Source organism: Condylostylus longicornis, unplaced genomic scaffold (genome assembly GCF_029603195.1).
Source record: "Condylostylus longicornis isolate FDR11 unplaced genomic scaffold, ASM2960319v2 ptg000100l, whole genome shotgun sequence".
Classification (NCBI taxonomy): domain Eukaryota; kingdom Metazoa; phylum Arthropoda; class Insecta; order Diptera; family Dolichopodidae; genus Condylostylus; species Condylostylus longicornis.
The window spans coordinates 3,993,572-4,207,672 of NW_026578068.1; the positions used below are offsets into that span (position 1 = coordinate 3,993,572).

At 23.2% G+C, this 214,101-nt stretch overlaps 1 protein-coding gene across 1 annotated transcript; it reads left to right on the top strand.

Moving 5' to 3' along the window:
- The first annotated feature begins 6,799 nt into the window (after nt 1-6,799).
- LOC129614068 (IDLSRF-like peptide) lies at nt 6,800-165,373 on the top strand. The gene is made up of 4 exons (XM_055528456.1): nt 6,800-6,866; nt 157,877-158,005; nt 161,066-161,264; nt 163,751-165,373. Exons 1-4 carry the CDS (start codon nt 6,800-6,802, stop codon nt 163,896-163,898), a joined length of 543 nt encoding a protein of 180 aa, XP_055384431.1. The 3' UTR covers nt 163,899-165,373.
- Nucleotides 165,374-214,101: the final 48,728 nt, after the last annotated feature.

The window sequence follows — 214,101 nt, forward strand, 5'->3', positions numbered from 1 at the left end:
ATGTAAAAGCCATGGAAAAAAGAATAAATTTGAATTTCGAAAAATGTGTACATATTTTGAAATCTTTTTCAAATATGCATACATAGATAATTGAATTAAGTCAGCAAATCTGAGTCTCCCGTACGGATTTCAGAAAAAAAGGTTTAGGTTTCAATATTTTTTACATACTTATATGTACGCTTTTAATCGGTACACATTTGGTTTTGTTTTCAGACAAAATGTAAGCATGGATAAATTTTCATAAATCAAACGCGATTAATAAATATTTTGTGAATTGTGAATATTAAGGTAAATCACAATGTTTTCATAATTGAATATATTTAGGTACATGTAGAGATTTCTATCGTTTGGCAAAAATGGCACAGAAAACAACTCTGTCACCTCTACTTGGAGTTTACAAAATATAACCTATACGTTGCATATTATGTTGATGCATATTACGTGAAACTATATAATAATATGCATTCTTAATTTTTTATCGATACAATATACAACAGCATGTATTATACAATACTCTATTGTGGTTGTGTTCTTTTCATGTGCACGAATATCTTATATATAAATATACGTTACGTAATTTATACATTGTTGATGTTCTCTCAGTGTGTGTATGTACATATATAAACTGTACTCAATATCATAATAATAGGCATATAAAATATTTAAAATATGGAAATGCTAGTAATTGTTAAACAGGTAGGTAGGCAAATAATGTTTAAGAAAACTTTACACAATGTACTATTTTCCAAATATTTGAAATTGTAAAAGCTTTTTTTTTTAACAAAATAATGTTAAAGCTTTTTTTTAATGACGTAAGCCAACCTGTTAAATACTCATAATATACATTTATTATTATATTTTTAATAGCAAAAAGCAACAGGCCTTAATAAAAATTAATACTCATGTTACTTTTATAATGGAGATATATATGTACACATTTAAGTTGTTTTCAGAAAAAAGTTTTAGCTTATACTTTAAAGGAACTCTTTTAAAGAACCATGTACACATATTTTAAGTTACATCATTTTTACTATTAAGGATACATAATGTTAAAAAATATCGAAAAAAAAGTTGTACAGAAAACCTATATAAAAGAAAACATAACACAATGAAATGATGAGTTGACGAGTCCCGTTAAAGGTCATCGTTAAACTTTTAGAGAAAGCTTTTGCATTGGCTCGTAAAATTTCTCTCTGTTAAAATATCGCTCAAATATTTTATACTCTGGGAGTGGTTTTCTCTCCTACGCAAAAATTAAATCTGATTTTTCAAATTTTTATTTATTATATTTTATTGTTATAGGTATTTTTTTTGTTACATTAGAGTTTGTGTTGAGGTATGTTTAAGTATAAACAATTTGAATGATGAATGACATATTTGATGAAGGTTTCTTTAATGTGCCTAGGTATATTGTGTTAAATTTAAGGAGACACAGCAAATTCATATGATATCTAGTAGCAACTATAACCTATTTAATTTTTCATATTGAGAAAAATTTAAAACAATTTCGAAAATACTATTTATGTATTGGGATTTTCTAATTAAATTTAATTTTTATCTCAATTTACATACAATTTTACATACATACATAATATTCCGTAGCATCCCATTTCAATTTTTGATTTTAGCTTTCCTGAACATACATAAATTCAAGACGCATAATAATAAAAAAATGTAATCATGTCTTATACTATGTCGTAACGTATTCAAACATTAAAACTAAAAGCAGCCTTGTCCAAGTCATTTTCCATTACGTTATCTTTGAAGCGAATACTTGCAAATTTATTTTCTAGTTGCAGAATTTATGTTTATCCACAACAAAATATCATTAAATATTTATTAAATATTTGTAATGTTATTTTGACGAATAGATCTTATAACTACTTCCAATAATTTATTTTGAATTCTCATGTCGTTTTTGACTAAAATGTGCAAAAGCTGACATTACAAGCTGGTTTCATGAATTTTTTCTTTTTTGCATAAATTCTGTATAATTAACTAATAAGAACCAACTTAAATTTTCTTTGCCAACTAGAAGATTTTAATTTTAAGCTAGAGCCTTTTATACATTGGCTTTCTGCATTCTGTTATTTTGTAATATTGTAAAGGTAATATGATAATTTTTTCTACTTGAAATTGCGATAATGCCATCGTTACGCCCTTTATTATTTGTTTTAACTTAACGCATTACGTATATTCATATTTTGTTTCCTTAACATTTTGTTTATAGCTTGGCATATTTAGTAATGGTATTACTGGTTATTAAAAATGTACCATAAATTTATATAAAAAAAGCGAAAAAATATAAAGATAGAGATTTTTGTGAACCCTTACATTTTATTATAATAATTTTTATCATATTTGCTTTTCTTAAATGTTAATAATATTTTGGTAATCATCACCTTTTATTCATAAAATACCTTTTATAAAATTCAATTCACTCACGTCATTCATATCCTTGCTCCTTGTCATTGCAATTATTCATTTTTGTTTACACAAAATAAATATTAAATAAGTGCAAATGCTTATTAAAATGTAACATTAATTGAAAGGTTATGATTTTTTCCAAAAAGAAAAAAAAAACTATAAATAATGAAAAAATCAATTTTGTGAATGTGGTTTTTTAATAACAGTGAAGATATAAAAAAAAATATTTTTCTTTCATAAAATTGATAATAATTTTACGTTTTATGTTGAAATTTTCGGTTTCCTCGAAAATATGTGTGTAACACAATATGAAGGCAACATTTTAATAACTGTACTCTTTCTGTACAATAATATAATGCAATCTATAATTATAAATAAATGAAGACATAAATGAATTTCATTCATGAATTTGATAAAATTTATTTTCTGTTTTTTTCTTCATTTTATTCTTATTTTCGTTCTCTTCCAAAAACTTTTTTTGTTCTCTGTTCAATTTTTTTTTTGTATATGTATGCGTGAGAATATAAATTCAACAAAAGATATTTATTTCCCTTTGGAAAATTACGAATTGCAGAGTTACCATACACACTCAAGAAAATTTTTCCTATAACATATTTTTTTTATGTTCCTAATTAGTACGTTAAGGAAAATTCAAAGGAAAATTATGTTCAATTTCATACCACTTCTGGTTTGTAATTCAATCTAGCACATTGAATATAAAATCGTAGAAATGTCTGCGTTTAATTTTTTAATTTTAAAAATTTCTAATTTTGAAAAATTTTGGTTAGAATCGATATTACTTGTAAAGTTGATTTCCACTTAATGTCCTGATGTCCGGATAAAATTATTTATTACCTTACCACTAATTATAAAATTTTAAATTTAAAGGTATGCAAGGTTTTCATAATTAAAATATAATGTTGAATAATATGACCACACATGTTTTTATATATAGTTTTGAATTCAAACTGCCCTATTAAATAATTATTGAACGATTCCATGGGGTAATGCTATAATTATTGAGATGTCCTTTTCTATTTCTAAAAAAAAGTGTATTAACTTTGTAGTGTACGTATGTATTTGTTTTTATACCTTATCCTGTTACATTTTTGTTTTATTTTCCTTTCTTTATTTTTCAGAGAAATTTGCCTATATATTAAGTGGCAGAAAAGCTTTTTCAAAATCAGTCGAGTTGGTTACTTCTAACGAGTAAGTCGTAAAAAACAGCAAATTTCTAATAATTAAAAAATAAAATAAATAGCATAAGAACCGAAAAAAAAATATTCACATTATTATAAATTATTTCTTTTTATAAGTTAAGGATAGTTCTGGGTTTCAAAGCGTGTTGTCTAAAGCAAGAGCTTGTTAAGTTCAAAATTACGTAAAAAAGAATAATTTTGTATTTGAGTTGAGTTAAATGAAGTAAATAAAAAGATAAAGGAACACAAACTTTTCATATTACTTGCACTAATACACTTGTAATTTAATATTAAATTTATTAAATTTGTTGGCTAATTTAATAAATTAATAGGTTAATCAAATTACTTTCGTGGAAAGCTTTTGATACCTTTATATATTTTTTACTTAACATCATGTTTTGTAATTCTAAAATTTATTAATAATGTAATCCGAACACACTATTCAAATATAAAGTGATGTTATAGCCCCTAAATTAATCATGTTTGTTATTAATATTAAAAAAAATTTAAAAGTTATTTATAGAAGGGACTTGGTTTAGATTTGAAATGTAATGTGTCTATAATTTACGGTTCAATATTTCAAATTCTGTTTAAAAAGGTGGTTAAACAAGTGGTTAAAAAATTTTTAAAATAATTTGTAATTTTCATTTAATTTTTAATTATTTCAAAAAAAAAAATATTTAACCTGAAATTATTCGAATCTTAGATAGTCATTTTTTTTCATTTGAATATTTTTAAAACAAACCACCTCAGAAATTTCTTTTTTCCCTTCAATTTATTATTACTTCATTTAATTTTTGTAATGGGAAAGAGTATAAGTGAACAAGGCTTAATAAAATACCATAGTTTTATAAATTTCTTTGATTAAAAGTTATTTTTTAATTAGCTATATTGTTTATTGGGCATAATAAATTCGCATGTATTTCATTTTATAATTTAATTACTGTTGTAAAATATAATTTAGGAAATTTATTAAATTTGCATTATTCATTTTTTTTGTATAAATTCATTAATATTGATGTGTTGATAATAAATTTTCATAAAACAACTATTTTTAATTTATACTTATAAATAAATATCTCGTACTTAATATCGTTTCAATTTTTTTTTTCAAATTCTAATCGTTTTTATTGGAAAATACACCTGTCAGGCTTACTTCAAATTCCTCGAACTTAAAATGGGAATAGTAACATTTTCACAATTATGTTCAAAATAATATTCGTATAATTTATATATTTCTATGAAGTTTAGATGAATGGCTATCCGAGTAATTATTACCAAGTTCATCGCAATAGAAGATCTTGACATAAATTAAGGAGTTAAAATGAAACTTGAAAATTAATTTTATAATTTCTTTGTTAAACATATAATATTCATTCCATCACGCTCAGAAACCCAGAAATATGGCTTCTCTTTATCTATTTAAGTATGAAAAAAATATTTAATAATAAAAGTTTACCTTGCATTAAAAAATTATCCTATTAATTTTTTTTCTGCTTTTTCTTAGAGTGATTCAACAATTTTTTTTTATAATTAAATAATAACTAAAACATGATTTAACTTTTATAAGGGACACATAAGTTAATCATGTAAGTGCTACGAGTATAAAATTGTATAAAATAATTAAAAAAATAATATAAAAAATAATTTTATACGAATACGAAGTTTAAGTACGTAGTGTGCTTTTATTTTCTTTTAAAAACAATATATCAGCAAATTAAAAAGAAATTATTTCAAAAATTTATTAAAAGTTAATTATTTGATAAATTTTATAAAAATTTTATTTTAATATTTCTAATTAAAGTTTAAAGCATATTTTTTTCATTAAGTTCGACTCAATATTGACTTTATACATATAAAGGAGATTATTTCGAAGAATCCAAAATTAAATTATAATTAAAATAGTGAAAAACGTGAAATACATATATTTAGTAATATATTGTTCAAGTGTATAACATTAAAAGTGGAAGTAGAAAACATTTGTTAACAAATTTTAACAATATAAAAACTTTTCTCATTAAATTAGAAAAAAAAATAATTGATTTTTTTTTATTTTCATTGATTTGTGCTCTATTTTTACCTTAATTTTTTTTTTCGGTCACAATAAATTCAAATAATAATTATTGTCGTCCTAATAAATATATATTGATAAATTACAACTACATAATAAATTATATAACATATTATCATCATTTTATACATACATATGTATATTATATAACTTGATTCGCCACAAAGTTTAATAAGAACAGAAAAGAATTCATTATATACATACATATATGAAATTCATATGATTCAGAAAGAAAGAATATAAAATTATATTACTATATACATACATATATGGTAATATAACAATTATATAATATATACTTATTATATACAACAACGTAAATAATATAAAATATTGAATTATAAAATAAAGAAGAGTTAAAATAAAGTTGAAAACAAGAGTGGAAAATTCTTAAGTGAAAAAACAAAATTTATATTGTGGTTATACCATTTATATACATATATACATATGTATATACAATATACATTGAAATAACCAAAAATAATAAAAAAAAGGATAACAATAAGAATACAAAAACAAAAAGTATTTTATTAGACGGTGGTATAAATGTTTATGTGCATGAGTTTCACATATTTAAAGTATAAATAAACGCAAATGAAATTATAACTACAAAAACATATATACATATATATATATATATATAGTACGAACGTATATGCCTATAAAAAGCCTTAAGCCTTTTTAAGTTTATATTTTGTTTTGATTCTTCTTTTCTTCTTTTTCATACACACATAATAAAATTTGCTTGGTTTGAGCTCCTTTGCAAAAAAAACGTCATTTTATTTATTGTTTAACATTAAACGTGCAAAAAAAGTAACTGTATAACAAAACCATAAAATTTTCTTATATTTTTTCTTTTGCATTGTTTTCAAACTTTCTTTTGCCAAAAAAAAGAGAAAAATAAAAGACGGTTGAAACTTGAGTTTTTTTTTCTTATAAATATTTGTTTTTTGATTTTATATTTGTATTAACGAGTTAAAGAAGCAAGACAAAGAAAAACATTGATTATTTGAGAACGTTATAATAATACATAATAATTATGTTGAAAATATTGGCTTGGTTTTTATTACCATTTGGTGTATTTTTTACAATACATCCATCAATGGTAGCTGGTATCGATTTGAGCCGATTATATGGACATATGGGCCCACCGATGCAGAAACGTACAGGTAAGTTACTATTTATATCTAATTAAAATACATTAAGAAATATTATTAAATATCGTTAGTGGACAGTATAACAGATATGGTGAAGCATGGCATATGTTTTATGCCAAACCTAAAATTGTATATCTGGGTTTTGTTCTGTTACGCTATGTATACCTTAATTGAGTATCTAAGAATTATTGCAAATTTCACAAATTTCACATATGTAGGTTATGAAACTTAAATTTCCATGCAAAAGAACAAAATTAGTATAAAAGTACCGGAACTTTCAAAATTGTATATATTCATAAAAAATTGTTATTAAATTCAGTTTTATGTTATATTAATTTAATATTAAATAATTTTTATTATTATTGTAAAGTACAAAATTATACTAAGGGTCCGTTGTTTAATACTATTATACATTAATGAGTGTATTATATAAATAAATGCTACGCTATGCAACGATATTTTATAAGAAAATTTTTTAAGACTGCTATACTCTTTCCCATTACAAAAATTAAGAATATATATGTATAAAGATTTTCTCTTTAATTCTATATTGAAGTTATCCATCTACGAGAAGCTTGTCATTCATCATATAACTCATTGTTATACTATATATATTTAAAAAAAAATTGCATATTTTTAGGTCAAAAAGAAATTTGTTTTTTGATTGCAAATTTGGGACTTTTTCTTAGTTACATTAAAAATTTCTATTTAACGTTACTTTTAATAATTTATAAAAATTTGATAAGACTAGCTTAGGCTTATGTATTTTTTTTTACACCATTTTATCAAAGATAATACGATAATACAAACTTTACATGCCCGAAAATTTTATTTTTATCAAATTCGTGTGGGTATGTTGAGGGTAGTATTTTTGTTTTAGTTGGATATATTAAAGTGGATAAATTTCAAAAGTTTTTTTTACTTACTTTTCTTAACTTTTTGTTTTAGTAAAAAACAGAAAAGAAATCCGAAAAAAAATTAGTTTTTATAAATTTTTTTTTTAAGAGAAATTATTAAAAAGGAAAACTTAAATAAGAAAAAGTCTTGAAATATTATCGTAGACTTACCAGAGACTTTTCAATTCTAATAGTAGGAAATATTGTACGTATTAGTGTAAGTTTTCTAAATATTTTTAAACAAAGCAATTACATAATAATTGTTTGTCATTTCAGTTATGATTAACGAATATCAAAATTCAATATGAAGCCTTATTTTTTATTAAAGCTTAATTTTTATGTGTATAACATTACATAATAACTTTCTAATTGTCAAAATATTAAGATTTTAATATAAAACAATTAAAAAAAAGCAGTAAATTGTCTAAAACTGTAAAATGAATTTAATTTAAATTCATTACATTAATTTTAATATGCAGACTAAAATGTCAAGTTCAATATTTCGAAGAATGAAACATTTTTTAATATAAAAGTTTTTAAATTTGTTTCTCATTTCCCCAATGAGATCCCAAAAATAATTTTGATAATTTTACAAACTATTTTTGAAATTATATTTTTTTTTCTAAATTTTTCGCTTTCCTATAATAAAGTTTTTATAAAAAGAAATATAAAAAAAAAAGGCATGAAAAAGAAAATAAAAAGGAAGTAGGATAATGTTTTTTTTAAATAAGGAATAAAAGATTTATTCGTAATTTTTTTTTCTCTTATGTTATAGGTTTTGTTTTGTTTTCAATATTTTTTAAAGTCCTTGAACCACTTCTGTTTCATAATTGACTTTTGGATTAAGAAGAAAACAAAAAAAAAAAATTTCTTTTTGTGGCGAAGTCATTTTAGTTATTTAAGCATTGAATTTAACAAAAAACAAATCTCAATAAAAATATTGATTTAGTATTGTTTAATAAAATTTTATGAAAAACTTTTATTCAGATAAGTAAAATTACTTTTCATAAATTATAAAATATGTAGCCTACGTTCATAAAATTTCTGTAAATTTAAAATTCTATAGACTTACTTAACGTACTCTTGGTTAAAACTCGTAAATTTATTTATAATTAAGCTATTAATGTCAAAATAAATTTTACTGAAATCTTTAACACTTCATGTTTGAACCAAAATTATCAATTATTTTTGAATATTTTGAATAAATATGTTCATATTGTACTTGGAATTTATTATTCGTAACATTCATTTCAGATTTTTTTTTTATAATTTAAAATAAATTAATATTCGTTGCCGAATAATTTTATTTTCGTGTAATATTTATACTGTAAATTTACAAGATATTGTCTAGTAAATTTACAAGATATTACAAGAATTTTAAAGTTTGAGTTGACTTCTCAATAAATTTTTTGCAATTCAAAAATTCTATTTAAATTTTAATTGGTTATTAAAAACCAAAAAAATTAATTTCAAAATAAATTAGAAAAGGCTTTTATTTTACTTTTGTAATTATTTTAGAACCATTGAATTTTAATCAACTTAAATTTATGATTTTCAAAGAAATTTAATTTTTATTATATTTATTCATGAATGGAATAAGTATACTTTTCAATTATAATTTTGGTACTTTTGGGAAAAGAAAAACATTTATTAGTTTCATCCTGTCTGTCCGTCTATTAACAAAACTTCTGCACCGTTCGTATTTATAAAAAATCGTAGTGAAACTTTCAAAAGTTCTGATGTAACCCTTCTCCATTCAAACATATTTACTTTTTAACACCAGCGTAATTTTTTGAATTTTGTCATTTAGGTGAAATTTTCCTTTACATTATATTATAACTTCTTAATTATTTCTATATATGAACAGTATTGACCATTGATAAAAACTTCAATATAATCATAAAATGTAATAAACTTTATATGTTTTCTATTTTGATTGTATAGCCAACTAATAAGCAATTTATCAAAGTGAAGAAGACCAAAGTTAGCATCAAAAAATGTTAAAAATTTTTAAATATTTTTTGAATAGAATTAAAAAATAGAATAGAATTAAATAGAATTAATTTTTTTCTTTTTATTTTCATATTTTTCTATTAATAAAATTAATAGAAAAATATGAAAATAAAAAGAAAAAAATTTATAAATCTTTATTTAATTTAGTCCTTTTCAATTTAAAAGAAAATATTTTCAATGAACGCGCAATGATTAACCTTGAAATATTCTTGAACTTAAACCTGTAACATTATTTGAATAAGAAAAATTAAAATGAAAATTATTATAATTTCTCTATAATATTGCAAGCGGGTTGGAGGCTCTACAGTAAAAATTTATGGTAATTTTAAGGAATTTGTACCATTACGTTATGATAGGGAGGAAAAATTCTATACAAATGTAAAATTTTCTTTTTTCCTACCAAAATTACATTGAATCATAATGATGAAAAAAACAAGAGAAAAATGAAATTCATTTAATCAAGATTTTACATAATTTTATTTTTGGTAAAGTAAGTATTATAACGATTATGAAACATATTATTTTTATAACCTCAATGGCTCGCAACACAAATTTACGCGATGGAAAGCTTATTATTAGTTTCTTTTTTTTTTAATTTCACAAAATTTTTTTTATCTGTTTTTCTTAAACTTTTTATATAATATGTATAACAAAATTTTATGTACAATCAGTATATATATGAATTTGATAATAATTCAGAGGTGAATCTTTTTCAAAGTTTGAAAGGATTTGCCTAAATTAAATTTAGTCCTTATTTGCGTTTCTTATTCACAGACAGACTCTTGCAATTCAGTAAGTTGTGAATTTTCCTAAAAAATAGTACATAAAAATTAATCTTTAATTTTTAAATATAGTAAAATGTCAACTAAAATTCTTATATTTCATTTTAAAATAACTTCAAAATATAGCAGAAAATATTTAATCCTTGCTTGAAACAATGTTCAATGTTCCAACATATACACACATTTACATGCAATATATTTCTAACATATATCAAGACTTTGACAGTAGCCAAACGATATTAAAACGTTTAAAACAGAACGTCTTAAGGAATATTATTAATATATTCGATTTAACTAATTAGTTAGAAATAAGTTACTAAAATATGCGGGCTCTAAAAACACCTACATATCCCGTGCATTAATGACTTAAAATAAAGATTTACTGAACGTGTATAGCACTGATGTATTGTAATTTTATTTTACACATCTTCTATGTTACAGCTATTTTTGAATTCTTATCGTTCTGACAATATAAAGCAATAAAAAAACACAAAAAAGAGAGAGAAAGGAAAAAAAACAGATTATATTAAATAACTTCCTATTATCATTTTACGTCGGCTTAAGTAAATGAGAATAATGATTTTTTCTTTTCTGTTTCTTTTGCTTTTTAATTTTTTTTTTTTTGTAAAATTACAATACTTATTTGACTGAAGTTAAAGGAAAGTGATGTTAAGAAAGATTTAAAATTATTGTAAATACCTGTAGAAAAGAATGGCGGTAGCTGGTGTGAAAAAACATCACATAGAAAAGAAAAGAAAAAAAAATAAAAATTCTGTAATTTTTATTTCAACGAGTGAAAAATACAGTCTATGCTGATTTTGCGCTCGTTCCTTTTGGTATACATAGTTTATTCTAAATCTTTACACGTACATACATACATATACACATGCATATATATATATATACGTGTTCTAATAATACACCATCAAGGACAAAGGCAATAACTACCTTTTATATGTTTTTCCTTTTTTTTTTGTGGTTATTTTCTTTGGGCTTCGATTTTTCTTTTAATTTTTGTTTCGATTTTTTGCTCCTCTATTTATAATATAATATAGTAAAGTTCTGGGTTTCAGCACTTTATGACTTTATGGTTGTATCAAGATTTAAAATTTTACCATTGAATGTAGGTCAAAAGAGGTACGAGGCTAAAAGCGTGCTTAGATTAAAGGATAAAATATTGATATTTTTCTTTATATGTTTTTTTTTCATATAATATGTAAATATGTACCTTTAAATATACGTATGTTTAAGTATATATTATTATTTTCGAAATTGTATGTTGTAAATGTTATATACAACATACTAATGTTCGGGCTTAATAATTATACATTTATGAATGAATTTAAAATATTTTGAATATTTAAAGTATGCAACATAAGACCAAATACAATATACATAATTAACACAAACATACATGTGTATATACATGATATGAAAGTACACTTATACAATGTATGTGGTTTTTATGTATGTATAATTATGTATACTTATTATGTATTAAATAATTGAATGAAAAAATTTTCTCATTAGATTTAAAATTTAATTAGTTTTAAAATTAACTTGTATGTGATTAAAAATTTTTAGCTCAAAACCATGTACTTATAAAGTTGTAAACAAACATTGAATATAAATTATGAAACAGTTGTATGTATATAATATTAACGGAGAATCAAATAATAATTATTATTATAGAATACCCTATTGTACAATCTCTTATAAGAAATATGTATAAGCTACACAATGTGGTCCGAAATTTGGTGTAAAAGCTCTCGTGATTATTTTATGTTTTCTTTAGGAAAAAAATTGTTCGTGCAGCGAGTTGCATTCGGACGTTAAGAAATGGTTTTGGTAGCTTAAAGAAAAAGAAGAATTAAGTAGAAATGTTTTTTAACTTTCTAAATATAAATAGCCAAGGTATTTTTCTATATTAATTTTATTAGTAATCAGAAAAAATAAATCAATTTATAATGGATTCAATCTTTCATGTATTTCAATCTCATCCTGCTAACCTGCAAATGAAAAGAATAATATAATCATATACTTTTATTTTACATAGCCATGTCCCCTAAAAAAAGAAATTATTTTCAAATTAATTCCTTATTAAAAAATAAATTTAATGCAAATATCACTAAAGCCCTTATATTTCTTTGACTACTTTTTGTTATTTTTTTTTTATTTCACAAATATACCAAAAATATAAAAATTCATTGTATATATGTATAAGTATATATACCGACTTTTTTTTCTATTTTCATTAAAAATTAATTAAAAATTTTTCCCATTGAATTTGATAAAAATCTACATTATCGATAATTTTCCATTCAATGCTAAAAAATTCAAATGAAGAAGCCTAAATAGAAAATTTATTGGTAAAATAACAAAAAGTTGTATAAAAACTAAATAATAACGATGATTTAATCGTATTATTTGTATAACCTTACAAAATAAATGACAGCTTAGATCTTAATCCAAAAATACCAAAAGCCAACAGAAAAAACAAGAAGAAAATAATAAATAAACAAAAAATATTTTGCTATATAAACACTGTATATATTATATACCACTATAGATGTATTGAGTAACACTATATATATATATACGGAGATATTGACTAAAGCAAGAGTAAGGATAATTTTGTAATGGAATTATTATTACACTCTATATATTATTATGTATGTACATATGTTATGTATAGTTTTTATTTCGACAAAATTGTGGCAACCAACATATTCCAGTATAATATTATACTCTTTCAGTTTATTAGATATTGTTTTTACTTAAAATTTCATTTATGTTGGTGACGTTGACATGTTTTAGTTATTAAGTACATTGTAGCACACATATTAATGTACTTTCCCTACAAGATTTAATAAAAACTGGTACGTATGTGTACTGTAAGTACAGACATGTATTTTTATATTAATATTAGATAATACATACATATATATATATAAGTAAATGCGCATCTAATTCCACGTTTATTATGGAACAACGTGTTGCTGTGTAGTATTTGCACAACTCGTTTATACATTCTTGTACCTTTATTAAAAATTTTAGATTCTAATTTAGAAAAACAAAAGGGATAACATTTTTATTTTTTCAATCAAGATTAATGTATTTTTTATACTTCAATGATAAAGTTTTATTCGTACATGTTATTTCAATACTATAATTTGTATGCGACCAAGGATTATACATTTTTGTAGTAACATAATAACTTTAAAAGGTGACACCAAACATATTTTCTAAAAAAAAAAAACAAATTTTTAATTAAAAATTGTTTTATCAATTATTATTTTTTTGATCATCTTCTCCTTGGGAACATAGAGCTTTCATAAAGCTTTTCCAACGAACTGTATAAGGTCATTCGATTTATTTCTGCTCGTGTCATGTTTGTCATGGCGATTTCCTTCTTTATTATTCTTTGCCATATATTCTTTGGATGTCTAACGCCGTTGCGGGTAAGGCTCCAATACTCGCCTTGCAATTACTTCAGTCGGCTGTCGTAGTGTGTTGTCTATCCATCCCCAGGATACTCGACAGATAATTCCTAGGTTTCATTTTATGATGAATACCTGTATTTTGTTTGCGTATACATTTTTTGCTAGTCATGTCTCGAAGCCATACATCAGGACTAATTTTACACATGTATTAAATATTCTTAATTTTGTATTTCTGGATAAGTGCAAAGATTTCCAGATGGTCTATGTCTCGCCAAATGCCGCCTTAGCTAGTTTCAACCTATTTTCTATGCCTTCTTTAACAACCGGAGAGTCGATATTATACTGCCGCGATAATTGAATTGTTTGACATCTTCACATGACGAAGTGGGAAGGGTTTGCTGTTTTTATTCGGAGTGATTTGATTATTCTTGTGTTAATTTTCAGACAGACTTCTACCGCTCTTGAAGTGATTGTTGACTTCCGCATTGCTTTATCTATTAGGGCTATGACGAACAGCAACGGTTAATTGAAAGTTTTTAACTCATAACATAAATAATAAATTATTAGTGAGCAAGTAGAGATATACAACCACTTAGTAAAACATCTTTTTTCGAAATAATTTTCTTTGACAGTATTTAGTTTAAGATTCACTAACTAAAAAATTTGCTTCAATTTTATATTTGAAATTATTTAAATCAATTGTGATCAATTTTTAATTTTCATCCTTTTTAAAGCATGATGACGTGGTTACGCAGTGTATCAACTTACTTTAATCTTAATTCAAGAAAGAAGGTCTGTAGATTCTCTCTTATTAATTTTTACATTGTCAAGATGATAAAATATTCTATGGGTTCTTTTATTGTATGTCATAGGTTAACATTGAATTATTTTAGATAATACTATTACTATGTATGCACATACCAAGCCTACACATTTTGATTTTTTTAAATTTTGTATACATTCAAATATTTTATCATTCTAATTTATTTGTAAACATCATATACATATATGTTTGCTTACCGTATATAGAAAAATAATACAATTGAAACATTAATATTTAGAAAGTTAGAATAGATCTATAGATTTTGATTTTTACTTCGTTTTTAGATTCTTTTTTTTGTCTCTAAGGATTTCGAATAGCCATATTGAAAGGTGTATTCCTTTTTTTTATAATCTTTTTTACTCTGATTTATTGCGGTATTTATATATTCAGTATGAATGTATGTATGTTGTGTTTGAAATAATAAAATGGTATCAAAAAAGTAAATTAGATCGAAATCAAAAGAAACAAATTTACAAGCAGGATCATGATGAATTTGACATGAAGAGCTTTTTTGTTTATTAGAGAAAAATTTTGGGGAAAATTATATTATATAAAAATGAATTTCATGTTTTATTACTGCGGAGGCGACTTTTAATGTCCTAGATGGTTGACGTCGAACTTTGTTCTATTTTGCATAAATTTTTTTTTGATTTGTGTACTTACTTACGGCAGTATGATTTTATTTGATAAGCATTGGATTGTGTTCTATTTTTCAACTAAATAAAACCAACGAACATTTCAAAATCAAACTTCTATTAAATTTTTATTTGATCGAACAAAATAGTTGACCTGTGTTTGAACTGCAATAGCTTAGGTAAACTGTAGATGTATATTAATTTAATTTTGTTTCCTAATTGAAAAGTAAATGATAAATAATTCATTATACATTATATATTTTGAAACACGAGCATTCTGGTCGTGATATCCAATATTAAAATCGGGGACCTAGACAGATTCCTCAAAAGAAACAGGTGACTTTGATAGGCAGCATATAATCAAGCATTCGATGATAACCCTTTTGTTCAAGGGTGATGGCATTGCGCATAGCCTGCTGCACGGTCATTCTCGACCAACCAACCAACCATAATCAGGACAAAAACAGCTTCTCTTTTCTGAAATTGGTACAAAATCAATTGTTACAAAGAATCACAAAATTTTGTTAAGTACTTTAATTCGCCCATTTAGGTGTGCTTTATTTCCGATTATAAAGATTTACGAAAAAAAATACATTACCTTTACAACCCAATTTTTATTGTACAGCACTTGGTTTGTAATATGAAAATGAAAATTATTAAGGGTATGAAAAAAAAACACCATTTTTTTTTCTTCTATTTTTAGAATTATTTAGAAAATATTTTCCTTGCTCAAAATGAATGATTTGCAATAGCTGATGAAAAAAGAAAATTTAAACGTTATCGTGAACAAATGATTTGTGGTATTATACGTAAAAAAATGAAGTTTTATAGGACAATAAAAATAGAATAGAGAGCATACAACTTAAGCAAGAAAAGCAAAAAAAAAAAATATAGCCGAAAAGGGACGTGATTTAATGGCTTGTAGTTTTTTTCCTTTAACATTTCTCTTTTTTTCTTCTTTTTTTTGTCATATTGTAAATGAATTGGTTTTTATAGAATTTTGTCCATTTAAGGTACATAACTTAAAAAATAATTTAATTCAGTTTTTTTGTTTTGGTATTTTGGAAGCGAAAGAGAATATTTAATTGAGAATGACTAGCAAAATTTGTAGCAAATAAAGTAGTTTGTTTACTTTCGTGTTTTCGGATTTCATTAACTATAAAAAATCATTGAAAATCAAATTAAGTCCTCAGACACGATTTTTTTGGAATATTTTCTATTAAAGCCGAGAATTTTGTTTAGCAGCTTTTAAGTACTATTTTTGATATTAAAATTTTTGAAAAATTGTTTTGTTTGAATTTGTTAAAAATTTCTTTCACGCTTAAAATTACTTTTTCAGTTCTTCTATAGTTTAAACTTAGTCGAGTTAGGGTGTAGATGAAATAACGAATAGGTGAAAGTGTATGAATAAGTCAATCCAAATCTTAGAGAGTTTTTATGTTTTACTAAAGATGCGTTTTTCGCAAATGTAAATGTATATGTTCAGCAATACTTCCTCTTTGTCCTATTAATTTCAATTAAGTTACAACAGTTTTTAAATTAAATTTAGTTGAAACATAAATTTCCGCATTCAATTATTAAACGTATATGAAATTGTATTTTAATTAGCAATAATACGAGAGTTACTATATTATGGAACCTTGAGGTTAAAATTACATTGATATTTTTTTGCAATTCTATTTACGATATTGTTTGCTTTTTATATTGCCTGTGGTTCAATATATAATTAAAAATAAAAATATAGGACTAAATTAATAATTTTTATTGATTAAAAACGTATTGTACTCGTATATATGCATTGCTGAAATAATGAAATAAAAAACTTTTAATTTATCAATTTTCATTATTTTGCAATTAAACACCGGCATGATTTTAATTTTTTCAAAATATGTATAGTAACTACAATAAAAAAAAATCTAAATAATTTGTTAAAAAAAAAATTTCAATAGCTTCAAGGTTTTAAATAAAAATTTATTATTGTAATTGAAATTTGTATTACATAAAATGGTTATACTTTATGTATGTAAGTAGGTACCTATTTTAATATATTTTTATGGGTTAGTACCTATATTATGTAAATAGAACAAATTCGAAAATAATACAAAGGAAACAAAGAAGTTTCCATAGTTTCTATCCACTTCCATTTTGTAACTATACAAATTTTTTTCGATTTCTTCTACTAGTATTCATACGTACATTGAGTGCTAATATGTTAATAAGGTTTCAGATTTAAAATTAGTTTAAAATTAGCTTAAAAGTCAATATTTTTTTTTTTTAATATTTAAAATTCACATTTTATACAATATTTTAATAATTTCATTTTCTAACGTTTCTATGCAATTTAACTGATAAAATCATGAAGTTTGTTATAAAATTTACAATTCATTTTTTAAATGAGCAAAAAATTTTTTGATTTTATACTTATATTGCATTCACTCTTGTCTAAAATGGTCAAGTCATAAATAGTATTTAATTAAAATATAAATATTACCTATTTCAATATTGATTTTTTTTGTGGGTAAAGAGGTTAATGAAATCATTCGGCTATTATATTGATAACCCAAAACTTACCGTACAGTTTTAACTAAATTTTTTTTTCTTTTGAAACTCATATTACCATTAAGATTTTAAATATAATGAAGGAGAAAATAGAACAGAATTCCAATTCACGCGAATTTGTAAACTGTCCAAATATCAAAATGTTATAAGCATAAATGAAAAATTAAAGGTTAACGTGAAATAAATTCCAAATAAATTTTCATTCAAAAAACCATATTTTTTTTTCGAATCGTACACTTATACAAATATATATCTTGCATTTACAAATTATGCACTCATTTCCATTCGTTTTCATACCCCAAAATTTGAATAATAAATACCTATAGCAATTTACAAGTTAATTTATAAAATTAAATTCAAAGTGTTATTTTCAATTTTGCCTTTATCCAATATGCTTCACTTACTATACAATATTCATCGTTCTGTATAATATGTATTTGTTTTGGTACGCTATTCATCTAATTGAAATTTCCAGCGTTTATTACGCAAATAGCTATATGCATTGTACAGATGTATGTTGTATGTTTTTTTGACTTTAAAAAACTTTGAATTTGTAACTATAACAAAATAAGTGAATCACAATATTGTGCTTTCATAAATAAAAAGAAAAGTGGAAAAATTGTGCTAAATTTTATCGTTAGACAAACTAATTTTCAGCTTATTGTTTTATATAAGCAGTTTAAGTAATTTCCAAAAACAAATCAATTTTTGAAATTTTAAAGATATGGAAACTTTCTTTCAAAGATTTTTCAAGCTTAAAATTTAAAATTCAAGAGTCAAAACCAAATCTTATATAATTCTGTTAAAATTGGCATTGTAAAATTGAACCATATTAGCCTTACAAAGCATTGGTATTTCTATCAATTTTACATTTTGAAGTGTCCACAATAATTTGAAAAATGTTGTTGTAACAAAAAAACAAATAAACCAAAAAACAAAATCGTGTCCATTCATTGACTACAGTGAAGAAAATTAGTTAAAATTTCTTTTTTAATGAAAAATTTTAGATAAAGCACTTCCAACGTATTGTGCAAAATTTTCCAATGCAACAAAAAGAAAATATTTCAATGAAAATCTACATGAATGGTATCAGAAAATCTTCGGGAGTACTTTAATTGAAATCTCGAACCCTAACGTTTTTATTCAATTTAACTAACATTTAAAAAAACACACTACTTTAGTCAATTTGTAAACTGAAAAATTGAAATTGGTGCAAAGTTTTTTTTTGGGAAATTTTTTGTTTTGCTTTAGAATATTGAAAATTTATAGGGTAAAACCAATTTTTAGCGATACTAAATATTTTCTTTTGTAGAATAATTTTTAGTAGAAATTTTGAATTACTGCGATGTTTTTTTCAATTTTCGTAAGCGAAAATTAACAAATTTCATTTATTATGTTTTTATGGGTTATTAACAAATTATCACTGAACAATTGGTCTATATTTTATGAAGGGAAAATCTATTTAAAGGTGTGAATGTTTTATAATTTCCGTACCCATGTAAATAATTGCAATGCAAAATTTCTAGATAACATTATGTCAAGCTTAAAAGTTTAAAATTTAAATTTATGCAAAAGTGTGTATATATATCTATGTAAAAATATATTCATATATATATCATAATTTATAATCTCAAAAATTAAATGAATTTTTATAGCATAATGTTAAAATATTTTAAAAATTTTTGTTCATTGAAAAAAGTTCTTTTGAATAGCCATTATAATTCTTATCCTTTTTAACGCAAGAAATACTCTACATTGTTTTTCAGATTTTATTGGTACCTACATAATATATATATATATATATATATATATATATATATATACGTGCATATAAGCGCATGTTTATACATTTATTTTTTTAATAAAATATTTTTCTTATACTATAGGTTCTATTATAAACTATTAAGATGGGATTTAATTTAATTTTCCCTACAGAATTGTATACTAATGTAATTTTTGGTCTCACGACGAACATAATAATTTGTTTTAGTTGATTTTTTTAAAAAAAATATTTTTGTTTTCGGAATGTTATAAAATAAATTTTTATGGGGTGTAAAGTTATGAAAAATGTTTTTCTCTTTTTTTTTTTTTGGGGTTTTTAATTTAAAAGTCTGCTTTGTATTTTTACATTTGGCTCTTTTTTATGTTAATAAAGTTCAAAAAGTTGCAAATTAAATTTGTTGAAGAAGGTAAAGGTTTTTAATATAAAAAAGCAAAAAATCAATTTCAAGGAAAAAAAAGTAAATTAAATTTTAGTCGGTATTTTTCATTATTTCTAAAACATTTAATATAATTATGTGAATATACGTTTTCTTTTTATGCATTTAAATATATGTATATATATATATAGCGATATTAATAGAAGTGTTATAGACTAAGTGATTATATGAAAATGTAAAGTGAGATGCCTAAAAAGGCGGTGAAAGTTTAATATGACTGGCAAAGTCAAAGTGGGTCTTACCACAAAGTTGTGGGCTGTACAGAAGGGCATGGGTCATCATATCAACAATGCTCGTCTGAAGTAGTCTAACTACACAAAATTGTTTCTACAATGGCAAAAACTATTCAAAGTTATATAGTCGCATAAGGTAACTGCGCCTACATCATTTAAAGTGATGTAGCGTATCGTGCATCATTGAATAGGAACAATTATGAATCCTAATCCAACTGTTCTTGTTTATTACCAGAAAGGTTGCAATTTTATTTAAAGTTATTTGCATAATATTATGCAATTGACAAACAAAAATTTTCATTAAATTTTTCAATTTTGAACTTGTTCTTTAAATATTTACTTAATTTAATTTTAACAGAACCTATAATTATTATGTAAGTTTGAGAACTTGTAAAATGTAAAATAAAAGGAAAAACATTTTGTTTTCTTTTCATTAATTTAGTTTTCCGCAAATTTGAATTATTTTTACTTGACTTCTCTCGAAAATACAAAGAAAAAATCACTTATAAAAGTATATAAAATGTATTTTGCTAAGAGTTATAATAAAGGGCTAATAAACCTTAAGGTATTGTGTATTCACACTCAGTCCCGTTAAAATATATTATTTACGTGAAATAACAGCTAAAAGCTAATAATAACTCACTTTATATTTTTTTTATGTTTTACATTATTTTAACGTTTTCCCGCCGGAAGAAAAACGAAAGAAAGAAGTCAACCCACCTAATAACCATAGCCTCAATGTGTTGCAATAAGGACAAATTTTTCCATTCTAATAAACTTATTTCTGTAAGGTATTTTAAATTTCTCTGTCCATTTATATTACTCTGTGCGAAATAATGTAAGCATGAATATTTCAATTTACATTGTATTTGGCAAGTGCAAATTCTTTCAAAATAATGGTGTGGTGCAGAAATCTTTGTGTATTAATGGAAAATTTGATTATATAATGAAATTAATTAAAATTCTCTTAAATACTTCATTGTTGGCGATTGCAAAAATGACATTATTACTAGAAGAAAAAGTTAAAATTTGAAGTTTATTTTATAATTTTTGAATTTTAGTAGCTGTTTGATAAAGCTGTATTTAACCATTTGTATAGTAAAATTTAACAGTGGTATATAGGAGACGGGGTTAACCGTTATAAAAATAATTTCCTTTTCTGTTTTTCTGTTTTTTCTGTTTTTGTGTTTAATTTTTATTCACATACGTATTCACATTTTGGTTTATTAATGATTGTACATGTATTAAGTTTTAATGGTAAAAAATCTGAGAAAAAAATTACATTATGTTAAAAGACAAGAAATGAAGTTAGGTTATTTTTTTCTTTATCGTACGAACGTGGTCGTAACTCCATCAGACCAAAATAATGTATACGAATATAAATATGTAATTTGATAATGTACTGTAACTTATAATATTTCCCAAGGGTATGCAATATTTCGTGTTATATTATCGTATAATTTTCATGTGTACATATGTATATGTATGCATATGCAGGTATGCGGTTGTATTTATAATACATAATATTATATTTATATGGATCAATAATAAAAATATAAATATCTATTTAAGAAAAAATATAACAATGGAAAATTACTGTTGCGCCTTTATATAGAGAATTTTAGTACATACACTAAAATCTACAGTAAATATTATGTATTTAGAAAAAACAAATTGTAAGTGTATAATATAAAAAGCATTTTCACTTTTTAGTCGGAAAGTCAAACCTGGTTCAACTAGAAAAAATTGTTTACGATTTTTTTTTGGAAATTCTCATTTCTTTTACATGTTTTATTGTAATAACAATAAATTATAACGCCCATAAATGTCACGCTAGTAAGTTATGCTTTCAAAAATTGATTTCAATTGAAGCGAAGTATGTGATAAGAGCTATTTTTAACTATTTTTAGTTGTTTTAAAAATATATGAGATAAAATTTGTTTTGAAACCAATTTTCAAACTAAACGATAAAATAATATTCTATAATTAGTGTAAATAAAAAAAATTGAAATAATTTCAAGTGCTACTACCACGATTTTACTGTAAATAAAAAAAATTAAATTAATGTTCAGAAAAGGTAAAGTTATATTATAACAGGTGTCACACTCTTGGTTTTCTTTATATTAAAATTATAAAAGAATGGAAACATAATGAAGGTCATTTATGAAATATAAATTTAAAAATTTATAACAGGCAAACTTAAAAAATTTCTAGTTTAACAAAGTTGGAAAATCAATAAACCTGAATAATGCGTGAGAGACCTATTTTAACTAAATTTGAACTATAATTTTTACCCAATTCGAAAATTATAAATTAAGATTCTTGTTGAAAAACCAATCATTTAAAATATTATATAAGTTGTGAATGATCCTTTTTTGAATTTTTTCAATAGACAAAAAATAACTTGACTTGGAATGGAATGAGTATATAAAAAAATTAAAATAGGTATTCCAAAATTCAAAATCAAATTTATTTTATTGTATACCAATTTTAATTTAACCGAATATAAAGGATAAATCAAATTATCTCGTATGTACACGAAATTTTATGCTATTGAGTAGAATTAAAAATGAACAAAATTTCCGAAATATGTATATACATATATGTATATACATGTTCATACATATATGTATGAACACAATTCTATCTGGATTATAATACAAGACTTTTAAACATTAATACAAAAATATACAAAGAAAAATACCACATGTCACACACATTAGAATACAATAGGTAGAATGGTGTTTCCAATATAAAATATCGTTTGAGTATGAGAATTGTGAAATGAATTTAAATGTTTGCTATTTGCAAGTGCACAAAATTTTATTAAGTAGGTATGGTTGAGAAAATCAATATGGCGGTTTTTTTTTTCCTTATATTGTGGCCTAAGTTGTATCTATACTTAGCTGTTTCTATGCGTACGTTTTCCATTTAATTTTACATTGTTATTAAAAGAGTGTTAACTTCTGGTTATATATTGTAACTGGATGAAATCTAGAATATAAAATAGTCAATTTTCTGATGTTATCTTTTTATTGCTATAATGAAAATGTAAACTGAGAAAAAATATACTGAGAATGTTGATTTGATGTAAATGTTATTGGTGAAATGCATGGTGTTATAGCAGTTGTATTATTTAACAAATACTGTAGAAAATAGTACTTCTGTATTGTTACAAATTTAGAAAGGTTTTATAACAGTAATAACAAAATAATATGAAACCATTTTGTGAGAATAATAGTAAATTGGTGAACACTTGAACTATTCCGGGAGCCAAAATAACAAATGTACAAAATTCAAATAATATTGTGTAAATATGCACTTTTATAAAAAGTCCATGTACATGCAATTTCATAAAAGGACGATTTATAAACTGTAAGTAATTCTGCACCGATATGAAATCAAAACCATTTTTCAGCAATGTGTTATTTATGGAAAAAAACTTCAATGATTTTTAGTTGAAGAAATAAGTCTGGAAAAGATACTGGTTCCAATTTTATTCATTTATATAAGATTTATATAGAAAAAAAGTTAATTTTTTTTAAAGTAAATGATGTTGCGGCCCTTTTGACATCATGTTCATCTTCACAAATAAATATGTATTAAAGTTTCTCAAGTGATTTTTTAACGACCACGTTGCACATCGCAAAAGAGTATTATAACCACACCGAATTCCATATACTGAGTATTCAATGGAAATTAATTTTCTTTGATTATAGAAGAAAGCTAATAAAGTTCATCAGGGCAGACAAACGATCTACTTATGTTCAAGCTGACGGAGCTTATTTTAAGTATTATGTTGGAGTATGTCAATTGGACATTTCCAATAGCCAACAGATAAACTTTCCGCTTTCAATGATTTTTAAGAAAATAATTTAAAGTTTTTTTATTTTTTATTTGTTTTTTGAAGAAAAAAAATATTGGTTTCTAAAATTGTTCGTTTTTTTACAAAATGACATGTGATTTCTCAACGACTGCGATTTTTTATCATTCTTGTTCCTAACGAAGAGCCGAAAAATTCTTTAATTTCATTTAAAATTAGTAATTTTTTATTTTAATAAACTGACCTTAAATCTCATCAAAATTTTAAATAAATTCGTTTTTGTTTTTTTTCTTTAAAATTATTTAATAGTGTTTCTCGGATTAGACAGACATTCAAAACAAAGGTATTCATTAATTTTCCAACTGAAGAAAAAAGAAAATGAAAATTAATTTAAAAGAAAAGCACAAAGGATAATTAAGCTTTTAATAATACGCTTATTTTTTCATTAAATGTTTATTTATTTTGAGTCTTTTGTGTTGTGATTAAAAGCTGGATTAAATTTATTTTATAATCAGCCACAATTAAAAGTTGAATTTTCATAAGAAAAACAACCTTTTTAGTATGAAAATGATGTAGTTTAATAAATTGAGAAAATTTTAATATACTAAAAAAAAATTTTAATTATTTTGAAAATTTTAAATTAATTAACCGTAAAAATATTTTTCAATACTTGGACAAAAAAATATGAAAGGAAATTGTTTTACTAGTAAAAAGAAATTTTACTGTTATTAGTTTGATTTCAATATAATTTTTATTAGACGAAAAAATTGACCGCTCAAATTGACCATACCATGGTCTATGGTTCTGAGAATTTTTTCAATTTTGACTAGGCACGTAAAAATCTATATGTAATATCAAGTACACAATTTCCAAAAACAGAAATATATCTGTTTATGTTTTAGATGTTAAATCAAAGGGAATGAAAAAAAAATGGCATTTTCCTTATTCATGTATTTTACTAATAAAATTGAAGATATTAAATAAATAAGTAAAGTTAAAAGAAAAAAGAGAAGAAAAGATAAAATACTAAGTATATTACTCTTCGCATGAAAAAAAATGAACAAAACAGAACCTTTGCTGCTTCTGTGTTTTCATCTTTTAACATTTTCTCATGTTGTTATGATTTACAGTCCTTTGATTTTTTGTACATATATATTTTAATTTTATTCTTATATGTTTATTTTGTCCCAACGTTCTTATTTTGTTTTCTATAAACTGAACTAAAATATCTATAAAAAAATCTGTTCAAAATACGGGAGGATAGTAAAAATTGTACATCTCGGGTAGGTAGCTATATATTTATACATATCCTTCAAATGAAGGAAAGGACTTTTATTCAAAAGTGCAAATTGAATAAAACATTTACATAAAAATTGAACAAAAAAGGGACGAAATTCAGATCAAACTAAAGATTGACAAAGTAGCAAATATCCAAGAGAAAAACTGTTAATATGTTAAAATTATTGCATACTTATAGAATGAGAACAAAATTGAAAAAAGCCGTAAAAAATTAATACAGAATTGAATTCTTGCAAATATTTAACTGTGTTTACTGATGAAAAAAGCATGTTTGCCATTACTTATTTGCCTTGATCTTATACGAAACTCGCGAAGAGGAGGAACGAAGTATTTATAAATGTTTGGAAGCTGTTAAGTTTTCGACTAAAGCTTTTCATCTGAGTGGAAGACACCGTTGAAAATTTGGAAGAAAAAAACAGGTTTAAGATAAGAGTTGATATTGACAATAGTCGGCATAGCAAATTTTGAAAAAGTAGTATTTTTAATACTTTGTATACTCGTAGTATTAGAAGTTTATATAGAAAGATAGTTTATATAAAAGTTTTTCTTATATCTCAGTTTGTTGACGCATCTTTGTACAAATTTTGTAATCTATACAATGGGTTTAGAAGCTTTATAAGCAGATTCATGGACAAACGGGCGAACGGAAAGAGTGAAATTGAAAAACGTATTATTGTTAGGAACGTGCTAAAAAGAAATAAAATCAATATTATTGTTTTTATTTTTTTTTTGTATGTTTTTTATTACTTTTATAGGATACTAAAAATTAAATTTAGAAATTTTTGTTTAATGTTTGGTATAATTTTAAATGTATTTATATGTATACGTATGAATACATTTTTATTAAACACGTACATATACATATTTTTAAATACAATGAAGGTATACAGATACAGATATACACACGAATGCAGTAAAAAATTTGACAAAAGAAAGAAAATCTTCTTTTTATAATATTAAAGAGTTATATGAAGTACCAATTGGAGGCCGTCATTTTTTTGTTTAAATTTTTCGTAAACTTTATTAATATATTGTTTCTTTATGTGTGCTGAATTATTTAAACGCAAAACGTGCCTAATTGGTTAGTCTTCTCGCATATTATAATTTATTTAATATACAAGATCTATTTAGATTTCTCGTAAATTAAATTTTTTTTAAATTTTTCAAAATAAAGACCACAGATGTTCTATATTAAATTTGAGTGAAAATTTAAAATTTAGATCAGAAACTTTAATGACACTTTCATATAATGGCTTTTGTCCTTACACAAAATATAAAAATTCCTAATTTTAAAATTCCTGAATTGTTTTTAAATTTGCGACAAACATTAAGTTACAAGGCCTTTCAATGAAGTATAAGAATTATTGTCAAAAATTTGTGATAATATAGAAGATATGTATATATATATACATATAGATATTCTTTAGAAAAGTGATAATATATAAAATGGTGACTTCTAAATCTTAAAATTCATGTAGGTTGTCTGATATTCGTATGTACGTCTTATTTTCTTTTACAAAAATTCTCATTAAATTTCAGTTAAAATTAAAGTTCAAATTTTTAATTGAATGATTTTGAATTTATTCGATTGTGAAGTATGAATTCAGAAATTTTACCAAATTTCAGCTTCCATGACTATAAAAAATTGTATATAGTATTATTGATTTATTTTTTTTAATATTATAATTTTAAGTTAATAGCTTTCGAATATTTTAACATTTTAATCGAAAAATATATCTAATAAAAAATTTTTCAAAAAAATATTCTTTATATAATTTCCTTTAATTTTATTTCTTTTACTTTTTTCTTTGAATTCTTGGTATAAACACAAATATCAAACAGTTTCACAAAATTTATAGCTACTGTATAGTGGTTTGAAATTTTTCTGTACCGAAAAAATTATACAAAACAAGGAATAAAAAAATCCAAAGCAGTTTTACCTTTAACACAATTTTTCCCACTAATATCCTTTTAAATTAGCACTGAATTCATATGCATGAATGTCTCACACCATGCACTCAATATATACCTTCTTCAATACTTCCATATCTATATATAATTTGTTTGTATACTATTCTAGTTTTACATTACCATGAAGTAGAGCTATAGATGTACTATGCATATTTCTTATATGAAAATTTTATGTTTTTACGTCCGGGGCCAATTTCCTGTATGTGGGTTAAAAAATCTTTGATGAATTTTCTTTGAAATTGAGGTGAAATGAAAATGTAAAACTGTATGAATCATATTGTATATTTAATATATATATTAGCTTTACATACGTAGAATTCAGAATATATATTAATTTTAACTTAAAATATTTTCTTTTTTAAATTGAAAATCGTCAACAGAATTGTAGGTGATTCTTTAATTTATTTTCGGTCAAAATTTAAAATTATTTTCATTTAGGTATTTTCAAAAAAATAAAATTTTAATACATTTTTTTAATTTGGTATAAAATACATTTTATAACTGAATTTTCTTATAAATAATTTGAGCGAATTCAGAAAAGCAAAATAAAATTGATGAATGGAACACAAAATTTATTTTAGAATTAAACATAAGAGTAACTGTAATTTAGAACAGAAATGTTTTTTAAAACTTCAGTTAAATTCAACAGAACTCATCTATTTAAAGAGAATTTAGGAAATTATAGAGGAACATTAATTAATTTTTTTTCGAAACAATGGTTTGTCAAGATAATTAAAAGATTATCAATTTCAATATTTCTTTGGTAAAATCTTTAATTTTTAACAATTATAGTAAATAAATTAGGAATAAACCAATAGTTTGCAAAATAGCACATATAAATTTTTTCAAAGGATACTTGTGAAACGAAAAAATAAGCGTCGATTACTTTTAAGAACCCACACCTTCGTGATGGAAGAGCCATTTGCCCAGTTTAAAATTCTGCGTTGATTTAGATATCTTCATCCGTCCATCAGTCAGCGCGATAATTTAAAAACGAAAACAGTAAAAATTACCAAACTTTCATGAATTTTTTCTTTTCTATCGAGGCCAGCTATAATGATACAAAATATAGTTTAAAAGTTTTAATTAGACTAACTCGATAAACATTCTTCAGATAGCTGCTGTACAATCCTAAAAGCTAATTTTAAATATTCAAAAAACTAACTGAAGAAACTCTTTGAAATTTGGTAAAGTGTCAAATTGCTTATTAGAATATGAGCAACACTAAGAAAGAAAATTTAATCATATAAAGTTAATTATTCTACCTAATTCCATTTTTTTTATAATCATTCATGGAGTAGGGTATAATTAAGTCGATTAAGATTGACTGAAAAGTTTTTACTTGTTTGTAATTCAATATACTTTTGAAACTTACAGGACAGTATAAGAAAAAATTTAAAAACATCTGCAGTTAAAGGGGATGAACGGTTGTTTTCTCAAATTTATATATTTATTATACATGTAGACGTATATATATATATTCACATTGATCAAGTATTTGTTTGACAAGAAATGAAGGACAGTGGTCAGGAAAAACAATACAATAAGATGTCCTTTCATCTCTTATGATTTACAAAAGAAATGAATTTTTTTTCTTAATTCAATATAAAAAAAAACAGAATCTCAAGCAACCATAGTCATGACAACTCAGTCATGAAATAAAAACAATTTAATAAAAAATAAATTTATTTCCAAGAATATTTCTTTGAAATTCTTAAGTATTTTGTTTTTCTGCTTTAATAGCCCAGAAAAACGAGAATACAAAATAAACAAAGGAGTAAATATGGAATAATTTTTTTGAAATATTTGAACTTTTAAATGAGAAATATTCTTTTTTAAAATAGAAGTTAATGTTAAATGGTCAATAAACAAAGAGATCTTACTTGTCCCCAATGAATAGTTTTATGAATGTATTCATAATTATTGTTTGTAAAATGTTGGTGCGTTAATTTAGAAAATTATTTAGAAGTAAGTCTCTCCCTGGTGAAATGGCAAATCAAAAGAAAGCAATACTACATTGGTTACTATAACGAATTTCGCATGAAATGTCATAAGTCATATTAAAAACCACTTATCAGTACAAATTTCACAAATTTTATTTTCTTTGGAAAACATATCCTCTATGATATGATGGTTTTAATTAAATTTTTATTAAGCACCTGAATGTCAATTACTACTCGACCTGTACTACTTGAAGGTGAATCCTGAATAAATTAAAATTTTGCTTGAATATAAAATTAAACCAAATGGCATGAAATAAAAAATTAAAATGTATTACCTAAGATTCAGGCATACAAATTATTTTTAGAATCAAATGAATTTTTGCAAGTTTTAATTTTAAAATGGTATGAGTTAGAAAAGTCATGAGTAAAATAGTACGAGATAAATATTTTTTAATAAAATAATCATTTTTATACCCTGCACTTCGTGAAGGGTATATTAACTTTGGTATGGAGTTTGTAACTACTTGAAGGAGTCATCTGCGGTATGGACATATATATATATATTCTTGCTCAGCGTAAAATTCTGCGTCGATTTAGACATGTCCGTCCGTCCGTCCGTCCGATCGCACGATAACTCAAAAACGAATAATGCAATCGACACCAAACTTTCACAAGTTGCTTCTTTTGTACCAAGGACGAACCCTATTGTTATTGGACCAATTCGGACAACGGGTTCGGGTAGCTGCCATACAACTCAAAGAGTTTATTTTAAATATTTCAAAAACTAATAAAGGTACAAATATAAGATTTTGTATACATGTGTCCAATTATATTCTACATATGCTCTAAAAATTTTAATGGAATAGCTGCACCGGTTCGGGTGGCTGCCATACAACTCCAAAAGCAAATTTTTTATATTCGGCAAAATAATAAAGTCAGATTCATGAAACTTGGCAGTCATGTGTCCAATTATAGGTCAGATATATTTCTGAAGTTTTAGTGGAATTGCTTGACAGGTTCGGGTACCTGCCATACAACTCCAGAAGCTAATTTTAAATATTTGGAAAAATAAAAGAGTTAGATTCATGAAACTTGGCAGTTGTGTGTCCAATTATAGATCAGATATATTTGCGAAGTTTTAGTGGAATTGCTTGACAGGTTCGGGTAGCTGCCATACAACTCAAAGAGTTTATTTTAAATTTTTCAAAAACTAATAAAGGTACAAATACAAAATTTTGTATACATGTGTCCAATTATATTCTACATATGCTCTAAAAATTTTAATGGGATAGCTGCACCGGTTCGAGTGGCTGCCATACAACTCCAAAGGCAAATTTTTTATTTTCGGCAAAATAATCAAGTCAGATTCATGAAACTTGGCAGTCGTGTGTCCAATTATAGGTCAAAGATATTTCTGAAGTTTTGGTGGAATCGCTTGACAGGTTCGAGTGGCTCCCAACAAGCCCAAAAGCTTATTTTAAATATTTGGAAAAATAATAAAGTCAGATTCATGAAACTTGGCAGTTGTGTGTCCAGTTATAGGTCAGACATATCCGTGAAGTTTCTATACAATGATTTCACAGGTTTGAGTAATTGCCATACAACAACGAAAGGTGCAGGGTATAATTCAATCGGTTTATACCGACTGAAACGTTTTTACTTGTTTTTTATTAAAGGAAACCTACATAAAATCTATGTAAAGAAAACTAAATTACAAAAAAAACTGCATTCTCACTTTGTTTAAAATGTCAAAGTACGATTTAGTTTAAAGTAAGAGGAAAGTGAAAACAAACATGGATATTACAACATTTTTTTGTTCTGCATGTTAACAAATTGTAAAATGATGCATGGGTACGTTACACATATAAGCACAATAGTGCACAACTTATGTAACATGTCATGTAAGATAGAAAAGTTTTTTACCAGTTGACAATTTTGTTTGTTTTTTGTACTTTAAAAGTAAAATGAGGAAAAAATAAGAAAACTTTAGATTCATGTTGCATAAAATTGATTTCGTTTTCTTCATAGATAAAAACATTCTTGTAGAAATTCTAAAATAGTAAAGGAAATCTAAAACAAAGAGGAAAATTGAAAAGAAAAAAGAAAACAAATTATTTTTTTAAAAGGGTGGAAGGAAGGAAGCTAATCACTATGATTGAGCAATAAAATGACACATACTGCAATTTTATATGCATAAATGGACACATTTTAAAATATAGACACGAACTCAAATGGTACATGAAATTTGCAATTTATATAATGTCATAACGAAGTATTTAATTGTAAATGAAGCATAAAGAAAATTTTTATTGTTTACTAAAATCATAATTTACCGACAATTTAAAATGTTGTATAGCGTTTATAATATAAATTTTTAGAGGTCTATTTTGATCTTCAAAGCGTAATTTCAAACATTAAGAGTATTTTGTGAAGAGATAGCTAATGTTGAATTAATTAAAAATATTTTCATGTTTATTGTAAATTAATTAAGGTCAGTTTTAGAACAGAAAAATTTATACAAAGTCATATATAAAATATATTCGAAGTTCTTTTTATAAGTTCGAAGTCCTTTTTTTATAAGGGACTTTATATGATGGCATCAAATTTCGGATGCCAAGTTTTCGATCGGAAAAAACTTTTCAATGGGAGGGAAGCGTAAAAGCTATTTTAAAAGATATTTTTACGAGGATGTCGGTCTATCTATCTGTCGTTCGTTCTGTGTGTGCGCGCGTGTATATCAAGTTCGGCAGAAACGATTTTGATGAAATTTTACATGTGAGCTTATTTTGCCTATATCGCGAATTGATCAACTTTGGAGGTATTACAGGAACTTGGTCCTTTTGCGACCAATTTTACATTTTTCCACATATGAAAAGAAATAATCAAACGATTTCCTTGAAATTTGATATTTAGCTCTAAAATAATTAACCTATAAATTATTTGGAAAGAATATTCAACGTAACACTTTCACCAAACTAGACAATATACATTGCAGTCGGTTTTGCAGAATGTTGATCACATCAGGTCTTTTAAATTAAGATACCTAATGAATAAAATGAAAATTTAAATAAATATATATATGTATGTGTATTAAATTTAAGGACTAAATGTTATAAAACTTTTATAAAGTAAGTTAAATAAAGGTTATTTTAAATAATTGGCCTTGAAAGGGTTCAAAATAAATATTTTGTTCTTTAAATAAATTATATTACGTAACACAAAAAATATTAAAAATAAAAAAAATATAGACATAACCTTTTCAATACCTAATACATATTGCATTGAATCCTTAGTGAGTATTTTTTTTTTCTTTTGGAATTTTTTAATATTGCCAGTGAGACAATTTTATGTACTTTGATAGTATAGATACATGCATATTATACATATAGATATTAGATTGATGCAAAATATCAATATAATTAATATTGTGTAGTCACATAGATAGCATTCGTGCAAAATTTGTCTATGTATTTATTAATAGAAAATACTTTCTTTTCCGTTCCTATATTTTTTAGTATAATTCTATTTTTCTCCTATACGTGTGCTTACATATTATATATAATAATTCTTGATTATTTAATAATTCATTATGGCTATAACGAAATTGATACATACAATAGTACCTGCATATAAACATAAATTAACAAAAAATAATCTCATATACATAATACATTTTTTGTATTACGAATACGTATACATTCCATTGGTAATTTTAATAATATTGATTATTTAGAACAGAAGTTTTTAAATAAATAAATTGAAAATTATATATGAACGCTTATAAATATATGTACCATTAATATTACTAAAAGTTGTGACGTAAGTTGCAAAATAGTTGCTTACCATAAATTAATGACTTAAAAAAGAAAAACCTAAATAAGTAACCTTGTTTTACTGTTATCGCCCTTATACCCTTAACGCAATACTTTGATTTAGCCAACCGGCCATAGCCTGGGTACTAAACATGCCTTTCAATATTTTTCTTTCATTTTAGTTTAAATAAATCAGTATAGTAATTGTATCGGCATAAAAATGCTTTGTTGCTGTGCTCAATTTATTTGATATTTTAAGGTATTTCATTAAAAAACATTCAAAAAAATGTGTACGTATAAGTTTCAGAATATTTGATACTCGGACCTCTCCTTCGAATTGAAATACAAACATTCAATTTTCTCTAAAATCGTACAATTTTACGGAAAGTCGAATTAGGTTTTAGACAAACACGAGGTTTTATCTAAAGGAGACCAATAAAGTTTTTCGATAATAATTGAATTGAGCATTTCGCCAATGCTTTTTGCATGAATTCAAACTTTGTCGAACCTTTAATAAATACTTTCAAGTATCTAAAAATATTTTTAATAAACGAATAGATTTCGTGAATATAGTTTTCAGTCATCAAAAGTTGAAAATATTTTATTGAATTTTTATAAAAGTGTATACTTATACTAGTTTCAATATTATTAAATATTTGGTAAATGCATTTATTTGGCTCGCAACACAAAATTTTCTATACATTTTATTAAAATTTTATGACCTTAAGGTATAAATGTATATTTTTGTACTAAGCATATAAGTTTAATGCAAATAATATTATTAAAATTAATTAAAATTTAATTAGGATATGGAAAAGAAAATATTTTAATTTTTGTAATAACGTACAATAGTAGCAAATAGTAGGCTTTGTTTTATAATTTTAGTATTTGCCTACAGGTATTCAAAATATATTAAGTATTTATAATAATTTATTCATGTGAACAAATTGAATGAGAAATTTTTTAATAGTAAGTACTTAATATTATATATACGTACATTGTATTGCAAAAATTATAATTACATAATTTTCATACTAAATAATTTTACGGAAAATATAGAGCTAGAAGGGATATTTAAAGCTTTAGCACTATATTTAGGTATGTATGTTCAAGAAATGTTTCCAATATTGAAAATATACACACCTATGTATGTATCTTTGATATATGTACATCAGTATATTTGAAAAATAATCAACGAAACGGTATCTATTATACTCAAGTTGTTGTAATACTATACGAATTTAAATTTCTAAGATGGATAATGTAAAAACTACATAAATGATGTATTAAAAATATGCATGTATATGTCCATTATACGTTTTCAAAAAAAAAACATAATAAATCTAAAAAATTCTTATAGCACGAGTATGTCGAATAAGTATATTATTACACGTGTATCTACTGCATATAAGTATATTATTACACGTGTATAGCATATACATACTGAACGATATAGTCTTTAACAATGTTCTTGGAAAATTCATGAAAATTTATGAAAGATAAAAAATCTCCCATATTTTACAATAGAATGTAGAAAAAATACTTTAAAAACTTTGACGTTTTGTCATATATTTCCTTTAAAATTTAACTGTTGCACGCCCTGTTACGTAATATATAGATATACATGAGTGTTATAATGTAATATAAGATCAACGTAACGGGATAATTATGAAACCATGGCCTAAAGAAACAAAATTATTTAAGAGACACACATAAGGGCAATAAATGGAAATTTATTTGTAAATGTATAGTCGTATTGCAAGCATAAAATTTTATGAATCATAGATTAAGAAATGATGAATGTAGTTTGTTGTTATAAATGCAATGCAAATAGATGAATTATGTTCTTGAGTAATTTACCTGACTAATTTTGAATATGTATTTTTTTTTGTTTTTAAAGATGTATTGGAAACATTTATAAAAATATTTCACATATAAATTTGTTTGATATTCTAAGGAATTACTAACCATAATAATTTTTGATTTTTGAATTGTGGTTGAATTGCGGTATTTACGGCTGTTTATAACCGGCAGCATTGCATATAACAAGAGATGTTATGTGATGGCACCAAATTTTGAATTTCGAGTTTTCGGCAGGAACTCACTTCTCTATGGTGGGGAATTTTTAAATAAATTATTTTTTGAAAGGTGTCGGCTTACCGGTCCGTGTGTTCACGCGTGTATTTCAAGTTAGACTGAACCGATGTGACTATGTCGCGGGTTGATCAACTTTTAAGTTAGCTCCCTTGAACAAGGCTGGTAATTCTTGTTTTAGTAAATTATTATGTTTTATAAATAGTTGATGAAAATAAAAGTAGTCGAACAATTTTTTTAAAATTAAACTCAATTTCATCCTATTAAGTTTTACATCAAATAAAATAAATTAATGAGTTACAAATAATCCTCCGTAAAACTGTTAAATTAAAATAAAATATTTTTTTTTAATATTTCTATCACGTAAATTTCTATTAATTATTGCTTTTACTTAATTTAATATTGTTTTCTATTTCTATTTTTTTATTTTTTTGAAACAGGTAAGAAATTGATTATTATGAACATCTTATGAACATCAAATATATAGAAAGATATACGTCTATATAAATACATCTACACTGCATCAAAAGTAGTAAATATAATGAATATTGATACAGGAATAAAAACGAAAATATCAAAAATATTTTATAAATGACTACAAGAGCATAACAAGGGCAATATGAGAAATAAAAATAGATGTAGCAACAATAACAAGTATGTACGTTGTAAATATACATCAATAATATAATAAATTTTTTTTTACTAAACGAACATTTGTTCCTACGTCCGATTTAATTCGAAGATTGATGGTCGGCTATTTTTATTCTAAACCTAATTAAAATTATTAAAAACTTTTTACTGTATAGAACCTATAAAATACATATTGATAAAGTAGAATCTAACTTGTTTAAAATTACTGCAGGAGTCCCGCAGGGCTCAGTGTTAGGCCCAATATTATATAACATATTTACGTCGGATATTCCGAATTTTCAAAACTGTTTCTTATCAATATTTGCTGATGATACGGCTATTGTTACCTCGGGTTTGCTTGGTACGGAAATAGAAAATAATCTTCAAATTGCGCTAGATGGGTTAAACGACTATTTTACCACTTGGAAAATAGCTATAAATGTGGAAAAAACAAATGCGCTTTACTTTACGCGTAAACGAAAGGACTGCTATTTGCCGCGGAATCTCCTATCGTTGAACTCGAACCTGATTCATTGGGTGGATTCTGTTAAATACTTGGGTGTCACTTTGGATTCAAGGATTACTTTTAAACTTCAGATCTTGAATTCTATAGACAAATGTAACAAAGTAATTAGAATTCTGTACCCATTTATCAATAGAAACTCGAGCTTATCTGTAGATAATAAATTAATTATAATGAAGACCATTTTCCAACCCATTTTGCTGTACGGTTCTCCAGTTTGGGGCGACTGCGCAAAGACCCACATTTTGAGACTACAGGTAGCACAGAACAAACTCTTGAAGATGATATTTAATCTTCCCTTTTACTACTCTACCACCAAACTACACAGGAAGGCCAATTTGAAAACTATAAATGAAAAAATATTAATTTTAAAGGAGAAATTTAAATTTAAATTACAATTTTCTGAAAACGAAATCATTAAAAATATGTACCAACAATTACTTTAAAATACCAAATTAAACTTTTTAATAACCGATAACAATTTTATTTTAGTTTTAGTATAGTTATAAGTTCGAAGTCAAACAAGGTTTTTTCCCATTTTTCCTTAAAATTGCATATTTCTCAATTAAATAAATGCCAAAATATGTATAAAACATTAAAAATATCTTAGTTGTAAAGACTTTAAAACAGCCTAAACTCTAAAAAAACAATAACCAACTATTTTAAGACAAAAATTTGCATATTACTGGAAGATTATTAATAAATAAATAAATAAAATTTCTATTTTTTTATTTTTTTGAAACAGGTAAGAAATTGATTATTATGAACATCTTATGAACATCAAATATATAGAAAGATATACGTCTATATAAATACATCTACACTGCATCAAAAGTAGTAAATATAATGAATATTGATACAGGAATAAAAACGAAAATATCAAAAATATTTTATAAATGACTACAAGAGCATAACAAGGGCAATATGAGAAATAAAAATAGATGTAGCAACAATAACAAGTATGTACGTTGTAAATATACATCAATAATATAATAAATTTTTTTTTACTAAACGAACATTTGTTCCTACGTCCGATTTAATTCGAAGATTGATGGTCGGCTATTTTTATTCTATATTCTAACAAAATATGATATGCAAATGGTGGAATGGTTTTTCATAAGCAAAAATTTAATAATTATTTTGGTAAGATGAAAACAAGGTCAAAAAGTATAAAAAAAGAAGTTTGTTGTTATTAAGTTATTTCTCAGATATACTTCGGTGATACATTTCCAAATATAATACTTTCTTGAGTCTACTAAATTCACTTCCAAAAATTCGCAATCTGAGGTAATATGCACCCTCTGACCGTGAAGTATGGAGTAGACTTGAATGAAATAGTCTTGTTTTATTGGGTTCCACGCTGACGTTCTTTCTGCATTTGCGGATATTAAATATTTCCGCCAAAATAGTAAAGCTAGTTTTTATATGAATATTGATAGTTTTCATAAATATCTTTGTGTTTATTTCCCTGAAAAATTTCAAATTCGTATAGTCATTCTATAAAATATTTAGAGTTGCCAATATTAACAATATATTCTTCTATTTCTTTTTAATTTCTTTTATTCGCATAGTATTTAATTATAGGCGAAACTTTGCTAATTATTTTTACTTATATGATAGTCGTTATCATTAGTTCTTTTTTGTATTTCTATAGGTCAGTATTTGTGTTTATATGCTGTAAATATGTATTTGTAAATATGCATATACATTTTTAATATTTTTGTATAAATTGATAGGTACAGAATGTAGGTGTGCGGCTAAGTATTTATAAATATTGTTTTTTCATTGCTTTGTTTATTGATAAAAATTTATTTTGATCATTGTTGTTTCCATTTTTTTATATTTCTGTCATTTGCCTGTGTACTCTATTAAATGAATTTAACAGTTGGAACTGTATATGATAATAATGAACAGAAGAAAAAAGTTATACAGTGGGGCCTGGTATATTCACTATCCACATAAGTACATACATATGTAGGTATAATGAAAATTATTTGTTTACACATCAAACAAATTTTATTGTATTGAAAAGCTATCTACGTATGTAGTTAAATATTATGTAATGTCCAAATAGATTGTGAAGAAATTGAATTGAAATGTTTGCTCTAATGATTTCTTTCTGGTTTCGCAATGTACATATGTACATGGTTATATATGTATATGTGTACGTATCTGACCTATGATATTTTATATTTACAAATATACATATATTATTTTTATTATTTTCACGAAAAATACATTATATGATTTAATTAAAGATGGAAAAAAATTAATTGATTACTGTCATTCAGAAAGAATTAATTTAGACTGGCAATTGTAAAAATTCCGTGAAAATGTTAAAAAAGTATTTGTTGGAAAAAAGTTTTTCAATTTTGTTTTTCAATTTACAAGAAATTTGTTAATTATTACACTATATTAAAAATTTTGAAAAATATTTTTTGAAATAAGTGTCTAAGTAACGTCTATTATTAGAACAAGTAATTGTCTATTACTTGTTCGACTTCATTATTCATTATGTATGGACATTTTCTGCAACGAAAGAAAATAGTTTGAATGAATTGAATTCTGATTTGAAATTAAATTTTTTATGAGTGTAGAAACGAAACTTAACGAAATATTTTATAAAACGGATCATTTTATAAAATATTAAATAAGTAATTAAAAATTGCATACTTTTAGGGAGCCTACCATTTTGCAAAGTTTACAGCATTACTACAAATGTAATAGCTATTTCTTTTAACTTTTGATTAAAGTTTTAGGATAATATTAAATTTTCTCCGTAATATTACATTTTAATTTTGCTATCATATTTCATCTTAAAGAGAAATAAGAATATAAGATAAATCAAATAATCAATTAAGAGCATATAAAAATATTTAGCTAAATACATACAAATCAATTTATTATATACATATTTTACATTTTTTAACTTGATTCAAATTTAAATAAAATTAGTTATCCTTGCAAAAACAATCAACATAAGCCAATAATTTAATATTTAAAACTTTTAATCTTCATCATCCTTTACAAGATAAATAATAATAAAAATTCAATGAAAAATTTTTCCCAATCTATAAAAAATATTTAATAAAAGCGGTTAGTATTTTGAATTGTATTTTGCTTATAGTCACTTCCTTTTCTTTCCTCAATGTCGTGATATGCTAACAAAGTGCAATATGTTTAATCAAGCATTCAATGAAGGATATTAGCCTTACAGAAGACAGTAGAGCGCACAGTCCTTGTGTATGTGAATGTGATTATTCCTTATATTAAATTAAATTCAAAGAATTTTTGACATTTCTGGTATTATAATAATGAAACAAATATGTTTAGATCTTATTATTATTACAAAATATGTCTAAAAAAATTTGATATATACATTATACATAGATACATACATATAATGAAATTATAAAATTAATAACAAAAATTTCACTTTGAAGTGAATGAGATGAAAATAAATTCTCTAAGGAGAAATAATTTCTTTTATTTGTTTTATAACCTTCGCGACCTTCGTTATATTAAAGCAGGTGAAAAAGAAAAAGAAAAACAAAAAGTCATAATTATTTTTCTTTCCTATGACAACGGGAAGGATAGAACTGTCAAAAAAATTTTGTTTACATACATTAAGGCGTAATTTTGGAGGATGTAGAAAATAAGCAAAGAGGAATTAATTCCCACGGGTGAAATAAAATTTATCTTTCGTGTTTACGTAGACTCATTTCATTCTTTATTTTTATATTATTTTCTTTTTCTTAAGGATTTTAACAAAGGTACCTGAAATGTCTTAATATAATATGAAATTATTAACAAACAATTATTATATAAAAGAAAATTTTAATGAAAATAACATGGAAACTTACAGTGTGCGTTATTTGCATTATAATAAAAAAAAATATTTGAGAAATTTTGAATTAGAAATTCAAACTCTAACAAAAATAAACTACAGGTTTACTCGTATTAATAATATTGAAAAGTAAAATTTTTTATCTGAAAAATTCCTAAAAATAAGGTGTTTGTTTGGTTGTTGCATATAATATTTTTATCGGAACATTATTATTCTCTTGGAATTATCAGAACAATACGAATATTTATCGTAATTTTGTAAGTAATTCTATTTTAAGATGTGGTTCTAAAGAATTTAATATTCCCATTAAAAGGCAAATATTCGTAAAAATATATAATATTTTGCTTAAGTTTAATTTTCACCCTGTATTTTAATAATGTAAATATTATAACATTCTTATATATTATCGATTTTTCTTTTTCATTTTTTTTTTGATAAATAAAATAACCTTTATATTTATCTTATATAAAAGTTTTATGTTCTTAAAACAAAGCAAAATATTCACCTGGGAATATTTGTAAAAAAAAAATTATGAAGAGCAATATCCATGGTTAAATAAAAATAACACAGTTAAGTAAATGTTTCTTTTGTGTTGCTGATGACCCATCCGAATGCTTCTTGTATAATTTTCGTTATGCTTATTACCTTATCATCTATGCATGTAGATGTTTATATTTTTATATATGTATCTATATTTAAATACATGTTTTTTTTTTATATAAATTAATTTCCAAAATTTTTAGTTTTTATTTCGGGCATTGAATTTTGTAATACTTTAAAATTCTTCATAAAATTTTGATATTTCAATAATTGTCATAAAATTGTTGATTGAAAGTAACTGTATTAAACAAACCAAGTTTTATGGTGGTGAACAAATTATGCTTTAACTCGTATTTCCAGTATAGTTTGAAGAGGGCAAGAATTGCTTATTGTGAAAATCTAATCGCTTAATGAAAATATTAATCTTAATTGTACAAACACAACTCAATTTAAGTTTCAATTCTTCAAATTTTTTTAAAAATTACTTCAAATTTCTTCTCTTGCGGCAGCTCATACTACCTTTATTAATTAATCATAGAACGTACACATATATACTTAAAAAAAGTCGTATTATTACAAATTACTTTTAAGTTTTATGGCATAAATAATTCATAATTTAAATTTGGAAAATTTCATTGTTCCTATTATGTTCTAAGCGTTATTTAGCAACATTTTTATGTGACTCTATTTAGCTTTACGAAAAGTTTAGATTTTTGGTTAAATTTAAAAATTCGTGCTGATTTACATTTTTGTATTTACACATTTCACACTGACATCTAATTTAAATTTATATATTTCCTCTATTTATTAAAACTTGTTATCACATAAAAATGATAGTCATAGAGATGTATATGTACAATATTATAGAAAATGCAGATGAAATATGCTAAAAAGTTAGATTTTACTTTAAAGAGAAATTTAAACCTTATACAAATCATACAAATTTTGTACATTTTTACATATATTTATTTTTATTCTATTTATATTTTCTATAAATAAAAAATTTTTATTATCAATAAACAGAGAATACTCAATTTAGTCAACGAAATTTTTCAAGAGTCCTTTAAAGGATACTGTTTATATAATTTATTCATGTTTTGAAGAACATTAAAATAAAATCTCAAAAGACCTCAAACTTTTTTAATTTAACATAGTGTATTTATATTTTATATAGGTACACATATGTATTATATAATGTAATTTAGTAGAAATAAAATATTTGATCGAATAGAAACTTTATTTTATGGTTGATTTGTACTTTTTTCATTGGTTTTGTTGGTTTCTTATCGTACTCATAAATTGTGTAAGGATATATGAAACATCAATTGAAAATCAAGAAATCATTGAAAAGATTTATATTAAATAGTACATATATATAGAATATGTATTCACAAAAACATGAATTAATCAATGAAAAGTCGTACCTATTCTAAGTAATATTAAGGTTTTATGATGTATTCTTATTAAATTTATATTGCACTTTAAGTTATTGTGGCGACTAAATGATTGTGCCACATGTCTTATGCAAAATTCAAGGAAGGAAGAGGTACACAAGATGTCATTAATTTTATTTTTTATCTGGTCACAACAATAATATTCTCTTTTTCAAAAATCTTACTGGCAACAACGCATTTATTTTTAGCACTTTTCCAAAAAAATTTTTGAAAAAAGTGCTTATTAGTTTCACTCTGTCCGTCCGTCCGTCCGTCCGTCCGTCCGTCCGTCCGTCCGTCCGTCCGTCCGTCCGTGGACACTTTTTTTGTTTACAAAACTTCTACACCCTTGAAGATAGAAAGCTGAAATTTCATACGTACATAGACCTTCACTAGAAACTTATTTCCGTAGAACAAAATTTTTACCTATCTCCCCCCGTTTAGAAGTTATACCCCCCCAAAACCCTAAAAATGGCCTTTTTTAAATATTTGTTGCAATGAAACCATAAGCATTTTTGAAATTTTTCAAACGCAGAAAGGCAGCGGCTTGCTTCCCCTAGAGCGGTATACTATAGTTAAACTTTAGAAAAACAAAATGGCCGTTCAAATTTACCGTTATCTTAAGTCCGTTTTTTCCAAATTTTTGATATTGTTTTTCTTCTAGATCCCAGCCTGTAGAAGCTTGAAATTTTAGGGGCTTTTAGACATTAACAAATAGTTCATTTCGTTAAAAGAAAATTTTTTTTCATCTCTACCCCCTCTTAAGTTATCGCTCCTTCAAATTTGTAGAATTTGAATTTTTGACAACCTTTATTATCGAAACCGCAAGCTTTTTCAAATTTCTATAAACGCAAAAAGCTAACGGTAAATTCCATGAAATTAAAAAATATAATTATTTTTCTTAACTCACACAATTAACCCTTAAAATCGAGCATTATGTTAACCCCTTTTTATATTAATTTTTGATTTATTTCAAAGACTGCATATACTCGTATGCATCATCCTAAATATAGGCAATCCTAGAAATAGTTAAATATGAATGAAAATAGTTTTAATAGTGTGGTAGGTACACATAGACTGTATTTAAAAGCAGAATTTTTACTTGTTGAAAGGAAAAGTGCTACAATACAAACCATTGCTTTGACCCAACTTTATTTACATTAAATTTTTTTATATAATTTGTTTCTATATTTCGGCCAAATCAAAATTTTGGGTATAGTACAAAACTCTATTAGTAATCATTATAGTACATATTGCAAAATATTAAAATGTAGGTACGTATATATACCAAAGTATACACTTGTGAATAAAAATTTCGAAAAAAGCAAAGAATCTCCTTTAGTTAAAAAATTAATTGATATTGAATTTTTAATATTTAACTTATTTGAATTGAAAGAAAAGGGATTTTCAAGTACAATCTGTAAATTTATTTTAAAAGGGTATTTTTAATTTAAAACTCAAAATACAAAATATATGTATGTTTGTATAACTTTATATATGTATAAAATAATTGTATAACTTTATTATGTAAATAAAATTTTAATTTATTTTGAAAATTATTTGAGAAAAATCAGTGACAAATTCAGTATTTTTGGATTTCTAAGTTCAATATGTTTCCGAATGTTTATATAATACGTTTTTCGTTGTGCCTGTCGATCAGTACCGATTTCATAGGGAAATCGGATTACGAAGAATGAGCCTTTACAAAGAATCAAATTCATATTTTGTACTTTATCTAAAACCTATTTTTTATCTTTTATAGAACTTGAAATAAATATTTTTAAGATTATGAACATTATATTAAATATAATTTTCATAATCTAATGCAACACTTTAACAACGTGGTCGATTATGTGCTCTTTATCTCTTTTTTTTTTTAAATTCCGATCACAATTCTACAAACAAATCCTTGAAATTTTAAAAAGATTCGAAAAACATTTCAATATTTAAATTTTAAATGTCGAAATTATAATCAGTAAAAGTATTTAAGGATATTTACATAATAATTAATTATTAATAAAATTTCGAACCGAGCCTCTGATGGAAATGTTGTCAACAAGGGTTTTATAAAAAAAATTTTTTTTTTTCTTGCTGTTGTTTTTATTTTTAATTATGTATATTAAGGATATATATTAAATGTTCGTTAAATAAGGATATAATTGACGAGACATACGTGTTTTAAAATCTCTTTTTAATAACAGAATGGAATTAAAAAACAAGGTCGGAATAAACGTACACAAAAGATCCTTTAAAAATATCTGCGAAATAATTAAAATATATGAGTGAATAAAATAATAATTAAATAGGAAATTGAGAGAAATAAAAATGATATTTTAAAGATCAGAAAATTAATTTTTATTCCATACTGGTCGATTTAAAATTAATATTTTAAATCGAGACTTTATTACAGAATTTTCCAGACTTTATTATATGTGTGATATTGGTTATGTGATATGTGTGATATTAAATTATTTTACAATTTTATATTATGTATTTTTATATCATTTTTTACGTACGGTGCATTTGAAAATATTTGTTGGATTATCATGCACTTTTCGGTAAAAAAATTAGTTTTTTATTAATAATTATAACAAATTATTTAAATTATTCAGAGCCAAGAACCAAAAATATGTAAAACAAATTACGAAATATTCATTACAGAAGCGTTATAAACTTTGCAATTCAGATAAATCGTAAAAATATAACATCAAAATTGGATCCAACGTACACGACTTCGACGATTGCCGAAACGCACAGATAAATAATGACTTTTTTGACTGTTGAATCTTTTAATAGAATTTATTCTAGTCAGAAAGGCAAAGAAAACTGAAAATTTGAAACAGCCATTAAAATGTTATTTTTCGTTTCTTTGCAGAATTAGTAAGTTATGTGAAAGAATATGAATTATATGAAGGGAAGAATTTGAAATAAAAACAAAATAAAATAAATTCAAACCTTGAAACCGTTGCTAATTATATTATGAAAAATGTGAATGGAGGCTTTTTTAATTTTCAATTCTGATAAAATTTTCTGGCTTGTATTTTTTTACTGTAAAATTTTTTTATTCTGCAAAAGAATTTAAATTTTATTTAAAATAGAAGTAAAATGCCATCAATCAATTTATTTTATAGTTCATGAACAACTAAAATAAAGATTAATTGGATTTATTTGCTTTTACAATAATGATTATGCTCTTACAAATATGCATAACAACAAAAATTTTCATTTAGTCAAAAAGAGAAAAAATTTTTTCATAAAAAAATGCAAAATTCATTTGTTTAATGAGATTGTACAAATTTTATAGTTTTTAAAAAGAACTTTTACTTGCATCTTTCCAATCAAAATCAAACTTAAATGTGAGAGTTTTATCAACCATTTTATGAATTTTTTATTAAAATAGCGGGAAACAATTTCAAAATCGCTAATGCGCATATTGTTTTCTTTTTCTTAAAAAAATCGTTAATCATAATTATTAAAAATTTTATTTTGTAAGGCATGAAAAAGTGAAAAACAGAACAGAAACAAACTCATCTTACTCCATGTTATAATTCAGATGATACTTTTATTTTTAAATATATTAATAATAGGTTGAAAACGAAGGCATTTTGGCAATACTGTGAAAACAAACTAGCTAGAATCAGTTAGTTTATTTGAACCTTTTGAGCATAAGCTATTGTAAGTAGTTGAATTGAAAATGAGCCATGTATAGATAAATTTCATAAGAGAATTTGTTGTTTAGGTTGGATAGAATTAACAAAATATGCAGAAACGATGCCGGTTCAAACAAGACTATGGTGGTGAAACAACGCGATAGTTATACGTTAATCCATAGATGCATTAGCTTACTTTGATTGTTTGTTAAAACCAGTCTTTAACCAAAATTCTATCCGATAAGCTAAAATCAAAATAACTCTAATAATAGACTAAAATAGAGTTATTCTAAATTTTTTAAATAGATTAAGAAGAAAATTTCAATAACTTCTTTCTTTATTATATGCATGCAATATACGTATATATACATAACAAGTTTGAAATAAAAATCTCAGTAAAACCTGAAATATTAATTGAGGAAGACCAATACAATATACCTACTTACTTACCCTAAAAAAAAGAAGAAGAATGAACAACGAAGTGGGATAGAAACTGAGATACCGAAAACACTGAAATAAATGGTAAAGTTATATATATGTATATGTACATATTTAATAAGAAAACCAATGATCCTTGTAAAAAAAAAACGTCTACAACCAAAAATAAATGAAATAAAATCAAAATATGGTGGCAGATACATGCAAAAAAAAAATTCAAAAAAAAAGCAAATAATCATCAATTACAATTATAAATAAAAATGTTATTATCCTGTCAGTTTATATGAATAAAGTCTTTTTTTTTCACTTATTTCATTCTCTAAATGAATTTTTTTACAGCCTCATTCGTATAGAAAAGAAAAACTCTTAAGATATGTTAGAAAAGTTCAAATGAATTCTTTTTTTTTCGAAAAAGTACCGTAATTTTTTCTATAAAAAAGAATATTAAAGGAATTTATGGATATTTTGTTTTTTGTCCTTGGTTGTTTTTTTGGGTTGTAAGAATTTTTTGATAACAAAAAAATGTTTGTATATTTTTTTTTTTAATTTTTTCTATTACAAAAGTCATTTGTTATGTAATTTTTGTCTTTTTCTTATTTTCTAGTTTGACAGAATGAAGAAATTTTCGCTGGAGGTTTTTTTTAGAAAATTTTCCGGTGATTTATATATTGTGGAGTATAATTTAATTGTCTGAGATAAAATTTCGATTTATGGACCTAATGAAAAATTTTGTATTTCAAATAATTTGTTATTTCAAAAGTAAAAATTCAGGTACACGTGTACATCATTTTGAAAAAACAAGTGCAAAATTTTTATTTCTCTGGGACACTTGGCTTGATTTTTTGAACCAACAGGCCCAGTAGATTCAGGTCCATAAAACTATATCGCCGGATGTAGTAATATCTAATAATTATATGTTTGACTTATTTTAAATATTCGCTAGATTACCCATATTTAGAATTTAAATTTCAAAAACAGTTTTATACTCGCAAATATCCTTAGGAAGTATTAGTTATGATAGTATCTTTACAGTTTACTGCCTTTATTTAGTTTATTACTTTCAATAATCTTTAATTGATTTTACACACCTTTTCGTTGTAACAGTAAAGAAAAAATAAAAAATTTGCCATTTAATTTTATTTTTGATAATATGTATAAATAAGAAAAAAATAATTGTTTTGTGTGCCCCTGGCAAAGTCTGTGAAAATTATAAAGGAGCTAAAAAAAATCTATAGAGTCAAATTAAGAAAGATTATAATTAACAAACAGAATATTAGAAACTTTTTTCATGTAATTCGTTTAGCAAAAACAATTTTATTTTTCTTTAATATTACAGTCAACGCTCTGATAGCAGGAACAATATTAACATTAATTTGATAACAATGTATAAATGGGGAATCAGCAAATAAAAATTCTCTTTAAGCTGCAATTCTCACAACAAAATAGTATTAAATATTTTTCTTTTATGAAAATTTATTATTTTCCGCTAGTTTCCCCTAACACGAAATAATTTTGTTGTAAAATGATGAATGAAATGAGTCTTGTTATGCGGGTTCTACTGCATATACATGTATATGTATTTTTTTACAAAAGAGGATTCTTAGAATCTTGTTATTGCTAAAACAAAACAAATGCTAATTAACTTTTTATAAAATCATCTGTTTTATTTCTGTTTTGTATCATTTACAGAAGGAGAACTTAAAAAAATATATGAACAGTTTACGTGGGCAGTATAATTATATTTATAACAATAAAAGAAATTCTAAAATATTTTACAATAAAATTAAGAAAATAAAAATTACGAATTTTTATAACGGTAAAAATAAAAGAAAATTTTGAGAAGGATTTTTATGAGAAAAGTTGTAACTTTGGAAAACACAATAAACATGCTAAAATTTCATTCTGAATTTTGCTATAATCTTATATAAATAATTAAAAATTGCATATTGTTAGGATATATTTTAGACCAACCATGAAAATTAAATTTATGAAGAATTTTATTAACGAAAAATAAGTTTTGTCAGAAATTGTGTTTTTAATATAATTTAATTAATATAAGTAATTATTATCTTTTAATTAAATTAAAACAAACAAATTATTTAAGCAATATGAAATGGATTAGGGAAGTAGATTATCTGCTCTTTTTAGATATCTCAATTATGAAAATTATTTACCATATTATTAAAAGAAAAAAAATTCAAGCACAGTAGAAAAATATAAAAATATTTATAAATAATAATTAATATTTCTTTTAAAATTTTGAAATAACATAGCCTTTAAACATTTATTTTGATAACAATTGAAAAGACTGCTGTTCTTTGTTTTAAAAAAATTAGAAAAATATTTAAGTTGTGTAACCGAAATTTTCGCTTCAAATACTTAAATTCCCTTAATTTTTTAATTGTAAAGCTTCTTTATTATAAGAACTTTTTCATTTAACCTAATGTGTAATGAGATTTGAACCTTAAACTTTAAAAGGAATTAAATTGAATAATGAAAACATCCTTGTAACATTTTAAATAATATTTATTATAACATGCAATATATTTTAGTAAATTTGTACAATTTAGAAAATTTTTTATTTTCTCGAGTTTAAAATGATGGTAATTTAAAATTAATGACTAATTGATGTACTGACAACTTGTAAATTTAACAGTTCGTTTATTTTTGTACGGTTAGTTAGACTTCATTAAAAAGTTTATGTTTTTTTTTTTGAGTCTTTTAAGATGAACTTTATGTAGCTACAATTTGAAGAACAATAGAAAAAATGAAAAACAAATAAACAAAAGGAAAAGTAGAAAATTTATATATGGAAAATATAGAAAAGTTAAAATTCTACGAAAATCAAATGATAACAATTTTATGCAATTTTAAAAATAAATTTTATTTCTTGAAATAAAATTTCTTTAATTCGGTTTTATTTCTACTGGTTTCCTTTTAGATTTATTGATTTTTCATACGCCACGTAAAATTTTTTTTTAATAATAATACTTCTTTTATAAATTTAAATTATAGATTTCTTTGATTTTTGAAAAGTATGGCAACAATTTTCAGCATGAGTGAGCTAAAATTTTAAGATAAGAATTCTAATAATTTTAATCGAAGATAACATTTTGTTCAATATTGCAGTTTGAAAATTCAACTGAAATTTGTAGTTCAGCTCGAAAGCTAGGTTTTGTTATTTAAACTTGTATACTATGTTCTTAAACATAGTCAGATAGAAATAAATTCTCTTATATATGAATATAGAGAATATAATTTTCTTTGTTGTGAATATAGAGAATTCATAAGAGAAATGTAAAATTTTAAGTTTACATGGAAAAACCTTATTACATGAAGATTCTTAATTGATATGTCAAAGAACTTTATTTTACTTTATATGAAAATGTTCCCGAGTTTTTAAATATTTCGCGTTTGTTAATTTAAGTTTTCGCATTTTACTAAAATGCAAATTAATTTGATAAAAGATTCTTATAGCTTTTTTCTTAATTTTCTGCAATCAAAAGACGAAAAAGTTTTATTTAAAAAAATTATTCTTCAGTAAATTAAAGGAAAATTTTCGAATAATTTGCATTATATCATCCTTACTTTTGTTACAAATAAATTCTTGTACATTGGATAGTCAAAAATTGTAAAATCATTTAAAATTTTTGTTTTTCTTTGTTTAAATTATAATTTAGTGTTTATTTTAATTTTGCATTATCAATTATGATTTTCAATATATTTCAGACAAATATAATTATAAAAGGATATAGAAAATTTACCAATTATTATTTATGGTTATTTTTATTCATTGGGTTCTTTAAAAATATGAGCAACATGAGGCTTTATTAATTATTCTACTTATAAATTGTTTTAGGACAGAGCAAAAGTTTTTACTTGCACGGTGAAAATTTCAAGCTAATTTTATTAACTTATTTTCTGGGTTCTATTTTAACAAGCCTTGAATGTTAAAATAATTTAATAAATTTCTGAGACTTAGTAGTTTATAACAAAATTTATATTATCACGGAAATATAATTAAAATTTTTTAAATTAATACATAAATATTTGTTGTTTCAAATCGTAATTTTCGGTAGGACAAAAAGCTTCTCAAAAATTAATATAAGTTTGAATTTTTTCCTTTAAATTTAAATTTTAAATTTTGCAACCTACACATTGTATACATTTCGATCAATTATAAATTATTTTGATCAATATTTGATTGATATAAATTACGAATTAATATTTTCGTTTCGTGGGCGTTATTATTCTATAAAACTGATATACCATATGCATTTATTTTTATATAACAACCACTTTAAAGGAGAAGAAAAAAAAGCAAAAAGAAAACATTATGTTTTTTCTAATTTCAAAATGGGAAAATTTTCAATTAATTCTAGTAATCCTTAAAGAATATTTTCTCTTATTTTTTATTTTGTAATTGAATCATTTGTTACTTGAATGCGAAATTAGAAAAATAAAGAAAGTAATCGAGAATATTTTCATAACTAATTAAAATTTTAAGTGAAATGCGTTCATAATACAGTTACCATAGCTTTTATAATAATAAAGTCAATATTAAAGTTATAAAAATAAAATTTCTCCATTTTCATTTTCACATTAAAAAACAAAAAAAAAAAACAAGTAAATTTTGTAAATTTGTTTATTAAAGAAAATTGAAAAAAAGTTTTCAATTAAAATTAAATTAATTTATACATTTTTACTTTTAATATTTTGTTTTGTATTCCCGCTGTTTAACGCAATGTGGGTGAATAATTTTTAAATTAATATTTTTTAAAACAGCAAAATTTCAATTTCAAAACTAATAAATTGTTAATTGTACAGTTTTAAATTTCTTTTCACGTACAATCTTATGATTGCGACATAATTAAAAATTTTTTGAAAAGAAAATTGAAAATTGTTTTCTTATCACAAACATCAAAGAATTTTTGTTTTAATATATTCTATGGATAGTAGGGAAAAAGACGAGGTTTTAATGAAAAGATTGGGACATAAAGGCGATTACAAAGAATTTTTTTTGTACATTATATACAAACTGTAATTTTGTTCGACTAAGATAAGGAGCCAGAAAATAACAGATTCCTATTTTTCACCTTTTCAAAATAAAAATGAGAATTTTATAAGCAAAGAGAATTTCATTTCAATTTTATTCTTCTATATTACCCACCTATACTTATAATTTAAAACCATTGGGTACTATGTACGTGATCGATTGAAAAATGATTGAGTAGTTTTCTGCCAATGTAAAAAAAGTATTTAAAACTTATATGAGACAAATTAATATTAATAAATAGAAGGTAATTTTTTACAAAGAACAAAATTTTTTTTAATTGCATAATAATTTATTTAGACAAGCTTCCATAGAAGTCAAAATTATTCAATTAATTCAACATAGTAGAAAAAGTTCGAAGTTTCAGTTTTTTTAATTTTATTTTCTTCTTTTATTATCATTTTAAATTAACTTTGAAAATTTTATTTATAATTTTAAAGGATATTTTTTTTACTTGACTCTTATTGCATGTATTTATTTATATATTTAATTTAAAAATTCATAAATATTCTTTGAGAGTTTATGAAATAAAAATTAAGAAAATCTTTTGTATTTATTTACATAAGTACATTCATGTGTGTTCAATATTTAAATTGCAAATTAAAACTGAATTATAAATTAATTTAAATATTGTGGAAGTTTATTGTTTTCATAAAATAACCAGATTCTAATTAAAGATTTGAAACTGCATTTATTGAAATTTTATTGTTTTAAATTAACCTTAATTGAGATTATTTAAGCTTGATTGTAGTAGTTCATGTAAGGTTGAGGTTATGAAGAGGATATTCCAAAAGTTTCAATTTACAGAAAAATGTAATTTGCAAATTTTAACATATGTGTAAATTATTTTATAAGTTATACGCAATTTACATTCCAGTTCAATTTTTTTTAAACTAAAATAAAATATTTTTTTTTATTCCTTCTTCGTTAATGGAAGAAGCATAGGGCTAGTGCACGATATTATAGATAACCATGAACCAGTTTCTTACGTCATTGAGTTTACTAGGTAGGTGACGATCCTACCGTAGAAAACAAAATATTACTTTCCTCATATTTTAAATATTTTACTAGAATTTATTTTTGATATTTATTATGTGTTTTAAATTTTCTACGTATATAGTTAAAGCCTTAAACTTAAAGTTTTCTTGTTATGTTTTTCTTTTAGAATTGAAAAACCCATTTCATACATTTTGTTTAAATAACAATTTTAATTTTATTTAGAATTTTTTCTTTTCTTGAAAATATTCATTTTTCTGAAAAAAAGAAAATATATATAAAAAAAATAACAATAAATAAAGAAATAAAACAAATATTTGTATTTTTTTTATTTGTATACTGGTTTACTTAAATATAAAGGATTTAAGTGAATAGGTCCTATTTACTTTTTTTATGTAAATATAAACTTGAAATAATAATTTTTACACCTACTAAGATTATTATATTTTATGCTTTTATATATAAGTTGATGTTTAATGGGTTTTTATTTAGAATATCTTTATGGTACCTCAAAAACAACAAAACAAAGTTAAAAGAAAGGTCGGTCTTGATATTTTTATGTTAATTTTATGTTAGTCTTATGATAATTTTATGTTAATGCCATTTTCTCTCTTCAAAATAATCATATTATGTTTGTCCTTGAGTTTTATTTTTATCTACACTTAAAATTTTACAAGATGTAACGTAAATAGGACTTGAAAACCTTGTATTTTTTAAAAATTTCTAAATATGAAATTCATGAATTTAAAAAAAAAAATCGGGGTGTTTTTAAGATGTCCAAATAATTTACTTACACCAATTTCGAACTGTTTTTTTTTTGCAATTTTCTATTATTTATCTTTCAATTTTTCGTTATAGCTTCAGTTTTATTACTCAATATTATTTAGCTCCATAATTTACGAATAGTTAATGGAATATCCTGTATTTCGTGAATTTCTTTGAAACATTAAAGATGATTATGGAAAATTTTTCTTTTTTGCATTATGGAAGAGGAACCAAAACAAAAGTTAAAAAAAAATAATATTATATTATATAATAATGACTATAATTATGGTTATGTTAAACAAGTTATTTCATAGCTATCACAACACATAAAATAATTTATAAAAAGATTTACAATTATATTATTGTAACTGTAAATCAGAGTTGCGATTTTTTATCAGAGAACATAATTTGTTGTATTTTGTGGCTTTGTTCTGCAGTTTTAAAATTGAAAAATTTTCCTCGAATTTTTATGTTATAATAATCGGGATCAGAAAATTTTTTCTTATTGGAAATTTTATTGAAAATTACCCTAATTCTATTAATCGAATCACTTATCGCTTGTTCCTTTCCTAACTTTATTTTTCGTGGAAAGGCAAAACGAATCAATATATTTATTGCATTTGAGAAGAGCTCCCGTATATTTCATTGAAGTCTTCCTACATAATGACCCTGTAACAATTTATGAGTGTTAATACATATAAGAATTCTTTTCAAATTTTGATATAAATGCTTATCTTTTAATGTCATAAAATTGTTGTGTGCTCAAGATAAGACTTTGAACTTAAGAAAATAAAACAAAAGGACTAATTATTAAGTTCACACAGCAAATTAATTGTAATAAAAAAAAAGTTTTTATGAAAGAATTTTATTATGATTTTTTTTTTCACATAATTTTGAAAATTTCCATGATCTTGGGTTTAAATTTTTGAAATTATAAAACTTTTCCAAACTTTTTCAAGTTTATTCAATAAATAAATCCGCGTTTTCTGCCTTCTTTTATTTTCTTTTAAAAAATTTATCAAAAAATTTATTTTATATATTATTATGTACATAAATTATAATTAATTAAATTTTATGTTAAATCGTTAAAAAATTTTCGGTAAGAGAAGAAAATTCCTTTTCATATTTGTTTAATATTTCGCTAGAACTAAGAAAATATTATGTATGACTACATATGAAAAGGAATTTTTAAATATAAAAATATGTGTTTAAGTATACAGCACGTAAACAACTGTATACAAAACGAAATTATTGCTTTTGTTTAAAATTAAAATCATAAAATATTACAAGGGTACTTTTGATAAGTGCTTCTTGCTTCAACTTCGTTTAGTTTTATTTCTGAAAGTATACAATGACAATAGAACATTGAATTTGAAAAAAAAGAGAAAACTTTTCCTGTATTTCGGGAAACTGTACACTACAAACCATTTGCTTTTTTTTAATTAATTTAGATTTCCATTTAATTGTCGTGGAAAAATATTTTATTTTCCCATAACATAACCAATTTTAGTGTAATTCAATTGCGGTATATTCTATGATTTTCTCTAATATCGAAATAATTTATTATTCGGCGAATCATTTTAAAGTAAAACCACAAATATTTCAAAAGTTAAATTTCAAAATATTTTATTTCAATTTATAGTTCAACTTTATTTGCCTAATATGGTATTCCACTTTTGAGAAAATATTTTAATATTTTTTGCACAAAGCATATTTTAGCTTATTAACATCAGAATTTAAAATTATTTAATTTCATGAGAATTGTATAAAAATTATTAAAATTTAATGTTAATTATATATTTTTTATGCTTTTATAAATTACAATTTTTGTTAATTCTACGATGGAATCAAACGTAAGTCATACTCGTATCTAACTTTTTATGCAAAGTAAATTCTTCAACGTACCACAAAATATACATACATATGTACTGTACTTAAACGTTCGATCGTTTTTTCTAAAGTTCGCTGTTGTAATATTGTATATAGTTTTTCATTTTATGATTTGTTAAATATTTATATTATTAGCCAAATAATCGTGCTCCTTAACATTAGGGGTCGTTATTTAAAAATTTTCTAATTTTCTAAATAAAATCAATTTGGAAATTTTAAATACTATACCGTTAACTAGGCTCTTCGTATGATCTCATTACCTCAAGGGACGAGACTTACAGAATATGGGTGGAAATGTTTAAAACTATTGTTATGGCACCTAAATGCTATATTTGTAGCCCTTATAACGTTTAGCTGAGCCTGAGCGTGTACTTGTCAAACTTGTGGCTTTATTTGAACTAATTATTTAAAAACTTCAGCCACAATTCAATCTTATAATTATCAGCCTAATTGGCATTTATTTTTGCCATTAAATAAAATTTGAAAAATTCGAAGGCAACAGATTAAAAAAATGAATTTTTTTGATGTAGTTTGTTTTTATTTCAATAGAAATACAATGTACATAAAATGAAAGGTAAATAATAATTTTTAAAAAAAATGTTCCAATTAATAAGGTCTTATTTAAAGCTAGTAGAAAAGAATAAAAAAAAGGATACAATTTCATAATAATTGTCTTTTTTCCGTTAACTTTAATGATGCAACATTTTTTTTCGTGTTACTTTTTTTTTTATATTTCAAGGCGTCATCATATTTTGTTTTCTTCTCCAATTAATTGGTGGTCCTTTTTTTCGAAATACAAAGGCAATATTTTAATTGCCTCAGTTAATTGTGAATTTTTGTTTTTTTTTCTTTGGATAAAAGAAAATAAGAACGAACTAAAAAACATTTTTTCATGACTTTTGTTTTGTAATTATTGTAATTTTTATGCCTTTATAATTATTATTTTGTATGGAATTTATAAGGAAAATTGAAAATATTTTCCGAAAACTGTTATGAACTCTTGAAAGGAATCCATTTTATAAGATAATTAAACTTGAATTTTATTAAGAGAAAAATTTAATGGAACAATGTAGTGCAAACATTTTTAGAGTGTGTATTTATTATATCTAGAAAAGGACATATTCCCAAATATTGTTTTGGAGTACAATATAAAAAACAAGCAACAGGTTATATGACCTTGTAACCCATTAATTTGTTACTTAATTAAATTAATTCACTTTTATCGTATAAAATTGAAATTATTAAGGATGTTTGAATTGGCCTGACCTGAGAGGCAGTAAAATGGAAAAATTATTTGAACATTGAATTTGAATATGATTTCAAATTTAAATTATAATGATGAAAAATTCTTAACTTAGGAAAAAGCTTGGCTCGTTACCTTTAATGAAAAATTTTAAAATATTTATTAGGTTTACTTTTTTACTTTTCAGAAATTTTTTATGTTCTCGACCCCAAATATAATAAACATTAAAAAATATATTTGAGCGCATAAATGTAAAAATTTTTAAGAAATTATTTTTAAAAAAAAAAAAAAAAAATTATAATTTCATGATTTATGCATTTGCATTACTAATACCTATAATAAAGTGTAAAACTTACAGCTTAACTCTGTAATTTTAATTAAATAAAAAATTTTTCATATTTTCTTTAAAGTAGTTTACCAGTTCACCTTGAGTTAATAATAACATTTATAAAGTTTAACATGAAAAAGTGCCTACTTATAAAATTTAAAAGTACAGGATATTTTAACACCTTCCGCTATTAATGTATATGGATATTTATTTAACAATTACATATTGTGTATTTGTGTAGTGTTATACAATAGCTTGGAAATAATATTGTATTTTGCGGAACTTCAAAAGTAAAGGAAATAATATAAAAATGTAGGTATGTATGTATGTATATTTTCTTGATTTTTTTCCCGCTATATGGCGACTTATGGGTATTTGACCTTTAATAATGAAATGTATGTGTATATAATTTGTAAATATGTACCTGGAGGGTCATTAAATCGAAATTTTTTTCTAAGAATTTTTTTTTTTGTGTCGTTATTAGTGTAAATGTTTTCCGCCCATTAATTTTATAGTTTTATTTTTTTTTATGATTTATGACGTCTTTTTTTAGCGCACTTTTTATAATTTTGCTCCGTTTTTTTATTTACTTAGCTTAAGGTGAGTAAGTTCAAAGCTTTTAAAGTTGATATTAAAATTATTATTGAATAACTACTGTTTGTTACGGTCAGTAGGACCGCTTTCAGTAAAACAATTTATTAAAATCATTTCGATTCCGTTTAAAGTTTAAGTTCAGTAGAATAATATTTTTTTATGAACAATTTGAAGTTTTCAAGGTTCCAATATAAAATTCTTTTAACAATAAACTTGGGAACTATATTTTGTTAAAACTGTTTTACCGTATTTTCAATTTCTAGAAAAACAAATTCTTTGAAAAAAAATGTTGAGAAGTAAAATTAGCTTTTTCTGGTTGATTTTTTTAGATGAATCTAAAGTTAACAAAAGATTGTAAAATAAACAGAAAATTGTGTTGACTTCTGACATGACACCATCGATTTTATGTTCTTCGAATTTTCTTATAATCCTTTTGTACCAATTTTTTTTTCACTTGTTATTTTTCTTTTCTTTCGTTATTTTATTTGAAGTTTACTTAAACTGTTGCATTTCATTCAACTGTCTTCAATATAAATCAATACTTTTATCTCTCCCAAATCCAAATTCTAAAACAAATATTGTATTTGAGTTCAACATTTGTACTGCACAAATTTGTATTATCTAAGTATAATAATGAAAATATGGTTATGACTGTATTCTTTTTATTCCATATGTGACCACAATACTTAAATATATAAACTCGAAATTTCAAGAAGGTATACATTTTATAAAAGAAAATGCATGTTAGTGATAAAATTGTTTAAATAATAGATTAAAAAAATTAAAAAAAGTTATTTATTTTATATTAAAATTAAAATTTTTACCTTATTAAAATAAACTTTCTTAAGTTTACACGAAGTGATATGATTACAGTAAATAATAAGATTTTTGTGTTGAAATACAGGAACTAACCCGTAAATTTTATATTAACGAAACGTTTTACTATTAAAAATATATTGTTTAAAGATAACAAAGTTATTTTTGCTCATTGGTAACGTATTTATGGCTATAAACTGTGGAAATTTTCAAAATTATAAAAAAACCAACAAATTCACCTAATTCAAATGAAATTACTCATTAAAGCGTGTATCTATGTTTTCACTTTTATTTTACAATTATTTTCACATATTTTTCGGTATTATCCATTAAAATTTTATAAAAGTGCATTATATTAAGAGGTAAAATTTTAAATAGACTGATTAATTATTATTACCAACATTATAAAATTATAATCGTTGTAAAATATATAAAGCAATAACAATAAATTTTTGTAAAATAAAAGATAAAAAAATATTTGAAAAACAAAAGAAAATGAAAAATTAAAACCTGAAAATTATAAAAATGTCATAGAACCTCATAAAAAGTATAATTTCAAATAAAAAATATGTGTTACCTACGAAAATGTTTTACAAGGACATTAAAAAAAACATTTAAAGAATAGGTGCGTAACTTTCTCGGTTACTTTTATTTACTTACATTTCGCTTGTTATTTAATATCCCAAACCTCAAATCATGCAGCAAAAGAACGTAGAGATTTTTTTGTGGACCTTAAAGTAAACTAATTTACAATAATTGAAAACAATTCGTGTAGAAAAATCAAAATATGAAGTCGAATTCTTCGAAAGAATAACGACCAGTTTTTTTATTTGCTTTATTAATAGCAGTTCTAATATTAGTACCACATTGATTTTACTTGGAATCTCAAAATGTTTTTCGTATAACATCCCGAAATACACCATATACCGAGAAATTCAAAAAAAATTTACAATAAAGCAAAAAAAAACATACATTACTCATTCATTACTCATCATCCTGTGAAAATTTTGTTTTGTTTTTTTATTATTTGCCTTTCTGACATTTTATGAAATAAAAGCTAAAAGGAGCACAAAATTGGACGACTGAAAGCTAAAAACTATAAAATGAAACAAAAAAATTATGTCATGTAATATTATTAAATGAATTTTTATATTACATATTATACATAACGCGAATACCCATGTATATGTAGACTTGTAAATGAGTAAGCGTCTTATTATATGATTTTGATGTCGGTGTATCATAACATAACAAATAAAGAGACATTTTTCATTTTTGAAAATTTTGTAATGTGCAACAATATGAGTTATGAGTTTTTTTTTGTTTTGTGCCTATATCCGTTCTATACAACGTTGTTTTTAGCGGCTTTGTGAATTTTTGTTGTATAGATCGTATACTTTTACTAATAAAATTTAATGGGGTAAGACAAAACCTCTTTGTTACGAGATTCCATGTAACTTTAAGTCTATTTTTTTTCTTTTATTTCATAATATAAAAATATTCATTTTTTATAGATTTTTGGAGCAAAAAAAAATATTATTTTCCTGTAATTAAATAAATTTTGATTACATTTTATCCTACGTGCGTTATATGGAAATAAATTTCCTGATAATTTAAAACAAAAAGGTAATTCATTAATTAGAAAGTGGAAATGTTCTAAATTTGTGTTAATTTAAACATGCTCTATATAAAAAATTGTGAATTTTTATGTTTTTAACACTAGCGCCTGAACATAGTAGTCTATATTTATAAAATTTTTTCCTTACAGAACCGAAATTTAAATCAAATTTTCGAAAAATCGCAAATTGGTCTTAGTAAATCAAATTTGTTAGGTTCAAGTCAAGAATACGGAATCATTCAAGTTGGTAATTATTAAATCAAGTATACGGAAATTAATTTAGTAAATCAAGTTAAGAATAAGGAATTTAGGGAAATCCCCTCAAACTTTGCAGGTTAAATTTACAACTTTTAAACTATATGGATTTAACTATTCCACACCATTTTTCTTTTTTTAGAATATGAAACATATTTTAATATTTAACAATATTAGAACAATGTTTAGTGCAGTTGCTTTTATAACACATGTACACACACAACTACATTATAAGTATATAAAAATTAATTTTTATTTTTCTCTCACGGGATGCTATTCATGCTACCGTAATCATTATTTTCACGTTAAAATAATTTCATATAATAGTAATTGAATGCTACTATAATAGATAATTACTAATTAATTATTATTTAAAAGAACATAGGATTTAATTATTTTATTTAAATTTATACTTGTAAAATTTAAAAAATTAGAAAAAATGCCGAATTTAATATAAAATAAATTTGTTGTATTTTTTAAAAAGAAATTGTGCATAGATAGATTTTTTTATATTAAGAAAAAATTAACACATAATTTTCTAACCCCTAAAAATATGCAATTTTTAGTAGTTATTTGATTAAAAATAAATTTCGTTTTTTTTTGGTTTCGAACATTCACAGTTGAAGTAAAATGCATAAAAATAAATTTTTCAATAAATAAATAACTCATAAATAAAATTAATAAGTTATTCCTGTTTCATTAAAATTTAGTGGAAATCAATATTACTTGAATAAAAACATGAATGAGTGCCTATACTCATAAATCCACTTTACATGATTCATGTTTGTATGAGTTGAAAATGAAATATTTTTTAATTAAAATAAGTAAACATTTTTACGTATAGAAAATATTTTCATAAAGTATAGTTTACTTTACAATATTATATGTATGTATAAATATATTACACACCAATATTACATAAATTACTGCATCCTTGAAAAAGTTTTATAATATATTAAAATTTTCCATATATGTCCACGAATATTTTTGGAAGTCTACAAGTAGGTAAGTAGGTGTATTTGAAAACTGACAACCAGACAAAAAGATATACGAATCTGTATATTCATACAAAAATGTAATATTAAAATAAATAACATATATACATACTTAAATATTACTTTGCATCTCCTCTTTAAAAAAAATAATCAATATGACGGCGGGACTATATTTATTATAAATAAATCTCATGTAAACCAATATGTGATAATATGTGATATTTACCACATCGAAGACTGTATTAATATATTCATATAATATGTGGACCGCGTTGAATGTTGTTCAATTTTAATAAAGTATTAAATTATATTGCTTTTGTCAGGCAATTTATCATTTCTATATAATATATATATGAATATGTTAATGTAGGACTATGTTATAACTGTAAAAGAATATATGATTATATATATACATATACATACCCGTAATAAGTAAAATTTTAATATTGACTCCAAAAAAGAAAAATAAATTTGTATAGTCTTAATTTTTATCTATAAATGATTAATTATTTTTTGAAAAACCATGAGTACAATTTAAATTCAGAATATTATTTATTGTTTTAGTATAAATTGTACTTAAAAACATTTATTGTTATTTACTATGTCACTATGTGAAATTAATGGAATAAAATTCATATGAAAAATTTGTGTACGAATTAAATGATAAAATGTGGCAAAATTACATTATGCAATTACCCACTACAATATTGTATTTTTTAATTACTTTAGATTATACAAAATTTCTTTTAATTTAAAAAACAAAAGAAATTATTGTTACTCTATTGGTATAAGATCAACTGATTTTTCTACAGTTGATTATTTATGCAATGTTTAAATTTTCTCTGAAGTTTATTTGAAATTTAAAAGTAATATTAAATAAGAAACTACGTCAATTGGTTTCTATTATTGAGAAAGGTTCAACTGTCTTTCTTATTAACAGAATTAATTTTCTTATTAACAGAAATTCTTTCTTATTAACAGAAAGTCTCAATAATATAAAAATATAGCAATGTGCCATAGAATATAAAATTTCAAAATTTAATTATTAAATAAATTATCATAATATGCAAATAATTTATTATAATTTCAATAAAACCTACATAATACGTATATATAGTTATAATAAATTATTTTCTATAGAAAAATATTCATATAATAAATATAACCAAATTCCTATCAAAATTTATTTTAAAGCAATTAAATTCAATTTTTCTTATATATTTAATTGAAAATATGAATGAATTATTGGTATATATATATTTAAAGAATAATTTGAATAAAATTTATTATTTTGTCTAAAATATATATATATATATATATATATATATATATATATATACCAATATATATTTAAAATACAGAATTTATTGATTTGTAAAGTCTCAATTTTAATTAAGGGGCTTTCTTTTTAAAAATCACTCAATATGCGGTTTTAAATATTCAGAAAAAGTAGAAATTTATAAGCATCACTTAAATAAAGTTCATAATTTAAGAATTGAATAATGTTTATAGTAATATTGTCCCAAAAGTCATATTTATGAGTTTTTAATTCAATTAACAAAATATTATTCTGATAAGGACAATGAAAATTTATACGATTCAACCAGCATTTTCAGGAGAGAATCGCATTATATTATTTGTTTTTTAACTTAACAAATAGTACGTGGTTGCCTTGATTGTTGAATGGTTTTGCAGTTTTGATTGCTCTTGCAAATATATTTGAAACTGAAAAATTACTAAAATTTCATATTTTATATTATTCAGTTTCAATCATTTTTTATTATTCAGATTTTATATCATAAAAATATTTTTTTTAAAAATTCATATTAAATGCTATACAAATATTTTTGAACTTTGCTCTTAAAAATTGGAAAATCTGAATTCTAAGCCAATTTAATTCAGTGAACCAATAATGTTTGTTTAACATTTCAAAATTAAAATTATAAAATTGAGAAATTTAAATTTAAAGTATTTTTTTTTTTAAATTAAATATCAAAAGTGAAACTCTTTTTCATTTCGCGATAACAATTTAATACTTTTAAAAATTATATTTATAATCTTTTTTTTTTGTTTATACATAGTTTGTTTTATTCGGAGTTTCTCAGGAGAATAATTCAAGTGCACCTAAAGTATATTTTATAAAATTAAACCCAATAATATTTAGAGATCCTTTTTTTTCATCTATGTGTATACTCGCATATATTTGTAAATAATAGTCAGTAGTTCATCCCGCTTATATACATATTTTATGTAATCTCTCTAATGTATCATTGTATTCTAACGTATTCCAACAATTTTCAAAGAATATAATTCTAAAAAATCGCGATATTAGAGAAAGAAAAGAAGTTTGTTCCGAGTAATTATAAGGTGGAATTTTATAAATTTTGGTTAGTTTTTTTGCAGTTTTTTAAAGCTAATTCGATAGCATATCTAAACGCTGAGCAGTATACAATTTAATTGTTAAGACAATAAATGATAACAAATTCGAATAAATTTGGATACATTATTTTATTTATTTTCTCGCCATTTTTTACAAAATGATCTTTAAATTGTGGGCTATTTCTTAATCGTTTTAATTTTTTTCAGAAATCCTTATACATTAGCGATAACATCATGGGTATAACTAAACAAATATTCATTCTTGCATACCATTTAAATTAATTTCATTCTATGATAAAAAACAGCAATAATGATAAAAGCGAATAAACAAACTTAAAAAAAAAAGTAAAAGTGAAAATATTTAATCTTCTCAAGAGCTCATCGTTTTTATTCTTTTAAAGTACTTCAATCAATGAGTCTTAAAGAAAAACGTTCTTAAGGCTTGTATATAAAATAGAAAGAACAAATTATGGAGAGGGTGCTATTAAATAAAGAAAAGTAGAAAAGAAAGAAAAATGTGTGTTAAAGAAAACAATCTGCTATTTTAATCCTTACAATAGCACAAAAGCCTAATGAAATCATTTTGATAACAATATGAAGCAAGAATAATACACATAAAATGTAATAGGTGTTTGATGTAACAAGAATCGAGCAATCAAGTAAATGTAAAAGTTGAGTACGTATACAATATAAAAATGGTGTTTTCAAAATATTTTGAATTATTCAAGATAATTTGTTCTTACTTAAAATAAAATGTAATCATGTAATTTTTAGTTTTGCAATAATGTAACGATTTTTATAATGTAGGAAAAAAAAATTCCTAAACTAATGATTTTGTTTTCAAAATCATTAGTTTAGGAACCTTTCGTAAACAATTTAAATTTCTTATCCTACTGAAAATCTAAAAATTTCAATGAAATTTAAATTTGATACAGATTGACCTTATTTCGAACTTAAATTTATAATAATTTGAAGATTAATTCATTTTCTAACACAAGTCAAACGATTTACAGATTTTATTTAACTGTGTTTAGCATGCGTATGAAGTGCTGATAATGTTAAAATTTATTCTTATGGAATAGAATATATTTCGTTATTGAGAATATGTTCAGTCGGGGAATATACTGTGCATACTGGGGAAACAATATACCTATAAATGATTGAATAAAACACGATCTGTTCAATAACAGATTCGAACAAGAAAAAAAAAATTCTGATTCGAACAAAAAAGCTTTCCATTTAACGCTATTTTTTTTCTTGTATAATAATGGTTTTATGAAAATTTATTGAAATGGATAACAAAAGAGAAAAAAAAATGAAAAAAAATAATATAAATAAGGAATAGAATATAAAGGAAATTGAAGCGCACCTGCACCTGTGTCATGTGTGCTACCAACACCACCATAAATACACCATTTCTTATATAAAAAAGGTTTGTTTTTTAATATTGCCAATAAATTTTTATATCTTTATGAATCCGAAAATAGGTTAATATACAAATCTTGGGTAAATTAAATATATTTCAAATGGAATGGCAAAGTTGGTAGTATCTGCGTTTTGTATAAAGCACTTCAAAGTGTTATAAAACAAAATCAAATAATATTTTTACGTATAGTTTTGATATTGTTATAAATGTATATATAATGTATTACAGATAAGAATGTAGATATAAAAATATTCTGGTTTCTACAATGTTATATGTTTTGGTAAAATTTTTCGGTATATTTTGCTCTAATTAAACATTTAATCGAAATAAACATGCAATCTTAGTACTTTTCAGTTTATATTGTTATATTAGAAAAAGGTAATCATTTTTAAAAATTTAAAATGTATGCTTGCAAGCGCATAAGTGACTTAACTTTAAATTAATTTCAAAATATTTCTAAAAAGAGCAAATTCTATTTCGATTTTATTGGTTGGTTTCCCTATAAAAGCAAATCAATAACGAAAATATTGTTCAAAATATAAAAATCTATATTAGAAATTTCATTAGAATTGAATTGAATTTTAAATTCAATAAAATTTTCTTGAATATTTTGTGGTTTTACATATATACGTACATATAATTTTCTTGAATATATAAATACGATATATTGATACAATAAAATTGTAAATATAAAGTTGATTTAATTTTCAATTCAATTGCTTATTACAAAAAATATTTGAAAAGATAAAGTTCTATAAAGGTTAACCATAAAATGACCATAAAAAAAGTACATGGTATATAAAATTTTTCAACTTAAATTTGAATTAATTTAAAAATGATGTTATTGGAATAGACTACTCAAAAATGCAATATAATCATGTACATAACTGAAATTTGTTTGACCTATAATTCAAAGTATGCACTTCATTGTATGACTTACTTCAAATTAGATTCTTTTGAAAAATAAAATGTATTGCATTAAAACATTCTACATATATTCATAATTTTCTGAAGAATTTGAAAAATCACTGCATAAGTAGAAAATGTTACTATGTTAGTTATACTGTTTAGTTCGTCGCATATAAATAGTTAAAAAATTTTGTATAAAATACACTCCAGTTTGTGAATTTGATATTCTAGTGAGGACAAATTGAATCGTAATCTTTTTAAATTTTTTTTATTCAGAAATACGCTATTAACTTGTAAAATGTAAACTACTTAATGAATCATATACATCGATACCTACAAATGATACTATAAAATATTGCATAAAATCAGGCGAACAATATTTTTGCATTATTGAAATAAGTGTTTCAAAAACATAAATGAATTCCTTGGTACAATTGCACCAGTATTATAATTTAACTAGTTCTTTTTTTAACGATTAAGTAATATGTACTTTAACATTTACCATCCGATTAAACACTCAGTCATTACAAAAAATCTAAAAAATTTCAACCAAAAATGGAAATATAATTTGGTTTAATTCCGACTTCAAGATAAATTTATAACTAATTATATTTAATTGCATCACTTATAACAAATTGGAACTATTAAAAGGATTGCCAGCTATATAAAAGAGTAGAAAAGTAATGTGTTGTTCATTGAAAGAAATTGTTATTATTAATAATATGCTTATAATGCTATGCTATGGTTATAATGCAAAAATCATTTTAAAATAAAATATTCTTTCTCTTACTTTTTGTAAACTATTGAAAAGCAAAATCAATTCTGATCCCATTTAATTATAATGAGTTGTTATGCTAATACCATCCTCAATTTTATCAAACCATAAAATTTTATTATAGTACTTTTCATTTAGATAAAAAAGAAATATTTTTATCACGAACAGTTTCCATTTATTATAAATTTATTTTTAATAAAATTTTATTATGTTTCTTGTTCATTTTTTTTTAAATAAGAAATAAAGTAAACTAGATTTTTTTATATATATAAAAATTTTAATTAATTTTCTGAAAGAGTCCTCAATATATTTCTTATACTTTTCGATTATGTAAAATGTTATTATTCAGTCATATCTCGGGCTCAGTTTGTTAAAATTTAAAAGCAATCAAATTATATTTTTAACTATACCTTTTTAACGTTTCTCGTTCTATGAAAAGAAAAGAGTAAAATTTAAGAGTTAAATTAAATTAATTTTATTTATCTATACTCGATTTTAAGTAAGAGAAGGTAAAGAAGAAAAAAAAACTATGTTGGGTAAAAAAGGAGAAAAAATTTAACACTGACTAAAAGTATTAAAAAATGAGAAAATGTTTAAAATCAAGATACAGGAGAATTGATTCTTATAAGCGAAAAAAGGATAATAAATTATTTTAGATTAAGAAAAATTAAAGCTTATACAAGACTCATAAATCATTCAATTTACCTTATTCCCATACTATAATGCAAACTTTATAGTTCCTCTTTACGGGCAAGAACCCTTTCATTATCATAAATTTTTACGAGTTAAGAAAAAATTTTAAAATTTTAAATTATTTATTTACTTTAAATTTTTACCTTGTGAAAGAGTAAAAATTAATGGATTAAACGACAAATAATTATTTTAAGTCTTAAATCACATTCTGCTTTAATCATTTGAGATGGAGTTCTAAATGCTCTTCAATCAAAATTTTAATTCGATGAAAACTGGAAGATCGACAGTGTATTTAGTTGTTCGTTCATTCAAAAGATTCAAGTTTTTATTTTAGCTTACCATATGAAAAAATGTTTTGTGTGTATGTGTGTTGAATATTTGAAATATTAAGGAAATGTTAAAAAAAAATTATGGTTATTAAACTAAATTTACATAATATTATTGAAAAAAGAAGTCAAATTAAATTGCTACAATCCATAGAAGAAAACTGTTTAATTCGACAAAAGAAAATGTTAGGAAAATTTTTTTCTAGTACAAATGTTTATTTCTGCAAAATACTTTAGATCTTATTAATATAAACGTCTTTAATATGCTTGTAAGTAGAAAAAAAATATGATTATGTTTTTTTAAATTCTGAAAAATAATAAAGTATTTTTGTAAAAACAGGTGCTGTAGATATTTTAAGAAAAAGATTTCTTGCTGCAACTTTGTACTAAATTATTTTCAATTTAACTGTTGAATAATCATTGAATTGAAAATATTTTTGCACAATTTACATATTATTTTATATTGTTTTCATGTAAATTTTATTAAATACAAAAGAAATAAGTAATTCAATACACAAATATAAATTTATTTTCATTCTGTTTTTCTCTTCATATTATTATTATTATTTCAAAAAATAAAGAACCACATCAAACATATTTATTTTTCATGATATATTCTCGTTCTAGTGGTAAAAAATTCCAATATTACACACTTTTACAACAAATTTTAAAGTTACAACAAATATATATAGTATACGGTGTATATCTCCAGTTTTCATTCTATTAATTTCCATTTCCTCAATTTTATGTTTTTATTTCAGCTTTTATTTAAGAAAAAAAGAAAGAAGAGAAAATATTTTTCTCCGTTTCATTCCTCCTTGTTTCTTTTATTATGTTATGTGTAAAAAGAAAAGGAAATTGTAGGAATTTTTTGTTTCCTTTCTCCTTAAAGAAAATATGAAATTATTTGGTGGGGTATATGAAATCCATGAATTTGTTAGAAACACGAGATAAGAATTTTGATTTCTTTATGCATATACAAAAGTTGGGTGATTCTATAGTAAATTTTAAAAATTTTTTTTAATTAAATCAAAGATGTTGCAATTTTAATTAAATTAAAAGAATTTTATTTGATTCTTGTATATTTTACATAATTTTTATTACTGATCTTTACCCAATTATTTGCATTTTACAAAATTATTTTATAAATTTCATGGAAACTTATCAAAAAGCGCTACGGAATTCGGGAAGTCAAAACTTATTGTATTAAATGAGGTCCACACTAATATTAAAATATATCAGAAATTAATTATTTCGTGATAGAAAAATAGCTATTGAAAGTTATACAAATACACAAGTCAAAATTATTTCTTTATTTGGAATTAAAAGTTGCACAAAAATTGATTTAACTACCATAAATGAAGTATTTTCTAGTGTTTTATTTCTTGGTAGCATAAAATACCGAACAATATTTGATTATTAGCACAATGAGAATAATTTACATATTTGCATAACAGAATTTTACTAAAACGTTAATAAAAACCATGATATATCTTTTGATTATATATGATTCTATTATAAAATATCGAAGGAATCATTTTTTAGAATTTATAGCCAATATGTTTTCTCAATAACTCAATAATGAAAATTTTTTTTATTGAAAATCAATAGCATACAAATAAATCAAAATGAAGATTTTGTATTTCATTAATATTCTTGATAACAAAGCAATGCATTTCTGCGTAACTTTTAGAAAAAATATATCTTTGTACAGCTAGTCGAATAAAGTTTCTAGTACAATATAACGTTGGATAAAAATATCATGCTGCTTTAATACACAATATAGAGTTTTATAAATAGACGAGTTTTTACCCAAAAAAAAAAAGAGTAAATTTTTCAGAATTACTTACATTTTTGTTTATTTTTTTTTTATTTTATTTCTACCTACCATACAAATCCAAATATTATATTACAGTATGTTATAACCCACCTTCACAAAATAATGTTTATGAAAGGATAAAACTCATATTTAATTTTTTTTGTTGTTTTTTCCAAAATAAAAAAATTTCTGCTTTGTTTTATACTTAAAGTATATTTTTCCTTAAATCATGAAAAATTCACTTTAATATTAAAGAGTATAGGTTTTCTTTATTCGGTTTCGATTGGGTAGGCCCAACAAGAAAGAAAACAAATAAAGTAAAATATAACATAAAAAATAAGGACCCAGAGAAAAAAAATAAAATAAAACATTAAGCAAAAATTTAAATTCAAGTTGGCATTTCAATATGAAAATAGCTTAAATTTATCATAGATTTATAGAAAATGGAAAAAAAAAAATTAAATGTACCAATACAAAAAGAATTTCATTAGAATATAATCGCGGCATCAGATGTGAAAACAACATATTATTAAAATAGACATATACATTTGAAGTTGAAAAGTATGTTACTTTTTATACTCCACATAGGAAAAAAAAAATTTTACATTTATACAAACATGCATGCATAAAATTACGTTAAAATGTTAGAAGAAACAACAAGTGTTACTTAATGTCCTTGATATGGTAATACATGGAAAGTATATAAACTGGGCTTGAATTTTTTTTTTGCTAAAATAAAATCTGTAGAGTATAAAAAAAAATATTTTCTATAGAAATTATACAATTAGATAAAAAAGAAAATTTGAGATTTTCCTTTTTCATGATTTTCCTTTTAATATTATTAATGCTTATGAATTTATAATATTGGCATAATATGGTTTTGATTTCGATTCGGAGTTTCATCTCACCTTTTTTTTGTATAATATCAAAAATATAATGGAGTTGGGTCTTAGTTTTACAATTTAAGTATTGTTCATTTAAAGATTTCGTTAAACAATTTGTTGTGACAGACATAATATGCACAAACATAGAGTGAGTGTGTTGATTATGTTTAGCACTTTTTAAAGATTATTGAAATAGTTTTCTTACTAAATTTGAATTTTAAAACAATTCTTTTTATGTAAATAGATAATTTTCAATTATTTAACTTAGATTTGTTTCGTTGTGACAAGAAAAGTAGCTCGCTACTATGGTAGCTTAAAAAGAATTTTTAACTTTCACAGAAGATGCCTGAGAAGCATTAGTTCGTTTTTGATTTATTCCTCTTTGATCATATCAAATTTTGTATATAATATACTCTTTCCATGATTGTCCAAATAATTTAATGTAATCTCGTTTATAAGAAACTTAATATTAAATTAAATAAATGACATAAAATTGTATCGATTACTTAAAGTTGATCACATTCTACAAGTTCAATGTCTTTTATACAAAATTTACGGCAGAAAAAGTTTTTGCCCATTCCTATTATTTTGTCAAGTCATTATTAATTTCTTGTTATAAATATATATTTCTTATTCCCTTACACTTATATAATATGTAAGGCAAAAAATATAGTGTATGGAAAACAAAATTTAATATAGCTGTGTTCATAAGAAATTTTTGTATATAGGCTTTCTAAAGCATATTACACGTTGTATAAAATATACGAATATATATACGTACAAATATTTAATTGTTATACCTATGTCGATATGCTATATGCCTGGAATGTGGAAGTATATTTACTATTTTTCTTGGAAATATATAATGATATAATATTCACGTTCATTGTACAAACATTTATGAAATCAGATAGTGCTATAGAAGACAGTGCTATCATGAGTTTCTTATTTGTTCTATTTTCTTACATGATGTTATACAAAATACAATATACGAACAAATACGCCTTCTGATATTGAATTAAATATGTCTAGAGTTACAATACATATTTTTTAACAATTTAATGTACTAAAAATCATAATAGTATATTTGTTAAATTAAATTTGTTCAAAATTTCCATTTAAATTATACAAATATTTTGTAAATGCAAATGTGAATAGGTCACTGATTGATTCGGAATTACAGATTGAAATTTCCAACTGTTACATAAAACAAACAGCAAATTTTCTGTGAAATTTTCAAATGTTGCAATATTGTGGGTGTGAAAATCCTTCCTACATAATCATATTTCATTAAGTAAATTGTCGAAATTTTTGAATTTTAATGTTTAGCTATTGAAATTTAACTTTTTCTGGTTTTTAATTTTTTCTTTTTGAAATATAATACAAATAGACACTTTGGCACATATGTGGTAAATCTACATCCATAAATATCTATAATTCTAAAAAACAATAGAGCAACCACATTTTAATATTAAAATTGACAAAAGCTTTGAGCACTGATCACAAAAATTATTCCGTTTTCCAATCTGGAATGTTTTGAAAATTAAGAATTTGTGTAAAGCAGTTTAATTTTAACTACCACTTTGATTTGCAAAATTGTATAATATAAAATGCTGCCTCCATGAAGATAGAATCCTCTATTGATCTTAAAACATGCATTATGCTAGCAGACTCGTATTATACAAATTACTGCAATAATTAAGCAAAAAGTTGATTAAAGTTATCGAATACATACTTATTCATTAACATGTTAGCAGAATATTATTAAAAACACATAAGAGAGGAAATGACGTCAGACAATCTAAAATAAAATATTTTGTATAATTGAAAAAAAAAAAAATTTAAATTATATTTTTAATGTTATTTCTAACTTGCTATGGTTTTATTTAATGTTTATTTAATCTCAGGTTTTGTAATCGAAAATTTAATTAAAATTATATTATGTATATCTAAATTTTTATAATTCCGCGAGGGATTTCACATGTTTTGAAAATGAAAATATAAGCAAAGCAAATAAATATTTCCAAAACATAATTTAATATTTATAAAATATGTGTGTACGAGTACACATATGTATAATAATATTTAACGAAAAATTTATTATTCCACGATATTTAATCAAGAGTTTAATACAAAACGAAAAAACAATTCATATTTAATTTTCATGTACACTGTTATATTGTACAATATTACAACAGTTTCATTTAAAAGTATATTAAATGAAAGCTCACTCAAAGACTGATATTTGATGCAGAATACCGAAACAGTGGACGAAGGAAAGGTTAGACTAAACAAAGTGATTTCATAAAAATATTTATGACTACGAATATTTCATTCAGCCTAGAAGAGCCTTTCACTTCTTTGGGAATTGTAGAACGAATATCTTCATTCGAACACCCTGAGACCAATTATAGAGCAATCAATTGAATAGGAATCCCCACTGTACAATCGTCGACTTTGAAAGAGCGTTCGATACAGTTAAACCCAAAGCCATAACTTATTAACTTCATGCGAGCATGATACAAAAAAGGCGAAAACTTATTAACTTCATGCGAGCATAATACAAAAAAGGCGAAATTGTAAATGGTAAAATGAGTGAGCCATTCTTCCTGCTGCTGTTCAACATAGCTCTAGATGAAACAATGCGGAAGGCGATGGGCTCCTAAACAAATATAAATATCAGAATATAACGACTCATGACAGTGTTCGTCAGAGCAACGCTATGCTCCCAAGAAGGAGTAAAGCAGGAAAACAAAAACATTAAAAATTTTCAACACCTTGTATTCAAAATATTTTGCCGTAATTTTATGCTAATTTGGTATATTTTTATAACTTTTAATTATAATTGAGTTCATAAAAAAATTCAATTATGCTTCTTACACTTATTTATTTATAGTGCATTGCTTTCCCTATAAAATTTTCAGTTTACATATTTAATTACATAATTTTCATAGAAGTTTTTTATATTTTCTACTTCTTGTTCTTCAAATAAATTTTATTTCTTAATTTTAATTAACAACTTTTTAAGTTTTTTTCATAAATTTGCTACTCTAATATGCACCTATATGAAATATGCTTAACTATTTTATTATATATTATTACACATATTACTATGTATATATATACGTATGAAAATCTCTTTATTTCTTTAATGTACACATATTTATATTTGCATTTACAATTCTTTTTTTTTGCCAAATATACTCTAGAATTTTTTTATATACGAGCACATCAGGATTTTGCGTTTTATGAATATTTGTAGTTGCATAAAGTTCGAGTAAACTAAAAATGTCTGGTATTTTATTATAAAATTTTTGTACATAGACTCTAGAGAGCCAATTATTTTTCACATTTTCCATTTATTTCGTCTCGCTTCCTTCATTCGTACTTGTCTTGCTCGTTATATACGTTTTTTTTTATTTTTTAACTTTGTTTGTTCATTTAAATGCTTTTGCTTTAACATTTTCTAATAATCCAATTGACCCTTGTGTTTTGACTTAAAATATAATGTGTCTATATATAGCATAGTTATATGAATAACGAGTATGTTAAAATATAAGTGAATTAAAGCTTGTTTGTCGTCTTTGTCCTTCCCTAATATTAAATTTCCTTGTCACATCAGTTTTATTTTTTTTTTTGTATTACCTGTACAGTATAGAAAAATTGTTATTTTATTTTTCATATATTATTACTTGAAGCGACACTATAATTTTTAATCTGGAAGATTGTACGGAAAATAATATAAATGTGATAATTATATGGAAATTTAGTTTAGTTAAATCGACAATAATTATAATTAAGTAATAATAATAGAGGAAAATGGTATCTGTTTTAGAGATATGCATATGCGAAGGTTTATTAGGTATATTTTCCAAATGAATAAGCAAAATTTGAATTGAACTTTGCAAACTTTTCTACTATTTTTAAGGAATTTAGAATATGCAGCTATTGCTGAAAGGTCATGAACATTTAAACAATGAAGTGCTCATTAAACTTAATACTCACATACATATATTGATGCTCAAAAAAGCAAAAGATAGTTATTTATTTCAACTCTTTAGGAAATTTAAAAATTATTTAAATTTCTTTAAAATCTTAACCATAAAGTATTATGGGTATTATTTTTCAATATAAGTTATTTATGTTTCGAATATCTTAGAGTTTTTATGTAAACCTGGAAATTTTTCTCATTTTTAATGAACAAAAAAATACAAAAAAGAAAAACTTGTAGAGAGAACAAAGCGTTTATCGTCTTTCATTTTGTTTATGGAAAAAAGGAAAATTATAAAAAAAATATATATACGTATAAGGGAAAACAAACCGTTATATACAACCATTAAATACACACACCTTTCTTAGTTAATCTGCGTTATAATTCCTAGGTTATGTTGAAGTTTTTTTTTGTTTTGAATATAAAAAGTGAAAATATTATAGGGAAAAAAACAAAATTAAAATAAAATAATATTACATTACATGACGGTAATTTTATCCCTTAATGTACAACAGCGTATTCATACCTATACCGTTAAACTTTATATAGTATATAACGGTTATTGCTTTTTTTTTTGTATTGCTTAGTTTTAATAAAGCTATAAACAAAATGAATAAAGTATAGAGTCTCGATGCGATATGGCTTTGATCTCATATTCATTTCATATACATATGGTTATTTCGTTGTTGATTAAAATGTTGTGAATGTTTTATGCATGTTCTATATCTATGATAATAAATTTTCATGTTGGCGGTTGCCGCAATATGAAATTTTCGAAAATTTAAGAAAGTGATAAAATGTTCTAGAATAAAATTTATTTCACGAACACGAAGAAGAAGTAAGAAAATTTAAAAAAAATTTTGTAGAATTTCTTGAACAGGAAGTAGTTTTTTTTTTTGGATTAAGATTGCGTTTCATACTCGTATGACTATTTTCTTCAGCAAGATCTATTTGATGAAGGGTACACTTTTCTATGGAAAAATTAAATATTAAAGATTTGAGTATTGATTATACATATATCAAATAAGAGCTATAATTTCTGAACTATCAGTTAAACTTTTCATTCTAATAGCAAAAATTAATAATCATTCACTTCTCCTTTGAATTCCTTGAGCCCTGCTAAGAAGCCAATGATCATCATTCATGTGATTTCTATTCTTTCTGATGGATAAAAAATTACTACTTATATATGAAAATTTTTTTACTCCGCAATAAAATCAGAAAAACATCTTATAAGGTTCCAAATTCAATAATAAATGTTTTTAGTAGTTGACTCGTGGAGTTTTATAGAATCGTTAAAACAATATACGACTACAAAAACTCTCACAAAACTAATTTTTTTTTCAAATGAAAATGAAAATAGAACTTATTGCAATATGATCCTACTTTTTTATGCAAATGACGATTTTGATTACAGATTACATAAAGTTGATGAAAGATGGTATCCTATTTTATGTTATACTGAAATTAATATTATGTTATGTATATGTTATAACAGAACACAGAAAAATTAAGTAATGAACAAAAAATAATGTAACTTTTACTGTAAAAAACTTTAGTTTATTTAGATATATGCATATTAAAATATTTGAATGCTAACAATATATACAGTATATATAGTATACATATGCAAATAATAAATTGATGTCCTTAAGGATTTCTGTTTTTAATTTTGTTGACACGAAACAGATACACGATATTAAAAATATAATAATATATAAAATGTATATACAATATACGTTCCATCGTTCTCGAATATAAAAGTGGCATAGAATCAGAAAGCGTAACAAGTATATATGATGAATGCAATTAATTATATTATTCTAATAACATTAGCTAAAAAAAAAACGCAAACTTGTTAATATTTTTTCATTCAAGAAAACATAAATTTCACATGTTTATTTGTTTATTTAGACAAGCACATTAATAAATTATTCAAACTAATAAAATTGTAAATATATTTGTGTATGGGTTAACTAGTGTTTATGTCTTTACGACAAAAAATACCTATTTTTTCCCAACATATAAAACTTTTCAAATTTATGGTAATTGAAACCATAAATATGAATTGATATAAAATTTTTATATCAATACAAATTTATTACAATGTGCGTTATTCAAAGATTCCATACAAATTTTTATAATATAAGGGTTTTAATTTGGCATTTTTCCGTCTAACGTATAGGTTAATATTAAACCTATTTCAATATTTCAAAAAATAAAAAAATATACTTTAAAAATAGTTAATTTTTTAGTTCAAAATATTCAAAATAGGATGCGATTTTGTTCAGATAATTGTAATTCTCTAAAAGATGAAGAAATTGCGCTGCAGAAATTTAGTTGTTATACTAGGGAAAACACATTTTAATGGTATGACAAACTAATTTTTTGTAATTTCGAATACGAAATTATTTTTGGATATTCATTCTATTTGATTTGTTCTATACAACGTTAAAGCAATTTTCAACAATAAGTGATTTTGAACCTTACGAACACAGAATATGTCAGCTTTTAGTCACGAATTTTAATCACTTTTCTTTGATAATTTCATCATAAAACAACTTTAGTAACACTATTAAGTTTAGCAAGAATGCTCGTTTTAAAAATGAATTGTATTCAAATAGAAAAACAGAGCAAAATTTTGATAGTAATTAAAACTTAGAAAAAAATTGAAAACGAAACTCCGAATTTTTGATTTTCCAAACAAAAAAATATTTATTTAAAAAATTCAGCAACTTTCTTTTGCAGTTAAAATAATAAAATTTCACCATACAGATATGTTCAAACTGAGAATATTTTCTCAATATATTATGAATTCTTTCCAAAGCAGCGTCTCGATAATATTATAAAATAAGTTATATTTTCCAAATAAATATTCGCTACATCATATACCTACCTACCTAAGTTCATTTGTAGTTCATAAAAAATTAAGAAATTTTCCATTAACAAAATAACATTTCAATGAAAATAAAAGTGTTTTCAGGATGTGATAACATAAAAAGTAATACGTTTATATAATTAGGTATGCGATGAGATACATATGATATGTTACCTATGAGATATAAAAATGTAATACATAAATACATACAGATGATGGTGTACGCTATTTTCTGCTTTTTTCCAATGAAATCCCATTAAAAATTTAAGTTTTCTTTTACAATAAAAATCTATCTAAAAAACTCAAATGTAGCCACATATTATTGTTTTGTTACTGGATTTACAAACAAATATGAATTTTCCATTCCAGAGGATCGAACATGACGAAGCGAAAAACGAACTCGGATACAAAGAAAATAAACCTAAAAACCGTAAAAATTACTTTATTTTTTTTCTGTTTTCTTTATTCTAAATGGCACATTGTTACAGCATAAGAATATTAAGCCCGCTATCTTATTATTTAAAATGGAAAATTTATTGCCCAAGAGCTAAAGAAAATGACACAAAACAATAAAAAATAATAAAATATAAGATTGTATTGCATAATTTTCCCGGTCATATCTGATATTTTATTTAACAATTTCTTTCTTTCTATCCAGATAGTTTCAAATTTGGAAATCATGATTTTTGAAATAGTTTGAATTTGAAAAAATGAATACAAAATAAAATATAATTTAAAATTATATCATATTCATGGTATATGAAAGTACTGTTTCGTTTCTCTTCTCAACATGTGGTTTAATTAAGTGATTAAGTCCTTTAATGCCGAATTGATGTTACATTTTCGTTGACCGGACAAAGCTACGTCATAGAAAAGAGATAAAATTTTCATTAAACCGGAGCTCACATTACCTTAAACTTTGCACTTGAGTTACCATAAACGTTTTTCATATCGGGAAACTTAAAGATCAACTTTTCAACTTTAGCAAATCTTATGTACACTTACCGAAAAAAAACAAAAAAAAGTCAAAAATAAAAATCATTTTTGTGAAATTTATGAAACTCTCAAAGGACATGAATCCAACTTGGTTATAAATAAAAATAAGTTTTCGTTTTTCCCAGTCTAAGAAAATTCTAATGTCTTACATATTCTCAAAAATGAAACTTAATATGAAAAATATTTGTATAGAAGAAGGAAAGTCACGGTTCCTTCTTTTATTGTACCTACATTAATTTTAATTTAAAATTTATAAAACAAGTTTTGGTCATGATATTGGGAGGAATTCTTTTCTCTTTTTAGAAAATTATGGAATATTTAACTATAAAAATTAAAATTATCTATCTCGCAATCTCATTTATTTCATTTCAGGGTTCTATTGTTTAGTTAAAAAATATCTTTTATGACCCGGAATAGTAATAAAGAATTAAAATATTATTAAAACAGCGTATTTTTCTAGGAATCTAAATTTTGATTCTTTATTTGAATTATATTTTTTAGCACTATTCCAGAAAACTGTTCACTTTTTAAGGTAGAAAGCACAAAGTATATATTTTATCTTCGCGAGAAATTGCTTTAGTTATGGAGTTGAATTTTTACCTATAGTTCCCTTTTATAATTTATGACCTCACAAAACCCGAATAACACTTAATTTTAGTTTGCTCCGAAAAGTATGCAATATTTTTTCATGACATCTTTATGAAATAATTTATATAGACTATTCTTTACTAAAAACGTACGTTTCTGTTTTAACAAATTCGAAGGAAAAACGCTACTTTACAAAACATTTATTTTGATTTAAATTTATTTCATTTAATATGCATTTGGTAAAAGTAATTTTAGAAAGTGTAAAACATAAATAGAAAGAGTTATCAGGTATAAGGAGTATAAACTTGAAATTCTTAAAAATAGAGCATTTAATTGGTTCAAAATGTTAGTTAAGATTGTTAGATTCTCTTAAAGTACTTCATGTCATATGAAGTCAGTTAAATTTTACAAAATTAGAGGTTTTATTGTAGTTTTATTGTATTTAATACGCACGATGTTTTGCTTTCCTATAATAAATCTGATAAAGCTAAATATTCACTTTTCTTCTTTAAAAATTTCTTCGAAAATATTTTTTCTTTAAAGTTTTAGCAATTTTATCCTTTGAAATTTGAGAATAAATCTCATTCAAAATTTCACAGGATTTAACTTCAAGGGAAAGCAAAAAGTCGAAGTGTTCAATTTATGCAAATTAAAATTTTTATAATTCTTTTGTACGTGAAGAATCGAGTTTTATTTTACATTCATTCCCAAAGTTCATCAATAGAATGCTAGCGGAATCAATAGAATGCATTCATTAAAATTACTAGAAAATTCAGCACTATTAATATTCCTTTCAAAATTTTATTATAGTAGTAACCTATATGGTAAGCAGTTGGCATAATTTGTTACAAGTGCTTTTCATTGAGTTACGATTGATATAGTTGTGAAAAATCCATAAGGATGATTCATTTTCAAAATTAATTCTTGATTTCATTAAACTATAAATCATTTGATATTTTTGTATTAGAAACTTGGTCATATTATTTAATTTCAAACATTAATTGAAGGATACTTCAACATGACAAGGAATCGAGTCATGTTGTAAATATTAACATAATGACAAGGTATCCGCAAGTATATTTAAAGAAGTACTTTCTTCAAAGAAAAAATTTTCATTCAAATTTTATTTCAGAATTTAAGAAAAAGAAGTTTTGATTTTGTGGTTCTTTCAATTAAACGAGAATTTCCATATCGAGGTATTTCCAATTATCCTATATACATACGTGTTTGAAAAAATGAATTGACAATTTAGTTTAAAAAATATTGCAAAAGAAAAAAAATCGAATATTGTACAATAAAAAAAAAAATCATTACTATCCTAAGTAAGTATAAGTGTCCTAAACATTCACTGTCATTCAATAACATTTGTGACACTCTACTATTACAATTATTGTGTGAGCAAATATTTGTCTTTTATTTGATTACAATCGTATAGTTTTTTTAAGGCAGCTAAAAAATTGATGAAAATAATTGTTATAACAATAAAAGTCAAAGGATAACAACGACAAAATAATATTTGTGGTGTGCTCATCAAGGAAAAATAAGAATTCAATTTTTGTATTTACTTTTATTGCAAAGTTTCTTTTCATTAAAGAACATGAAAATCGAACTGACGTAAGAAAATATTTGTAGGTGAAAAATAAATACTAAATAACAAAGTATCTTATCATTTTTAACAATCTATTAGAATTTAATCGTTAGTAAGTTAGAAAATTTCCTCTTTGCATTATTTACAAAAATATGTGATACAAAAATAAATTGTAGTAATTATTCTTTGGATTTTTATTCAGCAGGTGTACGAACAAAAGTACTCATATTAATTTATTTATAAATATTTTTCTTTGACGCACTATAATACTTAATTCCACCAAGCGACAAAATAAATAAGATACACATATGTCAAATATCTAATTTGTATACCTAATTTAATGAAATTATAATAATGAAAATAAGCACAGTCCTATAGTTAATTCTCATATATTTTTGTTTGCTTTCATTAATACAAAAAATTTTAATTTAAATACTAAATTAACCAAAACCGAAATTTTTATGATTATAGTTTGGTAATGTTATCAAAAATTTAAGCAAAAATGAATTATTTAAAGATTGAAGAAAATAGAAAATGAAAATTACATAACCGTTTTCAAAACCTAGAACGACATTATTATGTCATCCCTTTGTTTGGTTATTTTCGAGCATATTGATTAAAACTGATGTTGTTTATTTAACAGCCTTATATGAACTTAATTTAAACTAAAAATTCCAAGAGAACTAATAAAAAATACAAATTACAAATAAAATACAATTATACAATTTATTATTTCATTGAAACTGATCCGAATTTTTATAATGAAGCCAATAATACGTATAATGGTCTTCCTCGAAAACTCCAAAATAGTTTATCGTATTATTAAACTAATTAGTTGTTAAACTGATCCAGTAATATTAATATTCTTATGTTCTCAACCCAAATGTATGCAAAAGCCGGGTAGTGTTTTTTATGGAGTGAATTGGTTATTTGATGGCCGGGGTAGCTCAGTCGTTAGGGCGCTGGATTTTTGTTTTAGCTATTTGAGAGTGAGAAAATCCACCTTAACTACTCAGGATTCGGAAACCGAACTAGGTGCCGATTTTTCATTTTTTATCATATCTATGAAATTAGTTGATGGAATTTCTGGAAATGTGTTTGAGTCCTATTTGATACCGAAATTAACTACCGAACTTCTCAGGAAATTAGGATGACACAAAGTGAAACTCTAAGCCAAATTTATGTTTTTCTAAATATGTTAACTAAGAGCTTACTAGCGCCCTTAAAATGGAAAAGAGAGGTTTGAATGGCATCTTCATAATCTTCGGGAATGATTGCACTGTGAACTAAGCAAAGCTCATTGCGGTCGATTATGTGCTGATCACATGAGATTTTGTTTTTTAAATAAAGTTTTAAACATTAAGATAATATTACCCATTTTTAATTCACATATTAAATTAACCTAACCATAAAAAAAGCACTACTAAATATATTTTATATTAAAACTATTCTATAACAGCAACAAATTATAATTTCAAAGTTCAAAGGACACATTATAAATTTATCTCAAAAACTTACGCGTTATCAACAAGCAAATATTTCATTTTTCATCATTCCAAGTACATTCAAAATTGTATAAAACTAGAAATGTAAAGTAAAAATTTGATAATTGTTGCTTTATGTATATTTTTGTTTTGTAAATAAGGGTGTGTGCTTCGATTAACAAAGGTTAAAATATTTTAATGAAAATTTTGATAGCTTTTAAATGACTCTGTACACAAAATTTTAGCATAAAAAAATAAGGAAAAAAAAATGTTGTAATTTTACACTGCGTGGTTTATCACTTTCTAAACTGTCAAAGCTTTTCCATGGAATTTTATGCTCTTCATTTTTTTTATATTCACCATTTCTATAAATTTTTTTCTTTTTTTTGTTTTAGAATTTGTTTGATAGGTAATTAAAGTTCTTTAATTGCTACATACATATATATATTTTTTGATGGTCATACAATGTGTATAACAACAGTGGATAAAATGCTAAAACCACTTTAATTTATTTTTGAAAAAAAAAACTGTAAATGACGTGAATGTTAAGGTGTTAAAGTGAACGTAATTTTTTACAAGCCATTAATATAAAAAGGAAAAATTTAATTTGTGTAGGTATACTTACATATATGTATTATAATTGTACATAATTCTGAAAAAATTTGATATATGTATGTATATACCATTAAGTATATGTAAATTAAATATCAAAAAGTTTGATAGACAGTGAAGAATTTTTATTTCAGGGATAATCTCATGTAAAATAAAAATTTAAAAGTATTGCTCTTATTTAAATGCTAAAAATATAATAGAAATTGTATTAGATACAGACACAACGATTGTATTGAATGTTTTATATGGAATTGTATGTGGTTATAAATGGAATTGTATGTTTGTATATCAATATGATGAAACAATAATCACATTTGTGTAACTAATGTAAAATATATATGTACATTTTTATATATTAATGCAAAAAATGTTTGAAAAACCTAAATATTATTCTCTAGATATAGAGAAGCAATCAGCTTCAAAAGCAATCAGTTTTGTCACAAAACTATTGCAATTTTTTTTATTCAAAATGACATTCTAATTCAACCAATAGAACAACAATTATTTCTTTTAATATGTTGCAGCTGACATTATTCTCATATACCTTCAATATGTTTTTATATCGAATTAAAAATAAATAATTTCAACATAAATAAATCAAGTATGTTGTTTTCATTTTTAAAAAATTTTCTTGTTTTGCATATTGAAATATGTATAATCCAAAAATAGCAACTTCTGATCCCATCTGTTTTTTAACTCCGTTGTACATAATAATGTAAAAATGCATATTACTCTGCCTATTTAAGCAGATACGCCAACAAACCATTATACATATTTTATTATTTGAAAACAAAAATTATTATAATCATTACCTTTAATTTTATTATTTTTCTCCAATTACCTCTTGTTTTACAATATAATAATTATAATTTATGTCAGAATGAACATATCCATATAAATATGTTATATTTTATTCATATGAATTTACTGAAATGAAAGACAATATGAATTCTAATGAATATGTAATTGTATCCATTCATTTAATGTATAATGATATTTATATACTTTGGTATGATTTCATTCCCAGTTAAGTACATACATATATACATATATGTATGTGCACAAATTATATTTATAAAATGTGATACTGATATGATGAAATTTCTATTCAACAAAACGAAAATGTCATTATTCTACCAGTAAATTTATATGTAACTGAAGGCGGTATATTTTATTAAAAACTTAACACACTACTCCTAATAATTCACACTCACAAAACACACGAAAAAAAAGAAGCATTTTATTGCTAACTTTTGACTGAAAATCATAATAACAGAGAAAATTCATTTGTGCTCACTCTTGTCTTTTTTTTTTATTTTTATTTTTATTTCAAATTAATATTGATAACATGATCTGATGTTATCGGATAAACAAGGATATATATATATATATATATATATTTATGTATAACACATAATATAATTATATAAATATTAAATACATACAATACGTTAACTAAAAAGAATGATGAAATAAAAGTAAAGCCTATATAGAAAAAAAAGTTGTAAAAACAATACCATATGCACAACATGAAATAACATTAAGCGTAAAAGAATCTTTTATCTCATTTAGTATAACAGTTTATATATAGGGTGTTTATTTTCGCAGCAAAATGTTTTTTTAAATTAAATATAAATAGAAGTTGTTAATTACAAATATTTTTTTGAAAACAAAAAATAATTGAATATATTTTACAATTGAATTCAAGCATGCAATATAAAAATGCCAGTAATATTGAAAAACTCTAAATATATATGAATACTATTATATGGTAACTGTCTTCAAATTCAACACTTTATATTTTACGTACATATATATGCTAAATATTGAACATTATATTTCAAAAATATTTCATAAAGTAACATTTGCTAATTATTTAAAATTATATTTCCAAAGCACCTATTATTTTATTTATACATATATACACACATATATATGCATACATTTTCATAAATTATATATAAAATGGATAATAATTTAACTATACGTTTATAAATAACTATATAAAACAAAACAAAAAAAAAAATATATGTAAAAAAAAATACAAGAAAAAATTAAGGAATTTTCCTTTGTCCTTGAGAATCAAATACCCTTAATCACGTTTCATTCTTATACTTATATAAGAATAATATTTATATAGTATACCTACTTATAAATATTAAACATTATAGCTTCCTTATACATCCGTTCAAATATCTTCTCTTAGAGTCCTTTTCAGCCAATTTTACGTTTTATTTCATTTCATTTTAGAACCTATTGTGGATTTCAGTTTGAATATTTTTACTATTATCCTCTTTATTTAACAGATAATACAAATACATATATATAACATTTATATATTATACATAAATTATGTTATATATATGTGTATTTGTATTCGCTGCTAAAGTCCATATAGAATTCTAAACTGAACATTTAGACTTATAGGTTTTGATAAAATAATTCGATTGACGCAAGCAATGTTATATTAAGAATAACAAATAATTTATTGAAACAAGATAGAGAAAACAATAAAATTTAACAAACAAAACAAAAATAATATAGGTATATAAATTTAGAAAACCATCCGCTGTAAGTTCGGAGAGCTGATTAAATTTAGAAAAAAAAAATGTAATGAAACAGAAAGAATATAAATATGAAAAAAATGAAAAATTTTATTTGAAAAAAAAAAGATAAAAAATATATTTAAAGGATACAGGGAATAAAACTGGGCTCAAATGAAATAAGTAACATGTTTTTTATGATTACAAATTCAGATTAAATGAAATTATTTTGTTTTTAAAATATTTTATTCAATTAAAATCTTAAATCTAATTTAAAAATTTTAATCTTAAAATATTTATAATTCTTACTACAGTTTAACATCATGCAGAATTGCATTAAGCAAGTTTTTCATATAAATTAATTATTGTTTCGGAAATATTAATAAATAAAATGAATTTAATTAATTTTCTCTTTGAAGTACAGCTCACAATAGTTCAAAGTGTTTGTTTCCTTGAATTACATATTAAATTTTATGTAATTAAATGTAAAAAACAAATGTTAATTAATATAAGTAAAAAAAATTTTCCGATTGTTTAAAAATTTCATTAACTAAATTGAATAATATTTCTACTTTTTAAGAAATATACAAATTTCCTTTGATACCAAATTATATATGTATAATGTTCCGTATAAGAAGAAAAACAAATTTATGCACAAATTCATCATGAACACCACCTTATCCAAGAAAAAATAAATTTTTTTAATTTTTTATATTCACAGATTTTTACAGATCAGAAAAATATGCGTGGTATTTTCTTCTTATTTTTGGTATGAAAATTAAATTAGAAAAGCATTTCGAGCCAAAAAAAATTAAAGGTTGATAAAGCGCAACGTTAAACAAATAGTAAAAAAATTTTCGTGAAAACAAAATCTTAAAAATATTAGTTTTATACAATGAAACTCACTCAACACAATGACACGCTATTGCGACACATATAATATTATGATTCCGTTTACCATTACCTCGCATATCATGCAGCTTGTATGATAGTTTATTTGTAGCACCTTATATTAAAGCCATCAACTATACGAGTTAATTTCCACATGATACCTACAACAAAACAGCCCATTTACTAAGTCACTTGTACAACAAATTATATAATTTGCTTTTCATTTCCTTATAAAAAATACATAAAATTGCAATAATTTGAATAAATTAATTTTTATTGTGCACATCTAAATGATGTTAATTTTTTATGTGATAATTTTTATGTGCACATCTAAATCATTAATTTCAACTTAATTTTCGTTCACATCAGAATATTTGTAATATGTATGCAAAAATAGTTATTGATTAAAAGTTAATAAAAAATAAATAATTTATATTCATACAAATTTGCATTATATACGTTCCTATATCGTAGCAAATAAAACATTATCATGTGATTATTAAAAAATATTTTTTATATTAATTGTTTTACAAATTAATAAGGAATAATGTTATAAATGGAATATTGTAATTTTATAATCCTTTTGTTAACAAATAATAGATACAATTTAATAATTTTTATATGAAAAATGAATAGTAATTAACTTGAACAATATAGTTAATGATTTTCATCTGCAAATTTATTTGTTTAATTTTAAATTAATTATTACGGATTCAACTATAGCATTTACATATGAAAAGAAATCAAATATCATTTAAAAAATTTACAAGGCAAAGGAAATAAAAAAAGTTTTTAAACATTTTATTTAAACATAATTTAAAAAGCAATTAAATTACTATTATTTATAATACTATTGTTATATTTTTACTACAACTATTTAGTGAGGGTATACAATCGATATTTTCCATAAAAATTTTCAAAATCTAGTTAATGTTGGTAATGTTATTATATTTATAACAAATATGATTAATTATAATGTGAATAAATATAAACATAGTATCGTGAATATCGAATGTAATTGAGTGTAATATTGAGAGGATATTGAATAAGTGAGTTAAACTCATTGGTCTCTAGTAAAAATGAATTTTAAAAGTTAAATTAAGTGACCTTATTGATAAATTTCATATCTATTTACTTGTGAGCAGAGTACATAATTAAGAATTCAAGGATAGAACATTTTCCACTAAAATTTCGAAAACAAACTTCAAATTTTTAAATTTAAAAATATTTTTCTCATAAAAATTTGTTATCCGAATTTTCTATAATTTGCAAATTTGCAAAATATACACAAACAAATTTCCTTTCAAGTATACGTACATTAAATAATTCTTTATTAGAAAATAAAATACCCAAAATTGTGTTAAAACAATTTTCTCATCTAATAAAAACAAAATTTATTAAATTTTCTTACATAGCATATTGGAATAGCTAAAAACCTAGAAGCTGGGCTAAAAATAAAAATATCATTTGATTCTAAGAAAAATGAATGCTTTAATAAAAAAAAAAAAACAAAAAATGATTTGCTGATAGCAAAATCGATTAACACAAAAAATTTGATATTCAACAAACCTATTCAAAATGTCAGTAATATAAAATTGCCCCGTAAAGTATGCTATTTACGTAATATAATCTAATTTGTCATTTTTTCATTTGTTTTATCACTTAAATTTCATCATAATTTTTTTTCTGTTTTTTGTTTTTTTGATCTTTTTTCTCGGTATAACAAAATTTGTGTTGTTTTGTATTAAAAATTAAAGGACATAATGTTATATTAATACTTATATATACATATATACAAGCACATACATGTAGTATATAAAATCAAGATTATGATGCAAAAAAAAAAGAAAAGGGCCATGAATTTATTTGATTATCGTTCTTTTTCGTGTCTTTTAATGTCTATCATAAAATGATAAAGGATTTATTGTGTATTAACATATAATGTTTATTTATATCTGCTCTATGTATGTTATACATACTTAATACATAAAAACATATCAAGTATATGATGCCATATAAACTTACTGAATTTTATATCGCACTGCCACCATTACCGTGTTTTATGAACAAAACAAAAACATTTTGTTTTTTATCGGTCAACATATTTTTATAAAAATAAGTGCGAGTGCTTCTAAAATATTTCTCTTTGAAGGTCAAAATAAAAAAGGAAAAACAAACCACAAAAAAAAAAAAAGGAAAATACATATCCTTGTTAAAATGTTTCAAACGAAGGACCAAAAAAAATAATTTTGTGACTTTATAAATTTATTAAAATAAGTCTGACAAAGGTGGATTATTATGTCCAAAATTGTTATAAAAAGAAATAAAAAACAAAATAATAAAACTGAAAGTTAAAAAGGATTACGTTAAAGCATTTTTTATTAGGGTGTTAGATTGTATTTTGTATAGAGATTTAGGTCAATGTTTATTTTCCAGACGGTCTGTACACATGGTTAACATCTTTTTTTGTTATAATTTGTTATTTTTTTTTTGGATATTGCATGGTTTTGTCAAAAGCAAAGCACTTTCTCTTGATAATAATTTAATATTTTTGTATAAATGAAATATTAAGGTTTATAAGTAAAGTTTCATTTTAAATTAGTTTTAGAAATATATAAGAAATTATTTTCAATTTATAACTCTTGAAACTTTATAAATTAATATTAAAAATATTATTAATTTAGAAAGGTTAGTATAGTATACCAAAAGTTGTTATCAAAATTAATTTAGGAGCACCAAAATATACTTCAATCATTTAAACAAAATAAAGCTTCGAAGCTCACGTAAATTAAGGCAAAACTGAAAATTTTTGTATTATATTGAATTACTCATTAATTGTTTGTGGTATGATTTTTATTATTTCTTGTTTAGAAGGTTAATAAAACTATATAAATTTCATATATTTCATTAGTATGTGTATATCGTCGTATTTACCATTGCTTTTAATGTTTTGAATACAAATAAATATAAAACTTATACTCTTATCTATAAAAATTTGTTATAATATATACATATATATTCCTTTATTATAATATACTGCCGAAAATATGAGAATTTACATACATAACAATATTTTTAAGATATTAAAAATCCAAGTTAGTTCTATATACAGAACATAAAGTTAATCGAACAAAGTTTTCTATTCTCCATAAGTTCACAAAATATACAACTCCAATATCGTCCCGTTCAATTTTTAAAAAACGTTCATTAGAATAGAGAATTTTTGTCATCAGATTCTAAATCTTTCTATAACTTTAATTGAAGCAGTAATATCTCATAAGAGCGATATACAAAGGTAAATATTTTCAATTACAATTTAATTGCCTTTCGTTCTCTTTGTAAATAAAATGCTTTCTCTTTCCAAAACAATTTTTTGTTTGACAAAGGTTTAATAAAAAGAAAAACCCATCACCATAAGCATTTAATTTTTTTCTATCTTTGAACAATAGAAAATATTTCATTCAATTATTTGAAATAAAAGAAATGTCCTGATGTTTATTGTACTTATAGCGAAAAAAAACAATAAGCAAAGTAAACAGAATTTATTCCTGTATTTTCGTATAAACTTACATATGTAATTCTAAAGTTCACTTGTATTTCAATTATTGTTTTCATTGTACAGTTACGCTTGAAAAATCAACATGAGCTCCCTCAAAACGTATGCTTCAAATAATAAATAGAAAAATGGTAAAACGTATTTGGGTAAGTTTAAATATTTTTAATTTTAAGAGTGGGCAGTGTTGAAAATCAATTCAGCAAAAAAATTTATTATTATACCTTTGTATTTTAATAAGTTCCAACATCACTGGTAAATTGTCTTTTATTCAATTTATTAATTCCTGCTGTATGAGTTTGAGAAAGTAAGGAAAATTTTTCAAACAAAATTAGAAGGGTAAACAAAAAATTTTTCATCAAATTGTTATTTTTTTTAAGTGGATTAATTAAATTTCCTACGTATTTTTTAAAGGCTATATTTGTTTAAGAAAATTACCAATTTTGTAAAACTAAAAAGGACTTTAAATTACATGTCAATATTTGATCAATATCCATTGTTAAAATTGTTGTAGAAATTACAAAAAGTTTTCAGAAGAACAAGCATAAAAAAATAATGGTATAGAAGATTTTTTATGCATAATTAATTTTATGGTCAACTGTCTATCTTAGATGTTGTTGTTGTAACGCAAACAATTAAGTTTTACTGAAATTGGTCTACGTCAATAAAGAAGATTTTAGAATGTTGTGGAACTATTGTTGTGTCTTATATGTTATTCTGATACCGAAAAATTATATTTCAGAAAAAAAAAGTAGTATGCGAAGCAAAATTCGTAAAAATTAGTTGCATTGATTAATTTTTCTACTCCATAGATTCAAAATAATTTTGTGAAACTGAATAATGATTGTACTAGAAAATTTTCTGACTAAAATTTAATATTCAATTACCTAATAATAACCGTACCAAGGTCAACTAACGTAACTATTATTAAAAATGTGGAAATTTAATTTTCCGCTTACAAGCTGTAGCATACAGATTCATCATACCCAGAAAAAATATTTATATCTCGTAAAATGGAAAATAATGTTTTCGAAATCAGTGAGTTTCGAATTTCTAAATTAAAATTTTCCCTAAAAAAATTCATTTTTCTTCCAAGGTGAAATTTTCCAGTTAACACAATAATTCTCATTTACTTTCTTTGGTACAAATTATTTCAAAAATTCAATTCGTATTTAAAAGCACATAATATTGACGTCATAAATTTCAACTATTAATTTCGATTTATTAAGCATTCAATGGTAAGAAAATTTTAAATTTGAGTTATACAATTAAATTTAGTTCCATTTTTACAATTTTAATAGATAAATTTTTAGATACGCTTCAAAACAGCATTCAATTGTGATATTTTTTCACTTTTGTATAGAAATCAGAGAGCAAAGTTTGAAGTACTTTCATAAAAAAACGACACGCTTAAATGAACTCAAAATTTATTTTCTAAAAAAAAAGAATTTAAAGTTTTGTTCGTATTATGCAACTGTTTGGTTATGAGTACATGATGTTTGCAAGCTTGTTTTCCAGAAGTGAACATTTTTTTATTCATAATATTTGTTTTTCTAGATATAGAGGCAAATACACAATTCGAAATACTTTTATTTAATTCGTCCTATTGAATACAGCATTATTTTGTACAAAATCAAATATTTAAAGTCTAAAAAAGAATTCTTAAATTCATAAGACTTATAATTTTCTAACACTTTATAAATTAAGATTAATTTAATAACTCCTTCTTCCATTATACGGTAACGAATAGAATATGTATCATTTTAAATATTTTCCGGTCACAATGTGTTGTTGAAATTCTAGTAATCGATTATAGTGATAATATAAAACTAACTTTATTAATAAATCTAAAACATTTCTATTTAACGATAGAGAACATTCCCTTACAACGAGAAACTCATGCACATTAGAAATTAGAGCTTTATAATTTAATTTGTGCTGCTTTGATAATAACGATTCCTAATCTTAATGAAAATGATTACGTTTTAGCAAAAAATTTTGTACTAACACAGATATGACGTAGGATATAGGACGTTATTCGTAATTACATACTTTAAATTGCTTGAGTTTGCATTAAGCATAAATGTATGTTCTAAGAAAGAGGAAAAGTCCTTGAAGCAAATAATCAAATTCAGGATTTGAATAAAAAAAGTTTGAGGGACAAAAAATTTTATAATTGTTTCCATGTTGTAATCATATATAATAAAAATTATTGTATGCGTTTTTTAAACAATGCAGTAGTATGCAATTAAACTGTAATGTGTTGCAGTAGAAGTTTGTAATTAATTATTTTTGGAAATGAATGAGAGTAGGATTTGAAAAGAAAATTATTTTCTATTTGCATTTTCTTACCGACCGCGTTGCATAATATTAGTGAGATTATGTGACGGCACCGAATTTCACATTTGGAGTTTTTTTAGAGAAAGCATTTCTGCATACCAGGAAAGGATAATTAAATTCCTTTTAAATATATGTCAGCTTGATTGTCTCTCTGTACACTTCTATATCTAATTTTGACTGAATCAATTTTGATAAATATTTATAATTAGCTATTTTTTTTTTGAAGCATTATAAATAACTTCTTTATGATAATACTGCGGCTCAGAAATTGGATTTTCAATAGGCTTGTGTTTAGATTTTTTGACTGATTTTACACTCTTTGTAATTAACTAACGAAATTTCTGCTAACTTACCAAATTGATCAAAATGTACATTTTCTAGATACATATATTAACTAGAAAATTTCTAGCTTTAATAAATTTCAAAATAATTTCAAACTAATTTGTGTGCAGTAATAAAATTTCTCTTAAACATGAAAAACCTTCTTCTAAAAGTAAGCAATAGTATTTAAATAAAAATTTTCTCTATATACAACAGTATAACATTCTCTTATTGCACACTTTTAAGAGTAGAACAAATTTGAAAGGAAATATAATAAAAATAGTGTTCCTATTAGATGGATAATTAGATTAGCCAATTAAGATATTACATAGGTACATTTTATGATGGAAGAGTATTTGATATTACTTCTCTTGCCTTTTGAAAAATTTTATATTCAATCAAATGAGTTGCCAAAATTTGAGTTTTACTTAAATTTTAGTTTTGGGAAGCGAAAATATCGGAAGATAATTTATTTGAATTAAAAAATTTATGAATAAATGCCCCCTGTAATCACAAAAATCACGGACTATCATAAAATTTTATTATTTATAAAAAAAAACTTTTATATTCACATATCGCACTTGAAATAAAACTATCTGAGCATATAATCATATATAAAACAAAAATATCCTCAAAGGAAAGAAAAAAAACATGTTACCCCAATAAAATTTTTCTAATTTTATTTTAATGACTTCATTTTTTAAAAAAAAAAATTATGTATCCTTGAATGACAAGAACTTTAAGAAAACGCCATGACTTTGAAAAATTATTGCCGAAAACCTTTGAATACAATATTATAATCCTTTCAACAGGGGGCAAGGTCTTTTTCTCTTTCTTTAAGGTGACAACTTATACAATATAGGGTTAAAATTTTAAAATAATATAATATATGTGTGTATGTTTATTCGTACATTATTTAATGTTTTATAAATACAACACTTACATGTAAATGAATATAATATAATATTTTTTATGGTTTATATATAAAAATACATAAATATAATAGAATATGCAATATAATAATAATAATATATTTACAAAAGAAAAAAGGACAGGTGGTTTTATCCTTTTGACTTTTTTTTTATTCTAAAAATATCTACGTATGAGAAACATTCATATAAATTTAAATGAAATAGTATAAAAATTATTTTTTTTAGCATATAATATACAAGATATTAAAATATTGCATATGTAAGAGTATATGTGTACATAATTTTCTTTTCATATATTAGAATATCTATGTATAGGTTTATATGTAATATAATTTAAGATTTTTTTTTTGTATGAAAAAGTTTTAATTAGCATTAATTTATATTAAAGAATTTTATATGTTAAAATTCTGAGAAATCAAAAATATCAAACAGAATGTTTTATATTTGTTTTTATGTAGGTATATACCTCCTACATAATACATATGTATGCCTATTGCCTATACTACTATTTATTTTAAAAAATTTTTAAGTAAATTACTTTGGGAAATACACGCATCAGTGATATTTGAACAAGTATTTACAAATATACTTTTTAATTAAAAATAGAAAAAATTAAAAGAAACTCACAAGGTCATTCACAAATGAAAAAAAAAAATATACATTGAATTGGAAAGGTCTGCAGTTGAAAGCAATACTTTAATAAATGTGGAATAAAATAAAATATTATTCGTTTAATATTGTTATATTTTTGTTATATTCAAAAAGAAAGTTTATAAAGAAATATTTTTAAAAATGTCGAATATCATCAATATTATTATAAAAAAAATTGCATAGCTTACGGCGGTTTGCACAATGCATTCCACTCTTGTAGTTGACAAAACGAGTAAAAATTAATGACTTTGTCAAAAAACTTAATTTTTTATCGAAAGTTTTTAAATAGATTTTAATAAAAGATGAATTCTTATAAGTAAACACGAAGAAATATGATTCTGTGGTCACAAGCAAAAAACTTTAAGGTTGATTCTAATATTTTCTGATTTTATTGCAAATTGAGTTTGAATGTGAATTACAACTTCAAAATTTCATGACACTTTGAAATAATATTGATCTAATAAAAATCGCTTAGCAGAAATCTCATAAACAAGTAATTTTATAAATAATTGTTGTAATAAACAAGTAATTTTTTGATTTGATTGCTTGTCTTAATTAAATGGAATTAAAATTTTATTTTGCTAAATTCAATTCAACGGCTACTTAAAATTCTTAAAACATTATTGAATTCGAATTCAATCATTTCGAAAAAGTATTCTATAAAACTAACCACAAAAAAATTTTATTCAATATTATTTCACTTTAACATCAATTACGACACTTCAACTAACTAAGTTTTATTAACTGTTAAATGAACCTTCTCAAATATAATATAGATTAGTTCAGACTTTTCATAGAAACTTCATGATCTTACATTAAGAGTATTACACTAATTTACAATAATTAATATACTTTTTATAAAAATATAAAAAAATTTCACTCTAAAGGTCAATCTAAAATATTCCTATTGAGAAATTAATCAGTAAATTCCTAAAAATTAATAAATATTCTTTATGGTTGGTTTGAAACAATTTTTTTCTATATTTTATACATTATAATTTATGCATTTTTTTAAAATAAAATTAGTAATATTTGTGTGAAAGTGCTTAAAGATATAAAAACTTTTTACATTACTTTTTCTAGAAATTTTTCTTTTTTGTTTTTTTTTTTAACATTAATCTTTATTATGTTCCATTTTTTTCTTATTTCTTCAAAAAGGACATTAAAAAACAAAAAGAATAAAGTATAATCTAGTGAAAAAACGGAGCAATTTTTTTACATACATATACATATAGACATATTTAATGTAATAACTTGTCCTAAGTTCACAATAAATATATCATAGTTTAATCTTAAAAGGCGTATTGTATAGAAAAATTATACGCTTACTTAAACATCTTTCATTCTGAACATTATTTAATAACATATTATACATACATGCACACGTACACATATACACAGGATTTATATTTCATAAATTTTTTAAATTTTATAAACTTTTTATATAATTTAAACATTTTTCTCGTCCTTTTTTCTTTTTGTATGGAAAAAAAAGGAAGAAAATAACAACAACAAAACCAAAATAAAAGTTAAGAAAACTTAGTTGAATAAATTTTTTTTTTTTCTTTATATACTTTAAAACATACTCGCATATAGTTAAGGAAAAAAAAAGTTTAAAAATATAAAACAAAATTAAGATTGATATCTTATAATGAAAACGAAGTATAGGACTTATTCTTCTTTTTTATGAATAGAGAAATATACTTACTCATAATAACAAAATTTTTATTCAAGGATCATCATATAAAACATATGGGTTTGATAAGAACTTTGCAGTTCTATATATAACATTTTACGCACTCATATGCGTCAGTACATACATACGAGTACATATTATAAAAAAATTTAATAACAATTTGTTGCTCATCTATTTTTTATGTATACACATACGTATGTATATTATTAAGTACATAGGATATTTTCTTAGTATAGTATTGGCAATCACAATTGGCACTGTGAAAATGATTTGATTACTTATTTGTGAAAATTTTGAATTAAAAACTTGAAGAAAATTAATAAAAAATTTGTAATGTACAACATTGTTTTAATCGTATGTAATAATAATCTATAATGCAATGAACATTGAGATTGTAGAAAAAAATAATTTTTTTTTAATCTGTAGTCATCGAATTAAACGAAGTATTAAGATTTTTAAGACTGTAGATTGTACTGTGTCGAGGAACTGAATATTATTTTGTAATTTAATTGTATGATGATATTTTAAAATCTTTCAAAAATTTTTAAAAATTTTTACGAACCTCCAAAAAAATCAAAATTTTTTAAAATTTTTCCCGAACGCCTACCTCGGCAAAAAAGTTAAAATTTTTTAAAAATTTTCAAGTACTCCTACCGTGGGAAAAAAATCAAAATATTTTGAAGCTTTCACCTTGGGAAAAAAAAAAGAAATTTTTAAAATTTTTCACGAACCCGTACCTCGGGAAAAAAATTGAAATTTTTTAAAAATTTTCACCTGGTGATAAAATCAAAATTTTTTTAAATTTTTCGAAGTCCACTTTGACATAATTATGAGTTTTATCTTGGTTCTGTGTATTGTTGCATGTCGATACAATGTGCAAAGAAGCCCGTTATAACGGGAAAATACTGTATTGCAAACAGAATTCATCTATATCCTTTCTATATAGTGAAAATGACATTCCATTAAAATCTTTAAAAAAAATTTATTTTAAATACACTTGATAAATGCGTATGTAATATAGAATAAGAAATTGAATAAATGATCCTTGAATACAAAGTAGCAAAAACAAGCAAAACAAGAAAATAAAAACACTTATTATTACATATAGAAAGAATAATGTGCAAATATGATTATTTGCACATATACATATGTGCAGGCATATCAAATGATATTTTTAAAAATATACGAATTATATAAAGGACACACATGAGGTATAATTTTAAAAAAAATTGGGAAAAATGTAATAAGATTAATTGAGTTCCCAACAGAACATGACAGCAGACAATCTATACTAAAAGATAGAATTCATCAATTCAAAATTTTAAAATTGTTTATTTGAAAAGTTGTACAACAACGATTGCTCATTATTAAAGGAATTGTACTATTACGTATATACATTGATATTCACAAGACAAATACATTCAAATAAATCTACCTTTAATGAGTCATACAAAAAAATTTTTCTTTGGAAATGGATGAAAAATTATTTTTTTTCTGAAAATTTAAAATTTTACAAAAATTTTATGAACGTATAAATTTTTTCTTCAGTAAAATCAGAACCGCTCAGTTTTCACACTTTCCATTCCATATTTTGAATATATTTTCTTGGATTACCAATCGGTACGAATTGTGCACAAAAATAATCAATTATTTTACTTATTGCAATAACTAGGTATATAAGCTTCAAAATATTAATTATATATTCTACATAAAAATTTTAATAAATATAATATATATACAAAGAAAAAATTAACTAACAGTAAAACTTTGAGGTGCTTTATACAGAGCTTGATTATTGGGGAAGTTCCGAAATTTGTACGGAATGTGAATGAATCTTTCACGACCTATATATTGCTTAGGACTCATTAAATCGTAAATTTTCCTAATAATGCATATTAAATATTGTGGAATCCGGGCGAACTTGATTTGGCGACTTAAATTCCAAAATTGGTGCGGATCCCGAATAAATTCCACACAACTGAGAATGTAAATTCAGCAAAGTCATTAGTTAAGAATTCGCAATAATAAAATTTTGGATCTGGAATCGTTTAAGCTGTCTGCATGACATTAGTTGGTACTTAATAATTAAGGATGATGTTTTTTAAGTCATGGGATATTTTGCCTTTAAAGTCGTACTTCTGATTAAGTCACAAAATCTTCACCTTCATCAACATAAATTTTAAAATCAATTGATCAATAAGTGGCGAATAAATTTTGAGAATTTTTTTTTAAATTGCCTACACCTTTTTTTAATTTAACATTTACTTTTAATGTTGTTTGTCCTTCTGAACAGAAGGACACAAAATAAAAAGTAACTCAAAAAGTATAAACAATAATAAAAATTAAAAAAAAAATTTCTACGAAAATTTAATATGATAAAATTGGTTTTCTTGGAATATTCCTAAAATACGATTGTAAATTAGAAAAATTTTACCTAGATGCCAATATCATGAGGGAATATAATTTTAAAGAATTTGAAAAATTAAATAACAAAGGAAATTTTTTACCAAAATTTATAAATCAACTGATTTTACAGTTATGTATGTGGCAGTACACCTGTTCGCCCTTAAGTGTTTTATTTCAAATAAGATTTTGAATAATTTCCTCACAGTTATTATTACAGTTATACAAAAAATTTAAAGTTCACAGTTCGTATTGAAAATTGAGGATTTGCGGTAATTCTAACTTTAAAATGAAAAATTTCAAATCTTATAATTTAAACTTTGAAATTTGAAAAATTTTCGCCAAAAGAAGGTAGTACCCATATTTAAATAACGCTTTTAATTTTGCATTTGATGCTTCTGGGGTTTTTATTTTTCTTCTTAAATTCTTTTAGTAAGTTTTGCCATGTTCTCTTATACCCAACACTATTATTATCAAATTTAATTAGTGTTACTATTTCTTAAACTTTAATAAATTGTCCAATTTGAATTTCAATTTTTCCTTCTCACAAATTAACAAACAAAATTAAATCAAGTATACTGGCAATTTAATAATAATCCTACTTTAAAATTTCTTTATAAGCTCATTAATTGCAATTTATTGAAAAATTTTTGTGCCAAAAAAATCAATGAAATTAAAGTTCATCGAAAAAAAACGCAATAAAATAACAAAGTTTATAAAAATTTTATTCCTATATAAGAACTTTTTAGCCTCCTTACCACAGTTTCCCTTTTGCTACCAATTATTTCATCATAATTCATTTTTTTTTCTAGAAAATAAATTGAATATATGTATATGCTATTACATACACAATCAATTATATAAGCAAAATATGTCGATGACTACACTCATATGCAACATGAATAATGTGTGTAGGGAAAATTGTCTTGAGAATACAAAATTGTCTGAGAACACTGTTGATGGGGACATGAAATCTCTTATCTGTAATACAAATGTTTAATTTGAATAGCAACAGATGTTAATTGAAATTGTATGAAAAAAACTATATTGTAAAAATTATTGAAGGATAACATGGTGCATGGAAAATCATCAAAGGACAATAATTTAAAAACTCAATTATTTACTCATAATAATTGAAGTATTTTCCTATTGAAATATTTAGAGAACTTTAATATTTAAAAATTTAACAGGTTTTACTGCAATTCTTTTTACATTTATGCTATTCCAACATTCTATTATAAAATATCAAATGTACCTAACAATCTGAATCTAAATTTTCTATTGATTTTTATTTTGGATTTTTTTCACATACAAACAAACAATGCGTGGTAAGTGACAATAATTTCTTTTTAGTTCTTTATTTGAATATAAATGAATTTCTTGAACAAAAAGCACATGATAAAATTGACGGATATAAGCGTAATGAATTTCTTTTCCTTATTTTGAATTACCAAATTAATTTGCTTATAGTATATCTTTGAAATATGTACATGAGTGAACTGCTATTTGATCCTTATTTTCCATGGATCATTTAACAGATTGGAAAAAAAAATATCAATGTAATTTTATACGTAAACTGAGTATTGTTGAAATATAATGTATATATGTAAATGTAGCATAAAATATTTATTGCTGTATCTCTTTCCATTCCAATTTAAAATCATTTTATTTTAACAGGCTTAATTATTGACAAAGTGTATCCAAATTTATACTGAATTTTCAATTAAACGCACATCAATTGAGCATTTCACAAATAAAATAAAATGGAAATTTCTATAAGACTTTCTTTTCCAATATTTACAGATAAAATATCGAAAATAGTATATTTAAGCATCAGAAATTTGGTTTGAAAATGTGTTAAAAAAAAATAAATGGGATCCTAAATTAAATTATTATTTCATTTCCTCTACATACATATAGAACGTATTAAATAAGAACTGTGAAATCAACTGGAAAAAAAGGATATTAAGAATTTCAAAATTAAATGGAAAATTGTTAACATTGTGCTAAAAATTGAATCAGACAAAAAATATAAAAAAAAAGGCAAGTTAGTTGTTTTAAAAATGAGATTTGTTTGTGAACATTAAAATAAAATTAATTGCTTTGTAAATTTGGAAATATAAATTTTGCTAGTTTTTTTTTTTGTACATTTTTTTTTTGTTGCGAAAAATGTAATCAAAAATTATTCAAAAGGGATTTAAACAATCGATTTTTTCCAGCCATAAATAAATATACGCACATATATACGAGTATATATTGTATATATCTGTTATAACACGCGTATATCTTCTTAATATTCCATTAAGAAGATATGTGATTCTATTGATGTATTTTGAAAAAGGATAAAGATTAAATTATATTTGATTTTAAGAAATAATTGAAATTTGAGTTTTTTTTGGGAAAGAAATATTTTATTTTTGTTTAAACGTTTAAGTTAACTTTAGCAGTAAAAGTACCATATTTAGCCAGTCTGTATTAAAATTGTGATATACATTGAGACAAACTAATTTTGATTTATTACAAAGCATCAACATTACAAATTATTCCAAGTACAATTCTTTTTGATATTTGTCATTTTAAAGTTGAAATATAAAAGATTCATAAATTTTTTTAAAATTTTTATAAATTTTTGTTTGAAAGCATTTGTGCTGTATGATTGAGATATTTTATACTTATTTTGTTTGAAAGAATTTTTTCACTAAAAAATTTTAACAAAAATAATTTGAAAACTTTCTTACAATGATTCATCATAATTTTATACATTTTGTCTGTTCTGTATTCATAAATATGAATAACAAATGATATTTTATTTTTGTATTATTTCAACAAATTTCACTGTATAACAGTTGACAGACTCATTTCATCATTTATGATTATTTAAAATAAATAAAGTTTTGATGTTGTCATCTTATACTATTAATATTTTTATTCTATGAATTTAAATTATTCTACACAATGATATAAACTTAAAAGGGTATACAGGTGTCTCTTTCACACATGAATATCAAACACATGAATATAAACATAAATTTAATATACATAAACATATATTTGAATAGCTTGGTGATTTTTCGAGGGAAAATAATTTTACCGACACCATAATTTTTTTTCTGGTATGTGATTGTAAATGGTTTTGTAAAAATAACACTTCACTTCTTATTTTCACGCCTTTATATGTATATGTACATTATATGAATAATTGAATATTTTAACTTTGATATTATTAAATATTTAAAATTTAAAGGGAGAAAAATTTTTTTCCCCAAATTAAAAAGTTTAAAAAAAATAGTACAAAAAAAAAAAAAATTTTTTTTTGGGTTCTATAGTTGAATAAAATTATGTAAAGATTTTTCAAAAACAAAAAGTATCCATGAAAAACTATGTTATTATGTAATTTGTTTTGCAAAATTTTATAATGTATCTTAAGGGATTCTCTAAACTAAATGTCATTTTGTATAATACTACTTCTTTCTCTTGATAAAATATTCATTTAAAATACAAAAGGGTTTGTCATTATGAAAACAATTTAAACATTTACAAATAGAATGTTTTAAAAGTTTTAAGCTACATGTAGATATATTATGAATATCCCTTAAAAATCCTCGAAACGCATTGAACCAAGATATTTGAAGTTGGATCTAGAATACAAAATGATTAAACAAAATAACTTCATTACGCTATATGAATATTTTTTATTCAATAGGATTTTCTTTAGTACGTAAAAGCTACCTCTAAATGCCCGAGCTCAGCATTGCCCCCACACGAACCATTTTTCCTAAAAACTAAAAAGAGTCCTCCGCAAGAGTTTTACCAGCATTCCAAGAGCAATCTATGCATAAATATGTTCATATCGCCAATTACTTCTGCAAGTAGTTACAAACTCTATACCAAAGTTAATTAACCCTTTATTAAGGTCAACAGCATAAAAATACAAAACAAAACTCCTTTTGAAGAAACAAAAACTAGGTACTTTAATTTGATAAAAAAATTTTTAATTGTAATTTTTCGGTTTGTTACTTAACAAAAAAGTTTTCTTTTTGTTAAAGAAAAAAACAAAAATAGTTTAAAATAATTTTATTTTCTGATACAATTTGTAAAATCCATTATAAAAGTTGTGCAATTATTTCTTCTTTTTACATTTTTATCTGAAACTTAAAAAGTTTAAAATTTATTTTAAGAAAAAAAAAATAGAAAACTTTTACATCTCAAACTTCATTTTAAATTCACATGTTATAATTTTATTTTTGCATTTACTCGAAGGTAATTTGTTGCTCAGTTTTCAGACTCTTATCTGTCTTGTGTTTAAGTCTTAAGAATATCATTCATAGTCTGTTGAATAGTTAATATTTATGTTGCATTTATTTTTGAAAAATATATTTATAGCAATATTTTGAATGACAATTTTTTTATAAAATTTACTTAAAAAAAAAAAAGGAATACTTATATAAAGTGATATTTTATGAAGCTTTATATATAAGAGTGCTTTATAATAGCTATAATTATAATCTATAGAATTTTGAATACAATTTAGTTTTTAAGTAAAAAATTTTCAAATGTCATAACAATTTTAATTTTAAGACATCTGAGTTCGCAAAATTTTGTTAAATAAATAAACTTACTTATCCCCATTCGATACATAAAATTTTTGTTCATGACCTGCTTAATGGTGCAGTGGAATTATTGCACCGATCCTTTTCGAATGATCCTTTAGAACCGTAGAGTATCGGGTTCAAAATCCGTTTGATAAAAATTATATCCAATATTATGCAGTTTTTATTTTTTTTATATACAGGGTGTTTCGCATAAGTTAGCAAATTATTTCAGGAATGATTTTTTGATGACTTTCCAAAAGCTCGAAAACTATGGTTCAAATGAAATTGATTCTAAGACCGAAAATCAATCACCTGTAATACCAGCACCAAATGGTTATTCTATGTCGTATGATTGAAGGTATAAGCATTAATTTATATGCAGGAAGAATGTGGTCCCCCCCCTCACATTTGTTTGTTGTAAATTTATCAAAGAATCATCGCTGAAATTATTTCCCACCTTATGCGACATAAACTTCATATATAATAAAAACTTAATGTTAACTAATTACCATATTTCAATGACATCCATATACTCCTCCCAGGAGTGAAGTAGGAGAAAAAAATTATATCATTAAGCATAAAATGTTATTAATTATTGTCTGCTACCACAGACTGATAGAATAATATCCGCATAAATTTGTATTGAATGCCATCTTACAGTATTAGAAGAAAAAATTATATTGAAATTATCTTTTTTGGTTTATTTTTTTTATTAAATTTTATTAAAAGCCGACAACATCACCTTTTTGTTTTCAACAAAACCTATTTAAAAACTTCACTTGTTTTAAATTTTAAATTTATAATCGGAAAAATGCTTTCTATAATGAACAAAAATAATTTTCTTTATATTGCATGTGCTATCCATTCTATAAAAAGGATATTAAAATTATCCTTTTTAAACAATTAAGTGAAACTATAAAAAGAAGGATAGATAATATAAAAATAGCATAAGTAGAAAAAATATTTATAGAAAATTATTATAGAAAACTTAAATTATTATAAAAATAATATTTAATACCAAACCATGGCAGTAGCATTTTATAATTATTGCATGATTTTTTACCAAAAACACAACCATAATTATACGTAAACCAACATAACCGTCACTTATCTGTCTTAACAAATCCTTTTTGCATTTAGCTTTTTTATTCTTATTTTTTTTTATGTTTTCATAATTTACTCAGTTAAAGTTAGGTACGTATTAAACATAAAAATTGAATGTAATAATATTTTTATAAATTTTTTTTCAGCTTGCATGAGCGTCGATTTTTTTGTTTTGTGTTCTGTAATATTGTTTTTTTTTTTTTTGCTATATTATTTAAGAGAATTTAATTTGACATTTGAATGACATTTAATTAGATTATTTTCATAAGAAGAACAGAAATGAATTTTAAATGTTTAGCTACATGTTCAACATAAATACACGCAAAGTTGGTGTAGAAATTGTTAAGGATATAGGTTTAAACGTTTTTTAAAAACTTGCTTAATATCAGTTTGGCAGAGTTACATGGGCAATTAAATTATGATGGAAGGTTCTATAATTTTATTAATTATTTAGAAAATGTATATGATGTTATAGTAATATTAAAGACCATCTAAGTGTACTAATATAAAACTATATATGCAATAACTATATTATTGTATTTAATCTTGGTATATTAATGACAATAATTTAAGATGACAATTGCTTTTTTTAAAAAAACTGCTACCTCATAAAGCGATTTTAATCCGAAATCATTTAATTTTATTCCTTTAGTTGAAACCATATTGTGGCAAATATATTGTGGCTAACCTATTCTCTCATATAATATGCTTTTATTTATAAGTACATTATGACGTATTTATTTATTTGTCAACAAAAAGAAAATTTATATAAAAAAATTTAAATATTCTATAAGTGAACATGAAGAAAATTCAAATTATATTTGTGTTGGTTGATTCGGAATAAATAAATTTCTACTTGAAAAAATAAATCAAATTAAATAAAATTATATGAATTTTCATATAACATTAAAAATCATTTAATATTTACAAGTTATTCACAATTGTCAGATCACGCAAAAGGTAATACTCGTATGCACGCATATTTCCCTTTTGTTTTTAAATAAAAGGAATTCCTCTTGAATTTTTAACATAATATCAAATATATATGTATATTTAAATTATAATTTTAGTTAAAATTACTACTGATAAAATATATAAAAAACCATAAATGGTTTAATTGACACCCCAACTTATTTAACACTTATTATTGGTAGACTTATTTAACATTTATTATTGATAACATTGGTTATTATGGGTTTTATAATACATATGAAGTGGTTTTTAAAATATTGATATGAATACGTATGTATATCTATGTATGTTTGTATGTATAACATGTGAAAATAATTTTTAAATCATTTAAATAATGGATATAAAGCAAAATGGCAACTACTTGTGCTAAGATTGAAGAATTTTTTAAATATTTTTCGTAACTAGTCTAGAAAAATTCCATTTCCCATAGTCAAAGTAATTCTTTAAAATTAAAAAAAAAATGTTAACTTAATAAAATTTAGATAAATTCTAACAATTTCTAATTTTAAATACAAAATTTTGAATGCTAATCGTTAAAACACATAAGGGGGAAATAGTGCTTTAATTATTCCTTTGAATCAAATTTTAACACTAATGGCCTCGAAATTATTTTATAATAGTTTTATAAAAAAAAAAAATTTAAATGCAATTGTATATACAAAACCCATTGTTTTATAATTAAAATATAAAATTGCTTTAGCAAATTATTAAATGAAATTCTTAAATTTTATTGATTTTTCTAAAGGCAATTTTAATTTGAAGGCAACAATAAGCATTTTAATGCAATTATGGTGTATTTGATTGATTTTATTCAAATTTATTTTGTATATAGAAATAATTGTATCGAAAATTTTCATTATTATAATTTTATTTATAAATTAATTATTAGTTTTTATATACATAGTAAGTATATTGGAAAAAATTTATTTTAAATTTTTTATAAATTTTTCGAGACCACTGTATTTTATGCATTACATACAATGTATTCTCGTGTATACTATAACTATACTGACAAAAATAATATAATAGTATTTTCTATATATAACAATAGTAATAATAATTACAGTATAATGCGGTTAGTTTTCCGAATCTGTGGGTTTTAACAGTATAATCAATAATGAATTTATGCGGTGATTGAATAATTTAAGAAAAAAAAATTTTCAAATTGTTTATTTAATCCAGTTATTTTCTATCACACAAATACGTAATACAATATCATTTAATTTATATTGAATTTAATTAATTTTAATGTAATGAAAATGTTTTAGTAATTTTCTATACCTAAATGATTATAAATAGTCTTTTATTTAAAAATTTTAAATTTTATAATAAAAATATAATTTGGTTTTTTTTCTTTTCAGGTGAGATTTTAGACCGCAATAAAACAGGTCGTGTAGAATTAATGAATATAAAATGATTAAATTCTGTAAGTTGAATATTAAATTGAAATTGAATTATTAAAGTTAAAAATATTATACAATTTTATTTTACTAAGGCATATATTATAACAGTTTATAGAACTTACACATTACAGTTCCACATGTTAAAAATTATATATGAATTATTAGTATATATTTTGATTCTCTTTATTGAAGTAATGAAAATTGCATCAAATTGATTTGGCCACAAAAAATTTTTATATTCAATTCAAAAATATCTTTGTAAATCGACAATAAATTTTTAAGCGTCACAAAAAGTTTGCATCAAGAAGGTAGCTTTCTGAAAGCTAATGTGAGAAATAAGTGTGCACATTACAAGTTCCACAATATTATCTTAAGCGTAAAATTTACAATCATTTTTTTATAATTAATTTCCCCTAAAAACTTAAAATTGAAAAGAATTTTCTCTATTAGAATCATAAAAGAATACTGAGCAAAATAATCCATTGAACTTAATAAACTTTTATATTATTAAAAAAAAAATTATTTTTATTTTGAAAATAGCCTTGAAGTCACGTTTATCTTTTGTATTTCTAAAAGAAATAAATGTACTTTTCTTAATCCTTATGTATTTTGTATTTGCGAAGAGAAATTCGTGTGCATGTAACAAGTTTTTACAATTTTTTAATTCTATTTATTTTTTTCCAATGAATTTTATTTTGAGTTCATGCTTCGTTTAATACGAACTATTTTACTTTCATTTTTGTAAAAGTTTGTTTTTGAAGTTTTTTCATACAAAAATAACTTAACAAAGAAGTTATTTTTTCAAATATTCTTACTGAATGAATTTAATATCATAAAAATGTAAAGTAAAAGTTTCATATATAAACGCAATTGAAAAAACACCAATTAATAAATTATAATAGTTTTTAAAATAATTCATTAACACATAATTCGAGAATTAATCCACTTTACTCATTTAATTACCTAAATTCCCTTGTTCTTAAAGTAAGTTATAAAAGATTTGCTTATTAACATTTTAAATTTCGATAAATGAATTTCATTAAAAATCGCTTAGAGGGTCTCGGATATTGAGATCACTCTTATATTTAAGTTTTTCTTTAAAGACCTTCATATTCTTTATTATCGAAAATAACCCTGCCTACATTATGCACATATATATATGAATATGAAATTTATTTTATGCGAGCCCAGTTAGTACACAGAACGGTAGATGTAAAAAAAAGTTTTTGAATTTATTACTGTTATTTCAGTTTAATTGTTTATTTTAAATTGAACTCATACATTAAATCAAATTGTAAATACATTTAAAAAGTTTAGGTAATAAACTAAAAATTATTTACATATTTAATAAAAAATAATAGCATATTTAATTTGAATAACTCAAATAAACATTAAAATATACAAACTTGTACGTAGGTTTAAATGTACGTGTATGAGTGAATATTATACTCAAATTTTTAATTTTGTAATTTTATTAAAAATAATGCATAATGATTATTTTTTTTTTTAAAATAATTTTCATAAATTCTAATTTTTTAAAGTGCTTCCATTCTTCGGGCAAAATATAGTTATCTTTTAAAAGTTATTTTCGTAAATAAAATTTAAAATTATTTATATATTTTTATTTAAATTGCACAGATAAAATTAATTGGTTCAATTGAATTTTTTTTTTTACAAGTTTAATGTAATCTAAATTTTATTGAAAACGTCAATAAGGTCTTGTTATTTATTGTTCCAGTTTTTCGAAAATATTATTTTAGTTATAATTGTTGCTTACCTTACCTCTTATGTTTCTCAATTTAATAGGCAAAAACAATTGCAATCTATGAAATTTACTTTTCCGGTAATTGTGCTTTTTAATTGTAGATTTTTCAAATCATTTGATTGAAAAATGTTAAAGTGTTATAGAAATATTTGCAGGTTGAAAATAACTCTATTTGATTATACAAAAAAATCAGTAACATATTTTTGAATATTGTATACTTAATTCAAAATCAATGATGATAAAGAAAATGGCAAATCATTTAAAATATTTTATTAAGTGCCTATACATAACATTTTCCTTTCTGTGTATTTCTTTAAAGCATTTTAGGTTTAAGGATCAAATGTGAATATGTAAGTAATTTATTCGTATATAAGTACTATAAAAATAAATATTTATTACTGTAGCAATAATTATTAAAGAGCTTTTTGCAATATTCCTTTTAAAAAATTATAAAAATAATAAGAATTATTGATAAAATAATAGGATAAACATAAAAATGTCAGCTTTTCATAAATTATTGTTGGATTCTTGAGTCGCGGAAAATAATTTTCAATTGTCATTTTTGTAATACTCGTACAATAATATTTTTGAAATTCGAATTGAAATTCATTTTATAAATAAATATTGTGTACATTTTAATAAGTAAATCAAAAAAAGATGTAAAATATGATTTCTATAAAATTTTCTTGAAAATGGTAAATAGAATATGGTAATAAAAGTCGATTTACATTAATAATCAGTATAAAGGGAATTTCATATTTCTTTCGTTGCGTTCGCATCAGTTTTGTTTTCTGCCGTGAAGAGAATTTGAAGCATTTTTTCATCTAATAAATCAATGTCAGCTTATTACAGGCTGAAAATTAACTTTTGTTCTTTCTTCTACTCAATATGAAATTTTCAGTACACAGATATAGCTTCGGGAAATCATGTGGCGAAGGAAAACTATTTTCTTTATAATCAAAATCTAAATACGCACACACATAAATACATAAATATAATGAAAATACTTTATTTTCGATCACTTTTCTTTAAGAAAAATATTTTATTTTATGTTGGTTAGAATTTTCTATTTAATGTCAACTCATTGTAAGAATAGGCAACGGTTGTAAAATATTGAATAAATTCCAAATAAAATAAAATAAGCGTTAAACATGTTTGATTTATTTTAGCATTATATAAAACGATTATAAATTTAATATTGGAAAATATTTAAGCCCTTCAAATATATGTCCTATTTTCTCTTTATACACATACGTAGATATTCGAAAAAATAATATAATTGGATTTTTCTTTCATGTTCCGTTATTTATTCTGCTTTCAGTCGATACTTTATATATAATCGAATTTTGAAATTATGCAAATTTTGCAGTAAATTCTGAGAAGAATAAGCAAGATTTCTCAATACATCTCTGTATTGTTACCCCATGAAATCTTATTATCAAATTTATTATTGTACAATTACTTTGAAGCAAATTAAAGTATGGGTTGGTATGAGATTTATTTAAATTTCACATATGAAAATTCCTTGAAAAACATATTACGTAATTCTCAATATTATTACAAAATATCATTTATAAGTAGATTGCGAGAAATCGAATTTTTAAAAACACAACCCTTAAGAATTTTTTTTATTTTCTAATGAATTTAATAAAAAAAATTTCAATATTAAAATTTGTATTACCTTTAAATATTTTTTTAATTTTATGAGAATTTTTTAATTCCGAACAAACATTAATCATTGACATTAAAGTGTTTAAAAATGTCACGTACATACACATATATAATAATTTGCTGGAAGGTATTTAGAATTCTTTTTGATTTTCTAATATTCATCCAATTTATCAGACGTTCATAATTATTTTTCATTATCGATCGAAATTTTTGTAAAACATTATGAACTTAAAAACTTTTATCTTAATTACTCTTTCACAATTTTTGTTCTTTTTTAATGGTTTGGTGTTTGTAAACTTCTTTATTTCCAATAAATTTTTAACCAATTAAAATTTTGCACAATGGGAATTGAAAATTGAAAATTTCCAAAAAAAAACGAAAATATTATTTTAATATGTATGTAATAAAAATTAATTTTCTGTTTTATTTGAAGAAAATTTTATGCACATGCATAAAATAAATAAAAATAAGTAAAAAATTCCAACTAATTTATTTTATTTAACAAAGAAAATAAGTTGAAGTTAAATTTCTAGCTATAGCTAAATTGTCTCAATTATGGGGCTGGCTATATTCTTGGACACAATTGTCGTACGACCGGATCAATATTCAATTCGACTGAAAAAAAAATTGTCTGAACAAAAGTTTAGAGTACTGTCAAGCTTTCTGAACGAGTTTTTATATGACTATACCAACTTTACAACTAAAAAGGCCTTGAATATTATGTGAGATTTTCTTAAATTAAACGCACATTGATTTTGGTAAATAAGGTGAGTTATGGTCCTCCTAACAAATATCCAGAATGCGTCTTTTAAATATTTTAAATAAAATTTAAAACAATTTACAAAGCATAAGCATTTATTTTTGAAATTTTTAATTAATTTACACATTATCAAATTTTTAACAAATTTACACATTGACATGCTATAATAAACCGGACGTTAAACACCATATTACTTTTACCGTTATCTATTTTCTTTTAAGATTTAAGTTTATTTATGTTATTCTTAAACGAATGAAAATAATTTACATATTATTATTAACCGTTTTAGTGTTTGTTCTTGTAAATTTGCATAAAAGAGAAAATTTTAAAAGGAATCTCAACATATTATGACATTTTATTATAAAACATAATATGTGTGTATATGTAAAAGCTCTCCATATATGTAATTCATTTTAATACGAGTAACACATCATGTTCCATCAATAATGGTTCCATTAGAGTAAACTATCGTATATCTCACAAACATAGGCATTTAAGTGCCGTACAAAATTTATTTTTATGTCGGCATACATTTAAATAACTAGTTTTTTTTAATTTAATAAAGTCGTCCAACTATAACATTTCAATTATATAGTTAACATAATTTTCAAGTCCTTAAACAAGTCAATTTCTGAATAAATGTAATTATAAAACAGTTTTAATTTAATATAAAATATACAATTATTAGAGCATATAACAAATTATTCAAAATTTTAAAGTTAAATTTTTGTGAACTTGCATAAAAACAATAAATGATTTCATTTTAAATTTATTTTTAAAATTTACATACATAAAAATGAAAATTTGTTGTAATTTAACACAACAATTTTTACTGTAATTTAATACAATAATTTAAACTTGCCGTCAAAAAACATAAATATTTTAAACAAAGCTTCTCTGAGCAATTATTTCCTTTAAGGATATTTCCAGGAATGTTCATATGTTCATGACCGAGAGCATATAGGTGGAAAATAGTGCGGTTACAAGAAGCCATTGCTTGCTTGAATATTTCGTAGAGAGTCATTGTTTATCCATATCTTATTCAATTGCAACTTTAAATGATTTCATTAAATTAAAAATTTTATGAAATTTTTTAAAATTTAATTTAATTTAATGACAGACAAATTTATATAAGAATTTAAATTATCTGTTTACTTTTAAATATTTAAAACATTAGCGAATCTATTATAAAATAAATGCTTTTTTTTATAATACGCCATTTTACTTTAAACCTATAACAAATAAAGACTTTTTCAACAGTACTTAACGGTCATTATCATGAGTAACTGCTGTAACAGTTACTATGGAGTTTTTTTTTTAATTTTCTTTTTTGTTTCAATAGCATAACTATTCACTTTGGCCATCAAAGACACTACAGTAATTGCGATGCAAAATACTATTTTCAAAACTAAAAAAGTAATTTAAAAATTTTTTTTATAAATTTTCATACGCAACAACAAAATGCATTTGTATATAAATCTTGTGACATAAAAGACTGCAAATTTTTATTTGCAAATTCATATGTTTTAAATGTATAGGTATGTATACACGAACCTTTGCCTGACTGAATTGTATGAGTTTATTTTTAGAAATGTACTTTCATGGCAGCATTGCCATCAATTGTAAATTATTCTTATAAAAAAAATTATAAAATTGTCATAAAAGAAGTTTGAAATTCATCACACTCGAAGATGAAAAATTTAACTTTACTATTTTTTAATAGCTATATTTTAACAAAATTCTTTATTATTTCTTTTATGTTAATCTTGGAAAACATTAGATCTTTTATATTGCGGTGCATCATCGCCCCATACAATTAAAAAAGTCTGATGTGATCAGCTTATAATCGACCGCAATATGTATTGTTTAGTCTAGCGAAAGTGTTACAGAAGAACGTTAGTAAAGTATTAGTAAGCTTTTAGTTAACATACCCAAAAAAATGTAAATTTGGATATTAGTATCATCTAAAAACCCTGAAAAGTTGGCCAGTTAGTTTCGGTAACAACCAGAAACCAAATATTAAAATTTCAAACAATTCCATCAATTTTTCCGTAGATATGGTAAAAAATTTAAAATCAGCCCCTAGTTCGGTTTCCGATCTTTTTTCTAAATACGCGCAGTAATGTAAAATCGACCCACAAGAGTGTGCCTTTCCTGAGGCATTCAAAGTCTGGAGTCATAAATTTTAAAAATTGCCAAAATTGAATATTCGACTGTCTCTCGTTTTAGGCTAGCAAAAAATTATACTATGGCAACTCTTTTTTGAAAACAAAGTCATAAAATTAAAAAAATCTTTATGCAACCATGTATGTATAACAAAATGCATGTATAAATTTATGCAAAAATAAAACTGTATTTTATATAACATGTAAAATATATATATCGCGTATACATATTGTAAACGAATAACATTTTATGCAAGAATGTACAACTTCAATAAAAAAATTTTTTATGAAACAATCAACAGTTTGGAGGATTTATAGTTGAAAAATAACATACAATTTATTTAAAGAGGGTTTATAACAGTATTTTTTGTTACCATATATACAAATTTGTATACGTAATAAAAATTGAATAATTAAACAACTGAAAGGACGCTGTAAAAAAAAGATAACTTTTTTGATGAAAGAGGTGTAAAAAAGAAATCCATTTACATGACATTATTTTAGACTTGGTTATTATTTTTTTTTTAATTTCAGAAGCTTATTTCATTATTATAGGATTAATAATGTTCAGGACATTCAGATACGTACATTTATATGCATATATTAAATATTTAATTTGTACACCTTTTTTCACATTTCGCGTTACCATTAAATAGCCTTTTTATATAGAATTAAACTTAATTTACTATTAAAATCAAAATGGTGACTTAAATTATTAATAAAATTATGACAATAAATTTCCCCGAAAAAAAAATGATAATATGACCATTTTAATTTTAAAATTTAGAATAACTGTTATATTTTACTGCATTGTACGCAAATTATATTTAATTTAATTTTTCTATTTAAAAGATTTTGCTATAGAAATAAAATTAGAGGAAATTAAATTTATTTAACGAAATTAGTATGAAGATTTCAACACCTATTAAATTTGGTAGCAAATGCCATAATTAGTTTTAAATATATTAAAAGTAAGTGTATAACAAAAGTAAATATAAAAAAATAATCAAATAATACAAATTACTCATTAATTTTTATTAACAATTTCAAAGAATATTTCTCGTATATATTCATATATACATACATATATACATATATATATGCACATTGTGATATTGATTAATAATTACTGTGAATACATTATTATTAAATTTGTGTAATTTCAAAAATATTGTGGTGTAAAAATATCATTATTTAATGATTTTATTGTATATTTTTGTGTAATAAAATATACATATATATTTATTTGTTATATAAGAAAAACCACATATTTCAAAAGTTGCTGATATGATAATTATGTACATACAATATAATGACAACATAGTGAGTCAGAATTCCATTTAAATCAATTTAGAAGACTAGGTGTAAGAATATGAGGAAAATTGAAAATTTAAAACAATTAATTTTATTAGTATATATATTTTGTTGTATTTTTTTACTTTCTAATTAAAAATTATTAATTGTTTAACTCTGACACTTATTCAAATATGAGAATTCACAATTGAATAATGATGCAATTAGATCTGTTATAGAACCTATATTTTTTGTTTCTTCCTGCTTTCACTCCATTCTCTTCCACATAGTCTCTCCACCATACTCTATTATTTGCCAAACATTTGTTCAATTGCTCTTCATTATACAGTTTGTATATTCCCCATTTTATACCGATTTCAGTAAGTCACCGTACCGTATAGTTTTCAAATTTTCTTTTGTTATATGCGATCAATTATTTCCTATAGAATAGCTAAAGGTATGTACATATATCGTTTTTTTAAATATTGCATAAATTTAGGAGAAAAGAAAAAAATTTTCTATAAAAAACCACACTTTTTCAAACACATTCATTATTCAACACATAATCTACAAATTCAAATTAATTACAATTTTATTAATTCGCAATGATTTTTCGATTAAGGCGATGTCATTCGTGTAATAATTTAACGCGTGTGTAAAAATTTATAAATAGCACAAACACATAACATAAAAAGATATTCATATTATGTATTAATATTATGCAATAATATACATATATATTGATATATTCATACATATGTACAAAGTATATACATGGTTAAATTGATTCGATTTAAATTAGTGTTGAAATGTTCATCCACAATGCTTATAACTTTTTCGTGATTTATGAATGATAACAACAAACCTGTAAAAAAACACAATAATATTAAATCTCATTTTATTTTTTTGCGTGCATATTAGTGATTATACTGCGAGAATATATTTTTAGTTCATATAAGGTAAAATTAATTTATCTTTATAATTAGGCAAGTAAATCAAATTAAACTATACATATATAAAAATATATGTATAATTAATATGTTTTATTCATTTATTGTTTTTATATATTTTGCGTACAGAAGATTGATTTTATGTATGGGTCATTCAAATAAATCACTTTTTTATTCGGTTACATGATTTAATTGCAATGATAAAATTTCATCAAACTTTCAAAATGCTCAATAACCTTTAAAATAATATATTAAACTCATTAGTGATTATTTAATTATAATATTGTGCCAGCTAAAAACCCACTTGTTTTTGGAAGGTACTAACAGATCAAAATATTTTCAAATATAAATAGTGGCTACCTGCTGTAATATTAAATAATCGATATAAGTAGAGTATGTTCATCAAACACTAATATTATAATGTTCATTGCCTTATTTATGCGATAATTAATTTAATGATTTGAACAAAGCAATAAAATATTAATTGAATTCCAATTATAGAAAAAAAGTAACAAAAATTTACCATTCACATGTAGGTTGATATTGCAATTAATTATCAAAATACCAATTGTTCGAGTTAATTATATTCTTTCAAAAAAATAAAATAAATAATTACTGCATACAGAAGTATTGATGTAATAATTATTTAATTTTTTTTCCTTTCAAAATGAATGAATTATAATTCATTGCAAAATTTTTGGGGGATCTTAATTACAACTCCCTATAATTTAATCATATTATTTAAACTATTTTTAAAATATCATTAATATTATAACTATATCACCAATATAACGTGTAGTTGTTTACAATTTTTTTATTGACTCTTATAAGATTAACTAATGAAAAGTAATCAAAAGAACTAGTCAAGGCAAAAAAATTTATTAAAAAATTTGTTTACTCAAATTGGACTCGAACAAGTGACCTACCGCTTTTAAGTCGTATGCTGTACCAAATGAGCTACAGAGTTAGTTCGTAATATCACGGTAGTTCATACCTTTTTATATGTTCATATGGCGCAATACCTTTTTATATGTTCCTATGCAATTGAGTGATTCAAACAGAAGATTGCATATGGTATCCCGTGTAAACAATACATAGTAATCATGTAGCGTCTTCATATCTGACTAAAAAGCGGTAGGTCGCTAGTTCGAGTCTAGTTCGAAAAGAAAAATTTTTCAAGGCCTCTTATTTTTAATTTAACTGTATTGAACTATAATTCGAGTAATATATTCTATTTTCCAATATGGGTTCTAGTTTCAAATAAGGCTGCATACCTTACTATATATAGCTATCCATATTAGAGAAAAAACATTGTGTTGTTCTATCTTCAAAACAATATTCGTTCAGCATAATTATTTAATTTTCTTTTGAATACACCAACAAAAGCCTGCAGTCATATGGTGTAAGAAAATTCCTAGTTTATATGCCATATGCACAGCATTCTTTTGTTACTTAGAAAAACAAGTTTTTATGGAACAAACCATAGGAAATGTGGATGTAGGTTATTATTAAAATATCTTAAAATATTTTGAATTTATTCACAATTAAAATTATTTAAAATATTTACAAAATATTTAAATATAAATGCATTTAATCCTTCATTGTACTTTTTGTAAATAAAACAATTTAAATTATAATTATAAAATGTAAATGCCATATAAATGCTAATTTTTAAAATATTTTGTTGTAATTATTTAAAGGATATTTTATATCCTTACGAATGAATAAAAACCTTTTTTTTCATTTTACATTTTATTTAAATTTTCAATTGTGGGTTTTTGTTTTAAATGCAATAATTTCGTACATTCATTATTTTTTTGTTATTTTCGAAAATAAAATAAAAATAACTTAATTATAATTTCTTTTTGTCTGCCCACAAAATTAAATAATTAAAATTATTCATTAAAGCCTCCGGCATTTTTATCCTTTTCACACAAATAATGCCAGTATAAATACAAAAATTTGAATGCTTCATCAAGGTAAGTAAAATATATTCATAGAGGTTTGTAACTAGATTTAACGAATGACTTCTTTCCTAGTAACAAAAATTGTTTGGGAAATTTTCTCATTTATTTTGAATATTGAATTTTTTTTGTTAAAATTATAGTAAAATAGAATTAATAGCACAGTAATTTTCTAAAGATACCTACGTATATAATGTAGTTATACATGCATATTAACTGAACTATCATGAAAATAAATTAGAATTTCTTTAGCACAAAGTTCAAAGCTTTAGCAAAAAAGCAAATAGTTCTTGATTCCTAGACCATCTGTAATAATTATGCCTATTTTATATACAATTTGTATAATTATTAATCTACCCAACAAGATAAAATTCTTATCTGATTTTGAGATTAGAAGCAGACAGGTAAATAGTCATTAAAACAACCTAATGTAAGTTATGATGTATAAAAAAAGAACATAGTATGGATGGTAAATTTATTTTATAACCTAAATATATTGTATAAATATGCAAATAAGAATTATCTAATAGCAACTATGAGAATTAGAAAAATAAAAGGGTAAAATATTATAAATCAGAATATATATATTTTTTTTGTACCAGGAAAAGTAGATCCTAAAACATTTTACTCATTAAACCAAAAGATTTGATCATTTTGCATTTTAATTCAACAAAATTTTTATAGTTTTCAGTGGCATTTGAATAGAAGAGTTTCTGTATAGCTTTATTAATTCTTTTTGTTTTAAATTGTGGAATACTTTAATAAGAAAATTAAATGTGGGTTGTAGAAATTAAAAAATAGAATAATAAATAAAATTATCTGATATTTTAAATTTCCTAATGTTCAAATTTCCGAGAAGTTATTTCCTTTTTCGTTTCCCTTATAACTGTACTGTTTGCCTATTTAACATTATCCTTTTCTTTTAGATTGTGTGCAATAAAGATGTCTTGGTGAAGATTATGAAATAAAATTTAATTACATAATTATTTTTATGTTTTCCTTCAAAATTTTATATTTTTTATAATTGTTTTTGTAGTTTTCCCACTATTATGAAATTGTTTAAGATGCCTGCAAAAGCCAGGATTTTTACACCATTTTATTTTAAAGTTAATTGTAATATATACATGCATAGATGATAGTTAATTGAGCAGTCAATTTTCTGGATACGCTTTTAGAGAATAATTAAATTTTCCTTTTCAACAAAATATTAACATTTTTTGTTGATTTTCAAAATTTATCCAATTATTTTTGGCGTTTAATGGAAAGTTTTACCATTAAACATCGTTTATAAAATTAAGTTGATTAATTACGATGGACAGGAACAACGGTGTTAAATTTTTTTACAACAAACAAAACTACGGACAATTAAATATCAAAAATCAAAATTTTTCAAATTATCAAATATCAAAATTTTATTAAATTGGACTCAAATCAAAAAAATTTAATCCATGATCAATAAATAACGACTGACTCAGAAAACTTAATTAAATTTAGATAATATTGACATACCTATTTAATTTGATCTAAATTGAAAATCAATTTAAAATTAGGAATTTAAGAAAAAAGTCTAAAGTATGAAGAAATCTACCACAATCTTTTCGAACTCTGCAAATTTATAAAGCTTAAAGTTGAATTTAAAAAATTTTATTTATGATTGTTTGAGAGTATTAAAAAAATTTTCTAAGACATAGATCAGAAGTATTTTGTTAATTAGTAAAATTTTCCTTTTAAAATCCAATAATTTTCATCTAATTATTGGATTCAATAATATTAGTTAAAAAAAGATTTTTTCATTCAATTCTTGTACTGATTTTGAATTTCTCATTTTCAAGATATTCTCATTGAAACTTTCAAGTACCTGTTTAAAAGTACAAGTACATATATGTAAGATTTTTTAATTCACTTTTTCTTTTTAATAAAATATTTCGTAATTGAATAACAAGAATATCATATATTTATTCAATATTGATCGAAAAATAAAAGTAATCTTCTACTTTTACAATAATTAATCAAAAACTGGAAATTTTTTTAATATTAAATTACATACTTTTCTATAATAAATAATTATCTATATTTAAATTATTAGAAAGAAGTCCTTGGATGTGTTTTCAGAGCAAAATTAAGTACAATAATTTTATATTATTTTTTTTAAAATAATATTATTGGAATAACTTCATTAAAAAGTAAAATAATACCTAAAAATATTTTCTAGAAATTCTCATGTTAAAAGGCAAGAAATTAGAGAATTTTACCTTTAAGGTAAGGAAAATATGAAGTGAAATGAGTAGGTACAAATATATATATATATAAATAGCTACTCATAATATTTTGTTAATGAAAAGGATTTACATTACATATAGACAAAATTACTTTTACTTTCAACGTGCTATTGTTATATACTTGTCTAAGAATGTGTGTAAGATAATTATTAGTTAATTAATATAATTAAAATAATTAATTTATTATTATAAAGTATAAGACAGTAAGACTTTTTTTTTATTTTAAGAATTGAATCAATATTAAATATTTCTTTGTATAATACTTACTTTTATATAGTATACTTTTTAACATTACCGGCCTGATTGTATGACATGCTTTTTCAGTCACCCTTTATACTCATAAAGAATGTATTCAAAATCGATATTTTTCAATAGTTATTCAAATAATTTAATTACTATTTTAAAAGACACTACGTTTATTTGTTTTATTAAACAATATTGATGAGAAGATCCAAAATAAAAAAAATTCTTAATATTTCATAACCTATAAATAAATTTTATATAAAATAAAATTTACACATAATAATCAGACTTTTTAGTATTATTTTCTTTCATTGTTATTGTCTTCATAAAAACCAGCGGGTAAATAAATTTTAAGTGGTGGTAAAGTGTTAATTTCCTTTAGCAATTTTATATTATGTTTGTTTTTCGGCATAGTATTACCATATATTATATAGTTGTAATCAATTTATTAAAAATAATTGATTTTTTACTTGTGAATTTAGTAGCGTGAATAAATATGATTAATAATGACTATTAATTTTAGCTGTATACTTAAGTAGATGAAAATATATTCAAAGTCAATTTAACTATGTGTTTGTATAAGTTAGAATATAAGTGGATAATATTATACACCCATATGTATATATTAAAATTAAAAATAATATTTATTTTAATTTGTGTTTTCAAATTTATACAAACATTTAACAATAATTATTAATTGAAAAAGTAGTTATGCAATCAACTGAAATGAAATTTGTCCAAAAATATTTGAATGGAAAATTCAATTATTGCGGGAGACTAAATTTGTAATTTTTGAAAAATTAAATAAATCAAATTCTACGTTTATCTTTTAAAATGATTGTAAGTAACAATTGAATTCTATAACCCATTGTTTATAATTTGCTAAGTTTCTTAATAATATTTCCAAAATAAACATGCTTTCAATACATTGTGTCTAATGTCCTATCTTTTACTAATAAGATATGTATTTATACCGTTTTGTTGTTATAATGGAATTTTTGAACATCAGTAAGTATACGAGTATATCAACAATACATGATGCTATACATAAATATGTACGTACACAAATGTAGCATGCATTCTATTGATTTTTGCTCACAGGTTTTCTCAAAAAAATATTAATATATATGTATGTACAAGGTACTTATATATTTATATTATGTGATGCATTTATATATATTTATATATACATAATATTTATATTGCTTTTGGGAACTCCTTTTTCTTTGCTCTTATTGCTTCAGTAACATAACGGATACCTGTAAATGATGCAATGTTCAATAAAAATAATTTTTTTTTGTTTCATTTTATGAAATGATTTTTTGCTTAGCTATCTATAAAAAATATTTTTAAAATTACCTACCTAAGAGAAAAATAAATTTTCTTGTATATAAATTTTTTCTTTTTATCCAACACTGTACCTAAATTTTTGATTGAAGCACTTCATATTATATGTTATCATGTGGAGAACATGTTGTTATTCAATATTATTTGATATATGTATGAAATTTTAAAAATATTACATGTTTATTAATCATACTGTCTGTCAGGATAACAAAAAAAAAGAAAAAAGGACTCATACTTGCAAAAATAATTTTCTTTTCGAAAAATTTTAATCCATTGTAATTTTTTAATATATACACATATATGAACAAAATTGAATACAATAAGAATTATAAGAATAATATAGCCTTATTATGTTACTCACCTTGCCAAAACTTTATTGTAGTAGGTATTTATTGAGATTTGAAAAGATAATTTTATATTCTTCAAGGTTTTCATATCTTATACTACATAAGAGTAAGATGAGATATAGATTCTTTATTTTTATATCAATATTGCGATTGTCTTTTCACATCAAAAATACTTACTATGTTCTTAAGAATTTATTTAATTTTGGGCAAAAATAACCATATAAAGATGCATATAAGAATATACATACATATTATATTGATATAAATAAATATACATTTTTTAAATTTTTTAAATTTTGAAAAAAAAGTGTTTAAATTTAATTTCGGAAATAAGCGAACCCTTATGTTGTACAGTAAATATTTTTATAAAATAACGATGACATTATTTTACAGCACTACTGGTTCGATTTGACAATTTTTAACCTTTGTACCTTTCACTCAAAATATACTGATTTTTCAATTTAATTTCATTATTAATAATTTTAAAACTCTTCGATGGTTTGCATTATAATTTAAAGCTAAAGCTCTACCAGAACAAATTTTGGAGTTAAATTAACACAAAATTTTAAAAAATGCTTTTTTTTTTCATAAGATTTCTGGATCTTAAAAACTGAAAAATTCATGAAACTTTGGAAATAACAGTTTTTTGTTATTGAAATAAGCTCAACTATTTTTTCTGTAACAAAAAATATTAGAAAAAATTCTGATTTAGTTAGCACGAAAGCAATTGCATTGTTCAATATTTAAAATATTTAAAATAGACAATAAAACTATATCCTATATAATAAACCTAATTGGTGAAACGCGGTAGGATATCTAATTGGTTATGTCAAAATTTCATTTTCTAAAAGTAAATCTCATAGTCGTGATCTCATTCTCTGTGTACAATCACTAATAAATTTAAGCCCATACAATATTTTCATTAACTATAAATCCACATAAAATTGCTTAATGGAATATATTGCTAATTTTTTACGCATAACATAATGTGCCAAAATACATCTACAATACATACATATATATATATTTAATTAAAATAAAAATTTCAACAAGATGATAATACAACTTCTCCGAATTACATACTTAAAAAATAAAAAAAAAATTGTAAAGTACAGAAAAAAAAAATTCTTCAAATTGGTTTTTCTTCAATTTATTTTCCAAAAATTTTTCTTTTTGTGATTTTCTCCTCAAAGGTCTAAAAAATTTATTATTACCAATTAAACTTTTTCACCTGAAATAATCTTCAAGATAGATATAAGTGTGTATATGCATTACATAAATTTTACAGTGAAAAAAAAAATTTATGTTTTCTTTTATAAAATTTGCTATATTTAAAAAAAAGAAAATTAAGAATTAAATTGACCATTGATGATGATCCTTGTTTTATTTTCTAAACGAAAAAAAAAACAAAAATAAACAAAATAAATAAAGGAAAAGGGAGCCATTTTAAATTCAAATCACAATTTTAGAATTTCCTCCTTTAAGAAAAGGGACCTTTAACCTTTTTAAATTTTGAATTAGTTAAAAAAATATAAAAAACTTTTTGTTCTATAATATAGTACCTACTGCTGCAAAGTGGAAACTTGTTAATGTTCATATTATAGACATAATAATAATAACATTTTAAGTTGAAATATTTTTCTTTTGAAAATATGAACTTAAACCTTAAATTGTATGACCTTAAATTTTGTTTATTTAAGAGTTTTTTTATACAATGGTCGAGTACACAAACTATAACATAATTTTTACCTTTTAAGAAATCCGAACTGAAATTCATTTTGAAAAATTTAAACATATTAAATTTCTCAATTGTATATTTGTATTTGTATATTTTTCATATAATTTATTTTATATTTTAATATTTAGTCATTCAACACTTTTACAATGAACTATTCTTAATAATGCGATTATAATATGCTACATCAATATATGCTAATCGATTTAATATATAGTATGATTAAATTTAGAAATTTTGACTGTTATCAAATTATTTGGTAAACTTATACTAGCAAAATTTATGTGCTATAGAAACATTTTATGTGCTATAGGGAATTGCATAATATTTAATTTAAAATATTCCATTATAAGTTAAATATAATTTTATAAAAAGAATCAACGTCAATTTATATTGATAATACAAATTATATGACATTTTCAAAAAATGAATATATGTGCTAGATTTTTAAACCATATATTTGTTTAAAGTGTTATATATTTGCATATTCATAAGTGTTATATATTTGCATATATATTTGTGTATTATAAAAAACTTCTTACAGACAATTTATATATTAAAGATACAGTAGTTTAGAGATGGATAAAGCAATTTATATACATACATATTTAAACTCACATTCATACATATATACATGTATGTATGTATATATATATAAATATTTTTTTATATTTATTAGAATCGTGACATTACTCAAGCGTTTTCTTTTCTTTCTTTATTTTTTAAAAATTTTTGTTTTCTTACATTTCGATAAAGATTATTAAAGGTAAAAATCGTATACGTGACGACAATATTCAAAAATGTATAATGAACTCATAAAAATATTAGTTTTTTTCTACTACATATGAAAATAATCTGATGTGGTCAGCACTTAACCGACCGCATTGTGTATTGTCTAGTTAAATGAAAGTGTTACAGAATATTATAAAAATGTCTGTTAAATACTTTTTTTCAATTTTTAGGACTTTAGTAAGCTTATAGTTAATATACCTAGAAAAATGTAAATTTGGCTCTTAGTAAAATTTCGCTTTGTGCTACCCGAATTCCCTGAAATGCTCGCCAGTAAGTTTCGGTAACAACCAGAACTCAAATATCAATTTTCAAGAAATTCCATCAACGCGTTCCGTAGATATGGTGAAAAATGTAAAATCGGCCCGCACATCAGTTTGCGAGCCCTGATCTTTCCAAAAAATTTATATGTTCATTGTTTTAATACGAGGAATTCAAATATTAAATTTCAATGAAATCGGTTGATTATTTCTCTTTATATAAATAAAAATGTATATTTGGCCCGTAGTAAACATCTAGTTGCCGATGCCTGATTTCTTCCAAAACATAGAAATTTTCGCGGACGGTCGAGCTGAGCCTATATATAAAATTTCAAGTAAATCGGTTGAATATTTTCTTTAAAATGTTCAAAAATGTAAAACAGGCCCGCTAAAAAGTGTAGTTCCCGAGGCCTGATATATACCAAAAGTTGATCGATCCGTGCCATGGTGGAAACAAACTTACATATAAAATTTCATCAAAATCGGTTCAGCCGAACTTGAGATACACGCGTGCACACACAGACCGACAGACGGACAGACCGACAGACCGACAGACCGACAGACCGACAGGTTGCTAAAAATAGTCTACTTACACTTCCCTACTATGGAGAAGTGCATTCCCACCGAAAACTCGATATGCAAAATTTGTTGCCATCACATAACCTACCTATTGTACACAAAATACGGTCGGTAAATATACAATATGTTATGTGTATATAAAATACACATACAATTTATATATAAAAGTTTTTATACATTTCAGCACGACTCAATTGTATAACACTAACACAATTTGGTTTCTCATTAGCTAATCTGAAGTAGAAACGCAATTAAATTGCCTACTCATTCAAAATTTTTTAATAATAATTTTTTTTAAATTTAATTTATATTAATTAAAAATTTTATTTATTGAAATAAAGTAACGATATTGTAAATTCTAATCGACATTACAATGATAATAACGATTCTAAAATGCATGAAATAATTGATTTCTCATAGTACACTCGCCTAATTATATGCAAACAATCAGTCGAATAATCAAATTAATAAAATCATCAAATTTATTAAAAAACATAAAGCTTGATATTTTTTATTAATCACAATAAATAAATATTCCATATTTTCCTGCTAAATTATTAAAGTGAATCCCACAGTTTATGAACCATTAACTTTGTAACATGAGCTTAAATGCATGACATATTGCGTCTGTATTTTGTTCAACATTATAAAAAAAAAATAAACAAATTGTTTTAACAACTTTAAGGGTTTGTTTCTCTATTAATCCACCTTAATCTTTGTTCACAAAAACAAAAAGAAAATTTATTGTAATGACCATTGAAGTTTCAACAAAGGATTCTTGTTGCACACGTGTTGTATTTTGTTTTTTTTTTTTATTTTTAAAACGCTTACTCATATGCTTCAGAAAAAATATCAACTGTTTTGAACTTTTCACCATAATTTTGTTTTTACCATTTTTACCGACCGTATTGTGTAAACAATAGGTAGGTTATGTGATGGCAACAAATTTTGCATATCGAGTTTTCCGTGGGAACGTACTTCTCCATAGTAGGGAAGTGTAAATAAACTATTTTTAGCAACCTGTCGGTCTGTCGGTCTGTGTGTGCACGCGTGTATCTCAAGTTCGGCTGAACAGATTTTGATGAAATTTTATCTGTAAGTTTATTTTCACCATGGCACGGATTGATCAACTTTTGGTATATATCAAAAGTTGATCAATCCGTGCCATGTTTTACATTTTTGAAAATTTTAAAGAAAATATTCAACCGATTTACTTGAAATTTTATATATAAGCTCAGCTCGACCGTCCGCGAAAATTCCTAACTTTTGGAACAAATCAGGCATCAGCAACTGTGCGTTTACTACGGGCCAAATATACATTTTTATTTATATAAAGAGAAATAATCAACCGATTTCATTGAAATTAAATATATGAATTCCTCATATTAAAGCAATTAACATATAAATTTTTTGGAAAGATCAGGGCTCGAAAACTGATTTGCGGGTCGATTTTACATTTTTCACCATATATACGGAACGAGTTGATGGAATTTCTTGAAAGTTGATATTTGAGTTCTGGTTGCTACCGAAACTAACTGGCGAGCATTTCAGGGAATTCGGGTAGCACAAAGCGAAACCCTACTAAAAGCCAAATTTACATTTTTCTAGGTATGTCAACTATAAGCTTACTAATGTCCTAAAAATTGGAAGGAAGTATTTAACAGACATTTTTATAATATTCTGTAACACTTTCATTTAACTAGACAATACACAATGCGGTCGGTTATGTGCTGACCACATCAGATTTTTTTTTTAATATTTTCCCTTTTTTTTTTTTTTTAATTTTTATTTTATTTTGATTTCATTTTGTTATTGCAAATTTTATTTATATTTTGTTTTTGTTTTTTGCTTTTTTTTTTTTAAAAAGGACATTTTTCTTTTAAATTTGATACGTGACATTTAATAATTTAACATAAGTTCTTTTAAAAAAAGATATATAGAATGGAGAAAACGAAAAATAAATGAAAAATAGCAAAATGGAAAGGAAAGTTAGAAAGTAATAAAATAAAGGACGATACCGTCTTCTTCCTCTTTTTCTCTTTAAATTTAATGATAAACGATTGGTACATTCATAATCGTTAAATTGTCATTAATTATAAAAACAAAAAGTCGTTGTCCGTAAACAAGTAAAAAAATTTTTTTTTAAATTATTGTTTATATGGTCTTTCATGATGAAATTTATCATTTTTATTTTGGTTTTTGTTCTTATTTCTTTTTAACTTTGTTATTGATTAGACACGTTTTCGAAATATTGAGAATTTCAATTAAAAAGACATTTTAAAGGATATCAATGTGGATGATAAAAGGATTTTTGTATATTTATCATCATATTACTTGATAGAGACGATTTTCAATCTAAATATGATAATTTTTTAATGATTCCGAGTAAAATTTAACGAGAACATTACAATTATTGTTAGAGTTTATAAAATTTAAAGAATTGGACCAGCTTTTTCAATGGTTTTTGAAAAATAAACTCTTCTTTATCGAATTTTTTTTTTAAAAATATTTGGAACAATTTATCGAGATTTAAATATTAACTGGAACAATTTAAAATCAAAATATGAAAGGAGTCTAGCTTCAGTCAATGATATAACAATAATTAATTTAAAAAATTTGTGTTAATGAGACATAAACCGTAAATGTCTGGCTGGCTACAGTTATGGTAAATAACTTGATTTCAAGATATAAGACAGATATATCCGAAGAAAAAAAATATAAGACAGATTCAAAATAAGCTTATAAACGAACGATTGCCATATAAGCCAGAAACGCTACTAAATTATTTTTTAACCAAAAATATTCTGTATGTAAATTCAAATTGGTATTGAAATTATTTAAAATTTTCTCATTTTTAAAAAATTTTACAAAATATTAAAAATAATTTATGAAAAATAGTAGTAGGTATTTAATGATAAATGACAAAATTTTCATGTAATACTCTTTAAACCTATATACACACACAGCACACACTTAAGAAAAATTGATAAATGAATAATAAAAATAAAATTACCTCTCAAACTTCATTCAATTCAACTTTGTATAGAAGATATTATCTTATATTTTCCCGGAGACACAACAATAATTTAAATTAGAAAAGTTTTAAAAATAAGAAAAACAAAAATATTTACATATTTATAAAAAAAAAACCAAAATGACGGTTTTATTTATTGACTAAATATCAAACTTTTTTCTACTTAATCATTAAAATTCGCGTGTAAATCCCTAAGTGTATATAGTTAGTGATTTTTAAAAAGAATTATCGCTTGTTCGTTTGGAAATTTTCAAAAATATTTTATTATATTAAATAAAGTTTAGACAAAATTTGAATTGTGGTTTTTTAAATTTTATTTATTAAAAATATAAAAAAAAAAACAAAACAAGAAAATGGAGTGTTTTTATTGGTGTTATTGAATTGTCTAGACGTTATTATTTTGTACCTTAAGATAATAAATTTGTTTATCGTTCTGGTTTTCAAGAAAAAAAAATCAAAAATTAACTATCATTTGTTAAGACATCGGATGAATAACTTTACATAATTTCGCATGAAAACAATCTTTTTGCGGTACCAATGGGTATGGAAAGGGTTATTTTGATTTTTAAGAAATGATTTTTATTTTAAAGGATTGGGGCAGTGTTGATAATTGGAAAAGTAAAGAAAAACAATCAAAATTTTGTGAAGAAAAACTTTTTGAATTTCTTAACAAAAATTTTGTTTTTTTTTTACTTTTTCGTTTTGTTTATTTTTTCTAAATCAAAATCGAAGTATAATTAGCACACGAAACTAATCCAAAATACAAACAAAAAACTTGATAATTATTTAATTTTTATTATTTTAAGAATAATTTAAACATTTCAGTAACATAAGGATTTAGAATTTGATCAAAAATATATAAACTTTACTTGAGCGCTCTTATTTGTCATTGAATCAGTTGACTTTTGAGGTCATTCATTCGCCAAATTCTAAAAAATCAGAAAATTGACTTGAATAAAGATCTCCTCCAATGAAATTATCATTATTCTTATTTATTATAGAGTTCCGAATTATAATATTGAGCAAACTTCTTTTCCTTTTTATTCTGCGCGAGAGAATAGAGCCGTTATAAAGCTTTACAATCGCTTTGAATATGTTGTGGGCCATCGTTTTTATTCTTGCCCATGTGTTTGTAAAAATTGTATGTTTTTGTAGCAGTTAATTATGTAAATTATTAACAAAAATGCTAGACACAGAAATTAATTATATAAACATTTTCCTTTTTTTAGATATAGTACAAATTATTTCAAATTATTCCAGAACAATTGAATTTTGTTGCAAATGGCACGCTGTTGTATTAAGAGAAATCACGTTATCCAGCACAATAACTAAACTTATAATTTTTAACACTAATTTTCGGAAAATATAAGTGGGTACAGTCGTTACTCCCTTCAACTACTCCTATATACAAGTTGATACGTATATAGTTGAAAAAATGCAACAATAAAAAAAAATGATTTATCTTTTCATTAAAATTATGTGGACCAGTTACTTGTATAATGACTTATTCACATATAGCCTTGCAAAAAACACAAATTCAATATTTTTAACATGATTACCTAAAAATGCAATAAAGTAAGTCAAAGTAGTTAATCTACTGAATTACAGCTTTGTTATCCATTCCCTAATCAAAAACCATACATTCGAAAAAAGCTGTACTTGTAATCAACTTATATACAAAATCTACAAAATAATATCAACTTATCTCTTAATAAATATCAAAGTTAATTTAACAACGGAGAATCGAGAGCCAAAAGAAATAAATTTTATATGTTGCATTCTCAGTTGTTGCAAGCAGATATATAAATTACAAATTTTTCTTTATCATTTTTTTTTATTTCATTTATTTTGAATTCAAAAAAATTGCAACCAGATGAAAAAAGAACTTTATTAGAAAATTGAGTGTATTATTTTCAGGAAAAATTCCATTTTAATTCCCTTGATCTAATTTTAAGATTTAATTTTTATTCCATTTAATTCGAAAGTCTTAAATTATAAAAGTATCACAGATGAAGTGAAAAATTTTAAACTTTTTGATTTATATGCAAATTTTTTTAAAATAATCTCATTTTTTTCTGGTTTTTCTTTTATATAGTTTGAAAATAAATATGTGTCATCTTTGATAAATACAGAGAAACAAGAGTATATATATATTGCGAAAAATTCCATCATAAAATTGTTTAACATCATACAGTTATAGAATATAAGTGTTACATACAAAAAAAAAATATACCATATGAATTTTCTTATTAGAATGTGTAGGAAGAAAATGGCAACAAATCATACAATACTAGTTGGATTTATTCACGAAAACCTAAGATTAATAATTATTGCACACCTGACTAATCTATACACGCCTGTTGTTTACGTCAATAAATTAGAAATCCATAAGAAAATAGTCTTTTCGTAAATAATTAAACTAATTTTAAAAATATCATCTACATTGATCTCATGTATAACCCATCCCCTTGCATAATTCACACATCAATTGCATCAATTTTTTGAACTTGGTATGAAAGATTAAAAATTTTACGTTTCAATAATTACATTAATTAATTGTTAACTGACGCTCAATAAACAATTGCTTTGAATAGTTATGTGACCATATGAATTTCAAATTAAAAGAGAAACTACGTAAGTAATAATGACTTATAATAGTATGGTGAGTTATAAAACAAATCCTATATTATTTTCCAAGGTGGAATAAAATTGAAATCTTTCCATCCATTGTCGTTCCATTGAAATATCAAAGATTTTATTCAACTAATCAGTTTGAGTTAAGTAATTCATGTAAAAATTCAATTTAAAATATTTATTTACTACTACGGGAAAACACTGCATCCTCCCTCTTTTACTCTTAACATTACTGCTCACATATTAAATACAGTTTTTCAGTTTTAATACAAATTTTTTTTAATTACTTCAGTATGACTAAATAAAAACACTACATATTTTCTAATTCATTTACTTATCATTTTAACAAATTTATCTGCTAATTAAAAATAATATCCTGTTTTAAATTAATCGTTTAATTTCGTTTTATGTTTGCTTTTTGTTTTTCAATAATAATCGAAATAAACAAAAATAGAATTTAAAATTTATCCACCTGACTAATTTTATTAATATTCATTTTACTTATCCATAGAAATTTCCTATACCGAATATTAAAACGGAATATAATATTTATACAAATACGTAAAACAAAAACAGGATAAAAAATAAAGTTGGGTCAAACCAATGGTTTGTATTGTAGCACTTTTCCGTTCAACAAGTGGAAATTCTGCTTTTAAATACAGTCTATGTATACCTATCAAACTATTAAAATTATTTTCATTCATATACAAAACTATTTCTAGAATTGCATATATTTAGGATGACGCATATATGCAGTGTTTGAAATAAAGCAAAAATTAATATAAAAAGGGGTTAACATAATGCTCGATTTTAAGGGTTAATTGTGTGAGTTAAGAGAAATAATTATATTTTTTAGTTTCATGGAATTTACCGTTAGCTTTTTGTGTTTATAGAAATTTGAAAAAGCTTGCGGTTTCAGAAATATAAGGTGTCAAAAATTCAAATTTTACAAACTTCAAGAGGCGATAACTCGGGAGGGGGAGGAGATGGAAAAAAATGTTCTTCTAACGAAATGAACTATTTAATGTCTAAAAGCCCCTAAAATTTTAAGCTTCTACAGGCTGGGGTTTAGAAGAAAAATGACATCAAAAATTTGGAAAAAAAGGACTTTAGATAACGGTAAATTTGAACGGCCATTTTGTTTTTCTAAAGTTTAACTATAGTATATCGCGCTAGGGGAAGCAAGCCACTGCCTTTCTGCGTTTGCAAAATTTCAAAAATGCTTATGGTTTCATTGCAACAAATATTTAAAAAAGGCCATTTTTAGGGTTTTGGGGGGGTATAACTTCTAGAGGGGGGGAGATAGGTAAAAATTTTGTTCTACGGAAATAAGTTTCTAGTAAAGATATATGTACGTATGAAATTTCAGCTTTCTATCTTAAAGGGTGTAGAAGTTTTGTAAACAAAAAAAGTGTCCACGGACGGACGGACGGACGGACGGACGGACGGACGGACGGACGGACGGACAGAGTGAAACTAATAAGCACTTTTTTCAAAAAATTTTTTGGAAAAGTGCTAATAAAAACATAAAAATAAACGGAAACCGGAAGTGTTTGTAAGATGTGCAAAAAATATAAAACAGAGAAAAAAAACGCAAAATAATTCGACCGAATCGAAAACAATAATTTTTATTTTTGCTTTTAGTGGCACAAAACGAATCTTCAATTTTTCTGAAGTTCCTAAATATTATTATTTGACCCAGCGATTTTTTCCAAATAACAAAATGGAAATGAAAACAAATGGAAAGGAAAATTTAAATACGAAAAAAAAAACAAAAATGAGAGCTAACATTATAATCCTTGCCAAATCAAAAGCAGAACTTTAAAATATACAATATAGAGAGTTAAAAAATAAATGGAAAAGGATATTTTTTTATATTTAATGTTAGATCAAGGATACTTTAAAGTCAAAGGTTGGGAGATCAAATTTATTTCTGCATAATTTTTGTTCTTTTTTTTTCAATTTTTTCTTTACATCGGATCTTTGAAACTTGAGTGGTCCTTTGTCATAAAAAATTGTTGATACTTATTGAAAATATTTTAAATTTTACCACCTTCTTTTTCATTATCTTGGATTGTATTTTGATCTCAAATATCTTAAACTCTATTTAAGAAAAACGTTTAATTTTTATCCGCTTTAAAATTTTTTGTTACTTAAGCCATAAGAATAATTGTATTGTTTTTAATAAAACGGAATTTAATTTCAAAATAAATGAAAATATAAATACGATTTCCATTATGCCACGTTTTTGCAGTTATCCAGCTATTATCTTATTGAAAAGAGTATTTTTAATCCGCTATGTAAGTTGTTTTTATAGTAGACAAAATGTATTGTTAATAATGGTTTCCGTCATTTTAATATGCGTTTTTTCAATTTCGTATACTTTTAATTACTTTTGTCTAAGTAACTAAAAAATTCTCGTCCTGTCTATTGAAAATTATTGAAGTTAAATTTTCTGTCTATTGAAAATTATTGAAGTTAAATTTTCAATAGACAATTATTGAAGTTAAATTTTCAATAGGCAGGACGAGAATTTTTTTCAAGACAGCACAATCCATGCTAACTTCGCATAACTTTTGAGTTATGGAGCTCCATTTTGCTACAGCTACTAATGCCAGCCTCGTTCCTAGTCCTTTATAACTTGCTGGTTTTAATTTCCACACGTGGTACAAATTAAATTTTTTTCTAACTAAAGTTGTTTATTTATTGTGAATTGCTTAAAGTTTCACAAAAAGTGTAAAAAAGTGTTACCACGTCTTATAGTCATGATTTATATGTAATTTTGTAACTATATACACTTTAATTGTTCACATCTCTAGTACACAATAATTATAGGAGAGGAGCACACATGAACGAGTTTTAAATACAAATAAACTTTGAAACACTGACAAATATTTAGATTGTATTGTCCATACATATTTCACAAACATTAATGCGTATGAAATTTTTACTAATGTGAGAATGCTTTTAACGGAATATGGATTAAAAATATTATTCCTAAACTATGCACGTTGTGTTTACATATACTGAAAAATGAATTCTTGGATTTTAAAAGCACGAAAAATATGAATTTTTTCGGCTTTTCTTTTTGGTTTTGCAAATTGTTTTTTAATCGTCTTAATATGCGAAAAATATTTTTTCTTTATATTTTCGATATAAAATACATTTGGTTGGATTAATGAAATTTTTGGAAAGTTTACACTTTTGTTATAAATCCATAAACAAATCTATTGTGCTTCTAATTCAAAATCCTGAAAAAAAAACTGAACGGTGTACAACAGGGAATATTATTTTTATATCCTTACAAACGTATGTTAATAAAACTAGTTGAAATTTCTTGACTTGTTGTTGTAGGTGCCATATAACTTCGAAATGCATTTAGTCGTGTATTAAAAAAACAATGCTGAAATTTTATATAAACGAATTAAAAACCAGGATTACGTATGGAACACCATATGACAATTAACACACAGCACTTAAAATCATTCATTCGTACGAGTACCACGGAGTTGACACACCCAACTCTATCCATTTAGTTTTTTAAAAAATTTACTCGTTATTATGCTAAATAATTAATATTTTTCTTTGCACGCCATTTCGATGAATGTCAGCCATCAGAAAGAAATCATAAAAATTTTGTAAGTAACACCAAATGCAAAACTATAGCAGTGCACACCATTTTTTCTCGATTAAAAGAAAAATCATAACAATTTAAACTTTTAACAATATTTTAAAAATTTCCATTTTGAATACCATTTTGAATCTTATTTAAAGTAAGTTATTTTGAAAAAAATATTGTCTTTTTATATTAGCAAGTCAAAATAAAAATAAAAATAGAAAGCTGTACACATTTTTAGTTAAATAATATTTTTTTAACATTTCCTTCCTTTTTTCCAACAATGCTTTAGCTGTTGTTATTCACAAACTTAACATTTAACTGCATATACATAGTTGCACATTTAAAATATTTTTTTCACATTTTATTTAAATTTATTGCATTAATAATAATGATATGGTTTGCTGGTTGTAACTACACTTCTTGCCTGAAAATGAAAATATTTTTTTAAATATTTTCTGTACATTTGTATACATCTATAAATAAAAAGTTTTCATTTTGTTTTCTTAAAAATATTCAAGATGTTTTACACTTGAAATATAACTACAATATTACATTCTACTGTACCTCATAAGAATGTTATTCTTAACATTGTACTAAAAATAAGGATAAAAGTAAATAAAAGAGAAACCAACTTTCCTTGCATAATATTATTTTTTATTTCTGCTTTCAAATGTTAAGATAGAAGTGCAAAATAGTAAAAATTACAAAACAATAAACCATATTAATTCATTCTATATGCATATCCCATAGATGTATTGTACAGGGTGCATAGACTTCAAAGTTTCTCTGTATAGGTGAAAAAATAAATAAAAAAATGAAAAGAAAATTTTAATAGCAAGAAAAAAGAAATTCAAATTGTATTTCATTTTTTATTTAGTAACTTTTCTTAAATGAAAACTTTTTTAATATTACGCAAATAATGAACAACGTGAACATCTTTCAAACATTACCAATTATGGTTGATTTTTGAATAAAAATTCCACAAAAAAAAAATAAAACAAGCAATAAAAAGTTAGAAAAGGTTTATTTTTTTTTTGTTTTTGAAAAGTTTAAAACTTTTCAGTTTTTGAAATAAACTTTACTAATAAACAATATAATTTTTAAAGTGTAGAAAAGCAGACATGAAATATTGCACTTGTCAGAAGGTTTATAAACACATTTTTCTGTAAAAAACACTTGGAACAACTCTTGGAATCAAACCTGGAGGTTTTAAGAAGAACCTTCTAGGTCGAAATATCATGTTTTTAGCAATTTATTTTAAAAAGTTTCTGGAAAAAAATTCAGCTTTTAATGCTTTATACTTTTATCATAGTCAAATCTACATTCTGTAAAACTTCCTTAATCAAAGGTATAATAATTACCACTAGAGGCAATCAGTTTAGTAATCAAAAAGCAAAATCTTTAAACAACAATTTAATTTGACATAGTCCTCAGCGATTATTTTATTGAAATAAATTTCTAGTTTATAAACGGTTTTCTATTCTCATTCATTTATTACAAACTGAGTTTAAAGTAGGATGTTCAAACACCGTAAATTTTTTTTTTGTCACCGTCAAAAATCTTACATACAAAACTATACGCACGTCCACATACGCATATAAAACATTCTTGAACTCAATTCTACATGTTTCATCAGCAAATAAGGTATGAAAATTTCCACCTTATATAGAAATCAGCCCGTACACAAATTAATCTTGTTTTAAAGAAGGCTGAACTGGAGATCTCACTTCTTGAATAAAACTGTATTTATTGATTTTAAAAAATAATTTTTTCAAAAATAAATTTTTTGACAGAATTTTATATACTTGTACAACAAAAAAAAAAACATTTCTGAAAAATTAAATTTCATATTAACTTTAATATTATTAGTGTTATTTATTCAAAAACAAAAATTAAGAAGCACTTGTTGTGTACTCAAGTCAAAGCAATTACAAGCACACACTTTACAAATTGTAATATAAAATTTTATTAAAAATATATTAAAGAGAATGATAAAAGAAACTGATAAAAATGTGTACTTAGTGTAACATTATTTTTTATTTAAAAATAACACACACACACACAAACATATATGTGTATGAATATTTTTTATTAAATTTAATTTTTAATGAAGAGTTATTGTAAAAAGAACTTAAGTGAACAAGAAAACCATCATTTAAATGAAATACAAAAATAAAAAGAAGATTTTCCAAAGAAGAATCGTTGAAAAAGGATTACTTTTGACTTCAACAATATTTATTTTTTGTTTCATATTTATTTAATAAAATTGAGTAAAAACGATGTACACTGTGTGCAACTTATATGTAGTTGTGTATGTAGATTTGAAAATTTCCATAAAATATAAAGTTTCTCTTCATCAAATTAAAATTAATTGCGATATTTTATATATACGTAAATAAAAAATACTCGTATATCAAAGTTATTTACACCAACCCATTTAATATTATAAAATTCGCAAATTGTGAAAACTATGTAAAAAGTTTTTATACAGTAGATAAGATTATTGCGCGACAAAACACATTTTTTGACGGTGATATTTTTTATTAAGAATTATTGACGCTGTTACAAAAATAAATATGAATTTTTATTAAAGTAAAATATCAAAAAAAAAATTGTTTCTCAATAAATTTTTGGGGCCAATATGCAATTCGCTTTTGACTTTCATTACTTTATTTTGATTAACAATTAATCACAATTTATTCGAATAACAAGATAATTAATTATGAAAGAACACAAACTGAAAAAGAAAGTGAATGTAATTTGGTGAATATCATTTTAGAACTAGTTAAAAAAAATTTAAAAAAATTATGCTAAAGAGTTGGAATGGACGGAAGATCAAAAACGACAAAATCCGTGTCAATGTCAATGTCTAAGCGACCATATTATTTTCCACTGCTTCAAAAGTAATATATAATAAATTTATAACCTAAAGTACATAATTTGCAGGTAATATAATGAGGTCCAACCTTCCAACTTTAATAACATAATTCTTAGTCTCAATAAATACTTTAAGTTCCAGTTAAATACAATCAATTCACATACATTTTTCAAAAAGTAATGAACAAATTGAGTAATTTCACCATTTCATGTTTAATGTCTACATCATAAATTATTATTAGATTAATTTAAGAGTTAAATAAACTTAATTATAGGACTAAAATTAAATAATGTACACGCCATCTATAGGTGTAATTTACAAAACCAAAAATAAAGTAAACTTATGGTATACAAGCACATAGTATAGAAAACACGTCTACACTAATTATTTTTGTTTTCAGCAAAGAAAATGTAATAAGAAGGTTCTTGTTCTTTAATTTTTTAACCTTGATTTTTTTAAGAATAATTTTTATTGTTTTTTTAACTATAGAATAAAGGGAAGTTCAAGAATAAATGGAAAGCATACTTACATTTAATTTACTTTCAATTTCGATGGTTGGTTATTCAAAGAAAATTTTTTTGAAATATTTAGAAAACTATAAAATTTTACTTCTTTAATGAAAACTTAAGGGCTGTTTCAAAATTCATTTATCATAAAAGTTGATGGAGGTTATCCTCACTTTCGGCTATGTTTCTTTATGTGAAGATTCTTGTAAGTTTTCTTTAATTAAATTTAAAATAAAACTAAGAAATAAAATTAAATTAGTGATGAGAATTCATAAAATAAATTCTAGGAATTTAAAAAAAACTTTAAAGTTTAGAAACGAAAAAAATTTCCATAATGGAATTTGAAGGTCAAGAAACATGAATTTATAATTAAACAAAACAAGGTTAAGAACTGATTTTTTTTTGCTTTTTATCTATAATATAAATGTTATTTATAATTATATACATATATGTATTTTGTAAATATATAATTATATATACATGCATTTATATATAATGTAAGTCTATGTCTGTTCCGAATATAAGTAATTTTTGGAAAAGTATAGGATATAAAAGTTTGTAGAAAAAACCTGCCATAACAATAAATTTAACCTATACCTCACATATTTAATTCTAAGGTAAAACAAATTGCTGAAAGTTTTATAAGTTTATTAAATATCGAAAAAGGTATTAAAATAATAAATTAATTTTGTAAACTTTTATAGAATTTTTTACATTAATTTTAGAATTTTTCAACCCATTTTCAATATCAAAAATAAATTTATAAATCAATTCAAAAGATTTGTGGAAATATTTCATTCTCAAAGTTGATTTAGGTAAATTAAGTTTCTTAGAAATTGGCAACGATATATAGAGTAACGACTATAACTATCAGCACCTTCGTATTACAGCTTTATTTCCCACGCATTATAATCATGAACTTATTTCTAAATAAAATACAATTCTATACAATTTATGGTACTATCCTTCTTTTGACCGACAGTATAGTCGTTACGCTATATTTGATTCAATGAAACAGTTTGGTGTTATGTAAGTCATATACCATATTTATGATATACCATAATTATGTAAGTCATATACCATATGTGTATTTTACAAAAGTGTTGAATTAAACTATCCAAAAATTAACATGATGATGATTTCACATTATTTACACCTGAAATGCAAAAACCGAGAACAAAATTTAAGTAAAATATGGAAGTAGTCAAAACATTTATATGTATATATAGTTGGTACAAGTATAAATATATTATACCACTTTTTCCCAATGAAAATAACAAAATCAAACAAATTCCAACCAATTAAATCAAAAAATGTCATTATATTTTCTGGGTCTACTTTGCTGTAATAATTGTTAATTAAACAACATACAAAATATGTGCTTCAGTAATTCGTTCGGATACAGCAATTGTACCCGGAAATGAAGCCAATACTGTGATATCCAAACTATGAAATATTAAATGGTAATTTAACTATATCCGTACGTACTGCAATGCTGTATATAATTAACCAACTGGAAACTAATTTAAATTATGAAAATCTAACAATGTTCATAGCATTGAAATTCGATCTAAATTATAAAAACTTTGACAAATTTGTACCATGTATTGTTCTGTGAAGTATACATATGTGGTATTTACACACGCTATATAGAACAACTTAAACATACTTATACAATATTTCATAGTTTCTATGCTTACAAATCAACCCAGTGCACTTAAATTAAAAAGGTCATATTAAGAGTACATAAAAATAATTCTAAATAAAATTTCCTTTACAAAAATTCAGTACATAGTACATTCATATACATATTATATATATATATATATATAGGTATATTACACGAATATTTATATATATTGCGTTCCGTTTAAAAGAAAATTTTTCTTTGTTATATTTTTTCAAAATAATATCAAATTTTATGGGATTCGAATTTAAATTTAATTAAATTCTCATACTAGCTATAAGTATTGGCACACACAGTAGTGATTTGTGAGTACTTATAAAATATTTATGATATTTTTGTAATAAAAAATTTTATATAATTGTCTTTTGTGATTCTTATAAGAATTTTGCTATGGAACTGGTAATTTGATTCAACATATGGTAAAATATGGTAATAAAATTTGATTCAACATGCACATACTTACATATATGCATCTAAAAATAATTCAGCAACATATACATATATGCAATTTTAAGTTACTGCAATGTGGTGAGGAAATAAAAGTTTTAGTAGCTTGCAATAACCTCCGCAACAGTGAATTTTTTTTTTTTTTTGTCAATAGCAGATTTAAATTGTATCAACTATACATTTTCATGAATTTGTACGTTTTTTACGACAAGATATTAAAGAAAAACAACTTATTATTCTTAGATTTGATATTTTAATTTAATAGTTAAAAATAAAAGGTATATAAAATAATTTAATCAGGAAATGTATTACAAAAGGAATAGCATAATGCAAATATAGTTTATTATGTAATATGTAAGCAAACTTTAGTTTCTTAACATAAAGAAAGAAAAAGTAAATTCTACTTAAGTAATCATTTCCAATTTAGTTCTACATTTTACATGTTTATAAAGAAATATGAGTCAAATTTCTCGTTTTGAATTTTATACTACTTTTATCTTGTCATCAGGAAATTTTTGCGAATTATCTAAAGAAAAATTACACTGCAAAGAATAATATTGGCCTAACACGCAACTATATGAAAATTTACACTTTAATCTTCTTTATTACATGTTTTGGAACCTTATTCTAGTCAACACAGAAATGTTTAAGACTAAGAAATGTCTCAAATTATTTACAACAGCTCAAAATAAAATTTTTATACGACAGTTTACCGTGTCACGAGTTGTAAATAACCACCTCAAATCTAGAGTTGAATCCTGAATTAAATCCAAACTTCAATTATCAAGTATATTACTTTTATCTATAGTCAATCGAGAGCATAAAATCCTAAAAAAAATATTGACATTCTTTTTGTAAAATTTTATTAAATTCAGCTAGCATAAATCTCAGATATTACTTAATACACTTAAAAGGGTTAAAATGCAGCAAACAAGGATTCTTTTGTAATATTTTTGACAGTTTCCTCTTTTTCTAAATTTTTTTTTTTTTATTTTAAAAATACTCTGTGAATAATAATGTAAAAATAGAATGCACGTTTGTTATATGCATATATAAATTTGTATAGTTATTCACTTGTATAATATTTGCTTCGTTTACTAAGTAAATCTGATATCAGTAACAGCAAGTCAGTCTAGATTCATTATTAATGTAATGATGCACGTTGAATAAAAAATATATTGAGTGCTTATTTTTAAAAAAAATAAAATATGCATCTTGTTGCGCTTGATTTCATATTCAAAATGTTTTAACTTGATAAAATAAAATCTTGAATATTTTAAGATTAATAACTTAAAAAAGAAAATAAGAAAAAGAAAAAGGTATGCTATTGGAACGAGATTTGTTTTTTTTTTTGGCAAGTAACAATAATTTTGAGCATATGCAATATTGCAATGATATCACATTTTTTGTGATTGACAGGAAAAATTTATAACACGTCCGATTTGAATAGCATTTTTTCAAATTAACAAAATAAAGAAGTATTTTTGAATACAAATTTGCAAATTAAAGAATATGAGCTGTTTAGCAATTTTAAATAAGATTTCGGGGTGAATTAAAAATATCACAAAAATAGAAGAAATATTAAAAATAAATAAAAATTCCCAATGACTTTTAACATTTTATATACAGGGAAAACTGTTCCCCATCTTAATACCGTTACCATTACAGTTATTATTTATTACTATTATTTGATTTTCATTTCAAAATAATGTGTAAATACATTAAAATAAATATTAGTTGAAAATCTAATATTTACATAAATTTATAATAATACAAATACGAGTAAAACACATATATAATCCAATAATTAATATAATTTACATTTAATAATACTAAAATTCAAGGACAATAAAATAGTTTTATAGAATTATTCCAACACAACACATGTGCCTAAATTAATGTTTCATAGTGCACTTCTTCCTTCCAAACTTAAATTTCATAATAAATTTTAATATTAATTAACTTTACCAACTAGAAGGTTTTTAGTTTTTATTATGTATAAGCATTTATTTGCCAATTAAAATCAATATTATTAATATTTTAATTTAAACATACACGAGTATTGTAAATCAATAAAAAAAAGTATTTTCACTAATTATTAATTTTAAGCAATAAAAAGTGAAAATACCACAAAAAACATATTTTATGACAAAGTGTTCATTTTTTCATATGAATTTTATATGAATATGGTTTTGTCTATACAATGCAGAAACGCTTTAATAATCGGTAATGATTTGAAATTTTTAAATGCTTTTTAAAACAAATGTTTGTTAATATATAAGTACAAATTCTGTATGGTATAAATTCAGCCTTTCATATTCCAATATAATAAAGATTTCACAAGACTCAATAATATTATTACATACACACGCATCTATCTGCAATTTCACATAAACAATTATAAATTTCTATAAAATATTTTTAATTCTGAACGCACTAGATTTTAACAACACGTATGTGTAATGAATAATATTCCCAAATATATACAGTCTTAAATAAATTCCTCTGTTCAAATATCTGTCAAGTATTATATTTAATATATTTTTAAAGTATGTACTTTATTTCCATAAATTTATTTTAAAGTATATTAATAATTAATTACTGAAAAAAATAAAAAAAAACTTCCTTATAAAGTATCACACTCAACTGCATATAAAGAAATAACTCGAGCTTTTACTAACCGAATTATAAAATTAAATTTTAATGAAATAGTTTTGTAATTCACTTAACCAGAATTGAAAACGAATAATTCAACATAAAAGCAAAAATTTAAGTTAAATTAGATTTTAAAATACGCAATATTAAATTTTAATATGAAATTTTTTCAGTATAATAATATGTGCAAGTATGTATATATGTGCAAATTCATATTAATATAGAAAACCGAAACATAAATATTTACAAGCCACTCACCACACATTGCCTAGTAATTTAAAAATTCAAAGAAAATGATTTACACCATATTAAAAACTCTACTATTAATTAAAAAATTGAAAGGAGAGAAAAAGAAAAATTAATTGGATTCGAAGCTACACGTTTATTATTCGTACATATGCACATATACATATGTATTTAATTTTATAACACTAATTTCGTTTCCATTTTTTATTTACTTTCATACATGCATACATATTGTATACAAAATACAGCCTATATAATTAATTAAAATGATTTTCTTTTGAAAAGGGTTACCTGCTAATAAAAACTTAAAATAATTATTGCTAAAGGCAAATTATTAAAAATTTTATAAAGAATTTTTTTTTTTTTTAAATTAGACATCTTTCATAAACATGATTGACGTTATTAAAGCTTTCATATATGAAAAATATTCAAGGACAAGAAATAAAATTCAAATTAAATCCTTTAATTAAATTTACTGTTTGTATTTAGAAATTAAAAATACAGTAAATATAAAAAAAGAATTGAAAACAATATATGTGTATATATAAATATATGTATGAATAATAAATATGTAAGGTGTCTCAGAGGTGTCTCTCTTTTATTCTAATAAAAAAATTGTATTGAACACTAGAATTACTAATTACACAAAATGACCTTTAGCATTAAGGATTTACATGCTCTTTTTTTGTAAATGTATTTTATGAGAAATAAAATTAATTCATAGTTTTATTTTTTGATAAAAATTTCAAAGAAAGAAATAATCAATTTTTTTATCGTTTCACAAGTATTTAAGGTTATATTTTAAACTTGCTCACCGGACAGATACGTCGAGATTTAAAGTATGTTGTCTTTTATATGGGCATGGTACGTATTACCGGATGGGAATTATAATGAACAAGTAAACTTAAAATATAGCCTATTAACACTTAACCTATGACATTTATTTCTCCCACAAAAAAAAATACCACCTACCAGAATGAATGTGTAAGCCAAACCAGACGAAAACACACATTTATTGAAGTTTCATCATCCCATTTTTCTAGAGTTCTATGTTTTGCTTTGTGTGGTAGTAGCATTATTCGAAATAGCTATATGACATTCTTTAATATTATTAGGTTAAAATTCAAATCCGCTTTATTACAATAATTTATTATAGTTCATGTAATGTTATTTACTTTTAACTTATACTTACTTTTATGTTATATTGTTTATGTCTTTAGATACATTCATAGGTATCTATTGACAATATTACATCTAGTATATAATAATGTGATTTTGTAATTTATTTCCGATTTCAATTATTTACACACTATAATAAAATATAACAATTCTCCAGAATTTAATAAGATATCACAATTCACATAAATATGAAGTTAGTTATAAGGAAATGTTATTTTCATTAATAACTAAATTTCTAAATATTGTAATTCTATTCTAAATTTTGTAATTTTCAGGATATATGCTTTATAATTATTTCAATTTGGTTAAGTAAATTAAGAATGAGTATATTTTCTATAATATGATTTTATTATAATAATTATTTAAATAAATTTCAAAATAATATCGCATATGGAAATGAAAGATTATTGAATTTATTGATGAATAATAATTTTGGATTTGTTCATTATCAATTCATTCACAGTAAATTGTAAAAGAAATAAAAATTTTTATGAACGTATAACAAAAATATTTCATATTAATTTTATATATGTTGTAATAAATTTCTTTATAGACTGGAAATATTCTGTATAATAATGTGACAAATATAATCAATTTTAATTTAATTTTAAAATGAAAATAATTTTTTTTTAGAAATATGACATTTTCTCAGTAATAAAATCTTTATATTATTATAAAATTATTCAAATGTAAAAAAAATGAAGTGTTAAGAATAAAAATAAATTATCAAAACCGAAAATAAGAAGTAATTTTAGACAATCATCTTTATTTTATTAATATTTGCATAACAAAATGGTTTATAATAACCTTGTTTTTATTGTAGAAGTAATAATTCACCTTGAATGTGATATATATATATATATATACTAGGATAAATTTACATGTACCATTAAAAAAGGGGATTTTTAATTTATCATATATACAAGAAAGGCAATATGCAATTATTATTGTAATATAGTTGGTTCTATGGTTTAGAGGAATTGCCTAAAATAATTTTAAAATTAAAACTACAGAATCCTATATAGATTGTCATATTTCCAATTCACAAAAATTCTCGTATTGATTTACAAAAACTGCATTCAAGCTGAGTTACTATAATTCTGATATGTAAAATTAAATTATTTATATGATATTTGAAAAGTTTCGAAGTAATTTTTGATAGTAAATGAGTCCGTATAACAACCGAAAAAAGCACACATTTATCACACATTAGAATATTAAAATCTAGCAAAATACGTAGCTATTATGCAAATTTCTTTAAATATTTTCTATATCCTTTACAAATAACCCATTTTAAATTAAGACTCAACACATTTTATAATTAAAAAATTATATTGAGGAAATAATAAAACTAATCTAGCATTAGAAAGTTATTCAATTAAACGAAATTTTCTTTATCTTCAAATTATTATAAAATTTATATCCTATATCCTATGGAATATATACTAAAAATGTTTAAAAATTATATAAGGAAGAAGGTGGAATTTTCAATCTTTATAGTTTCAAAAACATTTTTTTATAATAAATTTACCACATAGTTAACATGACGTTTTAATTGCTTTTTCTACCCACATATTCCTATAATTTATTAAATCCTTTTAAAAAATTATTAGGTAAATGTAATGTGTATGTGTATATACGTATAATTACATAACTTTTCTATGTATATATGTAATTAAAATGACGGTGATTAAACATATTTATATTTATATATGTATATAATTTTGTGGTAAAATTTTTGTAATGCAACACTACTGTATAACACTTTAAGTACAAGCGTATAACGAGGTAGGGTTGGTTAAATTCAACTATACAAATCATTGTTATTTATGTAAGTACTTCACATAAGAGAAGTGAATTTTTTTTAGTAGATATTTTCCGACATCATAAAAGCTGATGTATGAAAATCAGTAAAATATGTGTGTATTTTTTATTATAAATTGAGAGCTTGTTTCAGATGTACAAATAATCCAATTCTCATACAAATTTTTTTTTCTTGATAAGAAAATCTGGAATTATTTATGTAATACGAGTATGTTCAAGAATGTCAAATTAATGTGCATTCAATAAATCAGCTTACATTATAATAATATACTCAGACTCCGGTAAATTAAATAAGAGAATTGGAAATTGAAAAAGCAACACAAATATTTCTTAAAAATTATCAGCATTAAATAAAAACTCATTTCAAATATTAGATATATCAAAAATAATCTAGAAAATATCGATAATATCCTGGAAATGTTTTCCAATTTCATGTTATAAAGACAATCAAACAATTACGTTTAATTTAGTTATCGTATGACAGTTTTGAAAGCGGCTTTGAAGAAAACACTGATTTTCAAATCAGTTGTACAACTTAAGCACCACGAACCTTTAACACTCTCCGTACAGGAACAAGAAATCATTACAAAAAAGAGTTCCGTTTATGTTAACTATGTATGTATTCCGGAGTAGTTCGTAGTACAATATACCGTTAGATGACGCGCAACCAATTGTCAACATAATACAATTTGAGACTTTCACGATTTAAAAATTATTTGAGAGAGAAATGTGGTTAAAAATTTGTAGGAAACGAATTTGTTCCATTTCATTATACAAGAAGTTTATCGCCATATCTCTATATTTTCAGAACATGAAAACTGTTTATCGTTTCACTATAATTACTTAAATAGAAATCAGGCTAAAATTATTTTGAAAGTTAGTAATTATTAAAGGTAGGAAACTAGGTAAAATTTTCGAGTAACAAGCAATCTCTATACACTCAATAGAGATGGTTATTCATATTATTTCCAAAAATATATAATGTGCATACATATGTATATAGTAAATAGTAGACTTTTCCATTGTATTCTGTATTTTTAATAGACCCATGAAAAAAAAATTATAATATTCATTATATTTCGACTCATACAATATCTTATACAATACAATACTTATACAATATAATATCACTCTCGCAACCCTTTAAAATACATACATAGAAATGTATATGTACGAGTATAGTTAAAATATATACAGAAACATTTATTCATATAATTACTACATGATTATAACTTTTGATGCAATTACTTGTTTTAATAGAAAAAATTGTATTATAACAGTTAAATTTTGTTACCAAGATAAAATAAAAAATACGACTAATAATACATTATACAATCATACATATATAAAACATATTATTGTATACGTAAATTTGCAAGAACAGATCTTGTGTATTTTATTTCATCCTTATGACATACTAAGTCATATTTTCTTTATCTTTATATTTGGTTTCCAGTTAATTTACTAATTGTACAAAATTAAGACATTTCATTGTCTTTTTCTTTTTTTTTGCCCTAATCAAATTTTTTTTATTAAGTGTAACCAACCTCCCTACTGGGTGGCTCTAAACACATCCTTAATAAAAAATTTAAAGCTCAAATATGTAATATGTGTAATGTGCGTATATATATGTATATGGAAGTGCTTGTATTTCTACCCAAAGGAAAAATATTGTTATATAAAGTAAAAACCAAATGATATCCTTAAAAGTATAAACTGTGAAACATACATACTCGTACAATTTATACATATAACAGCATGAACTCTTTCTTAATGATGAAATAAAAGAAAACAAGAACAAAAGAAGGGCAATAGCTAATATACAACAAAATATGTGAAAAATTACACCAAAAATAAAGCAAATAAAGCATAGAATGTAGACATTTATCCTCCATTGAGATTCATTAAAAATATTTTTATCTTCATAAACTCCTTAACAACACTATATTATAAGAACCACAACCAAACTAAACTTTTAAATAAAAGTTTTTTCCTTTTATTTTTCACTGTGTGTTTGTTTTTTTTTTGTATGTAGAACAACAAGTTTCTTAGTGGTAGTATTATGTTTACATTATTATGTATATACATATAAATAAAAATAAAATATAGTATACAAACTTTTCTTGTTTGGGTTTTTGCAATTTTTTTTTTAATTAATTTAACATTAAAGTTCTTAATTTTAAAATTTAACCATATAGTAAGCATAAGGGTCATATATACTATAGTCATGGATGTTCTTACATTTACGTGTTTAAAGTCTAACGCAACGGAATGTTTCAATTCTGCTGTATACCACAGCACAAATGCATAATCAAAACCAATCCTAAATTTAATACTTCAAACTTTTAATATCATAAGAGTCTAATTTCACACAATTTAAAAGCAAAAGGAAAAATAAAACTGGCTTTAAGTAACAGTGACTGACAAATGTTCACATTAAAACTCCATGGTTTTGCTTCAATGATGAAAATAATTACACAACATTCTGTTTTCGGTAATATGTAGTAAATTATTGCATACTTTCAGGGGTACAATACCCATTTTATTTTCAACTTTTTGTTTTTTGATACTTCAATTTTAATTTTCCCTCAATGTATTAAAAGTAATGTAGGTTATAGATATACATGTGTATACGTAAATATTTTAATAAAGGCCTCATAAAATGTAAGATAATTAAAAGATGGGGCCATTCAATAAAATAAAGTTTATTTTTCTCGAAAACCTTATACTCTTCATTTTATTCAAGTAAATCAAATAACAAACCATTAAAACTTTAATATTGAACCTTAAATTTTAGTTTCCCTTTTTTTTGTAGCTTTATAAAATATTTTATGCTCGCCTAAACACTATTTTTTTTTTTAAATAAAAATTAGAATTGAAATATTATTTTTAACACATTAATTCCAGTAACCCAAATTTTCTATATTTGTATGTACTCGTATATATGCATATATAATAAAAACGGACCATATTATTATATTCTTTAATTGGTGGGGAAAAAAACACCAATGGTCATCAATTTATTTCAATGTGCGTATTAAAAACTTTCGACATTTTTATATTTCTTTCATCTCAGCAATATTTCTGTAAGACTATATACCTTCATCATATCACATTCTTTATCGAGTTGATGGTGTTCGGTTCTGTTAAATTATAAATCATTATTAAAGAACTTTTTTTTTTATATTTGAGTCCTTTTTCTTACGTTTGCTATTTTTTTTTTCCTTTTAAACCTTAATTTTTTTTTTTGTTTTGTGGTAAAGTTCTTTGTCTCATTCAATTCCATGTTTTTTTCTTGCTGTCTTGCCACACTTTTTCCAATAAAGTTTTCTTTATGTTTTCTGATAAAAAGAGGACAAACAGAAATGGAAAGAAAATAAAAACGAGTGACCGTAAAGTTTTTTTATTTTTTTTTTTATATTACCTTTATACTTTTCATATATTTTATTTTATTTATTTTTTACTTAATAATGTAAATATATACTGTTTATATAAATAGATTGAATTTAAAGCCTCCACAAAATTCTGTGTTATACGTCATATAAAATTTAATAGAAAAATTAGAAAATGGTACTGAAAAAACATTAAAGGATAAGCAACGGTATTCAAGGCAAAAAAAAAGGTAATAAATAAATAAAAATGAAAAAGGATTTCTCAGAATTAAAGTAGAGAGGAAGAAAAGGGAATTAATTATAGAAAAGCAAAGTAAATAAAATGTACTCAAAAAAAGAAAGAAAAAATTAGTCTAAAACTTAAAACTCAGTTGTTATCTTCCAGCCCCCTCCATCACAAAAGGGTTGTAAATTTTCAAAGAATTAAAACACTTCAATAAAACGGAATATTTCAGTTATTAATTTTTTAAAAATAAAATTTAATTTTCTTAAATTTTCAACATTTTTTTTTTCAATTTTTCACTTCTACCTGGAGATTGAAAGAGATTTTCATGTGGAAAACTAATAAAAAAATTTAAGAGACAAATTGAACACTTTTGTGACTTAAATGAATAAAAGGTTATTTGTTTGCCTTAGGTTTTTTAACTGAAAAATTTTTCATGTCACTCAATTTTATGAACAAAAATATTATCGAATAAAAAAGAAATAATAATATTATTTTATAACTTTGTATGACAACATTGTGTTTAGGAACCGTATTGCGATAAAGTAATTTCATATAACATACAAATTAGAATATGATTAATTTTATCTACTATTTGAATTATGAAAATAGTTCAAGAGTTATGTATTTAAAACTAATATCTGTATTATGAATTTTACTAATACAACATTATAGTTGCGGAATCAATAAGAATGTGCCTATTACACTACTAATTTATCTTAATGGAAATTTCTTCATGCAACTAATATCGGCCTATATTCACAAGCATCTTATCTTCAAAATTTTGTAATTTTTCTAACTCAACTGATTGACTCAACTGTGGTTACCGAATTAACCATCTTTTAAACTATAATTTTAAAGAATCAAAATTATAAACTAATTTTGTTCTTGACTTAGTTACCAGCTAATTGTTTTAATTTTATGCAATGGAACACTAAAATTATGAACTTATCAAATGTAAAATAGCATACAATTTCATTTTCGTTCGTAAATCCACTATTTTTTCCAAATTTAGATGGTTAAGTCTACAATGTATAAACTCAATAATTTTATTTTAGAATAATTTAAAATATAAAAATAAAAACCAAAAATCAAATGATAGAATAAAAGAAAATTATTTGTCATATTTTATGCTTTTTTTTTACTAAATTAGTTGACTTACAAAGAAGAAATAATAAAAATTCAAATTGGAATAAAGAGGCGTAAAATATAAAGTTGAAAACAATATGGTAATTGTAAAGAAAAAAAAAAAAATGAAATTTTTTTTGCAAAAATTAAATTTGAAACTTTTAATTTTATTTCTTATATATTTGAAAATTTTCTTTTCATTTCGAAAAGCATAATTCTCTTTAATTTTTAATGTACGCGCACTTGCTTTAAAGTAAAATTTGAAAAAAAAAGCAGATTAAATTTTATATTAGCCTTATTAAATTTTCAATGATGAAACGCAATATTAATATTTACTTCAAATTTTTGTTTGCAATTCTTTTTTTTTAAAATCAATTTAAAATTTAAATATTAATTTCTTGAATAATTTAATCCTGAAATCAAGGACTTTTCGTGGATTAATTTTATCAAAATCGAGGGTATTAAATAATAAAATATGAATTTTAATAGAAATGATAATGCGTAATTTCAATTACTTGAAAACTGTACATTGTTAATAAAGCTTATATCATAACAAGTTAGCACTACCGCAGCAGAATTCCAAATTTCGTATTAAGAATACATTCAAAATATATTCGAGCTATAGTATTGAAATTTTTGTGAATAATTGCAAAAATATGAGAGGAATTTTTATATAGAGGCTTTCAAGCCATTATTTTTTTTAGCTTTTTACTCTACATTATTACTTTGATGCAGGCATGATTAAATTTCTTTATATTTATAAAGTATCAGGCAATTATTCTTTCAAATAATTCACAATTTAGCTACAAAAACAGTACGTAAATAATAATACCAATTCTTAAATCTTTTGTAAACCACAAAATTTCCTTAATATAACAAAATTTAATTTTCATATGAAATAAAAGTATATAAATATTTACAGACCCCATTGTTTATGAAAATATTGTTTCCTTGAATAAACATTTTAAAGCAATAACCTAATGCAAAATGTTACTCGGCAAAATAACATAGGGTGAAGATGCTTTTAGTTCCTTAGTATTTTAGAATAGTTTCTTAATGTATTTCCAAAAAACTAAACGAACAAAATATTTTTTCACCATTGAAAGTCTTTTAATAAAAATAATATTATTTTAACATTTCACATTACTCAAATTTTCATTGGGCAGTAGTGCAGCACGTCCTGTTTTTTATACACCAAAAAAATTAGTAAATAAGGATAAAACAATAAAACTTTTTAATTTTATTTTCAAATCTCTTATGACTCATAATTGATTTATTAGATTTTCCTTTAGTTGATTTACATAAATACAATTCGAATGAAAATAATGCAGAAACAACACGTATGATCACTCAAGAAGTGTTTTAAATGGTTATTGTTATTCTTCGCATTGCAAACAAGAAAATATTCAATAAAACTAAAGAAGGACACCAAATTATAAATTTCAATAAAATCATTTCTATTAATTTTCCACTGTACAAAAAAGAACATTTTTTTAAATGCTCATGCATACATACATTCGCTTGAAGGCCTTCCAAAAAACTTTATACAAAGTTGACAGAGGCATCCTGTCAAAGTCATTTAATGAAAGCATATGAATATAAAGGACAAAAAAATTCCATTCCATGCTACTCTATAAACACACCCTATGTTTTGCGGCACGATTTCCTCACTTGCTTGGGGGTCACCCAGATCCCTATGAATGGTACCAATGTGCACATAGGGAGCACCAACAATTACGAAAGATCTTGTTTTGGAAAGTTTGTATTTGTTTGATATGTTCTTGGTTGGCATAACCCTATAGCTACAAGGCAAACGTTCATATAGGCTTTATGATTTGGTTATATATCAATACCTTATTATATGCAACATATGCAACAATTTACACCTCCGACCTAAGAAGCGACTTAATCGGTTCTGTCTTATTTTCGAAGTGTTTTCGGTTATTATAAATTGTGTGTTTGCTTTGTTTTCAAATATTAGGTAATATACGAGTACTCGACATGCAAAAACAAAAATAATATTTAAGTATAGTTACGATTTTTCATTTTTTGTTTAGTTTTATGTTATTTGTTGTCCTTGTAAACAATGAATGACTTTCAATTAATTTCTATTCTTAGTTACGTTAATTTCTATTCTTAGTTACACAATTGTATTACTAATACTGATCAGTTCATAACGATTCAGTGACTATTTTTGCTGATATTTGTAAAATATTGAACACAACTTATTCTATTAAGTAGACACGTCATGTAAGTAAAAAATATATGCTTTTAAACTAAACAGACTGGAATAATTTAATAAACCTAAACATTTTATTTACTTAAATATTTGAAAATATTAAGAAGATTTTGCGAAAAATTTTAATAATGCGAAAAACTTAAACGTTAAAGAAAAAGGAAAAAAAGCTTTGCTCTACGCACATTCCTACATTGGAACAAATTAAAATTTATGTATTGTGAATAGGGAAAATATTAAAAGGAAAAATGTTTTATAAAAAAAATACAAGATTTTTGTTTCAACTTTTTCCGAGTAAAGTAATGAAATGTGACGCTGAATTACTCCTTTATATAGAATATGTTACACTTGTTTGTAATATTGTGTGCGTAAAAAATCAGAATATGTGATATTTTTCTTGTGTTAGAATGAATTCTACATGCATAGCTATGGAATTTCATTAAATGTGATTGAATTTTCAGTACGTATTTTTCTATTTCTTTAAAATATATAGAAAAAAATTGTGCCTGTTTTGAATTTTCAAATTCAATGAAATTTTTATGAAGTGGTTAGATATTTCAGACGTTATAAGAAATTTTAGAAAAATATATAGAATTCTCAAATATTATAAATAGGGACAAAACGATTTTTTTTTATAAAATAAAATTTTTAAAGAGAAAAACGATGCCTTTTGACAGTTTCTAATGAATTCCTTCTTTCCTTTTTTTATATTCCATTTGAAATTTAAAATACCTACGCACAATCGGTATAGTATAAATATAGCATAAATTATTTATATTATGTTTCGAATACATATTTAATAATATATTTATAATATCATAAAATATTTAAAGAAGAATTCGACACTATGAAGATTGACATTTAAAAGGAAAATTTTAAAAATTTAATTATGGGAGTAGAATTATTATAAGAGGTTATAAAATATTTATAAATAAATTTTTAAAAATGAAATTTATTTGTTTCACTGAATACAAATCAAAAATATCAAAAAAAGGAACTGAATGAATAATTTTAATTTTATTTAATAAATTTAAGCCCAGCTCACGCTTCTCATGCAGAAGAAATATTTTTTTGAAATTTTTTTAAACTGGACTTTAAGCCTTTCAACTTCATAGATACACTTTCTGCCTAAGATTATAATTATGCACTGCATATCTCTCGTTGGAATTGATAACTATGATTTCATCTTTTTGTTTGTTACTTTGACATATTTGGACTTTTCAAAAAAATATGAATTAGTTTATATCTAGGTCATTCATTTTTATGTTTCTTATAATTCCTGAGTGTATAATGGGTAATTCTACCGTTGATATTGTACAATGCTTTTAAGTTTCTGCTCATTAAAATACTCATTTGATTATGGAATTTTTTCCTCTCATTTGATTATGGAATGACTGAAATTGTAGCGAATTTTAGATAAAATGTGACCGAAATTTATTTTGTATATTGAATCCATTCATAAAATTACAATGTAAGAGATTCATAACATATGGTAAATAAATACAAAAGTGGTTCTAGTAAAAATCCTTGTGGTACATTCGTGTTTATAAGAAATACAGTGCTTGTCATGTTATTAATTCGCACATTGTGCATTCTATTCGATAAATAAATAAAGCAACCTTGTACTCGACTTCACATTTCTTACTCCTAAATTTCTATCATAGAAAATTTATTTTTCCATCTGCTTTGAAAATAAATTGAATTTTAAGCTACATATTTATGTAAGAATATATTATTTTGTGAGCACAAAATAATTATTATTGAATATTGTTATATTGATTGTCTTCCAGGATTTTCTCATAATACTCTATTCAATTAGTTTCCATACTTATGAAAGTATATAATTTATTTGATTTATCTGAAATAAGAAAATTATTATATTATGCAATTTCCTTAATATTCAAGCAACCAAGTCAGAATTTACCATTTGCTATGTAAAAAAAGTGTAGATTTTGAAATTTAATAGAAAATTACAAATTCTCTTACAATATTTTATTTCACCTTCTCTGAAATATTGTGATAAAATAAATATAAATTATTAAACTATACAAAGCATTAAAATTACACCCACAATCGTTGTATGTTTTCTATTAAGCAAAAATCATTATTTTTTGAAAGTAGTATCCTTGCTGTATTATTAAAAATACATTTAATTTTAATCGAGTTATTCGGAGATTTATGCGAAGCGGGTATACCAGTTTTAAAAATTTATAAGGTATTTGATAGATAGTTCTTCCCAAAACGTATACTTTGACTTAATATGGAACATGAACTTTTGAAGATAAGGCAATTAAAAATAATCTGTTTTACCGCTGATTTTTCAACAAAAGCTAGTTGGGACAATTTTAATAATCATATAAATCACATAAATCAAAGATACTTTAATAATCAATTGTATATGAAACTAGTGCCATTTCCTTTTTTAATTTTCATTCTACCGTGAATTTTCGTACAACTTTAAAAATAATTGAGCCACGTATTGGAAAATATAAATGTTAAAAATTTTTAACTTTTTGATAAAAAGTTTTGCTTACAGCTTGAAGTTTCATAAGTTTTAATCACACTTTAAAAATTTTAAAGACTAAAATAAGTTTAATAATAAGGCTATGATTCTACAAAAGTAAATAGAAACTATAGAAAAAATTCGAATGGGTATGACAGAGTAGGCGCACAGTCATTTCTATTTTATCTTGTTTTTTATTTTAAAAATATTAAATATCTTAAAATAAAAAAATAAATAATGAGGTTCACTTTAAGGGAATATAAAAAAAAACTCGTTTGCTAAAAATATTATTTTACATAGTTCAATTATAAAAAAATAACATTCCCACAATAAAAACAAAAAAAAATCAAAAGAAACTCAATTAAGAGACATTTTGTAATTCATGAAAGGATCAAAGGGAAAATAATAAATTGTTTTTAAGAATACAGAAACAAGGTTGTGTTACAATTAAGTAACACAACCCAACTGCCTATACTCAATTAAAATATTGAATATTTAATATGAAAGTGAAGGTTAAATTGAAATTCTTTGGATTTCTTTCATCCTTTATTTGATTTCATTAAAATTCTCATTAAAAATTTGAAAAACAATTTCATTTTATTAGAATTTTATTTATTTCATTAATGAATGATCGAGGAGCAATTGAGGATTTTTATTAATGGTAAAATTATATTAATTTAGATTTTAATTTATTTGTTAAATTAAACTAAAAATTTTTAATTTTTCAAAGGCATATCAGGCGTGAGTTTATGCAATCTTATTTTAATAATAATTCGCCAATATTAATTTTATGTCATATAAAATACCTCATCCATGATACTGTTATATGTTAATTCCGTTATGTTCAAGTTTATCTGATAATTGTTTATCTGATTATAGTCCAAATTCATATCGTAATTTGTTACTCTATAATATGGAATAAAAACTAATTAAATAGTTAAAAATGTTGATAACTTTCGACACTATTTATCTTGCTTACTCAATTATTGACCCGTAGATATAATTATATTTTAGATCAGATTATATTCCACAAAATTTTAATTAAAGTTTTCACATCGTCTTCAAATTATAAAACTGTATTAAAGTTTATCCATAAAAATTAATGATATTTTGGGTTTGTTTTAAAAAAAAAAAAAAATTAAATTTTAAAAAAAATATTTTCTTAATGGAAAAAATCAAAATTACCAATGATCGTTTGTATAAATTAAAACTTTTCATTTCAATGTTATAACTATTATGTAATCATAGTTCAATCCTACTCTCCCAAAAAAAAAAAAAATTCAACAATTTTTAAATTTCTATCGTGTTCTTCTCTTTGCAAATTCCTATTATACACTAAACATATTGTGTTTGTATGTATATGTTTGCATATACACATACACATTTAATAGAATGTTAAATTCTTTAGCAATGAAAATTAATTATTAAATAGAATGAGATTTTCAGAACAAAATTCTTATTTGATAGTTTCAAATTTTCTTATGGGGAGAAAAGTTCATGGAAAAAAATAAAGTAGAATGAAAAAATTAAGCAAAATATAAGAAAAGTTTTAAGATTTAGGGGGATTAAAAAAAATTATCATATAATTTTTGGAAAATTTTCAGCACTTAAATAGAAGATATTAATGTTTTCCTCGTTAAATTTTATGTTTTCTTATATATAGATATAGAAAATTATAAAATGAAAACGAAAATGAACTAAAATAATAATTACTTTAAATTGTGATTTCCATTTAATTGAAAATAATTTAAAAATTTTCTTTAACTCTATATAATTTTGAAAAGGAAATGATTTTCAATGAAGACAATTTGTAAAATTTTCATAATATTGTTACCATAATTTAATCTTCATTTAAATTTAAATGATAATTAAAATGAAAGCAAACATTTCAATTTTGGGTGTTTATTTTATGGTAAACGTAGTCGAAAGTATAATGATGAAATTTTTATTGTGTTTTGTCAATTAAAAATTTAGTTATGAGGATAAAATATGTCTTGAGAGAGTTTAAATTTCTATGTTGTCATTAGTAAGCTATTATTTATGTAAATCTACTTCTGATGTGTAGGAAAATCAATATTAAATATGAAATTTCTCATACAATTAGGGCTTCCGTACAATTAGTTTGTAACAGTTAATATATTTATGCAATGTTACAATGCTTTTTTTATATAATTGATTACAAAATTTAACAAAAGAAGTGTTCATTATAAAAGAGAAATTTCATTTTACCCACCTTTAAAAAAATACGTACCACGACATAAAATAGGTGGTCAGTACACGTTGCCAAATCTTGAATAAGCTGTTCACCAAAAGCACGTAATTTACATTTTTTATATTAAAATATCTAACTGATTTTTAGAAAAAAAAAATCTAACTGATCAACATGAGTTCATTTGACATTGAAAATTGTAATTGTAAGCAATCACGCATTATGTGTGATTGCTTACAATTACACAGATAAATTCAGGAATAACAAAATGGGAAAAAAATCACTCTATGTATAAACTGACCTTTATAAATTCTTAGCGAAGATATTATTTGTTTTGCCAGTAAATGTGCTTATTCCGAAACATTTTAAATTTAAAAAGTTTTTTGTTTCAATATTATTTAGTAAACAATTTAAGACGAACGTCCCCAACTGGATAATCATTATTTAAGAAAGGGTGAACAATATGTATAAAACTATATACATATTTATCATTAATAATTTATTTACACTCATACTTTTCCTTATAACAGAATTATGTGTAATTCCTTATAACAGTTATTATTATACATATAAACTTCTATTTTTTGAAAATAAGAATTTCGTCCTTCAGAAGGAATGCTAAACTTTAACGAGGTTAATTTTAAGTGTGACGATTTTTAAATTATTAAAGGATATTCAACTTTGTAATTGTACATTTTACGTTATATACAATTTGTTGTCATACATACTTTATTTTTAAGGTCATCTATTTATTTTACTTAATTAAAGCCTCATCCAATTAACATGCCAAGAATTTTTTTAATTTTTGTTTTTAATATTAAGGACAAAACTTTTACTTTCCAAGATCACAGATAGAGGGTTATGTTTTTCAAATATTGCAAAAACTTATTCAGACGTTTGCCAGCTATATTTATATGATTATATAATCATGAAGATTTAGCTGTATTTGTATATGATTTTTCAATTCAGCATCTAGTAATTCAAGAACGCATTGAATTAGATCCATGTTAATATTAACAAGTGAGTTTAGATATTTTAAATAAATATCGCCCAAATATAATTAAATTTGGACGCAACTGAACAAGAAATTGGAATGGCTGCAATAAAACTTTAAAAATAATTTAATCATATTTAGGAATCTATTAAAACTACGAAAATTTTAATGTCATTATTCTAGCCAGATTAGTTTAAAATTTTTATGTTTTTAGTTAAGTATTTGTACATTAAATCTTATTGTTCAAATATTTTCCATAATCACAAATAAAAATTGTCACCTTTCTTATTAAAATTGCAAAAAACTTAATTTATTTAAATTTCAATATTAGTACACCTTTGCATTTTCGATTAATTTTAAATTTGTCACAGTTTGTAATTAATTCTGCTACCACAATCTGTTTCATTATTCAAAGAATTTTTACACTCAACTTTAGTTGCAGATCAAAAAAGTTATAAAATTATTTTAATGTTAATTAACATTACGCACACATACATTGTATTTAACTTTTAACTATATTTTGTTGTTTAATAAAATTATTTAAAATTTTTTCTTATTCTTATTTTTTTGTAGATGCATGTCATCCTTATGAACCATTTAAATGTCCTGGCGATGGTAATTGCATATCAATACAATATCTCTGTGATGGTGCGCCAGATTGTTCTGATGGTTATGATGAAGATATGAGACTTTGTACTGCAGGTAATGTACACAATAAGATAAGTTTAAGTAATTTATAATTAGTTGATTCTGACATTTTATAAAATTTAAATTACAATTAAAAAAAATAAAATTTTAAATAATTACATTTTAAATAATAAGTAGATTTTGAACAAAAGCGATGAAAAATATTTATATGTATATATGTTAATAGAACGAAAAGTCATATATTCTGAACCAAAATTTTGAACGAATGAAAAATTATTATAAAATTATTTATAATAATTACTCTATTATAAAATTAATTTTAATAGTTCTTACAACGTGTTTACCGGATTTTCAACAATGACATAATTAAATTACTATATACTTATATAGTTAACCCTTTTTAACGAAATTTGTTATAAAAGTTACTAGGGCACGTAAGGGAATGAAAAGAAATTTAATTTAAAAAATCCAAAATTTATTACAGATTAAGACTAAACCAATTCCAAGAGAAAAGGGTCAACAAAAATAAATGAATATTTTATACTAAATCATTGTGTTAATTCAGAAACTATTGTACAACAAAATGCCAACTTATTTAAATTAGTTCAACCAATTCTTTTAATAAAAAATCTAGTAAAAAATACCATTCATTTCACAGTAATCAGTATGACAACGACATTCATACAGAAAAAATTTATAATTTTTATAATAAACATTGGTAATTTTTATAATAAACATTGTAACATTTAAAGTTACAAGAACGAAAAATATTTCCATCACAAAAATAGAAAACGAATTGAAATTTTCGATTTTTTCATCGGAAAAACACAAAACTTAATAATTTTTCTATAAAACTTAAAATTTTTTACTTTCTACCTTTGCACTTTTTAAATTTAAGAAAAAAATTTTTTTTTCATATAACTTATTATTCAATTTACACAATTTTCACAAAATATAAAAATTTGCTATAAAACGTTTTATTCTTCCATAAAAAAAAAAAATAATTCTATATTGTCCTTGCTGAGCAACTATTGTTAAATAAAAAAAAACTGAACACCAACAAACACAGCAATATTTATATATTATATACTAGCTATATACATGTTTGAGGGTTTGAACTATACATACATACATATTTACATTTATAAAACAATATTCAATAAAGTAAAACTTTTTCTTCAATGAAGCATTGTGTACATGCAAAATCATACGGTATGTGTTCTTAAATGCGTTGTTTTTCATATAAATTTTATAAAAAATTTCAAAATGAAAATAAAAAATTGTTATCAAAAAAGTTTTTATAAAAAAAAAAAAAAAAAAAACTAATTTAAAAAGTTTTTTGTTTTTATACAGCAAAATGCATATATGCAAATTTAAATGTAATAACCTTTAGATTGCCATTTAAAACTTTGTTTTAGTCACTTAATATTTATGCTTAAAAATTTAATAAAAAAAATTTTTTGTTAAAAATTCAATATTGTGAATTTTCTTGAAATTAAAATTTTTAAAAATAAATATTTAAATTTTAGAAGCACATGCTTACTATTTTGAAGTAAATATAAAAAAAAGGCACAGTTAGTTTGCACAATTGTATTGTAACTGTGAATAATGTTTAATTTCGAAAATAATTCGTCTTTACCTTATTAAACTGAGAATTTTACGATTAATTGCAAAAAAAAAGTACAAAAACCAAGTGAAACTAAAACTTCAGCGGAAAAATTAAAATATTATAAATTTGACCTCAAACTTTAGCATCTTTTCAGAATTGCTTCTGAATTTGCTAATATCACCAATTTTATTACTAGTAGATATCCATGTAGAGCATATTCCAAAGGCAGAATCTTTAATTAAAAAAAAAAAATCATGCATTTTTAGCTCTTTAAACAAAATTTTAAAATACTAGAAAAAATTTTGCAAAAAAAAAAATTTTTGAATACAATCAAAAAAAATCCTAAAAACTTTCAAAAATTGTTAAACTGGAAAACACTTAATACACTCCGTTGATTTGTAAAATTGTGAATAAATATTTACGTAGGTAAAATAATTCGTTTTTTTTTCATCCTTTTCATTTAAATGAGAAATTTATGGAAAACTATATGAAAAACTGAGTAACTCGTATAACAATATTTGCTCAGTGCAATTGATTGCATATTGCTATTTCAATATTTGGAATTGATTTTATATTGATAATTGAGTTATTGACGTAAGTAATAATCAAAAATTGAATGAATCGATGTGAGTCTTTCTAACAAAATCCTATAACAAGTGGTTTTAATTCTATATATATAACAGAATTTTGCGTTATTGAAATAATATTTTTTGTATATTTAAAATTGTATTTACAAACTTATATTATTTACTTAGTTTATAGAAAACATATATTTGCGCATCAGAAAGATTGTTATATTTATGTACAATAAATTTAAAAAACTCTTCGTACAATTGACTATCAGCAAAAATTGTTTAGTTGGAATGAAATGGTACAATTAATACTAATACTAAACCGTCTCGCAAAAACTAGATCCTCATTATAAGTTGGGTTATAAGTTGCCTATATAGACAACAAATTTAGTTGGAACTATTAATTGAAAATTTTTTGAATTAGAGATTTAGAATGGAATTTTGAAAGGATATGGTGTGTTATAAGTTCTCATTTAAAAACAGTTATTGTGTTGGAAGAGTATCGTCTTATGAGTTTTTAATTTTAATTATTATAAAATGTTATACATTTTAAATTAAATTCGTAATAAAATTTCACATAAAAAATTTGATATTTGAATTCCTGAGAGCTTCTTAAGAACTTTGAAATTAAGAACAACTGACTTTTTTAAAATTAATTATAATAAATATTTTATACTGTTCTTTTTTAAAGAGAATTGTTAGAAAAATAATACTTTTAAATTAGCTAACAATTTTGTCATTGAGTTATATTGAGTTACATTGTAATTTTCATTAACTTTATAATATGAAACTTTTTTTTTTAATATATTTTTAATGAATTATTGTTTTGTACATATGTACTTCAAGGATAAAAATTTATATTCAAATAAAGAGAAAAATAATCATTAATAATACTCGTAATTAGTTTTTTTCTCATAATCATTATTTTTCCAGCAAAACGACCACCTGTTGAAGAAACAGCTTCATTTTTACAAAGTTTAATCGCATCCCATGGACCCAATTATCTGGAAAAATTATTTGGTGCAAAAGCTCGTGATGCTTTAGCTCCATTAGGTGGTGTTGAAAAAGTTGCTATTGCTCTAAGTGAATCACAAACAATTGAAGATTTTGGTGCAGCACTACATCTGATGCGGTAAGAATTTTTTTCTTCTATAATTTATTCTTTTTACATCAATAATTTTATATTTTTATTTTGTACACAACCATATCCATATGAAATGCTGTGGTCTGATAAAGAAAATTTAAAAAGTTTTTTTTTTTTTCACTTTTAACCTTAAAAAAGTAAAATTATTCTTGTTAGTTAGAAAAACCAAATTCCCTACGCTTTTCTTAGAGCACGTAGAAGTATAATTTTATAATATAAACATACTTATATTAATATTTTGATTCATTTGAACTACGAGATTCTCAAGTGATATTTTCCCGCTACAAATTGCACAACAGTGAATAAAAAATCAATATAACCTAAACACAACAAAAAAAAACCACTGCCTTGCTTTTTAAAAATATGAAATAAATATGTTTTCAGTAGTTGTTTCTTTTTTTCCGAGTTCATACATGCATATGTGTGCATAATCCTTGATATCCTTTTCATTTAATGAAAAGCAAAAACAAAATCTCTTAGTTTTTATCACTATCTTTTTCACATTCTTCCATATTTTTTCCATTCTTCACATTGTAAATTTTTTCTTTTAATCATATAAAGTACGAGGAAGCATAATGAAGCAAACAAATCCGAAGGATTTACACCTACATGTAAATGCTAAAAATATGTCTTGCATGTAAATGCCTTTTAGAATGAACAAAAATATTATTTCGCTTTAATACTTCACATTGTTTACATTTAATATACTGGCTAAGTCTTGACTCCAAACTTAAATTGACAAAATAATTGTGTGTTCAAGAAATAAATCAACGTGTTACTATAACATTTGAAACATAATTTAAATAAAATTTCGTAATTAATAATTTAATATGGCCACGTAAAGGTCATGCCAAGGCTGTAGCCAAAAGAAAAGTCAGTACAAAATTAACTATAAAGTTAGGTTTTGGGAGAAACATTGTGAAATTTTCTAGTTACATATTTTAGTCAAATACATCACTCAATGCATAAAGTATTTCAATAAAAAAAACCGATATTTAAGCATTAAGCCCTCCATAAAATCTTTTGTTTACACTATTTAAGGAAATTCGAATGCTGAAAGCTCAAAACAATTTTAGTAAGGATTTACCAACAAGAATAACTACACTTTAAATTTATTATTAAATTATTTTATTTTAATCAGCGAAGAAATCATATTCTTAAAGTAAAAAAATCTGATAAGACCATAAAATATGGAAGATACTATAGCCTTCAGCAATATAAGATATAACTTTTACTAAAACCTTAGGGTTTATCAGCATAATTTTCCTGAAAACTTAAGAAACACTTGTACGCCTAAGACATATGTGTTTTTTTTTTTTGTGTTTTAATAAAACAAATTGCTTTTCTTCATTTTCATAACTTTTAGTTTGTTATTAACACCGAATATTAAGAAACAGGTTTATATTTTATAAACGAAAACAAAAAAAATCTGAACACATAAGTATACACATATTCACAAAACAAAAATAAGAAATCTGATGCGAACAGCCAATAACCGATCTAAAAGCATATTTTCTAGTTTGACGATAGTGTTTCAGAAGATTATGTAAATGTTATTTACACATTTAATTCAAACTCTAAGAAAATTAGATACGTTCTAGCTATTGTATTTAGAAAAATGTTTATTTGATTGTTGGTAGCGGTTGACTTTTTTGTTCCCATTTCCTTGAAAATTTCGTTAATATGTTCCTTAGATACTGTCAAACATGTAAAACAGGCCCCAAATGATATTTAGAATTTTGAGACGTCATATTCCTGAAAAATTAGTTAGTTGTTGGCACCTAACTTCCTCAAAAAGCAAAGTAGTTTCTCAAATGGAGCTTATTCATAAAATTCCAAAAAAATTTGCTTAATATTTTTTAAAAATTATTAAAAATGTAAAATTTCTCTGTAAATAGAAAGAAAAAAATTCTTGGACTGTATCTAAGCGAAAAAATTGGGAAAAATTTTATTTTTCGAAATTTAGTTATTTTTCTAACTGTTTCATGTTGCCCTTGTTTTCCGGTGCCCATTGCAAATGTTTACTTTGCATATATGGCAGATCCGGCCCTGTATCTGAAATACCCAAAAATTTGATTAATGTACATGACTAATGTAAAAACCAGCATAAATTACCATTAAAATCATTTTAGTTGGAACTGAGATACATGAGTACACAGGCAAACCGACCAACCGGCACACTTCCATCTCTCCAAAAGGAGTGTAACGATTTCCAATAGGAGTATATTTCTCTATCACGGAGAAATTCTTTTTTCTTGGAAATTCGACAGGCTAAATTTGATACAATCACAATACCTCCCTTATTTTATGCAACGCCGTTGAAAATGAGAAGAAAAAACTACAAAATTTTTAAATTATAAAAAAGTTCTTTAAAAAATAAGGACAAACTGTAAAGTTTTATATACTATGTAGTGTTTTATATACATACATATTTATTTCAATTTTTTTATATTTGCTATTATTAATATTTACAGATCCGATTTGGAACATCTACGTTCAGTATTTATGGCAGTTGAAAACGGTGATTTAGGAATGCTAAAATCACTTGGTATCAAAGATTCTGAATTGGGTGATGTTAAATTCTTTTTGGAAAAATTAGTTAATACTGGTTTCTTAGACTGAGTAGCGCCAGATCCGGCTTCCAATTTTTATTATTCAGTTGTACCAATAAATCCAAGTTTTTACTCTTATTTTAGTTCATCAGATTCAGGTTATTTTTAAATTAATTTCAATTCAAAACTAAAAATAAATATAAAATAACCATGAAAAATCCTTAATTATGTTAATCAGTTAAACAAAATTATTTTTTTTTTATAATTTTGTTTTGTTATAATTTAAGACAGTTTGGTCACTTCTATTCAATTCTATACTACTTTATATTATTCTTCTATTTTTCTTTTATTTTCATATAAAAATTAACTTTTTTCACGGTTTCACAAAATTCTATACAAAAAATAATAACAAAATTTAAATAAATTTTCATTTGATTATTAAATAAAAAAAAATTATATGAAATTAAAAAAAATATAAAAAAAAATATTAAAAATAAAAAAAAAACTATTAAAAAAAATCATAAAAATTAATTTGGAAATTCAAAAACTAATAGTCATAATCTTTATCCCCACAAATAAATTGCAATATCTAAGGAGTAGGCGAAATATTTTAATTCTCTATTTAACCACCATTGTGAGAAATTTTTTTCAATATTCTGTTCTTTCGTTCATACAAATTTTCTTCATTTCTTGAAATTCGTTCAATTTAAAACTGTTTAAAATTGTACACAAAATTAAAACCAAAGAATTTAAAAATGCTTTAAATTAAAACTTAAAAATACTATGAGTGAATGTTATATTGATTCTTATATTATTTCTGAATACTAAGTATTTAGTAGCGTTTCTGCTTAGTAATCAGATTATATAAGAATAAGAAAAAATCCTACAATTCGGAAAAGACATCATATTGTATATAGTTTTAATTTTTACCATTTTAACTAACTCAAATTATTTTTAAAAAAAATTATTAAATTTTCTGAAAATCAAGTATTTATAAATAATACCTATAGCGTTTCTACTTTTTAATCAGAAAATTTATATTTAGTAAAAAAATTAAATTTGTAATTTGGACTTTATTTACAATTTTAATATGATTTAAGAGTACATGCAACTATACACGCTAAAAGCTGTTCAGCATTCAAAATGTGAAAATATAATGGTACCCACTTGCAATGCAGTCTTATTTAGTTTATTCTTAATCATACTCGTAAATTTCGAAATTTTGAATATTTTCTATTTACATTATCTTATGTCATGTCTGATATTGCAAATTATTATTAATTATTTATTTAAACAAAAAATTAACACTCATTATCAATTTAAAATTGGAATTAATAATTAAATTCATATAAATATCATAAATCTATCATGTTGAAAAGGAAAATAATCATACACATAGTATAGATTCATTACATTTTGAAAACAAAATCAGAAATTGGATATTTCAAAAATAAAAATTTCAGAAGGAAATTAAGAATTTTTTAATAATGTATAAATATATACATAAAATTTCCTCTTATATTAATATAGGTATACAATATTATAATAATCAACATTGAAATTATTAAAAAAGAAAAACTATTTTCCAAAATTTCTAATTGAATTTCCTCTCATTTAATATTGAATTATGAAAAAAAAATTATTATGAAAAATTTTACTAAATCTTATAATCATAACATAAAAATTATATTTAATATATTACATATACTTTTCTAATTATATACCCATATATTACCAATTTTTCTAAAAGTAATTTACTTTAAAAATTTAATTGAATATAAATTATAAAATTTATAAATATTATATAAAATACTTTCAAAAAAGAAAAAATATTAAAATTTTTAAGTTTTCATATTTTCTCTAATAAAATATTCTTGCTTCTATTAAAAAACTTATGTAAAAGAACGTATAGCAAAATGAAATTTGTTATTTAACTTCAAATTTCTTTTGAAATCAATATCTTCCACTTATGTGTATAATACTTACTTTATTTTAAAATTTTCCTATTATTAATTTTTTAAACATTATTAATAATTAAAAATTTAAAATAAAATTTCAGCTTATTAATCTAATCCTTTTCTTTTTGTTTTGTGAAATAAATTTTAATTTTTATTAATTTCTAAAAAAAATATATTTTTTTTTCAACCAAAAGTTCCATAAATAAAACAATATTATAAAAATCTTAACGTATTTCTGCAGAAAAGAAAAATTTTTTTAACAAAAAAAAATTTTTTTTTTTGCAACAAAATGGCTGGAATTTAAATACATTTTCTCGAAATAAAAAATTTTTTTATTTATAATCCATATATATATACTTAAATTGATTGATAATAATTTTTTTTCTCGAAAAAATGTATTTTCTAATAAAATATTTGAAATTCGTTAAGAAATTTTATTTATTTATTTATCGAAATTTAATTAATTATATATCAAATATGAAAAAAAAAACATTTAAATATCTCATCAAAAAATTAAAAGAGAAAATTGATACAAATTTCAATAGGAAACACCTAACAAGAAATTATCCTTGCACCCAATATCAAACAAACAAACAACAAAAAATACAAACAAATATTATAAAATAATAATGCTAAAAACACATACCATAAATATATATATACATTATACAATAATAAAAATTGGAAGTAAATATATATAGTTATATATATATATATATATTTACATATTATATTAAAGAACAAAAAGAAAAAATTAAATAAAAATTAATAAATTAAATAAAATTCGTACAATTTTTCTCTCTCTTAAATAACTTTCTCAAAAAAAAAAAACAACTCTTTAAAAATATTTTGATTTTCAAAATTAAAAAATTTGATTTGCTTATATTAAATTTCATATTATTTCCAAAATATTAAATTTAGTTCATTTTATGCAAATTAAATACGGTGAAATAATCAAAATATAAATTTTGAATATAATAAGTATAATATTTAAAATGCGCTTTTAATAGTATACATAAATGGTTTACAAATTATTCAGCAATATAAGAATTAAATATTGAATTCTTCATCAAATTATGCTACTGAATATAATAAATGAATTAAAAAATCATCATTAAAAATGATAAAAATCATATAAACTGGATCATACAAAACATTCAATGACTAATTTAAAAATTTCCGATAATTTGAACACTTATCCAATTTGATAATAATTTTATCAAATTTAATAATCAATTAAAAATTTACATATGAATTATTATATCAGAATTTAATGACTCTTGTCATTATGCAAATTATATAAAAACTATTTTATATATGCTTGTAATACGTAGTTATCAATATTCTGTGCGAAAATTATTATCGCATATACACTCATGCTTAACTAATTAAAAACTTAATTTTATTTAATAAAGCAGATCAAATTTTTGAAAATCATCTACTAAGCTATAATACATTTCTCTTCCAGCTTTTTTAAAAATAATTTTTTTTTGTAAGAAACCCATTTTTGCAAATTTAATCATAAAATTTTATTTTGTTCCCTTATTACATAAACAAACTTTATTTCAATTATCTTTAATTTATTTAATTTGTTTTTTCTTTTACGTTAATAAATATAAAAATTTTTTATGCCAACAATTATTTTCGTACAATTTATTTTTTTATACCCAAAACAAAAATAAAACATTTATTTTACATAAAAAAAAACAAATTCAACCAAAATGGAAGCAGGATCGGCTTGAGCAATGAACACAAATTTAAAAAAAAAAAACCAAAAACAAAAAAATATTATGAAAAATTAAAAAATATATAAAGAAATTATACAAAAAAAAATTTAAATATGTGTATATATTATAAATTAATTTTGAACAAAAAAAAAAAAAAGAAAAAACAGAAAATATAATTTTCGAAAAAAATATTAAATTATTAAATGTTTAATTTCTTCAGTATTAAAATATTTCGAAAAAAAAAACATATTGAAAAATATTAAAAAAAAAAAAGATGTCAAAAATAAATTAAAAATTTTTAATGTCAATTATAATTTAATTTAAAATATAATAAAATATATAAATTTTAATTATATATAGGTTTGTAGAATTTCAGTTGCAATAACATAACTATTTTCGAAAATTGTTTAAATTTAACATACTTAAAAAATTTGGAAATACATACATATACTTTCATATAAAAAAAAATTAATACTGAAAATATAATATACAAATAGAAAAAAAGAAATGATACAAAAACTTTCTTTATAAATGTAGAAATTAAGCCTAAATTACTACACTTAATTTCCGTTTAATTAATCTTAAAATGTATACTTTGTAAAAATGAAAAACATTTTCATAAAACTCATTAACTACTCGTACCATACATACATTTCCAAAAATTAAATTTTTTTTCAATCTTTTTAAATATAAAAAAAATGAATTTCGAAATTATTTACATATATACTGGAGTGACAGGAAAGAATAATTGCATATATGTATATGTATATATATTACTGCACATACACATTGATATTTTGATTTGAAATGCCAATGCATATTATGTATTACAATTATATATACATACATATATACAATTACTGTTTTGTATAATTTTTTTTTTCTATTTTTATTATGCCTCTATTTATTTATATATACATACATAAAAAATACATTATAAAAAATTAATGTATAAATATTTCTTTTTAAATATTATATTAAATGTTACAAAAAAAAAAACTATAGAAATACAACAACAACACATAAAACAAACATATCATATTATTAAAATAAATCGATATTACCCTTAAAAAAAATTATTATATAAAATTGATTAATTAAATTATATCAGAAATGTTATATAATACATTTTATATATAAAAATCTTAATATACCTAATTTGAATAAAAATTTTCTTTTAAATATTAATGTGATAAATGTTTCCTAACTCTTTACATATCTCTATATACATACATTTAAAAAAATATTGTCATAAAAAAAACAAAAACACAAAACAAAATTTAAATAACAAAAAGTAGTAATTTTTTCAAAAAAATTAAAATTATTTATAGTATATAATAACAGTACAATATTTTAATATATATATATATATATATATATATATACCATAATATGAATATATTATTATAAAATATTCAAAAGTATTTTATTTAAATATTGAAGAAAATCTTAATGAAAATTGTAAATTAAGGCTTTAAACTTTAATTATATATAACTATTATTATTGCATAATTAATAAATTTAAGAGAAAAAAAAAATATATATATATATACATATATATAGTTTTAACACTTATTAATTATTATATTTATATAAATTCTCCATTATGTATTAATTATAGCTATATATATATATATATATTTTTATGATTTACAGAGTTTTATTGAAAAAAAGCAAAAAAAAAATAATTTTATAAATATTAAAAATATATAAAGATATAGTAAATTTAATTAATATAATAGTACATATATAAATGTATAAGAAAATATTTTAGTTGGAAAAGTACACAACAACGTAAAAATTTAATTATCTTCAAAAAACAAAAACAACAACAAAAATATTAAAATTAAAAAAAAAATATATTATTCTGATAATTGAACAAGCTATTATAAAAAAATTAAAAAAAATACAAAAAAAATTTAAAATTAAAAAAAAAAGTTCACAAAAAAAAAAATTACTAATGTTGTAAACAAAATGTAGTAAATTATTAGAAACACTAAAAACAAAAAAATAAAAAAAAAATAAAATTTATTCAAATGCAAGTATTGTAGAAAAACAACTAAAAATAAAATTGATTAAAATATTTACAAAAAAAAATATAAGTACTTAAATTTAAAAATGTTTCATAGAAACAACACAATTATATACATATCAAAATATATATACACATATCAAAATATATATACACATATAAAATCTTATTTAATATTTTAAATTTTCAAAAATTATATTTAATAAGACAAAAATTAGTAAAACGTCATGAATATTATATAACATTATTATTATAATGTATTCTAATAATTATATATATATAATATATATATATATATATATATAAATTTGTTAAAATATAAAACGTACTAACTTAAAAACATTCAATATACATATCAGAAAAAAAACACAAAATGTTATTTAAATATAGAAGAAGAAAAAAGAAATAGCAAACAAAAACTTATATTAAATATTAAATATTTAAAATAAAAATATTAGTGTAGATTCACTTTAAATCAAAGCAAAAAGAAATTTAAAAATTATCGATAAAATTGAGAACTAAATATTTAAAATACAAAAACTAAAAAAACTTAAGCTTAAAAACTAACAAAATAAACTAAAATAAACCTATATAAAACATAAGAAAACCATTAATAATTATATGGAGTTATTGTACCTTACCTTAGAGTATAGCTGAAATTGATATTATATACCTTGACAAAACAAAAAAAAAATCATTGATTTTGAAAAAAAAAAAAATATCGAAACCCTTAAGAAAAAATTAAAACATCCACCATTTTTAGCTCACATTAAAAAAAATATTAAAAATATAAGCGTCTAAAAATTAAATAACAATTTTTCAAATAGAAAATTAAATACGATATTATTTATAATATTAAATTCACCATTTATGTTATTTATTTTCGAAAAAGTTAATTTCTTCTTCATAAAAGAAATTTCTAATTTTTCATAACGTAAAAATTGAAATCAAAATACAGTCAAAATTTTGAAATAATTTTAATTATAAGAAAAATAATACACCTTTTTATTATATTTCCCTTTGGTTAAAATAATTTAATCCATAAAAATTAATAATGGACGCGGATAATAATTTAATTTCAAAAATTAGAAGAAAAAAAATCAAAATAAAATTACAATTAACATATTAAATTTTTAAACACCCTTGTTAAAAAAGGCAAAAATTGCAAAAAAACAAAAAAAAATTTTATTCTTCATTAATATTTGTGCCCTATTTATATAAATTATAAAGCATATTAATCCTTACTCTTTGTTTAAAAAAAAAACAACCGTCATATTCTATATTAAAAACATTATCGTATATTTTATTTCGATTATTCAAATTAATCGAATAATTGAATATATAATTATTCATTATTATGCGATATTTCTTGAAAATTTTTAATGTTTAGATTTTTTCATATATAAACGTTATTTATATCAAAAAGAAACTTTTTAAATTTCGATTTTTCTCTATTATACTCGTAATTTAAATGAATATAATGTGAATGTAGTAATTATAAGTATATAAAATTTTAATTTAACACAAAACAAATGAAAAAATTTAAAAAAAACAAAAATTTTACAAAACACATTTTTAATTAAAAAATTCAAAATTCTATATACTTAAAAAATATTAATTATTATATATAGTATAATTGCAATAAACTATAGAATTAAAATTAATTAAAAAACAAAAAATAAAGTTATTTGAAATAAAAATAAAATATATATAAAAAAAATTAAAAAAATAAAAATCATACATAGTTTTATTTTTAAAAAAGAAATATACATAATAATATACTTATTTTTTGAAACATGAATATATACATATATAAATATTAAAATTTATCATTTATATATAAAAAAAAACAATTAAAATTAAATTAAAACACAATATCACCTATAAAAACAAACAACAAAATAATTATGAATCAAATACCACCACTGTATAAATAACAAATCTAAGGCTATATAGAGAGAAAAGATATTTTAAAATATTAAAAAATAATACATATATATATATATATATATACATTAATTCAATAGCATATATATTTAAAATTTAAAATTTGTTGTTCTATATTCTATATAATATATATACATATATTTATTATTTTGTGAAATGATATGTTCTATAAAGAAAATTATAAATATTCATTAGAAGAAAAAAAAAAACAATAACTAAGTAAATGTTAAATATAATTCAACATAAAATAAAAAATAAATAAAAAACATCATTAATATTAAAGCAACAGAAAAAGAAAAGAAATAAAATTATTCTTAATTATATCTGTATAACACTTGTACTAACTGTACTATTTGTGATTGAATGTTTCCAATTAAATTTAAAATACAAAAATTTTATAATTAAAATATAACGCTAAAGTTTCTTATACATGTATATACATATATATTATAAATAGATGTGATTTATTAAAATAAATATTAATATTAATATTTAATTTTTAATTCGGAATTTTTCCAAATTTCAAAAATGTTTTATGATTTTTCAATGCATTTTTTTAATTTTTATGAAAATTTAAATTAAAAATTTGAAAAAAATTTTAATTTGAAATTTTTCTTAAAACTATTCACTAAAATTAAACAAAACATTTTATTAAAATTAAAATTATTAAAAAATTTTACTCAGAATTTTAAAAATTAATTTTTCTGTTTTATTTTTTTCTTTAGTGAAAGAGCTGCTTTTATAATATAACACATAATATATATGTATTAAAAACTAAAAAACATCATACATTGTAAAATTTCAAATGAAATTAAAATGAAAAGAAAAAAAAACTAATTAAATATTTAATTTAAAAAAAAGCAAACAAAATGCAATACAAATTTATTGCAAGGATCTTGAGAAGTTTTTTTTATTTCCGTAAAAATTTCAAAAAAAATAAATATTTTTTTTAAATTATTCAAAAACATATCAAAGTTTCTTCAAAAACTTAAATATTATCTTAAACATATCAAAAAAAAAAACAAATACATATCACTTTTTAAATTACAAAAGAGTAAAAACTATTAATTATTAAAATTAATCTATTAAAAGTTAATTATAAGATTTCATAAATATTTATTTATACATATATACAAATGTATATATAAATATTCTTACATATCATATTTAAATTTATAATTTAAAAAAAAAAATTTTATAAAAAACAAAATTATTAAACAAATTAAAAATACGAAATAAATGCAAATTGAAGAAAAAAACTACTACAAGAAATGAATTATATAATAAATATTATATTTATGTACATTATGTACATTATATACAATACATCTGTATAATAATATTTTATCTAATAATAACAAAAAATATTTTCAAAAGTAAATTATGCTAATCAATTAAATCTAACTGAGAAAAACAAAATTTACAAAACCTATATCTACTGCATTGAGTTTTAAAAATCAAATATTTTAAATTATACATTATTGTATACTAAGTTAAATCCGTTCTATTTAATTTCTGCTTAACGCTAGATGTTCAACAAACATATTACAATATTCGTACACTTACTTCGATATAAGCAATGTAAGTGAAACGTATACAAGTGCACAACAAATTACAATAATAGAAATTAACTATATTGCACGCACTGTACTATATCGGACAATTTCACCAATAAATAACTATAGTTGATTTTAAACTTTCAAATCTATCCACCGGAAACTAAAATAAAAAATTCATTATGGCAAATAGAACCAAATTCAACAATTATTTAATGATTAAATTATGTATATACATACCCACTACTTTCTTCAACACTGACTCAAATTCGTATTATATCATGTACACGAACCAATATCATTTGTATATATTCTACAATTTTTTGTTATAAATTAATTGGTGAATATATTTTTGAAAGAAAATTTCAACTTAAAATAAAAAATTGTTGTTTGTAGTATAATAGTAACCTACGTTTCAGAAATTAATAAATGAAATATAATTCAAAAAAAAATTTTTTACTGACATCTAGCGTTTTGTTTTTTCCCTTTAATTTTTATAAATTGTAAAATTTATTTCACAATATTTATTGACTTGTGCTTGCTTTATTTAAATGGCTGCTAATTCACAATAGTAAAAAAAAAATTGTGATACACTCAATATTGGTAAATATTATTAACATGTGGTGAAAATCGCCTCAATACAATTTACATATTTATGTTGAAAAAAAATTTATATTGAATTTTATTATAGAGAAGAAGAAAATATGTGAAGAGTTGACGATTAAAAATATTGTTGAAAATTAAAATGGTAAAGCATTTTTAAAAAATAAGGAGAGAAAAATTGTAAAATAGAGTTTTTAATTTAAAATAAAAGAAATTATCAATAACAAACACCTTCATATATACAATATATATATATTACCAGGATTATTATCGAAATGTATTTTATTTATTCTTACACACATATTATTATATCTTAGTTATCGTTTTATAATAAATTTTATTTAGCTGTGTTTGAATGCATCATTATAAAAAAAATACAATATTATAACTACTGTTTAAAATCAATCCAAAAAAAAAAATTAAAAAAATTAATGATAAAATTAGAATAAAATGTTAATATGAACTCAAATTAAAAGGACATCCTTTACCGTTAAAAAGACAAAATAAAAAGTAAAAGAAAGAAATGAAGAACATTAAATTAAAAATTTAAAAAGAAAAAAATCACTAAATTTTTATCATTCAACAGGATAATAATAAAAAAAAAAAAATAAAAAAAAAATAACAAGCAAAATATTGTTTTATTTAATTTGTTTTAACTAAATTTTTCCTGTTCTTCTGAATTTACGGTAATACCTTAGAGTAAGGAAAGAATAGTTACCGTAATTCATTAAAAACTTGCAGAAATATGAAAATGGGCGAATGTTCACAATTACATAGCAAATTTTTAATTATACTATTTGAAATTTGAGTACATAACTACTATAACTTTTTTTTCATATATACGTACATATATATACATATGTATTATATACATTATATCCTAAATGAAAAATTTATATAACCTATAAATATTAAGATCTGATACATATTACAAAATGTTGCTTAAAATATTAAAGTTGTAAATTTTTGAAAATCTTGTATTTAATTAGATAACATTTTACACGTTGGAAAAATCTTATATAAAATATAAATTATATGGATAAAGTAAATCAGCTGTAATCGCAAATAAAATGTATGAAATTTCGATAACAACCCTAAATATAAAGTATGAACTATTTGTAATAGTTCATATATTATAATTTTTAACATCACTAACAAAATGGTAATAAAATCTCGTATACAAACCTCTATCTACAATTAGAACTTTCACATATTCATGAATTACATTACGTATTCATACATGTATCTTCTAGAGAGAAAAATTTTAGCAATTTATAAGTCTTGTAAAACATAATGTTTTACGTATCTGTACTCTTATTGCATAATACGTACATACAATATACCAGTAAACACACAATAATATTAAACAAAATTTGGATTAAAAATTTTATGTAGAACATATGGACATTTTATCACCACCATTAATCTGTAATATCAATAATAATTGTATTCGTGAAATTTATATCTTTAAGATATATACAAAATATTTTTTTTAGAATTATTTTCAAGAACATAAATTTCAGTTTGAATTCAATCGCTTGATTGATCATTATAACCATATATGTAGTATGTATATGTAGAGGTACGTATTACTCCTATATGCTGCTTGTTTTTATAACGGCGGAATAATTTATTAAGTGCGGTCTACAATGATAAAAACTCCATTCAAATATTAATTCAATCGTCTGCGGGTTACAATCGGTTGGGATCACATCATTTTTCTTTCTTTTGTTTTTATTATTTCGATTTGGTATATGTGTTCTATATATATATATATATGTAAGTACTGTCGCCCTAATAAAACTAAAAAATTAAAGTAATAATAATTGTTTTTCATTTTATTGACCAACTGAAATGTATGTATATTTTACTTACTTGTATGATTTTATGTGCTTGAATTAAATTTTAAATATAAAAAATTATTCTTACTCTTCTTTTTCATTTTAAGCTCAAATATACAGTATAACCCTGAAAATAAGTGAAATATTTGCTTAATACAATATGAGATATATATTTATGTACAAAAAGATATTATATATTATTATATAATTTATGAAAATATTCAATTTTAATGGGTATATTACATATGTGAGTACGTATATTTTTCAAAATTATGCTTAAGAATTAAGAAATAAGTAACAAACATTCTCAATGAACACTTAATAAATAATACATTTTTTAGAATGATATTGTTATGTTATATGTACATACTTATGTATATGAAATGTACGTATTATTAATAAAACATATTGAATCACACATTCATGTTGTAAGGGTTACCAAATGTTTTAAAAACTAATATTTTACAAAATTTATTCCTGGTTAAAACGAAGAAAGTAGCATGGTAAAATTTAATATTTCGATGATCTTAAAGTACGTTTTAGAACCAGCGTGATAAAATAAAGATATAAAAAAAGTCATCAAATATGATGATATAGGATAATATGCCTTATCGGAAATATCTATAAAACTTCCTCCACAATATTTGTTCAATAATGTTGTTAGTAATTGTCCTTTCATAAGATACTACGTTCCAAATCTTTTTTGGTTTTATGGAAGAGTCGACGAACATTAAAATAAAGCTAAACATAAATAAAACATATTAATGATTTAAAAAACAATTCAATTGTGCAGTATTTTAAGGGAAAATAAATTCAAAACTCACAATCTGTCAGCCATTTCAGCTTATTTTAAACCCGTAAACGTCTTCTGACCGGCAATATTTCTTTTATAGAACATTTATTTCCTTCTTTTGATATCTGATTTCTGTACAAGTTTAATTTATGATATAATGGCAACTCTAGGGATATATAATTATAGTATATTCTCCTCTAAAAATTATGGGTGTACATCTACATTATTACTTACCTAATTAAGCAAATTACTTTTTATTTTAATGGTTCTTCTTTTTTTTTTTTGATCTAGAATATAAGGAAAACGAGTTAATTGTTTACGCAGTGCTCATCGTTCTGCTCTGATCTTCTCTGTAAATATTGAAAAGAAAAAACGAAACTAAGAAAAACAATATTATAATAAAAAAAATTAGTATAATAGTTAATAAGTAAGTAAGACACACAGCGTTAAGCGACGTCCAACCGTATAGATAACCAATACCAAAATGAAGAAGAAAAAAATTTAAAATTCAAATACTATTATGAGATGTGAATTGAGAAGTGAAATTTATTAAAAAGACAATTTTAATGTTTGTTTTTCTTTTTTATTCCTTTTTTTTTCAGCTTTTAATCAAAAGAAATAAAGAGGAAAATAAAGTTTATTACTATAATTTTTTCTTTTTAATTCAGTTCATCAACGAGATTTGATAAGAGAAGTACTATAGAATTCGAAGAAAAATCTAAATTGATCGGTTGAAAAACTATACTCGTACAAATATAGAATTCCGGGTATAAAGATCACAAAATAAGCTAGAGCTAATATTTAGTGTTCATTTTGTAAACGATGTACGGTTTATCGAACGAAATTAAAATTTAAAATAGCGTGATACGTGTTAGATTTTTTATTAGACTTTTTTTCGGAAACATTAATGTCGGTTAAATTAAGCGCCGCGAAACACTATTTCGACTTAAGTTAATTCTAAATGTATATGTATGTAACTAGAATACAAACGTAATACATGTTATTGATAACAGTTATATGCAAGTTTAATTACTATAATATTCTAATAATAACGTAATACAATTTAAATGCAATCCGATTACAGAATTTAATTTTTTATGTATAATATTCAATGTGATAACTAAAATATTGTTTTTAGCATTACTTCATCCAGGACAAACAGAAAAAGAAAATTTGTAAAATATTTCTTTGAACACTTATTTTTAATTCGATTAATTACAGTCATTTTAAATTTATATTACATGTATGTATGTACGTACATATACATATTCTTAATTAAATATTCGAAAACCGTATTTTTTTTAATAAAACTACACAATATGTAAACACATATATGTAAATATGTATAAAATTTTATTTTGATTAGTTGTGGTCGTTAATAAATAGCATTATTAATTTATATAAATAAATTAAATGAAAGTAATTAAAAAAATTAATTAATTTTCAATTTCAGAACAAAATAGTTCACCGTATACATAATATGTACATATTTGCATATACATATATCTTCATATGTATATAATATTATTTTATGTATAACAGTTTGATTTGTACATATGTATATAATAATGTAGAAAATATAAAAATTTCTGATGATGTACGTAGAAAAAACAAAATAACCTTTGAAAAGTCTATATTTAGATTTTAAAATTAAGGGTGCAGCAACGATTGACTGTCATAGACGATTAAAAACATTTTTGATGAATTCGTTTCAAACTTCTTTATTTTTATTGTATTCGTTAAAATTAATTCGAAAGAATTTATTAATTCTATAAAAAATATCTTTATTTTGCTATTTGTTTTTATGTTAGTTGTTTTTTTTTTTTGTTTCTTTGGTGTTCGGAGTTTCATTCAACGGTAACCTACATTTTTAACTTGTTATCATATTATTAGAAATATTTTTTTTTTGTTTGCTAAGTTTTCTTCTATATCATTCATATTGTTTTGTAGGTACGGATATAATTTTTTGAGAATTCATTTTTCTTTTTGAATCAACATACATACATACGCATATTAAAAATATTTGTGTACGGCACACTAGAAAACTGTGTCGGCCGAAATTGAGTGACTAAAATCCTGCAGTAGTACACTTAATAGAATTGATGTGAGAAAACAAAAAATGACTAAATTGCATTAGAAAACTAAGGAGAAATAAATACCGAAATAAACCGGAAAATTTTCACATATATGTATATTATGTATATTTTTTATGTGTGTTAAAATGTAACAAAATATTTTAATTTGAAATTTAAATAAGTGAGAATCAATTAAACGGGAAAATATGCGCACGTAGTTTAGGATTTTCCAAAATTTCCAAAATCAAAAATGTGACACGATTAGCTGAGAATCACTGTATGTAAATTTTTTTTTGTTTAAAATTCATTTTGTAAAACAATTTACTGTTATTGAAACCGACAATAAATTTTCATTTGAAGAATTCTAAGATTAACATTTTACATTTTTATATTGAAGTTAGAAAGTAAAAATTTCTTATAATTAGTTTTAACAAATAGAATGCATTCAATTTAATTAATTCAATTTTATAAAGAATTTGTACTTCTGTAAAAAAACTTCTGCTTTGCAATTTCGCCTAATATTCAAAATATTGTAATTTACTTTTTAAGTAAAAGTTAAAGTTCATGTAAATAAATAACGATTGTAATAAATGGAAATTACTACAAAAACCAATGGTCATGGTTTTGGACATAAATTTATATACAATATATGCATATGTCCATAATAACGCTATATAAACCAGTTTCATATTTAAGAATATGTCAAAATCAAAATTATTGATTTTAAATATAAAACCATAATAAAAATTAATAATTTAAATATTAATTTTAAAAGTATTTTGTAAATTAAAATAAAAAATAAGGGTTATCTTAATTGATGAAATATTCTGTAAATTTAGATATCAATTTAATGAACAATTAAATTTATGTGACAAATTATCATCACCCTTTTTAATCTTTATTTTTTATGAAAATTGACAGTAGCGGCAATTATCGCATGTGGTATTTGGTATTTCTTTTCTCTCATATTTTATTAAGGAAATGTTATGAAATTGATACAAACAAACAAGTAAATTTTGGTTATTTGATATCTTTTTTATTTGTTTTGACTGAAATTTTTAAATTTGTATGTTTTTTTTTTTTTTTGAAATCAGAGTGTCAAAATTTTTATTACAAATGATTAAGATTAAAATATGCGAAGAATTGTTGCGTTATAATAAAGAGAAAAAGATGTTATTACAAATCGTCGACGAAAATATTTAAATTAAATTATTATGCTATTTTAATTAAAGTTCGGGTTAAAAATGATAAATTTCACTTTATAACAATTTGCACGTACATAATACTGTCTATATCGTAAATAAAATACGACAATATGAAACTTATCGTTGACTTAATAATCAATACCAAATAGTTCCTTGGCGAAAGGCATTATTTTTGATTTTAGGGAACCGTAGACTTTTTAAATACCTTAATACGAACATACAAACATTTGAAAAATTAATTTTCTCTAAAATTGTTTTATCTTGGAAACCGTTTAATTATTTATGTATTCATATAAGAATTTTCATAAGAACCTACATACATTTATAACTTACTTTTTATTATTCAAAGTAGCTTAGCATCAAATTTTTTGCATGGCTGTCGAATTAAACTCCGTTCAATAAATTGGACTGTTGGAAATTTACAAGTACGAATACAAACAAAAAAATATTTGTTTAGTTCAACAATCAAAAAAAAAATTTAATAAAAAAAAATTAATAATAAAGATAATTAAGCAAAAAATTTTTTTAATTCAAGTTTTAAATTAAAACAAATTCAACTCATTACTATTTTTATTGTAAATCAGTGAATATATTATGCTAATTAATTATTATTTAAAATTTTTACATTAGAAGTGGTTAGTTTTCTTTTAAAACAAAAAACCCCGCTATAAAAATATAATAAAAACACAATACCTATTTATAATTTAAAAATATTTAAAAATAAAACCTCAAACTCAAAATATTTTACGTAAATAACTAACAAAAATGTTTTCACACCAACGACATCAACTAAATACTCCAAATGTAACACACTCAATACAACAACAAAATATAAATAATGATCAGTTCCAACAACAGCCACATGTTCTACTAATTGAAGAATACAAAATTGATAATGAGAGTATGGAAAACAATAACAAAAATAACCAAATTATTAATAATGACGGTAATAATGAAGACGACGATGATTTTGATTATGAATATTTGGATTCAATGAATTATTCATTACAAGCGTATGATAATTACCGGCGAAAATTTGCAGGTAAGAATAGAGTAATATTATATTTAATATTATATAGTTACACAAAATAAAATACATATACGTGCATAACGTACGTACAATATACATACGTAAAACCAACAAAAAAAATTCTCTTATCGTAAATTATGTAATTTTATTTAAATTGAAATGCAAGAAACTTATTTACCTTTTTTTATTTTTTGACTTTTTTATAACAAAAACAAAAAAAAAAAGAGATAATTATATAGGTGTTATTGATTGTGTGAAGGAATACGATATACATAATTAAAAACTTTAAAAAAAAAGCAAAAGATAAGCTTTGAAGTGTCATTTGTTTTTATTTTGTTGTTGATATTATAAGATGCGTAAATATTTTAGGTTATCTATGTGGCTCTATACGTATGTACATATGTATCTATAATATGTATTAAAATTAAAGTAAACAGGTATTTATTAAAATACATAGATAAATAAATGTGGATTAGGAAACAAATAGGTAAATTAAAAAGAATAACAGAATATATTTTTAATATACATACTTACAATGGCTGAATGAGACATTTGAAACTATTGGTTGATTATATTATATTTTTGACAAATTTTTTCGGGAATCCGTTAGTTAAGTCGGTTCAATTGAAAAAAATAAATAAATACATATATTTATACATATTTCGGTGTATTTATTCAGCTATAGTCTATATCCATATAACTCTAGTGTATAAAGCTTGAGTGCTCCATTATTTTTATATTCTCATCATATTTTTTCATTCAACTTTAGTTTTTTCCTTAACGCAAAATTGCAATAAAATTTATATCATTCTAAACCAAATAAATATTATTAAATAAAACGCTGTAATTAATTCAACTTAATATGCAATTCAATCAATAAAAAAATTATATTTAATAACAGTATAATTTGGAATATACTTGCTTCGAATCTAAAAAAATTACTTGCAAACGTCAAATTTTTCCAAATGAATCAAAGTAATCATAAAAGTACTCGTATGTTGTTACAATAGTTAAATTCATTATAGGTACACATCCAATATTTTCAATATCGAAATAAATAATTTGAATAAATGTTTCCCATCTGACTTACAATCTTAAGATGTGAGTATTGAGTACTTAACTGAGTATTACGAGCATTCTGCGCACATTTAGTAAACAATATAATACGTGTGTATTTTAAACAATGTAAATATATATATGAGCGTACGTTACATACATATGTGGTTACAATATTTCTTACTATTCATATAACATAAAACACTAACAAACCATTAAAATTACCATTAAATATTGGCACTTGTTTATTATTTTGACTATATGTGTACTTATATTATTGGTAGTTAATAGTTATTTTAATATTATTTTTGTGAGTGTTACTTTTATACAATTGTACCTAACTATTATCTTGGAATCGTTATTTTAATCTTAAAAAAAACCTTCTATTCTTTATATCAAAAAATGTAACGAATACAAATTAACATCTGTGTTGCCGTTTTAAAGATTTTTGAAAATAATAAGATCATAATTTCGACAATGTGTTATACCGTTTATTGTTGTTTATGATAAATTTTATATTAGGTTAAGTGTGGTAATGGCATAAAATTGTCCAATAAATTTCAATTTAGTAATTTAAAAATGTAAAAATATAGACCAAATATTAATTTTAATGCTTAAGCTCTATTATGAAATTTATTTGATAAAAATAATATATGTGTACCCTCTCCAAGGCTTACATACTTTAACTTCATATTAGTATGAATTCAAAATTCAAAAATAATTAAACCAATGAAAGAAAATTTTAAATTAAAGTTTTTTTTTTCTCAGCTTGCGCTATCGCACAACTGTGGTGCAAAGTGACATAAAAATACTGCAATTGCAAATCTTTGTTCACTCTGATTAATTTAATTTTTCACACTATTACATTTTAAAGCTACACATGCATACATTTTCTTTTATATGCATGCAAACATAGTTTTCGTATTGGTGTTTAAGTGAAAAAAAGCAAATGACAAGGTATTTGTGTTATGGGATTGTGCTCAATCATTTAGTCATTTTACGATCGCGATCGCGTCGAGTTTCAATGTTTTCTTTTGTGTTAAAAACCGGGTAAATTTCGTTTTATGTGTGGTTATTAAACCCTAAGTGAAAATAATAGGGAACAAAAAAGAATTACTTGTTAAATATGTTTTGCACCTTTACAACATTATAAGCGAGAAATTCTTACAACAATTATAAATATTTCTAATTGGAATATGAAATTTTCTAAACTTGATTATTAAAATTATATTAATCGAAAAAATAAACATATTAAGTCGAATTTCAAAAGCAAGAAATTTTTTCTTTAACTCGATTTCGAATTTCTTTTTCGTTTTTTTTCTTACGTGTTTTTCGTTCGGAAGTCTTATTTTTAATAAAAATTATAAATAAAATTTGTTAATTTTAAGTTAATTTTAAATATAATAATAATTTTAATATTTAAATCGAAAAAAAGGAATCACCTGTTGAGTGAAAAATTGTACAATTTAATTTTTTACCTTGAAAAATAGTGTGCGTTTTTTTTTTGTTGTACTACAATTATTGTGTTAAGTTCATCCTTTAAGTGAAAAATTTCATTGTTTTTTATTTTTTTGTAAAGTCTAAGTGTATTTTAATTTAAGTTTTAATTGGATTGACGTAGCTTGTATAACAAAAGCAATAATTTCTTATATTGAAAATATTTTCGAATTCTAAGAATATAAAATTAATGATTTTCTTTATTGTATTTAACAAATAACAATTTTTTGGTAAGATGAAAAAAAAAATTAAAATAAAAAGGTTCTAAAAAGAAGAGTGAAAATTCTTTTATAAGAAAATTTATAATAGTATTAGTGTTAGCGGTATATTTACGAAGCAAGAATAATATATACACAGAATACACAAATATGTATAATATTTTGCATTGAATCAAAATGAATTGAGTTAATTGTATATGTGTTAGAGCACACCATGCTACATATTCTTTAATTTAATATAGCTAATAATAAAATAAATGAACGTGCGTATATGCACATATACATATATAGGCTAACATGTGAATTTTACAAAAGTTCATATTAATTTCAAAGTGATTTACCAAAAGTTGAGATAAATCAGGTGGCAATATTTTGTCAAACAGTCATACTTCACAACTTTTATAAGTTTTATATTACATACCTACCTATATCCATACATATTTTAATGTCGGGCACAAAAACGTATTATTAATTGTAATTCTACCTAGTCGTATAAAATTTAGTCTTTTGCTCAATTATGTGTACTAAAATACATTGACTCTTCTTGTAAAGATCGGCTCAATTTCAAATGTTTTGGATATCCTATTTGTATTTTTGTACCCAACCTATGTATGTATATGCTTACATTAATGTTTTTAGATTTCAAATTCAATTTCAAATATTAAAACACCAAAAAGACTAATTACTTATTCTAAAATATAAATTGATTAGTTTTTGGTATTTTGTATCTTAATGTTAAATTGAAAAGTTAAGAATAACTTTTATGCTTACCCCTACATCAAAATTTACTGTTGCAATTACAATACTGTGCACGCACACACATTTAAAAAACACTTCTCGAAAATGGATTTTTATGAATGATATTAATATTGTTACGGTGTGAGTAGTTTGGCGTTGGTGTGCGTTTTAAAAACACATATACAATTAATAATTTTATTAGAATGAAGTGGTGTAAATTTGTTTTTTTCTAGTTAATTATTGTGTATATAAATATATTTCTAAAATACTTACTCAATTCTTATCTTAAACTTTATTATTATTGTACAAACATATATCTATAAAATTCTTATTAACGTAATATAACGTGTCTTTAATAATTGAAAACATAAAAATATGATCACAAATTATGCATTAATTTTAAATAGTTACATATAAGAGTTTTAAAATACTTAATTAAAATAATATTTGGATTAGTACATAAGTTCATGAATAATCATATTACTATGAAAATGGTTAATAGTAATATATATGTACTTAATAGTTGAAAAAATAGTAATTTTACTAACACAATTAACTTTACATTTAACAAGATCATAATATAATATATAAATGTGTGTTTGAATGTAATAATAGTTACGGATACACAAAAAAAAAGTCAAATAAACAATATAAATTCCAATTGGATTATTAGAATAATGTTGGAATATTTAATTTTGGGATAGAAAAACAAAAGACCGACAATATATTATTTACATATGTATGTATGTATATACATATTGTATATTTATTTTTATCTGCTGAATTGTTTGAATTCTAACTATCACCTGCCGTTCTGTGACACCTTTACATGAAATTATTTTTTGTTTTTCTAATAAATCACATAATGAATGCTATTTTCATTTTAACGAATTAAATGAATTTTTACAAATTTACGTACATATGTAATTAAAACATTTGATTAAATATGGAACCAGTAATTGTTGGTAAGTTATTAATTTAATATAAAAGACTTACATATAATATAAATGATAAGTAAATGATGATGACCATTTACTTATGTAATTTAAAAATTTGATGTTAAGAACTTTGCGCATTGTTGTGAATGTGTTATTCTAAAAAAAACATTAATATTAATGTTTTCTTCTGTGATTACTAATTCATACCTAGTTAAAAATTGATATACTATGGAATTATATGGAATTATATCTTTGAATTCTATTAGTAAACTATTGCCTTTTGACCTACTATCTACATTGTTACATCGGTACATGTTATTTTATTAATATGTTTAAGATTCACTGAGAAAAATATGCTTACATTTTTGATAAATAATAAGTAGTGCATAACCAACAACATTATTCTTCAAAAGCAAATTAAATATATACATACTCGTATGTAGTTACAGTTCTACAATGAGCTTACATAGTTGGTCATAACTTTATGATCATAATTATATGTACATATGTAGGCAAGTACATACTTCTATTTAAATACATATGCGCGAATATAATATTTAAGAAGTTATGTAGTAACTAAAACTCAAATGATTATATAATGAACTATACTTAGGTTTGCACACAAATTTATTTTTTTGTGGTCATGCAATTAGGTATAATACATATTTATACTTACTATCTATTAAGTATGAACATATACTTAGTTATATATGCACGTGTACTTATACATATATTTATGAACAATTTTTGTTGATTTTATAAACAAAATATTTTTAAATCTTATCTTATATTTAGTTAAAAAAAAAAAAAATAGATAAACTAAAAATAATTTTTTTTTTCACAATATACATAGCTGTTTAAAAAAATTTTTTAGGTGAAATTGAATCATCAAAATTTTGATAATTATAAAAAATTAAAGGTTTAGGTATTTAAATTTACTTCTTATATATATGTAAGTATCATATGCTTTCTAAGTAGTTGTAAGCTATGGAAACATTATAGTAAAGTAGATGATTTGTCCACTCAATAATTTTTCTGTCTTTAGTCATTTAAACTAAATTAGACTGTACTAATTAATTAAAATGAATAAGTTATACTTATACAAGAGCATTTCTGTTTAGTAAGTATTAAGTACTTATGCACATTATGTCATTTTATAGTTTAGTTTTCTGAATTTTAGATCATAGATCACAGCGTGACATACTTAAAATAAGTATTATACACACATATACATATGTATATCAAAATATTTTTCAATCTCACATTATGATATCACAATTCCATTTATTTTGAATTCCATTCGCGATTTAATCTACTTTGGTATAAAAATACATTTATTTACGCGCGGTATATGTACATAAATTGTATATATATAATATGTTTATACATCATTTAAATTTTTCTGGAATTACGCGGTACAATTTAAGACATTATTTATTATATTTTGGGATACTAAAGTTAATGGAAAAAAGTGTTTTTTATTCAAAACTCATAAAAAATACAATTTTAAAACTGATCCGTGTATTTTTTTTATTCATTATAAACACTTAAATATTTTCGAATTCCCATATACATATGTATGTAACATATAATATATATGTACACATATTTCCAATTAAAACGCTAAATGTTTTTGTATTTTATAACTTAATAATTCCATTAAGTAAAAAGTTTTCAAATAAAATCCATAAATTAATAAGTAATTAGTGTATAATTTAAAAACTCAACACAGATTTTATATGCCAATATTAATGGCTTATATACCAAATGTCAATTAACGAGAAGTAAGTGAATAAGTATATGTAGATGTAGCTAAGTTGTCCGGTAATTTTTGTTTATCAGTAAGGCTAACATAATAAATTAATACTAATAGTTAATAATAGCAAATAAACACTTGTACTTATACTTACTTAGTTGTATATTTGTATAAATTCATTTAATAACATTACTTACATAATTAATAAATAAGTAATTAATCATGAAAACATGAAAACATAATTACACACACTTATCACTAAACGAAAAAAATTAATTTGTTTATGTAAGTAAGTAAATAAAAGTATGTTTATTTTGCAAATATGCATAATCTAATAGATAATACTTAACTAGCTAAACCAAATTGTATTTGCTATTTTGTCATGTCGCAGTGTCAAGTGATACGAAAATTGAAAATTTGTTAATAACTTTGTCAACTAAAAAGTTGACTACTTATTTAAAAAAAATTTTTTTTCAGGAAAATATTAAGATTACTTGATTTTTGTACAAAGCACTTATATAAGTAGTTAGTATAATTAATCATATTACATGCTTTTCTTGGAGATTTTTAGTGTCGCTACCAAATTTAAATTTTCAGTTCATGAAATTTCACTTAATTACTGTTGAAATGTAATGCTCTTTGAAAAATATACATAAGTATTTTAACAAATACTTTATTAATACTGAATTACCTATAAGTTAATTTTCAAATTGAGCGATCTTCAGAATTCATTTTTATTTCATTTCTATTAATAACTATACTTACATAATTAAACACAGTTAAAATTCGTATATGTACGTATGAATATACTTTACTACTTTCATACATACATATATGAAATGTTTTAATTATTAGTCTTCTGAATTTTTTATATATACAAAACTTTTATTATTTGCCGGAAATATTAAAACATTTACCGAATATAAGTAAGATTTTAAATTTAGATAAATATTTTGTTTTGTTTAAAAATTAATAAGTAAAACAAAAAAAACAAGTTTTGCTTTAACATTTCATACTTAATTATATTTAGTCAAAGCTTAAAAAGTGTTGTGAATTAGTGACTTAACATTTTCATGGAAAGAAAGTTTCGCTATTAGTATAATTATATGTATATACCTTCTATGTAAAACAAGGTATATTTGTAAAATAAACTCGCAAATGATTCATTCCGATAGAAATAAAATTAAATTATGTTAAAATATTCCAGTTTTCGCTTAATTTTTTTATTTAATAAGAGATTTTTACTTAAACCAAACACAATTACTTACTTATTTTCTTATGTAGTACGAGTATGTCAATTTTTGTAGCCAAGTGTACTAAAAAATTTTAGAAATTCTAAATACTTACGTTAATATTTTTAGGAAAAAATATACTTAATCGTGCTTACCATATTTTTGAACATAAAATTCGCGTAATTAATCCAAATTTTTATTAAGACAAGGGTACCAGTAGCAAATTGATATTTGTTTTCTTAATTTCAACCATTACTTATTGCTTAGTAAAAATAATAAATTTTTGAAGATCATAAGTAAACTTAAGATCTATTTAATTTCAGTTTTTTGAAAGTTTTACATTAGTACTAAGTATGAAGAAGAATAAATTCCAGGCATGTCTATATTTAAAAAAAAACAAATAGGTGGAAACTCCAAATTGTTATTCGTAAAAATTATATAACAGTAGTTATATTATATGCCTGTATAAATATTTGTACACTACAAAAACTCACACGTAGTGAAATCAAGCGAAACTTTTTTAACAAACTTCTATATTAATTTGACGGTAAAAAAAAAATTCTTTTATTAATTAAAGGAAATCGTTTTAAAGTTAATGAACCGATGACACGCAATATCATAGGTTACTTATTGGATTGACTCAGATTTTTTATTGATTTACATGTTAATTTAAAAATTTTCTTCTAAATTTATGAAATTTTACATTTTACTCACTTCAAATATTGAAAGTTTTTTAATTAATTAGAATTTTTGTAAGGCATATTTGTTATTAGTATGATAAAATATTTTAAAATTGATTAAAAACTTTTTCTGGTAAAATTACTCAGTAATGCTTTCCGTTAATTTTTAGATATTTATTCATGACTATTTACATTTGCACATACATACGTAGTCATCACAAAAGTAAAAAAGTCTAAGTAATATAACAGTTCATTTCATACTTAACTAATTCATATAAGTTCTGTCTATACGAATATATTTGGTAATTAAGTATAATTTTTCAACAATGAATTCTCGAATACAAAATGTTATTCTTTACTAAGTTTTTGAATTAAAAATGTCACAGCAAGTAGAAATAAATATAAAGACAAACTTACGTTTAGCCTTGGGTTTTATCGATCAACAAACTCTATCATAGAATATTAATCTTTTACATACATATACATGTAAGTAAATTTATAATTAGTGGAAATTTCGCGTAATCACCATCATCATTAACTATTGAATCAAAGTTTTTTTTATCCTTTCGTTGTGGTTCGTAGAATATATTTTTTTGTTTTATAATGAAACTCCTCCAATCTAACACAAGCATGGAAAAACTACTTAAAATAAAAACTATCAGTAACTATAAATAAATAAAGAAAAAAAGAAACAGTAAGTAATCAGTTTTTTTTTATGTAATGCTACTAACTTTATTATGTTAAATTAACTTACAAAAAAAAAAAACCTAAAAAAAAAAAAAAAACAAATTTTTTCAACATAAGTGTAAGTAACTATTATTTGTATAGGTTTTCTCTCTTAACCGGCGTAAGTAACAGTAGTTATCGCTTTACCTTTTGTTTCTATCTCTTCTTTTTATACACGCTTATTAATATTTCTGGAAACTAAAAAACATTGACCTTCCGTTTTATAGTTGTAAGGCATATTATACTTATAGAGAAAATAAAGAGTAACAAACAAACTGTATAAGTATAAATTTTTAACTACTTACCTATAAATAGTTATTTAACTACCTATTTTATTTCAAACTTATTTTTTGCTTACGAATATAAATTTCTCTATAAGTAATTCTTGTTTTTGCATTCTTCGATTTTCGTATAGGTACGTACGTATACCTATATGTTTTAAATTAGCAGTGGTGTATTGTTGCTGTTGCTGCTGCACATTTCTGTATTTATGGTGCAATACTTTTGTTTTGATGAGCACTACTGTAACTGTTGTACAGTAAATATAATAATAATCAAGATGAATTTGATTACGTTACCAGTAGAGGTCGAAATCAGTACCTAGAAGTAACTTTTTCAATCATTGTCTAATAAATTTGTTCGGAAGTTTATACATAAGTAGTATTTTAAATAATGTATTGCGTTGTACTATAGAGTAATACTTACACACTGTATTGATACCGTTCAACTGATTGAAAAAGAACATGCTTTAAATATAAGTTACTTTTATGAGAAAATAAAAGAAATAACCTTTCAATTTTGAGAAATAACCAGGAGTTTGAAACTGGGAATTGATGTTTTTATGTTTAGTTTAAATGTAAAAACTAAAAGAAAAACAAAATACTAACATTTTATAAAAATTTATTGTTGAACTATTTCAGTAATTATTTTTTTCAATTAAGTACTTAATTTTGTTCACTAATTTTGAAAAGAGGCTCAAAATTTATGAACTTTTGGCATTCTTACATTTACTTATAAGCACCTATGGTTAAGTATAATTTTACCTTAAATTTTGCAAGTGGTTTAAATTTTTGAAAATTTATTAATACAGCACTGATTTTTTTGTACTTATATATTATATAAAAGAAAATAAAATTATAGGCGCTGAAATCATATTCTGTGTAAATTCTTAGGATGAACGCTTAACCCTCTTTTAACAACGGATTTTCATTAAAATCATGTTTGTCAGGTAGAATATGCACTGCGAAATGATTGTAATGTTGGATAAGATTTAATAAAATTTATATTACTTTACATCTATATACTTAATGTAATGTGGTATACTTAAGTAAGATGTGTTATAGTTCATAACATATAAGCGTGGGAAGTCTATAAATGATATGAATAAAATAAGATAACTATAATGTGTAAGAAGATTTATATTTAAATTATGTTTTAAAAGATTTTGTATGTATACTTATATAAGTACGTACATTAAAATTTAGAAGTTACTAGAATTTAAGTTACAAAATAAAAGGATATAAGAAAGTGTGAAGACATTGACGAATGACTCATTTGTTTTCGGTTTTTGTTTTGCAAAATACATAAGTGCACCTTAAATTTTGAACACTATAAACTGAACACTTAGTGTATATAGCAATTTCTATATTATATACTTATTATTACTGTTAATAAACTTAAGTATGGATTTTGTATGTTGTCTGTGATTATAAAAACCTTGAAATTTTAATTTGAATAAAACGTTTTATTGTAAACTTTTTAATTTTTAAAAATAAAATATTTTGTTACCTTTGCACTTACATAATAGGTAATCGGTTGCATTTTGACTCAATAGCATGAGATGGCAATATCAATCAAATTTATATTGCACACATGACTTAAAATATTTAACCCGTAAGTGCTTATGCAACAAAATTAATTTCCCCTAGTAACATAGTTAAAAGTTAGACTAAATAAGAATTTTTTGAAGAAATCGTTAAAAAATGCCAGAACACTAAAATTGCAAGTAAGTACTTAAAATTGCCATTCTTTATTGTATTTAAGGAAAGGTGGACATGCTACAATAATAAATTGACACAACTCTCAAAACTATTTACAAATACTTAATAATTCCAAATAATATTATATAATTATATAAGTATGTAGGTACATATATCATGATTATAAACAAAGACCTTATCTTGAATAAAATATTGCTTTGAAAAAAAAAACCAATATGAAAAGTGATTTCAATTTTTGGTTTTTACGTGCAAGTACACATATTTTTATGTACATACTTACATATTCATATAATAAATATAAAATGTGTAAAATATACTCATATACTACTAAAACAACGAACAGACATCAGTTAAAGCGATCTAATGTAAACACAAATTGCAATTACAACAATATAAAAATAGTAATAAAATAACTTTATTGAACATTAATAGGCTTTCAAAATTTTGTACAATAAAAGCATATTCATGGTACACTAATAAAAGACATTCTACACTTAATATATACTTGTACTTATATTTATATTAGGTATGAACATACATTATTACTTAACGTTATTATGTAAAACAGGATTTTGTATTTTATGAATTTAAATTTTAGCTATAAGTAATAATTAAAATGAAGTGGACAATCCTAAGTTATCACTTAATACGAAATGGTGCCCATAATAACAGAAACTTAAAAGGTAAATCAATTATACTTCCTTCACTCTAAACTATATAGCAAATGGCTGATATAGCAAATGGCTTCAAAGCTGTAAGGATAAACATTTTTGTATTTTATGCAAAATTTAATTACTATGGTTGTAGTGAAATGTTCTTATTGGAACTAATGAGTTGACTGAAATGTTCACAAGAAGAACCAAAAAGAAAAGCCTATAGTTACATTGCAACGAAAGTAGATTTAAATTAATTAAGTATCTGATATTTTTAAGTCTACAAATGTGTTGACAAATTCGTCTTATCTTCCAAATTCAGTTTTACTCATGTTGCACCATTTAAGTAAGTATATGCGAATTTTTTATTTGCTTACCATTAGTTTAAAAGTTTATTCAATTTTAAGTTTCATTAAGGCAAATAAAGTGGTACTTCGTACCATTATTGCGCTTATTGTTAAAGTGTTACAATAACGAAGTACGTGCATACACATCTTATACATATTCAATTCATATAAGTATACAATATTATACAATTAGTATGATTATATCTAACTATTTTGTACTTATATATTTGATGGTAAAATAAATTTATAGGTTGGTTTTTTAAAAAACATTTTCAATAAATCATTTGATACAATCAATGTAAAAGTATAAATTAATTACTATTTGATAGATTTTGATTTTGTTTTTTACAATATTGTTTTACTTTTATTAAATGCGAAACATTGTAAAATAAATATTTTAAAATGTGAATTGTAATTAATTTAATTTGAGTGCAACCTTTTTGATAATACAATCAAATATATTGAGATTTAAAAAAAAGAAATATTTTGAATGCTTACGAGATTTAAGCAGATACAATTTTAAATTGTTTTTAGATAAACTTTTAAATGCATGCATATATTTATATATACATAGCCAAAAATAAATAAAATTTTAGCAACAGTATACAAATTTGGCTATAGTAACAGATGGCCAAAGAAAACCCTGTGAATTTGTATGTACGCTGCCTAATTATGAAAAGAACCAAACATTTATGCAAAGTGTTGCGGAATTTTTAATAGAAATTTAATTTCAATTTGCATTAAAATAATTAAGTAAGTTAGGTATTAAATAAGTAAGGTATTAAATAAGTTAGGCTTTTCTGAGAATAATATAAATACTTACGAGTACTATTATGCAAATTTTACTTTTGAAAACTGTTTCAATTCGGTAAATATTCTCACTTTCAATTACAATTATAAAACGACATAAATAAATTGATATAGCAAGTGTATTGTAATAAATATGTATATGTATGTAAGTATGTTAATTTTTAAAATTTAAACTCTGTTTTTCACACTTATGAATCGAGAGGGCAATAAAATTATTAATTGGTTAAATGTCAATATATATGTACATTATGTTGCACGTATGTGCATATGTATGTATGTGTTTCGGAGTCATTGTAATTTTTAATAAAAAACAATTACTAACTTATCGCAAAGCTATATGTGCATTAATGTACATATACACATATACGAGTACATATGTATATGCACATGCTGTCATAAGTCATAAGTAAAAATCTTAACGTCGTTAAAAAACTTTAATTTAAATAATTTTTTTTAACAAATAACTTGAAAGTGGCGTCATCACTATTTACTATTCTCATAACTGTATGCAAATACATACTTACATATGCAAATATATTTATTATAGTCAAAACACTATCAATTTAAAACATAAAACTTTTATGAAAGAGAAAACAAATTCAAAATTAAAACATGTAAGTACGAGTGTTTCGCCATCTACATCATTTAAATTAAATTAAAATAAAATGGAAGAACCGTTAAAATTGATAAATTACTAATAGGCTGCGTCGATTAAAATATTTTGTTTTCCTATTCTTGTGTTTTGGTGTTCTTTAAAATGAATTAAAAATATTTTCGTGACCTTAAAAATATACTAGGTACCATACATACATATATACATATATGTATGTATGTTAGTATATACGTAATAATTGTATGTTGTTACGTATGTATGTATATACGTAATAGTTGTATGTTTTACTTGGGATAGACACTTTTAACATATTAAGTTGATATTTTTGATTTTATTTTTATACTTGATGTACAAATGTATGTAAGTACATCACATTATTTAATCATTAACAAATTATTAACGATTAATTGATGAAAATATTACCTTTAAAATAACCGCAGGTCAATAATTTTTTCTGCAAAATTGCAATAATAATTAATCATACCTAAATACAAACGAACTTGTTTTTAAATTATAAATTATTGAATTTAAATTATTTTTAGGTTTCTTAATTTTTCGATAGCTAGAGACTAATTTTAAACTTACATTAATAATTAATTAATGTAAGTAAATTTGCAAAGTAATATGCTACATACTTACAATAATTATGAGTACCTATGACCCAAAATATTAAAAAGAAAACTACTTATTGAAATTGCATAGAAGAATTGTTTTATTACAAGCCTGAAGAAATTGCAAAGTAAAATAATAAGTAGCAAGTAGTAATCGATTTTAAGTTTTAAATATTTTTTACAAAGTTCAAAAAAACCTTTTGGTATAGCTATTATTTAAGGGATTCATGTGTGACTGTATTACCTTTCAGTGAATAAGTAGTTAACTACTTACGTTCGTTAATTATGAAGAAAATTTACCAAGTTTTTGTAAAGTTTTCTTTCAAATTTATATTTCAATATTTATTACACATTATTATGTAAATGCAATACTACAGTTGATTCATTTACTTATTTAAATGTTTTCTTTTTTTTTGTTCAAGTTTAGATCATTATTTTGGAACCAGATTTTTTTTTGTATTTGTTTATTGTAGGTTACTACGTATGTACGAGTGTGTATTTAAGGTTTTCATTAGTTAAGTATTATAATTTTATTACGCCACAATCCAAAAAAAAATTTTTTTCATCCTCTTTTATCAACATCGAATCGCATCTTACCATCTCTGTTTAACAAATAAATAATGTAGATTTTAAATTTTAAATTTTTAGTAAGATATTCAAATTAAGTCTTTTGTATTGAAAAAGCAAATAAAAAATCGTAATGAAATAATCATAAAAGTGTGAATTGTTAAGTGTTATTAGTTTCGATTTCGAATCGCTTACAAGGTTCGTTTAACTACAATAGAATGAGAATGTACATATGTATGTATAATTATAAATATATTGACATAGGTTTGTACAAACATATATATCTTTATATACTGATATCAATAAAGAAAAGGCGCTACGGTAGTTCTTGTTTTTGGAGATTTTTTTTTTTATTTTACTCTTAAAATGATTTTATATTATGTATTTTATTCTTTCATTTTCCTTTTGTTAATTTAATTTAATTTTTTTTTTTTTTCAAATTTAACAAGTTATTTCACTTAATAATGGTATGTATATTGGGTGTATAAACAATAGAAGAATTGTTTATTTAGTTTATTAATTGTTCATTATTATGTCAAAAAGTTTTTGTTGTTGTTATCTGGATATAATACAATCATGCTATAGGCAACATTAAGGCAATAAAAATTTATAAAAATAATATAGTTTTATACATATAAGTAAGTGTTTTGGTGCAGAATGACACTATTTGGCGCCATGTTAAAAATATAATTTTATAAGTATTCTGAAAAATTTTATTAACCACGTGAATGAGATTAATTAACATAAGGGGGGGGGGGGGGGGGGGGGGGGGTTAATACGAAGTGCTTATATCTCCAATATTTTTGATTGAACAACTATTTTATGTGCTGAGTTCAGGGTAACGGTCAATTAATTAAAATGAATGTTCATATTTAGCAAAGTTCCAATTTAGTTTAGCTCCTATTTATCATGATGTGATTAATGCTGTACAAAATAAAATGTATTTTCAAAAACAAATATGTTGTATACCTATGTGTATTTATACTTTTTTAAAGGGCTTACCTATTATGTTTTTCATTTTTATTGTTATTTGCAATTTCTTTACAAATTAATTTTGTTAAATATGTTAAATATGCTCTTAAGTATTAATATTAAAATTTTAAATTAATTTTTTTTTTAAAATTTTCGCAAACTGAAATTATGTCACAGATTTTAAAATTTCGCATAAATTTAACAATATATAATAAGGAAACTGAAATCATTAAGCCTACTTAATTTATTTGCCTATTTTGCTTTATTTTTAATACTCTTCAATACCTATTGAAAATTACACAATATTGTTTAACTAATCGGATATTTTTTGGCAAAGTGGATGTTATTAATCATTAAGAAAAAAAAAATAATAAAACAAACACATACTTATATGGTTACGTACTCATATACCATTTTTTTTTTTTTCACAAAGTTTTGTTATTTGTTTAAATTTTAACTTTTATAATTTCCTAATAGTCAACTTTCCAGATTTATATACTTATATATGTATTTTGAAAAAACATATATGTATGTAATAAGCATGTTCATACGTATACATATTTATAAAATATTTATCAATCTCACTATGATTTTTAAAATAAATATTTAAGTAACTATCAATATGATTTTTGTTGGTGATTTACATAACAATAAAATATTTAAATAAAATTTTCACCTATTATTTAAATAGCATTTTTGTAATGATTGATTAATTTGTTATTGATTGTAAACTCATGTCAGTATGGATAACGGTACAAATACATATGTATATGTATTATGTACATACAATAAGCATGTTCCGTATACATAATACTATAATATTGTATATATGTACTTACCCTATAATATAATACTATAATATTATAGTATATTAAGTATACTTACTTAAAATCGTAAGATTTGAACAAGTGTTATGCTTTTTTTTCCGAAATTCACCTCTTTACTGCATTTCGGTGATGCTAGTTAAAAATTAATTTTGTCCAAAAAATTTCGACCAATTTTTTAGCTACAAAAACAATTTTACTATCATTTTTTACTATCATTTTGAAATAAAAGTGCTTATTACTTACTAATCAGGTACAATTTTCTTATTTTTTTAAATTTATGGAAATCCATAACTGATAAGTAGAATGCTATGAGTATATGACACAAGGAAGCTGACTTTTGCTATAAGCTTGTTTCTGATATCATTTCTAAGACAACAATGAATGATTTCTTTCTAAAAATTCCTACTCTTTTAAATTTTTGTAGAAATTTTACTTCGAAAATTTTTTACTTAAAGTAAAAAATTAAATTACTTATTTAAGGAAATTCAAATAAGGAAATTTTATGACAATTGTTAATAAATAAGTAAAATATAAAATAATTATAATGACAAATTATAATGTGCATTTGAATTACCTAAAAATGTACATAAAATTTTTCCAACCATAGTAATTTTGTATAATGTGTGTGTATATATACACGGACGATGGTAAATTTTGTTATTAAAACTAATAATTTTTATAACACCATAATTTTAATGGTTATATTCATTTCGTGATTATTTTCCAAGCATCCTAATTAAATTATTTTTAGAAATTTAAATTACTATGCGATAAGTAAAACAAACAAGTGTACTCGTATATATATATATACATGCATACATATGTAATAAATACAATAAATATACCCACATAGATTGTATAGAATCAAAAAAAAAAAATTCGCCAAATTACAGGAAATGATCAATAAACAAACGAATAATAAACCAGCACACAAACAATTAAATGATAAAACAAAAATAAAAAAAAAAGTTTATAGCAAATCAATTTTTGCTTTCTTATTTTATCGGAAACCGAGGTACCATGTTTGTTAATAAATTATACATATAAGCTGTCAAAGTTCATTAACCCTTTTTTTTTAAATTCTATAAAGATAAGCAACTAATACATTCTTAAATGTGCATAAACTAATACTGCATTTTATTGTTAAGTATTGTATTGTGCTATAAAATCAAATCAACCACAAAAAAAAATTAATAAATAAAAATAAAAAATCAAAATGACATTAAGTCCACCACGTGCTTCCATTTCTCGCTTATTCTTCTTGTATATACATATGTAAAAGTAACTATACATATATAATTAAGTATAAGAAATCAACAATATTACGTACGATTAAATGTACTATGCTGAGAATATTGGATTTTCAATTTTTTCAATAAAAATAATTTATTTTAAAAACTTACCATATATTAACAAAAGCATTAAAAAAAACTCAAAATTTTCAGAAAGAATTAGTTTGAATTTTGTTTATTCGTTTTTTTTTTTTATAATGAATGAAAATGAAAAATGCATTTTAATAATTTACAAGGCGTCCGCCAGAGGCTATCAATTCTCCTCTCCTTCTCTTTTTCTATACCATTAAGTATGGTTTTCTCTTCCATTTAATATAAACTACACAATACTGCATAATATTTTATTGATATGACTGTCACTATAACTGGTATTATTTTGTATTGTGTGTAAAATTGTCCAAACACTTAAGAAAAATATTCACCTTTTAACTTTAGGTTCGTATGTACATACATACATATAGGTATCTATAAAGAACGTGGGCTTTTTTTTTTCTTTTTCATATATTAAATATTATGATTATAAGTATATAGAGAAAATTAAAAAGAATTAAAAACAAGTAAAAACGTTACAGTCGGTATAAACCGATTGAATTATACCCTGCACCTTTCGTTATTGTGTAGCAATTACTCGAACACGTGAAGACATTCTATAGAAACTTCACGGATATGTCTGACCTATTATTGGACATCCGACTGTCAAGTTTCATGAATCTGACTTTATAATTTTTCCAAATATTTAAAATTAGCTTTTACAGTTGTATGGCAGGTACCTGAACCTGTCAAGCAATTCCATCAAAACTTCATATATCTGATCTACAATCGGACACACAACTGCCAAGTTTCATGAATCTGGCTTTATTATTTTTTCAAATATTTAAAATTAACTTCTGGAGTTATATGGCAGGTACCCGAACCTGTCAAGCAATTCTTCTAAAACTTCAGAAATATATTTGGCCTATAATTGGACACATGACTGCCAAGTTTCATGAATCTGACTTTATTATTTTGCCGAATATAAAAAATTTGCTGTTGAAGTTGTATGGCAAGTACCCGAACCTGTTAAGCAATTCCACTAAAACTTCACAAATATATCTGATCTATAATCGGACACACAACTGCCAAGTTTCATGAATCTGACTTTATTATTTTTCCAAATATTAAGAATAAGCTTTTAGACTTGTATGGGAGCTACTCGAACCTGCCAAGCAATCCCACCAAAACTTTAGAAATATATCTGACCTATAATTGGACACACGACTGCCAAGTCTCATGAATCTGACTTTATTATTTTTCGAAATATTAAGAATAAGCTTTTGGACTTGTATGGGAGCTACTCGAACCTGCCAAGCAATCCCACCAAAACTTCAGAAATATATCTGACCTATAATTCGACATACAACTGCCAAGTTTCATGAATCTGACTTTATTATTTTTCCAAATATTTAAAATAAGCTTTTAGACTTGCATGGCAAGTACCCGAACCTGTCAAGCAATTCCACCAAAACTTCACAAATATGTTTGATCTACAATCGGACACATGACTGCCAAGTTTCATGAATCTGACTTTATTATTTTGCCGAATATAAAAAATTTGCTGTTGGAGTTGTATGGCAGCCACCCGAACCGGTGCAGCTATCCCATTATAATTTTTAGAGCATGTGTAAAATGTAATTGGACACATGTGTACAAAATTTTATATTTATAGCTTTATTAGTTTTCGAAATATTTAAAATAAACTCTTTGAGTTGTATGGCAGCTACCCGAACCCGTTGTCCGAATTAGTCCAATAACAATAGGGTTCGTCCTTGGCACAAAAGAAAAAACTTGTGAAAGTTTGGTGTCGATAGCATTATTCGTTTTTGAGTTATCGTGCGATCGGACGGACGGACGGACATGTCTAAATCGACGCAGAATTTTACGCTGAGCAAGAATATATATATATGTCCATACCGCAGATGACTCCTTCAAGTAGTTACAAACTCCATACCAAAGTTAATATACCCTTCACGAAGTGCAGGGTATAAAAATGCTCTGGTAAGCTTATAGCTGACTGTATTGTGTGTATCCGAGAATATGATCTTTTAGGTCTAATGAAACATTTAAGTATAAAGAATTGTGTAAAATAAGTCTAGAAGTTTTCTAGTTTATTAATTATTTATATTTGCTATTAAAAGTTCTTTGTGAAAAGCTAATCATTTACTTTTCTTCATAATTATCATTCATTACATAATTTCTATATAAAATAACTGATTTCATTATTAATTATGTCTATTGTAAAACAGAGTTCATATATAGAATTTCAAGAAACTGGATAAATAAACTATTTTCCAAAAAATAGTTTATTTATCCCTCTCAGAAAATGTAATTCTCGATTAAAATTCGACAGGTGAAATTTGATACGATAACAACATCTCTCTTAAGTATTTTATTCAATGCGATCGGTAAAAAAAGTTTAACTAACTTATTGAATGGTAAATGGCGATTTCGATGACAAACAGTTTTTTTTTTCTTATTGAACAAAGTCGATATAAGTAAATAAACTTCAGAATTCAGCAATGTATTGTCTAGATAGATGCATGCATACATGAATATGAAGTACACGCAGTTATGAACCTTTTATATAAAGGAACATTAATCTGAAAATTTCTTAAAAATATTAGGAATCTTTTTTGACAATTTAAGTGGAAACTAATATATGTACACATATATATACAAAGTGTGGTCATATTGTAACACTTAAATTTAAGTATTTTCAATTAAATATATGTGTGAAAAGAATTTTGAAAGATAACATACCTATACGAAATTCGCATTGTTAAATAAATTATAAAAAATGAATCTTATAAATTTAATTTAAATGAAAACTCTGATTGAATGGAATGTTTGTTATATTGTTGTATATTAGTTTTTTATTATTAATACATACTAAATGACTACTACCTACGGAGGTGCTACATAATCAGTTACTTACCCATATATACCTCCATATATTTTATAATTTAGAATTTAGTAGAATTAAGTTCATGGTTTGGTGATATAAAATTGCAATACTTATTCAAATTATTATCAAGCCATTTTGAAATAGGATAACATTATAAAGTCCTTAATAAGCACGTTTGTATAGATATATGTATGTATGTATGTATACCTATTGTGTAATAAGTAAATTTTTGAGAATAGTAGTGCGCTAAATTAAGTATTAATAAATATTTCTTACTATTTTTGGAATAATGTAGCTCTAAATCAAAATTAAAACTTTCCCTATAGTGCTTGTTCTGTAGTCTTTAGTTTCAGGTTGAATTTAATTCATTCTTATGTATTTCATACTTGTTATACTAATCAAATTGTAATTATCCATTCAAAATTTTTGTTATATTGCACTTAATTAGACAAATACCTACGGGTTCCCAACATACGTAGCTCAAAATAGCTTTTTTCCTAAGAAATTAATTTTTGTCGAAATTTCCATATGCAGAGTGAGTGGTGCGATCATAATACCTCCGTTTTTGCTCAGAATGTGGCCGGTACTAAAGCAATTGTATATAAATGTTTGATGGGAATAAAAATAATGCTTTTAAATTTTTGGTGCTCAATTTTATAATCATAATAAAATTATAGAAAAACTTGCAATTTAAAAAATATTTGTTTTGTTTTTGGTTTTTTTTTTATTTCTGAGAAGCCCACACATAATATTTTATGCAAAAAAAAAACAATGGTTAGTTAGTTGGCGCGCAAAACAAAATAAAAATTGCATATATTGGGTAATTCTTATTACTGCTACATATTATGTAAGTAATATTTACAAATGAATTTTGCAATAGGAAATATGGGAATAAGTGTATAATTAAATTCATTTATTCAAGTTACTCGTAACACTAAGCAAATTATATTCGAAATGAAAACTTGAAATTAATGAAAATTTATATTAATATTAATTATAAACTTTTTTTCAAATTGTAAATTTATTATTTTAGCACAATATTATGCTTATATAAGTTCATTAAATAAGTACTATTAATAAGTATGTAGGTGATACGAGCCTCTGACCTTTAATGCTAGTCTGTATTTTATTATTACCATCATTGAGCAAAAATAGTGTGCCATCGTATAACAAATGTTAGTATAACAAAAAAAAAAACTAAAAACTCGCTCAATAATTATGTTATGGTAATGCTTAATATTATAAATAATTTATATACATACTTATATAATAAGTGCTATTTTCAAATTTTTATAGTATCAATTTAGAAATTTTTCAGTTCTGCAGATTGAATATCAAGTCGAGTGCCGACAATCATATCTTTCTTCATTAGTTTATTTTTATGATCAAGGTGCGAAACTTGTTTGTGCCGCATTACAATAATACCGACAAAAATATCTTGTAAGTAAGTACTACTTGTGTTCTACAACTTGGTGTGTGTAAATTTACATGTTTACTTGCGTCCTAATGTGTTCTTACACTCACGACTTTCAGAAAAGTATTATTCTATCTAAATACGTGAGTGTTATATACACATATACTTATAAATAAGTAAGATTTTGTTGTTGCTTACAACAACATTATGTTGTTTTGTTGTTGGCTGGTTTGAATTTTGACAAAATGCGTTTGCTTATCTTAAAATAAATTGATTTTTAATTTAAAACAAAAATATAAGAGAGTCATTTTGGATACAGAACTTTTTCACTGTGTCATCAAATACTTTATTATAAGTACTGTTGTTTCATATATATGTTATGTACATTATACATATGTATATTATATATTTTAATTTTATTTAAGAAAAACATCATCCATAAAATTTCCTTAAACACAAAGTGTTTTAGCTATTTTATGTATGTACATAAGGGCCTTAATATTAATTTTTTGTTTTTTCATTTTCAAGTTATTTTTAATTTAATTTATATTAGTTATAAAAATTTTCAGGCAAAAAAGAAATCTATGTAAGTAAGTAATTAAAATGTCAGTAAAGAGACCGACTTATCTGTCATACACGAAAAAAAAATTATTTATCATCTTGCTTATATAGATAAATTTTTATTTTTCAAATATAAATAAAATACAATTTATCTTCTTATTAAAAATTTCTTTAGTATAGTCATGCTAGATATTAAGTATCGTGCAGTGAATTATTATTTAAAGCAATTATATATTATATATGTATAATATTTAAATATTTGGGTTAAACTAGTAAGCACTCGGATACTTTTTCTAAATGAAATTGGTTTTGAGTGTAATATAAGTTAAGTCTAAAATAAGTTTTCTTATATTTCAGTTTTGTATTTGTGTAGCAATTATCAAATAACAGCGGGATATTTTTTTTATTCAATTTTTGAAATTTTTAATTGAAACTATGTTTCGAGATTGTATAACACAAATAGGATTTGAAACGAAAACTTGTGCTTAATTTAAATCAAAAGTTCCGAACATGAAATGTGCAAGAGTTAGATTGCTTGTACTTAAAAATATTGAACTGTTTTTTTGTTAGGTTTAAATATTTCAGATATTTTAATTATTTTTTGATTCCCACCTTTACAAATGTTAATATTTGCGAAACTTGTTCTATAAGTATATATTGTGAATTTATTAGTAAAATATCATTCAAGAATTATTTAAACTATGTGTTTAATTTAAATATACTTATGTGTATACCTATGTATGCATTTATTTGCATATTTAACTAAGTATTTGAGTATTTTACAGAAATATCATTCTAAAAATTAATTTATCAAAAGATTGTTGAAAAAATTGCCAATGAAAGATCCATATGATATTCTTTGGACCATTGATTTTTTGCAAATGTATGGGAAACTCAGTTGTAAAGTTGAAGATTTTCATAACAGAAGAGAGAAATGATTTTGAACCATTGTTGTACATTTTTCTATGTGATTGCAGAAAAAAATTTAGTTTATAAAATAACATTTGCAGTACTCCATTTCTCTCAATAACTCGTAAACCAGATGAGATTGTATAATGGAACATATATACCAAATTGAATATCAGTGTACGGGTGCCAACCGTGCTAAAATTGGAGAAAGTTCTAATGCTACGTTATTTAGAAAATTAAGGTTTTTTAAAAATGAAAAGTTAATGCTTTAAACTTTTCAAATTTTGAAGTCAATATTCCGAAATCTGAACAGATTATAACTAATGTGGGTATTCATGAGAAAGTCCTTATTCTAAAGTTTTCAAATCATATTTAATATTATTATACTTAAAATTTCAAAAATTAAAAAACTCGAAATAGAATTTATTCTCCTTTAACTCCGAACCTGTTGAGCTGTGTCTAAATTCATCGTCTCTTTACAAAAGCTTTGTTTACTTATGAGGGTCTATATTTTCAAATATAAGTAATAAGTTGTAGTAATTATATGTACATATTAAGTATAGATATGTATATTCAAATGTGAAGACAAAACTAAAAAATTCGAAAATATAATAAGAACGTGAAAAAAATTTCACTCATAAAAGAATAAAGGAAGCAAAATAAAAAGCTGTTTGCGTTTTCAAATAAAAAAAAAAATCGCGAAAATTTAGTTTTTTTCCTATTGCTTTTTTTTTGTTTTCTTAATAAATTCGCAAAATGAAATAGAAAATAACTGGTAAATAATGAAAAAAAATGAGAAGAAAGATAAAAAATTGATTGATTTTAATAAACATCCGTGATTCATTTATAGAAAATGTAGATGTTTATAAGTTGTCAATCAAGATTAAATAAAAAGTAAAAAAATAAAAATTTCTCAACTTTTTTTATATAAAAGAGGATAAGATATTCGCTAACATCTTTTTATACGCAAAAGGTATGAGCAACTAGTTATAAAACTACAAAAGAAAATGAAAACATTTTAATTTCTAGTATTGTTCTATAAATGTAGGTTATGATTATAAATTTTTCAAACTATAAATAAACCATATTGTTGTGGCGGTATTCAGTATTACTTCAAGTGTACAATTAAGGCTTTGATACATAAAAATAAATATATAATACAAGTCTGTGTATAATATGTATAGTTATGTATGCACTTATAGGGATCTCAATTAATAATAAGAACAAGGTAACAAAAAAAAAATCAAAATCTCTGTATAAATCGATCTGGCGGAGCTTACTTTATTATTAATATATCCGCAAAATAATTAAAAGAAAATAATACAAAGCCATACAATTTTGATTTACATACATATACGGATACGTACATGACTGATCAATGAGTAGTTACTTATAGTAACGACAACAAGTATATGTATAAGAATGTAGAAGTTAAATTCCTAGTAACGGATTTGGTAACTTTCTAATGGGATTTCACAAAACTTCTAGTAGAGATTAAACCTTCTTGGAATCGTTCTTATACCAGAGAAAGTAATTCCGTATTTGAGCCTTATCTAGGGCAATACATTTTCTTCCAACCCTCACGTTTTATGCAAGTACTCACTTACTTAGTACTAAATTAAAAAAAAATAAAGAAAACCGGAATAATATTTTCAAAAATGTCACCTTGCCTACAAGCAGTTAAAACGTTCATGGCAGTTAAAACTTATCGTATGAAAGTGATTTTTCTATAACTTTTGTTCAAACAATAATAGTTTAGTAGTTTAAAAGAAATGCTCGGTATAAAATTTTAATTTATCATTTTTCGAGTATATTCTCCTTTAGGTACTTATATGTCATACTATAAATTTTCGATAACTACTTAACATATATGTACATGCGTATACTTAATCATATTAAAAAATAAAAAAAATTTATGGCATCTCCACTGACATCATATCAAGTGACTATTTATTGAATTTCATTCATAGCTTAATAAAATATCATCTTACTTCAAAAAGGAATAATTGAGTATGTACGAGTACAACAAAAAAAAATGTAGACATATCTAATTCCAAAAATCAATATTCGATCAAATATTACGACTTTTTTACACAGTACAAAAAAATAAATATACATGCATAATTATATTACGAGTATATGTATATATATATTTCCATTATGATGAATGTGCGATAATTATTTTACAAAATGAAACTATGTATGTATGTTAGTATGAATATACATACATATGTAATATACTCACGTATTGATATTTTTGCCCGATTCAACCCACTAATTTTGTTGTCTTTCAGCTAAAAAGAGTGCCGAAAAAGAAAGAAATACTTAAGAAGAAAAACAAAAATATACAAAAATCTCTTTAAAAAGCCTACACTAAAACGAAACCAACCAATTTTAAAATTACGATATGCTTATTATGCTTGTGTTATATACGCATGTACACATGTGTATATCCGTGCACATTAAAAAATCATAATTTTTGATAATATCATTTTCTATTTAACTTTTTTTCTATAATATTTTTTTAATAAATTATCTAGATATTATTGAAAAAACTGGGGAAAAAAATTTGTTATGACTGCCTAAATACCTAAATATAATAAAAGCAAATTATTGATGGTTTTGTAACCAATAGTGTGATCATCTCTTTAATATGCAGGTTAGAAAAAAAGTAGGAAAACAAAAAAGGTTATTAGTTAATTTTTGTCCAAAATATTCACGTGACATTTTATTAGACTTTAAATAATAAGAGCAGTAGGTCAAACTAAACGAAAATATACGATCTTAAATACAAGACCAATGTGTTTAAACAAATTTTAGAAGTTTGATTTTGTTTCTTTTCACTTTACTTTGTTCTGGTCGCTCTAAGTTATTGCAGTTACATAAGTTGAGTTTGTTTGTGTGATTTGTAAATGACGTCTAACGAAGATTTTTAGAATTGTTAGGCCCCAAAAACTAAATCTCTATTAAGTACACATTTTCTAGAAATCTGCAATAAATTTTACATACTTATATATTTTATAAGTTAAAAACAGAAATAACCAAAGCATTTGAATTTTCTAGTGCAGTTATATGAGTAGAGTAGACTTTAAAATACAAATATACATAGATTCATTCAAGAATTCATTCGAAAAAAAAATTTAAAACTCGGTCAGTCATATGCTGCTATAGCCAGATTTTTTTTTGTAATTTGCTTTTTTATATTATTTTATTTTGTGATTTAAGCATCTACAGTGCCATCAAATTGTCATAATCTTTGAAATACAAATATGAATGTAAAAAAAATATAAAGGAAATGAAAATATGCTTTAACTAATATAATATTTATCTAAGTATGAATTTTTACATTTAAAATGTTGAAATATTTAAAGATGAATGCAAAGTAAACCAAAAAATTTAACAAATATTTACTTAGATTACCTTAAAGTATTACAAATCGTCATCATACGAAAATTTGTACACACCGGCTATAAGAACATATAAGTACCTACAAATTAACATTACAAATTACATAAGTACATAGAATCATATTTATTTATTTATTTATTTTATATAACATTATATAATAAATTATAATAATATTATCAACACCCTCGGCTGCCAGGGCCATTATGGGCTTAGAAAATTAATTTATCTTAATACTTATGTTATTGACTTAATACTACGTTAGTTTACAATTTTAATATTTTTAATTTTACTTTTTTGTACATTATGACCTTTATATACTTCTTAACAAGATTAATTAAATCAAATTCCACATATTAAATAGGTCACAAATACCTTTAATAAAGTTTATATTCTCGGTTATTGGAAGCAAAATTTCATAGAACTCTTTAGAGCAGGACTCTAAATAATCCCAATATTTCTTCGTGAACAGCGTGTGACCCAGACGCAATCTGCAAATTTTTGTTTCTACAAATCTATTACCTATCTTGTATACCGGAGGAGCAGCGCGCGGCCAATGGCATCTAAGAAAGCTACCAGAGATGCACCAGCTCTCCTGCCTTTTGGTATCTATGTAGTTTCTAATTTCTTTTGCCTTAGTTGATCGAAAATAAATAGATCTATTGACACAAGGACTACCTATGGCAGACCTGGCCTCCCTATCCGCAAAAACATTCCCACTTATATTGCAATGACCCGGTATCCATACTATTCTAATTCTTTTAGTGTGAGAAACGATAATATTACGAATCGCTCGAATGATTGGCTGTCTATTTCTAAAGTTCCTGATTGCATTCAGAGCGGACAGACTATCTGAGAATATTATTATAGATTCGTGATCGAGCCCATTACAGTACAGCAGTGCCTCGTACAAGGCAGCGATTTCCGCATTGTAAATCTCAACGTTTGGTGCCATATTTTTCCTAATTAACAATTTTCGTTCATCATAGAATCATAATCATAACATTTTTAAAACTGACTTTAAGACGAGAAATCCTCCTTTTTGTCTTCTTTAATAGGACGTTAAGTATAGTTTTATATAAGTGTGTACTAAATTTTAAGGGTTGCAAAGAAGAAACACACATCTACAAGTTCTATGTGCAGCGTATGTTGTATGTGTAGCGTATTGTAACAATTTAATCTTCGTAGTATAGTTGGCTGGTTGGTTGACGTGGCAGGTGCAGCAGGTCCTAAGAGTTTTTATATAAACTAAATATAATATTATATTAAATAAGTATATAATCGAGCTTATCTTCTAACATTGATACTTTTTAAAAAACTAAATACTTACTTAAATATTCGATTTAAATTAACAGTTTCATATGAATACACCTTACTCCTCCTTCCTACTCCTCTTCAGTTTTTATTTTTAATAACCAAAAATTCGCCTTGAAAACGATTAATTTTTTATGGTTATTGGTTGTTTAAAACTATGTTCGAACCGGTAATTAAGTAATTAAATTTTGAAAATTAGTCAATGATGTTAAAAGATTGATAACTAAAAGAAAAAGTTATACGAATGTCACAATCTATTGGCTTCAATTTATAAAAATTATGCAGCAAAGTATTTAAGTATTCTTTTTTAATTTTAAAATTTTATTTTCAACTTAAACCATAAAAATTAAAAAACTAAAAATAAAAATTAACGCTTTTTGCATAATTTATTCAACTAAGTTATGCACTTAACTGTGTCAAAGCAGTTTTGTACTCTTAATTAAAAAAAAAATTATTTTTTATAAATTAGAAAATTCCATAAAAGCGTTTTTAAGTGTCAACAATTTTACATAAAATTCTAAATGAACATTTTTCTGAAAACGATAAAATTTGATATTTATTTTCAATAAAATTTTTATAACATTTTGTAATAAAATTGGATATTTAATCGGATTATAGATCTTACTTAAAGTAGAGAAGAACCAGGTGAGTATAGAAGAATAAGTATATATACTTATGCATATAAAATATATAAAAAAAATCACAACAAAATTTAATGAAAAAACATAAGTAGACGCATGTTTAAATAATTGAGTTACAGAAAGTTTAGTTGCAGACAAATTGGGTTTTTTGGTTACGATTTAGTATGAATAAATTATAACTGATTTAAATCGAAATTTGATATCTGTTAAATTTTATTTCTTTCTTTTCCCCACCCAAGAAAAAACATTATGATTGAGTAATGTTGATTATGTAACTTGAAATGGCGTGTAACTTTTCAACTTTAACTTGTGATGCCATAAACGGAGGAGATTGGTTTGAAATTATCCATTCAAGTTCGTCTTATAGCTTTCATTTCTATACTTATATATGGAATGCATAAGATGCTTCGTTTAATTTTTCGTAATTCCTTGGATTCTTCAAAATTTTTCTGTTTTAACATATTATAATACGGAACTGCACGATAACAAATTTCTTGGTAATATTTTAAAAATTTGTTCTATAATTTTTCTAAATAAAATAAAAATAAAAAATGTCATAATTATAAATTCATAAAACAAATCAATCAAAATTTATGAAGAAAACAAAAAGACAATGACATGATTTGAATTTTGATTTGATATCATCAAATCAAAAATGAAAAAACTAATGAAATAACACTGAAAAAAGAACTGAAATCACTGAACCAGAAACATAAATTTTCAAATCATCATTTTAAAATCAATTTTTGATCATTGGGGAATTGCCGAAATTAAAGAATTTCAAAACGTAATAATCAAAGTAACTTCTTAACACTCTTCGGTATACTACGCGATGAATAACATGTCTCCTATATATACCTATGGATATAATGTCTCTTTAATCAAGTTTTATATAATTATTTAATACATATATAATATACTTATATATACGTATATATGTACCTATATATATCATGATTTTAAAGTCGGAATTTACTTATTTATAAAACAAATTTAGGGGTGCGTCTATGGTTTCTTTTATTAAAAAATTATAAAGAAAACAAAGTAAAGAAATCCGATAAAATAAACAGTATTCATTGAAGGCGGTTGAAACAATATATATATATGTACTTATATATATATATAAGTATTTATTATTTCAATTTAATTATTTATCTAAATAATTTATTCATATTTCGTTAAAAATTTTCCAAGCAATCTTTTAATGTTAATTTTGTTTTGCTTTGCAATTAAGTGGTAATATTAAAATCTGCAAAGATTTCATAACATACGTGCATAGTTGGTTATTTACATATTATAGAATCTATGTATTAAATCGAAAATACAGGTTTTAAGATGAAACATTACAGTGAGTAGTTCAAAGTAACATCTTTTAAAATTAATTAAATAAGTAAAATTACATGGCGATTTGATTGATTGTATCTTTTTAATTGGGTTTAAATTTTTTTTGGCAACACATTTATAAGTCTGGAAGAAAAGTGCAATCTAGTAATTAGATTTCGTGTGAACATAATAAATATTTGATTTTATTTGTCATGTTTGTTAACAGCTATCATTTCGCATCTATTGCGTGTATCACAATGTTAATGTGCTTGTTTGTATAATATTATGAAAAAAACTTGCGTTTCTTCAACATATTTGCAATATTTTTTATTATTTCTCTTACATTATACCTACTTGTTTATCCCTTAGGCGATAATTAAATATTTTTATAATAATTGATCAGCCACCGCCTCATTGTAATTTTAACGCTTTTCATTCATATTATTTATATCAGAAAACGTTTTGGAATATTATAGAAAATTTAAGCAACTTTAGTAATTATTATAGTGATTATTGATAAGTTGAACATACTCTACCACTTGTAAATTATATTGAATGTTAACATTACAATTATAGGGATATATGTATGTATATATTTACTTAATGTTAGTATTTGAAAATAAATCTGAATAAAATTATAGGTAATAAAGAAATCAAATTTTTTTAAGTAAATTTTTTTAAGTAAAAGTTAAATATGTTTTGACTTGAATTTAACGATGTACTTTAACAACTAATTGTATATATACATATATATACTTACACATACATATATGAAAATTTGCATGTATAATTTTCAGGCTCCAATTGATTTTACTGATTTCACTGAAATGATTTTAATTTTTGAATGTCACATAACATTCGTTTATCTTATCATTTTTTAGTGCTCTATCATTAAAAATGTTAAAAAAGAAATAAGTTTGTTTTTGTACACATACTTAGCTACTTTTGAATAGTTATCTACAATTAAATTTACATAATTTTAAAAAATAAAGCTCTCAAACTTTGATTTTATTCAAACACAATATTCAATATTGTTATTTTTAATATCAATATAAATTTAAGATTAAAGCCAAAAATCTATTGTAGAAATGAGAAGCGCATATGTACTTATATATTAAGACATAAATTTGTGCAGTTGGATGACCACATGTTATAATAATACAAATGAACAATGTGAAAAAAGTGTGCTCATTCCTATAAAGAATTTTTAATTCAAAAATTTATAAAAATCTAACCATATGGTCTGCTCATCATTAACTCTGTAGAGGAAGTTAACAATTATAATGAAATTCCAGCTGATTTGATGAGCAATAAACAATTTTCTTTAAACATAAAAATATAACGGATCTAACCATCTTAGGTAGGTCTTTTCTATTTACTTTTATTGTATTGCCATTTGCTTTTCTTTTTTTTTTTGTAAGTTTCCTTTTATACATGTAAGTATAATAGATTTTTCTTTTATTTATTTGCTTTTATAATGTTTATTTCCAATTTCTAAACTCATCAAATTCATGAAAATCTTTTAAATAAATATGAAAAAAATCTTCTTTTTTTATCATTTTTCCTATGCACCTTTTTGTGTACTTTAAATACATGTGTATGTAAACAAATGTGCGAGTACAATATTTTTGTGCATTTTCAATTATTTACGATTAACGTGAAAGTTTTATAGCCTCTTTTATAAAAAAAAAAATACATAAGAAAAGTTCGATAAAAGAAAAATATTTTTCTTTCATATTAAAAATTTCCAAGGCGCCCTACATGCATAAAAATCTTTTTTTCTTGTTTTTATTTTTTTGTATGATTTTTTTAAGTTATACGTATATATATATATATATACCTATTTATTTTTTCTATTGACTTTGACTTTGCTCTCAATGGATGACATTTTATAGTTTGTAAAATTTTCCAAATTAGGAGCATTTTCCCCCCTTTTCATCTACTATATAAATAAATACAAACACACACTTATACAAGTGAATGTAATGAACATTTTATTGTTTATTACTATGGGAAGAGAATTTACGAGACAAGCCTATAATGCATATTATGTATGCATGCAGGTATGTCGATGATGTAAAACATTTATTTAATAGAAGAGAAGAACAAGGCAAGACAATGATGATGATCAACGATCAGTCTAGTCAAATCAATTCGGATTGATTTTTTTTTTTATATTTTTACTTTTTAAAAGCTGATCTACCTTAAACGGCGATGATGATTTTTACTTGATGGGATGGAAAATACTAATATAAAAGTATATATTTATTTTTTTTTTTGCTTTATGAATGAAAGTTAAATTCATCGCTTGGTGGTTTTTGTCTGAACATCATGGTTTGATTTTTATTTGGTTTTAACGTCGTTCTTCTTTGGAATGTTATCAATGAAAGACAAAAATTCATATGGTTTCTTTCATAACTGTAAAATATTTAACTTATTGTGTATTTGAAATGATCTGAGAAGGTGTCCAAATATAAAAATGTAAATAAGATTGAAAAAAAAAGTTAAAGAAATTTTGTATTTACCTGAACAAGTACAAAGTGTAAATGTTGTAGATTTTTGTAGAGGAATGTTGCCAGAAGAACTTTTTCTTTAGCCACCGTAGCCGGTGTTGTGATTTGTTTCTGGACCTCATAGTTCTATTTCCATATACTATCCAGGTTCCAAGTACAAACATGCGTGTTTTTTTACGGTCCGAGTCACTCTAATTGTCTTACCATCATTTTCGCAGAGTCAACATAAAAGGGAGTAAAATTTATCTATTTTGGCTAGACTTAATGTTAGTTTACAATTTACATGCACTTATGTAGATAACAAAATTTTTAAAGCAAATATGTACTAAATATTTTCGGTTATAAAAACTATTTCTGTATGGTGTTGAAATTTTAATATTTGTTTATAATTTCTTAGTGAAATTATAAAATTATCCTATCCTTTATCCTATCCTTTAAGAAACTTTAATTCTTTTCATTGAAAAACAAAATTTCGTTTTTATACTTAATTATTGGTACTCGTATATTGTTATAATTTTGCTTGCATATTATAAGTAAGATATTATTTTAAAACATACATACTATACCGAAAAAACCATCAATTATATGTAAGTGGTTATATAAAAAATATTTGTGAATAGAAAGAGAATTATGCATGAACATTAAAACCATTAACTACATATTGTTTAAAAAATTCCTGAAAGCCGCATACAAATAGTTACTATTTCAATATGCTTAATGAAAACTTCATGCTAGTGCATTTACTCATCACATTATTTATAATAATTTTAAAATGAATATTAGCATTTTATGTATTACATATTCACACTTGTGTATGTACTTAATGCAATAGCTTAATATGAATACATATTTTGTGCACTTAATGTACTTAAGTATATACTTACTTACTATTTATTTGCAAGTATGCAGAACAAAAAAATTAAATTTATGTAATAAATAAATTGTGAGATAA

What these genes read in the sequence shown, in the direction of transcription:
- LOC129614068 (XM_055528456.1), top strand. Translation starts at nt 6,800, where the DNA reads ATGGTAGCTGGTATCGATTTGAGCCGATTATATGGACATATGGGCCCA. An exon ending in ACCGATGCAGAAACGTACAG is followed by an intron (nt 6,867 to 157,876) that starts GTAAGTTACTAT and finishes ATTTTTTTGTAG; the next exon opens with ATGCATGTCATCCTTATGAA. An exon ending in TATGAGACTTTGTACTGCAG is followed by an intron (nt 158,006 to 161,065) that starts GTAATGTACACA and finishes TTATTTTTCCAG; the next exon opens with CAAAACGACCACCTGTTGAA.